We start from the raw sequence: 246,048 nt of genomic DNA on the forward strand, positions 1-246,048 counted from the left end.
TGAAAATGGGAAACTGTTAGTATAATACTGCATATCTACAGTATCATAGTTGGATGAGAAGGGTGGGGTCCTCATATTGGATGTATAGTGATAGATTTAGGAAAACTGGTGGCAGACGACTTGGCTTTGTGCTTGCAAGGAGAAATCCATGTAAAGGACAGGGGCCAACTAGAGAAAGGAGCAGAACAGAAACAATACTTTCTGAGAAAGCAAAGCTTACTTCTTGCTAGGAGGATGAAATCAAGCAAAAGCGTTTTATACTGGGAGAGAAAAAGATAACCCCTTCATCTTTTTTTTTTTCCTTGGTATGACAGTTGTAGTCTTGAATCTTGGTGTATGAATTTTGCTCCAGTAATACAAATAATTAAATGTATCTGTATAATTGAACACATCTGAACAAAGTGAACTGAGTAATGGGAACTAAAAAATGAGGACTTGTCATTCCACAGAGGAAAGGGTTTGAGCAGCAGTCAGAAAGACTCTGTATTCCCAGCATGTCCGTGCATCAGCTACAGCAGTAATTTAGTAATCAGTTAGAGCCAGGATGTATTTAAATTGTTACAAAATGCACGATTTGTTTTGGTTCTGTACCGCAGCTCTTCTGCCATCACTATTACGGCTTTCTACTAGTATATAATATTCTGCATAAATGTATTTTAATAGCACATTACAGGCAGCTCCGCACTCTGCCCAAGACTCAATATGCAAACAAAGAACTGCAGATTTTTATCCCACACATATTTCATGACTAAGACTATTGAATTTCTTGTAGCGCTTCAATAATCTTTCTTTAGGGGTCATGACAGTCTTTTGCTCATAGGCAGTATAGTTAAGTTGCTCCATTACAATGGGGCTTTGGTTTCTGAAGTTTGCAGCTTGGCAGCTGTGAAGCAGAAATGAACAGAACATCAGGGACCTTCCCAGAGGGTTCCTGACGAGTCAGACATGAATTAATTACAGCACAGGTAGAAATGTGTAATGACTATTGCTTCAGGATATGAACCAGATAGACGTCCATTAGGATAGTTGATGAGATATCAGGTGAGAGCATTTAAAAGGCTAAATTAGTGCATTCAGACATTGGCTGGGCCTGGAGAAAGAGCTCCCAGGAGCAGCTAGTGCAAGCACAGATATCTGTCCTTGTCCCGGGACCCACGTGGGCTTATTCATTAGTGAGCCTCAGCCACATATCCAGTTCAGCATCACACAGAGAGGGACGTGGATCATTCCTAGTGTGCTGCTCAGCGCATCTCTCAGCTACCTCTGAATTGTTTTCCAGCAGAGGCTATGGATGAAGAAAAATAAAGCTATGTGTAACTGGCATGCTAAAGGAGCTTGGAGAAAATGCCCAATATCCCAGGCTGCTGCAGCAGAAACACAAGTCTATTGCATCTGCAGAACCTGTTTTCTCAAGCACAGCCTGCCTATGCCTACTGTGCCTTCTGTCTTCTTTGGGTCTTCCATTTTGTACAGATAATCTCAAAGCAAAATCTCATTAATGCCTTCCAACAATAGCTCAGAGAGTTGCAGCTTCAGTCAGAGCAGCTGATTTTGCATTCTAGACTCAGTGAGCATCACGCAAGCCAACATGAGGGCTTGGCACAATGGTACAAGCGACTTCCAAGATGATTTGCCTGTCAGGCACCCATTCAGGCCATTTAAATAATGGCATCGTATGTGTGATAAGCACCTCGATCCTCATTATCCTCTCTTAAAAGCCTATGCCACCTACTGATTATTTCTGGAGGAGTGGAAAAGGGCCCTGTCAGTTTATATTGCTTAGTGTTTTCCATTACAAAAGATGATTGTGATGTTTCATGAGAAAATTTCATATACTCAGTCTTTATGCGAATTGAGTTTTCAGGAGGAGCAAAGCCTCTTGGTTAGAAAAGTGGAATTCTTGTTAGGTTTTGGCTGATCAGTTGTGAAATAGTATACTGTGCAAAAAAATACCTTGCTTATTTTCAGCTTCAGAAAAAACTTGCCTCTTTGCCAGCATTGGCTTTCTGCAGCTGTGCCCATTTTAGCTCTCTAGATCCCACTGACAACAATAGGAGGATAATCAAGTGGCTCACAACTATACTAACAACATTTAGAGGTCTGGGTCCAGAGTTGAATCCCATCCAACATATCTGTGCCTGGAGTTAAAGTCCTTCTCACAATCACAGCAGCTTGCTGTAATTTGTTCTTGATCACGAGATCGACAAAAATGGGTAATAGAATTAAAACAGTTAAAGCTTCATTTTAAGAAATAAGATTCAAGTTGCAAAGCCAAATGCTTGAGAATTGAAAGTGCTGTATTTACAGCCAGCCCTACAATTCCTAATTCAGTCATCTTGTGAATATATTGCATTTTTCTAGAGTTTATAGTACTACAATTTTTTCATATCCACTCCATTTTGCATCACAAATTACTTTCTGTCAATATTTAATGATACATTATTAATATAAATATGATGTGGCAATACAAATACAGCCATACCAAAATGATATTTACTTAGGTTGCATAGATAAGCACTTGGAAGTTAGAGAATGCCAGATGTACACACTGCAAGCACAGCAAGATGCATTCACTACCCCAGAAATCTTAGGAATCAAATTAACATGATATGACCCATCTGATAGGAGAATACAAAGGAAAGACAAAAAGAAGAGGGACCACAACAGGTTACATGAACTAGGTACGATTATCAAGAGAAAATAAGTACTTTTTTTTTTATTCTAAGTGGCTCTGGGAGACCTCATGACCCTAGTGCTGTTGACATTCCTGAAATAATATTCTGCATATGGTATGTATGCCTGGATCTTCTGAAATAGCATAATCAGCAACAGTGTGCCCCCAGGGACTCCATCCTGCCTTTCTCAAATACCTGCTGACAGATGGGTGTCTGGTGTTAAGGATTTACAGAATGGAGTGAGAGTTCCTCTAGCAAAAATATAAGTGAAAAAAAGGATGTTTCATGTTGCAGAACCTAATGGTGGTTTCCAGGACAAGGAGAGTCCACTCTGAGGCCATTGCTCTGGTGGGGCCAATGCCCAGCAACGCAGATGCTACCATGCTTTGTGATGGAGTGCAGCCCTCATCTCCATCACTGCCGGCTGGCACATGTTCGGATGAATCATTTTCACAATGACTTCACTTTGAGTGTTATTTTCAGGGCTGGATTTCTGAGCATGGATGTGCGGCTACAAGAATGCATTTTGTATGTGAAGTTGTGATTGCAGCCCTTACTTTGTTGTATGTAAGTGCCTCCTGCTGTCCCTGGCGGCACAACAATGCTGATGCTGGCCGGCACTCCACTAAGGGTATATTAGATGTTGAAGAAAGAACAGAAGGTATAAAATAGGATTAAGCTCTCTGTCCTTTTTCCTTTTAAGTTGTCTCACTGGGACATTACACTGCCACAATTCCTTCTGCTCTCTTTCTAATGTTTATGACTTATGCACTTGCACTAACTTCTTGAAATTAGGGATGACATGACTTTTTTTCCCTTTTGTTGAACTGGGTGATGCCCACTCTTTTGCCCCAAATGCATCTTTCACTAGCAAGGTCTGTACAGTATGCCAAACTGCATTGTTTCTGATGAAGGTACTGCTGGAAACATTTACTACTGGTGTCACTGATGAAGTCTTTCAAAAAACTGCCTGAATCACCAGTTCATCTGTCCAATACTAACTTAAGTTTCATGTCTTTACTGGGAGGTATTTCCCAGCTTCTGTATCTGTGTGAGCCTTCTGCCTACTTCCAGACCGAGTTGAGTCATGACTTGGAAATGCACCAGCCTCCTTCCTCCTCATCCCATATTCCCAAAACCCAGATGAGCCAACTGGAGAGGAGCAGGGACACACTTTGCCTGCTCTTCTAACTCTTCTACCTTGGAAATACCCAGCCATGAGTACTGCATACTCCACTGCAATCTGTTCTCAGTCTTGAGAGTATCAGATGATTCATAACACGGGAGAGAATATCTAGATATAAACAGCAACTCTCCCCATGCTCTGATTAATCATCTCAGAGTATTATTGTCCCACCACATTCCTCCCACTAGCCGATACCTCTCCAGCATGTTCATGCCCCATATGCTTGTGCAGGGAAGGGTGGCTAAAAATGCACAAAGCCATGCCCATTCACATTTGCAGTTCTCTCAATAACCAGCGATTCTCCTTTTGTTCCTCCTGGAATCTCAGCAATCCGCTCCCCACCCACATGCCTGCCATCTGCTCTGGGCTTTTTGATACCGTAGCTGTACCCATGTCAGAACAACTGCACACAGCTCATCCTCAGAAACTTGTTGAATGTTGCTTTCTTTCCAGTGAAAGAAGAAGAAACTGTGGGAAAGGTATGGAGCTCTCCCCTTTTTTGCTCTCTGAGAGTTTTGAAAAACACCTCTTCTGTAATGATAAACAGAAATCATCTGGCTTACAAAATCTTCTTCTTCTTCCTTCCCACACATACACCCCTTTCCTTGACTTATTTAGAGAATACAGCCTATTGTTAGTGCTCATTGCTATTGTTAGTATGTTGGTATTGTTAGATTTTATAGCGTTTCTCAAGTTTCCTTCTCATTCCATTGGTGGAAAATCATACACCACTTCTCTGACCTTTTGAACCACTGGCTTTTCTTAGCTATCAGCGTAAGTCAATGTGCAGTGCATAAAGAACAGTGGGTAAATGTATGTGCATTTTGGTTTATGAAAGCGGGATCAAGTGGGTGAGAGAAAAAAATCATATGAATATACATGTATGTATTTGTCTTCATTAGGCTTCATTATCCTTTCTGTAATACGCTCAGCTCCACAAGGGTACCCGCTTACCCTACACAGTGCCATCAGCACTGCTAGGGTCTCCAGAAACTTTCATTACACTAATGGCTTCGACTCAAGCCACCAGATGGATAGCTCATCTCTCCAAATGGGTCATTTTTCATTATTTTTTTAAGTTAATCCATGCTATTTTTAAAACCTTTTCTAATATCAATTATAATTAGCTTACTAATAGTATTTGTTTTCAAAACATTATTACATTCGAGTGGGAATGCTTTGTGTTTGGCACAGAAAGGGAGAAAGGCATGTTCTCCCTGCAAGAGTCATGTAGCTCATCTGGGGTACTTTCCATTGCCTCAGTTACTTGGAAATTACATTATATTTCTGCCTGGTGAAAGGCTGAAACTACAGAAGAAAAATATGGAAACTAAAAAGATAAAAGGTAGAAATACCCTTCCCCCCGACCCCCAAAACACACATGATAATTCAATCACCTAAAACGGCTTTTGAAAAGCTTTTCAGAAAAAATTCCCTTCCTCCTGAGACTACGTTACAGGAATTTCTGACTGGGAGAATTATTCTGAAATAATTCTGAATTGAAATCACAAATTGAATAGAATATCTCCTGCAGACTTTGCAATGGAAATATTGTCCCCATAAGTTAATAGCATATTTGTCATTGCTTCCTATCCAGGCCAAAGAAAAAGAAGAAAAAAAAAAAGGAAAAGAGTGGGAACAGAAAGCTGAAGGCTTTTTTTGTAATGCAGTGTTGTGATTTCCCTCCTAACTGTCAACAAAAGCAACAGTTTGAATCTTGTTTGATAGTTCAACTTCCATTTCAAAGCAGCTTACAGATTAGCAGAAGTACCACCAAAACATAAATAGTAACAGAGAATAAGAAAAACAACAGAAGGAGAAGATACAAAATCTCTATAAGAAAACATTGTGCATCTCACTGGCAAACAGCTCAGCCCTTGAAGTTTAACAGTCTGTTGGTTACCTTTGTAGCCACCACACCCAAGAATCACAGCAGTTCAAGAAAGTAAAACAAGATCTGAACTGGGCAGATCATTTACATCACACCTTTTCTAGCAATGCTAGGAAGCAGAGCTTTCTGTGAGCTCTGAACTTACATTGCAAAAGGCAGGAATAAAGGAACTAAGCATCTTTTTAGTCTTTTGTGGTGCTTCATCACATATTTTGTTGTACCTCTTGTATGTTGAGACCTGCCTTTTGTATTTGTTCATTTACACCTGTATTTATGGCTTATCTCATCCTCATCTTTGGTCATCTCTATCTCCAGCACCCAAAATAAATTCACTGTTGTGTGATTCAAATCATGTCTCCATGGTTCCCTGGCCAAGTCTTCAGACACAATTTTCTGTGGTAGTCTTTTTTTTTTTTTTGCAGATGCTCTATTCTGCATGGGATGAGAGGAAGCAGAAGATAAAATGCAATACAGTTCATCTTTTGCAGCTTTTTTTATCATCTTTAGAATAAGTTATTATATTTTCTTCTTACATAATTTAGTTTACATTAACAAAATAGAAAAAAGAACATATTTATTATAAATTCAGAGATGCTAGAGGCATGGGGACTTAGTGGTCCCCAAGACTGTGTCTTGAGGCAGCATCTTTAAAAATCTTTTTGACACCTAGGGAATCTTCAGTTCTATCTTAAAAGAGCTCAATGATACTTCCTCTGCTTTCCTTTTGAGAGGTGCAGGAGGCAATAGGAAATACACGTTGTTTTCATTCTATGCCTAATATGGGAAAAATAAGAAGGCTCAAGGGGGTTTGCCAGAGCAGATTTCTCTCAGCTCAAATCAGTAAAAATGAAAAAAAGAAGACATGGCTTTGCCACTGCCTGCTGCCTCCGTCATTTTTCTTTGTTAGCAAACTACAATATCGGTGTTCACAGAACAAAAATGCAGCCAACAAATCCTAGACATACCATATATTTCATGGGTTTAGCAACCCATAAAAGTTGAGAGTATCATCTGATTTATCTCAGCAAATGACTCCAGCTGTTCTTGGGAACACACTCTTTTAATCAAAAGAGGTGTTCCCTAAATTAAGTCTTGATTTCAATCTCCTTCCCAGAACTATGTGTACAATATTATCTATTTCTTAAAAGCATTTTGAATGCTTTGTTAAGTAGTGTGGTGTGACTTTCCTTTAATCACTATTTCTTCCCACAGGAATCTAGCATGATGGTTAGTAATTGCTATATTGTCAAAGAGCACACAAGCTCATTTTCTGACCCGAACAAGTTATTAGAGTTTTGTAATTACTGAGCTCTACGCATAATTTTACTATATTAACCTATTGCTAAAGAGACCACTAAGGAGAGAATGACTGATCCATAGACGGACAGATGAATATTCATTTTCCTGAATTATTTTACTTGCTGCTGTGTGTGGCATTGCTTCTTTCAGATGCGAATGCAATGGAGGGCTGTACCACAATACACTAATCAGGAAATAATGACAAATAGTGATGTCGCCCACACACATGAAGTTCAGCTTTGCCTGGTTTTAAACAGGGAATTCAGCCTTTGCTGCTCTGCAACAAACTCGCATGGCTGTTCTATGGTTCCTCTGTTCTCTCTCTTACCAGCATTCCTCTTTGTTCCTCAAGCCTAAGCCCTATACGAGACAGATATGAAAAATCTTCAGGCTTGTCTCCACTGGAAAAAAAAGCTTATTGGTCTCCACAAGCCGCCATAAATCACTAAATGACCTTCCTTCTGCCAAAAAGGAAATCAAAGAAGTAGCAAGACAAATATGTATTGTTGACTGGTTAATACCCAATCTTAACTACTACGTGAATGTATTGAGAGTGCGGAGTAGGGGTTTTTTTAGAGCAGTTCTTTTTTTCCATCAGAAAATGTTTGTTTGACAGAACTGAAGTTTTCTACTAGTACATATGGCTCTCATTAAAATATTTGCAGAAGATGCTGAAATGTTCTGTTCTTACCTTTTTACTACAGCCTTTATGTTACACTGCTGTTTTACGTAAATGCAAAATGAAACCTAAATGAGTCAGTCCAAAGGAAACATCTTGTCCTCAACATTTGTATTTCTCTCCATGAAAAATTGTGTCATAATTGCTTTATTCATAAGTCTGAATGAAACTAAATTTTGAAGCTTCTCGAGGATGAGATATCTGGTTCCTGGCTGCTCCTACTTTTGGTACAGTCATGAGACAGACAACAGTGACTGCTGAGCAAACCACAGGAACAGGTCTGGAGGAGCACGGTGTATGGCATGGCCTGAGATATCTACACTGTACCCCAGCTAGAAAGCGCCACAACAGCTCCATTCTGCAGTATCCCAGGAAAGGGCCCTTTTAATCCACTGCAATTGTTTTTCATGTTTTTAATTTATGATCTTTTTTCTTTTTCTGTTCCAGGGACTTTTTTCACAGCCTTGGCTCGCTTTCGCTTTTTGGTCTCTTAGATGCTTCAGTGAGTGAAATGCTCTCTGTTGGTGGTCCACATGTAGGTTAGAGAACAAGAAGGGATGCTTTGCCCTTGCCTAGAGATGGGTAGACTGCCTCAGATATCTTTGCGGGAGACATATTCAAAGCCCTGCAGGAAGGTGAAAATATGGATGATATAAGACTAGCTTATTTCATGGTTTATAACTTTTATCAGTATGCAAATGAAATCCGGTGAGTACCTCTTTCAAATATTCACAGTAAAAGTGTTCATTTGGTCACATTATAAAAAAATCAGTAATGAAAGAGATGGGTACAAGGTAGCGAGAGTCAAAGACAGATGTGACAAGAGTAAAAACTGTTTCACCTTAACCTTATGGAGATCAAACTGAAACTCTGGATTTCCTTCCCTTTGAGATGTCCATGGTCACGGGTGGCCATGTAAACCCTGCTGTTCATAAGCAAGAAGGGGACTGCCTTTTTGCACGGTCTAATAGTGATAGGGTAGGAGGGAATGGCTTTGAACTTAAAGAGGGGAGATTCAGGTCAGTTGTTATGAGGAAGTTCTTTCACCAGAGGTCTGTGGGGCGCTGGCACAGCTGCCCAGAGAAGCTGTGGTGCCCCATCCCTGGAGGTGCTCAAGGCCAGGTTGGATGGGGCCCTGGGCAGCCTCACCTGGTGGGGGGCAGCCCTGCCCACGGCAGGGGTTGGGGTGGGTGGGCTTTGAGCTTCCTTCTGTGATTTTATGTCTCTATGATTATTCTTGCTGAAGTCCGTGTTTCTGCCCCACCACAGGAGCTGACATGGCTAACACAAGGCCCAGTGCCAGAAGTGCAGGACTCTGCCACCAGGTGAGGGGGCTTGCCCTACCACTTCTCCGCCTGAAAAGCCTGGCAAACCCAGCCGGCCTACAGTGACATCTGTAATGCGTATTTTGGAAGCAAAACCATTTCCTTTTGATCTAGTACATGGACCTTGCAAAAATACTGCTGAGGGCCTAAACCACTGTGCTGTTCCTTTGAGTACACATTTGCTTAAACAAAAATAGTCTTGTTTTTTAAATTACAGCAGAGGTCAAGTAATATGGGTGCCTTGTACGTTTTACTAATGAAGATTTTCAATCTCTCTGTTGCTGTTTCTCATAATTATGCATAGCCACAAAGTCACCACATGGCTCACATAAAGAACAAGAATCCCTAAAAATTACAGAGTGTCAGAATAGAGAAACAGAGAAAGAAAGAGAACATAGGCAAGACTCAGATAAAATCCCCTACCCCTTCTATCTTTTCTATGAATTATTAGAGAAGAATAGAAGTCTTGAAAAGATTTAATAGAAACGTCTTAGCTTTCCAATAACAAACCAGTATACTAATGTGTATCCCAGGCCAAACTCAGCTCTCACATAAGTGACTGGAAAACTCATGAAGTCAGGAAATTCATGGAGTGAGACTTCTGCCTAAATTTGGCTTCCTGTGTTGTATGGGATTGTTCATATTTTTTTTTCTTGGAGTGAACTGGGATCTGTTACATCCCTTCAAAAATAGTACACATATTCCCTGCAGTAGAAGATCTGCTACACCAAATAGAGCTTTCTGCAGTGCTCAGTGAAAAAGAATAAAAAATGCTATAGACCTAACACAAGCAGGAATGAATGTGATGTGTATCTGATTTCTTGTTTGAATTCAGCAGGCTTCTCTATTCTAAGAGTACAAATGCATCTTGCTTCCTCAAGCATATGGCAGCAACACATGCAATTTACATCCCATATGGGGTCTCTTTCAGGCAACCGTCAGACTATAAAATGTCATGAGAAATTGCTTTAGATCCACATTGTATAGTGCAGATACTTGGCATTCCCCTTTGTAGCATTGTCCATAGCTCCAGGAGTGGTGCTTTTAATGTAATTGCTTGTCCTGCATTACTACCTGGGTGTTAGGGAGCCCTGAGATGCTTCTACCAGCACACTGAGAAAAATGTAGGTTTCCTTCAGATGCCCGTGATCTAATTTAGCAGCAGTTGAAACCCATTGGTGTGATAAATAATGAGAAAGAATGGGACAGGAAAAGTGACACTGTATGGTTATTACATACTGCACTTTATCACATGGTCTCAAGGCACTTTGTAAACAGACAAAATTATCCCTGTTTCAAAGATGGGAAACTATGGCCCAAGCAGGTAACTTTTTGGAGCACCCCAAACTGGTGGCAGAGCTGGAACCAAAGTCAGATTCCCAAGTCACAGTCGTCATGTACCTACTCTCACTGCCTCCTTTCTCACATACTTTGGTCCTGTTTAAATAGATCACCACAAATAGCTCAGTCACACACATGTAAATATGTGGGGGGAAAAAAACACCAGAACAGGCTTTTTTATTTCCTCAGCTGCCTGCACAATCATGCTTAATGGACATCATTGTACAGGCACTGCAATAAAAAGAAAAATTCCTAGCAAAATGATGAGATGCAGATTTTAAAGATTAGTATCAGAAAGACCTCCCTTCCCTGATGAGGAGTGCATGTGTACAGTCAGTGGAAAACTAGATATCCAGGCAAACGAAGCTGAAATTTCTGGCACAGCAGAGGATGCAAATCAACAAGGCATTAAAGTAAATAAACAGAGGCCTGGAAAGTGAGCAGAAAATGTTTGTGCTTAATTATAATGAAGATAGAAGCAGAAAGGGATAAGACAGGAAAGGAAATTGCCTTATCAATGCACAGGCAGTATCTTTAATTATTTTTGATACTAAGAAGACCAGGAGGAGGAAGTAGTCTGCCACAGTGAGCTATTATGAACACCATGTTAGGCATAGAAAGTAACTCATGTTGTAGGAATTCACCTCATACAGGCTCAGAAATAAGGCAGTCAATAACTGGTGATGTCTGAGAGTAAGATACAAAGGACTTAAAATTTTTAATTTAATAACATGACTTCCAGGCTAATGAGTTGCTCTTATGACCACAAAAGGGTACACAGGGTTAAGACGCAGACAAAGGTGACTGGAGTATTACAGAACTGTCCTTTCAGCAGAAGGGAGAAAACCAGATGAAACTGTTTACAAGCGTTAAAGGAATAGCCAGAGGAATAGAAAGAAATCTTGAGGAAGGCAGAACTGCCAAAGCAAAAGAAATAAGTTGTTTCAACTAGGGGTGCAAAAATGGATGGAACAAAAGTTGGTTAGGAGGCTTAGGATCTAAGGAAGATGTGGGCTAGTACTTGGGAAAGAAGTGATAGCATCTAGTGTAGATGCCACCCTCCAAGAAATGTATGAGCACTCAGCCATTGTTTTTCACATTTCACAGGAACAGAAGAGAAATTTTTAGTTGCACAGTAAAAGCCTTGACTTGAAGGATGCTATTTCTCTTCACAAGCCAAGCTTTTATGATATCTTTTAACCATCCCAAATGACACCACCATTAGTACAGCTGTCTTGACATGACAGTGCCATAAAACTGAGATAATTGCACAGTGAAAATCCATGTGTTTCACTATGGCATGTTACTTAGCCAGTTTCAAGTCAGTCATCTGCCTGCTGTAGTGTGGCTTTACTGAACACAAAACTGTCCGAAGACATACCAGGCAGAGTTGCTCACACAGGCTGCATAGGGAGAGAAAAGCCTGCAATAATGGCTCATTAGCAATAATTTGCAAAGATGTCTGGAGAGCTTAGGCTGGACAGGAACATCACATCCATCTGCTCTGCCCATTGCAGCCACTGAAATTCCTGCAGTGATTGATATACTTCTTTTACTTCTGCTAGTTATCCCATTCCTTCTTATTGAACCATGCATTAATTTACTCTAGGCCTCACCTTCAAATTTGCAGTCAGTACGTTTTTGATGCATGTTTTTAATACATTTTCTTTAGTTCACTCAGGCAACAACTTCCCCAGTGCCAGATACCTACACCCAAACCGCTGTCTGCAGGAGAATTTCCACTCACTCCAGCGAGCCAGGTCAAGCCACTGTCAAAGCCTCATTCCTCGGAGGCTCACACTGGTTATAAAACTGATAATGACAGGAGAAAAGCAAGCCTAGTGCTCAGACACAGTAATTGCGCTACAGTCCATGAGAAAAATATCCGTACTATATAGCAGAGCAGGCAGCACGAGCTGACTGGAGAGTCCAGAAAGACAAACATATTGTTCTCCTATGGAGACCTATAGATGACATCTCTTTGCTTTAGTCTAGACTGGAATTAACCTTATGAATTCAGGTAATTATTCTCTGTCCCGACTCTCGTGTGAATGGCTGTAGAAAGCCTTCTCCCCGCTGTCTCCTGCAAGAGCAGATTTCAGACCTTAATTGAAAGGGAAATGTTTGCCAAAGGTCAGTTCAAGTGGAAGAAAAGCCCCTTTCATTGTGGCTGGGGGGTAGAGCTGAGCAAGTAATTATCTCAGGGGAAGCATGGAGAGCCTCGGTGATTTATTTCTTAGGAGCAACCAGTGAATTTTCTCCCCCTTAGTTATTTTTGCCCAGCCTCTTTGAAATCAACAAATTTCTATCTAGAACATACATCATTTCAGTTCTTACGCAGCAGTTCTCAAGGTCATCCTTCTTTTTCCGCACTTGTGCACATGCATGATATGTCACTGTTCATAATTTTGAGATCTTTGCGTAGATTAGTGCACAGTGATTTTTGAATAAATGGTTGGAGCATTTCATGTCACTTGTCGATGACAACCAGCCACTTCAAACACAAAATGGCATTCAGAGACCTGAAGGGAGTTGTTCTTCAATTTTCATCTGAGAACGCAATGTTGTTCTTGTGGTTACAGACAATGGGCTAACAGTTTCTATTCATTTTTAAAGAATTGTTTATATTTTAAATCACTCATTTGAGGCTTTTGTTCCACATTGTATTCCACTCCAGTGTGCTGAAAAGCTGAGAAATGAATTGTGATGCTGAGACTAAGAGGTGGGAATGGGCAGAGGAAGAAAAGTCAGTCCATTTGACTGACAGTTTTCATAATTCCGACCATTCTGAGAATGTCTCAAAACCAGAAAGAAAATCATGACTACTGGACAGTCCCTTGACAAGCGCTCGGTGGCAAAGACTAGAAATGGCTCTAGGCCAGTGATCAGGCCAGGAGCCCAGGGTACCAGGCAGTTGTAGACTTGGATGCTTGAGGAGAATCTCCAAGGTTTGTAGGCTCTCAGTTCTCAGTACACTCACTATGTGAACACCTATCTTAAGGGACATGTATGCAACAGTAAATGCTGGTGGCTGCCCAGCTGGAAAGTGGCTTACCAGAAAAGGATCTGGGGGTCCTGCTGGACACCAAGCTGAACAAGAGACAGGAGCTGGGCTCATTTCAGTGGTGCCCAGTGCCAAGATAAAAGGCAGTGAGCACATACCAGTACACAGGAGGTTCCCACTGAACACCAGGAAGAACTGCAGGTGTCAGAGTGCTGGCACAGGCTGTTCAGAAAGGTTGTGGAGTCTCTTCCTTGGAGATTTTCAAAAGGGAAGAGTAAAAAAATCCATTGTGTTCCTGAGTATTAGCAACACAGGGAAATAATTTTATTCTGTTGCAAAATGGGACAAGCTCTAAAAGTTGCAAGTGAAGCAGCTAGTCTGGATGACCAGCAACAACCGCACAGAATCACTGTTGTGGGAAGTTCTCACAGTCAGCTGCACCAAAGCAGCACTGATATGTCTTGCTGCAGAGAAGGGAATGCAGAACAGGCGACTTCTTGATGTAGTCAGAGCTAAAAACTTCAAATAGGCGACAGCTTGCTGCCCCCACCATTCAGAAATTCAGAATCCATTCTGTCACTGTGTAGCTCTGATTTGGATTGGTCTCACTGCCCTCTCAGACTGCCAGAAAAGCTTTTCCTGGGCAGAACCTGTTATTCCTCTGTTATGTGGATACCTAAAATCAATGTGTGTGTGGTCCATAGAATGCAGTATTTCAGAGAAAAAAATTTTAATGCTTTTCTGGAGCCCTTGATTGCAGTCTTGCAAATCCTAGTTACCACCTTTGCTAAATCAACAGTATTGTTGGAAGAATAACTATAATTTCCTGGTTTCTTATTCCCAAGAAGGCAACGAGTAAAATAGATAGTTCTACTGTACTGCAACTTCCTATAACTGTTTTTGATTGCATTTTCCTCCCTGGTGCTACAGTAAGGATTAAGCTCCTGTCTCTAGTGCAGTATTCAGCTGCTCTCCTGCTGTGAAGTGATGCTCTGAAATGCCCAGTGATTCACAGCTCTGATATTTTGTGTCTAATGGAATTATTTCTGGATGGAATTGTTAGCTTTCCTGAGAGAGAGGGACTCATAAAACTGGCAGGAGACAAATTATATGTGTCTACCTTCCTCCAGAGCACTTCTTAAAATCAAATTACTTGACTATACTTTTTAAAATTTCTCCTACTGCATGAATGCAGAAGTAATTTAAAGTAAAACATAGGGGCACTGCAATTATGCAAAAGACAGGAAATTCAGGATTACAAATGGACTTGAAAAAGGCCAAGCTGTATCCCAGCACAAAGGAGCAAGAGAAGGGGATCTCAAAGTTCTCTCTGTATAGATTATGCTATCAGCAACTCTGTATTGTAGGTTTATATGCCTACAAGGTGTATGTGATCGATTGAAACATGAGGTGTGTTATGTAATTGCTGACTTGGGATTAGGATGTGTTATTGTCAGTCAGACTTTAAAATGCTCCAAATTCCTGCTGCAGTCCCTGCCCCTGCTCCTGCCTGAAGTGGCCGTGCCCTGCAGGAGCCGTCTGGAGAAACACCCTGAGAACGTGCTTGGGCATTCTCCCACAGGTCCTGGTGCTCAGAAATCCCTCCCAAAGAATTGTGGGACTTAAATCAGAAATCTGAGCTGCAGGGTGGGCCTTGAAATCTGCTGATGACTCACTCAAGGATTTTGAAGTGCTGGGAGGCATTTATTTTCAGTTAGCTAAATCCCCAAAGTAAGCCAATATCCTTCCAGCGATATCAATTAGGATATCAATTACCTTCAGAAATGGGTGCCCACACAGAGGGGTGGTGGGTGCTGTGTGACGTTCCCAGGGAAGGGCTGGGACAATTCTGTCTGGGAGCTGACCACATACTATGCTCCATGCATCCCTGCCAGCAGCAATGAGTCAGGGCATGTGAGCAATGGGGTAGGCACACTAAGCTCTTTTCCATCCCATCATCTAGACTGTCCAAGAGTGGGAGCATGTGATGTTCTATGAAGAACATGTACTTCATGTTTTAGTCCTTGAGTGTTTCAGATGAGGACATGGAAGACAGAAGTCAGTCAGATGAAAAACCATTGAACTTACTGGAACTGACCTGGAGAGGGACCCATGAAGGCACTCAAGGCCAGCTTGGATGGGGCCCTGGGCAGCCTGAGCTGGTGGGAGGCAGCCCTGCTCATAGCAGGGATTGGGGCTGGGTGGGCTTTGAGTTCCCTTCCAGCCCAAACCCTTCTGTGATACTGTGATTCTATGGTAAGTTCTATAGTCTGTGCTAGTGAGCAGTTTAGCTTTCTTCTTCCAATGAACATTATTTTGTGCTTAAATTGCTAAGTTCCGCCTGCACCCCCCCACCCAATCCACTCTTTTACAGCTATTGCTGCAATTCCTCACAGCTTGACTTAAGTCTCAGCTAAACTCATTAACTTTGGCCTGCAAAGGTTGCAACTTCAATGCTCATCCCTCTTTCTGGATATACTATGTTTATAGGCCCTGAGCAGTTGAATTCAATAGTCTTCTAACATGACAAGGAGCTTTCCAAGGCATTTGGCCACGTCTTTGTGGTTGTGAAAGATCTGCTTTCTGAATGTGGTTGTATCAGATTGCTTGCCCGTAGAGAAAATCCACTACAGACATAGGCACGGAAGGGGTCATCAGCATTTACAGAGGCCACAAAAGTTTGAGATTTCTTCAAAGGGCTGTAAGACTGTAAGAACTAAACAACCTGGCAAATGGCTGTATCTCATTAGTCATGATAGTAAGTGCTGAGCTGAGTGAAATGGTTCTTACGGCTTAGGAAGTGTCTATGAAAACACAACCTTGGGCAAGACCCAGAAATTTTAGTCTCTGCATTTGAAAAGCAGCTGGTTAAATAGCTGTGGCAAAATAATCAAGAAAGAAATGTTTATTTGCTTAATATGTTAACCAAGCGATTAACTGAGTAATGGGAAACACGGAAGAAAGAAGAAACCTTTCCCCTCGTGTGCAGAGCAGCATTTTTCAGCCTTTCCACCAGTATTACACTTTCCTGGAAAAACAAAACTAAGCTCAGAATTCTGGAGCTCAGCTATGAAAGCTGTCCTCGAACAGAGCAACCAGCTCAGTGCATCACTCCAATCTTCATGCAGCTCATCCTCCCTTTCTTAGAGAATTTGAAAGGCAGTGAAATAATTAACTGTCTAACACTGTCCCATCTTATGAAGGGTAAGCATAACTCCTGAGTTCTGGAGTCATCACGCAACCAATCCTGCTATTTAATGCATCTAGTTGCATCTTTTTAGCAACTCAGCTTCTCACAGCTTTTGCTATCAGAAAACACATAAGTCAGATGTAGACTTTTTCCTAGTGTCATTTCTAATGCAAACTGATGCAAATAAAATACTTCATTCTGGTTCAGAATCCTTACTTTTCTTTGTTCCCTCCTGATAGTCCAAGCTCCCCACTGAGTCCTTTCTAAGCTTACTGTTCCACGTATTCTTAGAAATATTAATTATTTGTAAATGCATTCCATAGGCCTGCTGTTACAGTGCTGTGTGTCAGCTTTGTAATGGAGAGAACAGGAAAAAAAGTGTTCTTACTCTTTGAAAAAGCATTTTTTCTCTCTTTCCCTACTGTCTCATGAATTAATGTTAGATCATTTTCAGATGATGATGTAAAAGTGACCAAAGAATCCCAACACTACTGGTAACAAGCTACAGAACAAGTGCTTACAGCGCATAAACTGCTAACAAGCAATATTCTATTTCTAACTCTAGGTGTAGGAGAGGAATAATCATTTACTCTAAAGGAGCATGAAGATATAGCAGGAGTGTGTCGGGTGAAAAAGTATAAAACTCTGGAGCCACTTGAGGTAAACTCATAGAATCATTACAGCTGAAAAAACCCCTAAGATCACCCAGTCCAACCAGCAGCCCATCACACCATGCCCACTGCCCATGTCCCTTAGTGCCACATCCACACAGCTCCTGAACACCTCCAGGGACAGTGACTCCACTTTCCCCCAGGCAGCCTGTGCCACTGCCTCACTGCTCTTTCTGAGAAGAAACCTTTCCCAATATCCAACCTCATGTTGTATGTAAGTTCTCCTTGCTGGCCCAGGACTGTTATCCAGGTCAAACAGAAGAGAGGGGCTTTGGGTGAAGGAGGTTTTGGGCTATCAGGAGACAGGCACAAGACTCTGTAAAAAGAGAAAAAAAGAACACCCTATCTTCCAAGTGTGCTCAGCAACCAAAACGGCACTTCTACTGATTAAAGTATAATAAATGTAATGAAAAACACTGTAAGCTATTGGTGGCTGCTACCAGTTACGCATTTGTTTTGGGCCTTTTGAATGCTGGTAACTCTTTTTTTTCCCTGGAAAATCTTTTCACATTATTAGTCATTCCTTTAAACACTGCATTTGCAGTCATTTCTTGTAAATTCAAGTAATGAATTTGGGAGAAGTCTGGATGACATAATAATGGTGCCTCACATGCTACTATAGCTACCACATGTCAATCCCCAAATGATTGACTTGTGCAGGTGGATTAATCCCCATAAAGATGTTCTGATGCTCAACAAAGCAGTGTGAGACCCTTCAAGCAGAACAGGAAGACTTAAGGGCACCATATTTCTGGGTTGCTGCAGCAGAAATGTGCATGCCTTTTTTATGCCAACCTGACACCTCTAGGGAGTGTCAGAACTACTCAGCATGCACTATGCAGACAGTCTGCACGCGTACAGTAAATTTGACCCATAGGGATGTGCTGGCTCCCAGCACCCATCACAGTGACTTATATTGCACGTGCAGAAATGTGTAGTGAGCTCAGTGCTTCTACAGGACAGTAGGTGCTCTGCACATGTGCACAAAGTCTGCCCAGTACTTCCAAAACTATCAGAATAGCTTGGGGTGGGAGTGGTGTGTGCAAGACAGAGCAAGGATTGTCATTCTTTCCTGTAGATGTTTATGGAGGAATAGAATGACATGAAATGCACTCCCAGAATAACAGAAACACAGAATGGCCAGGGTTGGAAGGGACCTCAAGGATCATGAATCTCCAACCCCCCTGCCACATGCAGGGCCACCAACCTCCACATTTAATACTAGACCAGGCTGCCCAGGGCTCCATCCAATCTGGCCTTGAACACTTCCAGGGATGGGGCATCCACAACCTCTCTGGGCAGCCTGTTCCAGCACCTTGCCACTCTCTCTGTAAAGAATTTCCCCCTGACATCCAACCTAAATCTTCCCTCCCTCAACTTAAACCATTTCCCCTTGATCTGCTGTTATCTACCCTTTCAAAGAGTTGATGCTCCCTGCACACTGGTTTCCATTGTTTATGTGCTATGCAGTAGATCTATAATATACATATGTTTTAAAAATTGCAAGAGGATTCAGATGTACAGTAACCTGCTCACATTCCTTAGTATAATAGGGGTTTAAGAGTTTGTGGTAACATCCATGAACTTTAGCTCTAATTGGAGAAGAGAAAGGCAAAAGAGTGCCAGATAATTCTTAATCTGTTCTCTATGAAACATATAACATAGCAACTCTGTTACCATAAATCTGCCAGACTTCACTGATAGCACATTAATCAACACAATAAAACTGACATTAATGTCTTTTTTTTTTAATGAGAGGACTAATAAAGTAAGTTGTCTCACTCTCAAGTAGCATTAAACTCAGGCTAGAAATGTTATCTACAAGTCTAAGCACTGGAAGTAGTTTCATTGGCTCCAAAAAGGCTATGTAGTCTTTCATAAAGCAGGGTCTAATACAGCAAGAAATACACCATATTGCATACACCTTCCCTCATATGCTAAACTGGGGAGTAAAATATTGATATTTACCAAATCCCCTACTCTTCCATCCTTGCTGCAGCTAGATTTCTGCTGAAGTGTAAATGATCACTTGAGTTATTGAAATATTTGTGATGTTGTGAATGAAAACATTAACAAGTAACATACGAATACTTGCAAAAACCACAAATCAGTTATAAGAGAAAACAAATGCATTTTTATTTTTATTTCAGTGTTATGTAGGGCCCAGCAGTGAATTCCAGTTTTGAAATGAATAAGTAGTGTTTTGCAGCTGATCAGGAAAGTGAATTAATTTGCAATTTCTCAATTTTTAAAAAATCACAATAATTGTTCGAGTATTTTAGCAAGAAACACACCAACATATACTTGAAACTAAGTGACAACAAAGGTGTTTTTAAAGTGCACAAAGCATTAGCTGCAATATACACGCATCCAGCCACCATAAAAACTACAAACATCATGAATCTGTTCACTGCCAAGAGAGATTAGCTGAAACATGTGCGATGTTCCACCACCAGGTGAAATGCGGCAAATTCTTTCCACAAAGGAGCAGTATACAATGCCATCATACGGTGATCTTTGCTTAGAAAAAGTAAGCTGAGAACTTCATATTTTAACCTAAATTCTGTTTAAAGAGTGATGGTCTAAAGGAGATGAATGATAGAATCAGAATCACAGAAACATTAATGTCAGAAAAGACCTCTAAGATCACCCAGTCCAACCAGCAGCCCATCACACCGTGCCCACTGCCCACGTTTCTCAATGCCACATCCACACGGCTCTTCAACACAAGCAGGGATGGTGACTCCACCACCTCCCTGGGCAGCCTGTGCCACTGCCTCACTGCTCTTTCTGAGAAGCAATTCTCCCTTATATCCAACCTGAACCTCCCCTGGTGCAACTGGAGGCTATTCCCTCTTGTCCTATTGCTGTTCCTGGGAGAAGAGGCTGACCCCCACCTCACTACAGTTCCTCCCAGTCGTTTTTCTTTGCCACATCCAACTCTGCAGAACGTGCTCTCCTAGTGCTGCAGCAGTATCCTCCTGTGCTAGCCCACAGGAATGGCACAGAGGAAGGTGATGCTTATGGGAATTGTACATTTTCAGTGCCAAACAGCAGAGGGATTTGGAGGTTGGCTGGAGGACAGAAACAGAAGCCAGAGCACCCAAGAAGTGTGGGTAGTCAAGGCAACAGTAAAGCACTGCTGGCCTGTGCACCCTCCCACAGATCAGCAATTATGTGGAAAGGTTTCAAGAGTTTATCTTTCGTATTACACAATGCTAGCTCTAACACATTTTGGACTACAATATATCCATGATGCTGGCAGAGCCAATCATTAAAGTGGAACCCAAAAAACTTTCGGTGATGCTGATCACTGGAAAGGTATCCGAAAGGCTCTAAATGAGTCTAAATGAGAAGTGACTTTCGCAGTGGAGTTTATTGCCTCAAACATTTTCACAAATGTAATGCAATTCTGCACACTTCAGCAAAGCTAGCCCTACAATTTTATTAAAGAATCATTTGTCGCCTTGATCCTTTCTGAAGAAGATCGATGTATATGCAGACCAGAATATTCTGCCAGTGAGGAATATTTTTTTCTTGGCTGGGATCCAAGCATCAAAATGTAGGCTTTTGTAGCTGTGGTGAGTAATCTGTCAGCAGGGAAACCATGACAGCCTAGAGAAGGAAGAAAGAAAAAAAAAATGCAATCACATTGGAAACAGATATTCCATAAAAATAAATAAGGGAAAAAGTATTTTCTAGCTCTAGAGTTTTGTGTTGAGAATTATTGGCCTGACAAAAACTGCACACTTAGATTTATTTGCTAGAATTTCTGATGAGAAATCAGGAAAGAGCTGAAAATCACTTAGGATGTCCTGTATTGCAGCTGATAGGTTTTCTCAGTGCAGACAAAATATATTAATGGATGGCCAAGCAAAAATTCAGACAAAGCACACTTAGAGCAAAATCTGAGGCCTTTTTGTTGTGCTATCTTGTATCCTCAGCTTCACTTCGGAAATGAAGTAGGTACCCCAAAAACATACAGGTTTGATTGCATATTTCAGCAGAACTTCCATTAGCATCAGCAACAGTCATACCTGAATAAGGACTTGGAAATTTATCCCAGTTTAGCTATACGTTCTGCACTAAAACATGTCATCTACTCCTCCTGTTTTTCCCCTTATATTCAATATACATTCCAACAAACCTTTTGTATGGCCGTGAAATGAGAAATGGGAACATCAGGTAAATAAAACAGTGATGAAGCAGCTTTGTTGTGCTCCTCATACCTGCATACTCCACAAGCTGCTGTGCTGGCTTAGTTTTGATAAGGTCTTACCTGGTTCACACTGTTAAGATTTCACAGCCATGTCTAACTATAAATCATTCTTTTGGCCCAGAACTGGATTTACAAGGGCCCTCCATGGTTTTTTTGTATCCCATCAGCACTGCTCAGTGTGACAGGTAGACTCAGGCACACAGTGGGGATGGAACACAGCCGTGCAGCCCCCACTGCCACCCATTTCGTAGCTGCTCTCAGCCTGGTTTGGAATTACAGCTGAGCAAATAATTCCTTTTTCAGTTTGCTAGGTGAGCTGAAATGGGTAGAAAATAATATATAAACAAAGCCCATACATTTTGGGTTGTTTTTTTTTTTTTTTAGCTTTGTAAATACAAGTGAGTGATGTGGCTTAATGGCACTGAGGGACGTGGTCAGTGGGCATTGTGATGATGGGTTGGTGGTTGGACAAGGTGATCTTAGAGGTCTTTTCCAACCTTAATGATTCCGTGATTCTATAATTGTGACACTTCTCTTATCCAAACAAAACGTGTAGCTTGAACCCAAAGTAAAAGCGTTTTTTGTTTGTTTTGCTTTTTAGAGTTTCAGGGTAATTAAATATTGTAAAAAAAATTTATAATACGACCACTTTTCTTAATTTTAAGGCTAAAAATCATGCACGGATTCTAATAAAAAATTGTCAATAACTTTAACTGTGTCCAAAATCTGAGGTTCTGGTACATACAGTACTCAACTACATGTTCACTTGGAGCACGCCCGCAGTTCAGCTGAGAGCTATGATTATGCCATTTCCGTTTTGTTTTTTTTTTTCATCTCAAAGTTTTCACTAGCTTTTGTCAACATGATGGTTCTTAAGCCAACAGTAAATAACAGGCTACTGAGATCTGGAAGTGGTTTTCTGACATTCCAGGAATGCTGTGAAAAAAAGTTATGGCTTGTGTTGAATGTCAAGTGTACCCTCATGGTTCCCATGGATCACACAGCATCACCCACACCATAACTTTGCAGGCTCCTTCAGAGCTTTGCTCTTGTAGTGCTTTATCAGGGAAATTTCCCATTGTTTTCAGTGGCAGTTTTGCTTGAGAGAAAACAGCAAAATCTCTAGCACTATCTTCTCTAAGTACTTGGGAAACTGCCGTTTGTATGTCCAGTCTCTGGGACCTCAGCATTTAAGATGCTTTAAAATGGAGCAGCTAAGTTCATCGTTTATGTAAACCCAGCATTTCAAATACAAAAAAAGTACTAATAAAATTCAGTTCATACTGAAGGTTTGCCTTAGTGATAAAAACTGGAACAAACAATTGCAGATTATTATCAAAATAGTTCATATTTGTGTCCAGAAGTATTTGTTCTTCAAATGTATGTTGCCTACAATCAAAACTGTGATGTACCATGGGGTGCATTCAAAACTTATGTTTTCAAAACTCATATTTATGGTTTATTGAAGGACTATACTGAGTGCAAGTCTGTAGTGTAAGGCAGAACAGAAGCTGACCCTAACCTCAAAAAAAATATATATATATATTATTTTTTTTTTTACCATAATTGTCCATTTTCTGTTTTCTGCCTCCTGGAAAACCAGTGATCTTGGAGAATAAAATACTTCATCATCAACTTCTTCGGGTTTTCTTGGTAAACAATGTAAAAATGTCCAGTTGGAAGCAGCAGATTTCACAATCTGTAGATCAAGAAGAATAAAAAATTAAAGAAATATGCTAATAATTAACGAAACCTTTAACTGGTCAAAAAGTTAAGAAAATTTATATTAGCTTCCACTCTAGTGACTTTGATGATGAACTAAGAATAATTCTGCTGACTTCAAAAAACCTGCTCATCTGTGAATAAGAGGGGAAAATCCCCATTTAAGTCAGTGCTGACTTCACAAAAGCCAAATTTTTACTCCTATTTCTCTTGCTCCAGTAGTAGGAAGTAAAAACCCTAGTGACCTCGTGGATCAATAAAGTGCAATTTATATTTGAGTGCCACACAATAATGTAATACTATTGATAATTTCAATGAGAGCACATTAAACTATGATTTAAAAGGCTATGATATTTTTTCTTTTGATATTGTTCCTCATAACACAGTGATCTAATATCAATGAACAATGAAGTTTTAAGCCAGTTCAGAGACATACTCATTAATAGTATTTTATGAACTTATGTTAAAATACAGTCAATTAAACCAGTAATTCTATCAGCAAGGAAAATATCCTTTTTATCTTGGACGATTTATTACTTTACATTTTCTCTGCTTTTGCTCTGACAAGCATTTCAATGAGATGATTTTTAAACATATATAATCAGTGCTTTATACACTGGCAGATAAACACAGCATTGCCTGAAACGCTGCCCAGGTTACGGACTTTAAGACAGAATCTGTGAGTTGGTCATCCTAAGTAAAATACAAAGAATCTTTTCTAATGCCAAACAAGAAAGAAGTGAAGGATTAGCTCACCTGCACTGGAGCTGGATCTCATTGGGAAGCTCTGAGAGAGGCTAGGACATGTGACATATACAAGTTAACTTTGTTATTTTTGTGAATTTTCTGGCTGAAGTGGTGTTTGCATGTGGTTTTTCTGCAGCTCCCTTCAAAGAAATACCAAACCCATGTTTTGCCCACGCTGATTCTTACAAATCTGTAAATGGATGAAGCAAAAATGTAATCTGAATTATTACCTGCATCGTAATCTGATAACCTTGAAATGCCTTCAGTCTTCTTCTCTTTTCCTCTTCTTGCCCCATGCTTATCCATGTATCCGTAACTAAGACATTGGCAGCGTTTGCAGCTTCCAAAGGATCTGTGGTGAGAAGCAACCTGGTACCATACTAATGTGAATAAAATAAAGACGATCAGGAAATCATGAAGCTTCAATCATAGCAAAAAATAAACTATTTAAACTACCATGCCAGGCTGTTTCTTAGGCTCATACCTCTTTGGAGTACTGCTCAGTTATTTTTGTTATTCTGAGGTCTGGCTCAAAACCCTGACAAAAGAGATGATAGATTACACCATGGAACATGTATAAGATCTTTAATGACCATTAAAACTGATTAGGAATGTACTGATTGAAATATTTTCTGTCAGAAGAGACTGACTTTCAGCACTGTAAAGCTTCAAGAAATTAGTTCGACTTCATTGCAAGTTTATTTTGGAGATAAACTGGTGGACATTATTCTGATAATGTAAGGAAAATATATTTCAGTGGTTACAGAATATAATACCTATGCATCGTTTGATTTTTTGCTCTAAACCAATTCTTTGTTTTATATTCTATGTTGCATTATAATGCAGCATTCTAAAAAGCTGCACCATCAATCTGAACCAAGACGCAAAACTTCCATCAGTCTGAAATGGCTCTCACATTTGTGGCGGGAAGGGGATTTTGGTGCCTTTGTAATATTTTCTCAAATTGAATGATCATCCTCTGCAACTTCCACTACAGTCAAGAATTCCCCTCAGTCCTTCTGAAGTTGAAGTCAGAATTACTCCTGTTTTGCATCAAAACAACTGAATGACGATTCTGAACCTTGGTTCTGCAAGCTGACACTTGAGATACAAGCACTGCTAGGTGAGGCCCTTGGGAAGCATCGAGCTGGCAGAGATGGGATAGGCAAAGTTCGCCCTCCTTTCTCCACGTGTGCAGTTGTCGTACCTTGGGAGTTGCAATGTGGAGATGCATTCCCAGCTTTGCAGCACTTGTCATGACGGAGTGGAGGACATTGTTTCCATCCCCAATCCAGGCGATGGTGAGCCCATTCAGACCACCATAGTGCTCCTGCCAAAAGAATCACACATTCCTGGTGTTATGTTCTAAGAGAACAGAGCAAGGCGATGCCATGGGGAGGAGTAGTTGGTACAATTGGTCTGGTGCTAAGACTGTTTCAATGCTAGCTGCTGTTAATATAAAACCATAAGTTTAATTGAACTTGCTACACACAAAAGGTGGATGGTGAGAGAATGCTCCCCATGTCTCAGAAGAAGCGCTGCAGCTTTCTCTGATGAAGAACACGTTGACATGTACGCTGTATGGGCCCAGGCTGGAAGGCAGAGCAGTAAATTCAGCACTGAAGTGGTATAGTCATGGCTTAGTGCTCGTAAATATTGGTGAACATTAGAAATTCAGGGGTTTGCTCTCAGTTGTACAGCCAAGGAACACAATGATCTTTAGAGTGTGTATATTACCCTCACCTGAAACAGCCCTACAGTGTCAGCTGTAGCTTTGCCTAATGGCACTCACAGCCTGTACATGTATGGCTACTCCGGCACTCAGTCACCAATGGATAAGGCCTAAGGAGGAACAAGAGTAACAGCAGCTCGCATTTCCAGACTAGGATAATCTAAGCCTTTCAGTAAAGCTTGTTCTGTATATGCACATTTACATGTACTTAAATTAACATCAGAAAAATTGTGAAGATATAACCAAATATTTCTATATACCTGGCTCTGTACTACTCCACCTCAACGTGAAACACTGAAGGCATGATGGAGATCCTTTTATTCTTAGCTCAAAATTGGGCCATGAAACCGTTGCCTTGTATGAACTGGAAGCCAGACAGTGTTTCAGCACTTTGTGTAACATAGCTCAATGGCTGTCAGCTGGGATAAGCATCCACACTGCAGAGCTGTAATGACAGGCTACCTTGCAGACAGACTCAGCAAAAATGCCAAATGGCTGAACAAGAAGAGGGCTGAAACTGCACTCCCCTCTCCTGGCAGCAGCTTCTCCTAAACAAATAGCTGTGAAGTTGTTCCAGAACAAACTTACTGTCAATTCTGCCGGTGAGCACAATCTTGAGTCAAAAATAGCATGTGAAATATTTAATGACATTAAATTTAGTTGAGATCTACATCTGAGTCCTGTGCTGCCTGAAGTTTAACAGATAAAACTATTGTATGGTAAAACAATAGGTTTTCTTCATTTACAGGTTTTTAGACAGCAACAGCCTGATGGGCAGAGCTGTGATGCAGGGGCATTCATAGAAAAGAAAAGCAAGAACTAATGGACACGGAAGCTGTGATAGCATAACAGCTCTGCAAGTCTTTATGAATCTTTCAAAATCTTTCCACATCTCCTATCAGTGATGCTCCCAGGAGAAGGCAAAAGTAAGGCATTTGTTTAAGGAGTTGTTTCCAGCTAGGGGTTAGCGATAGCTGAGACACAAACCCACAGCCAAGAGCAAATGAGACAACCCTCAGTTCTTCTGATCTCACTATTTAAAAATAGACATCACAGCCTGTAATGCTCAAAGCACTGAGTAGTGAGTCACAAATATATGGCTATGTTAAATAACCTCCACCTTATTACCAGCTGCTACCCTGAATTAAAAGAGGCACAATGCATATTAAATACTTTTCTGTTTTCCCAAACTACTAGCTGTTATGGATGAAATATGAAGAACTGAAGATATCTGTGTAACAACCCTCAAAATCTGTACTGTAAACTGCAAATCTACAACTGCAGTGACTGCTACACAGAGTGTGCATAGCCGAGCTAATCATAATGAAGATGTTTAGCTAATGGAGAAAGTCATAGCCCAGGCAGAATCAAGCTGTGTGTGTGCTTGTGGAGCCTATTTTACATCCCATACTAAGCTCTATGCTGCCACTGTACACTGCTGCTGCAATTCCAACCTCTTCATTTGAAATCAGCTCACTGTGACTGTGACTGTGATGCTTATCCTCAGAGCACACATCCTATATTGCATACATCCCCAGCCACCAAGAACGTGAGAAAGATAAAATAATTGTACTGCCTTAAACCAGGAAGCTTTAAGGCAATACAAAAACTACTGTATAGGAGACATACCTTTTGTTTTTCTATTTTACAGTATAGACTTGTTCAACCACACAGAGGAAATCCTGTTAAAAGAGTTTTGCCATGACCATAATGATCCAGGTTAAGCCATGCTCTATACAATACACTCAGATCACCGGAACTTCTGAAGGTACTTTTCCCTTGCATCACTCCCCAGGTTTTCCAAACTGTGTTATATTGATATAGGCATTTTACCTGCTTGGGTGTTCTACACTTTCTCTTTATATTTGGAACCGGACTTTGGACTTCTAGTAAAGCCACACAGAAATAATTAGAAATTCTGGAGCTCCTCTCTGTTACGAATGACTCTTCAGCAAACTGGTGACTGTTTGTGCAGTGAAATAAAACTTGGCTTTGTTAATCTCAAGGAAAACCCCTGCTAAATAATTAATGTCCATTTTACAGTCAGTTTTCTCACTCTCAAGCTTATTCTACAATGTTTCATTCTGTTCTTAACCATAGTTGCAGTATATCATTGTATCAAACCGTGAGGTAAACATAAGCATGCTCACTGTTGTATATTTAGAGAAGACTAGTTTAATTAATGAGAGACTTTCATGTCTGACTCCACCTGGAATTGCTTCCAGCTGCACTGAAACTGACAGTATTTTAAGTTATCTCTGAAACATTTGGCTTCAGCAGTTGTAACAATCCTCAATTAAAACAAGCTTTTGAATGATGAATCAATAATCTGTCAAAATTTTTAATGGAAAGCTTGTCAGAGCTTTAGCCCTTTGGGATCCACTGAATGAAAAACGGGGCCAGGCCTATTGGCTCTCAAACTGAGCTGAAGGCAGATGCTGCGTCAGTTGTCTTATGTATTCTTACCTTGGTGTTTGGCACAGAATACTCTAGAGAATCAGTCTGGATCTTAGTTGGGATTCCTAATTGTGAGAATAATTATGATGAATGGTGATGAATTTGAAAACTCCATTAACTAGACCTCTTTGTGTTACAGCTTGAGAAAAGGCTGAGAATATATGGTATCTTTCTTCAAACTGGGCAATGCTGCAATTTGTGACAGTATTTAAAAAGGAGCCATTGATGTACTTATTATGTTAAATGTTTCTCCATGCCAACCATTTCTTTCTGAAAAAGAAATTTCCCTTCAAACCAATGACATAAAAGCTAGTGGCATACAGACCCACTCTAATTACCAGACTGGCTGTCCTGCATTCAGCTACAAGTTAGCTGATTTGGCCAGTGGCATTAATATCAATTGAATCAATGTCAATGTATGGTGTGTCCCCAGAATACAAACTGTGTGATGCTGCATGCAAGCCAAGCTTTGCAGAACAGAAACTGTGAGTCACGGGTTCTGCCCAGGAGACAGAGTGGCAGCAGGCAGGATCAGGAAGAGGCTGGTTCACCCCTTCAGCATAGTCACAGGCATAAAATGACTCTCCAGGTGCACAGCAACAGCACGTCAACTCATAAGCTTTAAAAGCCACATCCCCACACTCTCCCAGTCAGGTTGCAAAATGTTCACAACCATTTCTAGTGGGCTATAACTCAAGAGCAAACTCAGCACAACCAAAAATTTTAGAAAGCAATAAGAGGTATGGTAAGGAAAACATCCATAGGATTCTAGAAAGCACGTGGCAAAATTAATAGGATTTAGGAAATGGAAGAATAAAAATGTGCTAACCATGAAAAGGGTCAGTGTGCACGCAGAGCTCCGGTAAGAAATACAGGGGAATAATAAGGAAGAGAAAAAATTACATTTGGGGTAGGTACTGACAGCATAGGGGGGTCAGATCCAGGCAGGAAAGTACTTAACAAAGGGAAGGAAGAGATTTTTGAAAGAAATAAGCTTCATAAATTCTGCAGTAACATGTAAATTTGGGGCTATCAGTCTGTGTCACTATTGCATTTTGCATGTATGCATAAATCAAATAAATTGCCTTTGCATCACAGAAAAGCATTCCAAATGTTATATGTGAACTTTTAACTGATTTAAAGAATCAGCATACTATTCAACATCCCCATATTAATCTTCTTGCAGGTTGTGCTCAGATAACATCTTTCTACCCTGTAGAGAATCACATGAGAGGTTTGATTGCGTAAGTAACAACCAGACCCCATGACTCCTGCTTCTTCAAGCGTTAATTCTGCTTCTGTGAACTGGTAACGTTCATTATATGGCTGAAATGCTGTTTTACTGTGTGCAGCTGGCTGTAAAACCAGTCTACATCTCAGTGTGCCGTGCAGAAAAGAGCAAAGTTGGCATGCAGTGCCAACACCCGTGGTGTGCTGCTGAGAGGGCCTGTCTCCCCTCTCCTCTCCTTCTTGGATAACAGAGTGAGTGCGGAAAGCAGATCCTAAGCCAGCAGTGCAGCATGCCCACAGCAAAGTGGGGTGGCCATGCAGTTGTCCACTGGAGAACTCTTGCCGTGAGCTAAAGAACATGATGGAAGGGCCAAAAGCTAAATCACTCCTTGAGATCTATGTCTGCAAATGCTCAATTCATCCCTGTCCATGTTGGATACTTCTTTTGTTTGAGCACCAACTGTTAAACTCTTGTTTTCATATCATGTCAAATAGCCAGAAACACTGTTCAAAGACTTCTTCCCCAGGATTTGATGCAATAAAGACAGTCACTGCCGCTGCTGCCACCCTGGGTATTTAGACCAGGGGAAAATCCAGCTTGCAGGGAAATGTTCACTGGAGTTTCTATCACAGCTGCCTCATTCCAGGACACAACAGAGAAGCCGGGGATGGTTATCACAGGGCATCTACTTATTCTGCTAATCTCAACAGTTTTCTCCCTGTTGATCAGTAGAGAAAGATCAGTGGAGAAAGAGTTCCATCCCTGGAGGGTAATTGAGATGCTCAGCAGTCTCTTTTCATTGACTAGAGATGTGGTACTTTGGTGCCGCAGTCAGTGGCTTGGAGCTATGTAGGATGAAACTAGGTTTGTAGGCAGATATCAGTAGTTATGTAGATTATGAGTCATGATTACGAGTGAAATCTGTTTTTCATAATTGTGAAAATGCTAATAACCAAGGGGTAAATGCTAGTAACCGAGGCATAAATGCTAATAAGCAAGGTAAGATAGAAACCTCCCAAAACACAGCCATAGTGTGCACCTTGTTTATAATTGCACACAATGTTGAAATAAAAAGATGATATATGGTGTTTAATGATGAATTTCTCATTATGGTTTACCATCTTACATAGTTGGAACAGCTCACTGAAGTTGGCCTAATAGGATCTCCAAGATGTACCATATCTTAAGGAATACAAAGAATTTTAGTCTCAATTTTACTGTTTTTTGTTGGTCTCTTCATTTTTAGTATTGAAAATTGTAAGACATGAATCGAAGTAACAAGAAGTAATTTTCTCTAAACGTATGAATGTTTCTGTATCCACAGTTTAAGGCATGAATAACTCGTTATTTCTATCATAAGATCTTTTCCACATACCAAATGTCCCATAGCAGAGCTGAGAAACACAGCTGAATGAATCACAAGATTATCCCAACTGTCCTTTTTTCAAGCAGTGTGATTTTTGTTCATTCAGAAGGTAAACAAGGTCGGAAGAGTTCATCAAAATTGTTAACCAGCCCTGTAGTACACTAATCTGTTTTAATAAGCTTGTTCCTTGATTGATTGTAACACACCATAGTCCTTCCATTCACAGATAAACATCTGGCATTCTGTGTGTAAAATGCTATCTACATGCAAAATGTCAAGCCAATATATTATTAGATTAGAACTAAAAATATGATCTTTATTATCTATTCTTTCATGTGAGCAGATGTTAAATAGGTTTAAGAGCCTGAATATTAGGGATTTGCACTTATAACTTTAACTGGCTTTTCGAAAAACAAGTTTGATCAATTTCCTAAAATATGGAGATAACGATTCCTTTTAAGTTGTTCATGGGCTAGGGCAGAATCAAGAGTTTTTTAGAGCCAGTGACAAAATCCCCATTGGCATCAGTTGAGCTAGCATCTTGCCTTTATCTTTGTATGTAACCCTCCCTGCAAATTTTCTGAATTGCAGCCTAATTCCAATGAAGTATTTAATTTTATGCTTAACTTCAGTCCCACTACAGTTGATAGAGCAAAGTAATTGTTTTAAATTAAGCAGGTTCTTAATTATATTCCTGGATAAAGATCTCTTTAAATAACAAGTGTCATGTAATTACCACTTAAAAAAACGTGCCACTAAATAGTTTTGAACCCAATTTTTCCAGTGATGTCAAGCAGGAATTATATTGGTACCTGAAGGGTTAGGTAATCAGCTAAAATCTGGAGAGGATGGTATAAATCAGACAATCCATTGATTATTGGGATCGTGGCTTCTTTCGTCATTAGGTCCAGATCATTATGCTTATAAACTCGAGCCAAGATTGCATTTGTCATGCTGGACAGCACCCTGGGGGATGGCAGAAAATATCCAAGTCAAACATAATAAATACATCCCCCGTGCATCCTTCAGTATGCAGCATATAAATATTAATGAAAAGTGGTAATGAATCAAAAATGTTCAGCTGTCTGAATTATTTATGATGCCCCCATAACACACTTAAATGCAGATATTTAACGAGGTGCAAAAAGTAAGCAGTTTTACTTATTAAGAAACTATAGCAAGTAAATGAAAGCTCCTGATATTTCTTCTTAGCTTTTGATTGTAGCTACAGATAGAGCATCAATAAATGCTAAAGTAAATGAACTAGGATAAGAGATTGTGCAATATTGTAATATTTGAAGAATTTGATAAGTTTGAATAAGATTTCTTGAGTCTTTTACCAAAGGAAAAGATGTTCTGAGTGTGTCTCACAAAGCTTGACCTTTGTGAGGATTAGGACTACAGATTTGTCTTAGATTACCACAATTACTTATTGATCTTAACAAAGATAGAAACAGAAAGCTGACAATACCAGCCTGTTCTTTCTCCTGTCTGCAGAGCTGCACACTGACACACATGGTCTCAGAATTACAGTAATGTCTGAGTTTGAAATTCAGTATATGGATGGGGACAGGCAGGAGTCACTGTGACACTCTGGCTTTAGCCCCATTTGCCAAAGTGTGACAGACTCAGAGATTAGCATGGTGGATTAGCATAGCATACTTAGTGTGCCCTGAATTCTTTAGATAAATTAAATATGGATAGGGGCTCTGCATTTCTCTGCATTTCTGTTTTAATCAGGCCCTGAAGCATGACTTTGAAGTAGCATTTTGTGTGCTTTAATGTTATCTCTAATAGGACTTTAAAACAAAAAAAGGAAGAGACTGGATAGGAGAGTGTGAAAAAACACTACAGTATCACTTTCTGACTAGCCAGAAAGGATTCTGATATCTCCTCTTGTAGAAATATGGCTGTTAATGGCACATCCTTTACACACACAAACTTCCCGATGGAGTAAATCAGTAACAATTTTTTTCTATTGACATCAGACATGCCTCATACAAGCAAACCTCTTATAAAATGTTACAAGATACCACGCAGACCTCTCTCTGAAGACTGCTGATAGCAGCCATGAGTGAAAAGAAGAAACTGGACAAAGTATTTACTGAAGGTAAGCTTATGGACACTGAGCTATCATGGTGCACAGTGGAACTTATCAATGGAACTTCTCTACAGTGGAAAATACAGATACAATACTTAGGTATTTCATTTCACCTAGGATATCAGACGTGCTAAACAGCACTGAAAAGATACTTAATGGGTGGTAATTGCTACTGTGTTGGTGTAAATGTAAACATCTTGTGAAGCATGGAAAAGCCGTGTTATGCCAACTAATAAATGAATAAAATATATTCACAGGAGAAACGCTTTCCACTCTTATGTGCAGCAATTATGACAAAAACTGAGGACTTTTATAAAGTCCTGTGTGCCCTTTGCTTTAAGTCTCAATCTTAAGTACTTTGAAGGCCTTCAGAGGCCTAGACACAAAACCATCGATATTTGAAATACTCTCTGGGTTTACTACAAGCATTCTTTTATCATTATCACCTAAACTGAACAAGGTTGACATGTCATCCTTCATTCACATGAAATGCCAAGGAATTAATAACAGATTGTTATTTTGGGTAAACTACTCAGTCTTGGTTATGCAAAGTCAACAATAATTCTTCTAATGACAGCAGGAGTGAAGCAGAGCACGTGGGGTTCTGTAATGACTTTGGAAAGCCTTCACTCCACTGCAGTACACAAGTGATGTGACTCAGCAGAGAAGCAGAATCCCTTCCCCAGGTCAAGGCCTTGAAAGAAGCTTGATCTGGAAGAGGAAGTTGTGCCAGAGAATTTGGGATGAGATCTTGCATGGAAAGTTGGTATTGTGAGAATCTTCTCCACAGAACGCAGTCTGCTCTGGAATGGCTATAAGAGTGCTTCTTTCTGCCTTTTGCCTTATTTCTTGTATTTCTCATCTTTCTTTTTCCTTTTCATGTGCACAAGCAAAGATCATTCAAGATACTGCAAACCAGACTTACTGTCTTTTTATTATCTTATTTGAGAAGAAGGAGTAAAAATGCACCTACAAAAAATATGTCCTTCTGTGGATCAGAAGATGGCTGGATTTGCCATAGCATCCATTTCTGAATAGCAGAGAGCCTTCAGACAACAGTGCTGCACATCTCGTAGGATGGTGCTTGGTGAAGTTGCAGGGCAGCACTGCATAAAGGCCCTGACCACATCCTTCCTCTTCCTGAAGGTTTGCTTGATGGTGCCCAGGGTCCAAGAGACGATAGCTGCCCCTCATTACTCTGATATTAGAGGGAATGGGTTGACAGTCAGCACTGCCAGGAGCTTGCTCACAATGCAGCTCTACCTCTTCTGTCCCAACCTCCCATCTCCCTGTTACTGCACTCTATCAACATCCTCTCTTACTCTTCTCTGCCAAGAGACTCTTGTGTTGCAATGATCCAGTGAAAAAGGAAGAAAAGGGAAAATTTTGGAGAATAATACTTACCTACATCACTTTGGGGGAAATATCTTTAATATGTTTTCCATTTGTCTTTAATAGTAATCATTATATATATTTGACTGAAAAAATCCTGCAGTTGCCCTATCCCAGTTGTAGCTGGGATGCTTGTACTCTGAAGCTTTTGGATAGACACTTTGATGAAGCTGTAGCTATTCTGCTTGAACTGGGGCAATATGTCATGAAATATGAAGAATCTCTTTTGAAGGGAAGTATTTCAATCCCCTGGCTGTCTATGAGCTCTGCTGAACTGGCAAGGTGGACACATTGGGTTCAGACTCTTTGTTTAATTGTGGGTCCTTTTTAGGCTCATGAGTTTCCATGAATTTTCAATCATTATTAAACATGTAGTTACTGAAACAAGGAAATGGGACACATTTCCTCTGAAACGTCTGAATGCTACAGTTGCAGCTTATTTTGGTATTGGCAGTGTAATATATCTAACAGGAAGACAGCATTTTTAAGCTCCAAGAAACTGAAGTTTTTTGACTTTCTGCTATCAATACCCATATGTCCTCCACTTCAGTAGTTAAAGACAGGGAAGGAAAACTTAAAATGTTCAAATGTTTTCTATTTTTCTTACATTTTCCTTGTGTTTCATCAGAGAAACACATCATTCATCTGGTGTACAGAGCTATGGATTCTGTGAGCTGACCTGTAAATATTTAAGAAATTTGGAGTGCTTTCTAACATTTTCCATAAGGAAAATATTATTTTACAAGAATCTTCAAGACAGGTTTCAGACTGATCAACTATTTCCTTAAGCATCTACTAAATAGGTAGCAATCAGTTAAATAACATTTACCAACCTTGCTGTATCCGTGAGACTCTCATTAGTGCCTAGGTGAATATCTTGTTTTGTAAGGAAGGAAGGGTGTCCTCCAAGGAGAGCAAATCCTGCAAGGAGAACAATAAAAAGGAAATTAAGCACCTGCCTCTACAACCAAGACTCAAAATAATTTTCATGCAGTAAAACTCAGCAGGGCATCCAAATGTTTCAAATGCTTAAAGTCTGACACCACGAGATGCAAATAAATAGGACAAAACCACTCAAATATGATGCTTTGCTGAAATACTTAGGCGTGAATTGTGATCTCTGTTAATAGGAACAGCCATTCAAGCTGCAAGACTACATATTGTTGAAAGCATGGCTCCCTGCTAAGTTAGGTAACCCATTTATCATGCTGAATTTCTACAACATTTACATTAATGGACTTAGTGTCACAGAACTACAAAAAATCATCTGAGTCATTAAGTCTAATTCCACATCCTTGCAAAGATGCATCAGGGATATTCACTCAGATAGAAGACTCCAAGTTTCCACACACATCATAACAACTTAAGCTTGGTCACAAATGACCAGGTGTATTAAAAACTGCAGTGTGTCATAGAAAGATGGAATGATCTCAGGCACTGTTGGTATTCTTTCAACCTGCAATAGTAAGGAAATAGTATGGTTATTCAATGTACTGAATGGATTAGGTCTGAAAAATGAAATACATTTCTTGAATGGGAAACCAGGGAAGGATCTGAGCACTATTTAAGAATACAAAACATTTGGTGCAACTTAAAAGTTGCCTGATGGATATTTTGGACAGACAAACTTCTCACTAGAGGCAAATCTCAGATTCTGTCCTGACTCATTTCCATTGCTCCTCCACAAGAAAGCTAACACAGGCAACCAGCCGACACAAACAGAGAAGCAAAGATCTTTTTTCACCACGCTTGAGTCTCCCTGCCTTAGCCTGGTTTAATTGTAAAGCCTCCCTCCACAAAAACTGTGTAAAGTCCATCGTGTCCAAATATCAAGAAGGTGAGCCATGAGGGGATTGTCTTATGAACTTTCACAGATGGTTTAGCAATGGATCCCACACCTGGGAAAGTACGAAGCAGAGGATTTGAACTGGGCTATAGGTAGCCCTGTAAGGCATTTACTGTGCAGTCGGGGACGTGGTGCTAACAAATTTCCTGTTGTTATGAAGGGGGGAAAAAAGCAGAGAGAAAATTGAAAGCTGCTTGGGCTGGTTGCAGCCATTAGATGGCACTGCAGACATCGCGAGGAGTGCAGCTTCAACAAACACGTTGTTAAAGGCCCCTCGAAAATTATTAAGTTCATCCTGCAGCTACCCTTCAAAGAATGATCAAACCAGTAAGGAACACTGGAACTTTCAGAGCTAATGGCAAGCAGTGAAGCTCAAACTGCAGGTGTGGGCACTGTTCATGGGCCCCGAGCACAGAGCAGCCCTTATCGCATTCCGTCCTGTGTGGGCACCAGGGTTGAGGTGAGGTTCTCCACTTTGGATCAGTTCAGTCTTTAAAACGAAGCAGATAAAAATAATACCAACAATTCATTGCCTTTTGACTGCCTCTATTTCCCTGGAAGTAGAATTAAAAAAAATAATGATGGTTCAAACCCCACCTGAAAGTTAATTCTCTGCTCCATCCAGCCAATGTATACTCATTTCAGTGAGCGGGCCTGCTCTTAATTTCCCTTTGCCATCATTAGAGATTGTCCCAAGTTTCAGAGAGACCAGATTCACACTCTGAACTTCTAAGATGGAAGAAGCTTTTCACTCAGAGGATGGTGACACACTGGAACAGGTTGCCCAAGGAGGTTGTGGATGCCTCATCATTGGAGGCATCCAAAGCCAGGCTGGATGTGGCTCTGGGCAGCCTGGTCTGGTGGTCGGTAACCCTGCACATAGCAGGGGGGTTGAGACTATATGATCTTTGTGGTCCTTTTCAACCCAGGCCATTCTGTGATTCTTATTCTAATATTGCTATTTAAAAAACCACAACCAATATGCTGGTTGAATCACCCTTCTTTCCTGGTTATTCAGAAGCTTTTTTGTATTATGACAGGAAAAATACTAAGGTTTCCCTAGATATTTTCACCTCCTCTCTGCAGCTTTGCCACAAACACTGCATTGATGGGAATGCGTGTGCACTGATTACTGTGTGCAAATGATTGCTGCAGATATCATTTTTAAGTCAAGATTTCAAAGACGAATAGTCATTTGTAGTAACGTTTCCTGTCAGACTTTGTATGCCTTTTATTTTCAAAGTTCTATGTGATTATGTCAGTATTTATATCGTGAAGTTCCACACAAGACAGCAGCTCTTCACTTCAGGCTTTTAAATATGGGTGCTTCAATAGGTCTTTCACACTCTGGACAGACTCCCACGGACATGTTCTATTTTTCCGTATAAATGCCCAGGCACAAAAAAGAGGAATATGGCCATTTGTTTAGAACTGCAAGATGTCAAGCAGCCTAGTTGGAGCTACCACCTTGGGTCTGTGTGCACAGCAAGGTCCTAATGTGTTGGTTTTCTGCTCATGAACTGGCCATCTGTGCAGGGCCTGGGAATGTACTTCCATTCCAGACTCTCCATCCATGTGCTCTAGCTTTGTGTACAGTTACAGGAGAAGAATCTGTGTTTTGGATTATTTCATCCAGATTATCAGTATAAAAAAAAATAGTTGGTGACTTCTGAAGATATGCAGGCAGCACCTACTCAGCAAATTAGTGCATACTGGAGTACAGCGTAAAACTGGAAGATGTAATCCTCTTTGTTGTCAGAATCTGGTGATTCCCAAAGCCACATGCTAAAAGTCATATCAATCCTAGTATCTTTAGCAAACGGTATCGGACATTCATACTAGAAAGAAAGAATAGTTTACTATCTCATTACCACAGGTTTCACTCCTGTTAGGTTGTTTTTTGTTATTGTTTGTTTTTTGTTGTTGTTGTTTTTGTTTTTTAATAAATGGATCTCTGGCTTTGGCACATTATTTATCCTTCTTATACAAATTCTCTTATTTAGGACGTGAATTCTGGTGCTTATACAGATCTGAATTAAATCACTACTCCAGTCTGTTTCTGGTATGTTGGGTAAGCAGGCCAAAGTGAATCCTCTAGTTTGCACATTTATGGGGCTGCCTTGCCATAACCAGGACACATGCATACACACACATCTTCTCAAACTCAAAGAAAGGATCTTGTTTCATATTTCAGTATATCTGGATTTGGATTTTTTGTTTTCCTTACTGCTTGCCATGATGTATAATGTATAAAGTATCCTTTTATTTAGGCTGGCAACAAAGAACACTCATAGGCAAATGAGGCAAAGGAGCAATCCTTAATGTTCATAATCCTTAAATGTTCATAAACATTTTTTAAAGCTACCCCTCTAAGGGGAGATAAGCTAAAAAAGTGCTCTTGCCCCTCTGCAATATGGGCAAACTAAATAACACTAGTAATTCCAAGGAAAATAAAACATCCTCTTTATTCCAGTTATGTGATGCCATACCCACTACATTAGAACATGAAAAGTAATGCAGTTATTTCGGTGGCAGTAGCCTTCAGGCAAGGATTTCTTCTTCCCCTCATCCCTGTGGTAAGAAGAGTGAGCTGGGAGTAATTCTGCTGAAGCCAGTGGCTGTGAACTTCTGTAAACCTGTCAGAATCTTCTGTATTTTGGTACACAAGGAAAGAAGATAGACAGAGCTTCTCTACCCGCAGTGTTCCATTTCCATTTCTACCTGGTTACGTACTGTCTGCATTCAGCATTTGTGTAATCATGTGGCAGGACTTGGGAAGAGACTTCCACAGAGATCATATGTGGCAGCAATCTCCTAGGCACTGCACAGAGCAGATGCTGTAAACAGCGTTTTTCAAGTCTCCTTTAAACTGGAATACATTGATTTTTATCTAATTGTTCCTGAGAGCTGCAAAGCTTGTTTACATCAATCTGATCACCAGAGCCACGTCCCAGAAGTGACCTATTTCAAGGTCTTGAAGGTGCAATTCTTGGGAAATACTCTTTGAGATGACTCCTGGATTCTATAAGCAAACACTCCAATCTGCTTCAATGTACACTTTCCCTGGACATTAGAAAATTGGCACAAAATCAGTTTATTCAGCTAAAAGGACCGTGTGTGACCCCACATTTGTTTTGAGTTATAAATTCCAAGGGAGAATTTGTGTATATTAAAAAGCAGCTGAAATATATAGAGTTTCCATGGACATAAAAAGTTTGAGTCTGCCTTTGAAATAAGCCTTAGACTTAGAGGACTTACCAAATAACTGAAGGTGTGAAGTTAATGTACAGGAGTTAACTTGCATTGAACTCCCTTGTGAGCACTCTCACTCGGAAACAAATTTGTTTTATTTCATTGGAGAGTAATCCCTCTTGGATGAATTTATGTGCGCTAACTCCCATCCTTAAGTTTATTCACTTGAACTTTCCTGAGCTTCCCCATTCCATAAGCCTTCACAACCAAGGACTAAAAGTGCTTGCCTTTGAAAACAGAAGCAAGAAGGATAAACAGATCCAGAGAATTCATGTGTACCTGCCCATGTAGGAATATGGCAGGCAGCTGGAAAATGGCCTAAAAACTCCAGTATTAAGAGGTGGGTTACCTTAACAAAGAGAGAATGCAAGATAGAAACACATTCATAAGTGCTGCTTTATCCGGAGAAATGGAAAGGAACAAGTCTGTATAAAGACCAGGATCAGCAGACTGTGTCAGAGGATATGAAAGCAAACTCAGAAATGCTTGCAGATGGCCTATTTGCCTCTTCCTTGCCTTTTTGTTTTTGTTGTTTTGTTGTTTTGTTTTGTTTTTTTTTACTTTTTCCCTTACATATTTTACATCTTGTAAAAAAAGGTGCATATTCAACAGGTTTTCTGTCACTTAACCAGGGAGAAGGTTCTCCTTCCCCCATTGATTAAAAATGTACCCATAAGACAGTCACCAATTCATAGTTATTCCTGAGTTTCTTGGTAACATGCAAACACACGAATAATTGATTTCAGTGGTTTCATTGACTTCAGAGCAACTTCCATGTAATTAAGGATATGCATGTGTTCCCTGTGTTTGTAAGACTATATCCTAAAAGAATAGTGTTCCACTTCTGATCTTATTAGGCTAATACCCTGGAGTTTCCATCAAGTTATCTTCCTGTGTAGGTAATCATGTTAAATTTCTTTTCTCCCTAATTTACATCAAGGCATTACTATGATTCCCAGTCTAAACACATACTCTGAAATGTGACAATGGTAATGCATAATACATTAGAAAGATATTTGTTAGGGCTTGCACAAGATTAAATTAGCGATGCTTGCTAAAATACAAACTTGCAGATGTGTATCATGGTGGGAACTTACAACACCAACACTTTGGCCTGATACTTTATTTATGATCTACCATGTTGGAATGATCTGGTGATATTTCAGAGGCCAAAGGGATGTTCATGTGACATTAATATGCAAGGTGAAACACAGCTATCATCCTTTTCCTATATTTGCTTTAAAACTTTAGGCATATCTTGAGTAAAAAATGCTAAATAGAAAATTACATAGTGTTTTTAAGTGCAAACTCCCAATGCACAATTTTAAATAAAATGTGACTGTGCTATTCCTCCAATGTACCTGTTTCTGCAGATAATCTTGTTCTTGTGCTTCTCTTCTCAAAAATCATGGCCAACGATTTTCCTTGCATCAAAGGCAAATACTGGATAACGGGAATGGAAGGAATTTCAATTTTATAATCATTACATGATTTCCAGTGTGAAATACTTCTTTCACATATTAATTCAGCGTTAGAAAAGTTACACTTGTTTTTTTACTCTTTAAACCATAACTTTGTTTCAACTTTCTCAAGGAGAACTAACAATGAAAAAGGTTAAAGAGAAATAACTAATTCTAATGACAAAAAGTCACTGTACTTTGGCAGATGATTTGAACTAGCATTAAGTAGAACTTTGATGCTAATCTTATTCCTACGCAGAACAGATAACTGTTTTCTATTTTCTACATGTAATGGGGCGTATACACCACGTGTGAATGGATGGGGTTGGTCAATAACAGAGAGTTAGGTGTGCGAAGCTGTTTAACTTTTTCATTTCTGTAGTCCTCTGTATTACTTAAAGAATACCACTGAACATTTTACAGGAAGGTTCTTTGTTTTGTAGCGTAGAATCATAGAATCACCAAGGCTGGAAAAAATCTCTAAGATCATCCAGTCCAATTGTCCACCTATCACAAATATTTCCCACTAAACCATGACCACAGTACATGGTATACAGGATTTAAGAGTTGCAGTGATTATATTTAGAGAGAAACAGCTAAACTGCTGACTCCCAATATCTTTCAGAACAATATTTCATCATCTGAGTACTTAAATATCAGTTAAAGCATTTTACCTCTCCTTTGTCCTTTATCCTTTTTTTCAAATCTGAGGCCACCCATAGCAAATACTTTAGTTCATCTGCTGTGTAGTTCTGTAGAGTAAGAAAGTCACGACCTTTCAGACAAACATTCATTTGATTTGGTGGCCCACGGCTGCGGCAAAAGAGAAAAAAACATTTTTGGCTTCGAACATGAAATTGTACTCATGCAAAAGTCAATAAGCAAGCAGCTGAAATCTGTCCCACTCCCCTCATTTGACCCAGCTGGATCAGCTTGATGGACTGCTTTAACTGGTTTCGCTAGCTTTCACGGTCATGCTGGCACAACATGCCACAATGCAGTATATTGATCACACTGCACTGTAGGCCTTCTCATGTGTGTATGGCTCGACTGTGTGCTGACTAATCAAACAAAACCAAATGCATAGCCACACAGGGCCCGGTGAAATTGCATATAAGTAGGCTATAAATTGCCCTTTGAGGTACAGAACACGGGCAAGTGCTTTGTGGATGGGTGGGACACAGACTGCATTCCACTCCCACGTACAAAAATCATGGCAGTCCTATATATGTTTCTTGATTACTTAAGGGACCTGGAAAGAGGATAACCAAATCACAGAATCACAGTGTTGCCGTGTGCTCTGGCCCTTCTCCTATCACACCAGAGACATTCAAAGCATACACAGTGCATTTACTCAAGGAGAGCACAGTGACTGCAACTAGATTTATGACTTTAAAACCACATGAAATGGGATGTTGATGATCTCCCAGAGTACAATTTTCACTATTTTAGATGAGGTATATTAATAAAACGGTTGAGTCCAAGCTCGTGTTTCCATGGGCTTAAGATAACAGATAAGTGACTAATTAGCCCCTTCTTTTGCACCATACTGATGGCCATCCTTAGCATAGCACACTTTGCAATGCACTCTTGCTAAAGCTTTGGATGGGTACAAGCTTACTATATTTTTTAAAAGGTAGCATTTTTAAACTGATCTGATGAAATGGAGTACAAACCAATGCAAACAGCTTGTTCTGCAGCTACTGGTTCTGTATTTCCAGGTGGGTGCCTCTTAAGCTCTTAAGCTCAATTACACCACCTACCCATTGTCATCTCCCATTAACTTCTGCACGAGAAGACAGTGAAGCACTAAAACTGGTTACTCTGAGAGGATTTGGAATTACCATCCTTGGAGATTTTCAAGACCTGGCTAAGCAAATTACAGCTGATCTGATCTGCTTTTGTCAGGCTACAAGAACACTGGACTATGGATCCCTTTCTGATCTCCGTGTTCCTATCGTGAATTCTGTTTTGCTGCTATGACCTTCGGAAATGTGTTCCCTTCCCATCTTCACATCTTCAGCAAGAGTGGCAGAAGTAGACAAATAAATTCCAGAGAAAAAGCATGAGACAACACACTGAAGTTAAAATATAACAGGCAGAAGGTCAAGTAGTTGGCATATTTCATTCTGACCAGGGAAAGAAATTACTTTGGATTACTAGCATATAGTTTGATAAATATTAGGTTATCTTGTAGTATCAACCACAGTGTGCTTAACTTATAATATTTGTAAAACAGTGATGATAGATAGCTCATACCAGTGTTACAATATAGTGTAAAAAAACCCTAAGAATTATATAACAGTGTTATATAGAAAGCTTAGTAAATCAGATTATTCTATTTGAAATCTAGGTTTACTGCAGTTGTTTTCCATACTTGCCTTTCTATCATCGCTACCAACCAGATAAAGTTTGCACCAATTTCCAGCAGTGAAAATCCATAAATCCACAAAAAAAATTATTACCGGGCTTCAGGAACTCTTTAAGACTCTCACAGATAAGAACTTGGAAAACACTTTTTTTTTTTTAATTGGAGGCAACCAATGTATAAATAATGAATAAAAATGCCTCTGCATATTAGGTTTTCTGAGTATGTGAAATTCCTGTGTATGACTTTCTAATGCTAATCGTTTGTTACATAATGCTGTTAATTCTATTCTTATTGACACCAACATGAAAATATAGGTGGATGGAGAATTAGATTTCAAGTCTTTAATTTAATTTGACTCTTGACATGTGACAAATATTAGAGGTGTCTTTCAGAAACATTGTCATATAGGTACTTATCTGAAGCCATGAGGGATGGGCAAGTTGATGCCCTTGAAGAATCAAAAATCAAGTTATATAGACAAGTCTCCTTGACTATATTAATATCTGGTTAATATTGAATGTTATATCACATAAAGCTTTTCCTGCATGACTTAAGTTTAAGTAGAAATAGTAGTAATAATAATAATAATGATAGTAATAATAATAATAAACAAAACAAAAACAATCCAAGAAAACACACTGAAACTGAAATTCACCTTGTAGCTTCAAGGAAATAATCTCCTCCCACTTCTTATAAAAATTGCTTAAATACATAAGGATTTTCCATACTTCATTCAGATATTTATCAACTGCAGTACCTGCAATGTACACTGAACTCAAGAAGAAACATTTATTCTCAATGGTGCAGCTAAATCCCATGGAAAGAATTAACAAAATTTCACAAACATTAAAAGGAAAAATCCTCTAGTCTCAGCACTTCTGCCTCAGAAGGAAAGAAAGGCACTCAAAATGCTAGCAGAAACCTTTATCTGAAACTGTCACTCCTTCACAAAATTAAATTGCTTTTGTCTCCAGTTTTCTGATTAAATGTCACTAAATGCCAGACAAAACTAAAGGATAAGCTTACCAAAAATGCCGTGGCAGATGTTTGCTGTTCTGTGTTAATTTTGTAATATGGTAAAAATTCTTCAAATTGAAAAGCATCTTCTTGCACAGCTTTTCTCTCAGACCTGCAGATAGAGTTTACAGAAATGAAGTTGTATGGAGCAGATGAGTTGTGCTGCTGTGCAAACAAGTGGGGTGCAAAGAACAGAAAGTCTTACATTTGATTTTAGCAGTGTGGGCTGAGCCTGGTTGGGGCCAAAACTGAATCTTTCTTTGGTCAAATTCTACAGATAAAGACTTTTCACAGGGTCCATTACACAACTTTCAGTTTGTGCCCTTCTGTGTGAGACCATCATATTACCACTGTGTCAATATCATTTTGCAGCAATTTCCTGCTTGTGAAATGTTTGTCCTAGGAGAAAAAGGCGAAAGAATTGTCGTAGCACAGCAAGAGCAGAATAGATTGGTGTTGGGGACCAGGATCGTGAGGGAAGTTGGAGGAGTTGGAGTTGGAAGGAGGATGTGGTGAGGTGGAGGTCAGCCTCTTCTCCCGGGCAACAGTGATAGGACAAAAGTGAATGACTTCACATTGTGCCAGGAGAGCTTCAGATTGTATATTAGGAACAATTTCTTCTTCAAAAGAGCAGTGAGGCAGTGGCACAGGCTGCCCAGGGAGGTGATAGATTCACTGTCCTGGAGGTGTTTAAGAACCATGTGCATGTGGCACTGAGGGATGTGGGCAGTGGGCATGGTGGAGATGAGTTGATGGCTGGACTAGGTTATCTTAGTGATCTTCTCCAATCTTAATGATTCTATGGTTCTGTGATTGTGGTGGCCAATGTGAGGAACTGCAACATGCACAGTCTTATCTTTGCTGACAATCTGAATCCTGCTGACTTGCATCCAGCTCTTCATCCAGAAGTTCATCTCCAAAGCTCAGCCCCTCACTATCTCCTCTCACTAGTGGGGATGCCTTCACTCCCTCATCTACTTTTATTTTAGAAATGGTTAAAAGAAGGGAAGAGAAACCTGGAAAACAGGACTAAAATAAGTTAATGGACATACTCTGACCCTGAACTGAACTGAATTTCAGTTGGCAACTGACTTTCTCTGCCATCTTTTACGAATGTGTTCACCATGATACCAATTGCTTTTCCTTTCTTTACTGCGTTTGAGTGACTTTCCGTAAAAAGCTTTACTGCTGAATCCTTCGAGGAACATTGAAAATTATAAGGGCGAAGGGGAACCTCACTGCTTTAAAGTCTGGCTTTAGCTTAAGACATCATTTTAGTTGATGATTTTAAGAAATAAAAACTGAAAAAAGAAGAAAAAGCAAAGGATTCCATCAAACCTGGGCAGCCTGGTCTAGTGGCTGGTGATCCTGCACATAGCAGGGGGTTGAAACTAGGTGATCATTGTGGTCCTTTTCAACCCAGGCCATTCTATAATTCTGTGATTCTATGATTTTATGATGAAATTGTAGCAATAGAAATTCCAGTGGTATTCAAAAGGAGTAGGAACGCACAGTTTAATAGAACAGATGAGTTCATGTTTGTATTTGATGACAATACTGACGTGATTTCTTTATCCAAATCTACTTTTCTCTCTATCAATACAGGTTTACAGCACATTATTTTCACTCTGCCGATATTTCTCAACCCATGCGCCCTGGAACACAGAAATCCCAAATCAATGTCCTTGTTGTCTGCTTTACGTTGTAACTACAGACTTGCGTGCCCTGTGACGGGCGCTGCAGACAAAGAAGATCGCGTTTGAACCCTGGTTTGCATGGGACGGTAGCGGCGAGGGACGGTAGCAGCGAGGGACGGCCACGCCGCCGCACCACCGCCGGCCACCAGGGGGCGCTGCTCCCCACCCACCGCCGGCGGCTCCTCTCGTCGGCGCTCTCTATGGCCGTTGCCCGTGGCAGGGCCTCTGTTTACTTCCGGCAGGCCGGAGCGGCTGCATGGGGCGCGGGGCCGAGCGCTGGCTGCGCGTTGCTATGGCCGAACAGGCGGAGGAGGAAGACCTGCCGGTGCCCGGTGAGTCGGGGGATGGGCCTCTCCGCCCGCTGCTGCCGGCTGGGGGGGGGACACGGACACGGACACGGACACGGACACGGACACGGACACCGACACCTCGTTCGGCCGGTGCCCTTCCTGGCCGTCCCTCCGGCCTGCCCGCCGTCTCGGCCGTGTGCTGCCGTCCCGTGAGGGGAGGACGCGGTAATGCTGCCGTGAGGGTGTCGCTGGGGCTGCCTCGTTTCCTCGCCGGCGTGAAGCGGTGACTCGGTGTGAAGCGGTGACTCGGTGTGAAGCGGACTGCTGTGTGCTCAAATGCAGAACGTGGCCGGCTGGCAGGCTGCAGAATCAAAACTAAGTATCCTTCCTGTGAAGGCAGCCTGAGGGAGCCGGGCTCGTTCAGCCTGGAGAATCTCCAGGGAAACCTCATTGCGGCCTTTCAGTGCTTGAGTGGAGCTTAGAGCAGGACCGACTTTTTACACGGTCTGATGGTGATAGAACAAGGGGTAATGGCTTTTAACTAAAAGAGGGGAGGTTTATGTTAGATAGGAGGAAGAAATTCTTTCCCCAGAGGGCGGTGAGGTGCTGGCAAAGCTGCCCGGAGAAGCTGTGGTGCCCCATCCCTGGAGGCACTCAAACCTTCCAGGTTGTATTGCGGGACTTGTTTGATTGTTTCTATGATAGCCTTATGATCAAAGGCAGTTGGGACAACTGCTGATCTGAAGGCTGAGGATATTGATTTTCAGGGGCCATTTTTAGAACATACGTATCTTTTTGAGTGTCAGGAAGAGCGGTCAGTTCTTTGAGCTGCCACTTCTTTGCAGTGTGTGTGTGTCTTGCTCTAATTCAATTTGGAAAACTTGATAGAATTTTAGTATAAACATAAGTGAGAATCCTTTGTCTCAGCTTGCTCTCAGGATGTGCTTTTTATTTTACTTTTTGGGGGTAGTTTTTCACATTTCTTCTTCCTTTCTGTACCTAGTAGTTTTTCTTAGAGGGAGTGAGAAAGTGCATTTACTTTAAAATGAATTTGTATCGTCCTCAGAACACAATAACACCTGATATTTTAAGAAATTTATGGAGGCTGGGAAGAATCAGAAGGACTAAAATGTGAGCATAAAAATGAAGTAGTCGTGGTGAAACAGAACACTTCCACCATTATTATTTTATTAAAAAGAAAAAGATGGGTAACTAAAACAATTGGATTAATAGGAAATTGATATTTTAAAAGGTACGAGGTGAAATTTACTTTCGCTAAAATCACCACTGGCTTTTTATGTTTTTAGAATCAGGGGCTGTTTTTACTTTTGGAAAAAGCAACTTTGCAGAAAACATTCCTAGCAAGTTCTGGTTCAGAAATGACAAGCCGGTCCATATATCATGCGGAGATGAACACACTGCTGTTGTTACAGGTCAGTATTGGATATATTTGCATATTTGATTATACATATATATACAAATACATGTTTATGCATTTGGACAACTTGGAAAGCTACAATTTGTATTTGAATTCTGAGGTAACGTGTAAAATGGGGAGAGGAGAAGGGACTGCTTATACTGGGGCTGCTGGATGCCTTTGTAGTAAATGTGAGATCCAGGAGCTGTCGTGAGTGAGTCTGTAATAATTGAATGTAGCATCTTGGATTTAAAATAAGCCCGACTTTGTTCACCTTGAGTGTTTCCTGTAAGTCTGATGGTGTCCAGTGGACAATCTTAAATATACAGGTTTGTATTGTGGAAGTGAACAGTGTCTATTGAACTCAGTCAACAAGCTCACTAAGAATATACCTATAACCATCTATACAGTTGTTTCTCTGAAAGGAAGTTCTAAATAATTGGTTTACTGTCAATTGAAAATAACCCTTGCAAAAAATAACACAAACAACTTCAAAAATGCTACTAAAATAAGAAATAAATTGCAAAAGTATTCAGAGAAGCTCAAATGCAATACATTGAGCAGTCTTTCTGCGTGTTCCTTTTCATCTCTTTGAAATGCTGGAAGCAATACTCACTGAAGAGTTTGCTTTGTTTGTTACATGAATGAGACTACTCTTTTGTAATGAAAACATGTTAATTATATTGACAACTGACTTCTGGTAGATAATTAGACTTTATCTTGAAATTCCTGTGCATATTTCCAAGACTTCTTTCTTGAAGTACATTTACTCTTCATCAGTGCTGTGTGTTGTATCCTGGACATTGCTTACTAAATAATTTCTTAACGTTTTCTTGCTGTGTCTCCAAGAAGAGTTGAAAATGCTGGATTTTCTACAATTAATAATTCCAAACATGTAAAAGAATACAGATTTCATGGACTGCAGTGCAATTTGTACTGAAATTATACAGTGAATTTTTCAAGCCTAACTTCACAGGAGATGAATTATGCATGAATAAATTATGTTTTGAACAAAACTTCACACTTCTTTTTGGATTGAACCTATTCTATTGAGTTGCCTGTTGCTTAAAATTAATCAGAACATAACCTGGGGCACTGGAAATTTTCCTTTTTTTTTTTTTTCTTCTTTTTTCAAGTATCCTTTCATACGTCCACACCAGTATATTCTCAGTTCAGACTGGTCAATTGAAATTGCCCCCTTGAATTCTCCCAGCACACACTCTTATCAGCTGTTAACCTAATCAGCAACAATCCTCTAATTCCTGTATCCCTATAATAGTGGCTGCTGCTGGAGTAAAGCTTTGGAAGAGGTCAAGTTGCATAGGGTTGCATGCAGCACTGTTTCTCTACTAACTCTTATCCGTTCTCCCTAGTATTTCAGTATATTCTTCAGATGTTAAAAATGTCTCTGTAGCAGGCCTTTGGTACTGTGGTATGCAGATAAATTGTGAGGGGTGCATCTAGGTAATAAGTGCTTCATTTTCCCAGAGCGTTTGTGGAGAAGGAACTGCATAAGCATAAAATAAATAAAGAAATCCTCGATACCAAACAGTTTTTTGGAACATTGTAAAGTAGAGGCAAAATTGAGGTAAGATATTGTGCAAAACTGAACAAAATGAGAGAAACTGCACAAGTCATGCAAAATGATAAAGACAGAAGAGAAGACATCTATGACCGTCATTTGTTCTTCACAAGTATGCATGCGCACCACACATTTCTGCTGTTAGATGGAGTTGGATGATAGAGTGGAATTAAAGCCTTTTGTGAATGTCGTTGAACTGCAATAAGACCTGGAAATAAAGAGCTCCAGAGGTGCGTGGTGGTAATGAGTTTGCTGGAAGGATGCAGACTATGGGAGAAACAAGGAGCTCCTTGAAATCCAGCTGAACCTGACTGGAAGAGAGAAAAGTATCTCAAGCAGGTGTGTATTAATGCATACTTCATTTTAATTTCAGTCTTTATTTACAGGTGGCATTTTCCACACCATTTTTTTTCTCCTCCTCTGGAGGATATGGTGGGAAGTGTGAATTTAGGGGATAAAGATAGATTACAACAATAGAAGTGTGTCAGATTTACACTAACGTGTTATACTAACATGCCTCAGTGGTCATAGGTAAAACAGTCATGCAAGCTTATTCAAAGCATTCCTTATGTTTGGGATGGGAAAGACAGCTGTATCTAGCACTTCATTAAAATGAAAATGAAGAAAATGTGCAAGAGGTAATACGCAGCATTCTGATAAAATATTCAGAACATTTCAAATACTTCTTTCATGTAATCCAAAACCAGTATTCCCCTATGGCTTTTAGAAAGAAAAATGTAAACTAAGCATAAAAAAACCTCTGGTCCTTGGCTTTCCATGTCAGGAGTTACAGTCCAAAATAAGTTCTATTGACTCACTGTGGCTATGCGTTGGAATAGTGAACCAGTGATCACATTTCTTGCCCCCATTTCCTATATTTTTTGGCCTGAGAATGCTGTTTACTTCCTGCATCTTTTGTAACTGCAGGCTTTGGAAAGCAGTTTATTCATCCTGTTGGGAGATAGTGTGAAGTAAGTTACATTAACCATATTTTTAAGAATCTCTTCCTAACGTCATTCTATTAATAATTTTCTACAAACCTCTGAAAATTAACACCTGTCTTATTGTTTATAGGCCTTGATTAGGGCATACTAAGCAGATCGCCCACATTTGGTTGAAGAGACCAATTCTATTCACAAGGATGAAGTGGTGGAAGGTGCATCTTCTGGACTCAGAACTCTGGAGAGACTTGAAGCTCCCAGTGCAAGAGGGCAGAAGGAAAGAGATTCATGTGGACACAGAACGAGATTATATGTGCATAGTTTCAAGTTATGTAAAGCACTAAATATTCAACAGTGTAGACCAAAGAAACATTGGAATCTCTCTGGGTCTTCAGACACCAAACTCCATCTCTTCTCTCTACCTGCTGGCAAGCCATTACAATATGGTTCAGAACCTTTTACAGTTAGCTGCAAGAGGAAAATGAAGAATATCACTGCATGTTTGCATTAGTTTTTAGTGTGCATAGGAGCAAGCAACATACTGCACTGTTTTGGTTTGTACGATGCTAAATATCTGAAGCATGACTGTTCTTACCTCTCAGTAAAACTTTTCAGAATATTATGATTTGTCTAAGAAAACTGATATCATTCCCATTTTCATGAGCTGTATTTGAATTGTATATGAATTCTTGTTTATTCATGAAATAGCACAAATAAAAAAAACAACATGATGCTTGGCATATATTCAAAATTTTCTTCTGATAAAAACTTCACGGTGTAATCCAGTAATAACTGTTTGAAGTCGCTGTCTACTCTACCTGTTTTAGCTCTCTTGCACATTTATACCATGTAGAAACCCAGAGGGAAAATGCATGGAGCACAGATGATATAAACAGATGGCTGTCTGCTATTATCATTGAGTATTTCAGCTTCCTCTGAATTCCTCAACTGCTGTATGACTGCTTTTAGCCTGGCTTCATGGACCGGGGCACCACAGGACAAATGGAGTCGTAAGCAATCGTGGTTGTGATAGCAGCCATCATATGGGCTATTTACTAGTTAGGAGACGCTCTCTTTCTGAAGTCTCACAAAATTCTCTGTTCTGAAAGACGTAAGCATCTAGTGGCTTCTGTTAATATATCCAAATTAGTGTTGGCGAAACATCCACTGGTGATGTGCTTATGTCTGCATGCTTTGGGGAGATAGCCCAATCTTGCATCTGGGGAGGTGCAGACTAGTGTTAGGTGTATGTCTACATCACCAAAACAGTCCGAGTAGTTTCTTTATATCTTGCTGTATCTGTTCTTTTCCCTAACTGTACTGTACCTGTCTTCTGCCCGCTTTACCAGGGGGCCACAATCTGTACCAAAGTGGATGCAAGAATCATAGACTCATAGAATGGCCTGGGTTGAAAAGGACCACAGTGATTATCTAGTTTCAACCCCCCAGCTACGTGCAGGGTCACCAACCACCTGACCAGGCTGCCCAAAGAGTGATTTGAGTTCGTGAGGTTTTTAAATGATCCTTGCCTATTTGTCTGCTGCTAAAGTCGTTCTCACTTCAGAATGTCTGTGGTGATGACTGCAGATAACTTGGTACTCAATTATGAAAATAGGGCATTTTGCAAAGCTTTGTAGTGTTTCTTGGCCTGCTGAGATTCCATCAAATGCTTGTTTTAAACCTGTTTTGCTATACAGACCTAGAAACGTTGCTTCATTATAGGTGTTTGGTAGGGTTTGTGTGTAGTGCCTGTTAGTTTTTATTCACTGTCTGAATTACCTAGTTCTCAGTTTTCTTTTTTTCTGTTACACTGCTGAGTGCTGAAAGCCTGAAATTATCAAAGGCTGTCACTCAGCTGGTAAAGAATATAACAGAATTCTGCTCGTCTGTTAAGCTTCTTGTCTTATAAAGCAATGTTTGAGAACTAAAAGATTGCTATAAGAAACAGCAGATTATGGGATTAAAAGCATGACCTGCTGGAATTCTGAATGGGTAAAAGAGAATGTGACTTAATTGAATTATGGCAACTTGATATCGTATTCCCACATGAGTTTACAGTGGTCGGCCTTTAAAATATATGTAATAGAGCTACAAACATGCATATAACAGTGTTGGATGCCACTTGCTAATAAAAATTCTCCCCCTTAAGATGTGTTTTGTTTTCAGTGATATACCTCTGCATATGTTTTGGCATGGTTGCATTACCAAAATCAGGGTGGTGATATAAATGCTATTACTGAAATGTGGTAAGCGTAGCCTTGACCTCAGGCTTTCCTCCATTTCAGCTTTACTGGAAAGACATAGTGTTGACATGTAATTGTCAAATCTAACAATTTGATTGAGATGTTAGGTAGTAGTTACTGTTCAAATTTTTTTTTAATTACTATTTTTATTTTAAATTTCTGGTAGTATTTGAGAAAACAAATGGATTTTTGTAACTATTCTTACTATGTTTTAAAAATCTCAAAAATCATATTTTTAGGAGGAAGTTTTTCACACACAGGGTGGTGACACACTGGAGCAGGTTGCCCAAGGAGGTTGTGGATGCCCCATCCCTGTAGTCATTCAAGGCCAGGCTGGATGTGGCTCTGGGCAGCCTGCTCTGGTGGTTGATGACTCTGCACATAGCAGGGAGGTTGAAACTGGATGATCTTTTCAACCCAGGCCATTCTATGACTCTGTGATATTTCAAAGTCTCTTTAAATCACATTCAGAACATTCACAAGGAGCCAATGCTAAGGAAGTGCAGACTTAATATTTTGGTATTATTGTGTGGAATTGCTATTATGCATTGTGCTCATGTGATAACTGATGGCTAGGGTGACTGAAAGTTTATTTACATAACAACACCATGATGGAATCTAACTCACAAATGCAGAGGATCAGCAAAAGTAAATGGTCTTGTTTTAACAGTTATGAAGGGGATTTTGGTTGGTTGGTTTTGGATTATTTTTTTGACAAACCAGCTTCTGTTGTTGGAGGTGGGATTTTACTTTTGGATAAGATGTTCGCAGTTTTACAAGAGCCATTAATTTAAAAAATGAAGTGATATGAATAAATTTAAGGTATTGTTAATAGTGTGATGTGACACTCCGATCTGCATGCCCAATGAGAAAACTTTTATCTGCTCATTTTTCATCCTCTTAGAAAAGTGGGTTATTCTGAATGAAAACAATTCGCTGCTTGTGATGTCAAACCTGCAAATTCAAAAACATGTCATACAAGTTTCTGAAATACAACTTTAGCATTATTCCTGTTGAAGATTTCATATAGGCACACAAAACTCCCTGACTGCATGGTGTTTTTACACATTCCTTCTTTATAGACAGAGTACCAGATTAATCCACGATGAGAGATGCAAAGAAGAAGAAAGGCTCTTGTCGTAGACACATTTGTCCAAAGGAAAACCCATTTAATTTGTGAGCACATTAGAAAATGTATTGTAAATTATGTTGTGAGGAACTACAATTTGCAGGTCATTTTAAGACAGGACACTTAGCAATTAAATATTTTCCCCCAGTAGACAACAAAATAAGCTGAGAATGGCAAATGTTTGTTTATATTAATTATATTGCTGCATTATTGATGTCCGTGTCTGAGGTAGAGGTGTGGGTGCTCAGTTAAATGCACTGTTATTTTGCCAGTATGTCTATAGAGACTGCTAAGTCTGTCTGAGAGCACTCCTTTTTTATTTTCTGATGAGTGCTTTATCTGAGCAGTAGCTTAAGGGAAGGGTGCTTGTTCTCCTCTTTTGTCATTTCTTCTGTGTACCTATTTCTTACTAAGTACATCTACAATGCAGTACTTGCGGACAAATCAGGTCATACACATGGCATTGCCTACTTCTATATCTTACATTAAAAAGTTTGTAATAAATAGCATAATGTATGTATGAGCACCTCATCTTGTATGAGATATTCAAATGCTCGTGGATTCTGACTGTGCCTTCTCTTTCAGGGAATGGTAAACTTTACATGTTTGGCAGTAACGACTGGGGCCAATTAGGACTAGGATCAAAGAATACTGTCCACAAACCAACATGTGTTAAAGGTTTGTTTAATTTTTTTTGTCCTTTTGGAAGTTTGTCATTGTGAAAAAGTGCTTTATTTGCTGCTCCAAAATAACTGATTCCCATTTCTTTGCTCATCACGTGTAGCATATTACTGCTTAAACTCTTAAAGATAGTTTAAAATAAAGCCCAACTGCTTTTCTCTCAGTTCCAGGTTCTGGGTCATTTTGTGTCTGAAAACCATTTCAGCTACATAGCATCCAGTCTTTTTAGCTCTTTTTAGCAAGTCTGTGATTTGTCCAAGTGGTGATAAACGTAGATACGTTTGTATGAAGTATAAAAAAGCAGTAGAAATGCCCATCTTCTTACTTACTCTTTAAAATATTTTCATTGTATTCTGTTACCTTTTGAATCTTTCCTCGCCAGTTTTATCTTGTCAAGCAAAACTGAGTCAATATTTTTTCCCTGCCTCCTTATGTATGTCCAATAATACCTGTCCCATTAACACATCCCTTTTCATCATTACATGTTTATCCTCATCCTTTCTCTTAGAGGATCAGTCAGTTAGCTTGTTTAAAAATGAATTCACCGTGTTTGTTCAAACTTTTCTTCTTGATTTATTTTATTCTACTGTTCTTTATCTGCTTCTCTCTCAGTTCAGAGGGAGAATGAAAATACTCTCAGGTTCACATCTTCTGGCAGCCATATGAGAGACCAATTCTTACTTTGGCTCAAATGGATTAGGTGTCAAGTTTTGTTTTACTGTCAGGTTGCAACAGACAATAAAAGACAGAGAGAAGATGGCAGCAATTCAGAACAGTCCTGGCTTCCACTGAAAAAAAGTCACAAGGGGGCTATCTTTCTTTTCCTGGCAGTAGGCAGCAGAAGAGTGTTCTGGAGCTTTTCTCACTAGCTTTCAGGCATTAGTTAGCTTTGGGAATGGAGTTGCAAATGCAGCATTTCCATTTCTGCTCCAGCTGTAATAATTGTGGCTGCTCATTTTCTGACAAAATCATTCTGGGACTTAACTGGAGACTAATGAAATTGGTTATGAAAAACTGCCAGCTATATATATGATTGATTAGCCTAAGTGGAAGGAAGGTTAGGGAGCACAAGCTTTTGGTGAGTTGATCAAGATTATTGCTGGTATAGGAGGCAGAACGTTGGGATATGAAACAGCAAATTAATATTGTAAGAAGAAACCAATATTGGAAATGTCGTGATTCCTGCCTCGTGCTGAGGGCAGGTGTCAGGATATGTAGGATTCTGAGTTTGGACAGTTTCTATTTGTGTCTTTTTGGCATCAGAGTCTTCATCCTTAAGTAAATAGATTTATGTAGTGGCTTGGTAGGAAAGAGAAAGGAATTTAATCTGAATGTTATGGTGCTGACGAAGATTGATTTGAAGAGACTGAAAAGGATTTTGTGAAAGGAATTATGTTGTTGTCTTTGTCACGGACCAATGCAGTGGAAAAAAAATAAAAATATATTATGTAAACATAATGCTTTTTTAATAGCTTGAGTACTGTATATTGAAAATGGACATGGCTGAGTAAAGAAAAAATGTTGGCAAAGATTAAAATCTGGGGAGAGGATGGAAATGTCAGTGAGATTATTTTTTCACTGTTTCTGAGCTGGAATGCACTTACCATGGGGTAAAACCAACACTGTTCTCTCTTTCCCACCAAAATAACTCTTGATACATCCTCTTGTGTACATTTCCAGTCTTTCATAGTGACTAGACTGCATGGATGGATGGTAATTCAGCTACCACTGAGGTGGGATGATATATTCAAAACCTATAGACAGCACTGGCCTTAGGAACGGTGAATTTAGTAATTCATAGAATGGCAGCGTAGAGCAAAAGAGTCTATCAAGAAAAGTAGCTGTGCACAGTGATGAAGGTATGGATGATAAGACAAAAAAGAAAGAAAGAAAAAAAAAGAATGAGTTTAAAGATTTTAATGAGCAAGAGAAGCAAAAGAATGAATTAAAAATATTACTGTTAACGAAAATTGAAAAAAGCTCAAGCATGCATTTTGTTCTACAAATTGATGTATTCTTTGAGGCATAGGCTAAAAATAGTAAATTCTGTGGAGTGTGGCATTAGGATAAAGTAACCATCATCAAGTCCCCAACCATCACCCTAACCCTAATCCTGGTTACTAAGTCATGTGCTAAGACCAAATGGCCAGCCAATCTTGTCATTCTGTGGTAACAACATGAAAAAAAATCAGTTTTCTCTTGAGCATTGAGCATTGTGTTGTTGAGCCAGCTGTCAGCTTGTTTGTAACTTCCCTCTTCCTTTCGCTTTAATTCATAGCTTTAAAACCAGAAAAAACAAAACTTGCTGTTTGTGGAAGAAATCATACTTTAGTTTACACAGGTATGTAACAAATTATGTACATATTGAAGGTAGATTTTTTTCCTTATTTTAAATGCAAAAATTACATTGCTAATCCTAGAAGTGCACATGAATGAAAAAAAAGGAGAAGAATATGCTGTTAAAATTTGTTGTTTTTTTTTTTAATATCCAGATCTTTGAATGCTTGAATTATTCTGCAACGCATTTCGAAAATGTGTTCATGTTCTATAGGAATTCACTAGCTTTTATCTGTACTTTTATCTTTTTATCTGTATTTGAGGTATGGTTAACAATTACCAATATTTCATTGAAGCCCTTTGTGTGCGTAGGAGTATTTTTATATATCTGTACTCAAATTTACCTTTGACAAGGAATGCATTCTTATGAGCATGGAGTTCTGTATTTAAGTAAAAGCAATAGAACATTATGTTTTGAAGCCTTCGAAGTATGTTGCATTTTATTTAGTCACGGCAGTCTGCTACTTCATTGACAAATCACTTTATTATACTATAAATAAATAAACTGTAAATTTAAACCAAAAAAATGTTCTGAGAGAGAGCAAATTATCGTCATGGTTCTAAAATTTATGTAATGGAATAGCCATCTTTGTTCTTGCAATGCTTTAGAGGTAATGTTATAAAGAGAATTGTTGATTATTATGGGGCATACATATGTGGAGACCCAGAGCACAGTAAATAAGACTATTAGAATAAAACAGAACATTTTAATAGCAGTTGAATATGCTAGAATGCGCAGGGTAAATATTAGTCACTTTTAGTATACACTCTAGCTGAGTAATTTGTGGCCATTTTTATATCAGGGACCATTTGTAAGTTATATGTCAGTTTGTTATCACTTTTGTGTCTGGATTTATGTTATTTATTGACCTTGTGTTTTTCATCATAGATGATTACTTTAAATGTGAAACACACTAAAATTAAAAGTATAAATTTGGAAGTTCTTTTAGGTGAAAGATATTAATCATCAACTTTAACTTCACTTGTAAGATTCTAAAGAAAAAGTAAGATCAAGGTAATTAAATTGAAAGTGATTTAAATATTAAAATGAGTGAAATATTTTTAATAAAAATGTAAGTAAAAATATATTTCATTCCTATTATTCAGAACTGTGAAGTTACACATCTCTTTAATTTTCTTGTCCGTGTCATCAGTCTCCATTTTCCCCTCATTTTATTTTAAATTAAATAAATACTTAAAATTATATTTATTTTTCAGATCAGACTCCAAAATGTTGGGAAGCATGCTCAGTCTATGGATGTGTAAGGCCTTTAGAGTGTTCTGATCTAAATGCCTGCAGGAAAGCCTCCTTGCTAGTTACAGCAGGAACATTCAGTGTCAACTCCAGACTATTTGAGGGCAATAGACCCCGTACTTTTCATAAAGCTTTTCTGTAGAAAATTAAATGACTTGCTGCAATTTCTCTGACTTTTTGCTGCCACTGAGAATATCCTCATTCTGTGTATTACTTGTGCTTTTCTGTATGCAGAAAATGGGAATATGTATGCCGCTGGAGGTAACGGTGAAGGTCAGTTGGGATTAGGTGACACAGAGGAAAGGACCACATTTCATTTAATTAGTTTTTTTACCAACCAGCACAAGATCAAACAGCTAGCTGCTGGATCATACACCTCAGCAGCAGTAACTGGTAAGAGCAAAGCTAAGAAAATCTATTTATGCATTCGAGCTTGGTGTTCCAGAGAAACATTTATTCCGTCTGTCTGCATGCACGTGTGTTTTTTCTATGCCTCCCTGTCGTCTTTCTCCAATAAACCTTGGAACTTTTTTTATAGCCAGTTGCATATTTCAGTACAATATGTTGAGAGGTTGCTTCTGAATAGCATCCTATGGATTTTGTAGATGTACAGTGAGGTCTCAGTCTGTACTAGTTACTAAGAATCCATTAATTTCTAGGAAAGCCAGCTAAAAAAAGAAACTGAGCTTCTCTAATTCCACTTCTTACTGCAATTATTTTGGTCTACTGGTAGAGGCTACACAACTGTGTCATTACTAAATCTGAGGGCAGCCTGAGCTGTTTCTTCAATGGCAAAATTACCTGGTGATGACTTAGGAAGTCTACACGATCAGAATACATTTGGCTGTTGTATGCGTTTATTAACCTGTTATTTCTCCAGTCCTGTTAACAGGAATTGTTTCTGTATATGTTTAGGATAAGTTACTGGGGCTGTGATTTCAGAATGTGGCAAAGCATCAGTGTATAAAAAAGATATACTTTGCTTGCTCCTCTTTTTTGTATTTTTTGTGACAATTAGCATCCTCATAAGATCTGTAAATGCACTTTGAATGAGTGTGGTTCCAACCAACATCGTAACATTGTATATGATAGTTCTTTACTCACAGCCTATTTCCCCCCCAGTAGGAAATAAGCCAAGAGAAGGCCTTACTTTTCCTAGAAAATCTTAAGATTTTTCATATTGTTCACTACTTTTTTTTTTGGTTCTTGCTGCTGCCTTTGGTCTTTGTGTCAGCAGAGGCTGATCTTAAGAAACTTGGAACAGCTGATAGTTTAAGGAAAACAAAATAAAGGTGGCCAATATAACCTGTGAAAAGAACCATAAGATAACAAAAAAAAAAAAAGTGAGATGTGTACCAAAGTCAGAACCAAGTATAAGTTTGGAAGAACAAAAAGTAGTGAGGTGCTACCAGAAATGACACTAAGTCTTCAATTCACTATGTTTTAATGCTGGCATCTGGCAACTGAGTTGTCTTATGTTCTCATTTTTTCTCTTTTTGAAGGAAATTTTCTATGTAGTTTTTACTTTTGCTATTTATTGTGTAAGAGGATTTGATCACTTCTGAGTCACTTTTGAAAAGATTAGGGGATAGCCTCATATTTCAGACTATTGTGTTGCATTGTGCTAAACATCACTTTTTGTCTCTGAGATAATGACATTTAGTAGTGTTGTACATAGAGTTTATGAAATGCTTCTTGAATAGTTAAATTAACTTTTTATTGGTGTAGTCTTGCTTTTAAATCTATTAACTTTCTGTGTTTTCACTTTAGAGGATGGGCAGCTTTTTGTGTGGGGTGATAATTCAGAAGGTCAGATTGGCTTGGCTGACAAAACCTACGTCAGTGTCCCTTGTCAAGTAGATGTTGGAAAACCCATTTCCTCTATATCCTGTGGATATTATCATTCTGCCTTCATAACAGGTAAGTTAATGAGAATAGAGGTTAGTGAAGACAAGTCAGTGGTCCTCAGATTGTTGTCTTTATAAAGGTAGCTAGTGAGACATTTGCTGCTTTTGAAACTATGTAAGCAATAATAGGTAGAAGAGAAAGCCATTTATGTGGTTATATGTCACACAGGGAGATTTTACAGAGAGATGTTCTCTAAAATGAGGTTCCATATTACTTATTTGGAAAAGTTATGTCTCATCTGATCTATAATGTACTCTATATTTAATTAGAAATTCCATGAAAAAAATATTGCTGTAAATATTTTGCTTATGCACAATGATTTACAAAAAAATATTAGGAAAAATTACTATCTTATCACATATAGCATTATTTTCATGAAGATTATGACAAATGTTGATTAATAGTGTGGTTTCAGTAGTCCAGCTTTTCTTGAGATTATTCTTGTTCCTGTGCTGATCAAATAATCATCTTCATCTTTCCTAGACATAAAAATTTGGAATAGAATTACTATATTTTGGAGAAAAAATAATCTTGTTTGCTAGCAGTGCAATATCGTTGTAAAAGTTTGATGTTAAGTCTTAAGTTTTGAAGTCAATTAAAGAGGCAGTATACAATACAAGAAGCATACACTACAATGAGCTGGTGTCTGATCTCCAGGCCAACCCACCTCTTGACTGCTTTCCACCCCTGTATTTTTTCATCTCTTTTTTCCTTTACAAAGTGATGATGCCACTCATCTTTTAATAATGCTAATGTGATTGAATTAGTCAGTCAGTATGGATGGTATTAGAAGCGTGCAGCTATGAATTCCTCTCAGCCTTATAGATTTACGTTATTAAGATATACAGTTTTGTCCCCTCAGAGCAATTGAAGATTTCAAAGGATCAATAGTATTCATTGTAAGCCTTTAATGGGTACCCAGTAACCATTCCATCAGCTACTTTTCTCAGCTTACTTGATAAATATTACTTTCCTACATACAATATCTAGCTCTCAGAGAACGCACTGTTAACAGAATGAGACCTTCTTAAGATGACTAAGTATTAACTAGATGTTATGCTGGTAGTATGCAACTTTTATTACAGATGTTTTATTACTGTAAAGCATTTAAGTACCTCTGACTGGTCAAGAGGTCAGCAACTGCTAGAAATTCCACAGCTTCCTGAACTTGAAATAAATGGAAAAAAATGTCCTTACTTCAAGGATAGAGTAAGAAGGTGTGTTTTTCTGCCTTAGAGCCAAGAACTGAAGTTCTGTGATTCTGTCATTCTTAGAAGACTGCAGTGGGATGTGACAAAAGCTCTCATTAAAAGAAGGGCTGAGGGCAAGCATCTAAAAGCAAGGAGATGGCATGTGTTGAATGCTCTGAGAGAGCTGAAATGTTTAATGGAGAGTCCTGAAAAAAAGGAATTATGAATTAGAGAAATTGAGCCTCTTAAAATGTTAATAAGATGATAAACTGGTTTTCAGCTGTGAAAACAGGAACTTGTTGAATGCATTACTGTTTAAACAAGCCTCGTTCTGAGGTGGGAAGTCTTAATTTTCAGCCTCTAGTATCTGCAAATCCTTCAGAAAAAATAAGCCTGACTGCCTTGTTGTTCACCTTTCTTATGGTGAAAGGAGAAATATTTTTTGATATTTTTTCTTTGTGCCCTTGCTGACAGTTTCTTTGACTGATACCTTAAATAAATAGAAGTTTAGTTTTGGACTTTAATGGAAATAATCTTCTGTTGCACAAATGTAGGTATATAGCCAGACAGAACTTAAAAACAAAGCTTTATGCATTTATTTAAATGCACCATAATTACACATTATTTTAGCTGTGATGCTAGCCACAAAATTATTTGGAAATTCTGTGAGCTGAGTCTGAATGCAAATGTAGTTACTCTTTTTCTCACAGCCTAGTTAGGAAGGCATTATGCTGTTAAAGAGTTTTGTGTGAAAAAGGAAAAAGATGCTTTTATAGTTTACAGGATTTTTTTTATTTCCTATTGCAATTGCTTGTTGTGTACTTGCTGGACTAGCTCCAAACAGTGGCTGACATCCTCAGTATTCTGCCTTTCAGGGGTGGTAAAACATAGCAAAATGAATAATTATGTAGTACCTGTAATATTCATACATAATAGAGATATGGGGTTTTCTCCCTAAATTTCCAGTTAGTCATCAAATTATGCCCTGAAGTAGGTTTACAAGTTTGCATAGCAGGGGTTTTCCATGTGTTTTAGATGTACAATTCAACCTTGTACACTAGAGTTGGTAGTAACTGGTGTTTAATACTTAACAGTAATTCAAGTAAGTATGTAATCAATATTAGTTCCCTCGACATCTGTGCAAAGAACTTTCCTAGACCACAGTTATTACTATGGAAGACATGGAAGAAACTGTTAATAGAGAGCTTTCAATACCTGTTACTTACCAGTTATTGCAGTACTGTAGTATTACTACAATTTGTCTTTTTAAACACGACTTACGCTTTGAGAAATATGCTATCTAATCTATATAGTATATATAGCATAGATAGTATACTATCTAATAAAACATGGTTGAAGGATATATAACTTGATATATGTTGCCAGGTTGAACTGTTGAGCGTGGCACCATAGGGCTCCTTTTCTAAACGTATTTATATTTGATATAAACTGTATGCTGGCTAGGCTGACTGATAGGATCACAGGAATGTTTGGGTTAAAATGGATGGTTAATGAGGGCACACTAGAACACATAGTGTGGTCACAGAGTGCCCTCTCCAGGGCAGGATGTTCATCAATAACAGACAGTTAAGGAAAAGAAAGTTATGGTGTATGCATTCCAGCACTATGCACGTTTGTCTTGATGGGCAAAGATAGCTTTCTGTTAGTGTGTTCTTTTTCTTGACATCTTGCTGTGAGCTAAAGGATAGTGAAAGCAGAAATGTACCTCACTAAGGAAAGTTCAGTATGTGAGCATGACAGTGGGCTCATATGAGAGTAGAAAATGAAACAACCAGTAGACTTACTTTGAATGGAATGTCCTTAACGTGCACGTGTGCTGCACTTGTGTAACTGTACTTAAAACTTATCTGTTTGATTCAATCTTTTTTGTGCCTGATAGCTATTCTCCATAATTTCCAGGCTACCGTATGACTTAAAATGATGTGTAATACGTTCCAGAATTACCTTAGTAAATGGCCTTCTCTTTGTCAGCTGGATTATTAAGTTTAAAAAATGTAATAAACTTGACTAGTTTGGGAAGTCAATGGTAGTTTGACCATTTAAATCTCTAATCCTGTTAATTAGATTGTGATTGGATTAATATTTACTGTGCAGTAGTGTTCAAAAAAAAAAAAAAAAGCTGTGATCTCTTTGAAGAGAGTTGCATACGTAGTTAGCTAAATGCTCTTCAGGGTTCCTGCACTTGTTCCTAGAAATATGAGGGCTGTTCTGAAAGTAATGCCTCCTGTTTTATTGTATTGGCCCACAATATCAGAGGCAGATGTTGGTGGTATGACGGTAGAGGTTGAATCTTCCCACCAGTATTCCATAACATTTTGTTGCCGTGTGACAGATGGCAACAGAGGGCAGTCTGACACAGTAGAAGTGTGTATGAAGCAAAGGTGCATCATTGAATTCTTCCATGCACCCACTGACATCCATCAACACCTGCTGAACGTTATGGAGACCAGACAGCAAATGTGAGCGCAGTGAGATGATGGGCGGTGCGTTTCAGCAGTGCTGACAGTGACAGAGGGTTGTGTCTGCTAATGTAGATTTTTATAAGTGTGGGGGGGCTGCAGGCTCTTGTTCATCGCTGCTGAATATGCATAGCTCGTGGTGACAATGTTGAAAAAATAGCTACAAAGCTGAGAATTTTCTCTATCAAATAGTGTTGTTGTGCTCTTTGTGTATGTTGGAATTTCCATGGAAATAAATAGGAGGCATTTCTCTTGGAGTGACTTCCTTATATGACAAGTCCAAGAGTATTAAAATATTCATACTTACCTTCAAAAGTACTTGTTTTGTTGTTGTTTTTATTTCTTTGTTTTTTACAACATCTAATAAAACCTCACAGTAGGAGCACTGACACCTCTTGAATCAATTGAATGTTTTGGTTACAGTAAACCTCACACTGTGGTTGATTTTTTGCTGTTAATTAGGCTTAGTATTTTAGAATAAAAAAAACTGCACGTAACTGTAAAGTATCAGTTACTGAAGTCTATTCAGAGTGTTTCTGCACATAAGAATGAAAACCAGGATTAAAATAGAAAATCAGACTGAACAGAGAACCATAAACACAGTATGCTTAGTTTAGAAATGAAATGAAATATACTTTTCTGCAGCTGAGATAGTCTGCTCTTTATTTAAAAAATACAGACTATAATGACTACAAACCACCTCTTAGAACAGTGTAGAGGAATGCAACAAAGGTATTTTTTTTCAGAGATGCATGCAGATAAGTGAAGTGTTGTAATATTATTGATTTCATTTAAAATAATTTGTGTGTGCAGGAAAGAAAAAATATCATTAATGAAGGAGAAAAAATAACATGTTGGGAATGAAAGAAAAACTAAAAACAGCTGGGAGGATGTGTTTTAGTGGCTCACAAGTGTGGTACTTGAAGTGGCTACTAAAATGATTGAGGAACTGAAGCATTTCTCTTATGGAGCTGGGCTTGTTTAACATGGATAAAAGAAAATTCAGGGGGTTCTGATCAATGAATATAAGTATCTGAAGGGAGAGTGTAAAAAAAGATGGGGCGAAGCTCATCTCAGTGATGTCCAGTGATATGACAAGGCAACAGTTAAAAGCTGAAACTTGGGAAGTTCCATCTGAACAAGAGAAAAAGCTACTGTGAGAGTGACTGAGAGTTGGCACAGATTGCTCAAAGAGGTTGTATAGCCTCCTTCCCTGGAGTTATTTAAAAGTCACCTGGACACAATCCTGGATAATACCCTCTATGGGACCCTGCTGGAGCAGGGAGATTGGACTAGATGATCTCCAGAGGTCCTTTCCAACCTCAGCCAAGTGGTTACATGATATCTAGGAATCCATGCCACCGTGAGAGGCAGAAATGGTCTTGGAGAATGTAGGAAACATACAAAGTAATCTGATTTTTTTTTTTTTTTTTTTACTAAAGCAGAGGTCTAATTTCATAGGTCTTGTAAGCTTTAGAAAGAAATATTGTGCCATCAAAGTTTGCTTCTAAATCTTTTGCGAAAATGCTGGGTTGCAACTTTGTATTGATGATTGGACCGATATTCCATTTAAGGCAGGAATTTGTATTTTTATGAAAAAAGTCCTTATTACAGTTTTTGTGCTTTCAGTATGGAATACATCCTGAATGAATGCAACCATAAAATAAGAGACATCAGATTCCCCCTACTGATAAAATTCATTGAAAATATATCCTTAGGCTTTATTTGAAGAAAATAGATCATAATTTTGACCTTTTTCTTTTTTTTTTTTTTTTTTTTTGCTTTACTTGGACTGCCACCAGCAAAGGTAACATATATCAGAGATCAGAGTAACGGCTCCAGAATTATTTCCTCTGAGAGGATTTGAGTAGAAGCACTGTTTTATTAAAACACATGGTAGCGTGAGGTTTTTCTGAATGTATCAGGCCCCTTGTTGACCTCATTGCTCTCAGGAACTTCCAAAGGAGGTGAAATGGAAAGGGAAGTGCTGGCCTTTTCTCCTTGGGAATTGATGACAAAACACATGGGAACAGAATTAAGCTGTTCTTCTTATGGAAGGTCCTGGCAACAGCAGTTTCTGTGCTGCTGTCTACACACCAACTGCTGTAGTCACTGTTCTGCAAGAGTGTGAGTCAAGAGCCAAGCGCCTTGAAAGAAAAAAAAAAAAAGTCACTGACAAGAGTTTTCCAGGAAAAACAACTTTAATTTAATTTATCTACTAGATTTTACCAGATGACTTTAACGAAAACATGATAGTAACAAGTTGTCTCATACTTGCACATAATAAAGCTGCCTGAAATTCTTGCTCAGTTTTCAGTTGTGCCAAAGATAATTTTAAATGAGCATATTGGTTGCCAAGCCACTCTCCATCATATTTGAAAAGTCGTGGATGCCAAGCAAAATCCCTATGACTAGAAGGGAAACATCACTCTCATTCTTAAGAAAGGGAGAAAAGAAGACCTTGGAACTACAGGCCAGCAAGCCTTACATGTGTGCTTGCAGAGGTCATGAAGCAGATCCTCCTGGAACCTGTGTTAAGGTACATGTGAGATAAGGAGGTGATCTGAGATAGCCAGTATGGCTTCACCAAGGGCGGATTGTGCTTGACCAACCTGGTGGCCTTCTGTGATGGAGTCACAGCATCAGTGAACAAAGGAAGGGCAACTGATTTCACCTACCTGGTCTTGTGTAAGACCTTTGACATGGTCAAGCATCACATCCTCTAAATTGGAGAGATATGGATTTGAAGGCTGCACTGTTTGGTGGATAAAGAATTGATTGGATAGTCACAGCCAGAGGATTATGGTCAACAGATCTGTAGGGACCAGTGATGACTGGTGTCTCCCAGGAGTCCATCTTGAGACTGATGCTATTCAATATCTTTATCAGTGACCTAGATAGTGGGATCAAGTGCACCTTCAGCAAGTTTGCTGATGATGCCAAGTTAAATGGTGCACTTGACATGATAGAAGGAAGGAGTACCATCCAGAGGGATTTAGACAGGCGTGGAAAGTGATCCCACAAGAACCTGATGAGTACAAGTACAAGATGATGTTGCACTTGTGTTGGTAGTCTCAGATATGTATACAGACTGGAAGGAGAGTGCATTAAGGGCTGTCCTGCAGAGAAGGACTTGAGGATTCCAGTGGGCAAAAAGCTGGCCATGAGCCAACAGTGTGCTCTTGCAGCCCAGACGGCCAATTGTATCCTGGGCTGCATCAGAAGAGAGGTAGCCAGCAGGAAGAGGGACGTGATTGTCCACCTCTATTCTGACCTTAGGAAGCCTCTCCTCAACACAAGAAAGAGGTGAAGCTGTTGAAGTGAATGCTGAGGAAAAACACAAAGATGACCAGAGGGCTGGAGCATCTCTCATGAAGAAAGATTGAGGGAACTAGGCTTGTTTAGCTTGGAGAATAAAAGGCTTAGGGAGGACTCGTTGCAGCTTTCCAGTACTTAAGGAGAGCTTATAAGCGGGAGAGAGACTAACTTTGTACATTGTCTGATATTGATAGTTCAAGGGAGAATGGCATTAAACTGAAAGAGGAGGATTTAGGTTAGACGTTACATGGAAATTTTTCACTCAGAGGGTGATAAGGCCCTGGCACAGCTGCCAGAGAAGCTATGGTGCCCCATCCCTGGAAGCACTCAAGAACAGGTTGGATAGGGCCCTGGCCAGCCTAAGGTGGTGGGGGGCAGCCCTGCCCACAATAGCGGAGTTGGAACTAGATGATCTTCAAGGTCCCTTTACCACCCAAGATTCTATGATTCTATTACCATAGTAAAGCTCAGGAAACTTCAATTAAAAAACACATTTTTAAATTACACCAATTTTAACTTTTTCATTCTCAGAATTAAAAATTTGAAAAGGTAAAATTTCTTACCTGTCTTGGCTTGTTACATCCAAATTTTAATAAAACTCCTTTTATTTTGAATTATATACTTTCTTTTTTATTAACTTGATTTTGTTCATTTGGCTGATCTCTTTGCTTTTTAGGATGTATGCATAGCTTCATTCTTTCTACTTTACATTTACTAAACATCTGGTTTACTTTTAAATCTTCTGTGTCTTCTATTTCCATGTAAACTTATTTTTTGGTCATTGCCAGTGAACTTTGATTCCCAAACTTTTAAGTTTTGATCTCACAAAGTGTAAGGAAAAGCAACAAATTCAAGAGCTACACTATGAAAAAAAAGCTTATCTTCTTAGGCTCCACCATTGTTCAGTGGAGAGCTGGACTTCTCTATTGGGCAATTCTGAACATCTAAGCAAGGTTTCTGCTTTGAAACTGTGAGCTCATTTGTTTTCATTGTCTGTGGACAAGAAACAGCATTTCTAAACTCTCATATCAACAAGGAATTTGTAGCTTTTGAATAAGAAATTCTCAAGCATTTGTTGTACACAGTGCAATAGGAATGCCTCTTGAGTTCTGTAAAAGCAAATTTATGAATACTAAATGTATCCCTCTGATAGCAAAAATGCATTTTGTATGGACTCACAATTTCACATTTTCCCAAAAATATTTTATGTGGATGCTTCCAATGACTGAGTTTTATTACTTGAGTGTAAGTATGTGGTTTCTTATCATGTAGCTTTCTCTTCAAATTTTCCTTGAACTGGCAGCTCCTATCCTGGTCTAAACATTTTGTTGTCTTAGATTCACTCCATGTGAGAATTCTGTTTATCCTTGTGGTTTTTCATATCCAGGTGAGATTACAAAAATAATTTTTTTCTTACAAAATCGTGCTGTATGATTTTGGGGCAGGTAAATATTTTTTAATACTGTGGGCCATGATTTGCTTTGAAGTTATCATTCCACAGATATCATTAGTCTTCTCTGGAGAACACTCAGCTATTAATTTGAATCTTTTCCTGACAGTAAGGAAGCATTTTCCCCGAAAACCTCACTCTGGCCTATTACAATAGCGAGAGGCTCCTTAGCTCAGGAAGTCAGAAATGTACATAGAGGTGGGAATATATAAATTGTAAATATTGCAATGGAAAGTACATTTTATACGTTAGTTCTGTAACTATTATAGAAGGATATACATGGTAATTCAGACTTACATAGCAGTGAAAAATAAAGGAGGTGACTGGAAAAGATGAAACAGAGGAAACTTTGAATGTACAATAAATTACCCAAACTTGGGATTGGACTGATTTTGAACTGAATGATTAGAAAGTCTGGGTAAATGACAAGGATCTTTTGTGTAATTATGTACAAGATCAGAAAGGTGCTGCAGGAATATATTTGTAAAGACCTCTCGGTATTCTCTTATTTTATAACTTAATTTTGGTGGAGTTCATGCCATGGAATTACTGTTGTTGGACATGTAATTCATTTATTGTTGTCTAGACCTCACACAGTTTCATGTCAATTACTCTTTTTTTTTTTTTTTTTCTATATCTCACAAGAAAAAAGTGATTTTCTGTTTTAATTGAAACACTTGCAGACAATCTCAGCTGATAAAAATAGTGGTTACAGAGGGGATAATAACCTCTCCAAAAAGGATGCATGTGGTTTTATTTTTCTCTAGTGGTGTTTCTTGCAGACTAAAGATTCTTATCTTGGTGAGAGATTTGTGTTAAAATTTTGCTCCTCCATGTCCCATTAAAGCATACTGCTTTGCACAACTGTTTAATCATTCTACAAATATGTTCAGCTGTCCTGTAACATTCATATACTTTTCTGTATTACTGACTTGTGTCTGCAGCTGTCTTGACAATGTAACCTTGCTTCTGCTTTTCTGTTCTGCATTTTTACAGGAGATGGTGAACTCTATACTTTTGGGGAACCTGAGAATGGAAAGCTGGGATTATTGCCTGAGCAGCTAAAGAACAGTAGAGTCCCACAGCCAGTACTGGGAATTATGGAAAAAGTTAATAAGGTTGCTTGTGGTGGAGAACACACAGTGGTGCTTACAGGTATGGTATTTAAATGCCTTTTTTTTTTTTTTTAACAGCTCTATAATTTAGTAATCTCAATCTACTTTGAAGAGCTTACTTACGTTCTACCAAAAAGTAGACCTCTGTAATGCTCCTAAGCAGAAGACTATTGTACATCAAAGAGGTAAAAGTCCGTGTGATGGCTAACCTGAGTAAGTACAGGTCTGTGCTGCACTGTGCTTGACCTTCTGTGCTGTGCTTATCCTTTTGCTTGACGGTCAATTTTACAAGCTAATTGTAAAAGAAGAGCATAGCATGCCATGCATGGTTGGAAGCCCATTCAGTTCCATACAGTTCAGGATTCCTGTAGTATGAAGAAATGTAAGATTATGATAACCTCTTTTTATGTATAGTATTAGCTCTAATAGATACCATTGATGAAATACTTTACAAACTCTGAGTGTCTTAATGTGATTGTAACAAGCTAGTATCTCCTTGGGCAACAACAGTGATCAATGTCTCTTATGTCTGAGGAGCTTGAAAGCGGTATCAGGAGCGTCAGGAGAAAGTTTTAGAGGGAAGCTTCCATTCTGTAGTAAATTTGCGTGACTCAGAATATGTGATAATTAGAAAACATTTTTCAAATAGCCGTCTGCTAGTAATGACAGAGATGCATACCCTAATGGATGCCTAAATAGTTTAAATATCTATTGTTATAATACAGAATTTATCTGTGACTTTGAGCAGAATCTTTAACGTACATATAAAACTAGAACCGATACAGCACACTGAACATTTAAAAAAATACAAAAATCATCAAATAAACTTACGTATATTATTTTGCAAGGTTGTGTTTGTCTTACTTGGAAGATGAAATATGACATGTATTACTGTACTGCAAATCCTTCAGTGCATTTTGAAATATCTCAATCAGCAGATGTGAATGGGAAGTTTCCTGCGTGATTAGAGCTCTTTCCATCAGTTTACAGAGGGTATCAGGGTGCTTGTGTAAAATGGTTTGTCTCATGCCTTTGGGGTGATGCCTGGTACAGTAAGTACCAGAAAAATTGTTAGTTAACTAATTTTTTGTGTATATAATAAATACTTTTTAAAGTTTTGAATGAGTGAGTAAACTAGAATACCATATGACAAAATGCATTAAAAATTTAGCATATTTTTAGAGATTTTAATGAGAATCTCTAAACAACAACAAAAAACTCTTAAGAAATAGTTGTTTGTCATAATTTTGTTGGAATGCTGAGTCCAGAGAAAAACAAGAATATCAAAGGCTAGGAAAACATTGTCTTTGAGGAAAGCTTTTAAAACAGGACTTATGAGACTAAAAAAGAGAAAACTAAGGAGAGATGTGGCATCTCTCTTCAATCACATAAATTCTTTCTTAGAGAAAAATAATCAACTGTTCTCTGTGTGAGACCTCAGAGTAGGACTTTGGTTGCAATACAGGTTAAGGTGGGAGTTAAGTAGAATTTTCTGTCTGCAAGGAAAGACATGGTAGTATCACTCTGTTCAAGGTGGTATCATTGTGTTCAAGGAAGAGATTGCATTATAGGACCCAGGGAAGAGTAGAGAAGTCAGTGTGCCTTGCCATTCTATAAAGCAGTTTGTGTTTTTTCAGTAATCTGAACAGCCTTCCTTGTGAACACCTTTTTTAAATCTAATTAATATATCTTCTGGGATTTTTTGGAAGCTCCAGTAATTCAAACAGAAGACTCCTTCCTTCTTCTGCAGCTTTCCTGACCATCCTATATGAGCTCATCTGCTCATCAGAATTTCTGTTTTCATTAGATTTGATAACTATAAAATACTACGGAAGCGGAAAAAGGGAGTTTGACCTCATGTGCAGATGATTTCAAAATTATTAGTTTTGGCTTGTGATGAATTCCATGACTGTATAAAATATTTGCAAGTAATTTTCTACCCAAATGCAAAAGTTGTAAAAATAAGTAGGTTTTATGAGTCCTTAAATCTGTATTTTGGAAATGCTAAATAGTCATCTATTGTGAGCCTAACAGAGTGCCTTAATGGTTATGTAAGCAAAGTTTCTAAAATATAAAATGAAAATCTAACTGAGCGGAATTTTAAGTAATTTGATGTGATATTGTACAGCAAGCCACTGGAGAGAATAAAGGTGGAAGCAAAGGGCTGGAAAAGGTTACGTGTAATGATGAGAGAAGCTGCAAGATTCTAAGTAAATCAAAGCTCCTTTGGGAGGAGGAAATAATAGTAGTCAATCCAAAAAAATAATGCAAACATTTGTCTACATTTTGAAGCTTTTGTCTCCAGCATACAGTCTCACCCTAGCAGTATTCTGCCATAAAATAAATTTCTTTGCATGAAATTGGATTATCATTATTGTGAAAAATATTACCATAAATTTGAGGCTAGCATGTGTATAAATCCTAGCATTATTTTATGAGTTATAAAGTGAAGTTCAGCAAAAAGAATTAGATTATCATTATTGATTTTTTAACCATAAACTTGAAGCCAACCAATAGATATTTTGTTTTAATGGTATTTCATGTGATAAAAATTCATTAAAACAAATGACTTCTACAGAGATTTTGTAGGAAGTTGTAGACTTAGATGACATCAGCATTATAGTTAAATCTTGCAGGAACTAAAAGTGGAACACAGAGGCAAACGAAATGCAAAACAAAACAAAACAAAAAACCAACGAACAAATATAGTGAAGAAAATACGTTGTAAGTCAGTGTGTTACTATGTAGAATTCACTTACATATGGAAATAGATGCTGTAGTGGAAGGTATATAAGAAATACAGTGCTGGCTTAGCTGGCAGTAGATCAGTGTCAAACACCAATGGATCCATTTGAGTCAAGAGAGGAAGAAAACAATATCCTCTGATAAAATATGTATGCCTAAAGATTGATAGTTGTTGTGTTAGGAGTGAAAGTCAAATAGAGAATTTTAATGTAATTCTGCTATTATTATTATTCAGTGCCTAGTAAAATTATGGAGAAGATTATTCTGAGAGACACTGAAAAACACTTGAAATACAGTGCAGTCATTGGTAAAACCCAACACTGAGCAGAAAGTCCTGTTTAGCAAACTTAATTTCCATTATGACAAAGCTACCCACCTAGTTGACCAAGGAAACCCAGTAGGTGTGTTTTTTTTTTGAATTTCAGCAAAGCTTTCAATACTGTCTCTCATAATATTGTTCTGGAGAAAATGTTCAGAATACAGCTAGCTACAGTAAACTGTTAGCTGATGGATGGGTGTGAAGGGGTTATAATAAATTGAGTTACATTTAAATGGGATCACCAGTCACTAGTGGGGTTCCCCAGTCTCAATTTTCAGGGCATTTCTCAATGTTTTTTAAAACGGACACAGGAATCAAACGTATACTAAAGAAGTTTGCAGAAGTCACTGAATTAGGAGGAGCTCTTGAATCCTTTGAGAGTAGACAGGCCTTGCAAAGAGATCTTGATGAATTAGAGGGCTGGGCAGTCACCAACCACATGAATTTTAACAAGTGCCAGATTCTGCAAATGGGATGAAGTAACTCTTGTTCGTGTACAGAATGGGAGATGAGAGACTCGAGTGCGGTCCTATGGAAAGGGATCCAGGATTTTTGATTGATAGCAAGTTGGATCTGAGTCAGGAATGTGCCCTGGCAGCCAAAAGGTCCAACTGTACCCAGGGGTGCATCAGGGCCAGCCAGAGAGGGGAGGGGTTTCCCTGCCCTGCTTTCTGCTGTGTGGTTTCACCTTGAGCAGCGTATGCAGCAATGGATGCCACTGTATAAGGACATAAAGCTATGAGAGATCATCCAAAGGAGGGCTACAAAGATGGGGAAGGGTGTAGAGGATAAGACGTATGAGGAGCGACTGAAGCCCCTCGGTGTGCTCAGCACAGAGCAGAGGAGCTGAGGGGAGGCCTGATGGCGGCTGCAGCTCCTCACAGGGAGCGGAGGGGCAGCGCTGAGCTCTGCTCTGTGTGACAGCGACAGGGCCCGAGGGAACGGCATGGAGCTGTGTCAGGGGAGGGGCAGCTGGGGGTCAGGGAAAGGGGCTGCACCACAGGGCGGTGGGCATGGAACGGGCTGCCCAGGGCTGTGTGCTGGAGTTCTGGGAGTGTCTGGACAGTGCTCTCTGACGTAGAGTCTGATTTGGGGTTGTCCTGTGTATAGCCAGGATATGGATTCTATGGTCCTTGTGGGACCCTTGCAACTAGGGTTATTCTGTGATTCCTTGATTTTAAAAAATGAGAGTAGTATACATGCTTGATATCAGAAAAATAACTTTGAATAAGTACTGAAGTATGTGTTGCATCCCAAGATGAAGTGACGTGACCATAAGTTCAGAGTTCTGATGAAAGATATAACATCAAAGAGAACTGGAAACATTCATATCTCTTTTAGGCTCAACTTATTAAATTAGTGAGTTCCTAAACTAGTACAATTTTGAAGAAATTCTGAATTTCATGTATCTTTTGAAAATAGATGCTGTTTGGCTTTTTAGTAACACTGTGTATGCTGATACAGTTTTCATCCTTTTATGGTCGGTCTTTCCAGATTTTCCTGGGTGTGTTATTTTACTCTTAAGTAACAAAAGTGATTGGCTGTTGTGTATTTCTCCATTTCATTTGTCTCATTTGACATAGGAATAGGATAGGAGAAAATGTGATATGTAGAAACTGTTGTACACCCTGGTTCATTTCTTGTCATCAGTCCTACTTTGGGTTTATCAAATTAGAAGAAAGCATAATCCGGTTATCTTACTGAGTACGAGACAAGTTTCTTCCTGACCGTCATACATAATTAGCCTGTTCCAGGGCACTTCATTTGATTTCTTTCTTATGACTGTCATTTTTACTTTATTAGTAATTTTTATATAGTAAGAACCATTGTTACATGGGTTATTTGACCAAACTACTGTTGGAAATCTCTCCAACAGTGTGTCAGAGTAAATAGTGGAATATAAGTATGAAAATAATTCCATTTTTTTAGTCTGAAATTACAAAATGAGAATTTTTTTTTTCCCCAGAGAATAAAAAATAAAATATTGCTATCACTGATAGCCATAATAAGGAAAAAAAAAAAAACAGCAAACTTTTTAAAATATACAATGTTTTAGAAATTTTGAATATGGTATTGGAAACCATCATCTCTACAACTCTTACTGTTACTTCTGCCTTTAGTATTCGTATTTGGTATAGGGAGAAAAGGAAAGAACAGTTAAAAATTCAGTTGCTGCAAAAGCTCCCTGTCTTTATCAGAGGACAAACTCATTTCATGACAGTCTGTCAATCAGTTCAAGATCATACCCTCATCTCAGATGATTTATTTTACTCAGATACTAAAAAACTTGTTAAACAGGATTCTTGCAAACGATTCCTACTGAAAATGAAAACTTTGGGTATCATCACTTTCAAAAGAAATTTGAGAGCAGCAATCCAAATTGTGTACTTTTTCATTAAAGCTTTTAAGAAGTTAGAATAAAAACATCTTTTGAATCTAGAAGGGAAGAAGAAAAAGGTGATTGGAGTGACCATATAGGATTATCTAGATTTTTCAAACTATTCTTAGGTCTGTATACTATTTATACTGAAATCCCCAAATCCTATTACTAGCTATGGTAAAACTGAGCATTACGTCAACAGCTGATTTTTAAAGTAACATTTTTTACCAGAAGCTGTTCAAAACTAAAGCTGTAGTATAGCCGAATGGCTCATTGACAGTGATAACGTTCAAGTGAAATGAAATGAAGATATATGGAGATCTGTGGGCATATCTGTGTTTCTCTTATTCTGAAAATTCGTCACTTTGTGTGTAACCTTAAATATGTAAGTAGGGATGCATGGATCTGAAGAAAAAGACTTTTGGTGTGCCCTCAGTTCTCTCAGTAAATAGTCCAAGTTAAAAAAAATATATATCTGAAAACTATATTCTTGATTAGGAAAATTTCATGTATAGTGACAGCTGTCACTGAGGTTAAGGAGTTGTTATGTAATCCAAAGGATGCCTGTAAAGGTAGACTAAACCCTTTCAAACACAGTTAATTGGAAATATCCCTGCTCTGCCAAATATACATTTATATATATTCAAAGTCAAGGAGAAGCAGTCCCAGTGCTCAAGAAGCCAAGGACTTTCACTTTCTTTCCTCTGAGTGCTGTTAATATGACTGAGCCATCCTCATTGCTCACTGAAGAGTTGGATCTTCCCCTCATGCTGCTGTGGTCACGTGTCTTTCCTGTCCCCTTGTATCACTTTGGTACTGTCTTCACCATTCCACAGGAAACCGTATCAGTTAAAATGCAGATCAAAACAAATCTGGCTTACTGAGCTGAGCAGGCTTTCTTTGCGGCCAGGTGAACTGCAGAGAAAATGTAAGCAGGGATTTAATAGAGAAGTGACATCTGCCCCTTTGGTGGCAGTGTGTTCCGCTTGTTTCATCTTACCGTATCACTATTAAAACTGAGGACAGGAGGGAGGCAACAATGCAACTGTATCCCTTTTTGGATTCATGTTATTTGCAAATTTATTTGCAAAATCAAACTCAGAATGAAGTTCAACTGTGTCTTTTTGTCACAAAGTCTTTGAGATTGCTTTGCAATAGGCTTCTGTTTATCCCTGTTTCTGCTAAGTGTTGTTATTACTGAGGTCTGGCCTCATTTAAGAATGTAGTAAAATTTTTGTCTTTCTATACCTTGATAACTGACTAATAGAAAATGTTAGGAGAAAAATGTAGGTAGCCATGATGCAGAAAAGCAGAAGAAAAATTCATTCATCTTATAAAGGCAATCTAAGTTGGTTTTGGATTGCTCTGTTCTCATTGTCAGTAGCATCTGGGGAAAGTTCCTGTACTTTTAGCATCTCTCTAAACATAAATGTCTTTAGAGGACTAGACATTTCTTATGAAAAACATTGCAGTATAGGATTAAAGGATGAAACAACTGTAAGTTCATTCAAAATAATAATGTTAATCAAATGGAGCTGGATAATTTGAAGATGACAAGATCTGCTGTTAAGACAAATAACATATCTTAAATAGGATTTACAGAATTAGCCATCCCAAGAAAGCTGTTTACTAAACTGAAGATAAGGCTTCTTCAGTTCACTTAGATTGAACTATCTTTCAGGAGTCATTTATTGGCTCTTATTCAGAATGTCTAAATGTCATAGAAAAATTCTAGTACATTGTTTTACTTTTTATAAAGATTCCTTCAGATGTTACCTTCGTGCACCGATATTTCCAGTAGAGGGAGCTTTACTATTACATTTAGTAGACAAACGATTTTAATAAAGTATTTTGCATTTCCAGTCTAAAATAGCATGAGTCCGTATTCTTTTTTATGCAGTAAATTCATTATATCTTTGATTGGAACAGTTCTGAGAGAGGCAGAAATGGCAATCTGGTTTCTAGACGGAAAACTTCTGTATTTACTGTTATACTATGAAGTTATGATTCCTTTGAAATTGAAGTTCAATATAAATTAATGTGTGTTACTATGGTAATAATATCAAATCTGTCCCATTCTCTTCTTTCTCTTTCCCTGACAGTAGTGAAAGATTAGTCTGAGGGAATAGTAACATAGTTTGTTTTTAGTATTTCTACAGTTTGTGACTTTTTCAAGAGAAACAACAGAAGAGTCACATTGAGTAAATTACTTTTGTGGCATTGAATTTAATTGGCTATTAAAAGAATCATACAATGATTTGGGTTCAAAGGGACCTTTAAGATCATCTAGTTCCACCCTACCCACCATAGGCAGGGACACCTCCCACCAGACCAGGTTGCTCAAAGCCTCATCCAGCCTGGCCTTGAATGCCTGCAAGATGGGGGCATCCACAACCTCCGTGGGCAACTTGTTCCAGTGTCTCACCTCCCTCACGGTTAAGAATTTCTTCCTAATATTTAGTCTAAATCTACCTTCTTCCACTTCAAAGCCGTTTCCCCTCATCCTGTTGCTACATGCCCTTATAAAAAGTCACTCCCCAGCTTTCCTGTAGGCCCCCTTCAGGTACTAGAAGGCTGCTATAAGGTCCCCTGGAGCCTTCTCTTCTTCAGGCTGAAGAGCCTCAGCTCTCTCAGACTGTCTTTGTAGGGGAGATGCTCCAGTCCTCTGATTATTTTCATGGCCCTCCTCTGGACCGGTTCCAACAATCCCACGTCCTTCTTCTGTCGGGAGCCCCAGTACTGGACACGGTACTCCGGGTGGAGTCTCATAAGAGCAGAGTAGAGGGCAGAATCACTTCCCCTGACCTGCTGGTTGCACTTTTTTTGATGTAACCCAGGACACGTTTGGCCTTCTGGGCAGCAAGTGCACCTTGCTGGCTCATGTTGAGTCTTTCATCAACCAACACCCCCAAATTCTTCTCCTCATGGCTACTCTCAAGCCATTCTCCACCCAGTCTCTATCTGTGTTTGGGATTATCCCGGTCCAGGTGCAGGAACTTGCACTTGGCCATGTTGAACTTCATGAAATTGGCATGGGACCACCTCTCAAGACTGTCCAGGTCCCTCTGGATGGCATTCCTTCCCTCTAGCATGTCAACTGCACTGCTCATCTTGGTGTCATCTGCAAACTTGCTGAGGGTGTGCTCCATCCCACTGTCCATGTCACCTACAAAGATAGGTTAAATAACACCGGTTCCAGCACTGATCAATAAGGAAGGCCACTCATCACTGGTCTCCACTTGGACATTGAGCCATTGACCGCAACTTTCTGTGTGTGACCATCCACCAATTCCACTGGTCTTCCTCTTATTACTGATACATCTATGGAATTTCTTCTAGTTCCCTTTTATGTCCCTGAGTAGATTTAATTCTTTCTGGCTTTTAGCTTTCCTAACCTGATCTCCGGCTATTCAGATAACTTCTCTGCAGTCCTCCCAGGTAACTTGTTCTTGCTTCCACTTCCCATAGACTTTGAACCAAAGTAAGTCCACGATCTCCTTGGTGATCCACAGAGGCCTCCTGGCATTCTTGCCTGCTTTCCTCTTTCTCAGGATGCACTACTTCTGGACTTGGAGGAGATGGTCCTTGAAAACTGACTGGCCTTCTTAGGCCCTTTTTCCCTCCAGGGCTTTATTCCATGTCACCCTGCCATGCAGTTCCCTGAAGAGTTGAAAGTCTGCCTATCTGAAGTCCAGAGTAGCAAGCTTCCTGCACACCCTCTTTGACCCACTGTGGATCTTGAACTCCACCATTTTGTAATCACTGCAGCCAGGGTTGCCCATGAACTTACTGTTTATTAGCCTCTCCTTGGTGGTGAGGACAACGTCCAGCATAGCAGGACCAATTACTTTGTTTCCTTGGCAGAAAGAAGTACTTAAAAAACAAAGATTCTCCTTCAAATTGTTGTTCAACACATTCAGCTTTGAATGCTCATTCCTGTCTTGAAGATACTGAGATTTTTGACCCGATGACTACTCTACACGATGTTTATGGTATCAATATAGTTATATATTTCTCCCAGGCTTCAGGGTTTTTTTTTGTTTGTTTGTTTTTGTTTTTTCTTGAGGTAGAAAAGTTTTGTCCTTCCCCATCTTTCACAGATGAAACTTTTTGCAAATTTTAATCAGTACTTTTCTAACTTTTCTTCTGTTGACTAATCACAGGGGGAAAAAAAAAAAAAGGGAGTAAAATTCCAAGAAAATTTATTTTTCCAAAAATAGTTCATGTTTGAATTTTTCTTTTCAGTCATGACCTCATCAAGTTTTATAAGCTTTGCAGTCTTCCTTTGTTGTGATGGATTGCCAAGGATGGATGCACCAAGAATCTTTAGTGCCTTGTAGAGCACCACATTCTTTTTCCTGACAAAGACAATCCATTGAATGAAAAAAAAATGTGGAAAGTTTATCATTCTGTAACAAGATAACACAATTATAGTGTTGTCTGTGTTTAACGCAGGGTTCATTTGATAGAGACAGAGATAACTGAATCCTGTTCTGTTATTGTTCCAGGATCTTCCACACCAATTGGTTGGTAGTTTAAAGGACACTATTAAATTTGGAGTTATATGTAGGTAACCAGAAATTAAGATGAGGCTTGAATATGCATATATATGCCAACATTGTAGTCTTGAGTTAACTGTAGTACATAAAAGCTCAATAACATTTTGTGTTAGCTAATATATTGTGTACATGAAATCTGTAGTTTATTCTACAATTATGTTGGAAATATTACATATTGAACCATTCATAATTCTTTTCTGTGTATATTTTGGGTCTTCATTGCTTGTTTTTTGTTTGTTTTTTAGTGAATTGATAAGTTCATTTTTTTGCTCATTTTTAAATTGATGAAACGATGCTTTTTGATGCTGATATCTTTTGGCTTCCATTTGGCTAATAAAAGTGGGTTATTATGTAGATAGTGGCATATTTGTGGCTAACTTTGCTTGTACATTTTCAGAAACAGGTGTGTATACATTTGGACTTGGACAGTATGGGCAGCTGGGACATGGCACTTTACTTTTTAAAACTTCTGTACCAAAGTCTGTGAAACACTTGAGGAAATGTAAAATACGTAACATTACATGCGGGGAGAGTCACACTGCTGTAATAGCAGGTATGTAAGTGAAAAAATTCTGAAATGCTCTCTTAGTTTCTCTATACTGTTGAAGTGTTTTTGAAGTATACATTATAAAATGTGTTTTTGAAGTATATATTATAAAATAAGGAGTAGAAGAAGGCATATGTGAAGTATTAGTTGTAAAAGTTAACTAAGATTGTGACAAAGCCAGAATCAGTTTAAGGGATTGCTGCATAGTTCTGCATATGATATCTCCTAGGGAACTGTATCCTCATAATCATGTGTTGTTAACAAGTAGTCTTGTTTAGAAGCCTTTGTTTTGCTGCACAGTTTCAGTGTTACTGTTTCTTTCTTTTTTTTTTCTTTTCAAAATTGTCTAGACTAACTCTAATCTTAGACAGTCCTTTGTCTGAAAGCATACATATTTTTAGAGTATATTCATCTGTTGGGAATCTAAAAATAATTGTTCAGCTTTTGGGAGAGAAACATTCCTTACTTGCTTGGCCTGTTACTTTGTAATGTTTTTATGTTTTTGTCCTGTTTTTGTATTGAATCTCTGTTACTAATAACATCCTTTTTTTTCCACATACAGAAAATGGCCTCATGTTTACTTTTGGAGATGGGCGACATGGAAAGTTAGGCCTTGGAGAAGAGAATTTTGCAAATCAGTTTGATCCTGCTCTGTGTTCTAATTTTTTGAGTTTCACGGTTCTTTTGGTAAAACTTTTTACATGCTTCATAGACATTAAAATGTTTGTATTCTTACAGAATATTATTAACAAGAGCTGAAATCTCATTATAAAATGTTTTTTCCTACAACTTTTAACCAGTATTTAGCCTAGAAAAGTGAAGGCTTGGAGGTAATTTTATCAATGCCTAAAAATACCTGAAAGGAAGGGTGCATAAGAAGAAGTAACCAGACCATTAGGTGTTGCCCAGTTGCATAACAAGGGCACAAGGAGGCTCCATCTGACCATCTGGAAACATTTCTGTGCAATGTGGTTAACAGAGCAGTGGCACAGGTTGCCAGCAATGTTGTGGAGTCTCTTTCTTGGAGATTTTCAAAAGCTGCCTGGATGTGGTCCTGGACAACAGTTTGCTCTAGATGTCACTGTAGTTATCTGTTGCTTGCATTTGACTTGCAGCAAAATAATTTGCTACAATTGTTTGAAAATCAGTGGAAATAGCTTTGCTTTCTTCTGTTTCACAGAATCACTCAGGTTGGAAAAGACCTTAAAGATCATTGAGTCCAACCACAACCTAACCATACTACCCTAACTCTAACAACGCTCCACTAAATCACGTCCCTGAGCACCACATCCAAATGGTTTTTAAACATATTCAGGGATGGTGACTCAGCCACCTCCCTGGGGAGCCTATTCCACTGCTTAACAACCCTTTCTGTAAAGAAGTTTTTCCTGATATCCAACCTAAACTTACCCTGGTGCAACTTGAGGCCATTTCCCCTCCTCCTGTCACCAGTGAGAAGAGACCAACCCCGCTCTCACTGTAAGCACCTTTCTGATATTGGAAGAGAGCAATAAGGCCTCCCCTCAGCCTCCTTTTCCCCAGACTAAACAACCCCAGTTCCTTCAGTCTCTCCTCATAGGGCACAAGCCATTGCCCTTCACAAGTCTTGTTGCCCTTCTTTGGACCTGCTCCAGCACCTTCATGTCCCTTCTGTACTGAGGTGCCCAAAACTGAACACAGTACTCGAGGTGAGGCCTCACCAGTGCCGAGTACAGGGGCAGGATGACTTCCTTATTCCTGCTCCCCACACCAGTCCTGATACAAGCCAGGATGCCATCGGCCTTCTTGTCCACCTGGGCACACTGCTGGCTCATATTCAGCCAACTGTCCATCAGTACAACAAGGTCCCTTTCCATCAGGCAGCTTTCCAGCCACTCCTCCTCAAGCTGTAGGGTTGCCTGAGGTTGTTGTGGCCAAAATGCTGGACCTGACACTTGCCCCTATTGAAACTCATACAGTTTAGCTTGGCCCATTGATCCAGCAATCCAGTTTCTATAGTTTCTTAGCCTTATCATATGTTTTGTTGAATGCAAATAAGATTAATTTAATTAATGAGATCGTTAGTTATTAGGAATAGTAATTATGTACTCTTATTTAAAGTCAGTAGAAACTAGATTTGAAGTAACTTAACATCTCTTATTTTTGATTCTGTTTTCTTGCAATCTATATCACTGGTGATGATGGTAAAAAAGTAAGATCCTTGTGTTGATACTTGCAAATGAAGTAACTGAATTTTGTTTTGTGCTGTAGGTTGCTTGTGGTGGTTGTCACATGCTGGTTTTTGCTACTCCAAGACCAAAAGAATCTGAAGAAATACTCTTAGAAGATTTATATGAGAGCCGTTTGATTTCTACCATCTCTAAAATGAGCGGAGATTCACTAGTAACAAACACATTGCAATTAACATCAGCACGAATACGACGTCGAGAGAGGGTAAATACAGAGGTGTTGAGAGTTGCCAAACTTTTTACAGGAAACACTTTTTAAATTGAAGTGATAGCAAACACCTACATAAATATATCTCATTAAAATAAGAGTATAATGTTAATTTGTAAAAAGAATGAATATGCACCCTCTTCCCAAAATTGATGGGAGTAAAAGAATAGATTTTAGCTGTTTATGTGTATGAGAAAGGCTCAAATTGGTTTTATATTTTTCTTTATTCTAGAATACCATCTATTCCTTTGCATTTTTCAAAATATCTTAGAAATGTAAAAATAAATTAATAGAAAAAAAAGAACCTCTGAAGCCTTAAATTGCTTGAGCAAGTTTCTAGTTTATGTAGTTTTGTAAGTGTAAATTACAACTCTTCTTTGTCTATATTTTAAGACTGCTTAAAATTATTCTGTAAAATCCATTTGAAATATCCCATTATATACCTGTCCAGTTTTTAGGACTATAAATAATCAAAATGTTCAAGAAATCCAGTATATATTTGTTTATACAAAGTTACAATGTTGTATCATCAACTAAAGGAAAGCACCACTGTCAAGTATAGGAGGTTACTTATGTTTATTTTTTCTACTCTTATCCTCAGAATTTTCTCAATGTTTTTTTTTAATTTTCTAAAGGAACGGTCACCAGAACAGTGTATTCAGATGGCACGAACTCTGCCTCCACTGGGAGAACGCTTCTTAAAATCTTCACTGCTTGTCACTAGCAACACCAGCCCAATATGTTTTTCTACAATAAATATTCCTAAATCTGAGCCTGTGAAAGAGAGACATCGTGAAGAAGGTGTTTTGTCCCCACATTTTCCAGTTATTTTCTGAGAGCTGTGTAGTTTGGCTTTGCTTAAGCATAAATGAATGCTCAGTTTGAACACAAAAGAAGGATCCGGTTCAGCTTTAACTCATGGGCATGTATCAGAATGAGAACGTAGAAGTTGAGAAGCGCATAAAAGAAATGGCCTAAACTTGGATCATGTTTTGAAAGTGTGCTTTAAGATTTAGAGGTTTAATCGAAAGAAAAACAATGGCTAAATTATGTTTCCTCAGTCCTGTAGAAATGCGACTGCATAAAATACTGTGAAATCAATAACCACATTCTCTGTTTTCATTAAGGAAAAGAATTACAGAGAAAAAGTGATTAGGAAACTAAATCTTAAAGACTCAGCAATGTCTAATGGAGACCTTGATTAAGAAAAGAGGTCTACTAATTCCTATAGGAACTTTCTTCTTCCTTTGGAAATGCAAAAGTACTTGTTCACTCTCTGATATCGAAGAAAATCAGGATTCAGAGTATCCAGTCTCATGCCAAAATCTGGACAACAGTGATATTGGGCTGGACTTGTGCACAGGTTCTCCAGTATGGTTCTGGACTTACCTAAGTTCTATACCATGTGTGATTTCCTGGAAGGAGGAATGCAGAAGACTGCAGTATGCAGTGTTTCCATGTAAAAGTTAGTTCAGATTCATTGGACAGTCAAATTCAATTTGAAAGTTATTAATTCAGCCAGAATTAAGGTGATTATTTGTAGAGCTGCTAGTATGTCCACGTTGGTTCCAGGTTAAACGTTGTGGTGAAAATTGAATTGCCTTTAGAGTATTCTGAGATCTGAAACCTTGGGGTTTGTACCATATGAAACCTAGTGAACTTGACATGAATCTGAAAATGTTCTAGGCACATTTTTATGATGCTGCATTGGAGTTACTAAATTTGGTATCTCCATCCATTACATAGGTAATATGCAATGTAGATAATATGACTGCAGATAATTTAGTCTAATTGTTCCACTGGTATGAAAGAGAGAATTAAAAAAAAAAGGCAAAAAAAGCTTTGTCCCATGTAACATTTGTGCTTCAAATGCCTGCAAAAAATTATCAGTACACTGACACTAGATTTTTGAGCTACATCTAATTTTAATACTGATAAAAATGAGGTGAAAGTGTTTTTGCGTGTTTTAGACTGGGAGAAATAGGAATCTCCAAACTTCAGCCTGATGTCAGTAAAACAGGGATAATATAATCTCTTTTACAAGAGTGGGGTATGCTGCTTGGTATATATCATGTACTTAAATGCTAATTGTTTACATTTACCTTAAAGAAAAGAAGCATCAAAAAGATGAACCTGATGAAAGCTCTCCAGAAGATTCAGATGCTGAAAATAATGACAGAAACCTTGGAGAGACAACTGACATCCTAAATATGGTAAGATAATCTACTAAGTAATCTACGACTCAGTTATTGTTGTGCATGGGGAGAACAAAGCAGCTAAGTCATGTTATTCAGTTTCTAGTAAAGAATGTTTATCTGGCCCTAAACTTCATATTTGACATCAAATGTATTGACATAGTTTATAAATGAATAAATGAACGTGTGTTCCTTGACACTGATAGAGATACAGAGAAACCTTTCAAAATGTTATCCTCCATCTTTTCAATTGAAATAATATGATGTTTTAAGTTACTATATGAAAGCAGTAGCAGATATTATTTATTTAATTAGCAATTTAATAGGTATTATATTGCTTGAAAAATATTTTTATGTTCTCCAATGAAAAAGTATTTTCAGAATGTTGAAATGATGTCATTATGCAGCCTTTCGTAGTTTGTTATATTCATTCTTTAACAGAGATTTCATTCTTTGCAGACACATGTGATGAGATTGAACTCCAGTGACCAGTCCTTAAAATTATCACCAATTCAAAAACAAAAGGTACTGTAACTAATTATGTATACAGACACTTACAGTGATGTTTAAAAGATCTGTAGTTCTTGTATGACCTGTGTTTTGCTTTGAGTTTTAACGAAGAGTAGGCAAATTTTATAGGCCCATCTTGCTGTTGTTTGAATTTTCCTTGATGTAAAATTCTAAGGGGCTAACTGAAGTGGGAGTGGATTTGTGCAGACACATACAACTTGCAGTGCCAGCATTGTCTGAGATGACAGAGTATAATACTCTGCCAGTCTAAGGAAACTATCATAATCTTGTCATTGATTTTATAATTTCTGGTAGTAACTTATATGCTTGTAGCTTTGTTCATAGCAAAATATTTTAATTGATGTTTGGGACAAAGTATAAGTAAAGTTTTTATTTACAGAAAATCACCAGAGTATATTTAAAGGAGCAATAATACTGGTCTTAGTTATAAAATTGGAATATTTTTGAATTACTATCCTGTTTCACTTTTAAAATGATACCGATCTTCCAGCATTTTGGTATATTTCATTACCATTTCATTCTATATTAAAAAACAAACATTTTGAAGAATTTTCTAAGTAAATACAAGTTTTAAAGCAGAAAGTCAACAGATTCTCAAAATTTTTAGAAAAAGCATAACAGTGAAATCAGATTTCCCAAGTAGAGGACAGTGTAATAGAACTTTAGTTTTTTCCTCTGTTCACACTTCCTTCTTCACACATTGCATGTACTCTAGTTATGATCATGGCTACAGAGTTCTTACATTCACTTTGGATGCTTGCATAGTGAAAAAAGAGCAGTAGATTTGCCATCAAAAGCATGTTGCATTCTTCTAATGTGTACTTCTAAATCCATTTCATTTATAATACTCCACCTTTTATGCTATCTTTTAGTTACATCACATAAACTGTTTCTTTTCTTGTTCAGTTGTTTGTGTAGTATTTTCTTTTGCTGTCACTTGTTCTTAATGCTTTCCTTCTTTCTTTTTAATTTCTGCTTCTCATGTGGAATAGAAGAACAATAAAAATCTGAAACTGAAAAGAGATGGAAAAGGTGGGCTGAAAACTGTTGATTTTGATTTCATGCAGAAAGGATCAGAATTAGATTCTGGTTCCTTACAAAAGCAGTCTTCACTTTCAGAGTTACCAGAACAAAATGCAGATTTAGAAAACAGTAATGCCTTTGTCAGGAAGTCCACGGCCAAAACAAATACAAGGAAAAGTAAATCTCAGCATACAGAAAGTGTTAGTACTTCAAAAAGTGGTGTTCAACACGTTAGTAGGGACAAATGCAAATTAGGTAAAAGGGAAAAAGAATATTCAGAAAATCCTGAAATTATCAGAGAGGGAATAACCTGTGGTTTTCCCAATGAAAAAACAAAGGATTCAGATAAAAAGTTAAAAGTTGTTAGGTCTAAGCAATCCCTTAAAATTGATGTACTTCCATCTGCAGCCAATAATCAGCCCCATAGTGGTTCATTAATTGTAGAAGAATGCAATCTTGTTAAAAAGCAAGGAAGTCAAGAAGCAGTAGAAAGTGGAAACAAAATAAAGAATGCTGTTGAAAAATCTAATACATGTGAAAGAGGGAAACAAAGTATTGAAAAGCAGGGGGAGTTTAAAAAAAAGGACCCATTATTTAAACAAATAGCTGTAACTACATCATCGTCTTCAAGTGAAGAAAATAGTAGTGATCTTGCAAAATATGTTCTTAAAAGTGGGGAAAATGAAGGGTACTGCTATGAGTATGGAGAGATCCAGAAATCAATAAAAACAGAAAATGTAAAAGATCTGGAATTACAAAAAGAAGGCAGTGAGATTGAAGGGATGCAAGCTACAAACAATGAAAAAGAGTATGTAGAAGCCATTGATATAAAAAGCCTGAATGAGGAAGAGACATACTCTGAAGCTAAATTTTATGAAGACAGACAGTTAGAAACAAAAAATGATGAGGAATCTAATGAAGAGCAGGAGAGCGAAGACAGTGAAGAAGACGAAAGTGAAAAAGAAAATGGCTGTCAACTGAATGAAACAGTTGACAGTGAAGTTGAATTAGGGGAGGAAGATGAAGAGGCTGAGATTGAAAAAGATGCAGACAAAGTCATTTCAGCAGAAAGTGATGAAGATGAAGAGGGAAAAGATAATGAAGAAAATGAACGAGATGAATCACCAATTGAAAGAGACAGTGAAAATGGGGATGCAGAAGAGGTTGAAGTGAGTTATGAAAAACATGTCACAGCTCAAGAAGATGAAGAAGGCAGATTGATAGAGGAAGCAGAAATACAGAGTGAGGGAGAAAAAGAGGATATTGAAGAAGAGGAGGAGCATGTAAAAGAGAAACAAATTGAAAAGGAAGAGGAGGAACAGGATAAAAGTGAAGGAAGAGATGAGAGTGAGGAAGGAGGCGAAAATGTAGAGGAGGAGGAACAAAAAGGGGTTGAGGCAGAACAGGAAGGAGAAGATGGAAAGGAAAGTGAAGAAGAAGAAAGGGAGACTGAAGGAGATGGTGAAGAGGAGTTAGAAGAAGCCTTGTCAGGGAGGGAAGAAGAAGAGAGATCCAAAGAAGAATGGGAGGAGGAAGATGGAAATAAGAGGGCTAAGGAGATGAAGGAGAATGGAGTAGAAGAGGAAGGAGAAGGGGGGGAGGATGAACTAGAAGAGCAAAGAGAAGAAGAAGAGGAGGCAGAGGAAGGAGCAGAGATAGAAACTGAAGGGGAGGAGGGAGAAGAAGATGAAAACAAGGAAGAGGGGGAGGGAGGAAATGAAGAAGAGGAAGAAGATGATGAAGAAGAAGAGGGAGAAGAGATGGAAGAAGATGAGGGAAAAGGAGTGGAAGAAGAGGAAGTAGAATTAGAAGAAGAGAATGAAGAAGGAATAGAAGAAGAGGAAGAGGAAATTGAGGAGGAAGAGGGAGAGGGAGCTGAGGAAGAAGAGGGAGAGGGAGCTGAGGAGGAAGAAGGAGAAGAAGAGCAAGAAAAGGAAGAGGGAGAGGGAGCTGAGGAAGAAAAGGGAGAGGGAGCTCAGGAGGAAGAAGGAGAGGAAGAGCAAGAAGAGGAAAAGGAAGAGGGAGAAGAAGAAAAAAGAGAACAGGAAGAAGAGGAAGAAGGACGGGAAGAGGAGGAAGAAGTAGAGGAAGTGGAAGAAGGAGGAGATGAAGAGGATGAGGATGAGGGTCAGGAGGAAGAAGAGGAGGATGGAGAGGGAGAAGAAGGAGAGGAAGAAGAAGAAAAAAGAAAAGATGAAAGAAAAATTGTTAATAATAAGCTTCAACAAAAGAAAAGCATAACCAGGAAACCAGGGAGGACAGAAAGTTCTGCTGTTCCAAACAGCTCCAAACAAAAAATGAAGTCAAAGCAGCGCGTGGCAAATGGTTTGCATAATTCAGAACAATTTTGGAATAATGTGCTGCCTCATTATTTAACACTGAAATAGTATAGACTAGTGGAGATTCATCTTGAGTCTACTCAGGAAAATCTGAAACTACAGCAAATTGATTTTTAAAAGTATCCAAAAATTTGTTATACATATATTTTAAGTGCCTATTTATTGGAAAAGAAGATGCATGGATTTGAGAAGCTTTTATGAGATAAATCATATACTTTGTTGATAAAATCATTTAAATAATCATCTTTATCATATTTGACACAGATTTAAAAGAACTACTAAGGAGGCAGGATGTGTTTGCCTGCAATTATAACTTCATGCTGATAACATGAATTATACATTGTAACAGTGTAATCTTTGCATCTGAATCAGATTTCCTGAGGTAATACATGAATTTTAGTAGCAGCTTACTTGTTAATGTGCCTGATTTGAAAAGAATGTCAGTAAATCATTAAGGATACATAATTTAAAATTTTGATGTCACTCCATTTTCATTCCCCCTACATTTCTTCTGTTCTTATATAGGCAGAATGTTTGTTCAAATACTCAGCGTAAGTTAGAGCACAAGTTGCCAAGTATAGATGGGTCAGTAGATGAGAGGAAAATGGAAATGTGAGCCTGGGCAAAAGATGGCTTGGGCTTTTCCAAAGGCCTTAAAGGTTCACTTTGTATTTTGGTGTCAGCACACAATTATGTGCATAAAAGCTGAACATAAACCTCAGAATTTTGTCTAGATTGCATTATAATGAGAATACATTCTCTTTAGTGATAATTTTCATTTGCTACTTTTTATGATTTGACATAATTAAGAAATTTGAAAATATACACCTGTAAAACATGATTTACTTGTGTATACTGTGCAATACAGAAAAGACTCAATAGCTGCCTACAAAAGACTAAAATATATTGTCACCTAATTCTAAGGTTCTCAAGGAGGGGATTATATTTTGTTGCAGAGTGAATTACGTATGTGTTTCCAGGATCAGAGCTTAAGCTTCTCCTCATTTGAGGAGGTTTGTGTTTTCCCTTCCTTTCTGAAAGAAGGTGCTGTAACAAACCAGGGAAGTAAATGGAATAGTAGCAAAAGTGGCACGGAAGTCTAAATTATTTTTTAAAAAGAGAAAGGATGCTAATACTTATACACAAACAAATCTTGAAAGATATTTTTGGTGCTGCATTATTGTTATTAGAATCTGAACCAGCAAAAGAAGGGATATGAACTCTTGTCATTCAGCATTATTAGTTAAGTACTATGCTAATGGTTTGTCTGAGGAAATTTTGTAAACATCTCTCAGTATTCACTGGAATTCATTGGAAGAATTGTTATTTAAACGTTATTTAAAATGGATACTGAAGAAGGAAAACAAAATGAGTAAATGCCACTCAATAAAAATTAAAAAACAGAATCAATACTTATGTTGAGATTATGAAACATTTTTTATGTTGTAAGATATTAACATTAAACTGTCTTTGGCACAATGTCTCCAGAATTTATTTTCTAAGAAGGCATTGGTAGATTAATGCTTTGCTAGTGCATTCTAGTTCATTTCAATCCTTCCTATCTGAATCACCCTTTCCATATACTATGTTTGAAGGTAAGATCAATTTCAGTTGCATGCTGTATGTAATAACTAAAATAAAAATAGTTAGTCCAGTGACTTTATTTTGTCCCTGTGAAATTAATTTCAACCTTTATAACTTTCTGGAATACATTGTCTTAACGTGGGTATGGATGAATAAGTCTTGGAAAAAAAGGTAAGTATAATGATATTATGATAGAGGGGAATATTGTAACAGTTAAGTGCACTCCCCAAGAAGACAGCTCACTCTTACAATGGAGTCCTTAATTCTTCTATAGACGTACTGCTTTTTCACTGAAGTACTGTGAAATCGTTTACTTCTAAAACTAAGTAGAGTTAAACTGTGTTATTTTACCTTTCTTAGGAAGATTAGGATGTTACTGTGACTAAACTTGGAGCAATAGTGGAAAGTATTTTTGTAGGTCTAAAATTGTGTTTCTTGGAATATAATCTACTTCTGATTCTGAAAGTCAGTCTTGGAAGAAAGCTGTGTAAGAATATTCTGTTGTTATGAATAATATTTCCAAGAGAGAGAGAGAAAGAGAGAGAGAGAGAGAAAAAAAAAGTGTGGGCACTTTGATTTCAGATCCACACAGGAATAAATTGTTCATTATTGTTTGGGTGTAGCTTTTAATCTAAATTTTTAGGCAAATAGGGACCATTTGTTGTTTCTTGCTTAGCAAACGCTGATAGTATAAGGCTTCCCAAGGTTTCCCAAGAGTCTTAAAGAAGCCAAGTGTGGACATCTCTTCTTTATTCTGTCTGGAAAAAATTCATTGACATTAAAATTGATTTTATATTGCTTTGTGCATCATTCCTGTGGTAAGGGAAAACCAGAGCATTTCTGCAGTTCTTCTAAGGGTTTTCCACAGAACTGTTACATAAATTGTTCACTATGCCAATGTTTCTGGGCTTTGGGGGAATTTGGAACTTCATCAGCATTAACTAGAGTGGAATTTTGTTTAGTTTGACTCATACTGATTTATAAAGCTTGGTAGCTGTGGTTTTATGGAAATTCAGTATGTCCTTGGTTTTTATTATGGGATAGAAAAAGATTTATGTGCAGTAAGTAAGCTTAAGTAACATGGCAGAAGCACTCTCAAACTAGTTTTTAGTAGAGAAAAAAAAATCCAGAACTAGAGAAAACAACAGACATTACTACCCAGACCAAAGGTTTGTCTAGCACCGATATTCCTTCTCTGTGTGATACTTCTCCTTCCTCAAAGAGGGAGAAGGGTCCTTGGGGAAGCCCGTTGAGAGGGCTTTAAAGTAGGTCTAAAGGGTTACGGAAGGTATAGCGAGCCTTCCCTTGGTAAGATGTGGGATAACATAACTAGATTAGAAGGACAGGGTGCTATCAGGGGCCTTGAAGGACCTGCTGCCTTGAGAAGTGCTGGCAACACTGCAGCACATACAAAATCTTGTGATGATGAGGCAGTGACTGCTGGAGCAATAGGAGAAGGCTATGGGGAAAATCAAGGAAAATACTTAAGATGAATTAAGGAGTTATCCTTTAAAGAGGTGACAAGACCAGCTACCCTGCTGGAGTGCCTCTACACCAGTGCACACAGCTTGGGAAACAAACAGAAGGAGCTGGAAGCTACTGTGCTACTAGAAAATCATGAAATAGTTGCTGACACCGAAACCTGGTGGGATGATTCCCATAATGAAAGTGTGGCTATAGATGACTGCAAACTGTTCAGAAGGGACAGACAAGAAAGGAGGGGAGGGGGTGTTGCTATCTACATCAAAAAAGGAATAGAATGTGAAGAGCTGTTCCTAAGAATAGTCTTGAACAAGTTCAAAAAGTGTGGGTAACAGAGACTGAGGCAGCAAAGGGAGCCTTGTGATCGCTGTCTGTTACAGGCTACCTGATCAAGTAGAGGCCTTCTACCTCCAGCTACAGGAGGCACTGCGATTGCAAGCACTCATCCTGCTGGGGGACTTCAGTCACCCAGACAGCTGCTGGAAAAATAGCATTGCAAGCTGTAAGCAATCCAAGAGGATCCTGGAATGGCTGAGGATAAATTCTTGAGTCAAGTAATAGAAGGCCTCACCAGGGGTTGCAATACGGGACTTGTTGCTCATCAGTGCAAATGAACTGATTGGTGACATCAGGATTGGAGGCTGCCTGGGTTGGAGTGACCATGCTATGGTTGAAGTCATACTCTGGAGGGATTTATGACAGGCAAAGGGTAAAGTTAGGACACTAAATTTTAGGAAAGCTAAATTCCAGCTCTTCAGGGAGTTAGTCAACAAAACACCCTGGGAAACTGTCCTCATGGGTACGGGTGCAGAGCAGAGCTGACAGATATCTTTTAGGGAGTTTTCCTCAGTGTGCAAGAGCTCCTCCATCCCCAGACAGTCAGGATAGGAAGGCAAGAGACTGGCATGGCTGAACTTAGACCTGCTGGTCAAACTGAAGAGCAAGAAGAAAATGCAGTGGAAACAGGAATGGGTATTATGAGAAGACTATAAGGAAGCTGCTAGGCTGTGTAGGGATGAGTCAGGAAAGCCAAGGCCCAGCTTGAGCTAAGCTTGGCAAGGGGTACCAAGAAGAACAAGAAAGGCTTCTACAGGTACCTCAATCAGAAAGGGAAAGTCTAGGAGGGTGTATTCCCCCTAGTGAGTGACACAGGCAGGCTGGTATAAAGGCAGACAAGGAGAAGGCTGAGGTACTTAACAATTTCTTTGCCTAGGTCTTCTCTGATAACTGCTTGTCACACATCCCTCAAATGTTTGGTTTAGTTGGAGGAGACTGGGGAAGCAATGTTTCTCCCATTGCAACTGAAGATCAGGTTCATGACCACCTGAGGAACCTGAACATCCACAAGTCTATGGGTCCCAATGAGATGCATTCCAGACTCCTGAGGCTGATGTAGTCACCAAGCCACTCTCAATGATATTTGAAAATCATGGCAATCAGACAAAGGCTGATGGTGACTGGAAAAAAGGCAAAATCACAGCCATTTTTAAGAAGGGTAAAATGGATAACCCTGGGAACTATCAACCTGTCAGTCTCCCCTCTGTACCAGGATGGAGTAGATCCTCCTGGAGGCTATGTTAAAGCAAATGGAATACAGGGAGATCTTATAGGAGAACCAGCATGGCTTCACCAAGGGCAAATCCTGCTTGATCAACCTAGTAACCTTTTATGGTTTCACTGCATCAGTGGACAATAAAGTGGAGTCCTCAGTACAGAGAGTACAGTACAGAGACTGTTGGAGTATGTCCAGAGGAGGGCCACAAAAATAATCCAAGGGATGGAACAGCTGTCCTACAAGGACAGACTGAAAGAGCTGGGGCTGTTCAGCCTGTGGAAGAGAAGGGTCCGAAGGTCACCTGATGCTGGTCTTTCAAGTATCTAAAGGGGAGCTACAGGAAAGAAGGGGACAGATTCTTTAGCAGGATTTGTGATGATAGAACAAGGAGAAATAGCTTCAAGCTTAAAGAGAGTAAGTAGATAAAGGTTGGATATAAGGAAAAAAGACCTGTACAGTGAGCATGGTGAAGTACTGGAAAAGGTTGTCTAGAGATGTGGTGGATGCTCTGTCCCTAGAGACTTTCAAGACGAGGCTGGATCAGGCCCTGGGCAACCTGATGTAGCCGTTCATGTTCCTGTTCATTGCAGGAGAGTTGGACTAGATGACCTTTAAAGGTTCCTTCCAGCTCTAAGGATTCTGTAATTCTAATCCCTCAGTCTTCAATAGCCTGTATTTCAGAATATGTATGTGTTGTATTTAATAGCATTTTTTGCCCATAATTTCTTTGACTTAGTTTTTGAAGCACTTCCTGTCCAATGCAGGTTTTAGAAAACAATTCTTAGATTACATTAAATATTGTGTGAAGAAGTAACTCCTCTTTTTGTCTTAAATCTGTCTTGATACTTTCATTTTTTTTGTCTCTGTATTCTCTTTATTAAAGAAGAAAAAGAGTGTTTATTGTCTGTTCATGATTTATTCCCTCTTGGTTGCCACAGAGAAAAGCTCTTTAACTCTGTGATTTAAATCAAGTCAGAATCAAAGTGGTTTACTGACTTACTAATAACTGTTAACCAGCAATCAATGAATTCCACATTAAAGATTAAAGATCAATAGCAGTAATACAGCCGGTAACAACAGTACTGACATTCATAAAACGTTAATAAGCATCTGCACGTTTCTGTGTGAACCCCTCTCTATAACCCATCAGCTACTGTCTTTATTACCCAGAAGAACATCAAGCTAGGATAACTTTTAGCCTACTTTCTCCATAAAAGGCTATGCCATTGATCTTCTCAGAGTAGCAAATTCAATTTGCAGTGTGTGCAAATCTAGCCATTTGACAAAAGCATGGTTAAGATACCCTTTCTAGTAATAAGAAAAAAAAAAAGAAGAAAAGGAGAAGATTAAAGGCAAAGCATTTTGTTTAACAGTCTGACTATGAACTCAGATGACCTTTTGTGTGTGTCTTTAATTTTCAAATGAGTGTTATGGGAAGCCAAATCAAGTTCAAAAATAATAGAATCTTCAGACAAAAGAATGTTGTCAGATCTGTAGACTGCAATGCGCTTTATGGTAGCTGACATATGAGGGCAAATTCTCAATCATTTCTGAATCAGTGTTATGCTTGCACAAATGGCAGGCCTGTACTTCTGTCATCTGTTAATTTCTGAATGTGTTTTTGATCTGAAGGCACTCGTTGATTTACAGTATTTTAATAACACTTCTACATGTTTTAATGCAGAGAGGTTTGCTTTTGCATAGTGAAAACATTTTGATATCTTTGACTTAAAAAAATTGCACTGCTTTTTCTATTGCAAAAATAAACCAACAAAAAAAAAACAATGCAAGTACACTTAATGACAGTATTTTTTAAGGATTTATGGCTATTTCTATTGCCTCTTTCCTTGGCAACCTCCTGATAGGAGGGATAAATGTTAACATAATTATCTCAAAAACTCATAGTTATAAGTTATGAAAATAGTTTATTATCATGGTCCTGAGTTGTCACGTAGACTTTGTTATTCTGCCTTTCGTAAGTGTCTCAACATTGAAACATCAGACATGGACTGTGCTTTTTCTGTCTCTGGATGGTGGGTCAGTTGTGGGGCAGTCTGAGGAGTGTCCTGAGTTTAATGTTCTGAGTTCAGAGCTTTATAACTTGTAAAGTAACCCCTCCTTTCACACAGAATTGCATTTGTGGTTTGTGTGAAATGTAAAGTATTTGTGGTTGCATATTGAGAGTGTGAGAAAGGGCTAAACAAAGTTAGCAGCAATTAGAGTTTTATATTAAACAAAGCTTTTATCTGCTCCTATACCTAGATCACAGTAGTGCTGAAGAGCAATATTTCCTACTTCCTTTATACTGATGATGTGCTGTTCAACTGGAAACTCAGCAAGAGTCTTCAATCTAATACAAATTTGGGACTGTAAGCCACCCTAGGAGAAACTGGATTTCTTAAAAGAGAGCCTAAAATACTTTCATTTTATCCAGTGTCTAGCCAAGTCACAAAATGTCTCTTATAATTAGAAACACAAGAGCAGTAATGCTGCAAAGTTTAATCTGTTTTATTGGACGCTTCATTGTCATTTCTCAGGGGAAAAAAAAGGCAAACTTGAATGTGTCCAGTATGAAGTGTACAGAAAGAAGTTAAGCTCTGTTTTAGAGCAGGCCTTCCAGTAGCTTTCAAAAAAAACAGTATGACATGATGTGCACTTGAAAATCAGTGGGACTTTTGTTACAGAGTTGGGTGTGCCTTAAAAACCCATACAGGAAAAGCTGCAAGATGAGAATGGGCTTAAAGACTGATGATGCTTGTTCAGAAATTGGTTTTATATCAGAGTATTTTGAAATGGTGGATCTCCCTGGAGAGACTCAGTCTTGCGGAGAGTGGAAACTTTAATAGTGACTCATGGGGCATCCTCTTCAATAATGTATGGAGAATAGAAACTTATAAAACCTTTCTGTATGCAGTAGTATTATTGATAAAAATTTGTCTTTGCCCATATTTTTACAAAAGTGCTGAATAATAATCAGCGTTATTAAGGCAGAATTCCAACAAAAAGGACAATATTTTGGAGAGGTATGAAGTACTCTAAGCTGTGTGACACAATAAAAGCAGAAACCAGTGACTGTCCAAATTCACTTGCAAGTAAGTGGGAGGTGTATGACCAACTCCAGGTGCTAGAACCTTTTTCTGTGAGAATTTGGAATATGCAGAAACTGCATCCACATGTGGGCCAGTATTCCCAAGTTAGTTTTCCTCTTAAGTCTTTTAGCATTAAGAATACATTTTTTTATGTAGCACATTACCTTCCAAACACACAAGTTTTTAAAATCATTACAATATATTTTGATTTGAAACTATTCATTATAGTTCCTCTGTTTTGCTTAAGTGTCCAGGATTTATTTTGGTATGCCTTTTCTAAGTGATTAAAGATTAAAGGGTATTTTTGTATAATGGCTTTTAAGAGTTTATATTTGATATAAATAGTTTCCTATTTGTTTTGCGATTCTTCACAAACAGCTTAAGAAATCATTCTATGTCTGTCAGGGTTGTTTTTTTTTTTCCTTTTCACCTTGGACATTTATATTATTTACTTTCCAAATAAAGCAGACCTTTGGAAGAAGATACAGTTTTGTGTATGAAAGCTATCTGAGCTATTTCAGATGCTGACTAGTCTTGGGAAACAAATAATAAAAATTCTGACTTGATGGAAGGAGTATCCTTTAGGTAAATCCATTTAAATTATTTTTGTAGTGAATAGATTAAGTTGGATATCTAAAATAAACTTCAAAGTTTGTTGACTGTCTCACTGCTTGTAAGTGAAAGAATAAGCTTTTAAATGCCTCATTTGAATACTTTTGAGTACATCTGAGTACTTGTATATTTAAATTTTGTCAGTTATCAAACTGTTCAGCTTTTTCATTAGTAATTGTTAAAGTGGAAGACATTTGTCTGAGGGTTAGATTAACTGAACTAATAACTTCTCTAGATTAATAGCTATAAAATGGAAATCCAGTTCAAATTCCTGATGAAATGATGTTAAGCTTTCATTGTAACCTTCAAGCAACTACAAGATATGTATTTTAGCCTTACTAAGACTTTTGTAAGGCAGTATTTCCAGTCACTTGACGTCATTAAAAGAACAGTATCAACAAAATGTTGTATGTCTACCAGTTCATGTATTTCTAACCCACAAGTGATAAATAGAGCTAATTTTATTGTCTTCTCTCATCTGTATGTAAATTAATGGTTAATGTTGTTACTTTAAATGCTGTATTAATAAAATGATAGCAGTATATTTTTCCTTCATAGACAATTCAGGCATTGTGCTTGTGACTTGTGCTAGTATTTTGGAGATTAAAATGAGGATTTTTGGAAGTTATGATTCATTTTCAATCCTCTACCAAAAAAAAAAAAGTATGATTTGTAGAGATGTATTTTGTGGTTGTTTTTACCAGTATTCTACAGAGGAAGCATTGTTCACTCCCATCTGACAGCATTATGTGCTGTGGCCCATAGGTCAACCTCAGTAGAGATGACACTAATCAACTACATGTCTTCTACTTCATAGTGAAACTTCTACTAAGTGTGTATTCAGTTCAGCTATTGTATAGGCATGTAAGCAGTCACATGCATGTAGGAGAGATTTTGGGTATCTAAAGGTAACAGGCTGGTTTGGTAATGGGAGGAATCTGTTCTTCATGTGATTAAAAGCTCTGCTAAGCAATTGCAAATTTGTGGCTACTTGGGAGAAGGTAGCCAAGGAAGAAGCATGTGACTATCTTATTTTCAGCTGTCTTTAATAATCTCTATAGATTATTAACAATTTCCAGGGCAAACAGAAACAAATATATTTTCTATAAACTTGAACTTCCCAGAACTCTGTTTCAAAGTGGTACACATAGAAATTACAGATTTCTCTTTGCCATTGAGTTTTCACAAGATTTTAGAAGATCTGAGAAGACATAAATTGTCAGTGGTTTTGCTGTTTTCTTCCCTAGCAACATAAATTGGTGGTGGCAAACAAAAAATATTTTGACTTCTTGGAGAGAGGCTTGGAGAGAATCCATAAGCTTTCCCTTCTGAAATGCAAATTATGGACAGCCAGGCTGCCAGAGTTCCCATAAGTCATGTAGGATCGATTGATAATGAAACAGTTAAGTCCATCTAGAGAAACCTGGTTCCCTGCAGTCATTTGAGCAAGGTCTACCATGAAACGTCTTCATGCTTCACTGAGATTGTTTTTCATGACAGCAGGTGAGAAGTGGTACATGAAAGGTTGTTTCCTTACTGACCTTGAAGAAACTGGAATCTCAGGCTTAAATGAAAACCATTTCAAGTCTTTTCTTTTATGTTCTTTGCTACTGTTGACTTGCTGTATGTGTCATTGGCCAAATCAGCTTTTCTGTGTATCAACTTCAGAGGTAAAACTATTGAAGTTGTTCTTACAGTATTATCTTTCTATGAGTAGGGAATATAAAGTGGAATAAGAAATTTACCTCCAGCACATGATGATGGATAGTTATGCAGAGCTTATACTGTTAAACACCTGCTTTAATTAGTAGCACCACATTATTCAGAGATGACTTTTAATAAACTGATGATTCATCTTTTAAAGTAAAAAGAATATCTGTAGTATGGCATTCTCATCTGTTCTTCACTACCATTGGTAAAAACTTTCCAAAACATGCCTGTAAGTGGGCATGTGAATGTGACAGTAATAAAGTGTGCTATCAGAGTTGTCATTCAAAAAGGCTTACTTTAGAAGTTGAACAGATAAGGTGTTATCCAGAGACACCTCTGCCAAGCTGCAAGTTTAGTCAGTGGAAATCTGGTCAGTCAGGAAAATTATTCAATTTAACAACAGTAGGCAGCACCTTTTTTTTTTTAGCTCCACTGGTTGCTTTGTCTAGGAGCATTTACTCAGTTACACAAACACAATTAGTGCCACATCAGGTACTACAGGATATCCTATATGGATGTGAATTGGAGTTTAGAATGATACTGGTCTCCGTAAATCCCATGTAAGGATGTCTTAAACTCATATGGTAACTGAGTGGTGCTTATCAATCTGCTGATTACATTGACAGCTTATGTGTATCTCCTATGTAGACTCCTAGATTTAGATAGCTTTGTTTTTAGGCTTATAGGAAGTGTTTTCATGACGGGATCCAAACCTGCTGTGTACCTGTGGAGTCATTCAATGAAGTTCAACCATTCTGCATCTGTAAAAGAGCAGTGATTTTTGGAAACATAGGAGTTATACATTACTCTTTTATATTCTGTAAAGCTATCGTAGGATCTTGTGTTCGGTTTCTGAAGTACTCTATGCTAAAATGGATGCTGTGGATGATTATGCTCTGCTTTTTCATTTAAGTGCACAGAACATGTCCACATGGTTCTGCTTACCACAGTGCCTATGCTCTATGTAACATCAGTATTTTTCTCATTGATTGCTGGACCAGTATCCCTTGTATCAGCAGAGCTAGAGATAATTATGCGTGCTTGTAAAGTGGAATAAACAACCATTTTCAGCTCCTAGAGAGGTGGGATTTGCTTTTGCTTTCCATCACAGAAACATGTTTTCTTTTCTTCATAGAAATATTACCGAAGAATTGAGTGCATGTTTAGCTTCATAATTTACTCAGAAAAGAGAAAAATAAAAACAAAAGAAATGTTCACACCCTTCCAGTAACCTGCTGTCATTTTCCTCATCATTGTTCCAAACACCAGCAGACAACACTCTGCAGTGATCACATAGTGACAAAGCCTTTAAACTTAGTATATCAAAATGTAAGACTTCAGTAGTGTTAACATGAGCTAACTCATAGTCAGATTTTTGAGAGTCCTTATTTAAGAACAAACCTCAAATAAGGACACCTGCCTTTCACTTGTTTTATCTACCTCAGAGCAATTTCATTTGAATTTTCTTGATTTTAGTAAAATTATAATGTATGATGAATTGGGTTGAGGACTATGATATTACTGTGCAGCATGCATTTCAAAATTACTTTCTGGCCATCTTGTCAAAGGAACAGAACTTGTCTGGAAGTGAAGAAACAGATGATGATGAAGATGAAGTAGTAGCAGCAGTAGAAGAAGATGTGGAAGAAGCAGTCGAAGAAGAAGAGGAACAAGAGGAAGAAGAAGAGAGAGAAGATGGAGAAACAGAAGCAGAAGAAACAGTCAAAGAGGAAATGGAGGAAAAACATGACAAAGAGAAATGCCATGGTAAAACACCTGAGGGAGAGAAAGATGATGATAGCACAGTGGAAACTGTAGAGGTAAAAGCTTTTGCTCCTTTTAAGTTATTTTCTGTGGTGCAATTTGGTGTTCTATAACTTGCATTAATTTCAATGTATGTGTAGTTGGCTTGGAAAAGTAAAGTTGTTTTTGTGGGTGGTTTTGATAGAGGGAAAAATACATATGTAGGTGTTTATAGTTAAACAATTTATTTTTTAGCAAGTTTGAAAGTAGAAATTTCATTGTTTTGTCTCTATAGACAGAAGAGACTACTCAGAAAGAGACCATCATTCAGCAGGGTAAGAATACAATTCCTGAGAATTGGACCGTTACATACATTCTAAAATGAATGAAACATTTCAAAAGATTTCTAAACAATCTCTATTATAAAAATACTGAACAATATAGTTATATTATCAATATACTAACAATATAGTATACCATCAGTGATTGGTAAAGCAGTTATTGAGAGAATGAAATTTGAGAGGGAAAAATTATTACTAATTATTAATGTGTTGGAACTAAAAAACACTTTTTACAGTTATATTTTGGAGGATGCCCAGAAAAATAGAATTTCTCTTAGCAGGATTATCTTCCTTAAAATGAGCATTTCTAGTTTTAAGGTGACAAAGTGATAGCAATTGGATTATTTCTCAAGCTACTTCTTTAGGTGCCGTGTTTCTTCAGCAGAGAAACTTGTCAGTTGTTTCCTTCCCTGTCAGCCAAAGTCCCCTCATTATGTTCACAACAGACTATTTTCCATGAAATGTGATAATTACTCAGTGCTATTCAAAGATGCTAAGATGTGAGTCTAGATGTTGCTTGCAGTCTTGAAGATAGTTTGAGTATACTGATGACACATGCTCCTTTAGAAAATCTGAGAGTGTGAAGTTGAGTGCCGTATTTGCAAGACAAGTCAAAAATGCTTCCTTTATTTCAGAAATTCTAGAATGATCAATGATTGCTCTTTCAAAAGAAAAAAAACAAGCATGGTATAAAAAAGACCACTTGCTTTCATTATGAAGCTGTGCCATTTATCTTCATTATTATAATTGCCATAGCTTGTGTGGAATGGATGCTTAAACATTTTCCCATCATCTATTGATGTGGAAGTTTTGATATGAAGTTGTTTTATATCATTCACGCAGGGAGTATGGGAAAATTTAAACACAGAAACAGTGACTCAGATGGAAAGCTTTCCCTTTACCAGGAAATTCTATGGAATAAAGATTAATGCTGAACAATAACTCTTGCTTTTAAAGTCAGCATTTCTAAATTAGATTATATTTTAAAAATCTGTTTGCAAGACATTGTCTTCTGTCCACAAGAGGAAACTACGATGTCCAAGTCAAAACATTTTACATGATGTTACTGCCATGTGCGCTCATTTCCTGAAAATCAAGCATTTGGAGAATAATACAAGGCTAATAGGTAGAGAAGTATAGAGAAGCTGGGCATCATGTTGAATTGAAGATTCTGATTGCTTAAGATCTACATTTGCATTTAGTGGCTTTCAATTCAGAAATCATTTGAATAATGCTTTTTTCTGCTCTTAATTTCTGAGAATCAGAAGGAAGTTAATATAAAGCTTTATGTTATCGTAGAGAAAGAAAGTACTGACAATCACACCGTGAACGATTCTTCAGAGAATACTGAGGACCAAATAGCTGAAGGAACAGTTGGAAGAAAAAAGGTATGTAGTCTGATTTTTCGTTTCAGCAGTGACCAGGAAGGCGCTGGGCAGTTACTGAGCTGAAGCAAACAACCAAATTTACCTGAACTGCAATAAACAGTTAAACTGCTGAGCAACCTGTTATTTCTGTTTAAAATTTGATTTCATTTTGTGATATCCCTGAATATGTTGCTTTTTGTGGAGGAGCTGGTTATTATGCACTGTCCACGGATCAAAATGAGAGAGTTTAGAAGCTTGCATATTGTATGGTAACCATTAGGTCACAGCCTGAACCAGTGATTGAGCACATGCTAAAGGGGTGTAGTCAGCCTTGGGAGCACTGGTGGAAGCAAGCGTGACCAGAAGGGGTGGACCCTGGCTTTACCCCTCTCTAACCTCATTTAAGGGCTGGCAGCTGCAAGGGAAGCATCTCTGCTTAGAGACTGCCTCCTCTGAAGCGTTTGGTGAGTTCTGATCCTTGGAAAGGTGTAAGCAGTTCCTTCTTTATTACTGGATTATGACCTCTACTCTTCTGGGGTTATCCAAAACTGGTTTAAAACAGCTCTATCTGCTGTTGTCTATACTTACATATATTAAACATGTATATCAGTATTTTCCAATAGAGGCTGTCTGACATGCAGGTTGATATGTTTTTTTAATAGTTCTTCTCCTTGCCTTCAAAGTTATAGAGGGTCTTATAGCCTTCTATGTGCCACATATTTCCTGGCTCTTTAACTCCAAAATGAAGATGACAAATAGGTACAGTTAGTGGGAGAAGATATTCATATTGAAAGCTGTGAGTGACTACAACCTCACAGGAACTGCATTGCAGAATGATGGGAAATGACCATAACAGTTACATAACTCCATAGGCAACGTGGCCAACTGTGGCAAAACTATGACTTTGTAAGCTAATGTACAGTTGAAAAAGTAGCGTGGTTAGGATGATATGTTACAGGTGTTATAGTTGGAAAGATTATCATAGTAAGGGAAAAAAAAAAAAAAAAAAGTCAAGGAAGAAATGCTCACCCATACCCTAGGTTCATGGTAGAAAACTCCAAAAAAAAAAAAAAGGGATCTCCAGAAAGAAACCCATCCCTGGTGGCAGTCAGCCCTTAAATGGGGGGTCTAGGAGGGGTGCAGCCAGGTTCCACCCTTTCTGGTCACATGGGTGAATTGCCTTCACCTGTGCTCCTAGGGCTGACTCATTTCTCGCCTCAGGTGATCAATCAGTGGTTCAGGCTGTTTCAACAGTTCCCATACAGGTTCTTTGGATCTGATTCAGGAGTATAACACTATAGGCAGATAATAAATAGATTTAAGTAAACAGGTAAAAATAGATGTTATCTGTAATTTAACAGGATTTAATAGCTACTCTCATTATACCTGGGAAGCGACACTACAATTATATTCTGAAGGTAACGAGATTGTTAAAAATAATCACATAAATCTTGAGTACTCTTACTTGTCATCTATATATTTGTGATGTCTTCTGGTTTTATACCAGCTTATATAAGGGAGAAATAATATTAGGCTGAAAATAGGTTACATTTCTTAATAGGGCATGTAAATGGAAGTTATGAAGCTAGTATATTCTTCATGACAAACACAGAACGTGAGTAACTGTCTTAGGTATTACGTTACTGCAGTAAATACTGTTTTTTGTGGAACTATGAAAAGTTGAGAGGCAGTTTTGTAACTAACTCCTGTTATACTAAAAATGTAAGTACGGTGCATATCCTTGACTTGAAATATTCTATTTGTACATCGTGCTCTGATGGAGCTTTTAATAGAGAGTCTTCTAAAACACGCACAGTGGTAAACTTTGTGATGAAAAAAAGCAGTAAGTAAAAATAAGGTATTCCTATAATTAGCTTGAAAGTAAGTAATATCTCTATACTTCTGATGTCTTAAAAATATTTTTATCAGAGTTATTTCTCTTGCTCTTAAAGAATAACCATGCAATGCTTGACCTTCTCATATCAGAAATCCTCTGATTAAAAAAGACTATTTAATGAGTTTCAGTTATTTACGTATTTATATACCAGGAATTATTGTTTTGTGTATGCAACTGATGGTTAGGTTAGTTTGGTTTCTTCTAAAGGCAAGTGTGTAATCTAGTCTGCAAATTCTCCTACACTGCTTTAATGAGCCCAGTGAGTACTTCTGAACAGTAAAAGCCTAGTATGTATTGGTGAGGGTTGGCATGACTAGAAAAAAATATGCTCTATTAAAATAGGTCTTAGTACCTCTGTCCATAGAAATGAGATAAAGCCCATTATCACCTGGCTCTGTATAGCTTGCCCATAAAAGACAGACAGTCAGCTTGTCACATCAGGTTTTTTTGACAACTTAGAGTTTATTCTTATGAGAGATTAGTTAAACAATTTTCCCACCATGTTTCCCTCTGAAAACAGCAGATTAGCTATACCTGTATCTATTTCCAACATGCTCTGATTTTAAGACTGTGTATATATTCTTAAAGCCCAAAAAGAAGGATCATGAGGCCCCATTTTGATTGAAAATCAAGATCAAGTGAGCTTTTGCCTTTTTTTGCTCTACCTGAGCTTTCAGTTTGTGGTTATTTTGGTTTTTTGAACCTTGAATTCCACAGCTAACTGTTCAGGGCATATTATTTATGTGATTTTTGTTTGTTTTTTGTTACGCCAGTTTTCCCTGTTTAAACGAAAACCACTGACAGGCCAGAAGAATGTATGTAACAGAAAGGAAGACATATCTGGAAAGCCACTCCAGAGCGAACAAGAAAAAGAAAGGGAAGATTTAGCTGCTGAAGACAGCAAAGATGAGAATCAGAATCATACATTGGAGAATTCTAAGGAAACTGTGACTGACCAGGATGGAAGGATAAAATCTTCTACTTGTGTATTACTCTAACACTGTGACAATATGTAAGAATGTGACAGTCTGAAAGCACGTAGTGCAGTTTATACTTGAAAACAGTTATGAGTTACTGGAGTTGTTGACGGTTTGATTTTATTCATTTAATTGTTGTCATTTTAAACACGCAGACCATTTTCTTGGTATTTATTGGTAAGTTTAATAGTTGGAGTTGATGTTTATCAGAATCTTGTTGGAGTTCTGCGGCCTTAACTGTTAGTGTTGTAAAACAGAATATATTTTTTTATGTGAAGTTGGATACAGGCATTTCATGTTTTTTACTAAATAACTTTATTCTGTTTTGGTCTAAGCATTATGATGCTCTTGCAAAACTCTAAATGTTTGATGTAAGATTACCAAACTGAGTAAGAACATTGAAGTTCACATTTTAAAGAGGGTGCTCCATTACTTAGAAATACATATGCCTTTTTCTGTTTTCACTTAGAAAAAGAGCAATAAATGCCTGAAGTATTTAACATTGAGGCTCTTGTGGAGGAAATGATTTAGTACGTGCCTGATTTTCAACATGACAGTAGTTGGAAATTATATCAATAATAGTGACACAGGTGTGTGGGTCAGTATCCTGCCAGACCTGGAACTACAGAAACCACTCAACTCTGGGAGTTGCTGAATGCCTTCACTTCTGCTGAAATCAACATGAGATGACAGGACTCTCTTTTCACAGAGTCAGGCAAGATAAGAAGTGGGTGTCTGTGTTGTAATTTTAATTGGATTCCAGTTGTATAGTCTTCAAACATCCATAGTATAACATGGATGAACAGGATGGTTTCTTTTAATTAGGTCAAGAAGGAAAAGTCACAACCCCACTAATCTGTTGCCAGGACTCCCTCTACAAGGAATTAGATTTCTGAACATTGTTAAATAAATAAGAAATATAACTCTTACTGTGGTGAATCTGATCCAGTATTTGCTTGCCCCTTACTCAAATATGCATAAGCTTTGTGAATAAGCACAAACTCTATGAAAAAAAGTATAAAGGATTAATGCTAAACTGAGTGCTAGTCAGAATACTTTGCAAGGGACAGATGATCATTATAGAATACCTAGGATTTTTTTTTTTTTTTTCCCCTATTTCAGTGGCATACAAATATATTCTGCCTTTGGCCATGTTTGCTTTTGGATAATGAGTTGTTTTGTTTTTTTTCTAGTTCCAAAGTTGCTTAAACTGTATATAACAGAATCATAAGTGTCAGGAGTTACAAGAGTTACATTTAGCTGGAAAGTTGATGCAGCTGAACGCTTCGTTCCTGTAAGTACGTCAGATGTCCAGATGCTTTCATGGGGTCCTTTCTGCTACACAAAGTGTCACACTAAAAACCTGGATGATTTGGTCATCTTTACCAGAGTTACTTAAGATCCTTTTATTTTGATCTGTTATTTTCCTCGTAAGTTCTGCAGTGAACTTTACATGAGCCTTTTCCCTATGTTCACTCTATTTACATATTTTTCTTATTTTCTTGAATGCACATTTTGTATCTGTTCTGCTTGGATACTGTTGTGAATATTAAAGAAGTGGAAAAGGAGAGACAGACCAAACAGTATCTTCATAAATTTGAATCAACTTCAGTTACTTTTTAGGGGAAAAAATTCAATCGCCAAAAATTATTACCATAAGGACAATTTCTTCTTTTAAATGTGAACTGTTTTAGTGGAAAATGTTACTTTAGAGTGGTAATTACTGTTACATCTGATGCTACTGAAGTTCATGTAATGAAATCTAAACTGATGTACACCAAAGTTAGTTTAAGGGACTCACGTTTACCTGGTCCGCATCAGATGATTCAGTTTGCTTAGGAAAAAGCAGGAGCAGATTAATCTGTTCAAATATCTTTTTTTTAAGTTTCTTCCTTGATAATAAAAAAGATTAAACAAATAAATTACATGTACATGTGTATTAATTTAAATCTTCAACAAGATCATAGTCATGATAAAAAAAAAAAAATTATTATTAAGAGGCATTTGTTGACTGAACAATAGTGAGGAAGTTGTAGAAATGCTTGTAGTGTATTTCTATATAGTCTGTTACTTTCCCAAAGATAATTTAAATATTTATTCCTTGATTTCACAGCCTTATCTTATAACAGATGGTGCTTCAGAATTCCAGGTTTTCTAAAACTTCATCAGCAAAACTACCACTAGGTGGAGTTTGTGTTCTTCGAAGATACAGCTGCATCATGTCAGTCTGAAACCAGCAGTTTTCCTTATGATGGCCTCCAAAAAGCAGTTAAAAATACTCACTCTATCAATTTTTTCTGATTCAAAATTCTCTGAAAGCTCTATCTCTTCTAGATTCTAATATTTATTTATTTATTTGTTTGCTTTAAGGTCCTCTGGTACCTTAACAGTTGCACATGGTAGTAGTTTGTTGGTTTTTTTTCCATAAGTTTCACAGAGAGATAGTATATACATTTATACAAACTTAAAAGTGAATTCACTTGTATTTCTAAATGTATGTATAGATGTTCAGTGTGCAAATTTCAATATGTAAGTTCAGATAAATGTTTGATCTGAAAAACTCTTCCTATATCCTACACAGTACTGGTCAACCAGAGAGGTCCTAGATATCTGGAGACTTACACATGTAACACCCATCTAAGAAGGATCAGGAGGATCCAGGGAACTGCAGGTCTACCAGCCAGACCTCAGTATCAGGGAGGGTCACTGAGTACATTTTCTTGAGTAGTTGTGTGACAAGTGCAGGACAGTCAGGGGCTCAGGCCCAGCCAGCATGGGTTCACAAAAGGCTGGTCCTGCCTAACCATCCTTATCTCCTTTTGTGACTGAGTGATCCTCCTGGTGGATGAGGAAAAGGCTGTTGATGTTGATGGTAGTCCATCTGGGCTTCAGCAAAGTCTTTGACTGTTTCCTACAGTATTCTTCCAGAGCAGATGGCAGCTGGGGTCTTGGACAGATACTCTCATTGCTGGGTTAAGAACTGGCTGGATGGCCAGGCCGAAAGAGTGGTGGTGAATGCGGTTAAATCCAGCTGGCCTCTGGTCATGAACAGTGCTCCCCAGGGTCAGTACTGGGGCTTGTCCTATTCAGTACCTTTAATGATGACCTGCAGGAGGGCATTGAGTGCACCCTCAGTAAGTTTGCAGATGACACCAAGCTGGTAGGAAGTGTTGATCTGCCTGAGGGTAGCAAGGCCCTACAGAGGGATATGGACAGGCTGGATCACTGGGCTGAAGCCAATGGGATGAGGTTCAACAAGCCTAAGTGCTAGGTCCTGTACTTTGGCCACAACAACAGGTGGTACTACAGGCGTGGGGCAGAGTGGCTGGAAGACTGTGTAGAGGGAACAGACTTGGGGGTATTATTTGTTGCTTGACTGAACATGAGTCAGCAGTGTGCCCAGGTGGCCAAGAAGGCCAATGGCATCCTGGCTTGTATCAGAGATTATATAGAGAGCAGTACCATGGAGGTGATTGTCTCCCTGTACTCTGCTCTTATGAAGCTGTACCTTGAGTGCTGTGTTTTGGACTGCTCACTGCAAGAAAGACATGGAGGCCCTGGAGCTTATCCAGAGAAGGGCAACCCCTGTGAGGGGTCTGTAGCACAAGTCTTATGAGAAGCTGAGGGAACTGAGATTGTTCCGCCTGGAGGAGAGGGAGGCTCAGGAGAGACCTTACTGCTCTCTACAACACCTGAAAGAAGGCTGTGGCAAGGTGGGGGTTGGCCTCTTTTTCCAGGTAACAGCAATACTCTCTGACACAATGGTATCTGCCATGGAAGTGCGTATGAAGCAAAGGTCTGTCACTGAATTCTTCCACGCAGAAAAAATGGCACCCACTGACATTCATTGACACTTGATCAGTGTTGATGGAGATGAAACAGTGGATGTGGTCAGGCACTGGAATGGGCTGCCCAGGGAGGTGGTGGAGTCACCGACCCTGGTGGTGTCCAAGAAACATTTAGAGGTTGTACTGAGGGACATGGTTTAGTGGGAAATATTGGTGATAGGTGCATGATTGCACTGGATGATCTTAGATGTCTTTTCCAACTTTTGTAATTCTGGGGTTGTTTGTGAGCAAAGTGGAGCAGTGGGTGGAGTGTTTCAGCAGGGCCAGCAGCAACAGTGGGTGCAGACTTTTATAAGCAAGGCATGTAGGCTCTTGTTTCATCACTGGTGAAAATGTAGAGCTAATGGTTGTGACTGTGCTGAAACAGTATCTCGTAGCACAGAATCTGCTCTATTAAATAGAGCTGATGTGGTCACTCTGTTGTATTTTCCATGAAAATAAACAGAAGGATTTACTTTTGGAGTGACCAATATCTATCCAGCTTGAGACAATTCCTCTTCACTCAGTGCAGCACAGGCAAGCCAAAACTTTGGACACCCATGGACTAGATGATCCTAGTAGTCTTTTCCAACCTTAATGATTCTATGAAACTGTCACGCAACTGTTTGTTAGGTTTGGCTAAGAGTATGAAAGCTTAAGAAACTTCTAAATGAAGCTCAGCTGTATTAAAAGTTGTTAAATGTATCATTTATCCTCTTTTTTAATATATAGTGGAGAGAAGCAGAATCTAACAAGCAACTGTTCACTGCTAAGAAAAAGTGACATCTTTTTTGATGGTTTATGCACACATTCAGAAAAATCTATAATTAAGTTGAAGTGTACCGTGCATTAGGTATGGTATTTTATGAGTAACTGATTCTCTCAGTAAGGGATTTTTCTGCGAGTCATTTTTTCACGAGTCTATTCATGAAACTTTCTCTTATGTGAACTCCAGAGATAAAATTTGAACTATGATTTGCATCCCAAACAAGCTGCTGTATGAATTTGCCTGTCAAGAAGATACAGCTCATGTTCTGCATCTCTCATGTGATCTTCCTAATATATTAAAAAGATTCCCATAGGGCAGGATCAGTGCTGCCATAGAACAACTCATGCATGATAGCACTGAAAAGACTTCATAAAGGAAGCTATCTCTTGAAATTAACAGTATTTTATTATTATTATTTGTTTGTGTATCTGTACAGCTAAGAATCTAGAGCTTGATTCTTACAGAAAACCATTGAACTGATGGTAGAACCATTGCTTCTACTCCCTTTGGGAGATGAAATACAAATTCAGTCTGAGATTTCATCACTAAAGGAATGAATGAATGATTAAAAGGACATGACAACTGAAAATTACTCAAAAATTTTATTTCCAGAACCGTTAAATAAATAAATAGATAAATCACAGAATCATAGAAATCATTTGAGCAGAAAGGGACCTTTAAAGGCCATCTAGTCCAATTCCCCGCAATGAACAGGGACACCTACAGCTACATCAGGTTGCTCAGAGTTCTCTCCAAGCCTGACATAAGTGTCTCCAGGGATGGAACATCCACCACCTCTCTGGGCACCCTGTGCCAGTGCCTCGCTTTATTGTAAAAAATCTCTTCCTTATATCCAGTATAAATCTCCTCTCTTTTAGTTTGAAACCATTTCCCCTTGTCCTATCACAACAGACCCTGCTAAAGAGTCTGTCCCCTTCTTTCTTACAGCCCTCCTTAGATACTGAAAGGCTGCTCTCAGGTCTCCTTGGAGCCACCTATTATCCAGGCTGAACAGCCCCAGCTCTCTTAGCCTGTCCTCACATAGGAGCTGTTCCATCCCTTGGATCAAATATATAGATAGACAGATACTATTTCTTGCAAATGCTCCATGATTTTAGTAGCACGGCTTCTGTAAGGCAGTAGCTGTGCACAGAGGTGATGGTCTGCAGTATCAGCAGTCTCCTAGAGGTAGCTCTGGAGGTCTAACCAGAAAAAGTCACTAAGTACATTTTGCTAATGGCATAAACAGGAGATTTGCAAGCTCTCTTCAGTTCCTATGCTTTTATTTGATATTTTAGAAGTTTAGAAAGCAATCCAACAAAATAAATGATGCTCTCTAAGCCTTTTAAACCACACCCCTCTCTAGAGGATCAAGTGCTTTATCTGTAAAGGAAAGCATCTGGAGATGATGTCTGGATGCAGGACTTGAGCAGATGCTAAGTTTGAGGACAGCACTAAACTGGAGGAGCTGTTGACTCCTCAAGGGTAGAGAGGCCTTGCAGAGAGGTCTTGACAAATGGCAGCACTGAGCAATCACCATCTCAGGGTATTCTATGATGTAGACAAATATACATATGTACATATATAGATATTGAGAGACCTATGCATACATATATGTATCTGTGTGTGTTTGTTCATACATAATCAAAGATGTACAATCTGAAAATACCATTTAATACATATATTTACATAGAACCACAGAACCGTAGAAATGTTTGAGTTGGAAGAGACACTTAAAGGTCATCTGGTCCAACTCCCCTGCAATGAACAAGGACACCTACATCAGTGCTCAGAGCTCCGTCCAGCCTGACCTTGAGTGTCTCCAGGAATCAGGCAGGGCATCCAGCACATCTCTGGACAACTTGTTCCAGATGCATGGAACATTTCATTGGGTTTGAATCTAACCCCTACTGCTGTAATGCTCTTCTTACTCCATATCCTTGGTCTTAGGAATTATTCCTTCCTACAAGGAAAGGGCTCATATGTTTGCTTAGTGATTTCCAGAAGCACGGGATTTATTTCTATCTCTACAATTCCTAAGCAGCTTTCTGATGGCTGAAATTGAAAAGGGGAGAAAATGCTTGTTAGGCAGTATTTTATACACTCAAAGATTATAAAAATATATCAAATGAACTTTGTGTAACTTTTTCCTTTTTCTTCCAGGAAATAGTTACATAACAGGCAAGCTGTGTCCAACTTTTGTCCCTAAGGAAGATTTTAAGTCATGCTATTGACATCAGAGTAGTTGAAATGAATTAATATAATAATAAACCAACGTAAGTCCTGACAGTCACACGCACACAAGCTAATCTTATGTGACTATCAATAAAATTAGCAAGAGCTCACTTGAAATGTACTTATGAATACAACATTAACCAGTCCATCAACAGTGTCTTTTGACATCTACAATTTTGACATATATTTAAGTATATCAGAAATACTTTCTAACACCCAAAGCTCATTCTGTACTCAGTTTCCATTCAAACCACTGGCCAGATGCCCTGCTGACTGGGAAATGGGTGGTTTTTATAGCAGTTGAGTTACACTACCAATCCTGATATCACTGTCAGCACTCTACATCCAGTACCTCCACATGAAGGAACAATGCTTAGACTTATGACAGCCGCCTTGCAGCATAGCTGCTTGACAACACAGAAAAGTTCCAAGAAATCTAAGTGATGCAAATAAGCAGCAGAAAGGAAAACTATTTGAATTAGATATTAAAAAATAGCATGGAGCACATTGAAAAGTACCCCAGGGTTGTATAAGAAAACGATAAACATCTACAGTTTTCTCTCTTTAAAATATAACAATCTGTAACTTTCCTAAGAGTGTTTTTAAGAGCTATGTAATTTAGACTATTCACTGCTCACAAGGGTTACAGTTTCACACCTTGTTACATCTAAACTCCTTCAAGAACATAAATAACATCCTAGTGAAGTGTGATGAGACCACTTAGAGGGGAGAATTGGGGAAATTAAAGCTTTAATAGCAGATCTGCTTTGCCTAATTTCTTATGTGATGAGATGTCAATCAAACTTCAGCCTATTTGCTTCTAAGGCAGTGCTGGAATTGCATTTTAATCACAAAATATAATTACCAGCCTCTTTCAGAGAGTAATGACTCAACAAAAACATTGCAAAACCTAAATCTGGCTGAGTTGCTGTTCTTTTATTTGTGTACAGAGAAATCTTTCATTTTTAAGATCATTCTCATTTTATGTGGAAATAGTTTAAGACACAGCTGTTTCCAATTAAACTCATCAAAAGCTGAGATCTTACCAGCTAGAATTCAAGTTGTATTAACAGCTTTAACAAAATAAAACATACAGAGCTTTTGTTCTTCAACATACCTATCGTAGATTAAACTGTGCATCTCCTGATGCACCACGCAATATTCTTAAACTATTACAAGTATTCTTTCCCCTCCATGCTCCATTTCTGTTTTGTCACTGGAGTGGACAACAAACTGGGAGTCATCTGGATGGAAAAGAAACACGCAACTGATATTCCCCCAAAATTGCTGGGTATGTATGCTATGTATATGTGACTGATGCAGACTTCATGCTGAAATTTTCCATGGTGAAGATTTTGTTAGTGGAGAAAATGAGGGAATGTTAGTCTAGCCATTTTTCTTGTGCCGCTGCAGGACGGGAGAGCATGAGGCCACCAATAACTGGCAAGACCCAAAGAGAAGTGGATCACACCACATAGATGGAGAGCAGAGCAGAAGGATTTCTTCTAAAGAAGAGTAACAAAGCTGCACAGGAAAGTGGTGGAGTCACCATCCCTGAAAGTGTTCAAAAAATGTGAAGATGTGGCAGTTAGAGACACGGTTTAATGGGCAATATTCGTGGTGTGTGGGCGGTTGGATTAGATGATCTTGGAGGTCTGTTCCAACCTTAATAACTCTATGATTCTGTGATTGAAAGAATTCTGTCCTAAGGGACATTTCTTTTCCCTGAAATATACAGCCAGAGCAGTGTATTGTTAAGTTTTTGGTTTTTTTTTTCGAGGTGTGGCTCATTAAATGAAGGGTACCGCTGCACAAAATAAACTATTTGATAATTATCATTGTTATTCAAACTTACAGAACAAGAATTTCCATTGGACTACATCTTTCTGATATTTATATCCATTGATGAAGCCTTCCAGAGCCATCCTCAGTGTTTTCTGTCCATATCTTAGAAAAAAACCCACAGCTTTCTAGTAGAAAATGCAAAATGAGCAAAGCCTCTTCAACAGACACACTATCTTCAGTGGAGATGTTTTGAAAACAGCACTGAATGGAGCATCTGCTCTGCTGAACTGAAACACATGTGCTGGCAGCGTGGTTTGACAGGTATTTGTTGACAGCAGCATTATGGTAAGATTGAGAAATTTCATATTTCATCCCCAAGATTGAGCTGTATGTGACACACATCCATCTGCCTCCTTCTAGCCTTTCTTTGCATTTTTTTCCTCTCAGCGATTCCATTACTTCACCACAGCAGTGCCCACTCCAGAGCTTCTCTTCCTTCCTGTTATCAACACAGGTCAAATCCCAACCTTTCCTTCCTTTCCAGTTTCCTCCTGTTGGACTCTACGTCAGAGTCACAGAAACCTCCCAGCACTGGAATGCACCAAACCTGCATTAGGCCCTCCTTTTGTCATCTTCTTATCATGACTAACAGAGTCCTACTGGGGCTTCCAAAGCTTAATTACATGCAGCTGGGTTGTTGCTTTGGATTTGTTTGGTTGTTGTTTATTTTTTCCATTTATTTTTCTTATCATTCTTTATTATTTGGTGAAGAAGTTTAATCAGATTGTTAAACTTTATTAAAAATTGTATGTCACTGAATTTCCCCCTCCATTAAATGCTGCTTTTGTATTATTAAGAAAATCATACCTCTGAACCTCTATTTAAAAAAGCGTGAAAGAGAAGCTACGTGCCTAAATTAACTCATAGGCATATTAAGAATACATCTGTAAGTCTCCTACAGAACTTTTTGCTTTGGGATTTATTATATATTAAACTAAGACATTCTCACACACCTTCATCCTGTACTGTCACCTAATTTTATTCTTAAGGAGCTTTATTTAATTGAGGACTGCATTTCATTTGCCTCTAAATGGCCAAAAGCTGTTAATCCTCAATGAACAGCATGGTGGTTACTTCTTGTGCAATGCTAGTAGTACCTGGGACTCCATATAACCACAAGCTTAAACATTTGGAATTTTTTCTAAGACTCTTTGAAAGCTGAACTGAGGGGAAAAATTGACCAAGTCTATACTTTCAAATTCAATAAATGTTACGCTTGTTTAACACATTCCCAGTACCAAACATTTTCTCCTATGAAAAGCTCCCTTAAGAAAATGACTTTACAAAAATCTGATTTGTTACAATTTAGGAAAAAAAAAAAAAAAAAAAAAAAAGGTTTTTTAAACTGTCTTGAACTTATCTTTCAAGGCCCAGTCTTCTGGGAGACTTTTCATAACTGCCGTCCTGACCGAGGCACAAAATAAGTGTTACATTGCACAGAGAACTCTGGAGCCAAAACACATCTGAATGAATGCACACCTCCAAATTGTATCTTCTTGTGCTGAATTGCTACCTCACTGCATAGATAAATCGTAGAGATTATCACTATTTATTACAGACTTCTAACCTTTAATCTTTCCTATGACATCTATGCCAATAATAATAGCCTAAAGTGATCCTTTTTCCTTATTCTTCCACTTCCAAACAGAGTAACGTTGTTTTTTTTAGTCACATTTTATGTAGATCTCTTCTTTCCTTAGGCTGATAAACTAGAAGACACTACCATCATTTTTGCTCCTTTCATTCATTCATTTAGTTAGTTTTAAAGTGATAAAATTTAAAATCTGAATATCACAGACCAGCCTACTCCAACTGCATCTGCAGTTGGCAGAGCAGGGTCTTGTGGGAAAAGAGCTGGTGCTGGGGTTCCAGCGCCCACACTGTGCCCAGGACTGCATTCCTGGGGCAGGGCTCAGTGTGATACCAGGTGGGGTGAGTTGGGGTGGGGGGTAATGCTTTGCTCTGATTAGCAATTTAGAAGAAAACATCTGGGAGGAAGCTCCCAAATGCAGCACCCATCCAGACTTTTGTTGTTATTAATAGTAAGCGTCCATTTCTTAAGCTGCTTTTGTCTAAGCCTCAAAAGTAGGCAAAATCAATGTCTATTTCCTCCTCAGTCTCCAGACTACCATTTTCCCTTCAGATGACAGTCTTTCCCCTGAAAATCCATGTGTTGTGTCTTTAAAGAACCGTTCCATTACTTAGTGCCTGTGCTTTGCTGCAGATAGTGCAGCCCATGGTGGGTCCCAAGAAGCCCTCCTGGGCTGAGCCTGGAGAAGCAAAGTCTCTGGAGAAACCTCATTGTGGCCTTCCAGTTCTTGAGGAAAACCTATAAATAGAATGGATACTGACTTTTTACACAGTCTAATAGAGATAGGATGAGCAGGAACTACTTCAAAATAAAAGAGGGGAAATTTAGGTGAGATATTAGGGAGAAATTCTTTCCCCAGAGGGCGGTGGGGCGCTGGCACAGCTGCCCAGAGAAGCTGTGGTGCCCCATCCCTGGAGACGCTCAAGGCCAGGTTGGATGGGGCCCTGGGCAGCCTGAGCTGGTGGGGGGCAGCCCTGCCCACGGTTGAGGTTGGGGTGGGTGGGCTTTGAGCTCCCTTCCAACTCAAACTACTTTGTGATTCTATGATTCTGTGATACCTCTGTCCTGTCCTGCTGTGCAATTCCCAGAAGTGCTTTAGCTAGGCCAGAGCTTTACTGCACCTTCAGCTGCTTTGGGATATAAAATGTACTGCTTCTACAAGACGGAAAAATGGGGGGGGGGAAGGGGAGATGGGAAAGAAAAAAAAAGCCAACATCTAGCTGTAGTAAAGCTGCAGGGCTGACAGAACTCAAACTTTAATCAAAAGCGTTGGGACATCTGATGCTTTGCAGACAGCCCTCGCTTCTGTAGGCTAAGGCTGCTGAGGGAATTTGCTTTAATCTGGAAGGGGAAAAAATGCCTCTAGCTTTTGTGGTTACGAAAGGAAGCCTGACAGCGTGACCCCGAACACCCCAGCAGCTCAAAGGCAAGTTCAAGGACTCCAACCTTTCTCTTCGTAACCTCACGATTCAAGGCTCGGCTCACGATTCTCGACCCCATCTGAACACCCGCTATCCCCACTGCTCCCCGGGCCCCGCGGGGCGGGACGGAGAGGGGTGGAGCTGTCTCCACGCCCCGGCGGCGGCGGGAGGAGGAGGAGGAGTCTCCGGCGGAGCCCGGGAGCCCGCTCCGAGGATGTCTCCGTCCCACTCCTCCTCCTCCTGCCCCTTTGCCGCGCAGCCCTCAGCCGGGAAGGGCCGTCGCAGCCGCGCAGCATGGCGAGCCGCTGCCTGCGCCTGGCCGCGCTGCTCGCCCTGGCCGCCTGCCCCAGCCAGGAGTACGAGGGTAGGGAAGGGGTGGCGCGCAGCGGGCGGCTCGGGGGAGCGGGATCCCGGGCGGCGGAGCCCGCGGCGGGCGCTGACCCCGCGCAAGCGGCCGGGCCGCAGCGCTTTGTGCCGTGCGGGTCTCGTCCGTCGCGGAATGGGGATTGGGTTGAGTGGGTGCACAGAGCGGCGCCGGGACTGCGGTGAAGCGTTTCGTCGGGATTTGGTGTCTGTGTGAGGAGAAGGCTCGTCTCAGTGTAACAACTGGGAGAGTAAATGGGGCCGGGTCCTTGTGCGCCCGGTGCTTGGGGTACAACGTTACGTTGTTTTACTTCTGCTTGTTTGAGTGGGTTTTAGCAAGACTGGAAATAAGCTGAAACATAGGCCCGCTTTTATGGCAGAAGAAAGTCCACGTTTATCTGTACCCGCTCTTCTAAAGCAGCTGTGTCTCGTCAAGTTAGAGATTGCTGTCCTGGCAGGCTGTGCAGGTGAAGCCGGTATAAAGCAGTGGCATGCTGTCATCATTCAGCAGGTGTGGTCAGCAGAGATCTGTGGTCAGAGCAGAGCCTGCGAGGGGGTCAGGTGTGGATCCAAGTGCAGGTGCGTTATGGCAGATTGGCACTGCAGAGAAAACAGGCAGGTGGGGAAGGTGTCAAACAGTTCCCAGCTGTGCGGCAGTTGTGCTCACTGTGGTGCTGTGCTTTGCAGCCAGAGCCATCCTTATTGCAGCGGTAGTTCTGGCCGTGCAGGGGCATGAGGTGGCATGGTGATGGTGTTTGAGTCCGAGTTAGTTTTTTTGTTGTTTTTGCTGGCTTGTTGCAGCTAGCTGCTTTCCAGCGTGCAAGATGCTGGAGCACGCATTTGTGTTTTTTCTTTACAAAACATTAAGGTATTGGACACATCAGCTGCTAAGTCAACAAAGACAACAGAGGTTTCTATCCTGGCATTTCTCGGAGGACCACTGTGCTGCCAAATTCCCTTTATTTTCTTAGGAAGATGACTGAATGCCTTACTTTGCGGTTTATGTCAATGTTAGTCTTCAATTAGTTTGCAGAGGATGCTAATATCCTGTTCTTTTCTTTTTTTCTGAAAGGCCAAATGGAAGTTCTCCAGTCTCAAAAACGCGCTTCTTGCATATCATCTTCAAGCTGTCCACGCAATAGTCTGCTTGTTTCAGCTTTCAGTCATTTGCAAGTCCAATTTTCCTCTTATGCTTAATGTCAGAGGCTCCAAACAGTTTAAACTATCAACAGCTCTATTTATGAACTCTAATATTAAGTTAAGATTTCACGCTCCCTTTCTTTTGTGATATTTGGTTTTGTTTTTAATAGAAGAAAATGTGATCTTTGTTCAAATCTTTATTCTTGCTATGAAATCTAGTGAAACTGTAAATAGTTTTTTTTTTTTCTTGTTGTCACCATCTGTAACTGTGCACATTGGGTAACAGAAAGTCCATAAGGAAACTCAAATAGCTTCATAAAATAGTTTCAGTAGGACGCATGTGTGTGTCGCTGCCTTGAATACAGATGATATTTGCTTTACTTTAATCATCTGTTACTAGGAGGTGAATGCTTTCTTGTAGACAAAGCCAAAGAATCTGTTCTAGAGCCACACAGAATGCTTATTCTCATTAATGGATTGTTGTTCAAACACCAGAAGTAGTTTAATCGGTTCTTGAATTCATAATTTGATACAACTGGAATTTTTAGTGCAGAATGTTTGTGCACCATAACCCTAAAGCTAGCTTGGAGAAGTGTAGTACAAATTTATATTTTTTCTTTTCTAGGCACTAAAGAGATTCTTTATTGACTCTTCCTCCTCAGATTCCTCTTGCCTTCCCCTAGAGACTTTCCCATCTCTTTTTTTTTTTCTGGTTTTCAGAGCTGTGAAAAATCATATAAATTCTTGTTTGTGTAGCTCAGGCAGAGCACCAGTGACTTTGTAATGCCAGATGAGTCTACAGTTGAATGTAGGGATATCGCTTGTTCAGTGATCTGGGTATGTGGAAGTAAAATCCATTGGCACTGCATGGTGTAAGACTGCTGTACCTGTGTTTTTACGTGCTTAGTAGACAGCTGTAAGGAGAAGCCAATATATAACAAAAGTAATGGGAAGTGGTTATGCTGCATTAAAAAAGCAGCTTTGTATTAGAATAGGACATTGTTGGGCGCAGAGATGCCATTAAGGTCACCTAAAGCATATGTGATTTTATAGAGCTGTTTTCAAAACCTGTATGAGATGTAAGTAAATGAAAAACAACATATACGTGTGATACGCTTTGAAACATAAATATGTATTGGTATTAAAAATGAGCAGATGGAAGTCTGGTTGTGGGAAGAGTAGCTATGTCATTGTGGGGTGAGGGGTCCGTTGGTGAATGAGACATCCTGGTTCTGCAGCCATTGAGAGAAGGACAGTCGTTGCCCATTTGAGCTTATGCTGTAACTAGGCAAGAGTCACTTTTCTCCTATGTATGGCAGGCTGTAATAAACTTGGCATTGCAGTTAATGCCTCGATTCCTATTCAGAGCTCCTCTCTGTTAGAGAGGACTGAAGAGCAGGCAGGGAGCCATCTCCAAGCCCCTAAAACAGCTGGTGTCCTGTATTGCCAAGGGTGGGGCCTCTTGTGTCAGCTGAGGTTTTTCTTGGTATTTGTTGTTGTTGGTTTTTTTTTTTTTAATGCAGCTTGCTGTCTGCCCCTTAACCCTAGGTGACTACTTTCGTAGAAGCATGTGCAAGATCCCCTTCTGTCCTTAGTTCTGTGTGTACTGGTCCTCTGAAGCCAAGTGCACCGATACTGTGTGTGTGGAGAAGGCTGACCTGGATGTCCCATAGGCTGTCTAAAAACAACAGAAAGGCACTGGCTGCTCTCAGGTTGCTTGCAGGCCAAATAAAAGACACAATAAAAATAAAAATCACATGAATGCAAGCAGATAAGTATGTCCTAAGGCACAACTTTATCCAAAGAGTTGTCCTTTTGGACCAGTTGGCGACTCTTAAATAAGTTCTAGATGCAGCTGGATGACTGCATGTGCACTAATAAGCAAGACTTTCAGCAGCAGAGAAACCCAGCAGAAATAACATTTGTAAGTGACCTTAAAATCAGCAGATGTCTTGTTTATATCCATCAAGAATGTTGTCTTCTCTTGATGCTGCATTTTCATTTTCTTACGTGAAGTGGTCCATCCTCATGAGCTGTAGTACTTTCCACTGAAAATTCACACCACTAAGTGGTGTCAAAACATTGTGCTTTTCTTTCTGTGTTGTCTGTAGCCTTCTCAACTCTCTGAAAGCTGAAGGCAATACACATGAATAGTAGCATTAATGAAATACACTTTTTTCCTTCCGTTGTACAAATATGAACAGAATGGATAACAACTGGATTTCGTTTGTGGCTGATGAATGTGCAAGGAAAGACATTTGGCATGCTGTTATATCAGCATTCTGTTTAATGAACCATTGGATTGGAAATTCAGACTCTTCATGTGTTTCACTCGGGCAAGTTTGTAGGCTTGCTTTGATCTTCCTTACTTTCCTCCTCTGTAAATGAAAATAGCAGAAACATGCACCACTGTGAAGTAATTGGAAATACCTATGTAAAACATCTACTATGTAGATACTGATTTATAGTAGTAGAGTTTGGAGATAGACATGGACATCATGTTGTCCTTTCAGATGCCTGATGCACTGCTGATAAAATTTCCATAACTGACCGAAGTCCAGGGAGTGCATGAGGAACACCATTTATAGGGTTGTACTGTAAAGATATAGTGATGAATCCTGTTTTCCTTTGTTGTATTATTTTATTTTTTACTCCATGTTGAAATTTATTGCAATTCAGCTAGGCCATCTTGGAGGGGTCGCTGAAATAATTGATAATTCTTTACTTGATTGTCTTACAAATTACGTCTACAAATATACTTACATTTTTAGGTAGTCCTACATCTTGAACCCCCATCCCATGCTGCCAGACAAGAAATTAGGCAGTACAAGGGTCCTGAGAGCATTTTCATCAGGAAAGATTATTTCCAAAGGATGGCTTCACAGCCTACTGGTGTAACTGGAGTGGAGAGCAATGAGGGGACCCCATCACTCGCACTTCCATCCCATACCTCCACCCTGATCACACTGCTTGTCTTTTGTCCAGAAAGTTTACCAGTAATCATAGAATCAGAGAACATCCTGAGTTGGAAGAGACTCGCAAGGACCGCCCAAAATCAAACTGAGAGCACTGTCCAGACGCTCCTTCATCTGTGATACTGGTGGCCGTGCCCACAGCCCTGGGCAGCCCGTTCCATGCCCACCGCCCGGTGGTGCAGCCCCTTTCCCTGACCCCCAGCTGCCCCTCCCCTGACACAGCTCCATGCCGTTCCCTCGGGCCCTGTCGCTGTCACACAGAGCAGAGCTCAGCGCTGCCCCTCCGCTCCCTGTGAGGAGCTGCAGCCGCCATCAGGCCTCCCCTCAGCTCCTCTGCTCTGCGCTGAGCACACCCAGGGATCTGAGCTCATCCTCATATGTCTTCCCCTCTAGACCCTTCTCCACCTTTGTAGCTCTCCTTTTGATGCTATCTCATAGTTTCTTGCCCTTCTTATACTCTGGTGACAAAAATAATGCTGGTGATAGCAGGGATTGTTTGATTTCAGACTTGTAGGTGAAGTGTAATCTCATAGTTCATGAAGTTGTAATATATACTGTAATTTAGTATTGTGAGTCTACGCCTTTCATGCTACTTCTGTGAAGCTTGTGAAAGTACAAATGTTTTTTTTTTTTTGCTGACAGAGTTAACAAATTAAGTTTTCCTTAAAATATTTTGCTAAGTTTTCTGCTTCTGAAATGGCTGTGTTTTTTGTTGTTGTTGTTTTATTTGATTAGATGCCTCAAGAGATGTGATATGTGAAGTCCTTACAGTATGCTGTCCGTTTCACAAGGCAATCACTTCAATTTATTTTTTTTAGAGCAGTAAATTAAAAGCTTAGCATGCAGAATACTGCAGTCTGGCTGTGAGTTCTTTGCTTCTAGCTATTAATTATATTTAAAAGAACACTAATAAAGCTGTTCAGACTGAAGATTTATGCTGCAATGTCTTGAAAGTAGCTCCAAATGAGAGGTTTCAATTGTAATGATTCTGATGTTTCCTGTAACTAAGAATAGCTCCGTAAGGGCTCTGCTGCACAACTCTAGCTTGTGCTTCTGCATATCTCTCAATGAAGAAGTAAATTTAAATTTACTCAAATTTAATGAATACGAAAAGCTTATCTTTACTGACGTCTTCTGTTAGCTTTTCTGAGCAACACTTTTTGTTGTTCAGAAATACAAATTTTGTTGTGTTTAGGGAAGTAAATGGTGTCTTTGCTGTGTACCTAGTGCACAGAAACGTGAAAGCAACATTTATATGGAAAGTAAAGTTCTATCAAGTGCAAAATAAGGATGATTAGAAATCCTTCCCCCTCCTCACATTATTCTTTAACTAGTGTTTCTTGGCAGCTGCAGATTTTTTCCTGAGAGAAATGTCTAAAATTACGTCTTCCTCCTAAGTTCTGTGAAGGTGGAAGGAGAACGCATTTAGCATGAGAGCACATTCAGAACCTGGTACCAGCATACCCAAGTGATATCCAATGCATCCTACACTGGGGCTGATGAGCTGGGAGCTGCTTTCTTTCACCCAGTAGTGCGCACTGATACAAAATAGGCAGTGGGGTGGGATGTGAATTATTACTGGTGCTGAATGGTGCCGTGCCATTCAGTTGGCTTTCTGCAGCACATCCCTGGAGATGGAGGTGCTCCCAGCTGTATCAGATCACCCAGCCTCTGCCAACTTGTGTGATGGCAGTTGGGGAAAACCAGGCATTTTTGGCAAAGATTTTTGCCATTTGAGCAGATACCACTCATACAACTTCATGTTCTGCTTAGTGGATAAAAACCTGTGTCTGAGAACAGATGACATAAGTGGGATTTAGGCTAGAAGCTGCTTTCAGATACCAAGTTTTGCTTGATGTTTAGGGCTTAAAAATAAATTAGTGAGAATATGTGAAATGATGGGTGTTCTGGATTGCCTTTGTGAGATGCCAGAGGGTCATTTTGCGCTTTTTTCAAGGAGTAAAAAGCCGTATCCAAAACACGCAAGATACATATAGTAATTCTTGATTGTATTGATTTGTTTGGAACTGCTGAGTAAATACTTGCATGCATGCATGTATTTCTTCGATTCGTACAGTGTTCAGATTGTGACAAGCAGCTGTGTCTCTTGTGCAAGCACAGACAAAACTTCTGCAATTTTGGGAAAAACATATGGCGATAAATTTTATGTTACTGCTATCTTTTGCTGCAGTGCAAGTAGATAAAAATATGCATGTGTGAGAATATTTCATGTATGTAATTTGGATGATTTGGAAGCTTGTGTTATAGCGAAACTTTGTTTTGAAGCTTCTGAAATTACTATGTTGCTGTTAAAGAAAGAAACCCTTTTTTCCCAGTTGTGTCAAATCTTAAATTTCACACAGCTTTGAATAGACAGGTTTTCTTCCAATTTGAGATGGAATTAAAGGCAACTGATTTCATTCTTTCCTATTTTTTGCCCCCTTCTTCTTTTCAGGAAATGTTACTGCTTTTTAAGGTGCCAGATTTAGGCCTGCCGTACATCTGTACAGTAAGAATAGTACTGCAGTTTGGAAGTAGTCGTGTATTCAGGCTTCTCCAGCAGTGCCTTGTCATGCTGCATGGCGTACCCAAAGCCTACACTTAACCAGTGTGGGCTGGCAAAGGGAGTCTCTCTGCAAAGTCTGTCTCCTCTGTGGCTGTCCCAGGAAAGCTGTAACCTAGTAAGGTCTATGGGCCTTACTGGTGTCCCACTGAGGTCTTTCTGTCAGACTTCCTGACAACGGCTGGCCAGATAGGTTGAGATGTTGCTTCCAGCTGTTACACAGTTGTAAGTCTCTGCCAGTTACAGTTCTCTTTAAAGTTTTCAATTTTTGCATGGTACACTTAAAATAATGACTTAATTTGCATCTTCCCATCCTGGGTCTGTGCACTGTGGCTTTCTAGTTATAGTGTGTCACACTGGTAAAACAGACCAGAGTTAACATGACTCTATCCAATTATTCCTGAAGATTGAAAGTATGTTGGCTTGCGGACATTCACTGCTCTAAACTGCCCAGATGTGCTGGCAATGGAATGATTAAATAAAAATAATAATAAATAATAAAACAAATGACAAAAAGGTCTTCCCTCTAATTTACTTTTTCTGGGAAAGGAGTGGATGTGAGTGGCACAGAAGGTGACTGCATGTTGAAACGGGGGTATGTTCTTTATTAGTGTGGGAGGAAAGAAAGATGAGTTCTTGAAGGTGTTTTCTATGAAGGCATCTGACTGGTAATTTGCTTCAGCTTTGTATCACTGATTTTCATGTCTTTAAGGGAGGTGGTTAACCTCTGTCTGCATCCCCTTTGGGGATAATTTATCTGGTGAGAGAGCACACTTGGAAAGCTGTGGCTGAAAACATTCATATGAGGAGGAAGTACTGTTATTACTGTTATGTGTGCCGGTGCATCATATTAAGTCAAAATGGGTGAGTGTGTTTAGTTAGGGAACTGCCACAGGAAGCTCCTGCAGCTCTTCAAGACTTAAAAAACAGTACGACTTGTGCCTGGTTGCTGTTTGGGGTAAACCTATGCACTCTCCTGACTTGTCTTTCCATCTGCCTCATTGCTGCTTTGGTTACATCTGGATGCATTTCCTTGTTCAGAAATTCCTTTATCAGGAATCACATTTTGAGTTTCTCTCTGGTACTTGACACTTGCCATAATTACACAGGAAATTTGTATCTGTGAGAAATAGGAGGTAACCTTCACTGTGAGCATGCACTGACTTCTAGTTTAAGAAAATGTATGATGAATTTCGTCAAATTCTGTGTAGTTCTCTAATAAGAGAGGTCAATGCTTGCATAAATGACAGCAGTGCTGTTGGCGTATCACCACTGCCTTTTTATCCTATCCACCAGTGCACTGACATTTTGCAGCGGTTCACTGCCTGAGAACTCGTTGATGATGCGTCCAATGGTCTCTTCAGAAAATACGAGCACTTGAATTCTTTTATTTTTTGTACTTCTCATTGGTGATTTTGTGTTTGTCTACAACTGGGTGTTGAAACCAAGAATGTTAAACAGTGCCTTTAAATGGCTTCAAGGCATTTTGCACCCCTTAGATACTAGTAATGGCAGAAGGCACAGCAGCACCAGAAGTTCTTTTGTCATATTATTATTCAAAATCATTCTTTTGCAATAATTTTGCCTGCCAGTTTGCTTAGGGACATCTGATGACACTGATGATCAGAGGGCTTGAGCACCTCTTCTATGAAGAAAGGATGAGGGAACTGAGCTTGTTTAGCTTAGATAATAGAAGGCTTCGAGGAGACTCATTGTGGCTGTTCACATGGGTGGATAGTGATAGGACAAGGGAGAATGGCTTTAAACTGAGACAGGGGAGGTTTAGGTTAGATATTAGGAGGAAGTTTTTCACACAGAGGTGGTAACACACTGGAACAGGTTGCCCAAGGAGGTTATGGATGCCCCATCCCTGGAGGCATTCAAGGCCAGGCTGGATGTGGCTCTGGGCAGCCTGGACTGGTGGTTGGCGATTCTGCCTGTGGCAAAGGGGTTGAAACTAGATGATCATTGTGGTCCTTTTCAACCCAGACTATTCTATGATTCTGTGATCTTAAATGTGTGGCATATTTAAAAAATGCCTTAGACATTTTAGGCATAAGATATATCAAAACACATACGTTGCTTGCATGCAATAAAAAGCAAGTTGGAGCTCATTAAAAGATAACACATTTGGTTTATGACTGTCTGTTTTTCCTGCTGGAAAACTAAGCCAGTTTGCCAAAATGAATCGGTACAAAGGAATTAAAAATAAGTCCTTCATTTCAGTAACAAAGTATTTTCATATACGTAAGCCCCCCACAATGAAAGTAGTTTCTGATTTATATGCTGCTGATGGATGCTGTTTTTGAAGTACAACTCAGTTCCAAGTGTACTCTTTCGACTGTAACAAAGTTATCCTTTGTTGCACAAAGACACTGAAAAGCAGGAGGATGGGAAAAAGAATAATTCTGTATTGTGGCACATGATGCAATAAAATAATGTATTGCTAATGATTTTTGTGGTGTGGAGGCTGATGCTTCTCAGGGTGCCACTTCACATCCAGAAGGGTTCTCCAGAACGTTTTGGGTGTGATTTAAATGAGGGCACAATGGTAAGTGAGATAGACAAAAGGCAGAAACATGTCAGGGAAAGGTGTAACAAAAACCCTGTGGTTGGGTGAATTAGCTACTGCACTATTTAAATAAGCTTTGACTGAAAAGCCCAGCACTATTCAAGCAACAGCAACAACTTACAGAATCACAGAATGGCCAGGGTTGGAAAGGACCTCAAGGATCATGAATCTCCAACCCCCCTGCTACATGCAGGGCCACCAACCTCCCCATTTAATACTAGACCAGGCTGCCCATGGCCCCATCCAATCTAGCCTGGAACAACTCCTCACAAGCTCTCTGGGCAGCCTATGCCAGCACCTCACCACTCTCTCTGTAAAGAACTTCCCCCTGACATCCAACCTAAACCTTCCCTCCCTCAACTTAAACCATTTCCTCTTGTCCTGCTGTTATCTACCCTTTCAAAGAGTTGACTCCCCTCCTGGTTGTAGGTTACCTTTAGGTACTGAAAGGGTGCAGTGAGGTCACCCTACAGCCTTCTTTTCTCCAGGCTGAAGAAACCCAGCTCCCTCAGCCTGTCTTCATAGGGGAGGTGCTTCAGTCCCCTGATCATCTCTGTGGCTCTCCTCTGGACCTTCTTCCAACGCTCTCTGTCCTTCTTGTACTGGGGGCTCCAGACATGGACAAAGTACTCCAGATGGGGCCTCACAAGAGCAGAGTAGAGAGGGACAATCATCTCCCTGTCCCTGCTGGCCACCCCTCTTCTGATGGAGCCCAGGATACCATTTGCTTTCTGAGCTGCAAGGGAACACTGCTGGCTCATGTTCTGTTTTTCATCCATTGGGACCCCCAAGTCCTTCTCCGTAGGGCTGCTCTCAAGGGCCGCTCCTTCTCCAGTCTGCATGGATGCCTGGGATTCCTCCAGCCCAAGTGCTAAACCTTGTGCTTTGCCATGTTGAACCTCATCAGGTTCACCCAGGCCCACCTTTCAAGCCTGTTGAGGTCCCTCTGAATGGCATCCCTTCCTTCCACCTTGTCAACTGCACCACTCAGCTTGGTGTCATCAGCAAACTTGCTGAGGGTGCGCTCTATTCCGCTGTCGATGTCATTGATAAAGATGTTAAAGAGCACCAGTCCCAAGACAGACCCCTGGGGGACGCCGCTCATTACTGGTCTCCACCTGTACATAGAGGATGGTGATTAATGGTTCTGTCTGCAGCCTTTCAACCAATTTCTTATCCATCGAGTGGTCCACCTATCAAATCCCTATTCTTCTAATTTGGAGATAAGGATGTGGTAGGGGACCATGTCAAAGGCCTTGCTCAAGTCCAGGTAAATGACATCGTTTGCCTTTCTCTTGTCCACCAATGCCACCACTCCATCATAGAAGGCCACCAGATTGGTTAAGCATGACCTTCCCCTGGTGAAGCCATGGCTGTCTTGGATCGCATGCTCATTCCTCATGTGATCAAGCATGTCATCCAGCAGGGTCTGTTCCATGATCTTCCCAGGCACAGAAGTGAGACTCACTGGCCTGTAGTTCTCTGGCTCCTCCTTGCTCCCTTTCTTGTAAATGGGTGTGATGTGCCCCTTCCTCCATTTATCTGGGACCTGACAGCCACGACTTTTCAAATATGTTGGTGAGTGGATCAGCAACCACCTCAGCCAACTCCTTCAGAACCCTGGGATGCACACCATCCGGCCCCATAGACTTGTACACATTCACTCTCATGAGGCGGTCTCAGACTTGCTCTGCCCTTACAGTGGTGGGGGATTTACCGCCCCGGTCCCCACCTAGGGGTTTAGGAATGCGGGGCTCAGGGATGTGAGAAGTACTGGAATCCTGGCCTTCAGTGGAAATCGAGGCAAAGAATTCATTCAGTACCTCCGCCTTCTCTTCGAAGCCAGTTCTCCTTTTACACTTACCAGCGGAGATACACTTGCTTTGGCCTGTCTCTTCTGGCCAATGTACCTGTAGAAAGTCTTCCTTTGTTTTTCAAGTCTCTCACCAAGTTCAGTTCTGCCTACGCCTTGGCTTTCCTAATCCTACGTCTGCAAGTCTGGACGGCATCCCTGTATTCTTCCCAGGTGACACACCCTTGTTTCCAGGGCGTATATGCTCCTTTCTTCACCCTTAGTGTGCCCAGCAGGTCCTTGCCAAGCCATGCTAATTTTCTACCTCCTGTCTTCTCTGCCCACTTTCCTACTCAGAGGGACGGAGAGCTCTTGTGCTCTCAGGAAGGCATCCTTGAATAGTTGCCAGCTCTCCTCAACATTTTTGTTTTTAAAACAAGACAGCATCCCAGGGGATCTTGGCCAACAGTCCATTGAACAGCTTAAAGTTCGCTCTTCCAAAGTTCAGGGTCCTGACACCACTCTTTGCCCAGCCCACATGCCTCAAGATCACGAACTCAACAAGAGCGTGATCGAGTAACTTGCATTATGGTTTATATTTGCTTGAATGGTTCTTTTAAAACCACGCTATGTAAGTCACTTGTAGTTTCTTCTGAGGAAAGTGCTGTGAGGAATCACTGCCATATCAGTGAGATACTCTGTGTATGATCAGGGGAGAAGAAAGACTTGACAGGCTCCACCACACTGCATTTTGCAAGTTCATACAGGATTGCATGTCCTCCAGGCTTGTAGTTCTCAGACATCTGCCATACATATATTTTGGCTCTGTAACAGTCTCCTGAAGACTACTGAACTCTGGAGCATGTATTACATAGGGGCACTGGTGGTGGGTTGCTCTTACTAACAGTTCTTGCTGGGAAAGTGAGTTCTCTTGAAATGGTTGAAACTTACTCCTAATGTATCTTAATTTTCCCAGTGTATCTCCTTTCCTTTCTGGGAAGCCAGCTGAATTAGGGATTTGGTGAAACAATGTTTTTCTGTCACATCATGCTTGAGGCATTCACCGAGTTTCACATTGGCAGATGTTGGCATGCGGCAGGCTGCTATGGAACCGGTTGCTTTGCAAGCAAAAGATGCCAGAGAGCCGCTTAGTGCCAAGGGGCGTGTGCAGGAAATAGCTTGTGTGACTCCTCACCTTCTGCTGGGACTTGTGCAACAGTGGCTGGCAGAGGGGCAAGGCCTACCCCAGTGGCTGCACCTTCTGTCCCCAGGTACTGAGCAGAGCTAGGATGATGAATGGAGCCCACTGTGACACAGGGGCTGTGGGGCAGATCAGCTCCCCGATGGAGCAAAGGGACCTGGCAGGGTTGCAGGCTGGTGCGAATGTTATGGAGAATGGGATGTGTCTTTGGTCTTTAACCTCCAGCTGGATTTTGGGTTAAGTTCCATCTCATTTAGGATGTATTAATTCTTAATAATAACTTAGATGATTATTTCCTTTTCTGTGAGAATTTTTAGTTGCATTGTGCCTTTTTTTTTTTTTTTAATGGATTTTTTTGTCTAGTGTGTTACATGCTCCCTTTTTGCAGACATATGTCAGGCCTGTGTGAGAAACAACTAGATTGTCTGTCTGTCTTTAACAAGACCTGAAATCTCACAACAGAGTTTTTCAAGCATTGATGTTTCTCTAAGTGTGAAATATGGTGGAGTTTTATACTGTCTTTATGAGGTTAAAAGTTCTGGTCTTTGGTTTATGCCCCCTTTTTAATGAAGTAGTGAAATGTTTTGATGCTCAAAGAAGAAATGTGAGTGATATGACTAGAATTCAAACAAAGCTGTAAATCTGTTATATAAAAAACATCTCTCTTGCTCCGAGTTTGGCTGCTTCTTTCTAAAAGCCTCTAGTTGCTGTCTTCAGGATGTTTATGGAGCTTGAGCAGTTTTTCTGTACTAAACAGTATCTGTTGGCAGCTGATATTGGTGGAAGTAGCTGTTAAAGGACAATATCCTAAATAAGTGAACTCAGTAATTTGAAGCTGTATGCCAACATGCTTGCTGGAGTTGGTCATTCCTGCCAGACTTTGTTCATTAATAGTAGATGTCAGCCTCCCTTTAACAAAAGGACTCCAGGTTGCTGCTGAAGGTGTGGCATGGTTATGAAGGGAGGATGAGAAGTCCACAGCATCTACTGGAAGGACTGGGAAAAAAATAATTTTCCATTTTTTCAAGTGCATACCTTTTGAAAAACACATGGACTGGCTTTGTACACATTTCTCCACACTAAGTTTGCTCTTAACAGTCCTTCTCTAGCTGCTCTGGACATCTTTGCTGTTTCTGGTAGTTGCAGTGAGTTTTCACTGCCCTTTTCTGCCACGTGAAGAAGTAGGGCATAAATTTTGGAACCTTGGCTGTGATGCATTGAGTTCTTGCATTTGTTTAACTGATTGTATTGGTATTTCCAGGTTTCTCTTTTGCCTTAAACCAGCAATTAGGGTTCCAGAGATTGAGGAAATTTATTTTATGTTGGCTGATTTATCTAGCATGGGGCATTTGAAGATGCAGGTTTTCTAAGCATTGACTTTGTCAGTAAATCTCTCTGTATATTTTTAATATAAAGCTAATGTTTCTCATAAGTCATGAAATTCCAGCAGATATATTTTAAAAGAATCACCGATTGATCCAAGCCTGCTGTATCCAAAGCCATCAATACACTATTGGTATTTTTGTAATGCTCTTGTGACTTCTGTGGTGTATATCTATCATTAGTGAAACTGAGATTTCCTCATCCATATTCTCACAAATGGCCACGGCAAGCAATTTCAGAAAGAAACAAGTTTGTCTTCTTATTAGCAATGTAAATGAGAACGTGGAGAATCTTCTCGATTGGGAATTCCCACTGAAAGGAATATTAATGAAAAATGAGTTAAGGTTTGGTGGGAGCATCTCAAATATTCCTTTAAAATCTGCATAATATATTCTGGCTGTAGCAAACTCTTTTGAATCTCCCTTAGGGTATAATTAACATTCATTAATTTAAACAAAATGAGCAAGCCAGTTCTCACCAGTTGGTTTATATGACTTCTGTGCTTTTGGCTGTGAACTCCATGTTAAGTATTGTTTGCCTTGAAGTAATTTTTAATGCTAGTCTTCAGGGTAAATTAAATTCCTACCTTCTGAGTTTTGACAGCAGTTATTTCTTTTTGTTTCTATTGATGATTAGTTTGCTATTAAATCTGTACCTGGTTGGTTGTTTTTTGTTGGTTTTTCTTTTCGAGTTCCATCTATTTTTCCATCTTCTTTGCTTGGTTTTTGACCTGGTCTCTGCCATACATGGCTCTGAGTCATTTCTTCAGCTCTTCCTCCCTGGTGCAATGCCTGTGGTTTTGCTTTCATGTTACCTTTGCTAAGCAGTAGCAAAGGATGGGAAGTCCTGGAGTCCTTAGAAGTCTCTTTTCCTTCCAAGGGGTCCTGCAGTATTAATACCAAGTGCTTTAATGCTTTCATCTGTTTGCAAGTGCCATGGATTAAAAATAGCACGTTCTCTAGAGCATGAATTTTGTAAACCAATGTTTATGCTTCATATTTCTCTGAAAAGGAATTCACTTGCATGGAGTTGGAACTTAAAGTAAACTGTATAGACTTCTATACTATAGTAGCATTTATGCATAAGAAGTGAGACAATGCAAGCTAACAAAGCCAGGAAGTTCTGCTTGAACCAGTTATATATATACATATATATGTGTGTGTGTGTGTATGTGTATATATATGTATGTTTGATCATTACATAGATTTTTTAAAAAGTTACACGTATATATGTGTTTTTCTGAAGTGGTGACTTAAGCAGAGAAGATGAAGACTTCCCCTGCACGACTTTTCTTTAAGGGAGCTCAGTGCCAGCACAGAATGTACAGTAGCTCTGTGTTGCTTTCAGACACAGCAGGACTCCAGTTATAAAGGAGTTAGATGAGATCACACACAGGAACTTGAGTCAGTAACTTCACATCTTTCCACTCTCCTATTGTTTCCTGGGATCTTGTGAAGAGTTTCCTATGGAATATAGATAGTTCCTGATGCTAGCTTTCAAGTATCAGGATTACTGTCTGATAGTTAAAATCGGGATTTGTCTTTGTTTGCTTTTAGGGAACCTTTCTTTTAGTCTCCGTGTAAAATATGAAAAATATTTGTAAAATGGCAGAACTTCCAAATAACATTCACATGTTATTTATGTGAATTGCAGATAGAAGAGGAAAAAAAGCAGTGTACCTATTGCTACAATATTAAAGGTTAGATATTGAGGTGTGCCAGTTTCCAATGTCTGCGTTAAAAGTAAATAAAATTTCTTTCATCTGCCACCAGTTCAGAATAGATCAAACTTAGTTTTCAATCAATTCCTTTGTAAAGTTATCCCAAAGATCACTCTATACCATAGAATATTTTAATATAAGGAAAAAAGTGCATATTGAAATATACTCACAGATATTATTTCTCTGGATCTTAAAAGTTAACAGTTATTTTCTCCAGGCTGAACAAGCCCAGCTCCCTCAGTCTGTCTTCATAGGGGAGGTGCTTCAGTCCCCTGATCATCTTTGTGGCTCTCCTCTGGACCCTCTTCGACAGCTCTCTGTCTTTCTTTTACTGCGGGCTCCAGACTTGGACAAAGTACTCCAGATGGGGCCTCACAAGAGCAGAGTAGAGAGGGACAATCACCTCCCTGTCCCTGCTGGCCACCCCTCTTCTGATGGAGCCCAGGATAAATTTGCTTTCTGAGGGGACTCTGCTGGCTCATGTTCTGTTTTTCATCCATTGGGACCCCCAAGTCCTTCTCCGTAGGGCTGCTCTCAAGGGCCGCTCCTTCCAGTCTGTATGGATGCCTGGGATTTCTCCAGCCCAAGTGCTAAACCTTGTGCTTTGCCATGTTGAACCTCATCAGGTTCACCCAGGCCCACCTTTCAAGCCTGTTGAGGTCCCTCTAAGTGGCATCCCTTCCTTCCACCTTGTCAACTGCACCACTCAGCTTGGTGTCATCAGCAAACTTGCTGAGGGTGCACTCTATTCTGCTGTCGATGTCATTGATAAAGATGTTAAAGAGCACCAGTCCCAAGACAGATCTCTGGGGGACGCTGCTCATTACTGGTCTCCACCTGTACGTAGAGGATGGTGATTAATGGTTCTGTCTGCAGCCTTTCAACCAATTTCTTATCCATCGAGTGGTCCACCTATCAAATCCCTATTCCTCTAATTTGGAGATAAGGATGTGGTAGGGGACCATGTCAAAGGCCTTGCTCAAGTCTAGGTAAATGACATCGTTTGCCTTTCCCTTGTCCACCAATGCCACCACTCCATCATAGAAGGCCACCAGATTGGTTAAGCATGACCTTCCCCTGGTGAAGCCATGCTGGCTGTCTCGGATCACACGCTCATTCCTCATGTGATCAAGCATGTCATCCAGCAGGGTCTGTTCCATGATCTTCCCAGGCACAGAGGTGAGACTCACTGGCCTGTAATTCTCCGGCTCCTCCTTGCTCCCTTTCTTGTAAATGGGAGTGACGTGACCCTTCCTCCAGTCATCCAGGACCTCACCTGATAGCCATGACATTTCAAATATGATGGAAAATATGATAGTCATGTTGGGAAGTTCCCTGCCATCAGGTTTTCATCCAAAGTCTGACATAGTTCTTCACCTTTTCAGATAGCTTAGGGACAGACTAGTCATAAAATCATAGAATGGCTTGGTTGGAAGGGACCTTAAGGCCTATCTAATTACAATCCCCTGCTGTGGGCAGGGCTGCCCCACACCAGCTCAGGCTGCTCAGGACCCCATCCAACCTGGCCTTGAGTGCTTGCAGGGATGGGGCACCACAGCTTCTCTGGGCAGCTGTGCCAGCACCTCACCACCCTCTGGGGAAAGAATTTCTTCCTAGTATCTCACCTAAATCTCTCCTCTTTTAATTCGAAGCCATTCCCCCTTGTCCTATAAGTATCAGACCATGTAAGAAGTCAGTCTTCCTCCTGTTCATAAGCTTCCCTGAAGTACTGGAGGGCAGCATGTGATCTCCCCAGAGCCTTCTTTTTTCCAGGCTGAGGGAACCAGCGTTGTTCAGCCTTTCTTTGCAGGAGATGTGCTCCAGCCCTCTGATCATCTTTGTGGCCTCCTCTGGACCTGCCCCAACAGCTCTAAGTCTTTCTTATGCTGCGGGCCTCAGATGCAATATTCCAGGTGAGAGCAGAGCAGAGAGAAGCAGTCCCCTCCCTAACCCTGCTGGCCACCCCTCTTTTGATGCAGCCCACGGTACAGTTGACCTTCCGGGCTGTAAGCACACTGCTGGCTCATGTCAAGCAGCTGTTGCTTGAGGGTGGCTGTTGACCTCAGAACGCAGTCCATTGAGTGCCCTGGGGGGCTCCAGCCAGCCCAGCTCTTGGAAGACTTAAATGAGATCAGATGCTCACATATGAGCGATACTGGCAGCACAACTACGTTGCTTTGTTTCAGTAAGACAAAACCTAATAAGGCCCCTGCCTGTTCTCATGGCTCCAAATTTCTAAATTTATATATCGCTGTGATTTTTAGGGTTTGTAAATAAGACCCATCAGGAAAAGGCCTTAGAAAAGAGAGTGCCACTGGTCATGCCTGTCTGTAGATAGTACCAGTCTCTGAAGTCCTGGCAGAAGAAGAGGGTCTGCTAGTAGGATGGAGATGAGAAGTTCTCGGTCAAGCTATGAAACCTCTGTGGAAAACAGGGCCATACATATGTGAAGAGTAGAATTGCTGTGACAAGCCAGTGTAGAAAATAGGATAGGTGAAGGCATGCAGCAGGGATATAAAACAGCTGGAGTTTCCTTGATTGCCAGGAACTTTGTGCTTAGGTTATATTATTGCAGTCTGTTTGAGCAGCAGCAAAGCTGTAAATGATGGAGGTGAGCTGATGCTTGCCAGGATGGGGCAGAATCTGGGTTGATCTGTAGGCAAATATGAGAGCAACAAAGAAATGAGCACTACTTGTCCATGTCCAGACCACAAACAGCATATGGACAGAGAGCCTCCTTTCTTATTTTGTCAGACTGTGTGAATTTTTCTGTATCAAGAGCTGTCTATATTTTCCATGCGCAACTCTGTAACTGATGTAAATAATGAATTCTTTGCCTTCCTGTTACACTTACGCTCTTAGACTTAGGCTTAGAGTCTCTGTGTGCTCAGAATCACAAATAGCTTCATGCTGCATAATAATATACATTAGCTCTATATTATGTAGCTGTAATGGAGGGTGTTGACTCTTCTTAAATATATAGGTTAAGGAATGTACATTCTATTCATTTGAACTGATCTATGTTTCAGTGTTCATGATGCATTTTTTTCCTCTCTTTGCTAGCAGTTTGTGATATTGTGACTGTTCCTGATCAGGAAGAGAAATGCTATCTTTATTTTTCTAGTATTATTTATTGATGAGTTTCTTAAGCAAAAATGGAACTTGAAGTTCCTCATAGACTGAATAAAAAGAACATTTTTCTCCATTCTCTCTCTTTTGGCTTCCTGCTGGCATAATATGTTGCCATTCTAAATATTCAAGGACTTGTTTTGTTCATCCGTCCCTTTTGGGTTTTTATTTTGTTTTGCTGTATTTCAGCTTTCTAGCAAGATTGCCATCAGATGGAACCTTTTAAAAGGAAAGGGCATATGCTCTTGGGTCTTCTCTTGACAGATTATTAAAAAAAAAAAGACCCAGCACTGAAACTGACTTCTTCCTCATTCTTTGCACCTAGTTATTTCAATGTTTTTGGACTCATTGCCAGATTAAACAGACTAAACAAAATCTGACCATCCAGTATTTCATGATGTTCATGTACATAGCATTCTGAGTTTTCTCTTTGAGACAAGCTCCCAGCTTGACCTCCACCGCCCATGTGTTTGATGAATCATTGTGGTACCTTGTGGACTGTGCTGCTCAGCAATCAAGGGAATGTGATCCATGTGGAAGGAAATGAAGCACAACGTTAAGATGAGTGACACTTCTGTTGCAGACATACCAATGTCAGCTCCCAAGTATGTCTTTATTAGTTTAGATATTTTTTTTTTAACAGAAATCAACACTTCATTTCAATAGCAGAAGCTATTTTATCTAGTTCTTATATTTCACAAGTCTATATTAAGCACAATGTGATGTATATTATAAGCAGTATGCCTTCCTCGTCCTGACACTAAACCTGTGGTTATACATTTGCAATGAAGCTAGATAGCAGGGAGCAGCCTCTGGCTGCATTAAATTCCCTGGGCTGCACACATGTGTTGGCAAGGGAGTCTGTAGCCTCTTGTGAAGTCTGCCAGCTTTTCCTTGAACGCTGTGTTAACGGCCTTCTGCCTGGGTTGGCTCGGAGCCACCTGAACAACTTCCACTCCTATTGCCAGCCTGCAGGGAGGAGAGAAATAACACAAACCAGTGATGGAAAGTGTTCTGCTTTGGATTTGCTGTATCTAAGATATTGACAGATGTACGTAAATGGGAGTGAAGCTTAATGTTATTTTCAAGAGCATTTCTTGGTTAAGCACTAACTTCTGCATCTGTGCTCTTTCCATCTCACCAGTGACTTTTGTGAGAGTAAAGGGTATGGACAAAGCCTGCCTTATTCTGAGTATGTGATTTCATTGAAGTAAGTGGGAAATTATGCTAGTAGTATTGTTTTCTGTGTCACACAGCGTTTGCCAGCATGTGAAACAAGCTCTATGTTGTTAGCTGACTGTGTACAGCAGTAGTACTCTCAACATGTGAAATTCATCCAAATTCTGAAACATACTCTGAAACATTCTGAAACACCTGTAGTTCTTGCTGTCAGCTGCAGTTTCTTCATAGTCACATTAGGTCACAGATGGCAAGGAAAGAGGAAAGAGATTGTCTTCTGGGAAGAGAACCTGTGCCTGCACTTTCCTAATCAGATTCATGATTTCTGAGTAATTGGGTGGTTTTATTCCACAAGGCACAAGCTACTGCTGGCTCATGAACTTCAGACATCACTGACCTCTTTTGAACTTGCTAATTATGAGGCTTTCTGTTCTGCATTTCAATTGGGCTATAATTCTTTGAAAGAGCTGTACTTTGATGGAATCCTATAGGAGGCATGTCTGTTGAAGCAAGTTGAAACCTGTGCTTTAAAACATGGTGTTTGCATCTTAATCAATAGGGAAATATATAGCCCTGAGGGCAGCTTCTTGATACGAGTTTTCTTTCTGTGCCTTTAAAGAGCTTACACCTGCAAGAAACCTGCAAGTGGCTTGTGGGTGTGCATGGGAGCTCAGGTCTGAGCTATCCATGTGAGTATTTTTTAAGTACAGGCAGGGAAGTTGCTAGACATCTCTGGAACATCCAGGCTAAAACATGTAGAATTACTGGCAAACCTGTTAACTTGGTCTGGATAATTGAGCTGCATTTGGTTTCAGGAATATACTGAGGATCCAACTTCTCATTTAATCACAGCTCCTGCTGAATGCAGGATTGCTGGGTTTCTATGCTTTTGTCTGCATTGCAAAGATACTTAAGACTACTGGCTGAGTCAGGCAGGAGAATGAAAAGTGCAGCCAATGGGAACATCCTCTGAGGAAAGAGGATCTTGAAGACTGCTTAAAAGGAGCAGTCTTAATAAAACTGCATTTCTGTATCAACCCACCTGTAGGAAGGTTCAGTGCTAGTCAGTATCTATTGAATCAGCTGGCACTTCTGCTGCTATGTATTGTGCTTTGATGCCTGTATCAAAATAAAGTTTACATTTATTGTGGGGGATTTTTTATGCCTTACAGACCAGATGCTACAACACACTTGATTGTGAGTTGGCTTTTAAACAAATACTGAAATGCCTCTGAAGCTGATAACATTTACATATGAGCTTTGCAGAACTGGGATGTTACATTCAGCCAGTAAAGGATGAGATTAAGAACCCAGCTTTCCATCTTTACTACCATCATAAAATGAGTGCAAGTGTTGTTACATGCAAAGTGAAGTTCTCTTAAGTGAAGGTTATGAATGATTTCCCAATCACTGTCCTGTTTTGAAGAAGAATAGAGAACATGTGGAATGAGCCTTTTCTTTCCTCCCAGTAACGTGTTGCTCGTGTCTGCACACCAGACAAGAGGCTATCTAGGCTCATTTATCTAGCTCTGTTTCTCTGTGTGCAATGTAACTGCATTACAACTGACGCTGGAAATTGGCCTTAGCACTGTATTTTTAGGGTTGGTTTTTTTGTTTGTTTTACATTTCCCAGCAGAGTTCCAAAATTTGAAAGGCACTGATCTTTTCTGAACTACGTGTTTAAGTGAAGTGGTGCTATGTTTAAGACTTCAAGGTTGAGTATAACATAAAGCTACAACTGGCACGTTGACTTTAGCTGCTGGTTTTTATGTGAATTTTAGGTAATCTTTGTAAACCTTAAACAAAAGATTGTGATAAAGTGGGGAGGGGGGGGAAAGCTTTAGAGACTCCATGGTGGAAAGTGGCAAAATAGTATTTCTTGAAAACATCTGAGCTGTTACCAATGGGAAGGACTGTAAGTTTCAACTTGCCTAATACTGAACAAGGGAGGAGTATATACCTCTGTTCTGAATAAAGCCCTTATTGCAGTGCGTGGTAGTCTCTTGTACTTCAGTGACTGAGCTTGTATATCTCAGGGAAGTAAACATTAAAAAAAGCTTGTGTTTGTTTCATGAAGAAGACTGTTGCAGTCTGTAGCATATTTTCAATTAATCAAAGTTGAAAGTTTAGAAATTTGCTTATTAGTCATGGGAAAAACAACTTTGCCTGGCTAATCTGCCTCTTACAGCCCACATTCCTTCCTTTCGTCAATTATACAGGATTTATAACACAATAGGACATTAAATGCTGTTCCTGTGCACACCTGTATGCAGTATCTGCCTCATGGGTGAACATTCTTGTGTGCATCCCTAAGTCTGCCCACATGGAGCCACTCGTGTAATCAGTGACATCAGACAGTGGGGGCACAAGGCCTCGTTCCCTTTGCCCATGCAGATAATCCCAGTGACCTTGGCATATACTTGTGCTGAATAGCTCAACTAATAGTTATATAGAGATGTAGGCCTTAATGTTCTTGTTACTGTTTGTTGGTACTTTGTTTTTCTGTTTAACTTTTCAAAAGAAACCGAAATTGTGCTGATTTCTCTTTTTGTGCATTTTTATTATTCTAAGTCTTTGCATTGCTTATGAGGCTTTGAATAACCTGGTCTAGCAGAATGTGTCCCAACCTGTGGCAGGGAGTTTGGAGTTAGTGATCTTTAAAGTCCTTTCTAAGCTAAGCCATTCTGTGGGAGTGCTTGTTGGAACTAGAATCATAGAATAGTTTGGGTTGGAAGAGACCTTTAAGATCATCTAGTTCTGACCCCCTGCTATAGACCTGGACACCTCCCTGTAGACCAGGTTGCTCAAAGCCCCATCCAGCCTGGCCTTCAGTTAAATGATCCAAAACGAAAATGCCTATCTTTAGGTTGGAGAAGGTGCCACGTTTTTGTTTGTTTGTTGTAGAAACAAGACGGCTAAGCAATTCTTGATAGCTTTTCCAATTCTGGCAAGTGTTGTGGTAGACAGAATGAGAAATTTGTTTTCCTACTACAGGTTATTACTGTACAGTAACCAAAAGGTGTTTTTGTGGAAGTTACCTGCCCATTAGAACGATATGCCTGCCATAGGCTGAAATGGTGTGCCTAAAAAATCTGGTGGAATTTGGGATCTTGTTTCCTGGAACAGTTCTTTCTATCTGCTAAGAGATTGCACAAAGAAGTAATATATTAAGACAAATGAATTCTTGAGCAAAACTGGGAGGGACAGCAGAAGTTCTCTTAAAACTCCCTCTGCTGTCTGATAGCATGTCTTCCTTCTTTGGCTAAGCAAACCCTGCAAATTGATCGTCGCTCTTGACTGTCAGACTGTGTAGTCTTATCTCAAAGCTTTTGCTGATTTATCAATAGGGAAAGAGAAGGGTGATCAGCTCCAAGGAATACAGTATTTTGCTCAGTGCATGTTTGGCTCATCTGTTTAATTAATACACCTTGTATTGTTTGCAAATATGGACCTGACATTGGAATCTGTGCTAATTCATGAATGCAGCTACATGCTCCGCTTCTCTCCCTTTCTTTTTCAGAGGACCAAAACCAGAAGAGCAAATATTGGTGTGTGTGGAAATAGTCATCATGAGAAAGCTGCCTTCACTGAGTGTAGGCTGTGGTACTGTAAGAGCAGAGTACCTCATCATATGTTTGACATTAAACATCAATGTCTGCATACAGTTTTGAGTGGATTTAGGGTCAAATAAGTGGCCTAATTAAGCCCGGGAAGACCACTTAAGGAGAAATGTAACTGTTTTGTTGGACAGGAATTGGTGAAGTCTCTAAGGCAGACATCAGCACTTCTGGAGGAAATGCAGCAGGCACAAAACACAGACAAAATTTATCTCGAAACTTTCAGATTGAAGCTCAGTACAAATGAGCAACTACTGCATGGTGAGCATCTCATTAGTTTGCCAGGTTGAACACTAAATGTAAATGTTTGGAGAAGGATCAAATTTCTTTTAATGAGTTCTACTTATGCAGGGATTTTTATTTCCATCAGCATGCTTAAACACTGTTACCACTCCTCCTGCCCTGTTTTGCAGCTGTATCCATGGATTTTTTTAATTCAGCACAGACTACTGGGTGGTCAGTGATGGACAGTACTGGGGATTTTCTATTAGCTTGCCTGCAGTTGCATTAAAACACCCTAATAAAATGTAAGAAAAGAGAATGCTTCCTTGTGTGACCTCTGGTTGCAAACATCTAGTGATTATTCTGTGAATGAAGAAATCTCTCTTCCTTTTTCTAAAAGGATCATCAACTTCCATAGATTAATTTCATAGCAGATACATGTTAAAATGTTATTTTGTGAGGTTTTTCTTGTAGTCTGACAGAACAAAATCCACATCCAATTTCTGTAGGATTCTGCTATTACATGTCCCATGATGCAGGGTAGCAAGTAGCTTGTTGCTTGTTTTCCTTGGGAAGACCCAGTTTTTATACTGTGATCATTTTGGCACTCGGAACGCAGAACAATACTTTGTCCTTTCTTGATTTGGTGGTCGATTTCGAATGTGTGTAAGCTCATACAATGTATGTAAGGCTAAATAAGAGCTAAAATAGCAATCAGTGTCACTCTTGTGGTAGTAGCAATGAGGAATTAGGCTCCAGGTCAGGGCTGATGGCTGCCAAGGCAGGGGCTGCCTGCTGATGTGAGCCAGCTTTGCTAGTGGGCTGCTGCGTTTGCACATCTAGCCAGGTAAGGACGCCTCTGTCAAACAACTTGGGTGGGGGACAGGCAGCATGAACATGGAGAAGACCATGTGAAGGTCCAGCACTACTGTTGTGTAAACGTATGGTGGTGTAGATGCATCTGCCTAGGGCCCTGTGCTTGGGGCTGGTTCTTCATGGCACAGCCCCAACTCTGCTGGGCGATGTGAGAAGACATCACAGGAAAAATGGGAGTGAGACCCACCAAATGGAAAGCAGGGAAAGCTCTTCAGCAGCTCCCATGAGCCAAGTCTGTTATGGTTATTAATAGTAATGAAACATTGCCTGTTAGTAGAGAAGCCCAACTACTTTCTAGTAATAAAATGATCAGGAAGTGGAAGTTGTCAAATAATACCTTTCTGGGTGAGTTCATTTTATTTGTTTTCATCCACAGTGCATTGTGGCAAATCTTGAAGGACAGAGCCTTATTTTAGAGCAGTGCACATCTTTATAAGACCAATTTTTAGTGGAGGACTTTCAAAAATGTTTAATTATTTTTTTTGTCTATGGGAAGCTGAGATAAACCTAACTTGCACTGATTTTTAAATGCTTAAGTCCCTGCACAGCAAAACTTGGACAACTTTAAAGCACGTTACCTCACTGTTTTCATTTTTAACTCTCAAGCTAAGTAATTAGCTAAGAGTATCCCAATTTCTGACAGAATAATTGATGCTTAGAGGGGTTTTCATTTTACATATCAAGGTTTTCATGAAGCCCTTGGGGATCCCAGTGTGGTTTTTTTATATCGTGTGCTCCGATTTCAAATGCAATGAAGTTTATGTTGAGAAGTTTTTAAGATGACATCAAAAATTCAACAGCAGCAACAAAAAGAAGGAATCCAGAGAGACAGTTCTCAAGTGGTAAGAAGTCTGCTATATAAAACTTCAGATTTCATGGGAGAACTAGAAATTAGCTTCATAAGAACTGAACTCAAAGCCTTTGAAAATTGGTGGAAGAGTGCCCAGTGGTAACAATAAGCTTTGAATCAGAAGAAATGTATTTTTTGCTGATTTTATTGAATGTATGACTTTATTCTTTCCCATGCGGGATTCTAAAAGGTTCACATAACTGCAGTATTGGTGTAAGGCTTAGGTCTGAAGTGGGGTGCACTTGTCCCTCTCTTCCCTGCAGCTCCCAGGAGATGCTGCTGAACACCACAAACTGGTCCTGAGTGCTGGGTGCTCGTGCCTGATGTTCCTGTGCCTGTAGTAAGGCAAGATGAGTCATGGGCAACACAGAGTCTCTTCTTCAGGTGTCCCAAGCTCTCAAAAGCAGTGCCGCAGTTGGGGGAGGTGCCATTTTGCAGCAGGACCCAATGCATGCAAGTTTCTTCCATGGAACAGCTGCAGATACTAGGCTGAGTTTCTCTCTGGGGTTTTGAATAAAATGGCAGACAAGTAGATCAGGGCACCTGCGTTTGCCATGGATTTCGGCTCATTGGCTTAGCCTACCAGTTGCTTTGTGCTGTCGTATGAGGAGGAGAGAGATTGCCTCTGCCTTGGCTGGTGGGGTGGAGGAAAGGTGCTGCCTTTCTGCTGGTGACTTAAGCTGGGAATTTTGAGCCAATGGCACAGATGGAAACATGTATAGAGAGAAGGAAGCTGAAAAAAGTTGTGATGCGGGAAGGATGCATTGGTTGTACAAAAAATACTGAAGTAACAAAGTATGTTTTCCAGAGGTTGGTAGGGTAGGAAGTAAAGTTTCAGTGGTTTCTGAGCAGTCTGGATGTCTTGGAGTCTTTCGGCAGAAGACTGCTTGATACCAAACTGTGTTCTTGGTATGAGTGTAACTTGTGTGCTCTGATTTTGGTATGAAAATCACAGAGATTTTGGGGCTTGTTCTCGACTTACACACTTTTTACTTCTGCTGATGGGCCTTATGGCTTTTAACAGCCATTTACACTATTGGAACCACTTTATAGTGAATTCTTTGGAGTGTCCCTTCACTTGTTCCTCTGCTGCTCAATAGATCATGGAAGCTGAGCTTTCCATAGCAGAGGAGCTGTGACTGAAATTGTGCATCGAGACATTGCACAACATTGCTCTAGGAGCAGTGAGAAAGATTTTTATTTCACTTGATTATTAAATCAATTTACCCCTTCCAAATTCACAATAAATTGGTTCTGCTATGAATCTGAGCTTGAGAGAAGCCCATACTGATGCCATTGCATAGATCATTGCATTCTAATCATGCATGTCTTTTGGCAAAGCTTTCTTTTATTAATTTATATTTCCTTTCTTGCTGCAGTTTTTTCTCCTTATTTTTCTATTGTAGGATCTGGAATTTCACCCCTTGAAGATGACGAAGATGCATATGCACGCAGTAGATATAAAGGTGAATGTTTTGCTTATATGCCAATAAGGATCAGCTGGTTGCTGAGCGAAAGCTTTCTCCTTTTTTTTTTTTTTTTTCATAGATTGTGAAATCTTGCAGATCCAGCTCCATGTTGTTACTGCTTTTTTTTCCCCTCCATGGATTTGAGATCAAGGTTTACTTTTTACCTTTTTTTTTTTTTTAATGATGGAAGTTAAACAAATCTCAGTCACCACACTCTTATGCACCTGAGTAAGTAACTCTTGCATTGCCTTGGCTCTTGGAAGATCAAGTTTGCAAGATCATGAAAATCTATGAGGAGCTTCTCTTCTTTGTTCTTCATACATTATAACAAAACCATCAATGATAAGCTGACTCAAAGCTTGGGACCATTGATGGTAATGTGTAGAAGTACATGCAAGAGAACTTGATTTTCATGACTTTTTTTCATAAAATTGATCTCATTTTAAGCTAACTTGCTGTCTGAAATGCTAAGTGTGTTTAATGAAACAACATTTCCATGCTAAAACAATTAACATAGCTGGAGGAAAGAGCTGATGGGCATGCATGTTTATAAAGCAAATTCAGGTTTTCTTCCACATTGTAGAAGATTTTGCTGTTCAGCAAGGCTGAGAAGCTTTTTGCCAGTACTAGTAAATCTTCCATTTACTACGTCAGTTTCTTAAAGTCTGTCTCAATAGCCCCCCTCCCCTGCCCAAATTCCTCAAAAGCCCAAACAATAATGGAACATGGCATTTTTTGTCACTTTAAATGGTAGCTGCTGCTTTTTTTGTAAACTGATGGGTGAACATGTTAGAGTTGTGTACTTGTTTTGATTACTTGAAAACAGAGGACTTGGTTTCATGTTATTGATACCTTGCAGAGAAATAGTGGGCCTTAGTAAGAGGTAAGTCATAAATTAACACAGACACCTATGAACAGTAATGATACTATGATTATATTGCTATTTTCATAAAGTTCTCATGTTCCTCCATAAAATTTTGCTTTTAAACACATGCAGAAATGTTTCTCCAAAGCTTTCTTTGTGTAAACTCATTCTTCTTTGCCTTTTAACATGTAACCCTCTGTGGACCCTTAGAAAAAAAATCTCAAAGATCACAAAGATAAATGAATGCCAATTAATGCCAGGGCAGGCAAGTAGTTAAAATGTGGATTCTGAATAAATTCCTTTTTTATGGTGATCCAACATGGATTATATTAATGTCAGCCAAAATGTCACGAGGGTAAGTGAAACATAATGACTCATTCACACAGACACTAAAAACTACCCTGAGCTTGGAAACTCCACTGCCACATGTTGAGGATCAAACAATGTGAATCTAAGAGTATAAAGCATGGAGCAGAAAAGGCTCACTCTTCATTAGCATATTTATTTAAGTTGGTAGTGGGGAGGAAGGGGGTGGAGAAGGACAAAGCGGGGAAAAGCAGGCTAAGGAGCCATGTTCTGAGCTGCTCTTTGTATGTGCAGTTCAGCATTTTCATTATGGCCTATCACTTGGTTAGTAAAACTTCCCAGTAACAAGTAGCTAAATTTGCTTAGCTTATGTTAACATATGCAAGCAGCGCTGTGTTTTTTCTTTGCCCTCTGCACACTAAGCAGTGTGAGCAAGCACACAGATTCACCCTTATTTTCATATGCAAACAAAACGTTGCTGTTTATGGGGAGGAACTGACCTCCTACCAAACCTCTTTGTCTTCATCTGGATGTTTTTCAGCTTGCTCAGCTTTCCAGAGAGAGACATTGCTGAGACTGTCTGTGTCCGCAGTGTTTTTACAGTTTTTTCCTCCTTCCCTAACGAACCTTCCACTCTGCTGGTTGGAGTACCCTCCAGTGCACCAGGGCATTTTGCATGCAGATTATGAAGGAAAACAGACTGGTGTTTAAACAGCACTGAGAGGCTGAGGGAAATGATGCTCTAGAAAATGCTTTCATTCCTGCCACTTGGCAGGGCTGCCTTGGATCATATTTTACGAGGAAAACCTTGAATACAGCAGTTCCTGTGTTCATCACTGCCCTAATGCCAACTGCTCTGAGATCCTCCTTCTTTACATTTTTTTCTCAAATCCTATAATGATGAAACCGTAGCCCCAGCTGTAGAGGTAACATTGTGGTTTCAGCCATTTCTGCTTGCTGCCTTTTTTTGGTGGCTTCAAACACAATTGAGTCTTTGAAGTATTTTACTACTAAGCAATAATGCAGGGTATTTTATTCACAGAATCATAGAAGGCTTTGGGTTCAAAGGGACCTTTAAGATCATCTAGTTCCAACCCCCCTGCAATAGGCAGGGACAAGCTGCCACTCGAACAGATTGCTCAAAGCCCCATCCAGCCTGGCCTTGAACACATGCAGGTCTGGGGCATCCACAACCTCACTGGGCAACCTGTTCCAGTCTCTTATCATCCTCATAGTAAAGAATATCTTCTTAATATCTAGTATCTAATGTCTATTCTCTTCCAGTCTGAAGCCATTTCCACTCATCCTGTAGCTGCCTGCCCTTCTTAAATGTCCCTGCCCAGCTTTCCTGTAGGCCCCCTTCAGGTACTGGCAGGCCACTATGAGGTCTCCTTGGAGTCTTCTCTTCTCCAGGCTGTACAGCCCCAACTCTCCCAGCCTGTCCTCATAGGGGAGATGCTCCAGCCCTCTGATCATCTTCATGGCCCTCCTCTGGACCTGTTCCAACAATCCCATGTCCTTCTTGCATTGGGAGCCCCAGAATGCTGAACCTGGATGCAGTACTCCAGGTGGGGTCTCATGAGAACAGAGTAGAGGAACAGACCCACCTCCCTTGACCTGCTGGTCATGCTTCTCTTGATGCAATCCAGGACACAGTTGGCCTTCTGTGCAGCAGATGCACAATGCCAGCTCATGTTGAGTCTTTCATCAACCAGTACCCCCAGTTTTTTCTCCTTAGGGCTACTCTCAAGCCATTCTCCACCCAATCTGTATCTGGGCTTGGATCTTATTGCTAAGGAGCTGTGCAAGCTGTCTACTGAGTATAAAAACTCTGCATCAGAACTAGTACCTAAACACTCTAATTTCATTTGCTTGCACAGAGCCCCAGTGAAACTCCTGAAGAGATGCCTTCTTCTATTTCCAGAGTCTTCAGAAACAGGGCTGGTCTTGTCTCAAGAGAGAGATGCATGACTTTTCCAGGCCCTATCCAACCCTAATATTCCTTAAATACTACATGTAGCTGCTTAGCCTTTGAAAAACAGTATGTGCTTTCATTTAAAAATAAACAGGCTTTGATGTAAAACTTTGTTGTATCGTTTGATGTGCGTTCAGGCACAAAAGCTTTTCAAGTTCACTGGGTTTGATTCAGCGATATCAGTTGTTCCAAACCCAGAGTCTTGTCCCCTTCTCCTGCCTCACTGACTTTCTTCTAATAGCTTTTAGTTCTGGAGTAGGAATAATAATATTTTAGATCAAAGAGATGTTCCCTCTAAGCTCTTCAAGCTATCTGCATCCAAAAGCAGGTCTGTTTTTGTTTTTATTTCTAACAGTACTATTTGTTCTGATAAAAGATGTGCTACCTCTCCCTAGGAGCCTTGCTTTTTTTCTGTAGACCACCGTAACTGCCACAAAACTGCATCGAGATTTTTTGTTGGTGTTGTTTTTCAGTTTTCATTTTGTGCAGTAAATTGCATTTGTTAGCTGCTAGCCATTCTTTTTTCTTTTTTTTTTCCTAAATATACAGGCAGCTGTCTACTTACAGCCACAGTGTTTCTAAGAAAAGCTCGGGCTGTTTGGAATACCCAAAGCAGCTGCTTTGCTTTTCTGGTTGGCCACCTGATTGCATTGCATCTTAATGCCCTTTATGAAGGAAATCAGTCGTGCTCATTTGTACTCGATATCAGTAGGACCTCTTAAATATCATGATTTGCCCCAAATTGCCTTGCTGACTGGGATGAAAACAATCCTCAAGTTGTGTCCCTTCAACGCTGTTGGACAGGGCAATAGTCTGATAATGAGTCTGTGATGCCCATCCTCAAAGTGCTCTTTCTGTTTCTTCAGGGCTGACACAGCAAAATGTAGGTGGAAAATGCAGTTTCCGTTGGGAAAGTATAAATAAGGCCAGGAGACATTCTACACTGAATACAAACTATTACAGGCTGTATTGGTTTTTGTATTTGAAGCTGATCCCAGTTGTGTAGAACATGTATCTAACCACTATGTGAGTGAAGAGCTAGAAGTGAACATCTGCCAAAGTGCTCTTTTTTTTTTTCCAGAAGTTATTTTTAAGTGTCTGCTGTGAACTGGTGAGGATGAAGGCTAAAACTCTTTCTCTAGATCTTGTTGTTGTTGTTGTTGTTGTTGTTGTTGTATCTCTTGTAGTCTTCTGTAAGTCCTTGCATGTCTCATCTGCCACTGCACGTCACACAGGACTTCAGGAGCTGTCAGCTCTTTTGCCTTACAGTCCCTCCATCCCTCTGGGTCTGTCCTTTTCAAGCCTTGGAGCTGAGAAGCAGCAGACTTAGTCACTGCTTGGGTCAGAAACTGTGACTGAAAAGCTGCCCAGAGCACAAAACCCAGTGCTCTCTTCATCTGTGCTGCTGTCAAAGCTCAACAAAGGTTCCAAATCTTTGCCTGTGAAGGGAAAGTCTTTATTTGATACTGCACCCATCAGTATCCCAGTATGGGGATAAATCCTCCACACCATGTGACTACTTTGAAGTTCTGATCGATTACTAAAAATACGGTTTCATCTGCATTTGTGTTTCCCTTTTCCCACAACTCTGGCAGAAGCATTAGCCACCAAGTCCCAGCACAACTCCATCTTTCCTCTCATTTGGCAGATGCATCCATGCAGCTGTCCTGCCTCCAGGAGCAGCGAGAAGGCAATTCATGTACTCAGAGCCATGTTTCCTTGCTTTAGGGAAAAGGTGGTCTTTCCCCCATCTTTGAGGTGAAGAGCATTCCTTTTTTTATGCACGTGTGCTATGTGTATGATCATAAACAAGCACTGACACTCTCTGAAGAATTTGACAGGAAGAGGTACAGCTTTTAGTCTTGCCCAATACATGCGTTGTGCTGGAATGCACACTTTGCAGTTGGATGCTGAAAATTTCTACCAAAAAGAGCAGAGTACGTTTAGATCTTTCTTGAGAGCTCTTCAGTTAATCTGCTGGATTGGACACTTGCCTTCTGGTTTGATCATGGTAGTGATTGTGCCCAGTTTTGCTGGTAGAAGTCTATTTTATGTTAGTGATCCAGTGAGTATGTAAATGTTTCTGTGTGGCTCCAGAGAAACACTGAGGGCTGTAAAGGTGTAGCATGCTTTTCACTCCAGCTTTAACCCTGAGTGCTAACTTGGAAATTAATATTGCAAAACCAGAGCCATACTTAAACCCCGAATGGTTGATCTGGTGTGAGAAGTGTGTATACATGCACGCTTGATTTCACTGATGATGCGATTTAGGAAGGTGACATCCTTTCTAAAGGTTGTGGAGGTTAACTGTAGCAGAGTTCATCCAAGGCAATGTTCTCTATCGCACAAATCACTGTTTCTGTGGGCAGCAGGAGAGCTACATGTTGCAAAGATTACAGCTACAGCCAGACCAAGTCAGTCACTGATGCAAACTTGTGTCACAATGTTAGATTTCTCAGTTTAAAAAGGAGAGAAAGATCTGTCTGTCATCAAGATGTCCACATGGTGGCACACTTATTCCATGGACAAAAAAAAACCAACAGCTCCTGCCCCAATCTATTGACTATGATCTTTAACGTTTGTAATAAAAAAGAGCCACCAGTCTTTGAAGCCCTGACCTGCAGATGTGTAAGTACTGAGTGCCCCTTGCTGTGCTGTTACGTCTCCACTTTTGAGGATTGGTGACTTTTTAAATGATACATTTTTCATCTGTTTCTTCTCTGTGACCTTGTATGAAGAAGATGCTTTTACATTCGCGTCTGACCTTTTACATTTTGTGAAGTACTACATACATATAATTTTGTTGTTCTCTGTGCTAGAAACACCATGGTGCTCTCCCATTAAGGTGAAACATGGTTATGCAAACTGCAGGACACCTCAAGGGGAATATTACAAGAATGTCCTGGGGACAAGATGTGAGATTCGTTGTCAGAAAGGCTATGAACTGCATGGCCCTCAGCAGCTCATCTGTCAGTCAAGCAAACGCTGGTCTGGGAAAGTGCTGTGCAAACGTAAGTAGTGCAGATGCAGCAGACGCTGTACTCTGCTCATCTTTGTACTTGGTGCAGCTGAAACCTGTGAGCCCTAAGCACTAACAAGAAGAAACAGTCATCTCTGGTGGTTATTTTGTTTTAGTTGTGGGCAAAATAGACTGGTTTGTCTTGCAGTGGTACGTGCTGCAATAAGCATCACAAGTGAAGTGGAAAACAAAGAGGACAACATGTTACAAGTGTGAGATTTTTATTTGTGGGAAGAATTTTATGAAAAGAAGCTTAAAACTTCTTTAGAAAATTGTACATTGTGGATTTTGTAAGCTGATGCAATTTTTATCAGGTGCCTAAGTGAGCTCTTGCAGTAAAACATCTTGCAGTAATACATAAGACATGTACGTGCTATCTCTCTCTTATATAAATACTGCATTGGGCTAATGTGTGTGTAAAATTAAATTTGAAAGATGATAAATAAGTTAAAGAAGAAAAGTGCAAAAACCTCATGTGGGGATTTGCTTGGTAGCTGCGCCTTTATTTCTCTGCAACACCTCAGAGACATTATTCTAAGGGAGTATTAACAGATTTTCAGAACTCTCTCTTCTCTGTTTCAGAGAAGCGCTGCCCCACGCTTTCCATGCCAACCAATGGGGGCTTCAAGTGCTTGGATGGTGCCTACTTCGGCTCCAGGTGTGAGTACTACTGCTCACCAGGGTACCAGCTGAAAGGCGACCGCATAGTGACATGCATGGACAACAAAGCTTGGAGCGGCCGGCCAGCTTCATGTGTGGGTAAGTAGAATTACAGAATGGCTTGGGTTGGAAGGGACTCAACCCCTGCCGTTGGCAGGGCTGCCCCCCACCAGCTCAGGCTGCCCAGGTCCCATCCAACCTGGCCTTAAGCACCTCCAGGGATGGGGCACCACAGCTTCTCTGGGCAACTGTGCCAGTGCCTCAAAGTAGTATGCTCTGTCTGCATTATGATAGTTCCCTACACAGGTTGGACACTGACCCCTTTTTTCTGACGTCCCCTCTTGCTTTTGTCTCTTGGTATCACAGTCTTCTGGCTATACCCAGAGAATATGGATGGACTGTAGTCACCATGATAGTGACTACAGTGAGCTAGTCTTAGTTTCTGTGTAGTTCACATGAGTTTTACTAGCAATTTCCATTATTTAGTCACCAGTATCCTGGGAATCTCAGCTGGTACAATTGGTTTTATATCCATAAATCAGTCAGGACAGAAACAAATATCAGGAGTTAACTTTTCTTCCAACTGACAAGATTTGGCAGATAAGCAGTGAAGTCTCAGCTGCTGCTCTTTCTGGGAAGGTTCAGCAGCCGCCCACAAAGAAAAGCTCTGTTTAGCTATCTGACTTGGCTACCAGTAATCTGAGCTTGTGGGTGGCAGGATATTTGTGCTCGGTGTTTTTTTGTGTATGGTGTCTTGGTTTTCCTCAAAATTCCTGTTGCTTACTCTAGGTTAGTAAATAGGCTTGGAGTCTCTCCACTGTGGCTTTATATTTGGAGACTTTTTTTTTTCAGTTTTCCTGTTACTTGTTGTACAAATGTATGAATAATCCTGCTGCTTAGGTCCAGCCTGTTTGTGGTGTCGTTTTTGTTTACAAAAATGAGCCATGTCCTTCTTTGTGGTGTGAGCGGAGGAAGAAAAATCCTTTTAAGTTTGGGAATCATTAAATGCTTTCTGTATTTCCTGGCTCTTTCAGAGCCTCATCTGTTTTTGGCATCAGCATGCTTATTGCTGAAGATGCTGACTGGCGTTGTAGAAAATTTTTGCCTAAGTTTACCTTAGGCAAAAATAAGAGAAGCTTAGGGTTGCACATCCACTTCTTTTTTTATTCCAAAAATGCAGGTTGGTTATTGTGTAGCATATGATTGCAAATCCAAAGTAACCAAGTAACAGCATTATTTAAGTTTTGGTAATACCACATGGCATGGAGAAGACCCTTTTAAACCTTGTGTGCACACTGTTTTTGCATTCACATAGTGAGTTAAGCAATTAGCAAGCTGTTTAACAAAATTATCTTTTAACTTCTTGGCAGGTAAGATAGGAATTGTTTGTGACCAGACGTGACCTTAATAGCATAATGGAGTCCGATTAACACGTGTACCTTAGCGTGGTTCAGTAGTACAGAAAAGCTGTTAGTGAACTGGGCCAGAAGAGAACCAGCTGAACAGATGCTCTTCCTGATCTGAGAGGACCTTGTGAATCCTTTCAAACTCACGATACTCTACAGTTCTGTGATTCAGAAGGGATGTTACCATCCCATGCCTGTGATTACGTTCATATTACTGGGTGGCAAAAAGGTCTGGGGACACTGTAGGTATTGGCATTAAGTGTGGCAGAATTACCACAGAGCTGGATTAGGGTTGAAAACACAGGAGGCTTTCCCCTAAGCTTTAATACTGTAATTGCACTGCTAAGCGATTTTGCACAAAAATACTTGGAGTTCACAGCAATACAGAAGGTCAGTGTAAGATCAAACAAGTATCGTTGCCTGTAGTACCTTTTTCATTAAAAGGAGGAAAAAGAGACTGTTTTTCTTCAAGAAAATTAGGTGTGTTTTAGCAGTTGCTTATGGGAGCCCTTATAGACAGTGGATATCAACTTCTAACAAAGCAGCTCGTCCCTTCTCCCTTCTATAAGAGGAATGACATTCTTCATGATGCTGAACTGAAGGAAAAAGCCCAAAGTATAGCTGGTTCAGCTATCAGATAGCTAAAAATGCCACTGAATAATTTTTCCATTACGTCTTTAATTCACTGTAACATAGTCTGAAATAGGGATTTTCCTCTCGAAGAGTGAAAAATGTCACTTTTTTTTTTTTTTTTTTTTTCCTTCAACGAAGGCTTCATTTCCTACTTCTTTTGTACCAGAGGTTGTGGTAAATGGCTGTCACCATGCTAAGTCATTCCTTTCACATCCTAGGAAGATTATACTGATAGGTGGTTAACTAACAGCTTTCAACTACTGATGTCTGAAACAAGCTTTGCACTCTGAGTCATTAATTATACAGGCAGTGATAATGGAAGTTTTGAAATACAGAGCAGTGCCTTGTGGAAGGCAGAACAGTGTTTTTCATTTACCCTTTCATGATTTCCAGTCTTTTCCCCTCTTTATGTTTCTGACACACAATAATGTTTTTGAGGTAGCTTCCAGCCATCAAGCACTAATAAGAGGGTTTGTATGCAACAGCAGACTCCTGAATGAACACTGGCCATTCAATACCATCCTTTTTCTTTCTGTCCTGCTAAGTCCCTGCTCACAAGCAAATAGCAGACTATGAGAAATGCAGTCAACAAGATCTTTTCATTTCGTTGTTGATATTGCTAATACGGCCATTCGTACGTAGAGAATAAATGTAAAAGCTGTTTGAAAACTTAACATTTTTCTCAACGAAGTTCAAAAGGCAGCTTCAAAATTGAATACTCCTCTGCTAACTGACCACTTAAGCTGTCAGAGTTCAAGAAAGGTCTGGGCAACTCTGATTTTTGGGTGGTCCTGTGTGGAACCAGGAGTTGGTGCTAATGGATCTCTTCCAACATTGGATATTCTATGATTTCTGCAACACCTCTTCCGAGCATAGGGCAGCAAACCAGTCGTTGCTGGGAAGCTGAGAAAAGCAACAATTGACAAGAATATAGGAGGAGAAGTGGCTGAATGGCTCCAATTTTTTTGTGTGGAAATTCAGTTTCCCTGGCTAGGATGTAAACCTTTCTGGCAGGACTCATCCATTAAATTCACTGCCCTGCCACACAGCTTAAATAAATCAGTTTGAAGTGCCATTGTTCTTTCAGTAGTGACACAGAAGAACCATATGAGGTCAGAGTGCCCCGCAAAGCATCCTGCCTCCAACACTGCCCAGGATATTTGCTTCAAGAGAGACTGTGACAATTCACAGCTTCCAGGGTCTCTTTTCCCCTCTGCTGAACCCTCCCCAGCAGTCAGCAGTCTTACAGCTTCCTCCAAAGGGTGCCTGGTGGTTTTGTTCCTGCAGTAACTGCGTTGTTTGTCTTTATGATGTGGAAGTCTGAGCTGGTTTGTGCCAGCTGGTCTGCTCTGTGCTAAATAATGGAATGAGCTTTTGAATGAATTAAGTGCTTAAAGCATTGGGTCTTAAATGCCATTCTGACTTTTGTACCATCACTACTTGTATTTAATTTATACTGTCAATACCATGGTGCTGAGCTGTAGCCACAGCAAAGTTATCAGGCACAAAAGTGGACTTGGTAACATCTGGTTAGTTTTCACCTTTATTTGGCAGTGGATTACTGAGAGCAGTATAGTTTTGTAGAGGAGGTGTCTCACAAAGCATTCAGGGTTGAAGGAATACTCTTTTCTTACAAAAAAAAAAAAAGAAAAAAAGAAGAAAAATAAGCCAGCTTTGGATGTTGTCAAGTTCCTGGAATACTATTAAAGCTTGAAGGAAGTACAGCAACTCTACACTTGACCTCATTAAACTGATATACTAAAGCAACACACAGTGTTTTCTGTGAAGGTCTGTAGAGTTATTTTATGTATTTGTTGCTTTATAAAGACCCAAACCTTTCCTCATTTCTTTTAATTGAAAGATTTTGCTTTGTGTTTGTCATGCAAATGAGAAATCAAGGCCTGCCACCCTTTAAATTTGAGCAGCGTTTTAGAGATTGCCATCCACTTGCAAGTAAAGAGCAATCCTGTTTTGTTGCTTATTTTTAAGTGTGACTTCATGTATTTAGACTTCATTTCGGGCGTAGCTTAAGAGATGATAAAAAAACCCAAAGATTAAGTAATTAGAGGTGGATGTTTTAATAATTGTTACGATGTTTAGACTTGGTTTGCTGGTATAGTAATAATAGCAAAGAAAGGCAAGCAGTTACGTGTCACCTTTATCCAGCATCAGGATTCTTTATCATCACCACTGTTCTTGTACTCCTTAATAATAGTCACAGTGTTCTGGTAGCACATAATCAAGCTTTCAAAATGTACTTGATATGCTTTGTTATTCATTTATTACCAGTAAGGCATTATTATAAGAATTACTCAATAAAATGCAGGAGTAATTGTCAACAGAAATGACAATTTTATCAGTTTTGTGTTATTTCTCTTTAGTCACTGCTGCAGAAAAAATAACCAACAAGTTGATGGTAACATGCAAAGTTAACACACAGAAACAGATCTCTGTTCAGTGCTTAATGTATGTACTTAATCACAGTAGCCTCTGCATAGCTGCACAAGGAAAGGCAGAGCAGATGAACAGAAGGTCCAGGCTCTGTGGGTACAGTCTTAAGCAGCCTTCCTTACAGTTCAAGGCTAAATGAAGTTTTAATTCATCGCTATTCAAATAAATTTACATAAAACTAAGTTTTCACTAGGCTTTTTGGGGGGGAGGCTAGAGGGGTGGGGAGGGGAGTGATGGGGATGAGGGTCATTGTTGTCTATTGCTCTTGTTCCAAAAAGATGAGAAGCACAGGCTTCACTTGCATTGGTTGGGTCAGCTCTGGTGATTGTGAAGAAAAGGAGCAGCTCTAACAGATGCAAAGGTGCCCATTTCTCTGAGGTTTGTTTTAACAGATACAGAACCTCCCAGAATCCAGTGCCCAAGTGTGAAGGAGAAAACTGCGGAGCCCAACAAGTTGACAGCCAGAGTATTCTGGGATACCCCGGAGGGAAGGGACACCGCTGATGGCATTTTGACAGAGTAGGTAGAAATCCATAGATTTGTCTGTGGCAAATATCCCATACAGGCTTGTCAGATGAGTGACTACAGTCTTGGCTTTTGGGGATTACTCATGGAAGAAAAGAAATAGGATGAGCCATTTCAGTTTTTTCTTGTATAAAGAAATGGAAACCTAAGGTTTTTTGGGCATTACGTTATGCTCAGCTACACTATGAACTGTCTTATAAGAAGCAAGCAGGTCCTGACTTCTCTGCTCCCATTTTGTCAATGGAATGGGATCTTTCTTTTCATTAAAGAGTGGGGCTGGTGGCAGCATGTATGACTCACCTGGTCCCTGCTATGCAGCTTCTTCCTGTGCTTACTTTCATTATTCAGCCACGTAGAATGGCCAGACAAGCTCAGCATGCCCCAGACTTCACTCTTTAGGCTTTTACATTGTTGGAAGTAGGAAAATACCAGTAAATTTATGGATGCCTGTCCCGTTTTATCTCCTGTTTTAGTGTTATTTTGAAAGGCCTGCCACCAGGGTCACATTTTCCAGAAGGCGACCACAAAATCCAGTATACTGTGTATGACAGAGCTGAAAATAAGGGCACTTGCAAATTCCTTGTTAAAGTCAGAGGTAAGAATGATCTTTTACATTACAGATACAGTTACTAATGTGCACCTGGATTAGTAGGCAGTTTGAGAAATGTCCCTATCTCTGTAATTATCTGTGCCTATGCACACAAACATGTATTTAAAATTTATATTGACTATGCAACTGAGTGTACCATCTTGCTGGAGTCCCTGATGGTCAGACCCACAGCAGGGTGTGCACCTGGCATGCTGCAAGTCAAGGAGAGGCTCTAGTGATTCACCCTCCTCCATACTGTTGAAGATGTCAACTGCTGAATCAAGGCTGAAGGAGTTTTTCAGCTGTGCCTCCCATCTGTCAAGAAGAGTTGCCTTTTCACAAGTCCAGGTCTTGAAATCTGCAATTGAATCTGTAAATATGATGAGATCTCTTTGTGCTCTGTGGCCATTTGTTACCATTTACCACTGTGCCATACACACACCTCGATATCTGCATCCTTTTAGTTTACATATGATACTAAGAAGAGCTTTTATTTGGTCAGTCTTTTTACATACTTGACTTTAACAATAAAAAAAAATAAAATAAAAAAAAAAATACATCTTCCATATTGGTATTCTGTTAGCTGTGATTTGTGCCCTGCCTTTTTTTTCTTCCCCTCCATATCTTGTCTTTCTTAAAGTCAGGCGCTGTGTGAAGTTAAATGCTCCAGATAATGGCTACATCAAGTGTTCAGGTGATGGAAATAACTATGGTGCTATGTGTGAATTTTCCTGCATTGGAGGCTATGAGCTACAAGGCAGCCCAGCTAGAGTGTGCCAGTACAATTTAGGGTGGTCAGGAGTGGAGCCAACCTGTGCACGTAAGTGAGTATTTTGCTGCTGTACTGAAAGGGCTAAGGTGGTTCTCACAGAAGTAGGAATTGGAGAAGAGGGTTGGGATCAAACACAACTACAAACTTTATGTCCTTCAGATAAAAAAACATCTTAATGTTTCTTGCCAATTCACCCTTAGATCTGAAGCATGTGCCACCTTTGGCTGTTCTATTCCTGGGATAATGATGGTGCCTTACCACTGATAGTGTGTTTCAACCCAGCTCTTTATACAAAACTTCACATACTGCAGTCAAACCATTTTGTAAGCCAGATTACAGCTTCAGATAAAATAGTTGGCTTCAACGAGGCGACTATTTCACCCATTTCTTTATTATTCTCTTGTTCCTGTGCTTCTGGTATCTGACACTTGTTCATCCTTTTAGAAATAGATCTGTTTTTACTATTCTCTGTAACTTTTCTTTTAAATTTAATTCTAGCCATGAATATTAATGTGAATGTGAGGACTGCAGCTGCACTTCTGGATCAATTTTATGAGAAGCGGAGACTGCTAATTATTTCAACTCCTACTGCAGCCAACTTCTTCTACAGGATGCAGTTGGGAATGCTGCAGGTAAAATGCAGTCCAGGGTTGGTTGCAGAGGGTTGTAGCTATTTTTTTTTTTTCTTTAGACACATGATAGGATAAGCTCTGCTGTTGGTATAAACCAGCAAACTTCAGCTACTATGTTTTGAACAGTAGAGGATTCTGCAGAAGTGATAGTGGTTCTGGATTAATCCTTTTTATGTGTGCCTGAGCTCCCTGTTTTTCCAGTTCAACTCTATTCTGGACTGTCCTGCCTCTGACTGACTAGTTACTCAATCCAGGCAGTTCTGGCTCTCTTCCATCCTCTCAACATTAATATTAAACCCGTACTCTAATAATCGTTTCCTCATTCAGTTCCTAAAGGAGTTAAGAAGAAACATCCAGCACTTCAGTGGTTACAGTTCATGCAAACCAGGCTTACGGGGTCTGTAGCTGCAGTGTGAAGAAATGTGACCAGCTCTAGAAATAACTTGCGTACTGCAGACAGGACCAGAGGCTTAGCATAAATAAAAATCACCCCGAATGCTGGAGATATCACTGGTATTTTGTAATAAAAAAGAAAAAAATTCTGGCACTTGTTTTTCTTATAGAAGTATTTCTATAAATATTTCTACTTGGGTTCTTGCTAGATTAAGTACACCTCAGCTCAGAAATGTATGTGTGTCCTCAGGGAGAGCGGCCAGTTCTGTATTCTTTCACAGTGGCAAATGCTTTGTTTCTGTTCCCACAATTGGAAGAAAAGTCAGAATGAACAGTCATTTCGATATGAGTGTGATAATATTTCTAACTGCAGGCTTAAAGTAAGTTGTATTAAAAACAAAATGAAAGGCTTTTTTTTTTCCCCACAGAAGATTATCTGGGCAAGAAAATAAAATATTTTGATTGAAATGATGTAGTTTAAAATACTAATTTTATTGGCAATATTACTCTTCCATTGCTTGGAAAAACAAGTTGACGTACACCACTCTGTGTGGTGGTGGTGTTAGAATCCTTCATCTAATAGCCCCTGGTCTCATTTCAGCTTAAACCATCTCACTAACTTGAGAAGTTCAGATTCTGTGTGAACACTCACAGCACATGCCAAACAACCAACTGCATTCTCTCTGATGGCTAACCTATCTCTTTCCTTCTTTCAACTCTTCCAGCCAGCACAGTGTGGCTTAGACCTCCGACATGTTACTGTGGTTGAGTTGGTTGGTATCTTCCCAGCACAAATAGGAAGAATAGGTGTAAAGCTGCTGCCCCCTTCACTTGCACTGCAACTCAGGTAAAGTAAGATTTGTCTACTGTTATGTGTGCTATAGCATATATAATATATTGTTTTTGAATTCCTGCATTTTATTATCTAAATAGGCATCTTTACTGTACTGAGCTAGACACTGGATGGTAAGTAGATGTTCATGAGTAAGTTTCAGTGTTTACTCTCTTTTAACTTGCAAGAGCTAAAACAAATTGCTAGGCATTTGAGATTTATGAAATTAAAAGTGTGTTTCGTATTTAAATGTGCTATGGCTCAAGTGCTGTGTCTTCCTTGCCTCTTTGCTCTGTGAATGATGCTAATTCAGGTGAGCTCTCTGTGTATCCCTTTATCATAGAACACAGAATGGTTTGGTCTGGAAGGGACCTCAAAGCCCACCTATTCCAACCCCTGCTGTGGGCAGGGCTGCCCAGCACCAGCTCAGGCTGCCCAGGGCCCCATCCAACCTGGCTTTGAGTGCCTCCAGGGATGGAGGGATATTATGCCTTTATGTTTTTGGGTACTGTCACTGGAAAACACTGATTACAAACACATTTGTATTGTGCTGGAATTGGGCTGATGCAGTTCCAGCCACCTGCAGTCACTTGGCAAGGACAGCACCAGGCAGGATCACCAGCCCCTCATATATGCAGTGCTGCTGGATGCTGTGGTCAGGCTTGAAGGTAAACAGTGGGTGCTCTTTCAAGTCCCATGTGCAGTCCCATGTGATATGTACAGGATTTCAAAGGACAAATGACCTTAGCCTCCTCAGCCTGACAGACATTCATCAGTTTTACTGAGGTGTCTGAACTGTTTTGACTTCGTTTTGAACTGGCAGGGAGTTGGTTCTCACTTGAAAGGGAGATTTCAAGTGTCAGCACTGCCTAGGGATGGGAAGACTCCAAGAGCTAAAAGTGAAGGCCTGTTTGGTAGGGTAAGTGGTAGTAATTTAAGGAAAGAAGTCCAGGAGCATTTTAGGCAGCATCTTCTGTACTATACCTGAGAAAATGGTGTGAGCTCTAATTGGGGACAAGAAAAAATACTCTTTTTTCAGTCTTCTGACAAGTCTGAGTTTTGGTTTTTTTCTTCCCAATTCAAAAAAACAAATATTCCCCATAAAAGAAAGAGCCAGCTTCTTTTTCCTTAAAACAAAAAACAAACCTAAAAACACCACACCTTATATAATAGTTAGATTGAAGACATTTTCTTGTGGCTCTGTACAAAATAAGCTCTGGTAACACTCCTGTTCCTGCCTCATTGTGCTGCCCACCTCAACCTTCAATTTCAGAAATTGACACAATTTACAACCTGATCTCCACTTGGTGGAAGCCAGTGTTCAATTTGATTTTTGTTCTAGACTCTGATGCTACCAGAGCATGAGATAGCATTCCAGTCCAAGGAAGCACTTAATCCAAATGAAACACACCCTTAAGAATCTTGAATACAGATGCTGTCCAGCATTAGCACTCAGTAAAATAACCAGTCACAACTACCCTGGTTAAGACTTTGCCAAACTCAGAAGGATTAGCATTTGCAGAGGGTAAGCATTTTCCTTAAGATTCCTTAAGAAACCACAGTCCTTATCTCCCTTATCACCACAACTTAGCTCCAAAAATTATTTTAGTTTCAAAGCAATAGCCAAGCTCTCTAACTGCAACAACACCTAGAGTACTGAGTGGCACAAGACTATAGGGTAGTGAAAGGCACAGGAAGGTTAGTTCTTATGTTTCACAACCTTATTGCCATTCAGTGCCCGACAGACCTTCCTGTGCTGACCTCATTCCTTCACAGATGCCTTTCCCCACAGCAGTGGCATTGACTGTCTGCATGACTGAGGAGCTTAAATGACTCATTTTTACCACTGTGAAGGAAAGGGATCTGGCCTGATTAGTGCTGGCTTTTGATTTCCTAACTTGGAGCTACCAACAGGTAAATCAGTTACTATCAGAAAGAAACAAAAACTGACTTAAGTCATTTTGTTCTGCTTTTTCTCATCATGGTTTTGTACTACATGGCAGCAAAGAAACAGAATTGTCTACCTGTAACTCTTTAGCTCCATCACCATCATAGAATCATACCACAGAATTATAGAATGGTTTGGGTTGTTTGTTTTTTTTGTTAAAATCAATATCTGTATCTGATATTGAAAATACTCTTTTGTCTTGTTTCATTTTGCTCTTTGGATAGGCTGTTGCTGAGGATTCCCCATTATAATTTCAACATTGTGGTGATGGACAAGCATGGAATGGACAAGGAACGCTACCCATTCCCGGCAACACCAGCTGAGCTCTTTGCACTTATTGACAATTTTCCCTTGAGAAAAGAAGAGATGAAACTGCAAGCAGAAATCGGCCAGTCATGTCCTTAATTCAGAATTACAGGGCCAGCATTTTGCCAGTGAATTTTTTATTTTCTACCCAGATAATTCTTCCCTCGGTGCTACAGAAAGCATGGCTTTTTAATCACTGATGTACAGAGTTGTTGTGTGTATCATTATGTCTGTGTAGCTGCTCTGCATGGGCGTATGCATGATGCTTTTTTGTACTTTCAAAGAGTATCTTTAGAGAAATGTGTACGTAGGATTACTACCCAATAGAACTTCTTGTACAGACATCAAAGAATTGAGGTACGTCTCCTGGGGTTTATTTTGGATTTTTCATTCAGTGTAAAATTCTTTCTTCCGTTTTATAAGTCTTTTATTAATAAAATATTGTTTTGCAAAGAAATAGTGCTCTAAAAGTCCTCTTAGCTATACTGTTTAGTGATTAACGTAGAAGTTGGATCAAAATACCTTTCTATCAACAATTTAAATCAGAGGTCAATGTCTGTGCTACGAGTGCACAGCAACCCAGCTTTCAACAGAAAGCTGAAAAAGACCTCTAAGACCATCTATCTAGTCTAGCCATCACTAAACATATCCCTCAGTGCCACATCCACATGGCTCTTGAGCACCTCCAGGGATGGTGACTCCACACAGCCTGTGCCACTGTCCCTCTGCTCCTCCTGAGAAGTTCTCCCTAATACCCATCCAGAACCTCTCCTGGCACAACTTGAGGCCATTCCCTCTCATCCTATCGCTGTGACCTGGAAGAAGAGGCTGACCCCCTCCTCACCACATCCTCCTTTCAGGTGGCTGTAAAGAGCGATAAGGTCTCCCCTGAGCATCCTCTTCTCCAGACCAAACTATCCCAGTTCCCTCAGCCACTCCCCATAAGACTTGTATCTTATGTCAGATCCATTATAATAAGGTCCATCACAGACACAAAGCACAAGCCAAAGGTGACACAAGTAACTGCTTCCAGCAGAACCAGGAGAAAACAGCTCATGGCAGGTGTACAGGAGTCATTGCCAGGAGGAATTTGATAACAGAACAGTGAGCAATATAGAAAATGGGTGATAATTACTAAAGGCCATATGCTCGATAGAAAGACACGCTCTTACCTTGTGTTTCATGTCCAGTGAGTTGGAGTAATAGATTCTTTTCCCTTTTCATCCCAGAGATAGCTCAGGCTGCTGGTCTGATGGCAGTGGAACATTCCCCACAGGGAAATTTCATTAAGGATTCATTATCTCCAGATCTGTGAAAATAGTTCTTTGCAACTCATTATTTAACAATAACAAAAAAAAAAAAAAATCACTAATGAAAAGTGTTAGGAGGCAATAAAAAAAAAGATACAGTTCTCCAGTGTTTTTTTGAAATCCACAATCTTGCATATCCTCTGCAAAGAATCTATACTGTGCATGAAGAATACAAACCCTAAAGGAGAGAAAAGTGTTGAAAAATATGAGTTACAGCTTCAGACATTTGCTTAAAGTGTCAGGTGGGTAATCCCTCACAACTGAACAGCATTTCAGTGTCTGTGCTGCTCATTCAAAGCATGGCCCTTTTTGATTCAGATAAATGCTTGTTTAACTGTAAAGCAAAGTGTTCATTTTGACAGTTGCTAGCAAAAGCTAACAGAATACTCAAGTGCAGGAGCACTGAAGTGAGTGGAGAAGATGGGCAGTTTCTGAAATGGTGAGGAGCCTTACCAAACACCCAAGAGGAGGCATGGAAGCATGGCACAGCCAAGGTAAAAACCGACCTCAGAGCTGATGCCAAAGGCAAAGAAGATTCAGATGCACGCTGCCAGGGGGTACTGCCAGGTTTTTGAGGATGGGCACTTGGAGGAGCAGGAAGCCTTCCTTTGAATGAGCTGTCCAAGTGTTTCTAAGATGCAAGGACTGTTTGGGTGACCAAATCACAGAAATAAACAGCATTTCTGTTCCAAACCTACCCAGACCAGAAAGTCATCCTTGATCAACTATAAAAGGAGCAAGGTGGGTAAGAACCAACATGCTTATGGATACAGCTGTTTCCTTTCTTGTTTGAAGAACACTGGTGGTTGCAGAAACTAAGACACAGCATGCCAAATCACTTCATGCCTTAAGTGGCACCTGCAGAACAGCCAGCCCGAGGACACATTTATGTACATTTATATGCATAACATGAATGCACAGGTGGCCAGGTCATTTCACCAGCCCTTTTACTCAGTCAAAAAGCACATCAACGATTTCCAATGATTTTTTTCAAACTAATAATAAATAAATACAGGAGTCTACTGGGTCTGATTGTTCTATTTCTGCAGCTCCAATCTGTTGGTGCAGAATCGGTGCATGCAGCCATCTTTCATGTCTGGGTGAATAAGAGTGGGGCTTGATGATTGCTGCAGCCAGAAAAGTGATTGCAATCACCAGTCCTCTACAGGAAATTGAATTAAGTGGAAGGAAGTGCATGAGTGATTGGATTACCAGTTATAGTTCTACATAGAACATCTGCTAAAGTCCTGTGATTAGCAAAAGCTGCTCTTGATTAAATACACAGGCTTTCTGGCATTTTCTGTGCAACATTTTTGTGGGGAGGAATGGGAGACTGACAAACCCCACGTGCCATCTCTGACCTGGAGTCAGATCACCACGCAGGTATGGACTACAGGTATGAGGCAGATTTGCCTTTTGGAGAAGAATGAATGAGAGACTTAGTACTACTGGCTTTAGCCCAGCATTTGTATGTCCAAATACATTCTAAATATTCAAATATATTCCAGTAGGCTTTGGTTCTAGAAAAAAATCATGTTGTGTAAGCAAGGTGCGGTACCTACACCATTCCACTTTTTAAAAATAAAAAGTGATTAAAAAATGTTTCAGATAGAATTTACCTTACCTCCCTCACAATCGTGCAGGCTGGACTCTTCCTTTGACTTCCATCATGGCTCTTCTTGGCATAGCTGCTAATCCTACCAACCACTGCTGTCAAATTGCAAATCCTATTAAAAGCACAAATTGGGTGGAGAGGATTAGAGGCAGCACAACCAAGGAGCACAACCCGCAGTAAGTCTCCTTTCCTCTCCTGCTCCAGAACTGCCAGATCACTCTGGGCACCCAGCCAGGGGCTGGAGGCATCTGCATCAGTCTGGAGATAACGTCTTGGTTTTGAATGTGATTTCAACAAGCAAAAAGCTTCCATCATTTTAAAACAGAAAATTATTCATGTTTCTACCATGTGACATCTTTCGCAACAAGACTGCTGCGGTTTCTCAGGAGCCCCAAACAATCCTCTGCATGGCCTATAGGTTTCCCCCAAACCTACACAAGAATCTACATGTTTAATGAGAACACTCCCTGCCATCACACACCTCACAATCACTTCCATCTGCAGGGGGAGAGACAAAAGTTGCACGTCCCATTTTTTTGAAGTTCAGATCATCCCTTCTAGGAAAACCTCACAGCTCTGATGGCAGCGCTCCTGACCCTGGCAGCTCCGTGCTGAATGACTGCAGTGTGGTGTTTTGTCACAGCTCAGTACTTACCTAAGAGCCTGAGTCAGACTGCATAACATAATTAATGACAACAAAGGGTACAAGGTAACAAACCTGGGAAACGGGTACACTCAGAGGATGTGAAGAGACCTCAGCGCTGAGTGGTTAAGTTGAAGTGAGCATGACTCAGTTCCAAATATGAGTTGGACAGAATAATCCAAGGGGTTTTGTGCCTTTTATCTTACGAAATCCAGACCATTAATTACAGAGAAGTTGTGTTTTGAACGTACCTGGCTTTTACAGTCGGGCAGCACCTTGAACTAGGGGGTCAGGGAAGAGATTTGGAGACAGAGGGGAGGAACTGAATGCACAGTGTTAAGGCACAGACAAAATAACCCTCTAGCAGAGGAGAAAAGAACAGTGCATTTCCTAGTTTCTTAGATACAAAATTGGTGTAATGCATATGAAACAAAAATAAGTATTAAAAATATGTAAGCGTAGAACTGAAGACAAAAACAGAGAGAAAGATTATCAGTGCAGTCCTCTAGTATTACTTCATTTATAGGCAGTGAATAATGAGTTTGCCTCACAGAGATAACTGGATATCCCGAAAAGACATTTTAATAGTTCACTATAATGCATTTTTGAAGAGACAGGGACACGGCAACGTTCCATAATTTTAATTTTAAAAGACAGAACAATACTCTTAACAACTGCTGCAAATGTATTACCAGCCACTTTTGTCCACAAAACTGAACATACAGTGCACAGTAAAAAAATGTTCTGGGCAGGAAATGCTTCGTCTAAACTTGGACAGAACTTAACATACTGCAATGCCAGTTACTGCTACTACTGTTAATATCCAGCAGAATAACCAAACAAACAGCGTGCGACAGATTTTTAATCAGAACAAAGGTGGCAAGAGGGGTATGTAGCATTCTCAATTCACTACATCGAAGGACTACATTTGGCTTTAAGCAAACCCCAGCAATTACAGCAACCCTCAAAAATACACAGCCAGCTCTCATGAGCAGTAGTGCAAAGCTGTAGGTAGGTTGTTGCCACAGAGTAGAATTGTTGAAATAGCGATCCTACAAAAAGGGCTGTGATGCAGCAAGGATGAGTCTCAAAAGCAACCTAAGGAACACCTATAAAAGCAAGTTTGAGATTCCCTTTCCAGTGTCAATATACACAGTATAATTAACACTGTCTTATTATCACTTATCAAACAGCACCTGCAAACATGCAATCACCAGGCAGGAAATTCACAGGACGTAGTGGTAAGGCTCTACAAGCATGATTCTCAGTGCCTCATACTGAGTTAAGGTAAGAAACATCTCTGCAAATAAAAGCCTGCATCCAATTTTGGATTTAATCACGTTCCTACCATCATTTCTCTTAAGGTCCTCTAACGTTCATATTTCTACATGTAAAAATAAATAAATAATAACCACCTTCAAAAACTGTTTCAAAAGAAAAAAATAAAGAGTTTACAAAGTGCACATACCATCTCTCAAGAGAGTTATTTCTGTCATTGTTGAAAATCAATACTGTATGTTAGGAAAGGGCAATTTCAGTTTTTACCTCACCTAGCCACCGTAAGCTATTCCTTAACTACTGCACACTGCCTCCTTCTGGGTACCAGAGATTAATGTTGAAGTGGAACATGGGGTCCTGGTTGGACAAACTCGACAAAAACTTGAACAGTTTCCTGGTGAGGGGCTGCTGAACTGAAGGGAAGGATGGAGGGAAGAGATCCTGCAATGCTTCAGATATAATCCTTACTGTCCTGTGTGAAACAACAGACTAGACAGTTATGGAAACAAGATTCAGTCTGTATTTTCATTGACCCTAGAGCAAATCAAAAGCTTTATGTGCCTGAAGTTGGCCAATGTGCACACCCCTCGTAAAGCCAGAATAATGCCAGCCTCTAAGCATCCCTCATGTTATCCCATCAGTTAGCACCAGTGGATGCTCAATGGTTGCTCTGCTGCTGCAATTTAGTTCACATTTTGCAGAATACAACTTTGTCTACTTGTACATCACAGGGCCTAACCAGGAGGGAAAAGAAAAATCAAGCACAATACTTCAAAATGCTTATTTCCCATCTCTGGAGGTATTGAAGAGACACGAATGTGGCACAAAGGGACATGGTTTAGTGATAGGACTCAGCAGATTCGGCTAATGGTTGGACAATCTTTGAAGGTCTTTTTCAACCTCCACGATTCTATGATTTCTTTTATGCTACCCTAGCAAAATCTCTATTGGAGGAGACAAAGAACATTAAGTTTCCAGTCTAATGCACTGTGATAAAGCATACTCACCATCCCATTGCCTTCTCTCATAAACCAACTGCCGAGCATCCAGCTGGGAGAGAGATGTCAAAATGTGTTATCTAAAAGGCATTTAAGATAGGCAATGGCACTTGGATTAGCACAGGAAGACAGTAATGTGACGGAGATGGAGAAGAAAGAGAGGCCATCTGAACTGGTCTTAGCATCTAAACATGCAAGATCACTGACTTTTAGAAGCCTCAAGTCCTCACGTAACTAATAAGTTGAACAGAGAAACATCCAGAGAACAGGTCTGGACAATCAAGTCTGTTGGCAGGGCTTGGACAGCCCTCAGCATCAGCTCTTCCTGACAGATACTGGCAATAACCACACTATCTAGGGATGTATTTACTGTCTTCACATGAAATTTTACAGCCCAAGTTGTACTTTTATTTTGCCTTAATGGGTCAAATTATGCCATCAGAATCAAGGGGGGAAAGACAGTGATGAAAGTCTTGTATTTACACCACTAGTAGAATCATGTCTCGTATCTACAAAAAACACTGTAGTGAAAATCTCTTCTCCACTGAAGTATCTTTAGTTATTCAAGTCTGCATGGAGAAATATTTTTAAAACATCAGCTCTCCTGTGTTTGATTAATCAAGGTAGGAGTTAGTGAATCAGGTTAAAACTGACTCTGTTTTCCTAAAGTTGGTTTCAGTTATACCATTCATGCACCTCTATATCACAAACATTTATACATACAGAATGCTTTAGCCTGGCTCCTGGCTTTCTCTATTTCTGCTCAGCCTAGTAAAGCACGGTACGTGATGACACACAGTCATAGGCTATTTGCTCCAATATCTCAGAAACAAGAAATCACATCTGCAGTTAATCATCTCGTGCTTTTTCCAAACCATAAATTATTTTTGCAAAGGAAGAGAAAGAGGATATAACAGCGATAATTAAATGTGACATTTTCCACAAATAAATGCTTTCTACAAACCTGTCGATAACATCATAGAACAGCCAAATTGTTCCAATGTCTCTACTGATGACTGTCTCTGAGGCTCGTTTGAGACAGAGCATGATATGCCCTGTATGTTACCATAATGCACAATCACCACTGCTAACCTAGGAGGTAATTTCACTGCACTACTCCAAATCCCATCAATGGCCAACAACACTCTCTGCCTTGGCTGAATTAAATTCCCACTTGAAATTGTTCCCTTCATACACTGAACTGCAGTTGACACCTAGAGACTATTTATAGCCTGGCCTATGTTTTCAGATGCAGGCTCAGAGTAAAATTTTGTCCCTTCCAAAAGCTATAGGAGACGTGATGCTTTCCAGATGAGTCTATTTATCTCATACTCTAACACAGGCCCTAAAAATGGGAGGGAAGTTGGTAGAAGCTGAAGTAGTAAAACACAGACTTCCATTCAAAACAAGACTAGATTTAGATACAATGCTAACACTTACTTAGAAAATACCATTATACCTTAGAAAATTATATAAATGTTTACACTCTATCTTCTGCTCCATGTTAAGTAAAAGATTTAGCTCAGTTTCCAATTATTTTAGGGTTTTCAATTTGGTAAGAGAAAAAGATTTCAATTTTGGGGTCCATCTCGGTAGATTTTTTGTGTCACTGTTTTCCTATTTCCGACACCAAAATGAAACAGAAACAACCCCATCAGTCTGCCCACTGTTCCCCACTAACCCTACCTGCAATTTTACCTTGAAGAATCCTTAGATTTAACAAGATTTATCTTCTTAAGCCAACTTCCAGCAAGTGAAAAATCAAATTTGTGCTCCCACATCAGCTGGCTTGTGGAGCAGTAAATAGAAGGCTGTTCTGGTACCAAAGGTAAGGTTTTACTTCCCTTTGAGGATGCAGATACAAAAAAAAAAAATCTAATTTTGAAAAAAAGACTATAATGATAAAAGGAAGATCATAAAATGTGTGTGCTTGATATTTGTGCTCTACTTTATCAGCTGCATAAGATGAAAAGCAGATTAAACCTGAACTGAGCTTGCTTCACTGCCCAGTTTGAGCAGGACTGCAGAAGGAAATAAAGAATAGCTGAAGAAGGAAAATGAAGCTGGTTTTCTTGAACAAGCTTCAAGAAAACATCGACATTTGATTCAACATGGAACTCTTAAAATGCAAACTCCATTTTTAAAGATGACTCAGTAATTTCTGAAAACTAGGGGTCTCAAACTGAGAAAAGGCATTACTTCCAATGACTGCTTAAATTCACATCAGAATTTTAATAGAAAATACATATCATTAAACAGATTGGTTTTTATTAAAACTGAGATTCTATTTTTAACAAAAATATATAAAACCAAATTCAAATAAAATATGTATTTTTCAAGACTGCTTGCAAGCTGCCCTGCAGTTTCAAGCCCCTCAAAACCAGTATAATTTTTCTGGGGGGGTGGGAAGATGAAGCAGCAAGAAGGAATGGACGTGAATGGAATGGAAGTAGAAGTTAAGGTTTTGGATTTACCCCAAAAAAACACTTAGGTGACTAACACCAGGACTGTTACAGATGAAAAAATTTTAACCTACACTCAACTATCAGTTTTCTACTCAGTTCAATCTAGATTTCCTACAACTTTTACTCTGCGAGGAACAGCATTTCCTTCTCTTTCACCAATTAGATTTTATGGCCTTCTTCACAGAAATCTTTGAATACTGCTGCTTTGACCTGCAGGGAAAGATACATCTCTGGAAGCCTTTTTTCCCCCTAGATACTTTATGTAAGGATTATGTTTCACAATATTTGAATTTGTTTCCTTACTACTAATATGATACTGCTTCCAAAATAAGGTATTTGGGGAAAAATACATAAGAAATGTACTTATAGATTGATTACAAATAGTTCAAATAGTAAGCAGTGATCCAATTCTGAGAGATTCAAATTAAATGTTGTTCATTCAGCTTACTTGTCTTCCTCTGTTTCACACCCTGAGCAATAACAAGCCATGCAATTATATTAATATCCAATCTTGCAAACAGACATTTTCTGTCCTTGGAAAAGATTATAATTCTATCTTATTATGTTACTACTACTGTTTGCAATGCTGTGGTAGCCCACAATGATACAAAACAGCATCTCTTCACATACAACCTTGCAAGTCCCCGAAGCAAGGAAGATCTAAGCAGTTATAAAGATCACTTTAGGAAACCAAATGGCAAACGCTTGTGGTTAGTAAGACTAATGACTGAATCAGCTAAAATCCACTCTTATTAAATCTACTGCTAACTTATGGAGGACAGTTGAGGAGAAAAATCCAGCTCTGTTTAATAAGTGACATGCATGGGCAAACTTGAATAGGATCCCATTCTGAAAAAATTCCACAGTTGTGCAAAGCATTCTGGAACATGCATTAATCCTGTTACTTTACTACACACCCTGCTGAGCCAAGATCTTAGCTCTGCCCCACACCAGAATGTATCTCAACTCACTGACTCATCAAGTGGGACAGGCATGTAATTCCTTCTGTTCAATGACACTGAAAGATCTTAGATAGAGCTGTCAACTGAAATGAAAAATGTGGTAATACCACACAGTTCTGGAAATTATTTAGGATTTGTTGTAATTTATTTTCATTAGAGATTCTTTGATCACACTGAGCCAAGTCTACCTCTTATATGCACTAATGGTGCACTAAATAACCAAGAGAACGCCTGAACACTGGCACTTCATACTCCTTCATCTGCTGACTATTTCCATTGTGCAGCTGGCCAGTGAATTGCCCTTGGTGAGCTACTTGGTTCCATGCCTGCCATCTCGCACAGTGCACAGCCCAATGAGCAAACATAAAAAATTAATGTTAGTCTTCTGAACATTATGGCTTCTTGTCTTTCAAATAACAAAGCACAGATTCATTTGGAATCTGAATCACTCTTGTCTTCTAGGCCATCTTTGACCCAAAAGGAGATATGTAAAACACACTTTACATCCATGGCTACTCAGAGAATTTGCTCACTCCATGTCCCCTGCCAGCAATGTCCATCAGCTATACACCACCAGCCACCACAAGGGACAAAGAAAGCCAGTCCAGTCTCTGTAGGAGGTCACATTCTCACAGGTTTCAGGAGAAACATAATCTGTTCAAGAAGTCTGAGTTAAAAATGAGTGCATGAAAGTGCAGAATGCATTAAAATTTCACATAAAGCCTTAATATCCAAGGCAAAGAGTACAACCCTTACCCATTTTCAAATGGGCAAAGTGACAAGAGCTGAACACAACTGAAATAAGGAGTTGTGCTACCCCTCAGTAGTAGAGAGTCTTTCAGAGTCTACGTTTTCCCATGCTGGATCTCAACATTAATATCCCCTCCACAGAAGTTCCAGGACTGTCAATCATCTTCTGCCAGAGAAGCTGCTCTTCTCCTTGAGAGTCCATCCAGTCAACCTCCTTGCCATTACTTATGCCTGGAAATTGCAAAAACATTACACATTTTTGCACTATTAGTAAGCAGTTACTTAATATCACTGTTCATTCACTCCAACAGCCTCCAGAAAGATGACAAGCACTTTACACTACTGCCCGTGTAGGGAGCTGCTTCTGGATAGCACCAGTTTGAAGTGCAACTGGGCTCCACGTTTTTGTGTCTCAGCCAATGAAGGAAAGAACTAAATCATCAGTGGATGACATGTTGCCTCCTCTCCCCTTCCAGTTTCCCAAAACTTCTTATACTTTTCATACACTCAGTAACATTTCTATACCTCATATATATGAATCACTTAGGGTAGTAAAGAAGGAGAGCAGAATAAGGAAGGCAATCATCAATAAGATGGGACCTTACCACTTCCAGTACTCAAACGAACTCCTCCCAGAAAAATATTACTGGAAAGTGACTCCTTGTCCCACACAGTCAATTCTAAGCAAACATTATGTATATCCCGTGAATTCAAGCCACTGAAAGCAAACATATGATTCCACTGGGGGTTCACATTCTTCTTTATTATGGGAGTCTTGTGTTTTGTAGCTTTGTTGTCATCTGGGAGTAGGTACCTGAGAGACAGAGAAAAGGAAAGCTGAAGATGTAGATAGGATGTCTCACAATGTTTATAAAGAATTACAATCACACACAGCTTGAATAAGGTCAGAGACTCATTTCCCACTGTAATTAAATATACATCCAAAGTGCATATGTTGGTTCCATTTTTGCACCATTTACTGCCTTTACAGTTACAATTTCAGTTATCACCATCAGAAAATGAAATTAAGCCTCCTTGTCCCATGCCTTTCATTTTTTTCTATATAAAAATAATTTTTATTTCCATGTGACTACATATAGTCATTAAAACGTTGACTAGAAGAGGAGGACGGAAGAGGTGGCTTCACAGCAGCCCTCCTAAAGCAGAAAAGAAGGTCTTCTCAAATGAAACAGAAATGACTGACAAAGAAGGAACTCCAGAAGTTTATCACCTATACCTATGTGGCCTTACTGAGAAACATCAGCACGGTGAAGTCTGAAATGCATTTCACATTTTATTTTTAGTAAAGAATTTCTTTAGTGAAACAAGCAGTGCAGATCAGACTACTGCAGTACCTCTACTGGTTCACGGCAACTTGACAGGTGACAGACAACCAGTCAATAGTGCAAGGTAAACAGAGGCCAGTTTCACCACACTGAATGATCCCTGTCAGCAAGAGCTGACACCCCTAACTAAGAATACATCACATAATCATTGGCCACACATTGCTACTGCTAATGTAAAATAACTTTGACAATATTTTCTCCCTGAGATCTGCTGCAGGCTCCAAGTTGAAACAAGCCATAATGGGATCAGTCTATTTTTCAGAAAAAGGAACTATACCAGGAAAACAGATGGCACGGAAGAACAAATGCTTATGAAGAATAGCTCAAACTTTTTCAATACAAAGTATATGAGCTAAGTAAAAGTTCAAATCAGACTGACAGATCAAGACAAATTCTCAGCAGTGAATTCCAAGGGCAGGATTTTTTTGTATGGACACTTGAAGAAACAAGACTCAAATAATCATTAGTGAACTATACATCTAAAATTTAGCAATTCTGAAAGCTACCACTGAGAGCAAAAACCAGGAAAGAAAAATGTATTAAGCTATCCATTATTTCTTTAGTTTATTGAAAATCCAGTATAACGAGACCTGCATAATGAGACATTATGCTCATTTTATTCAATTACAAGTACACCTTGTATGTAGCATTTTCTATATAGTCTGACTGTGCACCAAAAATACTGCTTACTGAATTAAAAGGTCACCTTGAACGTAATGCCTGCTATTTATTTCCATGGAAATTACAACAAAGAGTACAATAACACTATGTGATAGAGCAAATTCTCAGCTCCTCTTTTAAAAGTATTTGTTTCTATTTGCTGGAAATGTAAAGGTCACTGGTACATCAGGTATCATCTCCAGTGTATGGACCTCACTTTCCATGTTCTTACCTCCAAGAGTGATGAACGTTCCCCTACCTCTCTCTGCTGACTCAGTGGAAGTGGTTTATTCCACCAAACTTTATATTCTTTGTTCTTTAACAGTGTGCACATGAGGACAATGAATATGCTTTAATGTAGTAAGTGATATGGATTACATAGTGTTTTTTGACTAAGTCTAGATAGGCTGGTATTTAAGCACTGGGACAACTGAGACCTCTCTGTCCTTATCCAACAGCATCCTTCACCATCCCATTTCAAAGTGGCAGCTGTTTTTCAGTATTGACTTTCCACACACACTTACATAGATACACTGGGGGGAAAAAGGTGAAAGAACTATGTAGTGCAGCCATTAAATAGCAGGGCAGAAAAAGCTACTGACCCTTTCACAAACGTGTCTGATGTGCCTCCTGATTTCACTGCTGTTAAATTCTTAGCTTCTTTGATGACGACTTCCAATACACCTCCAGAGGGCGGGTGATTCTCTCCCTTTTTTCCTTTCTTAAAGCTCTTCTTTCCTACACACACGAAAGAGTTGCAATATTGTCATCAGCAGAAATCATACACTACAAAACTGATTTGGAAACTTAAATTCTCATGGCTGGATTCTTTTACTCACTTCCTTCAATGGGATTAAAGGATTTCTTATAGAAATCTTATAGATTCTGATTCTCTAAGGGTATAGAAACTGAAAAGGCAGGGGCAGGGTGTTTATGTGAGGGGAGCCTTCATGAATGTAATTATTTGTGGATTACTATGCTGAACAGAAGGACCTTCATGTGCCACAATTCCAATCCTCCTTTCAGAATCCAATTCCACCACTGACTTTACGGAAGCCAAACATCACAAACAAAGAAAAAAAAAATCTGTCCTAAAGTTTAAAATGCATTAATATACTGTGTGCATTCCTCTTGTAAGGATACAGGGTTCCTCACAGACAGTGAGGAAGGACTTGTGCTCGCTGACACACTACAGCATTTAAACAGCTACATGAGGACACACGTTACTTGCTTCTGCTGTGGATTTTAAGGTATGTATCAGGATGGATCATTTACACTGATTAGGACTGGAAACATAAGGAAAAGAAGAATAGGAATGATGTTAAACTGTTACTAATTAAAAAAAATGCAAACAGTACATCTACACTGCAGCAATTAGCTTTCAGAGAGAAAACCCTGGCATTACTGAAAACAGAGGGAATGTTATTTGTCAAGAAAAAAAAAATAAAAAAATTAATATGTCTATTAATTAATATGTCTAATTAATATGTCTAATGCTATACAGCAGCACTGTCACTAAGAAAGAGACCATGTATTCTCAGGTGCAATCTAGTGGGTTTTGTCTCTTCAGAAAATTATCCCTCACTCATTACTAATAAAAGTAATGATTTACCCTAAACCATTAAAACAACATTTTACAAGATTGAATTACTGGTGTAATGCAGCAAAACTGAACAAAGGTAAACTTAAAATGATATAGGCAAGCTTCTGGCCAATTAAGCAAGAACTAAGGGAAGTCTACTACTCTGATCTGCTATAACACTATTCCACAACTTGTTGAACAAAGAACACAAGGACTACAGTTCAGAAGATTTATGTGTATGTGGCTGTCACTGGTCACTGGTTCAATGACTTAGCCTTTTCTAACTAGGACATAGCCACACATCAACACTTTACTGTGCACACTCCTCTTTCTCTTCCCTCTCCTTACGTCCAATGTTACACAAAAGGACAGAGGAGAAACTTACTTATGGTTCACAATGTACACAGATAAAGACAACTAATATATTCAAGCCTAATTTAAATTTTCACTAATTTCATGTCTTCGTACTAGCTGGGGATTTTCAATACTCAGAGGGATGTTACTGTAAACTGTGAATGATGATTGTTTTACCTTGAAAGTGCCCTAGAGGAAGCATCAAGTTTATCTCTGGGGGAATGTAACGTAAAACAACTGTCAGTTCTCCTTTATACTGAAGCCCAACATCTGTTGCAACCTCCACCTGAAAGCAAAAATAAATAAATGAATAGCCCCAAACATAAATCCAGCTAAAGCTAATCACTCACTTTTGCTGTTTGATTTTAACTTTGTTGTACCGATAGCGCTTGAACTGCTTCTTGAACAAATCAAGGTCACATGGCAGTAGACCCCATAGAGTGAACATACACAGGACAGAGAGATATCTAGCATGAATGAGTGAAACAAACAAAGAGAAAACTCAAACTCATCTACAGGGACATAATCTGCTAATTTAAGATGACATTCTCTTGCCCTTACTTATCCCAACGAGATTTTTAATCCATAATAGATTTCATGCATTTTACAAGAGTCGTTCTTGAGTTCACTGCTGGAACAGAAGTGTGGGGAACCATGGCAGGGGAAGAGAACAGAGTGCAGCTCTCCAACAGAAAAGTCTGAAAACTAAGGTTATCCCCAGCGTCCTTTTTCCACTCAGACATTATTTCTGCATCTTTTTATTTTAAAACATTTGATCTTGCCTAAGAAGAGCACATCCAGGACACTTTTAAAAAGCACCAAAATGGCACCAGTGTCTGATGCCAGTTGCTACAACAAAGGACAAAAAAAAAAACCTGCAGTAAATGCTGGTGTATAATTTTAACAACAAGAAATCATCATTTAAATTTAGTCAGTAAGGCAGCTCACTTAAGGTCTCAACTATGTAGGTTTTGCATCAATTCCCCATCAAGGCCATGAGGATTATTTTTCTGTTATACTGGGAGACAACTGATGGCATAAATTCTCACATCAGCAACAGTCTGCCAACCTTCCCTACATACAATGTGGCTCTAGACTCTGATTCCCTCTTTAACCACAGAACTATTTTCTGTTCCTTTTCTGATTTAATCATGCTACTCTTGAAAATAGGTGATGCTGTACTCACAGAAGATATAGGTCTTAAGGTCTCCAGCATTTTCACTAAAGCTGCTAAAAGATACACGATAAAACAAATAATACTTTGTAATAAAGCCCACAGAATATTTCATTGCCATTTCTTTCTCCATCATGCAGTTCATATGAGAGAACAGCACATAACTTGCTTGTGTGTTAACCTGTGCATTTTTTTTTTAATTTCAAAATACAATAATTTAGCTTTCAGAAAAAATATTATCTTTGCTGAACAACAATCTTAACAGCATTTTAAGTTGAGAAACATTATTTATAACAACTTAGGAGTCAGACAAGTCCAATTTGCATTTTATTTTTTTGGTAAAAAAAGAACAAATTCGAAAGTCCTTGTAATGGTTTTGGAAATAATCAGATAAGACCTTCTAGCTGGAAACATTTTAGTGCTTAGCATCTCATTACTATTTTTCCCAAGCAGAAGTTCCTGAAGACTTTTTTTCATCTCCAAACAAGGCCCCCAGACATTGAAACGAGAAAACAAGGAGATTATTGCATGAAAAAAAACCTCTCAACTTCAATCAAACTAAGCAAAACAAATAGAGGATGCATATCTTACAGTAGCAGAGGAGTTGGTTCTAAATGAGATCTAACATCAGCAAGGGATACGCCAGAGATGTGGCAGATGTTCATTCTACTACAAGAGCAGAGCCAACATGAGCAAACTATATGATACAAGTTGGGTGAGGGTCATGCAAGCTTGTAAGAAGGACAGTATAATCCTGGCCTGGATGCTAAGCTGACTGAAGCACATTTGCCATCATAAGGCAGTTTCTTTTCCTGGTATCTTCTGTTCCATTTGGGCTACGAAGGAATAGATGCTGATCACTCTTACTAACAAAGCTAAACTAGCAAACTGGAAGTGATCTTCCTTGCTGGTTCTAAAGTTTGAGCTGTCAACATGTTAAGAAGAAATCAATTTCTTTATGTATCTTCTGTGTTATTATTTTCTGAAGTATACATTTGATGGCTTAGGTGTAAGACCCACAAAAGGTCATGCCTGGAAATTATACAGCAATCAGATTAAACTGTGGAAAATAAATCAAACAGTCTCTCCTAAAGCCCTAAATACAACACTAATGTAAAATGAGAATGAAACATATAAGTTATTTGAGTCTGGCTCTGCATCATCTGCAATACAACCTCAGATTTTTCTGTATCAAGAAAAATAAACTTTCTGAAATAGCAATCTAAACCACTAAAATTCCTGGGGATTCTGGCTGCTGCAGAAGCAAGCAACTAAGAAGCCTTTAATTCTCAACCTTAAAATAACAATTTGAATCTCTTCCAAAAATGCACACTTTTGCCCTTGCCAAAGAAGGGCTGTCCGAAAGATAGAAGTCACCCTGTCTGTAGCTAAGTACAGCAAAAGTCCTATTTCATAAACTAACTGATTTACCTGCTGAGAAGCCTCATCTTATACCTTCCTGGGTGAGGTGACTGAGAGATTATAAGTCATTTTGTTACATCTGAAAAGAGTGCAGCACTTTGAACTGAAGCAGAAAAAGTCTTTTTCCTTACTAAACTGCTGAGGGCTGGACTGGGATAGTGGTAGAAAAATCAATTAAATCCTTTACTCAGTCATTTTTCCAGAGCAGTTTGCAGCAAAATGAACATATAGTTTATTTAAAAGGTGTTTCTTGGTGGTTTTGTTCTGTTCTGTAAGTAGCCAACAACATATACTGTTCCTGAAGTCTTCATGAAAATGAAAATGTTATGTTCTGACTGAATAAAACACAAAGGCATGATTTTCACCTCCACATTAAACAATCGTAAAGTCATCGTTCTATAAATATGTTCCAAAGAAAAAATAACTAAGCCTCACTAAATTTGCTTCTCAGTGGTTTCATTGGTCTCTGGAAACCCTTACCTTGGGCTGAAGCACAAACCACTCATCGCCCTGATTTTCAAAGTTCCAGGAATCAAATGGAATTTCCACTTCTCCAAGAAAGCTGTTGCGTCCAAATCTGTCATAGTGCCAGACAGAAAGCTGCAGGGTCCTGGTTTCTAGCTGTGTATGACTGATGACATACTACCAACAACAACAACAACAAAAAAAAACAGTAAAAGAAACCCTCAAAATAAGCATAAATAATAGTTTCCATGGAGCCTTTTACTGTAATAGCTAAGTTTTGTGAAGCCTGCAGCAGCTAATAAATGAACCATGAAAGAGAGATTTGTTTGCTTTGCAAAGAAGACTTCAATAGCTAGAAATCTCATAGGAAGCTGTTAAACCTCTTTTCTCTGTATTACTTACTGCATATTTATGGTCGTAAAGTAAACAGCAATGTTTAAAACCATCAACCTGTTAATTCCTTACAGCTCAATACCAGTTCAATACCAAAGTTTAGTTTGTAAGAAGAAACCCCACTGGTTCTTTCATCACTAAGGAGAGGCTGCTGGATACTGCATTCTAGAAACTGTGTTCTCTTCAATTCTATCTTTGTAACTTTGGAATAATTGTTCTGAAAACAAGTAAAATTGTATCTGTAACATGTTCACCAAAATGTCTCAGTCTCAGCAACACAGTTTGTTTCAAAAGTTATTAAAAATCCTCAGAGGAAACATCATATTCTAGCAAATATATAGAAAACTATAAACAACTGGAATTCTATCTCTGCTTTTAGTAAAAAGCCAATTAATTCCATGAGGTTCACCCTTCTTGAACTGTTAGTTGAGGAAACCCAGATGTCTTCTTTTTTGTTTGCTCTCAGTGCAACGTCTGGACACAGATATATTCTCCAGAATCTGAAATGGTGAAGCTGGTTGGCTAGCCACGTCAGTAGGCTATTAAAGTATAGATATGTCTACACTGCTTCCTCCTAGATGCCAACTATGAGAGCAGCAATATTCACCAATAATGGAATAAACATCCAAGACAAAAGATAAAGACAGATACATACATACATATATTTTTAATGACAGTAACAGTTGCAGCAAATAAATCTAGCTCTTGCTTACCTTCCAGCAATTCAAGTAAATCCTTTGTGTCACAATTTCCATTTTCAGCAAGCTGCTAGGTCTTATCCCTGCAGAGCTCCTTACTAACAAACATTTAGCACTAACTATGAGCCTTGCCAAATAGAGTCTAACACATCCTTTTTTTTTATTTTATTTTTTATTTTTTTAATCTCTCCACTTCAGGCAAGAATTTACTATAAACCATTTAAAAATGAAGCTAAGTAGGAGACTCTCCCCTGGCAAGCTGTCTGGACAGACCAAGGTAAGTCTACAAAATGGTTTTGTAGCCAGGTTAGGCCAAGAGTACAAGCCAGAAAATATGTATTAGCCTCTCTTATAAGAAATTTATTTAAAGCATCACCAAAATTCCCTCAAAACTCTTTCAGGAGAATCTGAAAAGAGTCTCTGGCTTTATGACAGCTGGCTGGGATGACTCCAGTCAGTTGACAGGAAGCAGAATCACCAGGGGCCTGTGGTCCAGATGCCGAGTGGCTCATAGGGAACACAAAACTTTTCCAGCCTGTGTAGGCTGGACATGAGTAAGAGGTGGGGATGGAAAGAGAAGGGGCACTCTGCTCAACCAGTCCTGCAGGGAGTAGTCTCTTGTTCTCTTTTGCAACATAAAATGAATGTTTTAGGGATGCAGCTTGTGAAGCTGTTGTCAGCATTTTACTACCGAAGTCAGTTCTGCTTTAAAAACAAAGAAAAATCTCCACAGAAAATCACATTTTACTGAAAGAGGTTATCTTCTCTTAGAAGTCAGTTAGGAAGTTTCAAGCTATCTCTGTCTCAGCATCAGTTGCTGATGTAAAATCTCTAAAGTGTGTTTAACTCTGAGATCACATTAGATGGGAACATCAATAGTTTTGATAGAGACCTACAGAAATTAACAGAAGTTTTACCTGTGAAGAGGAGAACCAAACAAAAACAGTTCCTCGGTGCTGAAAGTCAGAAATTACAACTCACACAATTACTATATGTTTTGCTTTACTTTCTTTCTGAGGCATCATTTTCAAATCCTAATTCCTGTACGGAGCATTTATAGAGAATGCCTATGAGCACAACTGGAACATTCATCACAGCCTATGGGAGGGATGGCGTTCTCACCTTCAGCGTTTCATTAAATTCTGGATTGGTGCTGTTACTCTTAATTTTGGTCTTGCGTTTACTTTGGCGGGACTTATCAGGCAGAAGGTATGCTTTGACGTATCTGTGGACCAAGTAGTAAGTTATTAATGAATAAAAACAAAAAAATCTGAGCAAGGGCTTTCCATTGCTGCATGAGCACCAAGTATGAGGAAATGAATTTCTGCAGTCTAAACAATGTATGTATGTAACAGCCAATATGTGGTAAGGTATGGTCTTTCTCTGCAAACACAGCAGTGCTGGTCTTATAGGATCAGAATAACCCAATGGCAGGGCTAAATCAATTCGATCATTCTCGAGAAACGCAGAAAACATTTTCCTTTGTGCAGTATTATGACTCTTGACTGGTTATATATCACAATGTACATCCAAAAAATAGCTGAGATTGAAAAAAATCATATTTGACATACAACAGGATTAGAGATGATGAAATATACTATTAATTCTTAATCTATGAGAATTGACATATTATACTGAAAACTATAATGTGAATCCCAGAAAACACTGTCCAAGCAAAGTTAATCTACTGATGCACAGCACAAAGCTATTTCCCCTCACTCCCTCCGAAACATTGCTCCTCTTCTATAGTTCAGCTTTGCTCCTAGGAGTAAGAAATCAGTTCAGCCTCCCTATTAATTCCTGCTTTTGCCCTTTTGCAGAGAATACTAGCAAATAAGTTGATAATTTGTTTCCTCAGAATATGCGCACACTAAGAAACATAATGAAAATGTATTTCCCATAAAGAATCCAAAATGCTGGCCTGTAGCAGGCTATGTCATTGCTGACTACAGTGTGTGATGTGTTGGAGAACAGCTCCAGCAGAGCATAAAAAGCATATTCTGTGTGCTTACGGATCAGTCCTTTGTTTTTTCTCATCCACAATGGCCAGGTTTCTGCAACTCTTCACCAGGATGTTGAGAGCACCTGTTTTGTAGCTGTAGTTGATTTGGAGAAGGATTTCACCACTGACCTTCACGTTGCTATAGTCACCAGTTTCACTGTATACACTCAGCATGCTGTTAATGCTGGTCTGGATGGGGAGAGAAAAAAGACTTAGAAGCTTAAACAAAGTACATTTTCCAGAATCCGCTTTTCATAGGGTCACAGATACTGTCTCACTTGTTAAGCCTTGCTTTGAAAAGAGATAGTGGTATTCTTTTCTTTCTTCTGGCTTATATCTGATGTAAAGGGGATAGGAACTATAACTAATAATAGCTTATTTATCTAGACAGCTTATGTTTTTTGCATGCAAGTCTCAAAACCTACTTATAAACATGACTAAATGTAAATTATCACCATTGAATTCATGCATGAACTAAAGAGCAGTCAATCCACATCAACTGTAAGCTCACATAAGCTCCAAGCAGATAAAAATCAACTCAGCTGTCCACCTAGTTCTTACTGAATATCATGAGATAACTGCTGACAGAACCATTAGAAAAAGCTCTAAGGATGATTCCTTAATGAAAATGGTATAAAAACACACTTGATTAAAGCGACACCAGCCTCTCACTTGCAGTTCTAAAAGAATTAGCAAAATTCAATACTCACCATTAGTGCAATTTTCCTAAAGCCAAAAAAAATTTAGCAAAAATCCCAAAAAATCTTCCACTGTGTAATATATCACAACCTGATCTTTTTTTTTTTTTTTTTTTTTTTTCCTGCTGCTGTCCTATGGAGTATTGCAACAGGAATATCCTCTTCCAAAAGATTTCACTTAGAAAAGAATTAAATGTTTTTAAAGAAAATTGGAGCAATATGCGAAGACATTCTCAGAAGAAAACATTTGACAGATTTCTAGTCTTTGAATAAGACCACTCAAAGAGATGCATAACAATATAAATCCCACTTTGCAAGACATACAGATACAGTTTTCAATTCAGAGGGAAAAAAGAGAGAAATCTTCAAAGTAAGTTAAGCAGAGGATTGCAGAGAACTCACAGTATCACCGTCTGTTTCAGGCACATTTAAGAAGTTCCATTTTCTGTCAGAGCCTTCTGGGAAGTTCTTTAAAGAAAGCAGTGCAAAAGGTCAACAGAAAAGAGCATTAGATAGCTGCAGTAAGAAAGAATAAATGCAGTCATAATGCATTACCTACACAGACAGGTAAATGCAATTCACAAAGCCACAGCAAGAAAGAAGGAAAAGATATTGCAGAGACATGCAAAGTGTTTTCCAAATACTTCAAGTGCTGAAGGACACATGGCTCAAGGTGATTAAATAGAAATGAAGTTATCTGCTGTCTCAAAAAGAAAAAAATTTAGATTCCTATCAGATTGTCCTTGGATGTGCCCCAGTTACACCTCTGTGAACTCAGTTCTTACTTAGGCTAGTCAAAAGGTGAGCATCCCTGTATTGCAGCACTGGTGCCTTTGTAAACAGCAACAACAATAACAACAACAAAAAAGCAGTTTCTCAGAGGAGTTTGTAAGTACAGATGGAAAAAATATGCATAAATGTTTAAACATGTCACTGGGGGGAAAAATACAGTTACAGAATACTGGGGAAAACTCCTTCTAGTGTCTGCTTATTTGAGTAATATCTGAAAATCTCAACAATTAATTCATGGGAAACTACATCCTTCCCTGGAACCTACAGGAAGGAAGAAAGAACAGAGTCCAGAAGAAGAAACAAAAAAGAAAATAACCATCCGTGTACCCATCTCAAAAATCTAATAAGGTTACACCAATGTGGCCAGAGGGAACATCTGTTCTCTTGAACCCAAATATCCTTTTTGTTGATCTTTAGGTACACTGGCAGCAAGGGAAAAACAATTGGGAAATCCTAAACACATAGATGATCTCTGACCTTAGAGTCTATGCAAATGCAATTTCTCAACTGCTTAGAAACCACAGTATGACACATTTGTCTTCTTTCTGCACATTCTGTTCTGTGGAAATTACAACAGCTTTTACATACGCTAAACGCAATGTCCCTAGGAAATCTAATCATTTTCCAGTTGCATAAGTAGTAAACAAGCACTGCACATGGAGGTTGCTTAGCCTCATTTTAGTCCATCACTATGAACTACACTTGTTCTGAATCTTATCTTACTGGAGCAGGAAGGCACAGGAACAACTCAGTCTTAATGACATGATAGGTCTTGACAGCCACACATTGATGTGCTTAGGAAAGGAACCAGTGAAGGATGCGGGGAAAACTAAATAAACTGTTCACGTATTAGTTTTGGAAAAACAGAAAGAAAACATCATAATGCTAAGCTACAATTCCTGTTCAATGCCATTTTTCATTCCTATTTTCACTCGCCCATCATATAAGTAGATATAAAGCATTTTTACCTTCTGAAATATTTCTTTTATTTCGAATGTTTAGTATTAGAGTACCCTTGCCATACTTTTAATTCTCATATTAAAAAAAAATGCACTTGAAGCCTACTGTTCACTAACAACATTACTGCAATGTGACATAATAATAGTACATAGTCATTTGACAGACAAGTAAAATACAGGGAAAAAATTGTATGAGGCAGAAGGCTCAAAAGCATTTAATAAGAAAAGGAAAAAAAATACTAGAGAGAATTAATGTTAATAACTAATAACACAAACACAAAGAAGCCACAGTGAACCTGTAATACTGATACGTTCTTCAAGAAAGTAGTAGCTGGCCTTTCAAAATTTCTCCATTAGCACTGCATGCACTAACATTAACAATCACTTTAGGGTGAGTACAAAGTAATAAGAGCATTAAGATGTGAGATTACCTCAAATCTCCAGCAGCAACAAAGCTGCAGTCTGCTTAGGAAAAGGTCAAAAATGGACTCTACATAAAATGGATGAAATCCAATGTACAGGCAGAATTCTGCCTACAGAACACAGAGGGAAGGATCTCTAAATACAGTTCCTCAATTAATGGGATGAATTGAGAAAGCACTTAAGTGCTTGCAACCTACCTACCAATATTCAGAGGAAAGAAAAACAATTCTGCCTGTGAAATCATTGGGCCAGCAAGGCATGGAGACAATGAGTCATAGTCAGCCTCAGAGAAGTGGGTTTTATTAGACCAATATCAAACAAGCCACATTTCCTCAGGTCTGATTTGGTGTGACATGCCACATATCTCTGTTGTAGCTGTTTCTTCAAATTACGCAAATTAAAAGGGAAAAAAAAAAGTCTGGACATAGGCAGAGCTGAGATACCAAAATGTTCTCCAGGGACACTTCTCTCAGCCCTTTGTTGTTCTCAGATAAGCCAAGTTTGGGTTCAGCCAACACCATCTCTTTGGGATCAAGAACTTAAATGTGTATTCCCACAGCTATGCCTACAGGAAGGCTAATGGGAATGCAGTCTGAAAAGAACAGTTCACTAATCAGTGTCATGGACCATATTTTCTCTTCTCTTTTAGCATAAGACTCCCCAGCTATCTGTTCTCTTCAAGTCTCTCACCCTCAATCTGTTGTTTGTTGCAACCTACTGCTACTCTGTGTGCTGGCCAGAGCTACTCTCAGCACAAGGCATGAAAAACAGTGGCTAGATAATGCTCCAAGACATCACTAGAGATGAGATGCACACATCCTAAGTGTCAGATACCAGTAATGCAGTACATACTACATATTTATAAACTAGACATGTTAAAGACTATTCCTATTAACAGTGAATAACTGACTGTAAAAAGAGCTGCATAAGACTTGTTATGCTAATTTTGTTGCATACCAAGCATTTGTAACAACTTGAAAATGCAACCATTCAAAACCAACACCAAGTTGCAACAGATAACCAAAAGACTCAAACATCTGATTTATATTATACAGTTTGTGGGCATGACTGACACAAAAAAAATTACCACAGTTATTTTAGGAGGTAGAAAAGCTGGCACCCACCAGAACCCCCCAAATGTCTCCTTTCTCACTGTAAAAAGAAATACTTTTTGAGATTGAGGTGGCGTAACAGTCCTGTCACAGTTAATGGAAGGATGAATATTTGTGTCCCAAGAACCTTAGCATTCAGAAAGCAAAATAAGATGGAAGAACAGACCACAGCTTTGTTCTACTTATTTCAAACAAATTAAATGCTCCTCTGGAAAGCAGAGTCACCATATGCTGCAAACATCTATGGCTTGCCTTCCCCAAATATTAGCTTGGCAGTAATCTGAATGTGTGGACAAATCTGTTGATGAAAAAAGGTTGTTGCTTCCCACATGTGCTGCAGAGATCAATGTCTTAGCTCTGAACAGTGGAAAAATCTTAGTAGTCAGAACACTATCTAAAAGCTAAAGCATGTTCCTCGACTGTAGGATGAAATAGTCAGGAAAGCTACAAAAATATAAACTGTAATGCTTCTAAGTGGTACAATGTTTATCTCCATTTTGAAGAAATAATGGTCTGATATGAAAGGAAAAAAGCAAATTTTCTACTCAAGATCTTACTCTTGATAATCCACTTGTCAGATGTCCATGTTTCCTTGAATAACGAGAGGCCACGATGTCATCAATATCTTCTTCTGTTTCATCCAGAGAATCCTAAATGAGAAAGAAATGTGCAATTCAGTCATTGTGTTCTCCACTGTATTTGGTCAGCCTCTGTCCCCTGACATTGTTTCACATATTTTCTGCTTTGGCAAGATGACACAAGGATGCATTGAGAATTCTAATCTCCAGAGGAATTTTGACTAACATTTTCCATATTTTTGCACAGGTACACAGAAAAAAAAAAAAAAAAAAGAAAAAAAAAAGAGGTCATTAGATTTCAGGTTTCAACTGCTTAAAAAATGGAAGAAATGACACACACTCATTATCTTATTCTGTAGACATATAATTTTGCATAATTAATAACTGTTCACATAAAAAAAATTCTTGCTTTAAAATAATGCATTATTGCAATAATAATCAGAAAAAAATACAAAGAAATCATTAGTTGCACACCTTCATATATATATATATATGGATGAATTCTAATAAGCAAGACTGAAATCCAACATCCTTAGGTCATATCCAGGAAAAATATATTATTTTTTAAGTACAGCAATAAAATAAAACCTAACAAGAAATTTAGTATTTGGCTGATAATCCTAATAGGATTCTTAACTTGAAGCAAAAATTACAGGGAAAAAAGTCATCTTCCATTCTATTCAGAGCAGCTGGGAAATTTCAAGGATCTCCTTAAGCCTTATGGCAGGTATGTTTTTATGGAAGCCAAATGTACAAATCCTTCATATCTGCTTTGCAACTATACAAGTCTCATGTGGCGACCTACCTCACTGTTGCACAACCATTCTCTATACCTTCTAAACTAAACAGAGATCACACAGACTTCTATCCTAATTAGGAACAAGAGCAGAAAAGAAATGCTTCTGGAGAGCTGAACTGTCATTGTTTATTTAAAGATCCGCAAAGTGTTCATTATTAGTATGCATAAAACTAGCTGTTACTTCTCTAATCCTTTGCTCCAGTTACTGAAATGAATCAGCTGAAAGCTATGCAAAATTTTTTATTACTACTTTCCAACCACAATCGTGCACATTTAATGTTGAGCAAAGGGAAACGAGGACAAGCCATCACTTTATTTGGGACAAAAAATTACATACTGAAGAGAAAAAAAAAAAAACCCTCTTAGCCTCATGTTTTTACAGTGAGCCTCCTCTGATGGTGTGTTTCCTTCCTTTTCTATTCGGGGTCCACTGCAGAACAAAATGTCATAGATACTTCACACCGTAAAGAAAATGTCCATGGAGACCCAGGCACAACATAGTACACTATTCTCATGAGAAACACTGTTGAATCCTTCAAAAGTAAATAAATTAATTAATTCAAAAAATAAAATAAAATAAACAAGCACTCTTCACTTCTACTCTCCTTACTGACTTTAGAATTCAAGCGACACAAAAATATGAAAATGACACCGGCAAGGTGTTCTTCCAGCCAGTGCATCAAAGAGAAGCAATTCTGGTAATACAACCCAACTCTTTCCCTTACATGGTTGTATACACATATGTGGTGTTAAAAATCAAGTGCTGAATTTTGATTGGTGAATAATTATACACAGGACAAATGACAGTGAGGTACCATCTTTGCAGAGGGATGTTTAGGGTTTAGACACTCAAGTGTTGACAGTGCTTCCATGACAGGGAGTTGTAGAATCACAGAATACCCTGAGTTGGGAGAGACCCATAAGGATCATCAACTCCTGGCTCCACAAAGCACCACCCAAAATTCAAACTCTCAGAGCGCTGAGTCCTAATGGTAAGTAGGTGATCACCAATTTTTGTCTGCAAGCGGATATATAAATTTAAAACAAATGGTTACCATTTAACGTAAGCGCTTAATTCCTTTTCCACTACAATGATTATGTTTCTCAGTAGGTGTTACAGAACAGTAGCTATATAATTGGTTAGTGTTATTAGCTTATATAAGCCTATTAAAGTTAGAGCTGGAAGAACACTAATCTCGCGGTCTCCAGAGGGGGTTATAAAATGCACATTATCCAATTCCTTCTAATAAAGCAGCTGAGCATGTAATGAACACTACTTGGTCAGGAATTCAACGCACATCTCTCAAGATAAGGTGCACACACAGCCGAGTGCAGCACTACGTGGTTAGCTGATTCCTTGAAAAATACCACAGCATGCAGCTTTCTGGTCCCTTCCCACTTCCAAGAGTAAGAAGAAAAATACCACTCAATCTCTACCTCTATATGTAAGTGGTGCTATTGATAAAGCCGGGAGCAGAGCAGCTAAAATGCTTTTTCCACCTTTCCAGCTGGCAATCTGCTTATCTTATTAATGTGTGGCATCTCTCACACCACTACCATCAGTTCCCATCACCTACAAGAGACTAAAGGACCTCAGCTAGGTCCACCAGCCAATCAAGATGAAGAAAGTCATAATTCCTCTCAGACTGAAGGAACTGTTGTTATTTTCATCAGATATTCTTATTTTTGTCTCTTATATCAAGCACCACAAAACCAAACTCCAGCAGGAGTATAACCTTCATCTCAAAACACAGCATTCATATGTAATCTAAGGCAAGATACTGAAGTAGTCCCATGAGTCAAACTACCCTAAAAAATATGCTGAGATGCAATCTGACATTTCATTTAGAGTAAGCAAAAACTCCCTTCTTTGTACAAGGAAGGCAAAAATCAAATAACCTAAAACTACTCTAGACAAGACACTTCTGGTGCATGCCTTAAAGAAATTTCCAAGTGACAACTATCACACTCCGTACAACTAGAGCAGGAAACCAACATAAAATATTTAAAGCTCTTATTTTCTTATTTTATGGTTCTCTTCTGCCATCTTTTCCAACTTCTAAATCAAGAACGCACTCTTTTTTTTTACTAAAATTAAATAATAAAACATTAATTTTTGAAGGTTATTTCAACATAAATCTGATGCATAGAAATAGCTTGTTATTTCCTAAATGTTTCATCAAACAGAGCAAATTCACTAGGTAGTTACAATCCAAGAAACAGATGGGAATCCCAACATACTGTTTTCCACAAATCCCCAACTATCAGACATTACAAGAAAGGGACACATCTCCCATGGCCAATGCCACTCTGAAAAGAGCAGATGGGTAGGAAAGTATTATGGCAAAAGACTGCTGCAGCAGGTAATGTTTCTTCTCCTCTTTTTTCTTTTCTTTTTTTCTTTTTCAAGCAAACCATTTGCATTTGGAAACTTAAAAACAACTATGATTAGATGAAAAAATGTTCAAATTACTCTTTTCCTCATGCATACTCAACAAGCTAGGATTTTTTTTTCTTTTCATGGCATTGATGCACATCTGCAACTTGTGTGTCTGTCTTGAATATGTGCATAATGAGAGGGAAGTTGGCTATCACATCAGGAAAGGCAGTCTTTACAGAACACACAAAAAGAGGTATGTAGATGTATGTAAGAAACTGATTAACAGAAAGAAGAGATTGGGAAAAGTGGTAGGAAAGATAGGGAGGGCTTCATCTTCCAAAGAAACAGGACAAAAACCAGAAACAGATAAAGATTACAGCTGTTAAAGTATAGTATTTTTCAGTATAAAAATTAAAAATGAAGAAAGTAGGAGTCAACAGCACTTTGGAGTATCTATAATCTAGAGCCTGAAATTCGGTTTTATTCACCTGAAAACTCAAAAAGTAGCAAATTAATAGCAAGCTGTTATTCACTGGAATCATTCTACAGCCAACAGACTAAAGAAAAATGAAACTGTTTAAAAACTCATTAAATACCCCTCAACTTACATTTTGCATCACTTATACATACAGTGCTGATTTTCTAAGACTGAGTAAACATGATTTCTGCCAGATAAACATTCACATGTTTACAACTCACCAGCTCCTCATCTAAGGCGCTAGGTACGGATTTGCTTCTTACGCTCAAGGTATCCTGTTTTCCTTCAGAGTAAGATTCACTCAAATCTATCTCAGATCGGCTACGGTCTAGAAAATGAAAATAACAAAGCAGTTCATTACAATTTTGCGTAAAGAATACTGCCACTTTTGCCTTGCTACTCTTTACTGAGTGCTGTCTCAGACTGTTTTTATAGGAAAAATGTTAGAATTGCATTTCTGTACATATTGGTCACAGACTCTATGACAAATGACCATCAAGAGGAAAAATAGAAAAACGTTTTACGGTGCTATTTGGCCTTCTGCCAACATTTTTCACGTGCACTTTTTATCTGATGTAATTGTCTCCTGTGGATGACATGACAGATCAAGCTTTTTACTTTGTATGTTAGACCTTGGAATACTGCATTACTTGGAATAACGCCCAAGCATTTGTAGAGACGATCACGTCACCTACCATAACCAAACACCCTTCAGTATCTCCTTCAGATTTAAGCAGCCTGAGATACAGCTGGGCACAGAAAGCATTTCTGCCACCACTGTGCAGAAAGGGTCAAAGCAAGTAAGTCTCAGACTCTACATTTTTTTCATTTCCACAAGTTTCTCATCCCCTCTTTAAAGGCACAAGAGATGCTAGATATTTTAGAGAAATATTTTCTTTGTTCTCCCCATTAAATTTTTGTGCTACTGTTCAATAAATTGAGAAAAAAAATAAAGGAAGAGAATACTTCTACATCCTGCAGATAAGAATCTATATAAAGTTTTCAGCTGTTCATCCTCTTCCTGGTCTATAGATGTGACAGGAAAGGTCTGCATTTTGATCTTATGCCACAGAATCACAGAACAGTTTGGGCTGAAAGGGAGCTCAAAGCCCACCCACCCAACCCCTGCCGTGGGCAGGGCTGCCCCCCACCAGCTCAGGCTGCCCAGGGCCCCATCCAACCTGGCCTTGAGCGTCTCCAGGGAAGGGGCACCACAGCTTCTCTGGGCAGCTGTGCCAGCAGCCTCTGAAATCCCCCAGAAATAAGACAATGAAGAGTCTGAGGGATGTTCCCATGCTGCCTGCAATTTTGCTCAGCATATACTTTGGTAAAATGAGGCCAGCTCGTAAATGCTGCTCAGAAAGCCTTTAATTTCTAAGGCAGCAGAAGCAGAAGAAACAGTTGTTTCAGAAATAAAGTAATAGCCAGAAATGCCTCTGCCAGGAATTGCATAATGCAGAATTCTCAAAGAAATCCTGATGCTTTGAAGTGAAAAAAATCTAAGATGAGGACTGTAACTCCTTTGGTTAGCTCAGTGGGACATGTCCCTAGGTTTCTGCTTTGGGCTAAATTCAAATGAAAGAGAGTAAGCCCTGCGCTGTTCTTCAGAGAGAAACGTGAATCTGAACCCACTCTGTTAGCCTGTAAGAAGCAAAGTAAAAGGGAGAAGAGTGCACGACACTCTTGCCTCCCGTTTCAGGTAGGAAAGGAGGATCTCCACCCACCACTGCAAAGAGGCTGTGACAGCATCTTCTTGTGCAAGCCTCATTTACCTAGCAGCCTCCAATGAAATGAGGTAAATCACAGCTAAACCAAGTGGTTCAGTGCATCATGTATAAAAACCAAAACGACGTGACAGCTGTAAGGGACTTGTTATCTGACAGCTCATTGTTTCTCAGTGTGATTTGTTCCCAAGCAAAGAAGGTGTGAAATGCAATTGCAGTATTTTATACAGATAGCTCACAGATATTATTTATATGGTTGACCACCGAGGGATTGATTTAACAATGTGAAACTGTGAATAAAATCTTGTAGCAAGTCCAAGAATATGTAATTTGCCAGTAAGGATTACCATATTTTCAAACATGAAACTTATCAACCGGCATAAATTTAGTTAGAAAAAAGATGAATTAGTAGAATGAACATCAACAAGTACATGACTCTTATCCCTGATTTTCTGATGTGCACTAAAAACAGAAATCACAAACCTACAAGAATAGCCATAATCTTCTAATGGTAAGGGCTAGCAGAAATAAAGAAGACTTAATACTTGCCTGATGACAAAGATACTCTAGAAACTGCAATGGAAGGTGTTCCAGATGCTTTCCTATGGTGCTTCTTTACTAAATCTTCAGGTACACTTTCACTTACTGGAATAATCATGCCATTTTCTGAGCCAGTGTCCTGCCCAGTAAGAAAAAAGCACATACCAGAAATACAAAAATTGAACTTACTTACCATCAGTGTACAAAAGCACCATTTCTATTAACTTCCAGAAATCCAAAGCTTCTTTAGCACCTGGACTATAACTGAATACATTTAGTTTACAACTTACTCTATGCTGCTTAGTGAAGATCATGCATAAAATTTGCAAAAAGTTGCAATTCATGTGTACAGTCTGAGCTCGCAACTGAAAAATCAGAGTAATACATCAGGAGTGAGGGAAGGAAAGTAAAAAAAAAACCAAACTATTCAATGCTAATTTAGCCTAGAAATTATGTAAAACAAAAAACAAAAAAAAAAGAAGAAGAAATACTATGAAATACTAAGAAATACTGGCTTTATACCAGCATAATTTAAGTCAGATTAGAAGTAAATGGATTTGAACTAATTAAATTATGATAGCATAATTCCTTAAATAAAGCTAGTATGCTTGATATTATTACTTTTCTTTTTGCCTTCTTGTACAAGGAATAGCTAACAACATCAACTGTGTCCTAATTGAATGGATTTGTCTTTTTCAATGACATCTAATGCACTTGAAATAAAGTCAATGTGTGTGCTAGCAAGAATATAAATAAAACAAGTATTAACTTATTTACAGCACTCATAACTGGCCTTCACAAATACTAATTCATTTTTATGAAAGATTATAAATTAGACAAAGTACTTGGAAGCTGGAACAAATGGATGTGTTCTCTCAATGAAATAGAGTTCAAAAGCTCATCTACTTCTTTCCAGCAATAAAAAGAATTATCTCTGACTATAAATTTGCCTTTCCTTCTACACAGCTTGTGTTGTGGCAACTTGGATCAACTTAGAATGATAGAATCACTGAAGTTGGAAAAGACCTTCAAGATCATGTAGGCCAACCGTCAATCCATCACCACCATGCCCACTAACTCACTGGAACAAGCCTGATTTCTTAGGAGGGATGACCAAAACGAATGCAGGATGGTTCTTCCGCCCAGCATACAGCCAAGAGCAGCTGTCTGATAAAGGAATGAAGACAGTGTTTGCTTCTGGCTGAGGTGAGCCAAATCCTGCTTATTATGAAGCAGCCAAGAATGCTGACTCAGACATGGCCATCTACACCTCTGGAGGCCTAATAACAGCAAATAATCCCAGATGTTTCATTCTGACAGCATCCAGCACACATTGTGTGCTATGTCATAATTTATCAAATCCAGAAAAAAGTTAGAATAGGTACTGCCTGCTTTTCTGCAAGTGCTAATCTTTTCCCTCAGAAGTCAAGGGGAGTGTGCTGGGCCCTGCATGCTGGAGAGTCACATCCTTAGCTCACGGCACTTATTCAAGGCCCTACAGTGTCAAAAACATGTAAACTCATCCCCTGTGCTTCCCACTGCAGAATCTGTAAGTCATTATGCAATTCTGGATATCAGCAGCAATTTTTAGACAGAAAAATGCCTGCCAAACCAAAAACCACATCACTGATAGAGCATGACAAATCTTGCTCTAGTAGAGACCTTCACTGGTCCCAGCAGAATTACGGAAGAAACAAAATCTTCTCCACCGGGCTCGTCCTTCCTGAGCTACAAATTGATCTAACAGAGCAGACACCAGCCAAGCTGTCTTCCTCAGCGCCAGCCCTGTTTGGTGTCAGCTCTACATCAGGGAACTTACCCTGCTATAATCCGCAGTCATGCTGTCTGTGCTCAGTGCCGGCGACCTCAGGAGGGAAGCTATGGAAGTACTGCTTCTGTTTGCAGGGCCCACGGCCCCTCTTAGATGGCTTGCAGCAGCTTCGGTATCGCTGCTGTTCAGGGAAAGAGTGCTTCCTCTGGGAAGGAGATAAGAGTAAATAAGCATTACTGTTTCCAGCAAACCACAGAATAAAATATCACTGATAACAGTTTATTAGAATTACATTGCTCTGGATGAACCGTGTCATCCACTGCAAGGAAACGGTCAACTGGAAAGACAAACATAAGCTGGGGTGAATCAATTATGTCACGCATACACCTGTTTTCAGCATCTCTGCCAGAAGTGTGAATAGCCCGAGCAGGCGCCTCTTCTCCACTTGCTGCATTGCCACATGTTCATGTGACAGTACACGAGCATCTCAGCAAAAGGTGTGAGGCCTCCAGTGGGACTTCCCACACAGGGAATGAGCTGCTCCTCATTTTGAAGAAAAATTACCAGGATCTGACAGTTCTGACCAATTCTGCCAGCACTATCCCCAGGAACTCTAAAATCCTCAGCTGTGCACTCTCCTTCCTCTCCAGAAAAACAATTATCCTCTCTCCTGCTAGAAGAGCGCTTTCCTATTTATATAATGACAATGACTTGTGACCCCAGCTGGCAGATCATTTCACCCAGACTGAAAAGTGAGAAAAAATAACCTGTAGTCACCATGCCCAATTGCTATCTAATGCTGCAACAGACAAAGGGGACATTTTCTATTAGGAAATATTGATCAGTCCATGCGTTAGAGTGCTAGGAAGGGTAAGCTGTTGTACTTTTTATTTTTATCACTTTTTAACTCTTGAAAGAATGAAAATGATTTTAAAATTTATTTTAATGTTTCCAGCTTAAGTCCTATTTCCATTTGAAATTTGATTAGGAGCAAAAATCCAAGTTCCTGACTCATCTGTTCTTCCCTCTTTCCCTGCAAACATCAGTTCAGATATTTTCATTTTCCTTCATAACCTAGGGAACTGTAACTGAGCCTTTCCAGACAGTAACAGTTCTGTACACAGTCCTAGTTACTATTTCAAATAATTACTGATAAACAGCAATTGATGCAAGCACCACAGCCTTTTTCATGCAGAAAACACAGCACCAAAGGACAATGGAAGTGCAATTTTGCTGGAGAAAATGATTTTGGAACTTAAAGCATATTTTCAGCTTGCTTAATAAATATTTTAGATCTGCAAGCATCTTCATTGTGCTACACATCTGAATTTCACTTTCACTTTAGTTTGCCATACCACATTAGGGTAACAGCAGTTGTTATCAGTCAGCAGTGTAATCTTCTCTACAATAACAAAAATTTGTATCAGAACTACTACTGAACTGAGAACAAATGCTCAGTTCCTGTCTACCCTAAGCAGGGAACACAGACCACATTTGTAGAATTATTAAAAACAAGGAATAGAGAGGAAAACTCCAAAAACCAGGATTATCTACTAATGTCACACAACAATATTTTGTCCATTAGTGGTCATACAGTAACCTTTTAAACAACTATCATTCCGTTTCTTATATCAACAATAGTAGATTATTCATAATAAACTCACTCTCACGCATGTGCATTTCATATAATCGCACTACTAATTTTTAATCTGATGAATCAGTGATCAACAAACCCTAAAAAATGTGGTCTGGTTGAATTTTAGTCCTATCTGCTCACATAAAGAAGTGCCTTTGGTGCCATGAAGCCACAAAATCAGAGCGCCTGGCTGTCATCTGTATTTTGTCAAAGCTCTTGTATTTCAGTGCACACTTTATTTCTAAACCTGACATGGTCAGTTGTCAAACTGCACCGAGTAATATCAGTAAAAAATAAAATTTCATTTTTATTCTATGTCACACCACTTTTGATAGATTGCTTTGTGTTATGAAAGCTCTTGTTACAGATTTTTTCCTCACTCTGTAAACTAATGTAAATCAACAGAAGCATTCCAAAGTCACAAGGACTGGGATAACAAAGATTTCAAAATGTGTTATGAGAGATTCTGTAGTCATCAGTCAGAACGAGCACTTGCACACCAGATCATGGAATGGTTTGGGTTGGAAGAATCATCAAGTTCCAACCCCCTGCTGTATGCAGGACCACCAACCTCCATATCTAATACTAGACCAGCTGCCCAGGTCCCCATCCACCCTGGTCTTGAACACCTCCAGGGACGGGGCATCCACAACCTCTCTGGGCAGCCTGTTCCAGCACCTCATCACTCTCTCTGTAAAGAACGTCCCTCTGAAATCTAATCTAAACTTTCCCTCCTTGAGCTTAAAACCATTCCCTCTTGTCCTATCACTATCTACCCTTGTAAAAAGTTGATTCCCCTCCTGTTTGTAATCCCCTTTTGAATACTAGAAGGTCGTCTCCAGACATTTTTGCTTATTTCAGCCTGCTTTTAGAGAAAGGCCCAACTTATTTTATACATATATTATGTAGACGACAATGAAAGAAGTTGTTATAAGGTGACCATACTGTGCATTTCCACATGGTAGACAAGACCTCAGTAAGATGGGGGTAGTGTTTGCACAGATGAGTCTGAAATTCCTACACCATTCATCTAAGGAGCATCCTGATGCTGCAAACCCAGTTTATTCAGCCGCAGTAACAGTAAACATTTCTGCAGCAGTAGAAATAAACCAGGCCAAGAGATGAACTCCTGGCCCAGGCCTTCCCATTTCCCATCTCAGTACAGCTTTTCTTAAATTAAAATACTCAGAAAAAATTTTTATTCTTTCTCAATCTCCCTGCTGGTAGGTGAAATATTTTGAGTTTTGACAAAGCCACTAAAAGATAGGGCAACTACAAAAATAAAAAATATGCAGGAAAATATAGGGCAGCAACAGTGACAGCCTGGGAGAGCTAGTTGTTATTTTTAATAAATACTACTCAGCCCTATAAGGTAACAATGGATGAACTACAACAAACATTCTTGAATATCTGTACAAGGTAGGAATTTTCATCCCTCTACAGAAACCCAAATTATCAAATTTCCAATGTGTAAAACATATGGGTATTCAGTATAGACTACCCAAGTGAACAAGAAAAATAAAGAAGCTGTTTGTTTACTTTATTTTAAAGGTGAGACGAGAGGAATACTGCATGCAACATTTTATAATGCTATCAGAATAAGCAATAACAAAGATTTTCTAAGACCCAAAGAATTAGAAATTGAACTCTATTAGAAATAACTGGAACATAATAATGGAAAGAGAGGGATAAAATAGAGCCTTTGAAAGAAAAAGTTATAAACTATAATCAACATGTCATTACGAAAGTAAAACTTTGGGGAAAAGGTCCTCAGTTCTGCAACACGAACACAGCTTGCTGGATTAAAAGCCAGAAAAGAAAAACCAATGCACTGACAGCAATCACCACCTAAACATAAGGGAGAAAAAAGAGAAGGACAGAGTAATTTTTATGTAGTTAGTTATTAAACACAAGCTCTCCTTCTCAGATTGTGCTCACTCAGGGCAATTGAAGACAGTCCATTTCTGGACTGGCACACACCCTTACGTCGATTTCAGCACAAACTACAACAGATTTCTGCCACTCACCTCTCAGAACAAGGTGTTGACTTGCTACTGTGCAGGCTTTGGCTTTCAGCTTCAGAGCCTATGCTCCTTCCACCTTCATCTTTTGCAATTGTGATTTCTCCTTTGGTAGCTGCCCTGATTATCTTCCTGATGAAAACAGGAAATTAAAAAAAAATGTTGTAAAAGTTGCAATATCTTTCCTGGAAACAGCAAAATGCACATTCTATTCAATTCATGTCTGAGCTACTTGGGATATAATTGTCAACAAAGTTCCAAATCTGAATATCAAGCTGATTCCTATGAACAAAAGCAGCATCATATTTACAATAAGCTACTTTAGGACACAGAATATCAAAATACCACAGAATCACAGAATAAAATGTTAACTACTTGCTATAAACTAACAGTGCCTTTCGTGAAAATTCTCAGAATTTTACAGTAGACACACAGCAAAGAATTTTTATCAAGAATGCGTATTTTCTTGTAGGAAATTACCATGTGTATTTTCTCTTAAACATCTCTTTGCAGTTTCTATACTTGTACATAGCAATACCTCAAACTTCTTGAAAACACACCACCACCCCCCTATCCTACCTAATCCCGCAATACTTGGTTTAAAAAGATGGAAATGAAATTAGGTGTAACTGAATAGTCACAGTATACTTCACAGACTTACAAGCAAGAGTGTAGAAAGGTTTCCCATTATGCTAAGTTTAAGGAGTTGGCCCCAGAATGGCTTTGCTAAAGCAAATGCACTCATGAGATATATGTGGATCCTGAGTGAGGAAAAAGGAGCAAGGAAGAAAGAGGAGAAGTAATGACTTACTCCTAAGAGAAGTGGCCTATTTCTTGTAGAAATAAATTTATGGGGAATGTCGCTATTGGAAAATGTTCCAAATCACAAACTAAAAAATGCTGGAAGCTACTAAAAAAAAAAAAGTAGAAAATAAAAACAAAACAAAACAAAACAATTTGTTTCTCATGAGTAAACGTTCAATGGATTTAAGTAAAGGAGGATCCGAAAACTAAATTTTAAGGCGCACTCCCTATAGCTACCAATTAACATAGTTCTGAGCAATGTATAGGCTCCCCTACAACAAATTCCCTGAGCTGGTTCCTTCTTCACCTTCATTTCAGAAGCCAGAGATATTCTGATGCTCTTTTCACCATTACTAATGAGAGAAAAATACTTCACATCGATTTCCTGATTGACTGGAGGAAGGAACTCCATACCCACTACTCCTCAACAGTCGAAGAGGTGTAGAAAGCCATCTACCTACCCTATGTTTGAGATCTACAGCTCTACCCATGACATGAACATTCATCCAATTTTATTCCCATTCACTGAACTTTCTCAAGTTACGTTTGAACATCACACATGCAACCATATATACAATGCATCTGTTCCTGTCCCCTGAGAATGAGTGAGCGCTTCTCTAAGGCCATGGCCTAAGTGGGTTTATACACTTCACAGGCTGTAAAATGACCACTATCATCTATTCACTGTCACACACACAAAAAAAACAAAGGAGCACTGCTTGGTTGTTAGACTAAATTTACACAGCTAGAAGCCAAAGGGAAACATGACTTGTAAATGGGAGGAATGAGTATACGTAGAAAACAGGCCTTTCTTGAATTTGCTTTCTCAGCAAACCTGCTTTCAGAGACCCTCTGCTATTTCAAATATAAATAGGAATAATCCAGCAGTTAAATTGCTTTTTTTTTCTGCTATGTTTATAGCTGAAGGGTAATTACAGCTGCATTTCCTTGGAGACAGCAGTCTAATTATAGGAAGCAGCTCTCAGTTGAAGAGTCTTTCTAACTCTGGAAAATTTGGGGCTGATGTGGACTGTTGGAGAGTCTCAAAAGACAATCCATTTGACCGCATGCAGCTGTTATGCGATTTTCACTTTCCAAAAAGAAAAGGCTTTACCCTATCTTTCTAGGTTTGCCAAAGATTGATTTATGTCCAGTTAGGGAGGAGGTTGATATTTCTTTTTCTTCATTCTCTTGGTGTTGATCTTTGAATGTTCTTTCTTCATCCTTACTGGAAACTGTATCTTCAGTGATGGGGAACGAAAAAACAAACAAGAAAAAAAATCAATATTTAAACACGTAAAGGCAGCAAACATTAAACAGACTGCAAAAATAGGTTTTCAATCTTTCAGTATTAAATGAAACCACATGATAAAATATCATATGAAAACAGCTGGGAAGATTCTTTAGTTTTACTGTTTAGTAGAGGAAAAATAAATTTCAAGTAGTTTGAAATGTTTCTTCCTACCAGCTTTAATGTTGAACTATGCTTCTGAATTTATCACTGACACTACAGTTAATAATCAAAGGACTTGAAATATAATTTTGCAGTGTAGCGCATTTTCTGTGTTGCATGAAATAATGTTTTCTTAATTAAAATGCATGTTCATTTGGGAGCAGATGGCGGAAAAAAATGGCTCATTTTTTTAAATGTGTCTTTCAAATATAAATACATAGTAAAAAAAAAAGTCACAAAATACAAAAATATCAAAAAAAAAGAACACCAGAAACATCAGTCTGACAGTTTCTGAAGTACCACATTCCTACTGAAAGACATGAATGCCACCTCTGAAAAGAGACTACTTAAGTACCAACTTCTGTGATCAGAGTGAAATAGTTATGAGACAAGTGAAGCGTAAGGATTCAGGCTGAACTCCTATTTCTTAATGCAGTGGTACCAGCAAGGTAGTACAGCAGCTCACAAACAGTACATGCTTGCTCTGCTCAATCAGGACAGAAGAATGCTTTCTTTATGTAAGCGTGAAGGTGCAACTTATTGGAGGTATCTGAACCAAAGGTACCTCTCCAATCTCACCTGACTTTCCAAAATGGAAATCAGGGATCATGCATTTTACACATTACCATCACAAATAAGAGAGACAAAGATGAAAAATGGCTGATTATTGATTACGCTTACATCTTCTACAGTGAAGAATGAAGTGCAACACAGGTAAAACACCCTGGGAAAATGGTTTGAACGTACTAAGCATATGCAGCAAATCCCTCTGTTGAGGTCCCTACCTGGGGACTTGCGCAGGATGGACTGTCTGACAACATCGGTTCCGAGATTTGACTGTTTGAAGCGCTTTGCTCTCTCTTCAAAGAACCATTCTCCTGTCACTATCCTTAGTTGTCTGTATGGGAAGAAAAAGACAAAAAGCCACTAAATGCAGTTTTTCCACGTGTCAGGACTGTTATGAATTAACTACACGTGTGTTCAAAGTTCAGACAGAACTTGTGCCTTTGCTATTGTTTTGGATAATGCTGTCTTTTCTGGAGGTAACTGGAAAGATTTCAAATCCTTCTGCCTATACTCACAAAAAGAAATCCTGCATCGTCATTGCTGTTTTCCTTTGGTAAGTTTTTGATGCTAACTGCCAGCATGTCTTTGAACAACTTTCATTATACTATAGCATCACCACTTCTGTTGCCCCACCATGTACAGTTGATGGCAAAATGCTACTAATCACAAATATTCTAAATGAATGAATAAATAAATCTATATAAAATCACTCCAAAAATAACTTGGCTCCAGGCATGTTCTTACTTACTTTATGTCCAGTAAGAAAACTTGCTAACCTATTCCAGAAAAGAAATCATTAGCCTTCCTGGCATGAAAATTCCAAATCCAAAACATGCACACAAATGAGGTAGTAGAAGGTTACTGCCTTACCTCGTTGTTGCATGTTTCTAACGTCAACATCATGTATTTTGTATTCACATTTAGTCACTATGTAAGGTGTTAAATAAAATCTCTGCATTTCCACTCAGAAATGTTAAATTACTTTTTTTTTAGATACAAAAAATCATTGTATTAGAACCTATATGGTAAGAAAACATGTATTTTCACAATTTATTTACTGCACGCACTTCCCTATGCAGTTATTTTTATGTCAAGGTCTACAGCAAGTTTAGTGCTTTGTATCACATTGTAAAACTGTCATACGCTCAACTATACCAGTGTATTCTACTACAATATAAATGATGTATTATATGATCTACGTGATTCACTCACTTTTCCCTCAATTACTCCTAGGTTTGACCACAAAGCTCCCCAAGTTTCATTTTCCCCTTGGATACAGGCTTCACTTATGTGTGGGTAGAGGTATGAGGTCCTTCTCTGATATCCACCTCCTGAAAACCATCTGTAGTCAGCCAATGCAAGAGTCACTTGGAGCAAGTATAGAGGCCTCAACCTTTACATCGGACCTTTGTCCTTAATATCAACTTTTGCCTTGGCTTCTCAGCTTCTGGTAGCACTCTTTTGTGAAAATGTCCATACATAACAGGTTCTATAAAAATATCACATTTTAATGACATATATGGGGAAAATAAAAAGCTCTGTACTTTTGACTTTTTAGCACACTAATACAGGATGAGACGTGCAAATGTATTTTTCATGTATGCTGAACAATTCATAGGAAGGCTAGTGTTCATATAATCTTAATCATTCATGCACTGCAGGAATAACTACAAAAATAATTCTTGTTCTACTGAATGAAAATGATTTCAGATTACATGCCAAAGTTTCTGACTTGAGGTTTGAATTTCATAATTGCACTTGACATTCCGAAACAAAAATTGAAGAGCGAAACCTAACCATCTTACAATGATATTATTTTCATGGGTGTATAATCATGACGAAGGCAGGCTGTCTTTCCTACTAAAATAGCACATATTTCTTCTATTTTTGATACCAAACCTTAACTATTTCCATCTAGATAATTGTTCCAGTGGGAAGAGAATCAAGATCACATACACAGCATTACATCAAATCAGTGCTCCCAAGTTTGTTCTCAGTTGTTTTTAAAATGGATTCAGGTTCCATCATTACTGTAATCATGGTACACATAGATATTTTCTTTCCCTCATCAGTTAGCACACAGCATACAAACTTAAAAAAAATGTGTTTTACAAAAAAAAATGTTTAGTCTGGCCTTCCTGGATGTATGACAGATGTTAAAACCAGTAGCTTTAGAAAGAAGGAAACTAGAGTTATAAATTTTAACAGCAGCAACTGTTGCTTGGTTGCATTTCCCTGTTCTCAAAACACCTAGGAAAATTTGAAAGAAAATCATGTTCAAGTAGCTACATTTAATACAAAACAATGTAGGTACTACGTAAACTTCTCATGTATTTTAATTAGTGAGCCAGATAATCACATGTGTGAGAGGGAGTACAACTCCCTGTTTCATGTTTCTTCCTCTCCGATCTCCCAATAAACACAGTAGCTTCATTAACAGCTCAGCTTCCAAACAATACAACCTGTAGCCTGTCCCTATCAACAACTCAGCTTGTTATTTTCCACTCTGATTTTTGGAAGACACTTCATTGTTAAATGTGCAATTATAAACACTCCATTTAAGATGGAAATTATCAATTTTTACTTTTTTTTTTTTTTTTTTTTAAAGCAACAACAGAAAAACACCACTACCAAGTATCTCACTTCCTCTTTGGGAAGTGAAATTGGAAAAAAACAGCAGGACCAAAAGCTGGATAAAGTGTAGCCTATAGATAAATAACCAAAACATACACACCCCTCTTTGCAGGCATTCAATCGCACAGAATACTTTCTAAAACATAAATTAATTTCAGAATATTTTTCATATGCTGTGAGGCTATTAAATAGAAAATTGTGATTCTATTAAAAGAAGGCAAACTTACATGGAAGTTGGGGTGGAGGGAAATCTGATGAACGTTTTTATTCTAAAGCATTTGAAGTATCTATTCTTAGGCTCCTAATGTGAGTAACTGTCACAATGATACTGAGTTTTCATGACACTTTGAGAAAACATAGTTATTGCACAGATGAAGATAGGTCTCCCATTACTGCTTAACTCAATTGTAATAACCTGGGCCACGTAGGCATTTTATCTTGCTGAAGAATTCAAAAATAAAGTCCCTGTTCATATACATCTAGACATAATCATGATGAAAAGCACAGCATTAAGATGAAAAATCAGACGATCGCTTGAAGGACATGATTTTAAATTAAATGTTAAATTTAATACACAAATGAATCACATTTTAGGATGATACAGGAAAAATGTGACCTTGATGGAAAGTTTCTCTTCTAGTACCTGTGTTTGATAGGCGCTGATGACTCAGCTGTTCCTTGTACACAAGGAATGAAGCAGAAAACTTTCTCTTTCACCAAGTGCACTGCTACACAAAGGCTCATTTTATCTCATTAAGCACTACAACATCTCATCTCATTAATAAAGACTATCTTATTCTCTATCCTCAGTGACAACAGACCATAGAATCTGGGTGAAGACTTGGCTCTAGCTCTTCTTGACCCTTGAATAATTAATCTTGGAACTTTATATTCTAGGTGGTAATAACTCTGGTAACAGAAAAAAACAAGTTACTTTCTCCTTCTGGACATACAAATGAAGTATCCTTCCTCTGTAACTAAAAACTGGAAGGCAATTTGCAAATAATTCTCAGTCTGTTATTCTTAAAAATTCTAACAAACGTCTCTGACTTTTTACATCCAAATTTCTTTCCTCAAATTCACTAAATCTCTCTCTGAAAGTGGTTTAGAATGTAATTAATGATTTGTAATGAGATTCTCCATCACCATCTGACTTCAGTGAAATAGTATTAAAAGGTAGTAAGGATTATTTGGAGGCATGGAAGAGATTAAATCAGACTTGCTTACTGCCACATGAAGACACTCTAGTAGACAGAAGAACAAAGAGATAGATTTTATTATTAAGCAGACTTGTACCTCATCCTTTCAGCTACCATTATGCTACCATACAAGTGTTTAATTTGTTCAGAAAACAATACTGTGTTTTACCAAAGGAGTATCTTGAGATAACCTGATCTTCAAGTCAATCAACACGCTTGCAAATTGGCACTCTTTTTCTTGATTTTTATTAATTTTTTTATTTCTGTAGCTGGACACAAACTCACTCTAAATATTAAACCGATGCTATTCATCAAAGGCTATAGGACAGAAATCCCAAACCCCTGTTCAGTGAGTGGATAGGCTGTACTCAAGACGGTCAGAAACAAGAAAGGGTCAAAATGCATTAAAAGAAGCAATAGACCAAAGCTGGCTGATATTATCAATGCTTTCTTTCATTGCCCTAAGATGTCTTTTGTTTCAGCAACCATTTTGTATTATTATTTCTGTAGTTCAAGTGATTTATCCAATACATTTTGAAGTACTTAAACATCTCTTTTGTTAAACACAGTAGATTCTCAGTACACAAATTTCTTCACTGACACCACGTGTATTGCAGCAGGCTTTCCAAGAAAGACTTACTTTTGAATGTGTTCCCTCAGATAAACACGATTACTATTATACAGTATACTGTGCAGTTTATTGCCACTACCATCACATTAAGCAGTAGTTAATAGACATTCTTGTGAACTATTCTGGCAGAGCAACCAATAATTAGTATCACAATAAAACCAAAGAGAGTTCATGAAGGCCAAGAATCCATCCCTGTCTTTTAAGAGTCTCACAGTGTGTACAACATACAGCTGTTACAGTAAGTGCTGGTGTCTATACCAGTGTTGTCTTAAACCTCTTTCATGAAGGTTGCTAAAAGAAAATAAATGTAAAGAAAAAGGAAAGATTGCTAGTAGGTTTTGCTAAGTCACTAGCATGGTATAACAACTCAGTTTAATGGACTCAAACACTGTATGCAGATCAATGCTACGTAACTAAGTTTTTTCTCCTCCTATCTTGTCTTTCTTATTCACGCAGCACAACTGTCTCTCTTAGCACTCATTTCTCATTTTCTGTCCTTGCCTTTTGCCTTTCAATCTTGTCAAAGCCTTTCTATTAACTTCCTAAATGTAATTCAGAAAGCCTACTAATCCTAATTTTCCCTACCTTTCTCACTTAAGTAAAACAGAGGAAAGCAAAAATGAAAGAATTTAAAGTAGAATTATGCATAGTGCTTGGATTTAACTGAAATACCCATCTGCATCACCTCTACATTACCCATGCAGAAGATAATGTGTTTTTTTTAGCAGCATAGCAAACGTTTTACAGATCATTAACTGCCTTTATAGTCTTACAAAAACAACGTATAAAAACAAAAAGGACTAAGACAGATTTGAATTTAGTAAAAATACATAACGTTAAGGTTGTCAAGGCTTGAAACAATTTATACTATACTTTGCAGTAACTTACATGCAAGCTTCAGTTGGAGTTGATATTCAAGATGATTGCAAAGACCATTACTTGGCATGCAGAATGCAACACAACCACATACATTTTGAGAGGTGGACACATTCACCTTTCAGCGACAAAACAGAACCAACTACTGATGTCATCATTCCTGAGATAGGTTTATGTAGCCTGTTTTTAAAACAAGATTCTGTGTCCTCTCCCAATTATACGAATAGTTTTTTCTTACCACGTACCCTAAATCCTTTCATTGCAATTCAAGTATCACATTACTTTCCCTATCCAAAGTGAGTATGTAGGACAGCTTGTACGCATCCACAATGCAGGTGCCTTCTGTAAATTCAGTTATTTCAACTTCTCTCTTGCCTAGGCCAAACATTTCTGCCTCCATCCATTACACTGGACACACCATGTTCTAGGCTCATTAGCACTATTTTCTGTTCAACTTTCCCCAGCTGACCAACATATAGCATCCTACACAAAATGAGGCAGAATACTCTATACAAAAAATGACTGTATCATATATTTTGTAGGCCAAAATTCTGTTTGCACATCCTGAGTGATGCCGGACTTATCACAGCTGCATAAAACTGTTTATTCATGTGGCTCATGTTTAGCTTTTCATTCAGTGCAATACCCCAATCCTTTCCTAAGGAACAACTGCTTAAGCTTTTTTCTCACTCTGTTTCTCCAGCTGTTTTTGTCAAAGTAGTATTTGCACATGCCTATAGGGAGCTACCATTTACTTTCTCTTCAAACCATTTATCTAAATTATAAGCATCACTTTGAGCCCCAGGCCTGTACTTCAACATGTCTGCAACACCCCTCAGTTTCATGTCACCGGCAAGTAAAACTAGCAAACTCATCTGCTGCACCAAGTCCCAAACTAAAACATTGTACAGTAAAAATCCAGGGAATACTCTGCTCTAAACCACTATTTATTTAGACAATGAAACGCCAGCAACTACTTTGGCAAGAGAGCTTTGTAGTTCTCCAGACACGTTTGCAATTACACTGATAGAATTTATTCCAGAGCACAGTCTTCCTTCTTTATAAACTCACAGGAACAGTACAATAGGAGCTATCAAAAGGTTCACTGAAGTCAAGTTACAAGACATTTATGCATCCTCTTCTATCCATAGATCTGCCACCCTTTCAAAGGAAGAAATTAAACAGTTTATGACATTATCTGTTCTTGAGCCAGCTCTTATTCATCATCCTGTCAGCTCTTCTTAGCTCTCAAACAGTACTGTGATCATTTGTTTCAGTATTTGTAGAGAAAATAAAGGTAATCTGACAGGGCCAACAAATTCCGTGTTCTTCTTTCATTTATTTTTAAACAGCAGAATAGCGTTTGCTATTCTCCTCTCTGTCATCTCACCTAGACCTTATAATGACGAAGTCTGAAAGGCACAGAATTCAGATTACCCCAGAAATTGGCTGTAGACTACAAGGAGATCAGCCACGCCTCTAACAGTTTAACATTTCATAAAATCAAGTGCTTGAACATGACTCGTCTTAGAAGAGGTGAAATGATGTCCTCTGGATGCATCTGCACCAATGCAGAGCTTACAGAATTTGGCTAAAAATTTAGACATTAGCTTTTTAAAGCTGAAGTCAGGAGACACAAACCTTAAACTCTCTGCCCTGCTCCATTAGTTTTTCATTAACTGTCTAGGTAGCCAAAGTCTGACATAACTACCATTTTGGGTTTACTTTTTGATACAATTTAGAAAAAAAAACTTTATTTCCTGATCTGTAAAAAACAAACGAAAACAAAAAAAACACCAACCAACAAACCTACAACAACAGAAGAACAAGCCCAACTCCCCCCTATGAAATAATGAAAAATTCCTTCTAAGAAATTACCAGTTTTTACCCTTGTATCATGTCTTTTTCTTAGATATGTAATTTCCTCACGGATATGGGAGCTGAGGTGTAAAAACATTAAGGCATTTAACCAAGCTCTATTGCACAGTATAACTTTCCTTCAGGGTTATCTTACAAAGACTAGCTACAAAATTCCATATTACTATACTAATCTAGGGAAATGATCCTCCAAGTATATATTAAATAAGTGATTTTGAACATATAACGCTGGAAAACAGTGCAGCAAATAAAAACACCAGAAAAGCTTCCATTGTATAACCGCTATGCATATGCTCTTGTGCATAAAACAAGAGAGAGATAAAACAGTGACACCAGCATACCATTACCTACAGAGAGGTAATATCTACATGTATTTATGAAAGCTGCACGACTTACGCAATCTTGGCACACACTGAGCACTTCCACTGCCCATCAGTTCCCACTGCACGACACTTATTGCAGACTCGAAGTTTGCAGGTCTGGCACAGGTCTCCTCTATCAAAGATAAAGCCCAGCCCTTTCTGACAGCGAACGCAGACCCTGCTGTTGTCCTGTTGGCAGTGTCGGCTTCCACCTTTTCTTTTCACTTCCAGAAGCTCATTTTTCAACTTCCTGCAAAGAAGAAAATAAAAGCCATTAATTTACAACTGATTTCTGAGTGTTATTCGGATAAAATTTTTGGAGATCAATCAATATGTCCATACATACAAATAAGGTCATGAAAAACGTGCTCAATATATAAATTGTACTTTTGACACATATATGACAAGAATAAATCTGTCTTCCAACCTCTCAGATGAGCAGTCAAGAAGAAAGTATGCAGTCTTGTGGTAGATCAGTATACATGATTGCAGGCAGCTGAACAGTTCTGGACCACTGTCAAACTACCTTCACCTGTATGTTATCAATAATTCATGACATGCTGAGCCCAGGTTGAACGCAGCTCAAAACTGAGATTTTTTCATGCCTCCAGCTTAGCAAAAGAAAATCTTTCCTGTAACTAGTGAGCATTTGAGACTGTGACATGGTAGAGTTTGCCACAAATACAATTGCAGTTCTGCAGTGGCTATTCAAAATTCTTAAATCTTAAGAAACAAAACCAACTAACCACAGAGCTGCCTGTTCTATGCCCCTTGTTCCTCAGGAATGGAGATCTTTCATTTATGAAAGGATTTCTGATGGTGGTTTGTTCTGATACGCTTATACTGTGCTACAGTTGATTTCATCAAAGGTTATTAAGAAACCAACAGATAATTTGAGGTTTTGGATGGCTAACCAAATGATATCATAGCATAACACCATCTTTTTTTTTTTTTTTTTTCTTTCCTTAAAGGAGAATACTGGTTTAAATAACATAACTTTCATCTTACCAGCTCCACCATTGACTCTGCAGGATAAAAATATTTGCATTTAAAGACCTAATTTAAAAACAGCAATTTCATGGGTGCATGAGTTAAGTCCTTAGGAGAAAAGAACCGTTTGAAAAGTGCAACTACTGCTACAACAGTAAAAAAGGAACTTATCTGATAGTAACAAACACATTTTATCTTAAGACAGCAAAAAACAAACGGTTAGGAGGGAGTAGGTGACTCATCTGGAAAAAAAAAAAAAAAGCCATTGTAACAACCTCAACAACCTCTAACCAATCACAGCCTAGTAGTACCAGTTACACAGTATGGAAAATGGAAAACAAGTGCACCACGCACCTGAACTGATTTATCAACATCCTTTATCACCCAGTACAGGATCCAGCTGTATTGTAAACATCCAATTTTGCCATTCTAACATTTGAGTTCTCCTTAGTTTTAAGGGAATCTAATGAATCACACAGTTAGACAATTTTAATCTCAAATATTAAATAAGAATTTGTCTTTATCGATTCTCCTATTAATATTAAAGAGAAGATAAAGTCCAGAAGTCAAATTAATAAGCTTCTGGAGAAAGAATCCTGTTATACACTGAGATTTCTAAGTCATCTATTATGATAGCATTTGACAGAAGATATTATTAAGAAGAAAACTGTTACGGGCAAGGATAATGGAATATTTTGTCATTTCTCTAACTGTGAATCCATATTAAGATCTCTCTTCTGTTTGACAAAATACTGTACATGCATCGGAGAAGAGTTTTGTTGTAACTAGTGCTTCAGCTAGCACTAGGGCCTAAAGTATCACATTAAACACCAAACTAGACAAAACAAAAAACAAAAAACAGACTAAAGCAAATCTAAGAAATTACCCTATATTAGGTCCATCAAGCATGTAAATATGAAAGTCTAGCACTCTGTAAAGATGAGGTAAAACATGGAGGCAGCAAGAGATACAATTCTACAAGAGTAAAGCCAAGAAACAGCCAGTAAGTCATAGCTGTAGACACCATCACCCAGCACCTGCAAGAGGCACAAAACATCCCTGAAGGAGTCTCACCCTCCCCTACTGATAGCCTTGTGGCTTCAAGAATCACAAGCACTCATCTCATTCCTACACAAATGAAGCCACCAGAGATGGAATATTTGCTAACCCTAATACCCTTGTAAAGAAACAAAGAAGTGATCAGAAGCCTTAAGAGAGCCATTTCTTTCCTTAGCATGCTTTACCTTAAAGAACATGCATATCCCAAGTTTATAAAAATTGAATAGTTTTAGTGCTACAAGTTTAGTGCTACAAGGCAAGGCAGGCACACTTACATCTTAACAGATACAAAGCACAGAATTCAAGTATCCTTAATTTTATTCTGCCGCTCTAAATCTTCCAGATTTCAAATAGTTGTAAAAAAAAAATTCCCTAGAAAACAAAACTCTTCACTCATGTCTGACATGATACCTAGAAAGTAACAGCTACTGACAATCCACAAAAGGATGAGCTATCACCAATTTACATTGACATTTCCTCTCATTGTAAAAACCTATCTACTTAAGCCCCTATTTTATAAGCATTTCACATTTTGCTTATGGAACATATTTTTTTATGATAAAAACTACCTTTTATGATAAAAAGTACCTTATGATAAAAAATATTTAACTATGCAGATATATTGGTGGCAATGAAAGGAAATAGGAAGATAGAGAAGAAAAGGGGAAGAGAATTGGAGTGATGAATAGCAGAATAGGGGACAGAACAGAGGAATGGAGATGTGGTAACTGACATCATATTGGAGACTAACATTCACATGCTTCCACAGATCAATATTTTTCTGAGCAAGTTCTTTATCCTCTCATCTAATGACTATTACCAGGATTTAAAAAAAAAAACAAAACCATCCAAAACCTCAAATTATCTGTTGGTTTCTTACTAAGCTTTGATGAAATCAACTGTTTGCTAAGTATATCAGAATAAAGTACCTTCAGAAATCCTTTCATAAATGGAAGATCTCCATTCCTGAGGAACAATGGGGCACAGAACAGGCAGTTCTATCCTTAATAGTCCCTAGCAGTAGGAGCTACTTCATTTTGAACAGTCTTTGGTTCAAAGAGTAGCAATATATGACATGGAACTACCCAATTTCCAAATGACACAGCCTCCAGACAACCAACTTCCTTTCTTCCCATCCACAGAGGGATCAACAATGTCCTTTAACACAAAACCTCCTTCCTTAAAATATTACTTACAGCCAGCATTGCAAAAAAACATACACCATATCTACTATATACTAATTTCTCATTTTGTGCTTACAAGTCTAAATATATAATCACCAGGTAAACCACATCTATTGTCACTCAAATTTAAACATTTGATCTACTCTTTGCCTTTAGTTACCACTCAGTGTATCCATGCTAACAGATTCTCCTATACCATAATGGAGATAATACCTTAAATTGCTTCTGTGGATCTGTTCTGACTGCTCATGAGATATCATTTTAATAAACTGAAGAGAGAGGAATGCTAACCTCCCCTGACAAGAATCCATGCAACGCTTGTACTACTTTTGGCAACTTGAACATCGTGGGAACAATGAAGGTAATTACCCAACCAGGCCTCATTCTTGTAAGAAATTGGCATTTTCTTTAATTGTTTTCTCAGTTCAGCAATTATTACACTGATGTCCTCTCTTCTAAAAGCCTGGCAACTCGCAGCTCACAGCTTTTTTTTTTTTTTTTTTTTTTTTTTGTAAACAAAGCTGTCTAGGAATACACTCAAGGTAAGAAAGCAGTGTAAATTAGCAAGTGAGCATGTCATGTGTGTTTGCTCTGTGACAGCATATTAATACCAAGGAGGAGAGTTAGCTCCAAATGCAAAGTGCCATGACCATCAGAGCCAGGTGACTGTGTAACACCAGGCCTGGAAGGAGGCAGCAGAGCTGCTGCTGGAGTAGAGACAAACCAACAAACAGATAAACTACAGCTTGCGCATAGATTCTTCTGATTTAGTTTTGATTTCATGAATTGTAATATCACACATCTACTGCATGAGGGCTGCTCGAAAGTAATGCCTCCTGTTTTATTATGTTGGCCCACAACATCAGAAGCACACATTGGTATAGCAGTAGAGGCTGAACCGTCCCACCAACATTCCATTCCCTTTTGTTGCCGTGTGACAGATGGCAGTGGAGGAGCACTCTGACACAGTGGTGTCTGACATGGAAGTGCAGATGAAGAAAAGGGCTGCAATTGAATTCCTCCATGCAAAAAGCAATGCCCTCACCGACGTTCATGAACACTTGTTGACTGTTGATGACAACCAAGCAGTGGATGTGAGCACAGTGAGGTGGTGGGTGGTGTGTTTCAGCAGTGGCAATAGTGACAGTGGGCTATCTCCGCTAGTGCAATCTTCACTAGCGCAGCATACTTGCTCATGTTCATTGTTGGTGAAAACACATAGCTCCTGGTGGTGATTATGTTGAAAAACAGTTTTGTAGGTGAGAATGTGCTCTATTAAACAGTGTTATTGCATTCTTCATACTTGTTGTAGTTGGAAAGAAATAGGAGGCATTGCTTTCGGAGCAATCTATGTAATAAGGGTTATCCTAAAACGAGTCTTAGAAGAACAAAACTTCAGAAATAGTAAAAGAGTTGAAAAGAAATACATATCCCAGTTAAGAACAGACAATTCAGAGTGTATTGACTGACACATTCTGGATACAAATTTCTCCTAGCAATTCAAATGTATAATATATTAAAAAACAAACAAACAAACAAACAAAAAAAACCAAACCCTAACATTTGCTTCCTCAGTATGATTAATTCCACTATTTTTACGTAGCTATTTTAGATCTGTCAATGAATTATTTTACCAAAATAATCTTACCATTTGAAAACAATGATGATTATTTGATATTAAAAGTATTATACAACGTTTAACAAACAAAATGCTATTTTCACAATTAATCTGCAAATTTAAATTTATACTCAAACGAAATTTTCAGTTATACAAAACACACAGATGTAAAAACATAACTAGAACTTAGCATTTATTAAAATGTGTTGCTTTTTTATACTATCAAAGCTTGAACACAGAAAGAGTCCTTCCTGCCTTCTGTGTATTTCTCACATGTAGGTGAAATATTTACACATGATATAAAAATACAAGAACAACCACCTGCATTTCAGAATGCAAGTATGAGTAGTGACTGTGAATCTAACTCTTAACAATTTCATTACTAGGACATCCTTCTATGCCTACTGTTGCTTTCTCATTGAATCCAAAGACACTCTCAAGTTATTATGGCTTCTGAAGACACAGAAACAGAAAGAAAACAAAGAAATAAACAAAAGACACCATTATTACCAACAGAAATTCAGAGTGGAGCAGACAGATAAACATTCTTCTGTATAGTGTTCAAGCAAGTATCTTGCCAGAATTAAAAATGCATTAAAAAAAGCATTTGTTCTTTTGAAGGTACTCCAATAAAATATGTAACAGATTGCACCAAATGGAATTCCAAAGACAACACATGTTCCTCTGAAGTACACTTATGAGCCATAATTAAAGATATCCCTGCCAAGCTGTATTCAGAAAGAAAAAACGATGACGTTTCCCAGGAAGCAGTTACCCAGCTTTGTATAGCTGTATATCTTGAAAGTCTTTTATGGACAATATTCCATCATTGTCAGACAAAGTATGGTCTAGGGACAGTACTTCAGAAATGACTTGAATTTCAAGCCAACTGGTTAATATAGGTGCCAGAATTACGTATAGCATCACAACTTGAGTTAGCCTAACTAGCACTGTATTTCAGGTCAACCATGTTTCTAAGGTGCTCTTTCCATTTGTACCAAAACACTGGTGAGTCTAATACTACCTCTCCCCTAATCAAACCACATCCTAAGGAGCTGCTCTGGGTTCTCAGTAGATTTGACAAAATGACTTTCAGTATCACAAAAAACAAAAACAGGTGAATAGGATTTTTTAAGACACCATTAAAACAAAGAAACAACAACAACAACAAACAATATGAGTTTTAACTTACAAATTACTGCCATGTCCTACATGAGATTGGGACACAACAGCAGAAGCAAAAAGTTGTTTAGGGTGTTTGGGAAGCTAGTGATCTGGTTACTCTTCTGCACTTAATACCAAAGCCTTTGACAGATGACTACTGCACAGCTCACATTTTAAGGCCACTACCTTCAAAAACTGAAGTACACTGAAATGCTTATCCTGTTACAAAATAGAACACAATGCCTGGAACAAACAGTGCTCCATCTGTTTTCTTGCGTTCTGTTTTCTTCTTCGTCTGATGAATGATGAAGAAGTTTAAACAATTAATTCGCCCACTCCACCACAAAGATACTCTGTTCTTTCCAGTCTTGTACTAGGAGAGAGATGCCAGCTTTAACCCGCTCCATTTAGACGAGTAGCTATGTTCACTCTTCTAAAAGGGCTGCAAACCAAAAGGGGCACTGCACTTGGACTTGGTTATCTCAAGAGACAAAGCCTTCCAAAACCAGTGGGTAAATTTGCATGAATTCTCAAAATAATTTAATACAAAAGAAGCCTCAGCAAGTGCTGAATGTACATCTAAAATGCATTTCGGCAAGTCAAAGTCAAAAACAATGCAGCCTGGCCTCGGAGGACATGTACAGAAACCAGCAAATGCTGCAAATATTCCCTCTGTAATCCATTGCACTTAGCAGCCTCATCAACACTGAGTGCTGCATGTTGTCCACACTAAGCCTATTTCTCAGAACTAACATTAGACAGAAGGACAGCAGAGAAGCAATTGGAAGCAGCAGCAACATACTGGAAAAGTGTTTAAACCTTTAAGAGCTGATACTTTGCTGAAGTCATCCTCTGAATTACCTGGATCTCAAGCTGCCTCCACACATTTTTCTCTCAACTTTTATTTTGCCTTTTTTCCTCAGAAAAGAATACACAAACTCTATTCAACACTCTGAGTCTTTACTTCTCTCATTAGCGTGTTCTGACCCACACCTTCAGCTTGATTCTTTATTTATTAGTAAATCTAATAACCAAAGTAAATCCTAGGATTTTAAACGTAGTACTAAAGTCAGCCAAGACAATGTGGCTGTACTTATAGAGCAAGCAATTAAATTTCATTATACCATATTTCCACTACATGTTAAGCTTTCTACAACGTTATAAAGATCAAATGGCAGCTTTCCAAGCAGACTGCAGTTCTAAATGACATCAGTTTGAAATATGAATAGGCAATACATTGTAGATAAGTCTTATATGAAATGATCATTAGAACAAATTTACTGCAGTATTTCCCTGCACTAACAAATGGCCTCAGACTGAAGTTTAAGATTCACTTTCTTATTCTTCTGCTTTGAAGCAATGGATGCATCGAAATCTTCTATTCATAAAGGGCCACACTAGCAAAAAAGATTTTTTTAAAAAAAACACATTTTGATCTGTAATTAACTCTGCCATCTCACAACATTGATCCTTCTTCCAGAGCATTTAGGAAATCTTCTCTGAGGAACATATAAATACCCATATTACAGAATTATATATATATACCTTTACAATAGTAAAAGTCTTACCTTATTCTTTTATCTTCAACTTTTTTCAGATACTCATCTCTCTTCAATACTCCCAGTATCATTTCCTTTTCATGTTCCAACAAAAATGACAGATTGATGATCTCCAAGTGCTTCGCCATGATTCCTCAGTGACACTTTCAGTGAGTGCTTTGTCTGATCAATTTTTCCAACGATTATCTGCACAGGTCCAAAAGCACTTCTGTGTCTCAATTACAGGATTCACAGTCAAGAGGTATTTCAAAAAATGCTCCTTTAAGTTAAGCAGGTGTCAAAGTTGTATTGCTCTGCCTTCCAACTACATGAGACATAAAGGTTTCCTCTTTGTTTCTTCCTTGAAAAAACCATTCATTTTTCTGGCTACTGAATGCCCCTATGTCCTGGCTGATGCTCTCTGACACGCTGTAGGCCTTCAGGCCACATTCATATGCAGCTGCAGAATCAGAATCATTCCTGGAATAACTGTAGTTCGGTGCCACAGAATAGTTGGGTGTATTTACTTCAAACTATCTGAAAGTCAAAAGAAACAAATGGAAGTGATTTTGACGTTACTGTTGTGGTCTGATTTAAGAAAGACTTAATCAAGTACTGGTTTGAAAGCCACCATATCATAAATGCCTACTTAGTTGTACACCATCAAGTTATCTCAGAAAATAAGTATAACTCATGTTTTCTATGTTGTTGTTGTTTATTTACTCTAATGGATGATAATTATATTCCCACAAGGGCTCTCTCTAGTGCATTACAATTTGCAATTCTCTTCCTACTGCAATAAGCTTAAATGACTGTATTCACTTTGTTATACTTCCATAATAATAAGGACCAGGTGTGGGATGATCAATCTTTTTTTCTGAAGTTAAATAATTGAAAATGGAAAGTAGAAAATTAGTTAAAATTTAAAAAGTGGAAAGACTTCAAAGGACAGGATTAACAGTAAGACTCATTCAACAACAAGTTCTCTATCCGTACTTCAGCAAGTCACCCGTTACACTTAATCACAACCACTTCAGAGAAACAGGAGCTTTTTAGCAGTGGTATATGAACTTACTACAGATTTAATTTAGGATGATACATCTTAGAAGAGCCCACTAAATACAGTGAGAAAGAAGAGTGACTAGCTAATGTGAATCCACTTGGAAATAAGACAAATTTCACACTGCTTTGTTTTGTTTATTCTAAGCAAAAAACAACTTAAAACAAACAAACAAGCAAGCCAACTACACAAAAATAGAAGAGGGACTTTGGTCCATACTTGACCCTGTTAGGAGAAAATCATCAGGAAGCTACTTGAAAAATTCTACTTTGTTTCTTTGCATTTATTTTTGAACAGGAAGACAAACAAAGAACAGCAGAAGCTGCTGGACCACTACACTTATTCTTAGGCTCTTGAAAATGGAGTTTCTATTCGTTAAGGCCAAGTTATTTGTAAACAAAGTAAGACAACCAACGTGTGAATCATATCTTGCTACTGTTACAGCTAAATTCTTCCCTGAACTGTCCAGCAAAGCAGTACTTCCATCCCAGTCAGGTCCTAAAATCATGATGTGCATGGAAGCACAGTGCTCTGGCATAAAATGGAGAGCTAAGTCCAGCAACCAGAGAACAAACAAGATGCTTGATGGGTCAGGGTGCTCGGAATTTCTGTTTGCAAATTTACCATACAGGGACAACGTAGGTGGGCACCAGACTTACACGAAGAATTATGCTGAGATTACTCTGAGAATCTAGCAGCTGGCAGCTCTGCCTGTGCCAGGGGGCTTGGATATTTATGGTCCTTGGGGTCCCTTCCAACCTAAGCCGTTCTATGGTTCTATGTTTTTCTCTATCAAAAAAAGAAAAAAAAAAAAAAGAAAAAAAAAATTATTGAAAAAGAGAAAACCAAAAGGGTGAAGAAAGCGCAATACAAACTGAAAATGAGAACAACAAAAGTGTTAAAATTGTCTCTGATAGCACCATTTCTATCTTGATAATACACTGCAAATAACTGGGGTTCTTACAGAAAAACAATTCAGTGGTACAACAAGCAGGATGATTAAAGAACACTGTTCTATGTAAGATATATTGTGGTATTGGGGAAGCAGGGAAGAGAAAAACACTCAAAAGATTTTTTAAACAGACCCTTTTGACAGCACCTTAACCTTAACTTGATGTGTGGACATATTCTGAGCTTTTTTCATTTAATTCTAAAGAAGCTAGCATTCTTGGCAGAATACCTGAAAGCCTCGAAAATTTCCTTTGGCTAAGCATAACACCCATCCTTGGATGTTCTGGGAGATTTTGTCATCAACACTAGGCATTTTTTTTCCAAATATGAAGTCCAGAATTAGTAAGGTAACATATGATAGCTGTGTGTTACTGGGAAGGCTCTGGTAGTGGCAGGTGCAGGAGTAGCCTCTGCAAGAAAAGATGATACTTAAGAGAAATAACAGGAAAAACATGTAGAGGACACTAATTGAACTCCATGTGCAGCCATATAGGCACCAACGGGGCAGCAGGGGATGAGGCCTGAAGGAGGCACAGCCCATGGAGAGCCCCCGCAGGAGCAGCCTAGGCTGGAGCTGCCGCTGGTAGGGACGCATGTGGAGCAGTGTCCAAAGGGTGGGTCCTGTGGTACAGAGCCATGCTGCAGCAGTGCTGGGAGAGCTGCACATGTAGGAAGTCCACGTGGGATCCCATGGGAAGGACTTCACATACAGCAGGAAAAGAGAGCGACCAGGGAGGAGCATCACAGACAAAGCATTATGGATTGACTGCAGCCCCCATTCTGTTACTCTATGCCGCCTGGAGGATTATATTAATTTCTCCATGCAGAGAAATGTGTTTTGCCTGTGACAGTAATTGACAAGTGTTCTCCATGTCCTTTTCTCAACCCTTCAGCCCTTTTTCATCACATTTTCTTCTGCAGTTGTTTTGAATAGGGGGAGTGAGAAAGTAGCATGGTGGAGATCAGCTGCCACCAGTCTGAAACCATCACAAGCAGCCGTGTTCAGGGCTACAACAACATACCAGATGCTGAAATAACCCAGGCTTTCTACCTGTCAGCTATCCAGCGTACCCGTACATACCAGCTGACTGACATGAAGGCACAGAACCCACTTTACCTTCCAGATTTTCTTCTGCACTATGAAACTGCTAATCAACACAGGATGAAAAAATAATTGGATTATCCTAACCATTAACTGTCTAACCACTGAAGCTTCCGCAAACATCTCAAGAGAAACACGTTTGTTCAGACCAGATTCTTTCTAAAGTCATTACACCTATAACCTCTGCTTAATCAAGAGGGAAAGCTTAGCTTATGCAATGTTATGTCAAGGACATCTTTTAGGTCTGAAGATTAGTTTAGGTATTTGGTATGTTTCCCCTATGTGAAATAGAACTAGAGAAAATTTCTCCTTGTCAGTGTGTTTTATTTCAGTCCTGCCTGATGATACCAATTCTGTGCTGAAACTCAGTGAGAACTCTGCCTTCCCTCCGTCATAGACTGATGCACACAAAACATCACCCACTTCATAGCAGTAGACTGTGTTTGAGCTCACATGCCTTTTGTGGTAGGCATTTCTATTATATATGTATTTGTAAAACAAAAAGAATAGCAACAACAAAACAGCAGGAACATTTTCTTTATTAAAAACTGGCTAATAGTAATGAGATGCTGTTTCAAATGAAGTAGCACTTAATAATTCCCTGTTTTAGACAACATGTGATTAGAGAGCAGGCCCATTTTTAAGATATAACAGATAAAAAGGCACCAGCTGACATATACTGAATATTTGAACTCCCTTAGGGCTTTAAAACAGGACAAACCAGCTAGCTGTTAGAAAGTGACAATGTCTATGTAAGCACATGCTCCTTTCAACAGACATTTGATGTTTTAGTAAGTAGTCTTGGTGATGTTTAGGAAGTGACACCGTTTTCATCCTAAAACAAATGAAGATTTTACACAATAGTGTATTTTGTGAATACTAAATCACATACTAGAATGCATGGAAGAATCCAAAGCCTCCTAGAAGGATGGAGGTAGTTTTAAATCTCTATTCAGCTTGGACTAGAGCATTAATTTCCTTATTCAGGGTAAGGCAACAACCCACCACTGGACTTGCAGAAAAACTAGTAGGGGGGGAGAAAGGAATGAAGTAACACAATATAATGAAACCATGTATAAGTGAGTATTTTGAGCATGTTTTTTTGTTTTTCCCTTTCTTAATGGAAGGGGTTAAAGAACTGCTCGATGGGACTGTTTACAGCATCACAGAATCGCAAGAGTTGAAAGGGACCTCAAGAGGTCATCGAGTCCAACCCCTCTGATAAAGCAGGTACGCTACAATAGGTTGCATAGGTAGGCATCCAGCTGGGTCTTGAATCTCCACAGACTCCACAGCCTCTCTGGGCAACCTGTTCCAGCCCTACATCACCCTAATCATACAGAAGTTCTTCTGCATGCTAGTACAGAACTGCCTATGTTTAAGTTTTAGGCCATTACTCCTTGTCCTACACCACTGAGAAGAGCCTGGCCTCATGCATTTGCCTTTCACCTCCCTTTAGATATTTATTAACATTTATCAGATCCCCCCTCAGTCTTCTTTTCCCCAAGCTGAACATACCCAGGTTACTCAGCCTTTCCTCATACAAGGGATGCTCCAGGCCCCTTATCATCTTTGTGGCCCTCCACTGGACTCCTTCTAGGAGATTCCTGTCTTTTTTTGAACTGAGGAGTCCAGAACTGTCTAAATGTGGCCTCACTAGGGCATAGTAGAAAGGGAGGATAACCTCCCTTGACCTGCTGGCCACACTCTTTTTAATGCACTCCAGGATACCACTGACCTTCCTGGCCACAAGAGCACACTTCTGGCTCATAGCCAACCTGTTGTCCACCAGGACATCCAGGTCCTTCTCCACAGAACTCCCCTCTAGCAGGTGACCCCCTAACCTGTACTGCTAAATGCAGTTATTCCTCCCCAGGTGCAAGACTCTACACTTGCTCTTGTTAAATGTCATCTGATTCCTCCTTGTCCAAATCTCCAGTTTGTGTAGGTCACAGTGAATGGCAGCACAGATTTCCAGTGCGTCAGCCAATCCTCCTAGATCTGTATCCTCAGCAAACTTGCTGAGGGTAGAGTCTATCCCTTCATCCATGTTACTGATGAAGATGTTGAACAAAATCAGACCCAGCACCTACCTCTGGGGAACACCACTAGTTACAGGCCTCCGAACAGACTCTGCACCACTGACTACCACTCTCTGAGCTTTGCCAGTCAGCCAATTGTCAGTCCACCTCACCATCCACTCATCTATCCTCACAATTCCTAAGTTTCATAACAAGAATGTTGTGGGACATGGCGCCAAACGCCTTGCTGAGTCAAGGCACACAACATCCACTGCTCTCCCCCCACCTACCCAGCCAGTGATGATATAGAATGCTATCAGGTTGGTCAAGCATGATTTCCCTTTGGTGAATCCAAGTTAACTACTTAAGATAGTGTTTAATACTCCTTACATGCTTTTTGCACTTGTTATCCCTATGAAAATGGTATTTCTAGAATGGAGTCTCACTCTCTGAAGCTGTTGTTGAGGGAAGGTGCATTAGAAATAACAGATTCTCATGAGCAGGATGGCTCTTGAGACATCACTGTTCATTCTGCTGTATACTATGTATCTACTGTATGTAGGTCCCAAGTCTATCCAGAGAACATTTGCTTACTCTCCTAAAGCAAAATAATTAGTTAAGGCTTGTCTAAAAACAGGAAGGAAAAAAAAACAAAAAACAACAAAGCATTGCAGCGGGGAAGAATATGCTGTTTGATTTTCCTAGTTGTTAGTACAGCTGCCTGTGACAACTGGAAACACGTCACCCTTGAAACTGAGTCTTTGTGAGGGATGTTAGTCAAAACTACAGGAAATACAGCAAATCCCCTGCAATTTGCTACACTGTTCATCAGCACAACCTGTGAATGCAGCAGATCAGCAGCCCCCCTGGGCACACTGAGACACTTTCCACCCATCTCTGCCATCTCCTCCGGAAGCAGGGGAAGCATCCTACCCCTGAGAAAGAGGCAGAATTGGAAGACAGCAAGATTAGAGAAATCATTCTCTTCTCTTCAGCAGCGCTATTAACAAGAGGCTTGATGCAGGAAATTACTCCCCCGGCCAAACCATTATGTTTACTCAGTCAGAAGCTGGTACTGGAACCATTTGGTGACTCAGCAGCAGCAGAGGAGCATTTTCCACGTGTGTGGAAGCAGTAGGAGAACAGCATTACCTCATATCACTGAAGTGAAGCAGCCTTCATCTACAGCTACTATTTCCATACTGGCAAAGAAATTCTGACCAACAGGAGCAGGATGATGTTGTGGGCAATAGCTGACCTTCATCGGGTCAGCTCAGTCGAGTTACACTGTTCCTGAAGAAAGGCACCAATCCTAAACACCAAAGCTGCACAAGGCAAACAGCAAAGTTCAGCATGAGCAGGCACAATGGCACTGCTGCCTCTCATACATATTTCAAGAGGCCACAACTCCAAATCCAATGCTGGCACCCTGTATCATGGTGTGCTGAACCCAGATCCATCACACCCAGCTTTGGCAATCAAATGTACATGCTGCTTAAAACACTCTAGTGCTGTGTTCTGCTTGAGTTCATTCACACAGGATCCAAAATAAAATAAAGAACTATGATGGCATTACTAGGTAGCCTCCTAAACATGCTCAATGTCAGTTATTTTTTTCTGATGCTCATAGCTGTTTAGTAATCTATAATGGGAGAAGGATGGGAAGGACTTTCACCTTCAAGTCTAATAAAACAGCAAAAAGGCATAAAAAGGCACATAAAAAGGAACATCACATCAATAACCCTTAGCAAATGTAAAACTTACCACGATCAGAGCATAATGGCCAATCCATCCCTCTTCCTATTTCAACACAAACATAGCACTTCCAACATACAAGAGCAAGAAAAACCAGCTACACTTCTCAATGGTCTGTTTGCACAGCACACACACCCAGGTATGCTAAGTGCCAGCACATATTGAAGCACCGCAAAATATTTGTTGCACAAAATGAATAAATATGCAAGGTAAAAAAGAGCACCTTTTCCATCTTTGGCAGGTGCTGAAATTAAGCAGAAAGAAAAGAAAACCAAATGTGATCTTGGTTAACAGCACATACTCTGAATGAGGACTTTACTCAATATCATAATGCAAATAGCAAGCAAGTTGATTTTTTTCTTTTTTTTTTTTTCCTTTTTTTTTTTCTTTTTTCTTTTTTCTTTTGCCAAAAGCAAACTTGAAAGATCTTTATTAATGAAAACTGGAAGATGTATGATCTGGGACGTCATATACTGCAGCATTATAAAAAAGAGACACATACAAGTGGCTGCAGCATTGTTTGGCAACACACTGAAAGCACAGAATACCACCATACAAATTTGTATCAGAGCACTACAATGAATGTAAGCTGAAAAAGGCCAAAACATCTGACCTTCTATGTCAGCCTTCAAAACTCATGTAGCCCAAGTGTGTTTACTTTCATCTATCAAACAAAAACAGTGGATTCAGAAGTAGCTCAGTTTTTAGGTCAGGAACAATTCCAGCTTTCTCATGACTTAGCAAAGTTATTCTATAACTACAAGACTGCATTTTTTATTACAACCACAGTCAATGCCTCAAAGCTATATCTAGGTTACAGTGTTGTTGTAACTGAATTTCAAAACCAAACCCATGAGTGTTTAAACACTGAAGTGATAATGTTGATGTCCATTAAGCTTATGAATAATTTCACCTCATCATATAAGAAATCAGATCTAACGTGTACAAGGAGAGGGCCTAATGTGTAAAAGGAGAGAGCTAAGACTTAAGGCTCAGTGCTGCTAGTCATTCATTCAAGCCATGTTCCTACTATAGGTATCTGTATTTACTTTTTCAGCCCTGGAAAATAAATAAATGAGTAACATGAGAAAGCACTTAAAAAAAAAAAAACGTAAATGCACAGGTAAGTTGCTCTGAAAGTAATGCCTTCTATTTCTTTCCATGGAAGCTTGAGTACAACAAAGAATACAATAATACTACTTGACAGAGCAAATTCTCAGCTACAAAACACTGTTTTTCAATACAGTCACCACCATTAGCTATGCATTTTGCCAGTGATGAGCAAAAGAAGCACAATAGCCTGAATACTGCACTTGGAAAAATCTGCACTAGCACAGGTGACCCACTGTTTCACAGCTACACAATGTTGTTCCTACAAAATGTTGTCCAGCCCATCTTTCTTTGACCTGAACAAATGGTAGTCAAGAGGTGCCAAACCTGGTCTACATGGCAGGTGTGGTAGGACTGTCCAGCCAAGATTGGCAGTGTTCTCCATGGTTTTCAAACCGGTCTGCTGCCTGGTGTTATCAAGTTGCAAGAGAAAAGTTATCTTCTCTGGCCTGACTCTGGATGTTCAAGCTTTCAGCTCAGTCAGCATCAGAATGTAGCAGTCCAGTTTCTAGGAAATCCAGAAGTATCACACCTTCACTACACTAAAAGATGGTGCACATCACTTTACCTGCCAAGGATTGAGCCCTGAACCTTTTCTTTGATGGGAAATCTATACACCATCATTCCACAGACCACCTTTTAACTACATTTCATTTAGTGACAACACATATCATCAGTAACTCCGCGATCCAGTAAACTATCACCTTCAGCCTCATACTGGTTCAATATTTCTTTACAAGCCTGCATACGGTGTTAGTTCTGATCCTGTACGAGCATTTGTGGGATCTACTCGGCATAAATCTTGCAGTATTCCAATGTTGCCAACATTGATTCCAACACACTGAAACTGACATTCAGCTCCATTCACAGTTCTCTGATCAAAATCACCAATTCACACAAGTGAGTTGATTGAGATGTTTTTCATTTTGTGGTGTGACAGCTGCGCATGGCCATCTGAAACACAGCCTGTCTTTCACATCATTGTCACCACCGCTGAAATGCACCACCCACCTCCTCACTGCACTCACATCCACTGGTCGGTCACCACCAACAGTCAGCAAGCATTAATGAACGTCAGTGGGTGCTGTTTTTTTTTGAATGGAGGAATTCAATTGCAGCTCTTTTCTTCATCTGCACTTTTATGTCAGATACCATTGTGTCAGAATGCTCTTCTTCTGTCATCTGTCACATGGCAACAAAGTGTAACAGGATATTGGGAGGAAGGTTCAGCCTCTACAGCTAACATCCGCTTCTGACATCATGGGCCAACATCATAAAATAGGAGGCATGACTTTCAGAGCAGTCCTTGCTAAATACATAATGCACTTAATGTACGTAAATAACTTTTTTTTTTTTAATTAAAACATAAGAAACTAGTGGGATATGTGACCCTGTGTTTGTGAAATTAACCGATCAGTCTAGTTCCATGCCAGTGGTTCCGACTCTCAATGAGCTCTCAAGGCATTTGACATAGATTTATGATGAAATTTTGTTCTTTTTGTGTTTCATCCACGACAATATTTGCTTACAAGTTGTGCTCACTGCCAAAACGTGACGAGATGAATGAGCCATGACTGTGAAGCGAGGGGTATTTCTCTCTGGTAAGAGAGGGCTGATAAAAGTCCAGCAAAGAGACATGATCAGACTTTTGATTGCAACTATATAAATTCCCTTTGAAAATTGGCAAGTATAATATTTATGTTAACTGGAACTGAAATTGCAAATAAACCAAAAAATTGATGATTTATTCATCGACCTTGAAACTTGTCCTCCAATTCCTGTATCAAAAAAGAAAGGACAGCTGCATATTTTTTGCTGTTCACAGGACTGTGTTTGCCAACATATCCATTTGCATAAAGTGATTTGCCATCACTTGAGTCACCACCATGCTGCACCCTTTCTGTGCCCTGCGTCAGCCCTAAGGGGATTTGTAGTGCATCAATGTTTGATGGTGCTGAGGGGCCAGGCTGCTGCCATGATGGCACAGGGCAGGGTATGGACACAGTGCAAGCTGTACTGGGCCACATGCAGCCCACGGGTTGGACATGTCTGCTTTAGATGAAGCTTTAAATTCAACAAATGTCTAATAATCGTCTCTATATTGCATTTCTTTAGTTAATATGCTTACGAGTAGAATTCAAGGAAGGGAAATAAAATGACACAACAAGGTAGCAGTCTTTTCTTTTTGTTTTATTCATCTCTGAGTAAATAAAGATCACTGACCTGGCTGAGCATTTAACCAGAAAACACAAGACCTCCCAGGGTAGGAATGTAAATAAAACTCAGTACGTTAGCTTGCAAAATTAAACAAGACAAAAAAGACCTGAACAAAGAAATGAAGGAAGTCAAAATATATTTTTATTGTTAAGCAAAAACAATTGTGCAATACTAAATTACCAGTAAAAATATGACCTAGGGCTTGACTCATCTCAATCTTATGGCTTATTCACAGTGTTTATAAAGGCAGTAGTCATACAGTACTGAACTTTACCTTACTTCTATGTTATTCTTTTCATCTTTTAGTTTCCATTTCGTTACAGAAAGTAAACAGTGAACTGAGGTCAGTTTAAAACTTCAGACAGTTTTAAAGCAAAAGTTCTAGCATGTACCACCTTGCATGTGTTTTCTTCCATAGCTAGATAAATTATAAATTTAACCAAGAATCACATCTACAGCATTTAACTAAGGTAAGTAGAAGAAAATGTACCAACTGCTTACTCTTCAGAACCTCTAACATTCTTTCCCCACAATAAAACAAGTGGGAAATTTGGCAGCAAAAGAACCTCTTGATATGAAAAATCTCTTAAAAATGGACAGCAAGAACAACACCAGCAAGTACATCCCTACACTTATCAAATACAATGAGTTTAGGAAAAGTTAAGTTATACATATGACACGACTGCATTTGTCACCACATGATGCCTGTACAGGATTGAACCCAGGATCCCTGAAAGCACTGACTTCCCCACTACCAGCAAGCAGCTGCTGCTCCATGATCTAGTCGTAGCCCATCTCCACCCTCCCTGCTCCTTAACCACCCTCTTTCTTTTCCACTGGGCCTTGAGGCTGCTCTGGGCAGCAGCTATCACCTGCAACCCTGCCAGATCTATCGGAGGTTTCAGCCAACACGAGACAGAAGATACATGGTAAAACAGTAGGGTGCATCTGTTTCTTTTAGCTGCAAAAAGTAATTTACTGCAACATCAATATATTTGACCAAGATTTTCCCATAAGAGAAAAGCTCCTCAACAGCAGATGCCAGCAGCTACACTCTGCAGAATTCAATGAGGATTCTTCAAAAATTTCAATAAAAGCTTATTCTTAAGTCTTAAAAAGTTCAAATGTTTTCACTAATTGGCTGAATTAAGAATACTACAAAGAGCATTCTTAAAAGTTTTGACTTTATAAAATATTTATTTTCCAGATAAACTCATGACTCTGAACCTGAGGTTTAGTCCATATGATAAAATTATATCAATGACCTTGCTTTCCCTGTGAAGAAAATTAAATGATCTCTGAGCTTTGCAATAGGACTGCAGTGAGACTCCTGAGAAACCACAGCCAAATTGCAGACCTAGAGAAGAGGGAACCAGTGTTTGGAAGACCATCCACCCAAACAGGAAATCCCCCTCTGGCTTATGGGGCAATGGAGAAGGGAACTAAGGTGTATAAGATTGAGGAAATGTGTGGTACGTGTGCAAGGGCGCATGTGCAGGAGGTCAGAGGTCTAGTCCTCCATTATTTCAGTCTGTTAGATGCTAAGCACTCACTTTCTGCAACATCAGTATGGTATAGTTATTACCATGAGCAGCAGATAAAGAGTATTACAGTGTGATTTAGAAAAGCGACTGGATACAGGTTTTTTTAATGAGATTAAATTTGTTTTCATGCACAGCAAAGATACTAAACATAATCACACATTACACAAGACATCTCTGTAGAGGCATGAAAAATCTTGAGATTCATCTGTTATTTACTCTGACCTAGTCATCCCAGTCTTGCTCTAGAAGCAAATGAGAGAAACAGGCATTTCTAGGGCATGACTCACCTTGTGAGAAGATTTTCAAAAGGTCAGAGGAGTCCCTGTCTGGTAGCATCCATCTTTCTTCACTGACTGTGAAGAGGATGCAGCATGACTACTTCAAACACCAGCATACAGAATGTATGAGTAAATGTACTCATTAGCAGCATAAGGCATGGCTAAGCTGTTCAAAAGTACACTTGTCCAGAAACCTACCAAAAGTTACAAAGTGCTTAAATCATAAAGGGGGTGGTGAGCTTAGACTGATGCCTTGTCTTGTTTTTCACTTTACACAATGCCACAATGCTTTCCTATGGAGAGCACAAAGCTCACCAGTCACGTAAGCCTTGCCATGAAATGCTCAGTGCATCATCCCACGGCGTCCACCTCAAAACGAGCTGGATGAGAAACCTGCATTTTTAAGTGTATCAGCATCCTTTTTACTACACTGCGTAAGAAACCAATTAAAGTGACAGATTCCTCCAAAAGAACCTGCTCATCAAACACATGGAGAATGTGAGACACATATATATTTTTAATCATTATTTGGCCATTTTCAAGCTCTTTGCCCTCAGCAAATTTTGTGCCTCAGCTGTACCTCCCCTGACAGAAGGGCATGCAGCTGAAGTTGCCAGAGCTGAACAGACTGCCTGGCCTGCCTGCCTTTCTCACACAAAAAACAGTGGTAAAGATTCAGCAGCATGGCTTTCAGCAGTGCCTTGCAAGCAGCAGTCAGACACAGGGCTGGAGGAGTAAAGTGCAAAGTGGCTCAGTGGATCTGAGTGCTCTGAAGCGAAAAGAAGCGTTCGCTATTGCTAAAGGTGACTTCATAGGACATGACAGAAAATGTAGATTTCCACTGCAGAAATAGTTCAAGACCCAAGGCTTCAAGTCATCTTTGCTAACATCCAAATTTTTCAATTGTAAAGGTTAACCTGAAGTATACTACACTATGACACTTTATGCTAACTGTACAGAAAGATAATAATAATCTCAAGCTGTCTTCTAAATCCTTCTGGACATAACCCATCAAGACAGCTCCATCATCTAATACCAGTGGGTGCTGTACAAACAACAGAAAGGCACAGAACACCTCAATAAGCTGCTTCTGCTCCGACACAGAAGAAAAAGGACCCTTATTCATTTATCTTCACATTCCACTTATTATCACGCTTTATATTTCTCTCCTTCTTTCCAGCTAGCCATGTTGTTCCAATAGCACTACAGACTAAAAATTCAAAAACGTGATGGTGGGCTTCTAGAGTTTTCTCCTGCCCTAGAACCACCGTTTAGTAGTTGGGTACAGACAGTGGGCACACACACCATCTTATGGGGATGCTAGCTTTTGGGTAAAATGGCAAAAGAGAAATTATTCAGAACAATTCTACAGAGCTGTTCTCACAGGATATTAATCATAACTTGACATTTCCACAGCAGTTTTCTGCCTCTTTTGGCCAAGCTTTACTCCAGTACTTCACATAGTAAACATTCTGCCTTCTGCCTTATGGTTGCATTTGCAAGACATGCACCTTACATCATTTGACACAATACCAAAACATATCATTATGTGAAGGTCAAACTAATCATTGGTTTGGGTTTAAAATGGAAAGCATAACTGATGAGCACTTCCAGTAGGAAAATCTATTAAAGAGAGAAAAAATCTTTCAGAGAGGGACAGGTCATCTCAAAGACGGTTCTTGGTACAGAATAGGTAACTGAAGTATGCACCACAGAAAGGATGATGCCTCCATGTCCTCACATGAAGGACACATGCTCTCCACAATGATAGGCACAGCCACAGCAGCTGTTGCTGCAAACAGTAACAGCTCTTGCCACTGCTGCTGCCTCTATTTCTGAAGTATAGCCAACCCCTCACAACCCACCCAAATATCTCATTTACCAACACAGCTTTGAGAAGTTAAGGATACATTTATGTAAGCCTGGTTAATAATTTACCAGCATCGGTAGTGTTACTTTTTTTTTTTTCCAGCAATCAAATGCTGGATGCCCAAGTTTCACACTTCAGCATTTCTCCTTACAGAGAGTAACAGCCCTGTTTCCATGTCCTGCAAGCAACTGTAGTGTAACAGATGTCCCCCAGGGAGCACACAGAAGTGATAAGGACAGGTTTTTTTTAGGACTACTGAAAAGCTAATAAGATTTATCTTTTCAATCTCTGTCTCACACAGACATTTGGGGTCGGTCTCATTACTTTATTATTACTTATTAATATATCAACTTGTGGCACATAGATCATGCTCTTCAACCCAGAAAACATCCTCAGAATTAACACAGACAAGCTTATTTTCTAAAAAAGTATGGAAAAAATGTCTTCCTGCAAGATAAAACCAGGCAGCAAAGCAAGAGAAAAGGACAGATTTTTTTCCCCCATGACTTATTCCACTCACTTTATTCCCACTTGATCAAGCGATCCCATTCCACCAGTAGTGAAAAAAAGACTCATCTGTAAATATTTCCCCACATTTCCACCTGTAAACAATTGGCTACTGGTAGCCATTTTTTGGGTTCTCTCCAAGGCTTTAGAGAAAGAACCTGTCAGGATTGTAATTATTATTGTATGGCAGAAGAGCAAACCTTCCAAGTTAAAAAAAAAAAAAAAAAAAAAGGAATCACATGATTTTGAATATTTACATCCTTAATTTTTTTTTTTTTTTTTAGACACAATGGCATATCAGCATATTTGAACGCATCTTTCGCTCTTGAAGCACAGCACCTTAAAGTAAGCTTTCCAGAAAGCAAAGTAAAGGCAAACAAATTTTTGACAAACACTCTGGTCATTCTAAGTTAATATTCTATGGTAACTCCTGCCTTTACCACTTGTGAACATCAGTAATAGTCCAACTACAAGCTCACACATGCATAAAATCTATAGCCTATTAATTCTATTCCCGGAATTTTAAACAAATAAAAAGCCCTAGGCTATGAAATGTTAGGCACTACCTCTGGTACAACACGAGACTTTCAACTGTCCACCGCCTTAAAAGCATATATAAACTTTTATTCTACTCACTTGGCAACATCATAAAGTTTTTCAAATACACAACCACAAATGGTAATTTCCACAGGACTCGTGGTCCAATCAAGACAGAAAAGATAACAGCAAGGCAGCTGCCCAGAGTTTCACCATAAAGCCCATACACCTTCTGAGGTACATTTTCTAACTCCTGAATACACAATTAATAGATGACAAGTTTTTCCTAATATACACACATACATATCCAAGTACCTCACAAACAGTGATCTGCATAATGAGGTAGCATTAGGGTAGGAGGCAGGATAGAAATGGGAAGGGAGATAAACAGTTCAGTAATTTAATTCATCTAAATGGCTGGACACTCCATTCACAGATAGCCTGATTTTACAAGTATACTGAACACCCACATTCCTTATGATTTAAAACATACTTAGGAACTCCCAGCACTTTTAGATTCCAGGCCCTCAAATATAAAATACTTCTTTCACTTCACAGAAAAAGCTTTTCCCCCCTTGTAAGCTTTTTAAAATGCAAAACCAAAAACAAGTCAAAATAAAAGTTAGCATGAATATTTATTAGGGCCATACAGTGTACAAGATGAAGTAGTAAAATCCAACTAACAACATACAATTTCAAATCAATGGTTGAAAGCAGAAAATATAACCGGAGGCTAACAACATAAATAAATAACATAGCTTTGCTTTCACAATCTACTGAACGAAAAGCACAGTCTGGTGAAGAATATACCTCATGCTATGAAAAACATATCAAGAATATCAAATACACTCCTCCAATTAACCAAGAGTTCTACCTGGTAAAAGATTTTTGAAGCTTTTTCTTCACAACTGCTTCAAATGTAACCAAAAATCTCCAGACCAAACCCAGCAACTGAGGCTAGTCTGACTGCCTTTATAAACCTTCAATCCCTGGAGTGGTATTTTAGGGTTAAATACTTGCTTAAGAATATTATCCAAAGAAATCCTTCTCATTAGTACTTTAATCTGTTATTAAGAAAACAGCAAGATTTTGTAGAGATGGTAGTTCAGATGTCCGTTAGAAAGACCAATTCCTTCCCCTTTTAAATGAAGAGATCTTAGAAATTCTAAGTCAATTTCAGCAAATGCTTAGATTGGAAACCTTCCCCCTTCCTTTCCCTCTTACACTTACGAACTAATTATACGAACACCGAACTATATCTCAAAGGAGGAAATAGTGTGCATTTCAGAATCCTACGGAATGGCAGATGCAAGAACTTTTTAATTGAGTTCAGTATTGTTCAGCAGCTACTGTTTGATCATGTACCTCTGCATGGCAGTTATGCCATTCCATAGGTCAAACACAGTATGAATTCAGACACTCGCAGAGAGTCCACAGGATGCAGAGCTGTTTGCACAGAACATCCTCAGTCAGGCTTCCTGCCACAAGGAAACGTGGTGCTCATGCAGGGAACACCACCCCATTAAACAACAAAAACTTTCAGCTTTCCTTGAACTAAGTTAGAGCTGAGACACTTTCTTTGGTACACAGCAGATGGAAGACAGAAGTGCTGCAGGCTGAATGCTATTTTTCTATGAAAATAATTAATTTATTATATCACTGAATTCCATGACCAAGACTTGATAAACTTTGATATGTTTTGTCCATGACACCCAGAACAGATACACTACTATACCCATACACTTAAAGTTGACAGTAACAAACACTAATCCATGGAAAATGACTGGATGGTCTCTCTATGACATCGCTGAACTTTACTAGCAGCATACTTTAAAACTGTGTGCACGAATATACTCATGTTTAATCAATTTCCTGCTAGCTTGCCACAATCATTCCAAGAAAAAAAAAAAAAAAAAAAGATCAAACCCCACACTCTTAGCAGTACCACCATGCACATAGAATGCTGGTGCTGCAATATTCTTTTCTTAATGCTACAATAAGATTTGAATATCATGCTGCTGAACTAAAGGTACTACAGAATAGCTTCAGGAATTCACTTTTAAAAACTTCCCATGCATCAGTGCAAAAAGTTGTTCCAAAATGCACTCTATCATGTTTCTGCAAATCCGTAACACTTTCAAGGAGCTTCTAAAGTAAGGTTTGCCTGCTGAAAATTCCCCCAGTATCACTGGGAAAAAAAAAAAAAAAAAAGCAAAATAAGATCACATTTTCTGCATACAGTTTTAATGCATATATGACATGAACTCCCACAAAGAAAGGAATTACATTTTTTCTTTATACAAATAACTTTATTCCTCAACTGCAATGTTTTGTTTTGTTTTTTACTGTCAGTGAAGCACACCTGTCAAATCTCATAAGTTGGATTCCCTCATCTTAGGCTTCCTTAATGTTGTGTCTCCTTCACAACAGCACAAGTACTTCTTCCAGATCTGTGAACTCATAAACCAATGGCACATGAGGTAACAGAGGAGAATAAAGCCCACTCTGCTGCACCACAACTCAGCAGCACACCTTCCATCCATGGTGGCACATTCCCCAGATGCTGCTGACTTCAGCAGATTCAACACTTCCCAAAGAAGTGAGGTTCGCAGGAAGCATCCATGACATGGCTCAAGGCAGAGGTGCACGCTCCTACAACATGACACAACAGACAAGCCTGTGCACCAGGAGAAAGCAGAGTCCTGAAGACGGCCTGGGCCCAGGACACCTTGCCTACAGGGGAGCAAAACCTGAGCTGTTCCACCAGGCCAGAGTAGAGAACAAGCAACGCTCTGGGAGTGCAGGAAGAGCAAGGAAAGGCTGACTCTGGCTACTCACTAAGGGTCTGAGTGGGTGATTATGTCACCCATGGAACATTCTCACCTTGTTTGTGAAGGGAGTAAGCCAGGCTACTGAAATACAATTTGTTTAAATAGAAAAATGCTTAATTGTCTATACACACTCCATATGTTTGCAAATAGGGAAGTTCAACCAATTAAAGGCAAATCACAAGAGGCACACTTGCATTTCCAGGTCCTCAGGTTTGGAGTAAAATTAGTTTAATGGTGAATTCTTGTCCCTAGGTGCACTGAGTGAAAAGCCCTATTGCTGTCACAAACTACCTGACAAGATTACTCAGGACATACTACAGAGACAAAGAGAACATAAATAAATGAATGCTTTCAGACAGTGGAAGACACTCTCCAGTGTGGAAAAGAAGATAAGAAAACAGGATTAAGAGACCATTTCATTGCTAGAAACATTATTCAGCATTGCTCATTTTTTATTCCACTGCAGAAATGTGTAAGTAGGATTCAGACTGTCAAATTTGCTAGAATGCTGGGGAATACATAACACTCAGACTATGTGCATTTACATATATCATAAAAGACTACAGTATTTTCAAAATTTATCATCAATTTGCCTGCTCATATAGCGCTCTGTGAAATTTTCAGAGAACAGCTGAAACTATTTTCCTAGCAAAAAGACAGGACACAATGTACCAAAAAATGTAATTCACTTGAAGACATTCTTGTCTAAATAAAAAACTATAAATGGTTTAAAAGTTAATTAAATGGGTAGATTGAAAAAGAGGCACAAAAACCTTTGACTGTGGTTTGCCCTGGGCTATACCAATATAGAGACAACACCATTCAGGAGACTTCACTAAATTTAGAAAATTTGCTTTAATTTTCACTTTTATCAGGTGTATTAACTGATGGCACAGATACAAAATTAACTAAGGGAACACAGGGGCAGTAGTTCACTTAGAGCAACAAAAAATTGTCAGCGGTGGAAACGAAGACATTCTGTATTTGTCCCTTTTCTTAAATTCTTCCAACTGATGAGACAGATGCAACAACCCTCAAAGGTTTTTTTGTTTTTGTTTTTTTGACCTAGCACAAGCACTATTATGCTTTGCTTTAAGAGAACACAAAAAGCTGCATGAACATGGGTCATGAAATCTCACAGCAAAATATTATGGCTAATGATTATAAGCCCTAAATACTATTCTGCTCTTTTCAGCTTGGCTGATTGCCCTCCTGTAACTGGGTAACACTATCTTTTATTTATTTTCAAGTCACAGTTTTCTTGTGACGTTTCTAGACACTCATTCCTTGTGTTCTTTTAGAGTAAGGAAATAGGTAGAGAAGTCATTTTGTCCTAAGTATTACAGTGGAATAGAAGAATGGGAAAAGTGACTCTCAGAGTGATATAGAGATACAAAAAATAATCCTATTTTGTTCAAGTTTGAGGCAGTTCCTCTCTTCAGGATTTGATCATCAGTGCAACAATAACTCTGTTCAAATTCAGCCTCGAATAAAACTTACTCAACGTCATTTTTACAGGTTTCAGTATAGGCTTATTCCAATCCAGAAATAACTACAAACCTTCTAAGGCCTACTTTGATTTTCAAGCTTGTCATTGAAATCTGCCCTCAGAAACACACACATCTCAGTTTCACATAATTTAAGTTTCGGTTAGAAGAATTTGAGAAAAATTCTGCCACCAGGTGTTTTCCAGATGTGCAGAGGTATACACATGTGGGAATTATAAAGTGGTATCCTGAAGGATACTGAAAGGTCCCCTTTCATTGCCTTTCAAGCCCTGCATCACACAAAATTCTTCAAGAGAACAGAGCAGCCAGTTTAAGTTGCTCTAAATGCAAGGATACAGCTCCTCAGATAGTGTAACTGTAATGGCTCTGCTAAAGGAAATGTCATTATATTGTTTGGTTGGGTTTAGCTCCATTCTTAGTTCCCTCAAAACTCAATATCTCTCATACAATACAATTCTTCGTTACAATGATCAGAGAAAAAAGATTGTCCTACGTAGCCATGGAGTTGCAATTAATCAGCATGCTCCCATAGCACATTAAAGCAAAATCTTCCTCTGCCAGAGTCAATAGACACCTTTACAGCCTAAGTTCACCAAAAAAGAATAATAGTTAAAATTTTATTTCTAGAAAAATAATCCTGAACATCAAGTATTTCACAGCACAGCATTTCACTACATTGTCGTGATCATTACCACTCAACCGTTCCCAAACACTGTCTTGTGCTGATCTTACATTTATGTTTATGTGACAGGGTTTCAAAATAAGCCAGCTGGAGAAGTCAGCCTCTGTTACTGAAGATCACACTACCGTAGTGCAACAAAGCCCGCACGCAGGAATGCTACAACTCTGCTGCTTATGAATCATCATTCTCAAACACAAACAGGTATTAACGGGAGATGCAGCAGCAGTAAATAGAGTTGGATCAACATGTGGGATTCCTCAAAATACAGAAAATGTTCCAGTGCTCTAATAGATACTGCAAATAATTTGATTGTGCCCCATTATTTAATGGTATAGAAATTTCATAATAAAAAATCGGCAGCCAGCAAGTTCAGAAACATTTGCTTGAATGCCATCTCTTACAAACAGAAAGACTTCTTATTTTTTGGGAGTCGTGCAGAAGGCCCATTTTCTCTTTGCGCCATCCACACTCGCTTTCAAACAAAGAATAATCATACCACAGGGACAATGCCTTAACCTCAAATACATTTTCTCTTGCTATTTTCAGATCATCTCTCAACAGAACGAGTTCCTGCCTTTGTGCTTTGTAGCTTTGAAACCAACCATGAGCCACTTAGGTATGCTAGATCCTTCAAAACCAGACAAACACAGGGAGGAAAATCAAACTCCTCCTAAACCACAAAACACACTATTAATAGTCACAGTCCACCTATTTATTCCCTTCCTTGCCCACTGAGAAGAAACTATGTTGCATAATGTTTCTACTACTATCTTTTGCCTAAAAACTGCTATTTGGGTATGCATATTAGCATTATAGTAAAGGGAAACTCTTAACAATGTTTAAAAGGATGCCAGAATTATTAATCCCCAGTACCTAAACATAAACATACTGAAAACCTCATATGTGTATTTTTACTGCTTTTCTTCCCAATATGCTGTTCAAATATCTACTTATTACTTATTACTAAAAGTAGAATGCCTTGTTACATATTTAATCATTTGTGATTCACAGTTCTTTTGATTTTCTTCCCAAAACAACAGCCAAAAAAAAGCGGAAACAATAGGGGATCTCACATTCACAGCAAGGATCAAGAGGATCTGCAGTAATGAAAACTTTCAGCCTTCTCACATAATTTATGCATTAATAACTGAGTATGACTTCATTGCTTTCCCCAGGCATAAGCTGTCTGAAGATGCATCTGCATAGTTACCTAACAGAACTTTTTTCTATAGATGTTTTCTGTGTATATGAAGCTATACATATTCATTCCTCCTCAACGCATCTCCAGCTTTTATACTACTCAGACTACAGTAAAACTCCAACGTTGAGCTTTTGAGGGTATTTCATTGTCTTTATCCATTTCATGTTTGTGCTCTCCTCTCTCCCAGGTGAAAGCCACAAGTGTCCCACTTGTGCCTACTGCAAGCACACTGTCTGCCAGCTATCACAGCCTCCTCATCTTCTGTAATGAGAAGTAAGGAGAGTCAGAAGCCCTCTGAAGTCAAAAGCACTATCAATTTTCCTCAGGTTTAACTTGCACATATTTAAGTAAAAAGCATCTCTGATTGAAAACCAGTAACAGTGACAAGACAAACAGCTGTCCTTAATTTACTGATCCCTGTCTTGTCACCTGCTATTGTTTCATTTGGGTTCCTGTTTAAAAAAAAAAAGAAAAAAAAGGCCACATCCATGGTTACCTGAGTGTAACACTTGATGAAACGCTGTTCTGTTCCTCCTTCCACTCCTCCCTTCCACATATGTACAGTGGAAAAAAAAACTTCAGTCTGGTCTCATTCCTTCAGTATTAACAAGAACAGGAGGGCCAAAAAGAGTCAGTTTCAAAAACATAAAAACGTAGACAGTTGAAAACAAGCTCAAATTTATACATGAGCAGCAGACTACTTACAAGCAAAACCAGATAAGCTGTACCAAATCAAAGGACAAGAACACCAAACTAGGATGCTTATTTCAAGTGTTGGAGCATAGGACAATCAAGGAAAAAACGCAATGTACTGCACATAAAATTGCCACTATTCCACCACGACACAAGTGCATACAGAGAGCATCCAAAGAAGGGCTACAAAGATGGTGAAGGGTCTGGAGGACAAGACACAAGGAGCAGCTCAGGGCCCCTCCGTGTGCTCAGCCCAGAGCAGAGGAGTTGAGGAGAGGCCTCATAATGGCTGCAGCTCCAGCAGCATGGAGTTACATCAGGGGAGGGTAAAGTGGGATTCGGGGAAAGGTTCTGCACCAGGGGGTGGTGGGCATGGAACAGGCTGCCCAAGGCAGTGGGCATGGCCCTGAGTGCCAGAGTTCAAGGAGAACCTGGACAATGCTCTCAGAAAGACAGTCTGATTTTTGGGTGATCCTGCATGGTGCTAGTCTTCAATCCTGAATTGATGAGGGAAAGAACAATCTTGGGAAGGTGGCAAGCTGGAAACTTCTACACCACTCTCTTTAAACTGGATGTTTTGCTCCTAAGCATAAGACCACCCAACAGACAGTATTTTTAAGTATCCCTAAGACTCAAGTCTGTTCCACAAAGTGTTGTACATACTATTTGGTGACTGATTTACCAGTTTTACTACTGGTTACTAATTAATTCAGGCAGGCACACCACAACGGAGTTTGCTTTCCTCACATACAAAAAGTTCACAGCCACATAAACACCACTGAAAGCAGTAGCACGATCCCACCTAAGCTTCCTCACTTGAAACTGAAGAATGTGGGCAACGCACACAAATCATTTAGAACATTTATTTCTCATCGTTTTCTCAAAACTCAGCTCCACCATGTCTGAAAACATGACAATATCAAAGACACCTGTAGCAATCATCAGAATTATTTTCACTGAGTTACTGAGAAGACTTTTACATGCATCAGTGGTTCAGGTACTCCACCAAGCCTAAAGCTGAATGCTTAACTGCTTTTGCTTCAAACACAATATCTTCATAGTGTGGAAAATATTAAATATACTTGCTCAAAACTAATCAGAAATGAGCTCATGGTTTCATTTCAAAGTATTTTTTGTATAAGAACCACTGCACCAGTAATTTAAACTCTTAATTGAGACAGTGAACTCTCAAAACTCATTTCCCACAAACATTTCAAAATGTTTTTGCTCTCTTCCATAAAAGAAATTAAACATCAGTGAGGTCATGGACCACGTAGAATCACAGAATCAAACAAAGTGATTTCGGGGTAAGCCACCAATTCCTGGCAAATCTCAATCAGTAAGAGATTTGATCAGGAAGGACTTGTAGCTTGCCATGGATGCTACTGTTTGAACAATACCCTAAAAGATTATTCCAACCATAAGCAAAACAACCCCTGCCTGAAGAAATTCAAATAAAAAGGAATTTCAGATGCATGTTTTTTCTTAGATGCAAGGCCAACATCCAGGCATTTGCAGAATATGCAGTTAAGTTGACCTAAATGGCATCCACTCAGGTTCTTCACTTAGCTGAAACTAGACAAACGTTTGCTAAAGAAAGTATAAGATCTATGAGCATGCGAGCATCACCACTGCATTCTCAGCTTGTCCCACCCTCATCTTCCAGCACACTTGTTATGGCTGCACCAGCCAGATGACACCTGTGTTTGCACAGGTTACTCATACTTCTCCACCTTTCTCTGCTGCTATACGCATTCCACAGAAGGATGCACACCTCTGAGCAGAAAGAGAAAATACCAAGAAGGGATATCCTTCTCACTTGTTAGTTTTCAACTGTACCTGATAAGTCATTGTTTTCCAGCACGCTAATCTTTTTTCAACCTAACCACATTCTACTTTTTCACTTTTTTCTGGTGGATTTCTGGTTTTGGAGGGTTTCAAAACCAGTGTTAAAACAGCAGCTTTACTGTATCCTTAGCTATGGTTTCATTCTTTTTTTCCCAAGATGAGATTTCCAACTTCTGAGTATAAGTCTCATTCTCCTCTGCCTCTGTTAACAGACTCCACAATGGTACTATTTCTGCACTATTGTCTACAGTGAGTAGAAGGTAACTCCTACACCAAATATTTATTTAATTGAGAGCACACATGAGTTATGCTTCTCTTATCCTTCTGAAGCCATATACGTGAGTATGTGTCCGTGTGTAAACATCTGCTACCCATGGCATCATTTCCATATTTATTACCTTAAGTAGACTTAATATTCTGAGAACAGGAAATCGTTTCCTCCATTTTTCTCTCCACTCTGTCCATCAGGCCCTACCTACCTCCTGCAAAGATTCAGGAAAATGAACCAGAGTTCAGAAGTGATATATGAAGTATGCCCTTCTTAAATCTGATTTACTTCTTCTCCGGTTCTGAAATACCCCTTGAAATGAGGAAACAAGTTCAGATTAAACTTGTTTTCAACTGCTCAAAAAGCTATCAACTCTGCCGTGTTGTAACTGCAAATGAAAAACATCACTGACAAATGGCTTGCTTTCAAACAGTGCTTTCTCCCAGAAGTCTGTCAAACAACAGAATCCTTGGAAACAACGTTCCCATGGTCATGGACATTTGCTTCGCTGGTATTCAGATAACATTCTAGAAGCACAGCAACATGCTGAACAAAAAAAAAAAAAGATTCCCTCAAGCTCCAATTTGCTGTTCAAGCCCTGGAAATACATTGGTGCTATGCACAAAGGCTGAACTGAAAGTAATGTCTCCTATTTCATTATGTTGGCCTGCAATGTCAGAGGTGAACATTGGTGGTATGGCAGTAAAGGCTGAACCTTCCTGCTATGCTGAAAAATAGGTTTTTGTAGCTGAAAATATCCACTATCAAATAGTGTTGAATTCTTTGTAGCTGGTGCGGTTTCCATGGAAATAAGTAGAAGGCATTACTTTTGGAGCAACCTACATACAATTCCTATATTATTTCCATCTCCACATTATATTTAAAAAAAAAAAAGAGAGAGAGAGACATTCATACCTTGGATTGCTTTCCTCTCAGCTGCTGATGCATTGCTACTTCTACTGTTTGTGGGGCTGTACAGATGAACGGTATCCATTCCAGTGGAGAGACACTAACAAGATGAGCATTATTCAGTTCACAATTTAACCCAGTGCATAATGCAATCACACCGAAAAGCACAGTCTTCCTTACAATAAATAGATGCAGTGAAGAGTAATTTCTCACATACACACACAAAAAAGGAACAACCCTATAATTTATCTGGAAGTAAGACTCGGAGCAACTGAAACTAGAACAACAAGAGATACCCTTGAAAATTTAAATATTTCAGGTATGCATTTAAGTGAAAAGGCAAAGGCAGTTTCTTTAATAAAGAAAATGCTTATTTAAGAAGATGCCTGTTAACACACTTCTGTGGAATATAGTAAAAATGACAGTGGAATCTTGTTTCATCTCTGAGATCTGTTTACCTTTCTAAGTGATACAAAAAGCCTTCCCAGGGAAGAGTTACAGTGAAAATAAAAAGGTGCAGATTAGAGTAAATGAAGAAACTCCAGCACAGGCTGATTCAGCAAGCAAAATCAGCTCCTGCACAATTAGTTCTGCTCTGAACCACCACTCAGTGCATGGGGAGAACAAAAAAAAAAAACAACAACACAGCAACCCCACTCAGAACTGAGCCACTTGGTCACATCCAGGACAACCTAAAATAAAGGCTTAAACAGCTTTTTCTGACTGCAAAGTCCAAAGGCTGTTCTGAACAGAAGACTTCATTGGTATACATTTCACATATATGCACACATTCATTGGCATACATTGTATGTATTTGTATATATCTGCTTGTGGTTCTTCTACATAAATGGATGGAAAAAATGCTCTAAAGATCCAAAGAGAAATACGTGTGTACCAGCTATCATGAATACACCTTTTACTACCTGCCTTGGACACACATTGTTCTTTAAGGTTTACTTTTCCAGACATTCTTATTTATTCTGCTTCTTTATGCTTCTTGTGTTTGCAAGCTCTGGGACAACACACAGGGATGTAAATCCCCGCTATCAAGAAAGTTTGATAAGAAGGCAGCGTAAGTGTAGACAAGGAAGTAGCAATAAAGAACTGAGAAAACAGTGTGCACAATCCTACACCACAGATGACTTCAGCTTTCACTCAATTAGCTGAATGTCTTACTAATAGAGTTAATCATCAGATTTGAAATGCACATTTCCCTTGATAGGGAAGTTTGGAGCAAATAGCACTATGTACGTAATAACAACATGTTTTGTAGATACTCAAACAAGTAGATGACTGCAACTTCACACTGCAAAGGGTTTAACAAGATCCTTCATACCCACTATCTTTCCACTGTAGAAACACAGCATCAACACAAAAAGGGCTTTTCACATAGAATTTTAATTGAATTATGATTCCTCCATCCTGAAAGACCTTCAACTACCATGATGCCTGAAGAAGTCAGAACACATTGATAAGTATCTCTTCAGAGCAGAGGTAGTTCTGAAGGCAACTTAGGAATATTAACATGTTGGACTCCAGAAAATGTTTCAGTACACTGATGTTGCCTGGAAAGCATAGCTGTACCTCCAACCCTTACAAAGCCTATGCCTCAAAATTTACTCACATCTCTGAGCAGCTGTCATTTTGCAACTCTCACTCTCCAGAAATCCACTAGAATCACTTAGACATGAACCCTTGGATCTAGTTGCATTTGGGAGATAACTTAGTTCAGAAATGCAAAGAAAAGCATAGAGCCAAAAGCTAAATTAGCCATTAGTGTTATTTGAGCCCTTTTACATGAAGAAAGTTGGAGGAAGAAGGGGAAGGAAAGACAGTATGAGCATGTTCTTTGAGACAACACAGCTTTCCTGATCACATGCTTGATGAATAAGGGTTCATTATGATCACCTGTCCCAGTCTCCCCACCTGTGCGTAGCCCATAAGATTTCCCCATATTACCTACTGTCAAAAATAAATCTTTAAATGCTTTTCTAAAAAGTTTTGTTTTCAGGGGGCGGGAGAGGGGAAGCAGTCTAATAAATGTTGCTATTTGAAAAAACTGCCTTTCCACTCTCAAAATGTCAAACTTAAAGTTTCCAACCCTGGATGTTGTTAAACCTTTCCTAGCCTCACTTAAAAGCTCATTATTTCTCATCTTTACATTCCTAAACACTGATCTAACCACTTACTTTATCCTTTTTGATCTACTCAAGGCCACAAGCTCCAAGAGGCTGTAAAGCAAGGGCTTTTTATATGTTTCATATACTGGAGTGGGCTGCATCTTGCACACAAATCTCTCACCTGAAGCACATACAACAAAGCAATAACACCTATAGACTTCACAGGTAATTCTCGCACTCCCTGCTCTTCTATCATCACATACTCAGGAGGAGCTCACCCCTGGCTGACAGCCCACCAAGCTCCCAAAGCCTTCCTAAAGTCACAGCTCTGGGGAACAGAACCTTCTAACTCACTCTTCCTTATGGCATGACTTCTACTTATAGAATCACTGAATTGTTAATGTTGGAAAGACTACTAAGATCATCTAGTCCAGCTGTCAGCCCATCACCACCATGCCCACTAAACTCGATGTTGAAAAACACTAAACTATGTTGAAATACGAATTTGGGCAGAGGCACTCAATAACTATCAAGTAACTCGGATGACTATATGCAAATTATAGATAATTTCAGTTAATAGTAAAATAGGTTGCTTTTCATAGAATCATTTAAGCTGGAAAAGACCTTGAAGATCATTAAGCCCAACATCAGCACGACCTACTGAGTCCCACTGTTAATCCATGCCTCTTAGTGCCACCAGGCAAAGCAAGAAGCTAGAAAAAAACTTCGGGCAGCACACGACAGAGAGCTGCTCTCCACCTGAGCTCCACGGAGCCACTCACCCACGGAGAGGACAATTAACTGCCCCATTCTTATCGTCACTTCTGCCGAACAAGAGCCGCCTGCAGCATCGCTGTCAGGCGAAGTCTACTACCTTCAGTTTTCATAGTAACGTGGGCTAAAAAGCGTTAAGAGAGAGAGAGAAACAAAGCAAAGCTCCGGTCAGGTTCCCGACGGCAGCAGCGCTCGGTTTGTCCGTGCAGAGGAGCGGGTCGAGCGCAGCCCATGCTCCCGGGCATGGAAGGGCGCCCACGACCGGAGCAGCGCAGTCTAACCCGGCACCGCGCAGCTCTCCGCCGGGACCCCTGCCGCAGGTTTTCTCTTCCTCTGCTCTCTCCAGGAAAGCAAAATAAAAATAAGAACAATCGTTTCTAAAAGGTTGCCGATAAAGAGAAAAGGACTCACCAGGTACCTCGCTAGGGAAGAAGCGCGTGTATTTATCAGCATCCCCGCTGCAGTCGAGACGGCGAAAGACTGCTGATGTCAACTCCGCAGCTCTACGAGGCGGGGAAGCAAAGTACTACTCCAGCCCCGGCGGGATGCAGCCCCCGGCACACGCACACATGCGGGGCACAGCCGGGCTCTGGCAGGTGCAGCCCTGCTGCAGCCCGCCTGCCTCACCCCCTCCCCGCCTGGGCTCGCCCGGCAGCTGCGCGCCGCGCTCCACCCGCACCTCCCCAGCTGCCGCCGGCAGAGCCCCAGCCGCCCCGCAGCGCCCCTCAGCGGCAGGAAGCGCGGCCGCCCCGTTGCCGGAGCCGTTGTGCTGCCTCACTGCCCCCGGGCTCACAGGGACTTGGCCCCACGCTTCCCACAAGGCTTGGGAAGAGCGTACCTTCCCCGTTCACGTAACTATCTCATGTTCAGCGGTGTTTTCGCTGCATGGAGCGGGCAGCTCTGGTTTCTTAGAATTATGTTTGTGGTCATCTGTCTTTTTGGCCATTAGGAAACAGGAGGGATAGCCATTCTGTGTAGTGGTTGAGGGAAGAGATCAAAGGGTAGAACAGCAATGGAGGAGCATAATGGTATGCTCTTGTCCTAGCTGCCCTCTCTACAGCAATATGCAATGGTTCCTAAGTTTTATGACCATCATTTCAAAGTTCAAGTGTCTTTAGATTTATCAGATAGCTGCAAGTCTTAAAAAACATCCCAAAATTCAAAAGAAACCAAGCAAAAGAGCATCTGGATTCATCCAGAAGAAGAAATGATTCATTTACCCTTGTGGGCATTCTCAAGCCTCTGGAGAGCTCACAGAGCTGGCATCTGAGGAGGGAGATAAGGAAACCAATTTAGTACTCGTGTATTGCCTAACATATTAGAATGGGACTTTGAAATTTCTGCAGTGTGCAGAGAGGAAGGCCATGTGGAAATGCTGAGGAGCAGATCCTTTTCACAGCTTTAACTCACTTTAAAAATGATCTATTTTTTATCACTTTGAAAACATTGCAATGCGTGCAATGAAAATCATGGAATCACAGAATGGTTTGGGTTGGAAGAGACCTGAAAGTCCACCCAGCCCCAACCCCAGCCGTGGGCAGGGCTGCCCCCCACCAGCTCAGGCAGCCCAGGGCCCCATCCAACCTGGCCTTGAGCCTCCAGGGATGGAGCACCACAGCTTCTCTGGGCAAATGTGCCAGCGCCTCACCACCCTCTGAGGAAAGAATTTCTGCCCAACATCTAACCTAACTCTCCCTTCTTTTAGCTTAAAATCATTCCCCTTTTTCTATCACTATCTGTCTGTGTAAAAATTATACAATCAGAGAGTATCTCAAGTTGGGAAGGACCCATAAGGATTGTGGAATTCAATACCTGCCTCCACACAGGACCACCCAAAAATCAGACCATATGACTGAGCGCACTGTCTAGATGCTTCTTGAACTCTGACAAGCTCTGTGCAGTGACCGCTTCCCTGTTCCATGCCCACCACCCTCTGGTACAGAACCTTTCCCTATGCCCCACCTGACCCTCCCCCAATGCAGCTCCATGCCATTCCCTTGGGTCTGACCCTGCTGCTGTCACCAGAGAGCAGAGCTCAGTGCTGCCCCTCTGCTCCCCTTGTGAGGACCAGTCCTCCATGAGGCCTCCCCTCAGCCTCCTCTGCTCTGGGCTGTACAGACCAAAGGACCTCAGCCACTCCTCATAGAGTGCATCTCTAGACCATTTGCCATCTTTTTGCCCTCCTTTGAGCACTCTCAAATAGTTCTATGTCCTTTTTGTATTGTGGTGCCCCAAACTGCTGCACAGTGTGGAATGGGATAATCACTTTCCCTTGACTGGATGGCAATGCCATACTTGATGCAACCCAGCATACAGTTGGCCTTCTTGGCTGCCTGGGCACTGTGTTGACTCATGTACAACTTACTGTTGACCAAGACCCCCAAATCCCCTTCAGCTGCTCTCTAGCATCTCATCCCCCATTCTGTATGTATAGCCAGGGTTGCCCTTTCCCAGGTGCAGAATCCGGCACTTGCTCCTGTTAATCCTCATGCAGTTGGTGATTGCTCAGCCCTCTAATTTGTCTAGATCTCTCTGCAAGGCCTCCCCACCCTCAAAAGAGTTAACACCTCCTTCTAATTTAGTATAGTCAGCAAACTTGTGCAAATTAACTTCTAGTCCTACATCCAATTTATTTATGAAAACATTTAGGAGAACTGGCCCTAAAATGGAGCCTGGGGCACCCTGCTAGTGACCAGTGACCAGCCTGATGCAACTCCATTTACTATAAGCGTTTGGGCCTGACCTGATGGCCAATTGCTCACTCATCACCTTATGTTTCTGTAACTGCATGCTGGACATTTTGTCCAGAAGGATACTGTGAGAAACACTATCAAAGGCTTTACTGAAATCCAAAAGCATCAACTGGTTTCCCTTGGTCATTTAGATAGTGACATCATCATAAAAGCAAATTAAGTTAGTTAAGCAGGACTTTCCCCTCATGAACAAATGTTGTTTGTGACCAATGATTGCATTGTCCCTCAGGTGTTTTTCAGTAACTCCGAGCATAATTTTTGGGCCTCCCTTCTGTTTATAAGCTCCCTTCAAGTAGCTTTTAAGGGAAGGACATAAGCAGTACTTACATTATTCCAATTAACGCATATGTTGGGAAGGAGATACAACATTTACTGAGCTGGCAGAAAACTATAATTCCTCTGGAAACTAATTTGATTTTGCAACATGTTATACTATATATTAACTCACTATAGCATTCTTTCCCTTGTACATAGAAGCTCTTGAATGGATCCACTCTATATTAAGTGCTCTGATTTATCATTTGTCTTTAATATCAGAATAATACTCCATAACAGTGTGCATCAGTATCAATAGAGATATGCAAATAAATATATTCTGTAATTCTTAATTTTAAATACTAAAACACAAGCTTGAGATTCATGTGAATTTTTAGTTGTACCTTATAAATACTGCCTGGAGGGTTGGTGAATGAAAAGAAGGGGAAATAACCCAGAAGCATCCTGATGGCTCACATACAACACTAGTAACCAGAATACCCAAGTACAAAAAGAGTTTCTGAGAAACCACAGGTGTTTGTGTTTCTGCTGGAATAAAAAGCAGCTGTTCTAAAGGCTG

The 246,048-nt window shown here is 39.3% G+C and overlaps 4 protein-coding genes across 13 annotated transcripts; 2 read left to right on the forward strand and 2 right to left on the reverse strand.

Annotated features, from left to right (window-relative positions):
• Nucleotides 1-20,816: 20,816 nt before the first annotated feature.
• OTC (ornithine transcarbamylase) lies at nucleotides 20,817-44,260 on the reverse strand. 2 transcript variants are annotated; one of them, XM_003203009.4, is made up of 10 exons: nucleotides 44,184-44,260; nucleotides 41,461-41,599; nucleotides 40,688-40,769; nucleotides 35,062-35,149; nucleotides 31,548-31,701; nucleotides 25,157-25,279; nucleotides 24,434-24,487; nucleotides 24,180-24,329; nucleotides 23,042-23,179; nucleotides 20,817-20,876 (listed from the first exon to the last, which is right to left on the reverse strand). In XM_003203009.4, exons 1-10 carry the CDS (start codon nucleotides 44,258-44,260, stop codon nucleotides 20,817-20,819), a joined length of 1,065 nt encoding a protein of 354 aa, XP_003203057.2. The 2 variants fall into 2 exon arrangements, with proteins under 2 accessions (XP_003203057.2, XP_085072982.1); XM_085216856.1 differs by having other exon boundaries at nucleotides 41,461-41,596; nucleotides 44,181-44,260.
• Nucleotides 44,261-46,052: 1,792 nt separating this feature from the next.
• RPGR (retinitis pigmentosa GTPase regulator) lies at nucleotides 46,053-99,875 on the forward strand. The gene is made up of 14 exons (XM_031556735.2): nucleotides 46,053-46,203; nucleotides 47,469-47,594; nucleotides 54,059-54,151; nucleotides 56,433-56,495; nucleotides 57,981-58,139; nucleotides 59,517-59,666; nucleotides 69,089-69,247; nucleotides 79,608-79,763; nucleotides 80,320-80,444; nucleotides 82,008-82,190; nucleotides 82,829-82,994; nucleotides 84,303-84,406; nucleotides 84,848-84,913; nucleotides 85,912-99,875. Exons 1-14 carry the CDS (start codon nucleotides 46,128-46,130, stop codon nucleotides 88,327-88,329), a joined length of 4,044 nt encoding a protein of 1,347 aa, XP_031412595.2. The 5' UTR covers nucleotides 46,053-46,127; the 3' UTR covers nucleotides 88,330-99,875.
• Nucleotides 99,876-116,525: 16,650 nt separating this feature from the next.
• On the forward strand, nucleotides 116,526-161,146 carry SRPX (sushi repeat containing protein X-linked). 2 transcript variants are annotated; one of them, XM_085210003.1, is made up of 10 exons: nucleotides 116,526-116,690; nucleotides 143,315-143,374; nucleotides 149,343-149,534; nucleotides 150,125-150,301; nucleotides 155,085-155,211; nucleotides 155,691-155,812; nucleotides 156,447-156,626; nucleotides 157,077-157,210; nucleotides 158,329-158,450; nucleotides 160,608-161,146. In XM_085210003.1, the coding sequence occupies exons 1-10, from the start codon at nucleotides 116,621-116,623 to the stop codon at nucleotides 160,786-160,788; spliced, it is 1,365 nt and encodes a 454-aa protein (XP_085066129.1). In that variant the 5' UTR covers nucleotides 116,526-116,620; the 3' UTR covers nucleotides 160,789-161,146. The 2 variants fall into 2 exon arrangements, with proteins under 2 accessions (XP_085066129.1, XP_085066139.1); XM_085210013.1 differs by lacking the exon at nucleotides 143,315-143,374.
• A 3,737-nt stretch (nucleotides 161,147-164,883) lies between these two features.
• SYTL5 (synaptotagmin like 5) lies at nucleotides 164,884-243,161 on the reverse strand. 8 transcript variants are annotated; one of them, XM_085209958.1, is made up of 19 exons: nucleotides 242,872-243,161; nucleotides 216,394-216,523; nucleotides 214,705-215,207; nucleotides 207,156-207,371; nucleotides 199,760-199,872; nucleotides 198,636-198,762; nucleotides 196,724-196,849; nucleotides 193,109-193,265; nucleotides 191,299-191,428; nucleotides 189,247-189,353; nucleotides 185,348-185,440; nucleotides 181,907-181,972; nucleotides 180,817-180,995; nucleotides 179,927-180,029; nucleotides 177,729-177,890; nucleotides 174,830-174,938; nucleotides 173,319-173,454; nucleotides 171,316-171,524; nucleotides 164,884-170,941 (listed from the first exon to the last, which is right to left on the reverse strand). In XM_085209958.1, exons 3-19 carry the CDS (start codon nucleotides 214,821-214,823, stop codon nucleotides 170,799-170,801), a joined length of 2,295 nt encoding a protein of 764 aa, XP_085066084.1. In that variant the 5' UTR covers nucleotides 214,824-215,207; nucleotides 216,394-216,523; nucleotides 242,872-243,161; the 3' UTR covers nucleotides 164,884-170,798. The 8 variants fall into 8 exon arrangements, with proteins under 8 accessions (XP_085066084.1, XP_085066078.1, XP_085066089.1 ...); XM_085209952.1 differs by having other exon boundaries at nucleotides 214,705-215,211; XM_085209963.1 differs by lacking the exon at nucleotides 216,394-216,523 and adding an exon at nucleotides 239,573-239,666 and having other exon boundaries at nucleotides 214,705-215,211.
• Between the last annotated feature and the right edge of the window lie 2,887 nt (nucleotides 243,162-246,048).

Source organism: Meleagris gallopavo, chromosome 1, assembly GCF_905368555.1.
Source record: "Meleagris gallopavo chromosome 1, MGAL_WU_HG_1.1, whole genome shotgun sequence".
NCBI classification, from domain to species: Eukaryota; Metazoa; Chordata; class Aves; order Galliformes; family Phasianidae; genus Meleagris; species Meleagris gallopavo.

Bases quoted from the DNA above. Each gene is read 5' to 3' on its own strand.
- OTC (XM_003203009.4), bottom strand. From the start codon at position 44,260: ATGCTTTTCAATTTGAAGAATTTTTACCATATTACAAAATTAACACAG. The intron at 25,280-31,547 runs GTACCAATATAA...TTCTTTTGGCAG, and splicing joins CTGATTACCTAACCCTTCAG to GAGCACTATGGTGGTCTGAA. The intron at 24,488-25,156 runs GTACGACAACTG...CTCTTTTGTCAG, and splicing joins TCCACATTGCAACTCCCAAG to GGTTTTGAGCCAGACCTCAG.
- SYTL5 (XM_085209969.1), bottom strand. From the start codon at position 214,823: ATGGCGAAGCACTTGGAGATCATCAATCTGTCATTTTTGTTGGAACAT. The intron at 199,873-207,155 runs GTAAGTCGTGCA...CTTCCCATACAG, and splicing joins TCAGTGTGTGCCAAGATTGC to ACAACTAAGGATAGTGACAG. The intron at 170,942-171,315 runs GTAAGGTCCCAT...TGCAATTTCCAG, and splicing joins TCGTTTGAGTACTGGAAGTG to GCATAAGTAATGGCAAGGAG.
- RPGR (XM_031556735.2), top strand. From the start codon at position 46,128: ATGGGGCGCGGGGCCGAGCGCTGGCTGCGCGTTGCTATGGCCGAACAG. The intron at 80,445-82,007 runs GTAAAACTTTTT...TTTGTGCTGTAG, and splicing joins TGAGTTTCACGGTTCTTTTG to GTTGCTTGTGGTGGTTGTCA. The intron at 82,995-84,302 runs GTGTTTTGTCCC...TTTACCTTAAAG, and splicing joins AGAGAGACATCGTGAAGAAG to AAAAGAAGCATCAAAAAGAT.
- SRPX (XM_085210003.1), top strand. From the start codon at position 116,621: ATGGCGAGCCGCTGCCTGCGCCTGGCCGCGCTGCTCGCCCTGGCCGCC. The intron at 116,691-143,314 runs GTAGGGAAGGGG...TTTCTATTGTAG, and splicing joins CCCCAGCCAGGAGTACGAGG to GATCTGGAATTTCACCCCTT. The intron at 158,451-160,607 runs GTAAAGTAAGAT...CTCTTTGGATAG, and splicing joins TCACTTGCACTGCAACTCAG to GCTGTTGCTGAGGATTCCCC.